We start from the raw sequence: 251,182 nt of genomic DNA, 5'->3' as shown, positions 1-251,182 counted from the left end.
AACATTATCCGGGTGGCATGGATGAGGTCAGGAGATTCCTGTTCTTAGAAAAAAAAGGGTATCCTGTGTCCCTCTCTTGTCTCTGTCTCATGTCTCTGTCACCACCTTATTAAGGGTTCAAGTTCCAATCCCCAAGTTTAACCACAAATAGATAGGAGAGAGCTGGTTCCTCGTCCGTTTTAGGTGTATCTAGGGTGGTGAAGAGCACAGCTGCTCTGGTAAGACCACATTCATTAAGTAAAAAATAAATCTCTGAGCAAGCTGTCCCAAATTAATTTTTCTCTGGTGAGTCCACTTTTCCCTTACTTAGTGTTGGTGATTTAAGAGCTCTGAGGAAGTGCTATAGAGGCAAGAAAACTAAGTATTTTCTAATTCATTCTCTGGGAAATTTATCTGCTAATCAAACATCCCAGTAGCTAACATTCTTAAAGGGGCATTTTGAAGTGACATCCCCAGCCATTCCACATTCCAGGTCTCTTCTTCAAGGTTCACTGTGGGGTGTGTGTGTGTGTGTGTGTGTGTGTGTGTGTGTGTGTGTGTGTGATTTGTTTATATCAAACACAAGCTGTCAGGAATGCAGCTTTTCCCAAAAATCCCAGTGGGAATTTTAGGTGAATACCTAGTGGTATCCCATTTCTCAAGAAAGCGGTCCATGAGCACAGGTCAGGAGCAGGATCTCTCTGCCTCTTGGCTGTCTTTTCAGCCATTGCTCTCCAGACATGGGCAGAACTAAGCATGCACGCGGTCTGTCTCTGGCACCAGGTTTCACCAAGGCTGTCCCTTTTCAATGTTGCTGCTCTCGGCTCATTCCACTCCCTACTTCATCTCCATGGCTGATCCACCATGCTCTCCAACCTTGCTGAGGGTGTCAGCACTCAGAGACACTGAAGCATCAGTCCCCGTCCCCACGAAGAGCCTGACTAAGGCTGGTGAACTGGCTCAACCAGTAAGGTGCTTGCACATGAAGACCCGAGTTAAATCCCAGCACCAATGTAAAAAAGACAGACACGGCAGTGGGCTCAGGGCTGCGGCGGCAGAGGCAGAGGGATCCCTGAGTTTGGCTGTCCAGCCAGCCTAGCTGAATCAGTGTGTTCAGTGAGAGACCCCGTGTCAAAAATTAAAGTGGGGAGTGACTGAGGAATGTGCCTGCTGTCTACCTCTGACCTCCAAATTATATAGGATCACATACCAAAAAAAAAAAAAAAAAAAAAAACTGAGTAAGTGTAGCAGAATGGATGCCACACCCGAGCGGAACGAGTGCATATACAGTACTTACTAGGGGTCACGAATTCCCAAACCCATCCTCTTAGGTGGATGATACTTTCTCCCTGTGGCATTAGCGGGAAGTGACTTGCCAACAGTTCAGCAGCTGTCGCTGAGCGCTCCAGCTTCACGCTCAGGCTCTTGCCAATGGGCACCACTATCCCAAAGTGTGAGACTTCTAATTCAGGCCCGTCTCCTGCCATGGGATAGGTAGGCAGACTAAGGCTGTGGAACACACCAAGAAGTGGTGTTCACTGGAAAATGCGGATGACCAGCAGGCGTTAACTCAACTCACCAGGGAGGAGGTAGATTGCAAGCTGTAGTTCTGGGTGGGGAAGGCGTGAGGTGTGTTCTGGGAACTGAGCAAGGCTCCTGTGACAGAAGGGTGAAGAGTGAGACCGGCCCAGCCACGAACAGGGCTTTATACCCTGCAACGGGGCTACTTTAAGGTTGGATTTCCCAAAATAGAGGGAATCTGCTCCGCTGGTGGGGCGGGAAAGGGTGACACCAGCTTTGAGTCACTCTCAGTCCTTTGGGCTTTGGTATGGACTCGATAGGGCAGACCAGTAGGGAACAGAATCCAGAGGGGAGGTGCAGCGCCTGTGGAGAGAGCCACAGTGGATAAACGTGAACTCAAGAGAAAGCTGTCACATAGCACCAGTGTGTGGCAGTGACCAACTATGCTGAGAGACGAGAGAGACATGAGGGATGGCTCTGCAAAGTCTAGGTACTCAGGGGGTAAGGAAGGGGTGGTTAGTAAGACAGCATGAGGGGAAAGGGCCCACCCCATAGGCATATATTGTAGTCATCTCTGCCCTACCTCACACATTCCTACAGGGTCCTACGTCCTCATCCACCACGATACTTCTGACAGCCCTTCTTCCTCTTCCCCAAAAGGCTTCCTTCAAGCAATAATCTCTGGCTGGCCATCTCTCTCTGCAGACACATGCCATGAACTGGTAGGGAGAACTTCTGTTGTCAATTTTCTTATTGGGACCTCACAGAAAATACATGTTCTTCCCCATTTTACAGATTACAGATCAGAGAAGTTCCCAAGATAGCCCAATTATCAAGAAGTGAGTGGGAAGCCCCAAGCATTTCACTGCTTCCTCCCAGGGGCATCAGAGTAAAAATGGGTGTGGCCTTGAGGTCTCTTCTTGAGACCTCGAGGTCACCTGCCATGAGGGTTAGAGTTAAAAACAGGAGGAGAAGGTAAGTTCCAAGGAGCATGCTTTTTGCGTGCACAGACAACAGCCAGGGTCCAGATGTGGACAGGAGGAACACCAGCCAATCTGCATGTACCTAACACACCCTTGTTCATCTCTGGGATTTATCTAAACATCTCCCAACACAGGGTCTCAGTTTCCTCCCAGAAGCTCGACTATCCATAGCACAAACTACATGACTCTGTTTCCTTACTGAATCCATTTTACTTCTTCTCCTACAGCGACCTCACACAAACCCTCTTCTCTCCACGTGTCCCTCCCACTATTCGTACCCAAGATTCTGCCCAGCACTTCCTTCATCTCCCTTGGATTTTTCTAGAAAGACACCCTCTACTCCCAGGACTGGTCTGATCAGAGTATCCCCACCACACGTCCTCAGGTTGGATGGAGATGATTCTCCTGCTTTGCCTGCAACTGAAGTATCCTCTGGTTTGTGGGACTTCAGGGCAGCCCCATACATGGTTCTTCACCACAGTTGCTTCTGCCTGCTGCAAGTCCAGCAAGGGTCCAATCTTCTCTGTACATTTCTCTCCTTTCGTTAATACAGATGTGACTCCTCCAGTGGAGGTCCTGTGCCTGGGGACTTTGTCTGGCGCAGGCTAGGTATACCATGGACAATAGAAGGAATGTGTGATATGAGCATAGACTGCAACTGAGTGGGAGAGAAAGGGCCAGGAAGAAGCCAGGCAGATAGAGGGCACCATGCCAAGAAGCCCACATGGAATGCTCACAACCTGAGACCAGAAGAACCCCGGCCCATGGAAGCAGCTGTTTGCTTTCTTGTTGGTTTGATCTGCCCACGGAAGCTTGGAGGATGATGTAATGGTCCCTCCACAGATGCATTTCTCTTGAGAGAACTCAAGTTTAGGTGATTGACAAGCAAGACCAGATGTGAGATAGATTACTGTTCAAGTGACAGGAGGAGGGGCGAGCTGAATATGTCTGGTGTGGGGAGACACTTTCTATGCAATGCAATCTCTGAAGCTAGAGGGAAAGCTTTAGTTGGTGCTCCACGTTTGCAAGACGTTCAAAGTAGCTCTGATGGCGGAACCCAACTTTCAATCTTCATGAACGGCACACAGTGTCCTAGACACTGGGTTCAGGTCCCAGATATGCAGCTTGAAAACTAACAGCCTAACCTTGCAAGCCTTTGGTCCTCGTGTGTGAATGGGGATAATCTCTGTCCCGGAAGACATATTGTAAGGGTTAAATGAAGAGACGGTGTGCCTGGGTGGTGTGCTGGTACACAGTAAGTGCTCAATAAAGCAAATCTGGTATTTTTAGTGCTGGCAATGGTGTCACTTTGGCACTGGAAGCTGTGTAGCCCATCTGGGCATTTCACCAGCTTTCTGAAGCTAAAGACAGTCCCTTATTAAGTAGCTTCCAGAAGGCTCGTTGTTGAAAGCTGACTGTCTCTTTGGTTCTTGCTTATCAGACTTATTATTTTCTATCTGATGGTCTTGCTCTGGAAGGTTCTGGCCCAAACTAGCTGTCTAATTATAACATTTGGAGAGCTCCTGGCATCCGTCAGAAGCAGCTTTCTCAAGAGCTGGGACTGAAATAAATAGGCAATTAGCAGGTTTCGCTGGATCTTTTCCCCCACCCCTCCTTTAGTACCTCTAACACATTAAGTTTATCACAACTATTTTAAGGACATTCAGCTGAGGTACGAATGGGGTTTGTAGCAATCCTGTGTCTACCATGAATTCCTGCTACCAGCAGCCATGTGGCCTATGGCTGGTCTCTCCTCAATTCTGGCCGCAGTTTCCTTGAAAATATAATGTGAGGAAGTCAGGCCAATCAATCCCTAATGATCTTCATACTGAGGAATCAGATGGTTCTTAGAGGTCAGAAATCACACTGGGGCTGGTACCGAATTGCATGAAGGTGTGTACCTCAGTTACATGTCTTACTCTCCTCTCTGTTGGTGTGAAAAAACAAAACACTCTGACCAAAAGCAGAGTGTTACTTGGGAGGAAAAGGTTTACTTGGCTTGCACTTCCAGACCACAACCTATTATTGATAGAAGTCATCACAAGAATCCAAGGTGGAACATGGGAGGCGGTAACCATGGAGAAACGCTATTTACAGTCTCAGTCTTGGGGTAATGCTTAGCTAGTCCTTGTGCAGTCCAGCCCATATATCAAGGAATGGTGCTGTCCACAGAGGATTGGACCTTTGAGACAACCATGATGGTCCCTCACAGACATATCCACAGACTGACCAGATAAAGACACTCAGTTGAGACTCTTGCTTTCTTTAGGTGATTTCTAGGCTATGTCCAGTTGACAGTTAATGCTAACCAGGACATTGTCATTCAGACACCAGCTATTTATTAAGCTCTTTGCAAGTGCTGGGTGCCATGCTGTGTGTTTGGAAAGTCCCTTGTGTCCACCCTGGCTCAGCAAACCTGTAGGAATGCCCTCACTTTTAATGTTAGCTTGCTACAAAGCACTTAGTCCCAAGTTGGGGTCTTACCCATCTTTGCCTGGAATCATTGGGGAATGTCACCTCCACAACATGCCCCATCCCCTGAAATATATCAGAGGAGCAAAAGTCATGGCTTGGGACCTCTGGCACAGAAGGACTGGGCTTGTGTCTCAGTATCCAGGATTATAGGAAAATGACTCCTACGGAGTAGTAAGTTGCTACTTTTCAGTACTCCTCTTGTCAGCATGCAGGGGCTGTGTCCAGGAGTATGTACCCCAGTGTCTTCTAACAACCTAGGGACACACTCCCTCTTACATGTCTGTGAGAAAGGAGCGAGATTTAGGAGTCCAGGTTCTACCATTTGAGAAGGAAACTCAGTCTTAATCTTTCATTTCTGATACTGTGGCCTTAATGGCTACTTGACAAAGCTGTTGAGAGGCTAAAGGCCTGGAAAGCAATAGAGATAATAGCTGTTTCTATTTTGGTCTTCAGTCACACGGCCATACAGAACTGACTATTCAAATAACCTGAAAAGACAGCCACCTACGTAATAGAAATTGAATACCAAAAAGTTTCACTTCTCAAAACTCTTATCACCGTGCTCCAAAACTCAGCTATTTATGATTATTGGGGAGGGAGGCCTTGTGGTCTTGTCATGGCCAGGAGATGGCTTCCTGAGGAGTTTTACCAGCTATGGACCACTAGTATTATGAAGAAAAATTATGTTCACTTGGCCCTTGACTTGACTCAGACTCTATAATATTAAATTCATTTTTCATTCCAAACCACTCTATGAGATAGGGTTTATGATCCCATGTATTAAAACAAGAAGACCAAGGCTCCCAGGGTTTAGGGAACTTGCTAAAGGGCCACAAAGCCGGGACTTAAATAACGCAAGTTGGGTGGAGACGGTGAGAGCTCATGGAAACAGACCAGGGAGGAGGTACCTACAGGAGAGCTGTGTGTACACAGACTGGTTATCAGCCTCTAGCACTAGAACTTCCACCAGGAAAGGAAGAAAGAGAATTGATCACGTTCCCTTTGCAATGCAGTGGGCTCCACCCCATCCCCCAACCTGCAAGCATTGTGTATAGGGCTCTCCACTGCCACAAACACCACCCTGGCTTCTCTGAGAAGAGAACCAGCTCCAGCCACAGGATTAAAGGCCCCTGTTGTCTCAACCCAGGAAAAAATGCAAGGTGCCCTCTCTCCAAACCCCGCCCCATTACACTCACAGCACTTGCATTTTTAGAAAATTGTTTTGCCCTGAGAGTTTCACAACCTCTAATCTGCAGTTCTCTGAGAGAATATAAATTAAAACCCCAAAGTGGAGTATGGAGACACGTTTCATCCCCTGTCGTCTCCTGCTCTCTGAACCCAGAGTCTTTAAGTAGGTGGAGCCCATGATCCGTCTCTCAAACAAGAAAGGAGAGGTGGTGAGGAGAGGCGGAACCTGATTACTTACGGCGCTGATGAGTGCCTGCCAACCAGTTATTAAGGACAGGAGACACACTTGCAAAAATGTCAGGGCTCAGGAAGCCCGGAACTGGGGAAGTGTGGACCTGTAATTACAGCAGGTGGAAGCCTGACTGCAGCACCTGGGGAGCACGGGCGATCCCATTACACAGCCTTGCGGGAGCAGAGCTCACAGGGAATTGAATTTCCAGGTTGCTACCTCAGAGTCGTTCTCAGATTTACCTCCCACACTGGGGGGTGAAGAAACAAAAGAACCCTCGAAAAATCCAGGAAAGAAACTCAATGCTGATCCCCAGTCCCTGACAGGCAGGGCTGCAGGAAGGCAGGTATCCTGCTCCACAGACCTGCCCCAAGCTAGAAGCTCAGAGGCTGGCATTTCTGGGGGTTGGGGGGTGGGGGTGATAGTGTCTGCCAAACACAAGAACACACAATGGTGTCATTGCCATTGAGCAGAAAAGGAAAGCACTGTCCGTCCTCCGCCTGGGCCTGACTGAAGGCTGCTATCCTAAGAGGGCTGTCATACCGTGGGACTGTTGATCTGAGACAGCTCAGTGGTGCCTGAAATACCACCTTCCACAAGGTTCCAGTTGGTCTCTCCAGGACACTAGCAGGCCCTGAGGCTGGGAGGGCTGTCTACCAATGCTTTCACGTGTGACACGGGGGAGAGCCATTGCTCTTGTCCTGCCTTTCTGACCTAGTTGGACACCTTCACCCCAGAAAGCAACAAGGCACCCATTGTTTAACATTCTCTGACCAAAGAAGTGAACTGCCCTCACCAAGTGTCCAAGTACTATCCAGATTCAGGCAGCAGGGAGAAGTGCCCCCAACACCTCCATCCAGAGGTGCCTCACCCTCTCCCCTGTGGCTTGGAGCCCATTTGGCCTAGTTATGCAAGGTCCTTGGCTCCTGCTTAGGAAGAGCACAGAGAAGAGTGTTTAAAACATAAACCAAGTTCTCCACTACTGACAATGGAAAGCATATGCATCAGTATGATGTCACTACGTTAATTTTATTATAACTAGGTATTACTATATGCTAATAAATATGGTATATAGTAATATTACTATAATAAAACTACAATATGAGCATATTTTTAAAATATTTGTTTTATTTGTGCGTGTGAGTATGTGAACACACATGCAGGAGCCTGGGAAGCCTAGAAGGCAGCATCAGGTCTCCTGGAGCTAGAGTTACTGTAGGTTGTGGGCCACTAGATGTGGGAGCTGGGAACTGAACTTGGGTCCTCTGCGAGAACAGCAAGCCCTCTTAGGCCCTGAGCTAACTCCACGATGCATAGTGTAGGTGTACTTTGAACTATAATATCTAGCCTTTATTCTTACCACATGACTAGTCTGTGCTAAGCAGTAGCCCATTAAAACCTCAAATAAACATTAAGTGGCAGCTATAGCATTCAGTCTCTCCATCCTCAGAGCGGCCAGACCTCAGCCCCGTTCTCTCAGTTCTGCAATTGTGGCCACCAAACCCACAAGTTAGTGGCAGAACCCAAAAACCAGACCTAAAGCCTCGGCCAGGTTATCGGATCTGCACACAGTCCACCCAACCCTCACTCTCAGCCTGGATTTCTCTCTGCGTGTTCTTTGGTTTATTTTATCAATTCTTCCTCTTCTTTTTTTTTGGTTCTTTTTTTTTCGGAGCTGGGGACTGAACCCAGGGCCTTGCACTTCCTAGGCAAGCGCTCTACCACTGAGCTAAATCCCCAACCCCATCAATTCTTCTTAAAACGCAAACTTCCCTCCTCCCTCTCGAGAAGAGGCTGAAGTGCATTCTGAGGCCTGAGCAAAATCTATGACCGCCATCTTCTCCTGCGAGCAGCCATAGAGAACAGGAAGGGATCCAGAACAAAAACCTACACAAACAAACAAACCAAGGCAGCGCATCAGGGTTTCCCTCTCGTGCCCTCTCTGCTCTGTGTGCTCACCCATCTCACTAACCCTGAACTTCCATGTCGTCAGAAAGCTGGCTGAGGAGACGGACCAGTAGGTAAAGAGGCTTGCTACCAAGCCTGAGCACCTACATGGTGAAAGAAAGAATCACTCTCAGAAGTTGCCCTGTGAGTGCCACACAGACTCCATGGCAATACACCACACACACACACACACACACACACACACACACACACACACACACACACCAAATAGATATAAACACGAATCCTGGCAAGTAAAAGTCATTTGCTGTCAAGCCTGAGGGCCTGAGTTCAATCCACGGGACATACACAGTGGAAGGTAAGAAATTACTCCCATAAATCATCCTTTTGCCTCCATATATGCACCAAGTGTGAGAGCCCCTGCCCAAACAAGTAAACAAGTCCCTTCTTAAATCTTTTGTTTTTCCTGAGAAAATGTTTTACTATGTAGCCTTGGCTAGCCTAGAACTCTCCATGTAGACCAAACTATTCTTATATTCACAGAGATTCTCTTACCTCTGCCTCCCAAGTGCTGGGATTAAAGGTGTGCACCACCATGCCTTGCGTAAAATGTAACTTAAAGAACTGAAAAAGAAAACCGACTTTTTAAACTCACTAAGTCGTTTCCTACTTCCAACTCCTACAGTGTCTTAAAGGATGCTTCCTGCCCCAACCCCCACACGGACTCCCCTGTTCCTTCACTGCACCAAGTGTCCATAACCCTATCCACGACGTTTTAGGAAAATAAACTTCCTATGAGCAAGACAAGCTTTGTGTGACTAGCATGGTAGGGTTCTCCTGCCCACAGGACCTCCATCTTGTGTCCTGTCTGCTTGCTTGGGCTGGCACCTCTCATGGGGTTTTCAATGCTGCTGCTCAAATTTAACTAGCTAAAACGATGCTACAATATTGAGGCATCATGGGGAGAACTTAGGAAAGCAGACAGGAAGAAAAGTTCTGTATGTGTGTGCTCATGTCAAATCCAGCACGTGTACATCGGACTGTGTGGTTCTCTGTTCACACATTTCTATGCGTAGCTGTAGATAAATGTGACCACATAGAGTAAGTAGCTCCCTGGAGTTCTTTGCAGTGGCTTCATCGCTGCTGGGTATGTCCCTTATAAGAGGCCCCTGGGGACAGTGATGGTCAATGGGAAGAGATGGAGTTCTCAAAGTGGAACTCTGTCCCCTAGAACAGCCCCAGGGTAGAAAGGTTTGGTGGGCAGAGGGGGTGGCTTCTGGAGACTGCCATACCCCACACACCTCCTGGTTCAGATAGCCACCGCTTCACAACAAGCAGGCTCCAGATTTACAAGTTTAAAATGACAAACATATCTTTGCCTTTAAGTTCCCCAAGGGCAGCAACCTGGGAAGAGGTTAGTCAAGTGGATCTGGCTTGAGGTCTTTAAGAGCTTTCGAGGCTGCTGCATCTCCACTCATCGCAATGCTCGACCAAGACTAGAAAATCAGCCCGAGAGCTCATTCAGGGGATTGCTGGGAAGCTCGGGATCCTTACAGGCTGCAAATCCCTCTCCAGAGAACTGCTCATATGACAGCTGGCTTCCTCACCGGGAGACACACACACACACACACACACACACACACACACACACACACCACGAAAGAGAGGTGGGGAGTAGACAGACAGATGGACAGACAGATGGACAGACAAAAGAGAATCCAAAATGGAGAGTCCATTGTTCACAGCCTAGGCCACGGCATACCATCCATAGTCACACAATCCTGCACAATGTGGTAACAGGCCATACAAGGTTATGTATTATAGACATAGTTAAATCCTGGCCTGGGGTTTCTACCCCGCCTTTGGTTATTGAGCTCCCAGATAAAACACACACAACCTTTATATTTTTAGTAAGCCCTAAGCAGCACAATAGCAGCTGCCTACCTTCCGTGCTGTTAGAGTCTACTTTCCTATCAATAACCTCAAGTTATTACGTCCTATTTACTCTGTTCCATATGGGCTGCTCTAAACTCCAACTGGGCAGCCCTCAGGGCCACACTCTCTTGACCCTTAACCCATGGCAGCTTCTTCTTCCTCCTCTCCTACATGTTCTTCTTCTCCTTCTCTGAACCCAAGCCTGAGAAACCTAAACCTCACCTATGTCTCCTCTGCCCAGCTAATAGCTGTTGCGTCTTTATTTACCAATTAGAAATAACTTGGGGCAGGGTCACTCAGCCTCTTATGTGGGGACTCTCTTGTCTCTGGGGCAACCAATCTTGGGGGCCCCAAATCAGCATCAGATTACAGGTAGCATTAGGCCAACCCACTACAGCTGTGAACCTGGAAAGTGGGAGAGCCGTCACCGAGGGTGTCTACTTCAGGAGGCAATAGAGCTCTGAGAAGTGTTTGGCTGGAGTATCCAGGCCAGATGCCTTTCGGCAGATCACCAAACCCAATGGGACTCAGTTCGCGGCTGTGAAAAATGAGCCTAATAGAGCTGTCAAGGTCTCACCATGTCTAGGGAGGCAGCTGAACAAGGTGCAGCGTCCCACAGATGGACAGCTTCAGTGCTCTGATTGGTGGCACTATTGACGGTGGCCCTTGGCTCTGCATGCTCCTCCCTTATTGAGCTCTGACTGATCCTTCTGTATAAATCATCCAGTGTGTGTTTCCAATTGCCAATACCAACTATCAGGTAATTAAGGGCTGCAAAAGATAGCTTGGACAGGACTTCTTTTCTTTACCCATCCGATAGAGCTGATTTATAATTAGCCTTTTCACCTGCATGCAAAACAAAGCCTGTGCTGTTTTTGCTAGTTCCCGCTCGGAGGTGATCTGGTCTAGTCATTTGAATGTCTTCCCCTCAGATTTACTTAGCAGCCGGAGTTTCTCCATTTTAATAGACAATGCAAAAGTGTGCACCAGCCCAGTCTGCCAAGTAGCTCTGTCCTGTGTCATTGAGTCCAGACAAGACCCTCCCTTCCGGCAACCTTCTTCTGCCCTAAAGACCCTGAAAACCAGGCACTTAGGATGTGCTCAAAAGGGAAAGTGCTTGCCTCCCTGGGGTCCCCATAGTGCTGTTCAGACCAGAGCACTAAGCATGAAGTGTGGCTGAGAAGGTCGTTTCTATTCGTGGTTCTACCAGGGTCTCCTCTAATGAACTTTCCCTTACCTGCCCTACAGCTCCCTGCTATGGGAATAAAGTTTATGTAACTTTCTGTTTCTTTCTTCTGTGGGTCTTCTTTTCTTGTGATAACTGGCAGGACCATTCACGATGGCTGCTGCACACTGGGCTGTGGGCTGTGGAACCACCAGGTCTAGTAAGGTAGCTTCCTCTGCATATCACAGCTAACACTTAGGAGTCACTCTGCCAGCCTCTACTTGGCCTCCACTAAACCTTGGCTACAGCCCTAAGGTCACAGCCATCATTATCTCCATGTTACACAAGGGGAAACTGAGGCTCAGAGAGGGTAGGTAAGTCAGCCAAGCCTCCCAGATTCGAACAGGAGGACAGACTTTCATGAGGCCAGGACGTCTTCCCCCATGAGCCATGAAGACTTACAGATCACATAACTAGCAGCTGTTACCTAGTCACCGATAGCAGGCTTCTGTCCTAGACGCTTGAAGCACATCGTGAAGCATAAACTGTCCTAGCCTTTCTAGAGTGTATCGTCTAATAATATGTTATAGTAGACACACCCAAAATTCATTCAAGGACACTGGGAAAATAGCTCGATCCATCTCGTCAGGAAAGTGTTTTCCATACAAACAGAAGGTCCTGAGCTCAAATCACCAGCACCCACACAAGACCCAGGCTTGGGGACAAGTGTCTGCAAGTTAGTTCTGGGGAATGGGGAAGGGCAAAGATAAGAACTCCTGGAGATGTTGGCTAGGCTGTCTAGTCAAAATGGTTCAGTCAAAGACCCTGTCTCCAAAAATAAGGTGCGATAGATAGATAGATAGATAGATAGATAGATAGATAGATAGATAGATAGACAGACAGACAGATGTTTTCTAAAATTAAAATAGTAGTAAGATAAGAGCAGCTAAAAAAGACAACTCTGACCTCCACAAGCATGTACACACACATGCATGAATACAAACACACACACACACACACACACACACACACACACACACACACAGATTCACACTAGCTCAATGCTTCCACCATTCTCATTCTTCAAACAAAGGGGGTGGGGGGTAGGGAACCTAAGGAAATCCAGTCAGCTGCTTCTGACCTCACAGCTCACTGCAGGAAAGAACAACCAGAGGCAGCCTGGGACCTTTTTGGGATTTCCATGCAGGTGACAGGTCACAGTCACTCTTAACCAGTGTGTTTTTGCTTCTCTCTGAGACTCTTTGCTGCTGTGTATCCGGGTGTGCTCCCCTCAGCTGGGTATCTTGTCTGACTTACCTGCCGTCCCAGTGCCCAACAAAGGACCCGCCATGGAGCCAAAGTTCCATGAATGAGAAAAGGAGGCAGAAGAGATACCGGGACAAAGAGAGGGAGAAAACTTGGAGACGGGAGTAAAAGAAAGACAGTAGGGCTTTCCTGTGAGGCACAGAAAATCCAACATTATCGACAAGACCCATAAGCCAGGTGTAGTGTGGCTTGTCTGTGATCCCAACAAAAGGGATGTGGAGACAGGAGGATGAAGAGGTCATTCTTCTCTACGTGGGGAGCTCACCAGCCTGAAAGCCTGCCTCAAAATAAAGAAACAAAATAAAAATCACAAGATTTGTCTGTAAAAACAGGAATATTGACTTTCAGACACACCTCCGCAGAGATGACACTCAATCCCACTTTAGTATAATTTAGGTCGGTATTAAGCCAGGTAATTAATCGGGTGCTCCAGCCCCTGCTGCAGAACCTCCCCATCTTCAGATGAGCCACTCTGAAAACTGGCCTTTCTAAAAATAACTAGTTCCTCAGAAATGTCCACTGGGGAAACTGCTGTAGTGATAGCTGCCTCCGAGACAGCTCACTCCAGGGCTGTGAAGTTGCGAAAGGCCTTCCTCCCACCCCCAAGCAGGCTGCAAACCCAAATGGACTCGGGCTCTAGTCCCCTACCACATAGCAAATGACTGCCCTGCCAGGGCAAGATGGTGGCAATGGTCAGGTCTGCCACCCCCACTGTCAATGTTAGCAGCCGTTAGTACTCAGCCATGGCTGGAGAAGGGGAAAGCTCAGGTTATGTCTCTTGGTAACAAGCAGAAGGTCTCTGAGCCAGGGACTTCCCTGCCATTTATAGTAAATAAGGGCCAATGACCAGTCAAAGAGTAGCAGTGGTTTTCTGTGTATTTTCTTCTGGCTAGGGAAGGGTCGGGTGGTCATTGTACCCAGAGCTCGTGTCCCAGTGAGTGCTCCCACCAGCCAGCATGCCTCCCAGGAGATACCTTTTCTAGGCTGTGAGTTAGGACACCTCACTGGACCCTGTATGCCCTCTGCACACTTAGCTCCCTCGAGACCCTGACCCCTCCTCAGCTCCCTCCACACGGCTTCTTCATGTTCCTCTCTTCACACTCTGCCTCCTTCACACCTGGTCACAGTCACTCATCCTTGCCTTCCCATCCATCTTTGCTCCACCGCCCACCTTAGCCCTCACCTGTGCTTAGCTCCATAGCGTAACTTGCCATGGAGCTGATACAGCTTAGGTCTGAGGGTCTTTCACCCCATAAGCTCCTTCCAACGCCACCTGTCCATCTAGTCAAAGAATTCATGACACTGGCTTCCTTTCCTTACACAGGATCTGTAAATTGTAGGGAAGATTCATGCCCCTTAGAACCTGACTACTTCCTCGAAGTAGGAAGAGTTCCCACCAGGGCTGGGTGAACTGGGGTGTGCCATCTGCTCAGGGATAGGCACTAGGAGAAGGGGTGGGTTAAACTGTCATGAATGCATTTGCTGGTTTTTGCAATGCTGTTTTTAAAACTTTCTGCAGAAGCCAATTTCCTTATGAGAAAATTATCCTACCAAGACTTTTTTTTTTTTTTTAGAATAAAGAAGCCCAAAATTTCTCCCTTAACCTAAATCGGTGCATCTGGCTCTAACGCCATAGTTCTGAGCACTGTGCCACCCCGAAGCCTCTGGCTCTCCACGCTTGAGGAATTTTCTGTAGCCTCAAGTAGGTAGGAAAAATTGAGAATAGAAAAACAATAAAGAATCAGACATCTGTTATGTGCCTTGATGTTGGGGGACAGGAGTAAAATCCCAGACGCCCCATTCCTAAGCTAGAATATGAGGAGACCTTTGAGATGCATGGGCTGAGAGGGTGCAAGGCAGTCAGAGAGGATGCTCGAGAGGACAGGTAACTGAAGGGTAAGACGGAGGAGGCCCCGCAATACAGCTGCCAGAGGGCGTAGTAGAGGTGGACAGGCCACAGACCTTGTTTTCTGTGTTCCGTTGATACTCTGTGGACACTGCTGTGATCTGAATGTTGGCGGTGCCGTTTGGGAAGGTTATGGAACCTTTAAGATACCTCCATGCTCAGCCCCTCCCCACTCTGACCCGTGCTGGAGGAGACAAATGGATTCCTTGGGCTCACTGACCTCATACTTCCTAAGTTTCAGATCAATGAGAGACCCTGCCTCAAAAATGAAAAAAAAAATATTGTAGAAGACAGTGCGGAGGAAAATGACTCAGGCATCCCCTAGCTTCACATGGACATATACACGTACAGTGAGAAAAGGAAACCAGTGAGCTACCCTGCCATCCTGTCTGTTTTCAGACATGACAGGACATAATTTTCAAGTAGAGAACAAAGGAAATTCCCAGAAAGCCCTGTTTGCTTCAGACCTCCACATGCCACTGTAAAATCTCATTGCCAAGGGTCAGAGGGCAGAGCTCCGGCGTTCTGGCTGGGGTGAACCGGCTCCCTTTGGGCTCCATCAAAACTCCGTTCCTACAGCCATAAAAGCTTGCTTGATGGTGGGGTCGCTCTTGCCCATTTGGGGTGGTCACCTCTCGGGACAGAGGGAAATAAATATGCCATCACCAGACATCCCAAGGCAGGAATAGAGAGAGTCTGCCCATTCTAATTTTTTTTCTTTTGTTATACCATATGATCACCTTTGGACCTCAAAGAAAAGAGATGGTTTATGAGTCCCAGACAGGCAGTTGTTAAATAAAAGCTACAGTGAGGACTGGGGGTACAGCTCCCCTGGTAGAATGTTTGCTAAACATACATGGAGCCCCAGGGTTGCTTCTCTAACAATGCATATATAGGCATGGTGATATACGCCTATACTCCTAGCCCTCATGAGGTAGAGACAGAGGGAGTTCAAGGTTATCTTGGCTACATATCCCTGTGAAAGTCTGTCTGGGATATATGAGACCCTTTCCGTCTTGGTATCTTTTCCTGTTGCTCTGAAAAATATCCCCTGACCAAAGCAACTTAATGGAGAAGGGTTTGTTGTGGTTCGCAGTTCCGGGTTACAGCCCATCATGGTAGGGAAGCCATGGTGCCAGGTGGCGAGAGCTTGAACAGCTGGGCACATCATTTGCATTCAGGAAGCCAGCGATGGAAGAATGAACAAGTGCTTTCTCTCCATAAAGTCCAGGGTCCCCTGCTCATGGAATGGCCACATCCACAACTAAAATGAGTGTAGTATAATCAAGGTACTCCCCACAGAGACGTATCTTCTACATGATTCCTGTCAAATTAATAACACTAACACCATAAAGTTTTTCTTTAAAGAGTTATAGAAAGATCTTCATGTTCCTCAGCACTGTTTCTGGAGTTCACGTCCCTAAGAGGGGTTTTCCTGGTGGTAGGACAGGGTCCAGAGGCCAACGAGAATCAAAGCAGTTAGAGAGCACCGCTCTGCGCTCAGGCTGCAGCCCTGGCTTGACTGGCTCTCTCACCACTTTTAACAACTCATTTTGTACATTGTTTAATTGTTAAGAATAAATTTAGGTTTCTTTTCTTCTGCTTCTCCTCCCGGCAATATCAAACATGTCAGAAGAAGGCAAATTTTTACCATTAGTGCCAGAAACGTGACTGAAATAACATGTCGTCATCAAACACTAATGTCCTTTTCACCAGAAGGCCACACGCAGGGAAGTCACAGACTGCTAAGTACTACCCAGAGCTATGAATCCAAACGACCCCATTATGTGAACCAGAGGAGAGCCAGGCAGGCCGCACCTTGCTTCATAAGGCTGATGTGAGTCTGGTGACAGAAAAATAAATGATCTCTCTCCTTTCTTATGTGGCGCTGGAGAGAGCAAGGAAGCCAGAGAGGAAGAAGAGGTTCACCTGTGTGGTCATATTTCTGAGTCAAGCAGAAAGTAGGACTGGCAGGGAGCGGGGCCACTGCAGCAAAGAAAGTGGACATTGAGGGTCCCCAATTTTCTAGGGCTCCTGAAACTTGTTATCACAGCCCTGGGAGAGGCCACAAGATCTACAGGGTAGAGACATCTCTGTATGTAGAAGGCGTAAGATTCTCACACTCTCCTAGTTACCACCGAGCCCCAGCAAACCCCGCTGGAACCCTGAGTCAGCTTTCTTCTACTACCGAGGAGTGGCAGTGCCAGCTGGAGTTTGGGTTGCAAATCTATTGGCCAGTGATCTTATGCAAGATGAAATGTGTTCCCCAAGGACCACTTTCCCTTTGAAGAAGGACCACTTTAGGGAGTCTCTGTGAAGCTGCTAGGCCTCTAGCTTACAGACAGTAGTCCCGCCCCATACAAACAGGAAATGGCTACATATTGTCTCTTTACTACCCCTTTGATGTTCCCTGGGCCTGGGAACGATGACAGATGTCCCATTTAGAACAGCATTGACAGTCCTTTATTCCCAGCACTCTGACGAGTTATGAGTCTCTGACTTGACCTTTGCCCACTACTAAAAAGCCAAGGCCGCTCCGGAGAACAGAAATCGCTCCACGCCCAGCCTGGTTGGGTGCAGCCACCCTGGAATGGGCACCCTCCCACAGAAGGCCAGCTGCTCCAGGGACACCACAGCTCAGGGAGGAGCCCCTGAGCCTCTGCCAAGAAGTCACAGCAAAAGTGACCTCTTCATTCTCTGTTAACTGGGCTCCCGATCCTCAGACCCCGCTCTAAGGAATTCAGCCAGGCAGCAATATTTTCCTTCTACTGATGCTATCAAGCACTCAGAGGAGCCTATAATAAAGCCCTAGTGTTCTCCCTGGGGACACAGGCTCAACTTGTGTTCTGCTCAAAGAAGGCTCTGTTCCCGGAAGCACCTCTTGCTTCCTCCAATACTACCCTCCACGCCTTCCCCAACACACACACCCTTCACTCCCTCCCCATCTCTTCCCTCCACTCCTGCCAAGCAAAGAAGCTACAGGTCACCTTCTACTGCTGTCAGGAAGTGAAATTGGCTTTTACAATGGCTATATTGTTTGCAGCTCCTCTGCCTGTATCCTTGGGAGAGAAAAACAGGGTGGGGGTGGGTAGAAAAATAGGTTTGCTTTTGTTCTCCCTTTAAAAGAAAGAAATCAGTACAAGCCAAACCGACCTGGCCTAATGTTGATGTTAATGTAGGGACTTGGGATCCTAGGAATGCAGTCGGCCTCCATAAGGTCCCCAGCCTGTGTATGCTTGAATTACTCCTTTGATTCAAGGTTTCTTCTCCTCTGCCGATAATTCCCTTACTTTGAATAACCAAAGGGCTCTCTAAAATGGTCCTTCCTCAAAGGGAAAGCGGTCCTCAGGAACACATTTCAGTTTGCATAGTTCTGGGACTCAGAAAAGAACACTGGCCAATAGATTTTGCAATCCAAACTCCAGCTGGCACTACCACTCCTCTGTAGTGGAAGGAAGTTGACCAACCCCATAGAGTAGCTAGTCCTGCCTGATCCTGGGGGTTTGCTGGGGCTCAGTGGTTACTAGGAGGGTTTGAGAGTCTTACACCTCTGCTTGGATAAAACAAAGGAAGCCTTCTTATGCTCCTAGCTGATCACTACTGAGCTAAACAAAAAAATGGGAACATTTGGAATGATGACCCTGCTCTAAAATGAGGATATATCCATCCACAACCCCAGTGCTGAGGGCTAAGAGAAAGGCCTGGAAGACTGATGTTATCCCAGCCAGGATCTCCCAGCCCCAGCTCCTTATCTCCCTACTCATTCTGGGGTCTTTCTTATCTGAGTTTGCTTTCTACTGCTGCAATGAACGCCATGACCAAAAGCAACTGAGGGAGGAACCTCGGAGGAGCAGGCACTGTCCTGCTCTCCATAGCTTGCTCAACTTGCTTTTCTGGACAATCTAGGACCACCTGCCCGGGGATGACACCACCTCCAGTGGGCTGGGCTCTCCTGCATCAGTCATTAATCAAGAAAATGCTCCACAGGCTTGCCTTCAGGGCAGTCTAGGGGACAAATTTTACAATCAAGGTTACTCTTCCCAGTGACCTCAGCTTATGTCAAGTAGGCCAATTAATGACAATAATAATAATAATAATAATAATAATAGTAATAATAATAATTTAAAAGTAAAAAATCAGCCACTCAGTTTGTCCTTTGCAAAGGCAATAGCTATTATTATTATTATTATTATTATTAGTAGTAGTAGTAGTAGTAGTAGTAGTAGTAGTAGTAGTATTTTTAATTTTAGCTCATGAAACAATGGGTCTTGAGATAGCATCTTCACAAATGTTGATTGTCATGTCCAGTCACCATGGGTGTTTACAACACCACTCTTGGTACTTTTTCTTGGCTTTCTTCCAGACAAAGACTCAGTATACAAAGAGGGTTCTGCCTGTTGAAAAACTAGCAGGTAATAATGTGGTCAGTGTGTGTGTGTGTGTGTGTGTGTGTGTGTGTGTGTGTGTCTGTGTGTGTGTCTGTGTGTGTGTCTGTGTGTGTGTGTCTGTGTGTGTGTGTCTGTGTGTATCTGTGTGTCTGTGTGTCTGTGAGTAGGTCAGAGGACAACTTGTTGAAGTCAGTCTTTCTTTCCACCATGTGGGTTATGGTGACTAAATTAAGATCATCAGGCTTGGTAGCAAGTGCCTTAACCTACTGGGCCATCTTGCTGGCCCTAATGTGACCACAATACTTTAGAAAATCACAACACTGGCCAGTGGTAGCACATGCCTTTCATCCCAGCACTTGGGAGGCAGAGGCAGGTGAGTCTCTGAGTTCAAGGCCAGCCAAGGCCGGAGTAAGTTCCAGGACAACCAGGGCTACACAGAGAAACCCTGCTTTGAAAAAGGCGGTTAAAGAAAGAAAGAAGGAAAGACCTGGAAGAACAATTTAACTGGCAATACCAATTACAAGAATGAGAAATTTGGCTGATCAATATTATGACAGAGGTCTCATTGAATCATGAAGTCTTTTTGGGTACATTTACGTGTAATTGGTATTGTGAGTTAAATTAATATAGAATAAAGGAATTTTTTAGAAATAACAAAAGTGGAGCTGGAGAGATGACTTTTTGGTTAAAAGTGCTGGCTGGCTGCTCTTGTCGAGGATGGGAGTTCTATTCACAGCATCCATGTTAGGAGGCTCACAATCACCTACACTCAGGCACACACACACACACACACACACACACACACACACACACACACACGTAATATAAATAAATTAATAAATCAAAAAATAAGAAATAGCAGAAGCTCTCCATGTGCTATTTTATTTCCACAAGACTCTATTCAACGTCATAGCTAATGAAATGCCCATGTGTAGGATCGTAGTTAACTCCTCCACTCAAATAACATGTGTGTGTGTGTTGAGTGTTCGAGGTGCTGGGCTCACACTGGCAGTCACAGGTGATGAGGGTTCAGCTTCCTCACACAAAACACAGAAGCCCTGCCTTATCGATTCCTCAGCATATCTTCGTTCTTGTTTAATATCTGTCAAGTGGAATGCATCTTACTTCTTGGCTGGGCCTTGGTGGCAACATCAGTCAAAAGTGCTCACTGACGTCATTTCAACTGAGTTGATAATTTTTCTGGAGTACGGCACATGTTAAGTTTGAATTATTTATTTATTTATATTTATTTATTTCTGAATGTACACATGGCATAGTGTTCGTAGAGGTCAGAGAAGACCGCTCTTGGATGTCAGTTCTCTCCTTCCACCATGTAGGTTAGGGACTGAACTCAGGTTGTCAGGCTTGACAGTAAGCACCCTTTACTGGCTGAGCCACCTCGCTGGCCCAACAAATTAATTGCCAGATTCGATGTTTCCGAAAAGACCATGATTTGCACACAAATAGCCAGAGACTAAGGGAAGCCATAAATCTGATCATTGCAGGGGTGACTGTCATCTTGTATTTTCCTATAAAGTAACAAAGGAGTGTTTTATGGAAAGATAATCACACCATAGGCTGAGCTCACTGGTGCGGATGTAAAAGGCTTGCCCATCGTGCTCTGAGCAAGGCTCCTGGGGTAGAGAGACACTTACAGGAAATGAACAGATTCTCCAGACACTGAGAGGTCACTGCAACCCACCCGTGCATGGCGCCAACCTATCATTAAGGCATCATGTCACTGCTTAGTTTGTGGCTTTCCTTTTCTTTTCCAGTAGACTGGATAGCGATGGTGTAGTGTGCTATCCAGGGTATATTAGATTCTGAGAAATACTGTAATAAGCAAGAAGGCAGAGCATGAAATCATTGCAGGTCCTGGAGGTATCATAAAGCAAAACAAAGAGAGAAAAACGAAGCATCAAACAAGAGTCCATGAAGATGAGTAGCAACCATGAGTGTGGGCAGGAAGGGCCGGCTACGTCAGTAAAATGCTTGTCACACAGCCTGAGGGCTTCAAATCCCTAGCATCCACATTAAAATTAAAAAAGGAAAGAAGAAAATCTGGGTGTGGTAACACCTATCTGAGCCCAAGTACTAGAGGGGTGGAGACAGGAAGCTCCCCAGAGTTCATAGACTAGCCAATGAGTGTCAGATTCAGTGAGAGACCGTACCTCAAAAAAACTAAGACCAGTGGGAAAATGGCAAAGCCTCCCCATACTGGTTCAAATGTGAGCATTTACCGTCCATCGGTCAGTGTGTTCAAACACTAGTAACTGCAGTTTCCTTCTGCTTACCGCCTCAGACTGCTGCCTAGGGACCTCCTGCCAGGACTAGCCAACTCCTCCCTACTGGGTGGTCTGTAATAAAAGTGCTGAGGTCCCTGGTTGGTGTGGTTGGTGCAACTCTATCAGAGTGTGCTTGGCCCACCTGACCTCAGCTTTTCTGTATCCACGCATCTGTGTGTCTGTCCTGTCTTCAATACTTTGCTGCCCCCATTAAAGGGATATGACAAGTAATTTGGTGTTGTTTGTTGTTTGTTTTGGGGCAAGTTTTCCCTGTGTAGCCTTGGTTGTCCTGGAACTCACTTGGGATACCAGGCTGGCCTCAAGATCCGCCAGCCTCTGCTTCCCAAATGCTGGGATTAAAGGTGTGTGCCAACCACCACCATCCAGCTCACAATTTTTTGCACAAGTATTTCCCAAAAACTTCATGGACATGCTTCTACTCTGTTGTTGTTGTTGTTGTTGTTGTTTTGTTTTGTTTTGTTTTGTTTTAAGTCTCTGTTTATCTTAAATTTAAGTCTAGCTGGGGCCCCTCGCATAGTTTGTTAGGGCTGGCCAACCTGTCATGGCTTCAGGTAGATGTTGCCTTTTCCCACCATTTTCTGCCTTTGGACCAACCATTGGAGTTATCTTTCTTTTATCTTCCAAACTTTCTTGAAATCAGGAATTCCTGACATCGGAGGCAGACATGAACCTTTTGAGTGTCTACGGGTAGATCTCAGAGAAGTTCACGAAAGTGAATGGGAAAAAAACGGCTCTCCACTGACCTTTAACCTTTAGTGTTCAGTTCTAGCGCAGGGTAGAAAGTTCCAATAACACTGTTACAGATGGTTCACATCATTTGTATTCATGCTTCTTCAAAATCACCACAGTTATGAGAGGCTACTCTGCTTTTTGTGCATGTGTGCGTGTGTGTGTGTGTGTGTGTGTGTGTGTATTGTGTTGTGTGTGCATGCATATGTGCGTGCACCTGTGCGTGTGTGTGGATGCTGGTGCATGCGTGTATGTGGAAACCAGAGGTTGAAGTCAGGTATCTCCCAGCTTATTTTTTGAGACACCATCTCTCGTGGAACATGGAACTCATGAATTCAGCTAGGCTGGCCGGGCCAACAAGTCCAGGGATCCACTTGTCTCCACCTCCCCAGTGCTGGGATTGCAGGCAGGCACTGCCATGCTTGGCTTTTTAGATGAGTGCTGGAGATCTGAAACGTGACTCCTCATGCTTGCAAAGTCAACACTTTACCAACTGAGCTATATCCCCAGCCCATAGATCTTCTTTAATGCATGATGCAGTTCATGGTCCCCAGGAGGCAGATATCAAGACAGAAGGAACGGAGAAGGAGTATATGCAGGAGAAATGAAACATCATAAGTCAGAACAGAGGAATGAGCCAACCAGCAGCCTCCAAAGAGTGCACTACAAGATCCAGACCTGATACAGCCTGAAGAACTGTCCCACAATGATCTGAGGTGACCAAACCTTTGACCATCACCTAGATTAATGAGGTAGTGCCCTGCAGCTGAAGGGAACCCTAAATAATACACCAGCCCTCACCCCACCATGTTCGCACTAGCTACAGATTCTTAGTAGCATATTTGCTGGAACATCTTCAAGAACCCAATCTCAGTGATTGCTAATAAGAAGGAGTGAAATAGCCAGTTTGGGACAAGAGAAAAATAAGAAGATTCCAGGCGAGTTCACTAACTGAGGAATCAGCCCCAGACCCAGCCAGGTTCCACAAGGCTCCACTTCCAGGTTCTATTAGAATCAGACAGGCTTGAGTCTGAATTCCGCTTCTCTTCCTGGCTGGCTGTGGAATGCTGAGCACTCCCAACCCTCCATTCTCTTATCATGAAGCCTTGGTGCTTTCTCCAAGGTCGTTGAGGGTTGGGTGAATTACTGTGATGCATGCCTGGCATTTAGCAGCCATCATTGAATGGGTACTTGATTATCTCTCTGCCTTCCAGCCTTGTCCTGCCTCCATCAACAACACTATCCTGCTGTATGGAGGACAGGGTCCACTCCCCTTGGCTCACAAGTCTGCAGCTTCCCAACCAGAGCCCTCTTTGCTGGCTCTCCAAATGTTTCCCTAGCCAAATCAGCAACAGCCAAGAGTCACAAGGACGTGCCTGCTGATTCTGCACACAAACCCAGCCCCAGATGGACATCTGAGGAACGTGAGACCCTCCCTTTGAGTAATCGCCAGGTCTTCACTCTCCAGCTACCGGGCCACTCTAGTCTTCTGCACACCTCCGAAAGCCTTTTCAGCAGCCCAGTAAAGCCTTTTTAGAGGAAAGTTCAATTATCCCCCAGCCACATTCTCATCAGAGGGAAATAAATATACACCAACCCCCGACCCCACAGCTTTCTCTAGACCACTGCCCGTTGTCCCACCCAGAGAAACCCTCCACAAGCTTCTTCAGCTCACAGTGTGTAATATGGTAGAAAAGAGAACGCTCCCTACACCACACACTCCAATAACAGAGTCCATGCAATTCTTATATAACAGAGAATTTTGCTGCATTTCCATAAATACTAGCCTTCCCTAGGCTCCCCTCCTATTCCTAGCAATTAGCCCAGAACATAGTACAGTTTTTTAAAAAGAAAAACAAATGCATGGGCCCAACTCGCTGTTGTACTAGAGTTTATCCAGTGAATGAACGGAGTGTGTCTTATGGTGTCCTGTGTGCACAGTTGGCACATGATAGTTTTTCCCATTGATTCGTGTGGAGATCTGGATGAGAAATGTCCCCATCAGCTTCAATATTTAAACTCCTAATCCTCAGTTGGTGAAATTGTTTTGGAAGATTTAGGAGGTTTGGCCTTGCCAGAGGAAGTATGTCAATGGAGGTGGGATTTGAGGCTCTACGGCCTTGACCTTTGCCCTATTTTGCTCTCCACCTTGATGCTTTCGGTTAAAGGTGTGATTTCTCAGCTTCCTGCTCCTGCTGCCCTGCCTCCCTGCTATAATGGACTGTAACCCCTCTGAACCCGTAAGCCAAAATAGACTCTTCCTTCTATACAATGCCTCGATTATGGTGTTTTCTCACTACAACTGAAAAGTAACTGATCCAATTGCTTGGATTCCTACCTTTTGCTGCCTTTGCTTGAGGCCTGGCCACACCCTCCAGAGTCCAAGAGACTCCACTCACACTCCTCACCCACGCTGTCCTTCAAGAAAAAGGAAATTGAGGCTGAGTCAACCATTTAGGTAAATGACTTGGCTGAGGTCACAAGGCTCCCGGGTGACTGCTCAAAATCACATCAGCATACCCGGACACCTCAAAGTTTTCAACGATGACTATGCACTGAATATCTGCCCTTTAGTTAGTGCTTGTTGCTATGGTTTTTCTTTTCTCATTTTCCTGTGGCGTGTGTGTGTGTGTGTGTGTGTGTGTGTGTGTGTGTGTGTGTGTACACTTATGGTGGGCACACATATGTGAGGCTGAGAGTAAACCTCAATTGATCGGCTCCCTTGGGCAGAGTCAGGGTCTCTTAATCAAGCCCAGAGTCTCACTGGCCAGCTTGTTCTGGAGGTCCCCTCCCCAGGATGGAATTCCAGGTGTGCCACCATGGTCACAGGGCATTCACTTAGGTTCTGGGGATCCAAACACTGGTCCTCGTGCTTGCCTGGCAAGCATTTTAACCACTGAACCATCTCCCCGGCCTGGTTTGGTTTCTAGCATTGTCGTTTTACTTTTGTGGTTTTGAGCCAGGGTCTCACTATGTTGCCCAGATGAGTCTCAAACTCTTGATTGAGGATCCTCCTGCCTCAGTCTCCTGAATACCAGGGCTATAGGCACACAACACTGCTCCGGCCATTTAACCCTGTACCCTGTTTCTGATGACCTGCAATAAGTGGAAGCAAACTTGGAGGTCAAAGGCCCCACGGCGCCATTCTGAAACACAGTGAGAGAGCTGCATAGCCAGACAAAGGATGTGCGTCACTGCAGGAGGCGTGGGAGAGAGTAACCACCCTTCCTCCGACATCCATGGCAGATGGACATTTCTGCCAGCAGCAGACTTCACACACCACTGTGGCAGTGGGGCCTCTGTGCACACTACTCACCTGTCTGTGGCGCTGTAAACAGATCTGCTGCGCTGGCAGTCAGACAGAACCTAGACCCACACAGACTCAGGGGTGACAACACAGGACTGCGTGACTGCTTTGTATGAAAAACAAAGCCATGTTGGGCAGGCAGAGCCTCTCACACTTCCTGTTCACCGAGCCTCTTGATTGTATTCTTGGTGGGGTTTAATCTTAACTTGTTTTGTACATCATGGCTTTGAGCACACACACACACACACACACACGCACACGCACACGCACACGCACACGCACACGCACACGCACACGCACACGCACACGCACACACCACATAGCCTAGGTATGTTAGAAGGCTCTACTGCGATCTATGTGGCCAGGAGCTCCATCCACACTGAAGAATCACCTAACGATGCAATGACTCGGTTCATATCCCCGTTGCTAAGCAACACGGGAGCTGTACGTCAGTGTACCAGGCTCTGGCAGGCCACGCCCCATTTCTTTTTCTCAATGGCTACACCTGGGAGGCATTATCACTGAATTCAGCTGGGTTGAGGATAGCTTCGGAGACTCCCCAAGGTCACTGAGCCAGCGACTGAGAGAGTCGACATTAGAACCCAGAGCTCCAAATTTCCTCTGCCTTACAGAAAGGGTACAAAACGGAAATTAAGTGGTCATCTGTGATCTTGCATAATTATGAGGTGTCCTTCAGTCTTCTCCTCTATTCCTTCTCTGTTTCCCCTTCCCCCACAGGGGAAAGGAGATTATATAACTGCAGCTTTGCTAGGCCAGACCCTGACTCAAAGCAATGGGAGAGACGATTCGTTGGGGGAGGGGGAGGTCTACCCTGGGTGTTCTTCAGGCATCAGGGCAGATGCTGCTCAGTGTGAAGGATAAACATCACAGCCACCATGGGGGTTGGGTCACAGGCAGCTACTGGTACAAGAGATAATGGTCTGGCTGGCAGGACCCACAAGAACAAGGGCATCATTTCTTTAGTCAAGGATAGAGTGGAGCCAACAAACAGCTGACATCATGGCTTGAGAATGATTTACAAATCCAGATCATCTAAAAATCCCATTTCCAGGAAGGCATCCAGAAACATATTATTCTGGGGCGCAGAGAAAGGTGTATGACCCAATGCACACTGTAATCCAGGCATCCAGGGGGCTGAGGCAGGTGGACCGTGAGTTTGAGCCCAGTGTAGGCTGCATAGCAAGGCAAAGCAAGAGGGGAGGGGGTATTGCATTGGGGGTTGTTTACATTTGGTCACAATGCTTGTAGCTTAAGTTATGGCACTAGTTCCATGGACAGTTCCTGTGGCCATCAAAAAAAGGAGGACGTCAAGAGGAAGTGTCCAAGCCAGTATACAAAATCAGACTCCTAATCTAAATACATGTATACTTAAGGTCATAGAACACATGCAGACACCTTTTAGTTTTTTTTTAACTGGGGTGTGTGTGTGTGTGTGTGTGTGTGTGTGTGTGTGTGTGTGTGTAGATGCATGCATCTATATGGTGTCGGTGACCGAGAAGGCATCAGAGTTTCTGAAGCTGGAGTCATAGGCAGCTGTGAGCCACCTGATGTGGTTGCTGGGAACCCAGTCCAGGTCCTCCACAAAAGCAGTAAACACTCCAAGTTCCGGGATTAAAGATCTGCCTACCACACCCCGTACCTTCTTAAACTATGAAGACATAATTAATAATGATTTTTCTTGGACTGTGACATTGAAGATAATTTTGGCTATTTTTCCTTATATTTTAAGGAAGGGTTTTTTCCCCCATTTTTAAAGTTTTCTACAATAAATCTTTAGTCCTTTGGAAATTAAGGTTTAAAACAAAATTTTTTTTTTTTTTAGTTTCAAGTTTCGACTTGTTTTATTTGCGTTCTAAAAGAGTCAGAAGCCAGGATACAAGTTAAAAACGAGCTATGTCAGGAGGGAATGACCAGGGCAAACTGGGTGTGCCAATCTGTTTGGAAAACTCACAGGGATCAAAGCCCAGGAAATGACATCTTTTAAGGCGACAGATGGAGTCCCAGACTTGTAGCACCCATCTTAAAGTGGTCTCTTTATGGTGTTGGAGACCTAGCTTCAGGGTGAGCATCCATCCTGCTCTCTTACACTGGAGACCACAAGCAGGGGGAAGGGAGATGAAATCCTGGTCCCTGTCCTTAGGGTCAATGTAAGGAAGCTAGACAGTCTTGACAAGATGACCTGCCAAGCTCATCGTTTTACAAGCATCCCCCAGACCGTGGAACAACACTCCACCTTTCAGCTCCTTTACGGTACGAAAAACACCAAAAAGTAAATAAATAAATAGAATAAAAATATGGAGAATGGGAAACAGAAAGCATCATGGGAAAAGCAAAACTCCCATCCCAAAGGCTGTTCCACTTTCTGAGGCACCCTGCTACGGAGGAGCGCAATTGTTCATTGGGCACGGACCCAGGTTCCACACACCACACTCTGGAATCAAGGAGTTCGTTTAACGGGCACTGAATAGATTCCAGTTCCTCTGAAATCCCACATCCCTCTCTGCCAAGAAGCTGTTTTGAAAGCTGACACTCCCTTGATGTGAATCTGTAGCCCGCCCGCCTCACTGAGAAAACAATTTTAGATCAACCCTGTTCTAGACACTTGCTCCCAAGGACAAGCTGGCGGAGGCTGCGCGGGCTCCAACCTTTCTGAGCTCTTTGATGATCAGAACCGAGGAACAATGCTAGAACAAATGTTATTAATACAAAGTCTCAACAACCTTCAAAGTAGGTCCCTGGGAGGCAGGGCTCATTCGGAGCTGGCCTCTTTGGCCCTGACTCCTATTAGACAGCTAACCCCCTGAAAAAACAAATAGTCCTCAGAACAATGGAGGGAAGTGCTAAGAACCAAAGGTGAGGAAAGAAAAGGAAAAGGAAGTTGATAAATGGAAAAGAGAACCGAGGACTCAAAAACCAACTGCAGTTAGCATGAGCCTTGTTTGAAAACAAGAAAAGGATAAGGTTCTCCAGTAATGCAGTCCCCGGAAAGAAACCCCAGAAAGCCCAGAAAGACTCCCAAAGCAGCTGGAGCCTGTCTTGGCTCCACCCACAAGGGGCTGCCTGCACTGGAATCCTCCCCGGAAACCTCCCTACCCAAGGCAAAGCTGTAGGGCTTTTGGGTGTGGCAGGTGGGGTTCTCTGTTTCCAAACCTCCGAGTCGTTTTCTCTTGGGTAAACAAACATCTCCTCTGGCTTTGCCAATCTCACCCTGCCAGAAAGTCATCGCGCTAAATTAGTAGCGTTTCAATCAAGTCTGTGACAAGCCGGTGACAGACTGGGAGTGTGAAGGCTGGGTGAGCGAAGCAATCAGATGTTGTTTTGGGAAAGAGACAGAGGAGAGAATAACAGAGGGGCTTAGCAAGCAGGCTTGTCCGAGTGACCTGGTTACCAGCAGAACAGAAAGAGCTTCCCACCTGTTTGTAGTTGGAACAAGCGGCTTAGCCCTCTGAGCCTCTGTTGTGGGCCCATTAAAGCTGGATGGCCTCCATTTCATTGTATTGTAAATAATACAATTTTCGATAAAACAAGAGGCTGGGTGAGAGAGCACCTTTAGTCCCACCCAGCACCTCAGAGGCAGAAGCAGGTGGATCTCTGTGAGTTTGAGATCAGTCTGGTCCTACATGTCAAGATCTAGGACAGCCGGAGCTTCATCATGAGACTCTTATCTCAAAATAAAAAGAGCTAAAACTAAAACATATATGAGGAGCTTCCACAACACTGAAAATATCAACAGTGGAAATGGTGTTGATGCTTCAAGAAGTGTTTTCATGACTTCGCTTAGTTACTTGGTTAATTGAGTCACTTGTTCATTTGTGGATTGGTTGCCTTTTGCCTGTGAACAGGTTTTCTGTGGCAAAGGCTGGCCTTAACTCTTATGCTGCCAAGGACGACCTTGAACTTCTCATACCCCTGCCTCCCTCGTGCTTTAATTACAAGCGTGAGCCACTGTGCCCAGGTTTATGTAGTGCCAGGGATAGAACCCAGGGCTCCATGCGTGTTAGGCAAGTGCTCTACCAACCGAGCCACACCCCTAGCACTAGATGTAGAATTTCCTATTGTTGCAACAAGTGTTACATCTGCTCCAGTTTGCTCTCACTTTGAGTACAAGAGGGTAAGACAGAGATCGAGGAAGGGCAACTATGTAGCTCAGTAAATAAGAAGTTAACCGGAACGCCCACTGTGTGTTCATTTCTAATGTATCTGTAACAAAACGTGAATTAAAACAGGAAGCAACACTAGGGGCTAAGATGTATCCTGTTTTGTAGGACCTAACTATTGAAAGATGGGGTTCTTGTGGGTTTCCTGGTTTCCTATTTACAATTTTATAAATTTATTTTATGTGTGAATGTGCCTATGGAGGGCAAGCAAGAGTATTGAATTCCCTAGAGGAGAGGTATGGACAGTTGTGAGTCACTATGTGGGTGCTGGGAATCAAACCCCGGTTGTCTGAAAGTATAACGGGTGCTCCTAACTGTGAAGCCTTCTATCTAACCCCTTCTCTTTAAATTCTCTCACTCGCCCAGCAAATACTGAATACTAGCTGTGGCGTCAGGACACATACCTTTACTTAACATGCTCTGGGTAGAGCTTTGTCAGAATCAGTATGAAGTAAAAATGATCTATATATACTATATAAATACAGTCCGTAAAGGGAAATTCAGAGCCAGAGGGGCAATGTACCTTTCTGAGTGTGAAATAGTTTATGAGAGATTCTGAAGTCTGGATTAGAATGGCGAAGCAGGGTTAAACTGGGAGACATTTTGGAGACAAAAACTAGCAGGCTTTGAAAAGTGAATCAAAGTTTGGCAAGGGAGGAACAGGGTCAAGGATACCTGAAGTTTGAGGCTGTGGATGTTAATCACTAAGCTGCAGAGAGATTGCAAGAGGAAGTGGCCCCACGGGGAATAAAATATGTGCTGGGGGCCCTTTCTGTAGAGCAAGCTGTCTGTGCTGTGGGTGCTCCAGTTCTCTCACCCCTCTCTTTTCCAGTGCTTTCCCACGTGCGGTTGTGGCACGCCCATCTTCTTTGTCACCTGTGAATGCTTTTCCTGCCTTGCTGACACCAAGCTAGGGCTTTAAGAAGTGTGTGTCAGCACCTGCCCGCTTACAGCTGACACCACAGCCGTGGAGTTTGCTCTGCATCTCTGTGTGAACTTTGAAGATGCTCCTGGGGTCTTGCAGCTTGTAGCATTCCGGGGGAAATGTTTTCAAGCCCCAGGCAATAAGCAGCACAGTACGGCGACCTTGAGAGATGAGAAATAAAGACTAGACACTCTCTGGTTTGTTTGTTTTTTCAATTTGCTACCTGAAGGATGTCCCCAGCCCACCAGCCTCTCCCTCTGGAAAGAGAGGCAGAGCTTAGAGTTCAGACGGGAGGAAGGCAGAGCTAACAGAGGAAGGAGTTCCAGAGAGATTCAGAGCGGCCCTGGTGTCTCCAGTCCAGGAGAGACTGCTGAGGAAGCATTGAATAGAGAATTGATATACAAGGTTCATCACCTCAGGACCCGGGACAATGAGTCACAAGCTAAAGCCTTTCTGGTCCCACATAACAAAGTTTGAAAGCCTCAAAAGGCTCAAACCGTTTTCAAGTAAATTAACTGTACCCAGAAATAATATGGAGAGCATTAAACAATGTCCAACACCAAGAAGATAAAATTCTAATCAGAAATTACATAAAAAAGAAGGCAAAACCCCACAATTAAACGAAAAATCAGGCAACTTGAACAACACTAGAAATGGTGCTAATGACGGAGTTAGTAAGCAAGAACAGAAAGAGGTTTTGTGTGTTGTTGTTTTGAGAGAGGGTCTCATGTAGCATAGGCTAGCCTCAAGCTTGCTATGGAGACAAGAACGACCTTGAACTTCTGATCCCCCGCCTCTACCTCCCAAGTGCTGGGATTTCAGTCCTGTACCGCCAGGCCTAGTTTTATGTGGTGCTGGGGGTGGAATTTAGGGCCTCACTGATGTTAGGAAAGTTGTCTATCAACTGAGCAGCAGACCCAGGCCTCCCTCTAAGAGCTCCAAGAACTATGCTCCCTATGTTTGAGAATGAGAACCTGAGGGAAGGAGTGTGGAAGCTAAGCAGAAATGTGGGAGCAATTTAAAACACCTAAGCAGTGCTCCTAGAAAATAAGACATTGGGCAGATTAACAACAGGTCGGACACAGGAGTAAAGATTGGTGGGCCTGCTGCCATCATAGCAAAAAATATCCAGTGAAATACAAAGTGGAAGGCCTGGGAATAAACCAACAGTGCTGAGAGCAGTTTTAGGAAGCTTTGTGTGTATCAGCTAGAAGAGAAATCTGATGAATTGGACTTAAATATGATTGAAGAAAAGGTGACTGAAAAATGCCTAAGTATAATAATAATAATAATAATAATAATAATAATAATAATAATAATAATAACAACAACAGCAACAAAGGCTACTGAAATCCAAGATTTTTAATGACTCCCAAGCATGGGAAATAACAAAAAATAAATAAACCAAGTCACAACATAAACAAAGTGCCTGACAAGAGACACACACACACACACACACACACGCACACACACACACACACACACACACACACACGCACACATAGCCACACAACATACAGGTAACCCAGAAAAGAACCCCACAGATACATTTTAATTGAGACATTGTACTATTATATATGTGAGAAAACAAATATGGACGCCATCCCTTCGTTTATGAGACAGTTTTAAGTTGTAGAATTGGGGGCAGCTGGCTGAAAAGGATTAATGCCACCCTTAAAACCAAGTAACTTAGAAACAACTTAAGTCCCCTCGAGGCTTCCTGTAAAATGTTGTTCCCTGGGTCTGGAGCAGTCTTCCATCTAAGGCTAGTTCGCCCCCAGATTCCAAAGAGCAATACTTATGCTAGTCAATAATGAATGGATTATGACAGCCAACTATCAGAGCCCAACACTATCCATCACTAATTCTCCCCTCAACAACTGCACGGTGTGTGTGCAGGTGTATGTTCACACATGTGTGGAGGCCGAGGTGACTATCTTCCTCCTCTGATCTCCACTTTAATTTTTGAAACAAGAGCTCCCATCAAACCTGGAGCTCAGTAATGCTAAACTGGCTACCCGGCACGCTTCAGGAGTCTCTGCTCCAAGTGCTGGGTTATGGCTGTGCTCCACGATGCTCAGGTACTGGGCCCCCCAATTCAGGTCCTAATGCTCCTGGGGCAAGCAAACACTTTGCCCACCGAGCCACCTCCCTTCTGCCCCATCTCGTTCTTATTACTCACTGATTAAACTTCCCCAATTGTTTTATTTTATGTATACGAGTGTTCGCTTTCGTGTATATCTGTTCACCCTGTGCATCTGGTGGCCATGGAAGCTAGAAGAGGGCATCCAACACCTTAAACTGCTGTTACGGATGGTAGTGAGCCTCCAAGTGGGTGCTGGAAACCAAATCCAGGTCCTCTTCTTTTCTGCCTGCCGAGCACAGCAGGGCTCTTGGTCCTTACAGAGATCTGGCCCCTCTTCTACACTGCATAGCACCGCATGCCACGCCCACCAATGCTCTGTAATTCTAGTCTTATCATAGCCTCCCCGATCCTCACCCTGAAGAGTCTAAAGCCCTAAACCTCTGAAGAGTTTTTTTAGGAAACCCTTTTACAAGTCTAATAAGAATTTAATTTTTAGGCTAAAAGTTCCAGTGTCCAAACCTGCAGCCTAAGAGAGTTGCGAGTGTTTGAAGCCCTGCATATGGTTCAGGAAACACCCTTTGTGGGTGAGCTCCTTTCCCACACAGAGGGAAGACTGAGGCTATAACCCTGGAAATAGCACACAGGGAAATGGAAATGCTACTGAAGTATCCTCCCCTTCCGTCACACACAGGGCACCCATGCACTGTTTTCTGTCACTGCTACCACATGAAATAGGATGTTGAAGTATCCCTAAGAGATCCGGACAGGAAACCTGCAGGCTTAGCACTAAGCACCTCAGCTCCCAGCAACCAAGGAGGAAACAGGTTACAGAGACTGGATGTTAGGACTAGGTCAGGTAAGCACATCCTGAACCCAGGTCTTCTAACTAAGAGAGAACCTTCATCATGCCTGCCTCTTCCCTTTTGGTATCAAGGAAAGAAACAGACACCAACTGCATGATGTTGACTCACACTTAGGGTTTCCCAACAGAAATGTCACTGAGATGCAAGGTTGCACAATTCCTTAGTGGAGGGGGAAGCCTGTTCTTAGCATGATCCCAGACCGTTGCACACTAGAAGCCAACAGAACTCCATTTGTCCCCTTACCCCCAGTATTTAACAGCTAAAATGTACTTCCAGATACAGATGTGGCTCAGTGGGTAGAGCGCTTGCCTGGCATGGACAAAGCCCCAGGTTCTCGCTCCAAGGCTGCATATATCGCATGTGTTCTTGCAGCCTGTAATCCAACACTCCCAAAAGGTAGATACAAGAGGATTAGAAGTTGGTGGTCACCTTTGGCTACATAACAAGTTCAAAGCTAGCCTGAGATACTTAAAACCCGGCCTCTAAAATAGTAATAGTAATGTTTAAGTCCTCGGATAATGCTGTGAAACCGAACATCCCCGAGATAGGAAGGAAGAAAAGAACACCCCACCCGGATGAAACGTTTTGAGTGTAAGCTGGAGATGATTCTAGTTCAGTTGGAGCATTTGGTGAGAGGTTAATGACCTGGACAGGGCAAACAGGAAGTGTATCACTACAGGAACCCCAGTGCCGGGCACAGGAAACGTTGATTCCAGAGAACGCTGTCCATGAATCTGAGAAAGCATAGTGGAGAAGTTGACTCGGGCACAGAGAAACAGAATCAGAAGAGGAACTGGTCTTTTTTGCCACCAGTCTGGGCCCAGGGAACTCAGCTGCAAGAAAGGAAAAACTGTAGAGCCCAGGACATGATCTAAAAAACCCTCTCTCTTTTCAGCCCACCTCTGAACTCAGCCTGCTAGGTTTTCACTCTGCCTACGACTGCTCAGCCCACTGCCCTACACTAGCCACTTTGGAAGGCAGCATGGGACTACATGGGACTTGACAATGTGTCAAGATTCAGGCTCTATATATACAACGTCTGTATGTACATATGAATGAACATCACAAGATGTTGGATAAAACAGCCAGACACAAAAGAGGGCCTACTGTGCGAATCCAAGAACAGGAGGATTGCACTCCCGGTGACAGAAGGAAGTGGTGGGGATGGGTAGTGGTTTTGCTAAAGACGACTGAAGGCCCCTTCTGGCCATGGAAAGCTCTGTGGTGATCCTGAGCGAAGCTTGTAAACAGGTAGAAATCCACAGAGCTATACATTTAGGATGGTCGTGCCTTCCCGTATACTTCTATGAATAAGCTCTAGCCCCCTTAAAATTGAAAGTTGACTCTGGAACCAAGGAGGTGTGGATTCCAGTTCTGCAGGTGATTCTGGCTAAGTCAGAGCATTTTTTTTGTAAGAGGCTTGTGACTAGGGCAGGCCAGACAGGAAGTGCACAGTTAGTACAAATAGCGTTGTACTTAAAGGAACCACAGACACAGCCAGACACAGGACATTATCTGTGTGAGGCACAGGATGTTTCAACAGAGGCTCCTCCATCACCCCAGGCACTGAGTCAGGACTGCCAGCCATTTGCCCCTCTCTCCTCCACGTTCTCTGGCTTTGAGAGCTGTGCTCCGGCGCCACCTCTATTTGCTGAGCTCTTTATCGGTGGGTAGAATATTTACAGAGTACGGCAGTGTTGATTACACAGTTCACTTTACTGGACACTAGGGGATTGCACTGTCTCCTCCTGAGTTATTCTTGGCACGGCAGCCCTTGCTCCCAGCATGCATTTCTTTACATCTGAAGTTCTCTCTCTCCCTCTCTCTCCCTCTCTCCCTCTCTCCCTCTCTCCCTCTCTCTCTCTCTCTCTCTCTCTCTCTCTCTCTCTCTCTCTCTCTCACCTTGGTGACACAGAGCAGATGGACTTCATGCTTCATGCTGTCTCCACCATTGCTTGTCCCTTGATCTCTTTTTATTCTTCTCTTTGGAAACTGGTTGATTCTGAAACAAACGAGCAGATGCAGGAGTATGGGTTCTCGATCCAGCATCCCCTCACGGAGTTGATGGATGCATGTTTCGCCTTTCCACATTCCTGTTTGGAGCAGGCTATGGGTTTTGTTTGTTTCGATTTGTTTTTTGCGGGGGTGGATCATGCGTGTACCGAGCAGTGATTTTGTGTGTGTGGGGGGATCATAGTACAACTTGTTAGAGTTCATTTTCTCTCTCCACCATGGGTGTCTCAGGGATCAAATTCAGGTTCAGGCTTGGGAGCAGGCATCTGTGTCGTCTTACTCCACCTGCTTTGGTTTATTTTATTTATTTAAAGGGAGTATCTGGTGTAGATTTGTGGTTTTGAACCTATATCAGCCGTGGAAGCCTTTCTATAAGCAGATTCTCCGGCAGAAAATACTAGAGTCCAAAATCAATGACATTTGGATTGACAGACAATGTGTGCAGTTTGGGACCCTACCCTCTCACTCCTGTATCCCCTCCTCATTCCCACAGCAGACCCTAGACTACTTGCATAGTCTCTCAGGCGTGGTCACTAAATCCAGTCGTTGTAAGCCACTGCATTTGACTGTTTAACCAATTATTTCCCGGTCACCTAAAGCACGGCATTCAAGGGCTCTTTTCCCATTCCTTCCACAGATTTTAACCAAAAGACCCTCCGTAGCTGACATATATTTGCACAGAAATACCCAGCCATCACATTTAGGGGGAGAGAACATAGAAGGGGAGTGGGCTCAGAACAACGGGCCACATGTCTCCTGTCACCCTGGACCAACACACGGACACCAAGGATTTCAAGAAGCTCTGGGGCGACAGGGGCACAAAGAAAGCTGCTCAATAGACAGAATGTCCTCCCGAGACCAGAAACACCCAGCCAAAGAAAGGAATGCAGAGGCTGGGGCAGTTTGCACTGAAGACATTGTTTCTGAGAGTCCCCTACCTGGCACTGGTCCCCACAAAAGATTACCCTTAAAGCAGATTCTTGAAACTTCTCTCTGGCCAGCAGGCAGCCACATTAAAGTCACTTAACACAGCCCCAAAGTCACACAGCCGCCAAGTTCCTTATTCCGACCCCTACTGATAGCTCCGGAGACAGTTTGGAATCAACAAAGACTTCATAAAGACAAATTTTTAAATGTAACTGAAATGTGTAAAATAAAGCTAGGTGTGGTGGCGCGTGCCTTCGGTCCCAGCACTCAAGAAGCAGAAGCAGGCAGATCTCAGTGTGTTTGAGGGCAGCCTGGTTTTTACAGTGACTACAGCACAGCTGGGACCCCAAAGAGAGACCCTGTCTCAAAAATAACTAAATTAGTTAATTAATTAAATAAAATAAAGGAAGATCAGAGAAAGAAGGAAGAAAGGGGGAAATGAAAATGGGGAGCGTCTAGAGTCCTTTGAGACATAAGCAAACAAGAACTATCCATGAGTCCAGAGAATGTCCAGAACTTTCCTCTTGCTGCAATGCCTTCTCCCCAGCCTATTCTTGGAAGAGGTGGCTGCAATAATGGGTCAACAGCTCCAAACTGCAGGAAAGGAATTGGGTATTAGAAAGGAAGCAGGTAGGTCCCTGCCTTTGGAATTCCCTTCCTCCTGGTATTGGCTTAATGTGACAAGCACTTTCCTAGAATTATGTAGGATTAGATAATAGAATTATCATGTTAATTTAGCCCACCAAAGTTCAGGCCATGTGTTCAAAACACACGTACAGCTCAGAGCTGGTCATGGAGCCAACAACCATACAAAGGACAGAGTCTACCTTGAAGATCTTTGTAAGACACCTGAAGGGCAGAGGGACTCCACCACCATCCACTGCCAAATGAGCTGCCCTTGGCCCCTCAAGGTTGAGGGCTGAGGTACAAGAAAGTGAGTAAGAGCTTCAGAGACAGGCAAAGGCCTGTGGGCAGGAAGCTCAGACAGTGGGACAACCTAATGTCGGGGAATAGAGGACACTGTCCTTACCACAGCGAGTTGCCATTGACTGATTTGGGAGGGGAAGGAAGAAAAGGAAGGAGTGGGTGATGATTCCATTGGGATGATGGGCACCTGGAGAAGGTTGTGAACACAGAAAGCAGAAGTCAGCACAAGCTGCTTGATCGCAGGGGTCAGGGTTACAAGTTCAGGCCTTACCCCATGTAGCATATGACCTAGGAAGCCCAGACACAGGAGACAATCACTGGGGTCATTTTGAGGAGGAGGAGGAGGATTGGGGCTCTCTCCCCTGCTTTCTTTCTCTCCCTGTGGTTGGAGATAGTGATTCGAAGTTCACATACAGTAGGCTCCTAGCGTGGTTCTGCCTCCTCCATCCATCTCTGATACCCCACGCTGTTATTCCTTTAAGACTGGCTGTGCTGGCCTCTCTGGGTCCTCTACTGTTCCACCCCTTGACCATCTGTGGTCTATATTCAGGGTTGTTGACACTCCTCACTCCTCACTCCTAGTGACTTACCTTACTCCACGCATCCTACCACATTTGCCTCCTCTAAGTAGCCTGGGCTGAGCTATCTCCCTGCAGAGACAAAAATCCAGGGATGCTCCAGGCAAAAGGAGGCTAGACTGAACACTGAGCTCTGAGTCAAGCTCCCCGGAGGACTCACTACTTTTAGGGGTGATGCCATGTTTCAGAATAAGTTCCCTGGTGTGTTTTCAAATCCGGGCTCTGTGTCTTAGTGCGGGCCAGGGTCCCAGGCTCTCCCCAGCCTTGCACTGGTTTGGTTACTGGCTCATGACAAGCCCAGGCCTTCTGACTCCAGTGTCAGGTCCCTGCTAACCCACTTCTGTTCTGATACTCTTGCATCTTCCTGCTTGGCTGACCTCTCTGTAGGCCACCTCTTTCTGTGGGAACTTCAGGCATTCCCATGGGTCCCACATCTGCACTGACCTTCACTGACTCTGTGGTCCATTGCCCCTCCCAAAGAGCCCTTCAACATTGCTGATCATACCTGGGGTATAGGGCCAGCAGTTGCCTGTTTTAAAGACTCTCATTTCCTACCTGAGTTCTATTTCTTCCAAAGATCTTAGCAGATCTCAGCTGCCAGTTTGAACTACAAGTTCCTAGAGGCGCTGTTACTACTTTGAAGCCTTAATCACGTTCGACATGTCTATGATAAGCTTGTTGCCAGGACTCCGTGAGCACCAGCCTCAGAGCAAAGCAGGAAAGGTCCAGGCCAGAGTGAGGGCATTTTCAGTTCTGCCTCCCAGCATGCCTTCCAAAAGCTACACCAGCAGCGTAGGCACCCTGGACCCCAGCCCAGACAGCCCTTACCACCCTGCTTGTTGCTAGTGTCCTCTGCTCCTCAGCTTTAAGCACTTTGGCTGTCTTCCAGGACCAGCTCTGCCAGGGAGGATGTTACCCACGTGGTAAGTTTCCTGTGGGGCCATCTTCATCAGCGTGGATCACCCTGCACTCTCAGGCCCACCTCAGAGAGGACGGCCTCAGAGTGTGTTATATGACAGTGTCTGAGTGTCCAGTATCAGACATGATAATCAGATATGTATCTGGATGGGAATCTAGGAAGACCCTTGGGCCTCACAGTCAGGCAGGGAGGGGTCAGCTTCCGGTGTCCTCCGGGATGACGGAGGGCACTTCATGCACAGCTGAGCAGTATTTGAACAACCCTGGGGAAGTTGAAGCCAGAAGCAACAAGCTTTTACTTAAGTTTCTGAAGATTAGGTTTTAAAGAGGTGACGATTCCAGGAGGCATGGTAGCTTATGTCTGTAATCTCAGCACTTGGGAGGCTGAGGCAGGAGAATGACTAGTTGATGCCAGACTCTGTTTCCAAAATAGATGAAAATCCAACCAAACAAAATAAGAGGTAAATATCCCCCTGGCTTATGAGTTTAAAGAGTACAAAGCAGAAGAGAATTTAGGTCTTTTCTTCCCTCCCCCTGCCCTCCCATCTCTTCATCCACTCCAGACTTCCGTATCTCTACAGCGTCTTTTACACAGATCAAAGCGAATCTAAATGCATTTACTGCCTCCTCCACCCCCTGAAAGGCATCACAGGCTAGCTGACATTTGATAGAAACGTTTATCACTTGGCAATACATTCTACAGATCTTTCCAGACTGATACCAAGGGATTTGTCTCTGGACTCTACATGGACACTGGGGTTATTGTCAGTATTTTATAATTACAAGTGATATGACAGAAAGCGATTCTGTATTCATTTCATTTTATAAATGTACAGAGAAATCCACAGGGTAAGGTCCCACCAGGTAAATACTAGATGGAAAGTAAATATACTTCGGGATCTCTAAGATGGCTCAGCACGTAAAGATGCTTGCTGCCAAGCCTGAAGACCTGAGTTCAATCCCCAGGACTCACGCGGTGCAAAGAGAGAACCAACTCTGCAAATTGTCTTCTGATAAGAGAGCTAGAGCATGGACCAACCCCCAGAATAAATATGTGATTTGTTTTGCTTTTGCTTTTCAAAATCGATGTGTTCAAGAGTGGGAGCTCAATGGTAGAGCTCCTGTGTAGCCTGCACACGACCTTGGCATTTGTAATGTGCCTTCCCTCTCCTTGAGAGGGGCACGGGTTTTCACTCTGCCAGCCTGTCAGATAGGTGTATGGCCGAGTATAAATGTTTACCCGTCTGACAGAGAGAGTGTAGCAGCATATCCTCTGTTTGTGGTTTCTGTCTGAGGGCTGAGGATTGAATCTAAACACGTGTTAGAGTCCATCTGTGTTCCCTTTGAGAAATGTCTCTGTGTCCTGTGGGCCAAGCACCTGCTACAGCAGACGGCGCAACAGAGACTTTATACATCTTTCTCCTTTACTTAGAGCACTAGGCTACCTGCAAACTTCCCCGGGTGTACCATGCACCGGAGTGCGTGCCACAGTATTCATGTGGAGGTCAGAGGACAGCTTTCCACTCCTTCCTTCCTTCTTTCCTTCCTCCTCCTGCTCCTCCTTCTCCTTCTTTTTGAGACAGGGTTTCTCTGGGTTGCTCTAGCTGTTCTGAATCTCACTCTGTAGGCAAGGCTGGACTCGAATTCACAGAAATCCTCCTGCCTCCGCCTCCCAAGTACTGGAATTAAAGGTGTGCACCACCACTGCCCTGCTACAGGACAACTTTTGAGAGTCAAAGGTTTTCAACTTCTACCCTGTGAATTCCAAGACTAAACTGAGGGCATCAGGGTTGGCAGTAAGCGCCTTTGCTCAGTGAGCCATCTCATTGGCCCAGGCTCCTGGTTTTAACCGCAAAGGACCTGCCTGCCATTCTATGATAATGGAAGTTTCAAAGCCTCCCATGTCAGCTGCTCCGGGCATGGAGCCAAAGAGTCTGCATGCTAAGCCAACGAAGGTAAATTGGGTAAAAGCTGAAAGGGCAGGGTTCACTCAGTGGGGGTGGAAGGGCTGCAAGCTGGCCGGGTGTGTCTAACTTCCCTGTTAGAAAGGAGACTGAAAGTCTAGTCTGGCTGCTGGATTTCCTCCTTTGGACAGAGTGCCACCCCGGGCTGATAGGAGAAGGGACTCAACTCAGTAGACTTCAGACTGTCTGCAGACTCCATTACCTAGGGAAACAGCCAAATGGGAACTAGAAAGTGGGAATCTCCCCTCCGAACAGGGGTCTGCTTTTCCTGGCACAGAAGAAGCCGGCTGAGCCAATTACAAAGCTACCTCAGGAACACAGAACTTTTGAAACTCACAGAAAGTGCTAAGTAGAACAGCAAAGACCTCAGTGGATGAGAACGGACAGTGTTCGGAAGGAACTGTGGATTATAACAGAGAAGAGACCTGACATAAGCTCCGGAAGAAATGGGGGTGGGGTTGCACTGCACGTCAAGCTCTAGTGAGTGCAGTGGCTCATTCCTGTAGTCCCAGCACTCAGGAGACTAAATGGGGAGCTATAGGTGTAGGTCGGTTGGTAGACTGCTTACTTAGCATGCACAAAGTCCCAGGTTCAGTCCCCAGCGCTGCATAAACTTAGTGTAGTGGTGTGCTTCTGTATTCCTGGCACCAGGGAGGTTGGGGCAGGAGTATCTGGGACTTCAGATCATCCTCAACTACGTAGAGTTTAAGAACAGCCTAGGTGACATGTGACCCTGAAAGAGAGAGAGAGAGAGAGAGAGAGAGAGAGAGAGAGAGAGAGAGAGAGAGAACGTGATGCTGTTGGTCTGTGTCTAAAAGCATACTACAATGCTCTCAGCCCAGGCCTTTCTACAGGAAAGTCCTTGTGAGGGTCAGGGATGGATCAGACCCAGTTCCTCACCAGGCCTCCATTCCAAAGACCATATCTCTCATGCTTCAGTGCACACTCCCCATCCTTGTGTGACTTCTGCTATAAAGAGTAACCTTGGGGATATTTAGTCAGATTAATGCCCAATGCTGTCCTTACGATACAAGCATTCATCGTTGGCATGCAAGGCAGCTGCAGCTCTGGGAGGGCGTACCTGCACACCACAGCCAGCTGTCCCAGGACACTACTGCTCTGACTCCCACTTCCCTTTTTGCCTGGTTAACTCAGACCTTGAAGGAACCTCCTCCTGAATCTTTCACTCACTAAAAGCCGGCAGCGGCCTTAGTTCTCGCACATGTTAGAACCAAACGACCCTGGGATCGGCTCCAAGCTTGTTGGGTTTCCAGAGGTGAAATTAGGACCCAACTGGTTTTCAGGGCTAGAACCCTGCTCTGGCTGACTCATGGAGCTTAGCCTGCCTTACTACTTCACCGAGGAGACCTTAGCATGGTACAGTGGTCCACAGAGCAGGCAGTGCAAAGCCCTGATTGGCCAAATGAGAAGTGAAAAACTTGCTCAAGGTCAAAGGCCTCGAGGACTTGTGTAGGGGAGATCTTTATCCACAAGGGAGGCACAGAAACATCTGCCTTCTGTGGGTTTATAGGAAGAAAAAACTCTAGAGGGTCCAAAGGCAGACTGTCTATAAAAGGGGGTGTACAGGGCTCAGGCTGGGGATGTGTCTTGGTTGGTAGTGTTTGCCAAGTCTGCACGAGGCCTTGGTTCTATCCCAGCACTGCTTAAACTGCATATGGGACACCTCTGCAATCCCAGCGTCAGAGAGGCAGAGGGATGAGAAATTTAAGACCTTTCTCGGGTATACAGTGAGTTTAAGCCCAGCCTGGGATTTGTGAGACATTGGGGCAGGGGTGGGGTGAGGTGGGGTGGGGGAGGAGTAGAAAGGATTTGGCTCAGTGGGGAAAGTGGCTGCCACACAAACCCAAAGGCCTGAGTTCAATCCCCAGAGTATACAAAATGTTTAACACACACACACACACACACACACACACACTCACACACACACACACAACATACACAGAGCTCATCATTTGCATTATCGAAAATGCTTTCTCCTGGGGCCTGGTCCTCTATGAGGTCACTTCGCCTGCCACACAGGGGTCACCTTTCCTATTACCAGAGGCCAGTTATCAAAACTGTAGTGGACTTCCCGGTCAGAGTGCTTCCTGCAGGCCTGGCCAAGCAGGTGTATGGGTCTCTCCCAAGGGCAACTTCACTTCCAGAACTCTGAAGGAGCGACCATCTGCCCCTACCAGAGTACACAAGGGAACTGGGCTTCTTGTGTTTGACCCTGCTTCTTGGCCCCCTTTCCAGTTACTTCACCTCCCCGAGAATCCGAGTAGGATGAAGGCCGTAAGGATAACAGCACTTCCCTACCAGCACGGAGGAGGAAATGCTGTCTGCGAACCAGACCAGTCAGGAAGCAACAGCACAACAGGGGCTTGGAGGGAGATCTGGGCTGACAATGCAGCTCAGAGGGCAAGAGCAATTGCCATTGTAAGCCTGAGAACCTGGCTGCAATGCCAGGAACTCACAGCGGAAAGAGAGTCCAGACTACCTCACCTCAAACATTGTCCCCTGACCTCCACATGCATGCCATGACATGTACACACATGCATATATGCATCCAGACACACACATCACATACACACAATAGGAATGAATAATAAAAAAAGTTTATAAGATGTATTCAAAGTCAGACTGGCCAGACTTGATGCCCAGCACATCTACTTCCTGTGTGACCTTGGTCAAGACACTTAACCTCTCTGAGTTTAGGGAGTGCCTTCTTGATAGAAGTGTTATGGAGTTTGAGTAAGAGAAGGGACATCAAATGAAGAGGCAGTGACAGTCCCACAAACATACCTTTATTTATATTGAGTTTTTTACATTTGGTAGTTTATATTTATTTTACATCGAGCCCTCTGTCCTCCATCCTACCCTCTGCCACTTTTATTTGCTGTGCACGTTTGTCTGTATGTACACATTTGTGTATGCATATACACACATATACATATGTATGGGGTGCACTGCACTGGTGTGTACATGCTGTGGAGGTCAGAGGTCACGGGTGCTCCTATATCACTCTACAGTACACTTGTTTTCCTGAGACAGAGTGTGCTTGTTAGCTTTTATTGTCAATTTGACACAACCTGAACTCACCCACAAAGAGAGAACCTCAACTGAAGAATTGTGTCCATCAGACTGGCCTGTGGCATGTCTGTGAAAGATTGTCTTGATTGATGATTGGTGTGACAGAGTCCAGCACACTATGGGGCTGCAGTATCCCTAGGCTGGTGGGGCTGGGCTGTAAGAGAGCCAGGTGAGCAAGCCAGAGTCAGTGAAAGAACCAGAAAAGCATCCCTCCATGGTTTCTGCTTGAGTTCCTGTCCTGGCTCCCCTCAGTGATGGACTGTCTTAGGGTTTTACTGCTGTGAACAGACACCATGACCAAGGCAACTCTTGTAAGGACAGCATTTAATTGGGAATGGCTTACAGGTTCAGAGGTTCAGTCCATTATCATCAAGGCTGGAATATGGCAGCATCCAGGCAGGCATGGTGCAGGAGGAGCTGAGGGTTCTACATCTTCATCTGAAGGCTGCTAGCAGAAGACTCGAGGATGAGGATCTTGAAGCCCACACCCACCGTGACACACCTACTCCAAGACCACGCCTACTCTAACAGGGCCACACCCACGCCCAGTCCCTGGGCCAACTATGTGGAAACCATCACAGACTGTGACCTGGAAGTATAAAATGAGATTAACCCTTTCCTCCCCAAGTTGCTCTTTATCGTGACGTTTATCACAACAACAGAAAACAAACTAGAAACACAGGCTCTCTCACTAAATCCAGGACCTCCAGAGTCAGCTAGACTTGCCGGTCAACAAGCCTCAGGTATCTTCCATGTCCTCATCTCCCCCAGGGGATTCCAGGCCTGTGCTACTGTGTCTAGCTTTCTGCGTGTGCGCTAACCCAGCAGCAGGTCCTCCTGCTTGCATGGCAAGTACTTTAATGGCTGAGCCGTGTGCCCAGACCTCACCATCACCTTTAATGAGACCTCTTGGTTTCTGCATGGGTTCCCTGGGCTGGAGGTATGTATGCACAGCTGACACCTGGGGAAGGGGTAGCTGTGAGATGCTGAACCTCATATCAAACAACAAGACCCGTTAATCAAGTAAACTCTCCCACCAGCCAGCCATCCTAGTGGGACTAATTCTCTCAGTAGAAATGGTCTCCGTGAAGGTGAGTTTATAAAAGTGAGCTGTCAGGGTTCTATTGATTATCCTGTGACAGGAAAGAGGATAACGCACATTATCAAATACCCTCCGGGTGGAATACTACTCAGTCTTTAAATGTGAGCATGAATGCCATAGAAATGCGGAGAAATGTTTATTTTGTTGTGCGAAATTTAAAAATAAAAGGTTATCTACACAGTTATGTGAAAAAAAATGTATCCACTTCTACATGCAGAACAGGAACACAGAGAAGCAAAAAGGCAATCCATTAGGAGGATAAACTTCTGAGGTGTGTTTTAAATTCTTCCTCCTGTTAACTCCGTTTTTATGCAACCAAACCATTTTAAATGAGAAAAACAACAAAACAACCCCCTACCCCCAAATAAAACCCTAAGCTTGCTCCAGAATCTGTTTAGCAGAAAGGTAGATTCCTGCTGTGGGAAAGCAGAGAACACACACACACACACACACACACACACACACACACACACACACACACGGCAGGAAGGATGAGCCAGCCAGGAAATGATTGAATTAACAGGCAAACAGGAAACCTCCACCACACAGGTAGCAAACCCTTGATCAAAGGGTCAACCACCTGCATAACCACAGGGAAGGAGGCTGCACTGGGGAGAAGCCGGCATCCGGATTCTCTCTTCATGGGTATCCAACCACCTGTGTAAACTTCAGTGGGTGGATCAGACTCCCCACCTTCACATAAAACAACCTTTTGTTCAGATACTGGTTAGAATTCATCTTCTCTTTCCTCCTGTTCCTCATCTCTGAGGGTTTTCAGAGTTGGAAACAGAAGCCATTGAATCCAGTACACTTCTCTATGTTTTGTGATAATCAACACTAGTCTGGGGCCCGAGAGAAGGCTTAGTGGTAAAGGTGCTTACTGCACAGCCTGGTGACCGGAGCCCACCCCTCCAACTTATGACATAAAAAGAAACAGTTCCTGTAGAATGCACCAGACACACACCGTGGTTTATATATATATATATATATATATATATATATATATATATATATATATATATATATACACCCACACACCAAATAAACGGCAAAAAGAAATTAAATTCAAATCTGAGATTTAAGCTTTACCAGCTTCTGAAGTGTAAATTGCTCCCCTGCAGCCAGTTTCAAAATACCATGGCATGACTGGAGAGGTGGCTCAGTGGTTAAGAGCACTTGCTGCTCTTGCACAGGACCTGGGTTCAGTTCCCAGCACCCACATGTGGTTCACAATCACCTCTAACTACAGGTTCAGGGCATGCAACATCCTCGTTTGACATCCCTGGGCACTGCACTCAATTGGTGCATATAGCATACATGCAGCTAATACGCTTATACACAAAAAATAAAATTTAAAAATCTAAAAAAAAAGCCAACAACAACGAAGTTCTAGAATTACGGTGTGAAACATGGAGAGTAGGGAAGGGCAGCTGATTGGACGGCGATCTGCCTCCACCTAATACATGGATTCCCATCTGAGATCTGTCTAGAAAGTTCCCAGAGAGTTTGCCTGAGACCAGGACTCCAGAATGCTGGCTTGTTAATAGTCAAAGCCATTCTCTGTGACTCCTGTAAGCCGCTTGGAATCTCCTGTGCCCTCCCCAAGAGTAAGTCAAGCCCCTTGTCACTCAACATAAAGGACCCTGATTAAATCCAGTCTCTCTTTTCACCAAGTGGCCTGGGATTCATTCCCCACCACTGCCTACAATAGGGTGGTGGAGGCACACACACATGCGCACACAGGCACACACACACGAACACACGCACACACACGCATACACACGCGTACACACACACACACACACACACACACACACACACACACACGTCTCTGTAATCCTAGACACTGTAGAGGTAAAGCAGTTTAAGGAAGAGGGAACGTAAATCTTTCCTTTGGTTTAGTTTCAGGCAGACTATGCTGAAGCTCTCAGCATAGCTGTGGATGCCACCCATCACAAAACTGTAAACTTATTTAAAACATTATGAGGTCTGTGGTGGAGAGGGGGTAGACTGGATTTTTGTGGTAATATAAGGTCCCCTGCATGAACTTCGTGCCCCAGTGTCAGAAAAGATAAACAAACATGCACTCTCTCTAAACCCACAGGCCCCAGGCTGGACACCCATGCGTGGCCCAAGATTAATTTTTTTTCAACCAGTGTGGCCCAGAGAAGCCAAAAGGTTGGATATTCCTAGAAAGCAATGGGTTTGCACCTCTGACTTATAATAATCCCACTGGGGGTGCTTCTGTTAGTCTGGGAGACTCGGAGGTTAAGGCCATGGGACCATAGCAGCAGGGCTGGGGCTCAAGCCGAGAAATCTGGCTACAGAGCACTGGCTTCCGCCATTCTCCTGCACTGCGTTCCACAGTGTGTCAACAAGCTCTGAACAGAGTAGGACCCCAGTGAACTCCTTTATCCACAGGGCCAGATAAGGAAGCCAGAAGTCAAAGAATAAGGTTCTCAATTAATGTTCCTTTTTATAAAGACTTATTTCTATTATTTTTAATTATGTATACATGTGTGTCTCCATGCAGGTATGTTGAACCCAGGCACAGCTGCCCAAGGAAGCCAGAGGCATCAGATCTCCTGAAGTCAAGTCATATATAGGTGGTTGTAGGAACCCAGTCCAGGTCTTCTGCGAGAACAGTTTGTAATCCTGGTTTGTTTGTTGATTTTTGAGACAGGATTTTTCTATGTAGCCGTGGCTATCCTGAAACTCTCTTTGTAGACCAGGATGGCCTTGAACTCACAGAGATCCACTTGCCTCCGCCTCCTGAGTACTGGGACTAAAGGCATACACTACCATGCCCAGCTGTAGTTTGCAATCATAACCTCTAAATCATCTCTTCAGTCATTCCCCTTTTTGAGACAGGGTTTCATATAGCCCAGGCTGGCTTCAAAGTCCCTATGTAGCTGAGGATGGCCTTGAACTTTTAATCCTCCGCTTCCAGCTTCCAATGGCTGGGATTAGAGACTTGGGCCACCACATTGGGTTTATGCAAGTACTGGGGACGGATCAAGGCCTTGAGGCATGCTAGGCAAGCACTTGGCCTACAAGGCAAGCATTAGAGCTACCATGCCAACCCCATATAAGAATTTCCAGTGTCACCGTGGCCCAGCTTTAAGTGGTCAGCTTGATGCCAGCAGCCAGAGTGGCAGTTACATTTATTCTGTGGGAATGTTCCATCCCGGGCAAAGGATGTGGTTGGAGAAATTTCAGGGACATTGAGAAATTACCGTCTTCCAGGGGACTCCTGCCAGGGCTGGGAATATTTTCAGCAGTACATGTTTACAGAGCAAGAGTGTGGTGAGCACGCACACACACACACACACACACACACACACACACACACACACACACACACACACACTAGAGCGCAATTAAATAATGAATTTGTGGAGATGTTTTGCAAACAGCTCTGCAGGGGCACATTATCGCCCAGGGCCTTCGTCTCATGCACTTGCTTCATTAACTTCATCTAGTACCTGGCAAGCACCTGATGTGCATTCAACCGAGCAGAATCATTCTGCACAGGCACTGTCGGCACAAGGCAGCAAGGCCGAGCTAAACTTTCAACTGGCTTTTTCCTAGGCCAGACGGCCTAGCTCAGGTGCCTGAAGTCACCTACCCGATAATGTCTTTGAAGAGGTTATAATTTATTCTTGTATGAATTCCTAAGGATCTTCTAACCAGGAGCTGGCTTGGGGATGCAGAATCCACTGCAAAGGATACTACTGAGTCTCACTGACTCAGTGAGAAGGGGTTTTGTATCCCTGGGAAGTTATTGCCATTCAGAGGGCAACCCTAGGCCACCACCTTGTTTTCCAGGATCGAGGAACAGGTTCTCCTGAAGTAACTAACTGTTTCCCTTGGGCAATATTGCCTCTCTCAAAACTACAGTACCGACTGGCTTCATGTCACTGGAGTCTTTCTCTTCAGAAGGCGTGAGAGGCTAAAGAGATGGCTTAATGAATAAAAGCATTTGCTGCTCTTGCAGGGGAACTAAGTTTGGTTCCAGCACCAACAACAGGCTAGTCATGGCCACCTGTATGTAATTCAAGCTCCATGGTATCCAATGCCCTCTTCTGACTTTATGTGTACATAAACGGGCATCCGTACACATGCATAAATACATGTGTACTCACACCCATACTAACACACACACATACCAATACACACATACATGCACACACACGCACACACATGAAAAAAATGCTGAAAACATGGGCTGTGGACATATCTTGGCAGTAGAGTGCTTGCCAACATGTAAGAGGTCCCAGGTTCAATTCCTAGTCCTCGAAGATCAAATGTGCTGATGTGAATTGTATGAGTTTATGCAGAGATATAAATAGGCGGGGTCCTGAGATCCTACAAGACTGCTCTTAGGAATATGTACTAGAGATACCAGATTTTGGCAAAGATTTAAACATTAAGATGGCCATCAGAGCATTGTTCTAAATAAAAAACAATCTGGCAACAAACTAAACACAAATCAAAAGGATAAGTCACATCACCTTTTAAAATCACATTTGTGAAGAATTTCTATTTTTATGAAAAACTATCCTGGCAGATACAAGGGAATATAATGCCATTCACGTCTGGTCCCCAGAGAAAGGCCAAAGAGGCAGCGATAGAGAGACTGGAGACATGGCTCAGTGCTTAAGGAGCAAACAGTGCCCTTGCAAAGGGCTTGAATTCAGTTCCCCAAAACCCATGTCACAACTTCCTGTAACTCGAGCTCCAGGGGATCTGAATGCCCAGAGGGTTCTGTGGGCATTCACCCACGTGTACATAATCATGGACAGATGTACACACATACACATAAATAAAAGTAAAAATAAATCCCTCCCTTTAAACCTGTAGGACAAATGTCTGGGGGGTGAGGGGGGGAGACTGAAAAGGAACATTCCAAATGTTACTTGGGGCATGACCTGAGGCCTCTTCCAGCAGCCAATAGTGCCCCACAATGTGTGTTTTACAATGTTATTGTTAAGAATCTGTCTGAGGGCCTGTGAGATGGTTCAGTGGGTGGAGGTACTTGCAGGCAAGCCTTCTAACTTAAGGTCAGTTTTCGGGGCCCACATGAGGGGAAGAGATCCAACTCCCAAAAGTAGTCCTCTGACCACCACACATGTGCTTATCCACATACATACAATACATACACAAATGAATAAAATATAATAAAAAATTCTGAACCTCTTTTGGTTGGTTTACTGCCATTATTGGGTCTGTACCAATTTCTCCAGCTATGAATATTTTCAAGTCAAGTTTTTTCCCTATCCTGTCCTCCCCTGGGTCCATCCATGCTTAACTCCTGGAGTTGTAGTACTAAGTAGTACTAAGCCCCTCTCTACAGCACCCCACCAACTTGTACCCCTCTACTGAATCTCACTGTTTTAGGCATTGGAGTCCCATTTCTTCCACCATTTCTCATGGACAGGAGTTTGAAAAATCTTTAAGCAAGGCTCCAATGCAGCCTCTTCTCTGGGCCCCTCCCCAGCCCTCCTCACTGCAGCCCTCCCTCGGGGAGCCACATGCAAAGCCTGCTTTCCCACCAGCCTCCGGCTCAGACCTGGCCATGCCTGGAGCATTAGAGGTGTGCATTAGTTAAGAAGAGGAAGGGATGAACAGATTCATGCCTGTAACACTGTCAGCATACACACACACTGGAAAGGAATTCTAAGGCAGAAGTGGGGATCAGTTCTCTTGGTTCTCTGTGAGCTTTCTATCTGGAAACATTTTTCCATCTTCTCCTGCACAGCTGGAGGTCCCGGGCAACTGGGCTAGAACACGTTCTCAGAGCTAAATCCTGAGTCAATATACAGAAGGAACTGGCCCTGAGAGGCCAGTGAGGGTAAATTTTCAAAGAAGGACAAGATTCATAGATGAAAAGTGCCAGATGCCAGGGCTGAATCTGAGCTCAGTTTCACAATACACCCTCACCTAGGTGTTAAGTCCGCAAAGGCTTATTTAATCTTTGCAACAACCCTACTATTTTTAATCCTCATTTTGTTTTCTTTTTTGGTTGTTGTTATGTGCGGTGTGTTGTGTTTGTATGCATGTGTGTGTGTGTATGTGTGTGAGTGTTTGTGCGTGTAGGGGAGGGGTGCTTGTGTGTTAGTGAGCATGGGCACACCCACAGCGTATCACAGCATATGTGTGGAAGTCAGAGGACGACCTGTGTGGTGGTTGATTTTTAATTATCACTTTGAGGCAATCTAAGGTCACCTAGAAGAGTTTCAGTGAGGGACTCTCTAGGTGAGTCAGGGTGGCCTGTGGCATTGCTGGGAGGGAATGTCCTTAATCAGCGTGAGAAGGTCTACCCTAGACGTGGACAGTTTAAGCCCTGGACTGGATTTGAGTAAAAGAAGCTAGCTCAGTGGTAAGCACACATGTGTTCATTCACTCTCTGTTTTTGATTGTCATGTGACTAGCTGCTTCAATTTCTTATCTTGACTTCCCCGCCTGGAACTGTAACTTGGAATTGGAAACCAAATAAGCCTTTGTTCCCCAAGTTGCTTTTTGTCAGGACATTTTATCACAGGAGTTAGAACAACCCAGCATTCCCAAGTACACACAGCAGTGTCTGGTTTTATGTGCAGGTGCTGAGGATTGAACTCGGGGCCTTTTGCTTACAAGGCAAGCACTTTACCAACTGAGCTATCCCCCCAGTCCCCGCTAGATAAAGTCCAAGGACTTTGGCATCCATGCTCTACTCTGCCAGCTTCTCTCTCTGTTTTCTGGTCACGAACTCTCATGCTTATGAGCCATTCTTCATGCTGTTCCCTCAGCTGGGAGATACCACTCCCCATCCCAAACACACACAACCCCAGTCACCTTTCCAGACTAGAGGTTAGCATTCCAGGTCAACCCATCACCCTTGTGTGGGGTATTCCCAAGTTCTCCGCTAGCATCTGGCCAACCCACAGTGAAGACCCTTGGGTTCCTCAAAGATGGAGTTCATGCTGGCTCCCAGTCCCTTCCAGGAACCGAGAGCTGGAGTTCTGAAGCACCTGTGGGTGGTCCTAGGGCCAGCATTGCTGGAACCCATGCCAGGCATAACTGATTATCCTGGTTTTGTATTCCAGAGCCCTTTGGGAGAAACCTTGGAGCTACTGAAGAAAGGAAACCGTTACAGAAGCCAGAGATCAGATTCCTGCTCTTCAAAGATGAAAGTGACCGCCTGGGTTGTCAGCTCAGACCTCAGCACCCGGAAACACTGCAGGAGTGTGGCTTCAACAGCTCCCATCCACTTGTCATGATCATCCACGGGTGGTCGGTAGGAAGTGCTGGCATGCTGTATTCTCTGTGTGTTCCTGGTGGATGTCTTTCTCCCTTGTGCGTTGGAATTTTAATAATGCCAATGATAACCCCTCACATGGTGTTGGTAAAGCGCCTCCCAGTTTTCTCAGTTCTGGGAGTAAGCAGGATAGTGGAAATGTTGTGTGTCTGTGTGTCTATGTATGTGCATGAGAGTACAGGTGCACACCAGAAGAGGGTGACGGACCCCTGGATCTGGAGTTACAGGTAATTGTGTGCTGCCAGGCATGGGTGCTGGGAACAGAACTCGGGTCCTCTGCAAAAGAAGTGCATACTCTTAACCTTGATCCATCTCTCCAGCACCACATCAAAAAGTTGTATGTGGGTTCTAAGGATCAAACTCCAGCCCTGAGTTAATATGACAGGCAGCCCTGGGTTTGTATGACAGGCAGCCCTGGGTTTGTATGACAGGCAACCCTGGGTTTATATGACTGACAGGCAGCCCTGGGTTTGTATGACAGGCAGCCCTGGGTTTGTATGACAGGCAACCCTGGGTTTGTATGACTGACAGGCAGCCCTGGGTTTGTATGACAGGCAACCCTGGGTTTATATGACTGACAGGCAGCCCTGGGTTTGTATGACAGGCAGCTCTGGGTTTGTATGACAGGCAGCCCTGGGTTTGTATGACTGACAGGCAGCCCTGGGTTTGTATGACTGACAGGCAGCCCTGGGTTTCTATGACAGGTGCCTTTCCCATGTAGCCACTCTCCTACAGCTGACAAATTGGAATTTATTTTCTGTCATCTACATGAAAATTATTTTTTGAGGAGCTGGCCTCCAATTCATGTAGTCAAGGGTAACCTTGAACTCCTGATCCTCCTAGCTCCACCACCAAGGGCTAGGATAACAGGCGTGTGTCTCTCTGTCTAGTTTATGCAGTGCTAGGGATAGGACTTAGACCTTCACGAAATGCTAGGCAATCAGTCCACTGACTAAGCATGAAAAATATCCTGGACACGAAAATATCCTGACCCCTCCCTTGCCTGCTCTAGAGAATAAACTGACTCACCCACCCACCCACCCTGTCAGCTTCATTTTTCGCCTCCTCTCCTCTGACCCCTCACTAGTGTCCCTTCCCTCATTGTCAAGTTCTCCTTTTCCTATAAGCACAGGCTCGTCTAGGGACTTCTGCAGGCCATCCCTGTCACAGCTCAGCCCTCCCCCAGGACATAAGGAATGGTCTCGGGGTTCCCAGGCCCCAGCACCCTCTGGCTTATCTTTGTGCTAGGCTTCCTCAGTTTCTCTGACCCACTAGGCTGGAAGTTCCTACCTTGAATAGGTTCTGCCCTATTCTTGTCTGGCATTGCCAACCAATACCCACCAGACGAAGGTGCTCCAAAATGTTTGTTAACCGAATTAATGATAGAACGAATGAGTTTGGTTTTGAAATGCAACACAAAGCTGCAAGCTCCTGTAGAAAAATGTGCTCTTTGGTCTCAAAATCTTGTTGGGCCAGTGTATGCAACCTCTGCAGCCTCTACCATTACCACAGCCACCGCCGCCGCCGCCACCACCACCACCACCACCACCACCAAACATTACACCAGAAATACTAGTGCTGACAGCAACCAGAGCTGCATGGGCTGTGGGCTTCTGCACCCTGGCTTGGCTCCTGGTTTTGTTTTAAGAACACCACATCCACCACTCAGTTCCTTTGGCCTTTACAAACCCTCCTGGAAGGAGGTCAACACTGTTGATGAAGAAATGGGGCACATGGGCTAAGCGACATGCATGCAAGTTAACTCAACTAGGATATTTCACTCTTGAATAAACATGGCTCAGCTCCCCTGGAAGGATGGGAGTGGCCAATGGGGGTGGGGGGTAGAACTGAGGGATGGGGGTGGAGCTCTACCATTTCCCTTCCTGAAGCTTGACCTTAAAGTCTCCCAAATTTCTCCAGTCCCTGGACCTACCACACTGCCCCCTTTATGCCTCCCCAAGACTGGAATACTCTAGACCCAGCTATGACCACCTTCCTGACCTCTGTTTATCCTCTGGGGCACAGCATAAACACTCAGCTTTGTGGACATAGTGGGTACACTATTATCTCAAGTAGGGGACCCACAGAGCAGACCTCAGGTCCATCCCACCGAAGGGAGATGAGGGCAGGACAGATGCTGTGGGACCCCAGGCATGAAGGAGCTGACCTTCTGAAGTCAACTCTTGGACCTAATTTTCACACACTTTTCCATTGTTTTAGGGCTCAGAAAGTGCTACCGTGGGGAAAGATTCAGACAATGACTCTCAGGTGGGGAGAATGTGGCAAGGTCTGGGCACACTGTGTCTTCAAAGTCTGGGGCTGGAGATGGGGTTGACGCCACGTGGGTGGAGTTAGAGACAAACTGACTAACATACAGGACAGATGGGCAGGATCTCTTCAAGTCCAAACAGCCTCTGCACGAGATTGAGAAATCCCAGGCCAAGGCCTTTCTGGTGGGGAGAAAGATCTAGCATTGTCCTTGAGCCTGAGAAAGAAGAGGGTTGTGTACTTAGGGACCCCAGGAACTAGCACAGGACTCCCTCTGCCCTCCCAGTGAGGCTGACAGCCTGTGGCCCACCCTCAGGTGGATGGCTTGCTAGAAACCTGGATCTGGAAGATAGTGGGTGCCCTGAAGTCCCGACAGTCCCAACCCGTGAACGTGGGATTAGTGGACTGGATCTCCCTGGCATACCAGCACTATGCTATTGCCGTGCGCAACACCCGTGTTGTGGGCCAGGAGGTGGCTGCTCTTCTCCTATGGCTGGAGGTAAGTCCACCCACCTACCCCTCTTTCTCTAAGAGACCTCTCTGCAATGCCAGAAGATCTGTCCCCAGATTGCAAATCTGAGGCTAGATATGAAGCCTCTCCTTTAGCCTTCTTCTCCCTACTCCCCAGCCGCCACTCCTGTTTGCACACCCTCTAATAGCCTGGAGCAGCAGTGTCCAGTTACTTCCTAGGGTATCCCATGGTGTACTGGTTAGTGTATTGTCCCCTTGACACAAACTAGGGTCATCTGGGAAGGGTGAAGTCCACTGAGAAAATGCCTCTGTCAGATTAGCCAGTAGATTAGCCTGTAGGGGTATTTCATCATCATCATCATCACCACCACCACCACCACCACCACCACCATCATCATCATCACCACCACCACCACCACCACTACCATCATCATCATCATCATCATCATCATCATCATCATCATCAAGTATTGGAGTGGGATGTCCACTGTGGATGGTGCCAGCCCTGGGCTGTGTATAAGAAAGCAGGCAGAGCAAGGCATGGAGAAAGACAGAATGCAGAATTCCTCCATTGCTTCTGGCTTAGTCCTATGTCCACATCCCTGCCCCAGCTTCCCTTCAGGATAGATTGTAAGCTGTAAGCTACAATAAAACCTTTCCTCTCCAAGTTGCTTTCAGTCAGCATTTTATCACAGCAATGAAAGCAGACTGGGACATATGGATATATGTGGATTCAGTCCAATACAAAATCATAAGGCATTATGAGAGATGAGTGAGCTGGCTAAACATGTTTAGGCCCTTGCTGCCAAGCCTGAGGACCTAAGTTCAATCCCCAATATCCCCATGGTAGAGAGAACTGACTCCCTCAAGTTGCCCTCTGACCTCACACACATGTGTACACACAGGAAAATGTCATACAATTTTTAAAACATTGGGAAAGAAAATTGAGATTTTCCTCAAAATATTTAAACTTTAAATGCATTTATCCATCGTGAACCCTGTAGACGACAATGTCCTCTCACAATGTCATACCAAACAAATGCACATGTGTTCTGGAAGCTGTGATCCCAGTTTGGATGCCCCAGTGTAGCCTATGACAACTATACTTCACTCAGTATAGCTCGGAGAACTCACAATTTTAGATACATGTGTCCTAAGGAATCTAGACACAGGTGGAAGCCATCAGTCCTACACAGGTGTGGCATCCCACCTGAACCTTGAAAGGCAAATACGAGGGATCCCCACTTTCTGTGAGATCCCCAATGGCCAGGCGAAACCAGGCAGGCCAGAGGCAGCAACCACCAGAACATCCCAAAGAACTGCCACCCTCACAGCCATCACCCAAGATGACAGTGAGGTGACAAGCCAGTTTCCCATAATAAGGCACCCGATTGGTGCGTATCACCAAGCATGGGTGGGTGCCCCAGGGAAGCAGGCCCTATGGAAGGCTCTTGGCTGCATCCCCTCTACCCAACCATTCCCTCCACCCTGGCCCTGTCTTGCAGGAATCTATGAAGTTTTCTCGGAGCAAAGTTCACTTAATTGGGTACAGCCTGGGAGCACACGTTTCAGGATTCGCAGGCAGCTCCATGGGTGGGAAGCGCAAGATCGGAAGAATCACAGGTATGTCCGATGTCAAGGGGTGTGGCATCCCATCTGTGACTCCAGACTAGAAAGGCAAAGACAAGAGACCCCATAGCAAGCTGCCAAGTCCTGTAAACTCTGGGTTTGTCTGAGAGACCCTCATTGAATACGGTGAAAGAGCAATCAAGGATGATTCCAGACATCAATCTGCAGGTGTCATGTGCATACACACCCACCCACATGTAAACATGCACACAGACACACACACACACAGAGCAGTACCCACCCACATGTAAACACACACACACAGGCACACATACACACAAACACATGCACACACATACATACACACACACATGCACACACAAACACACACACACAGAGCAGTACCCACCCACATGTAAACACACACACACAGGCACACATACACACAAACACATGCACACACATATACACACACATGCAAACACACACACACACACAAAGCAGTACCCATCCACATGTAAACAAACACACACAGGCACACACACACACAGATACATACACACACAGAACAGTACTCACCCACATGTAAACACACACACAGGCACACATACACACAAGCACATGCACACACACACACACAGAGCAGTACCCACCCATATGTAAACACACACACACAGGCACACATACACACAAGCACATGCATACACACACACACACACACAGAGCAGTACCCATCCACATGTAAACACACATACACACAGACACACACACACACACACACATATACACAGCAGTACCCACTGACATGTAAACACACATACAAACAGACACATAAGAGTGCACACACACATACACATGCATGCATACATACACAGGCCCACACAAGGTGCTCACATACATGTAAACATGCACACACACACACACACACACACACACACACACACGCGCACACACACACACACAATGGAAGAGGAAAAGAAAACAAAACAAAACAAAGAATTTTACAAAGTGAGCCACTAGCCACTATCAGGTCCTGCCTCAACCTTCCCTGTGGCTGACATTGTCACATCCCAGCATTATAACCAGGCCACCCACAAAGGAGACAGCAGGAGGCTCCTTACTCTGGAGTCATCTTGCTGTTAGCCTAAAGAAAGAAATATGGATGTCACCAAGGCTGCAGGTGGGCTGGAGAGCAAGTGACCTCCCTGCTCACTGTCAGTTCCTCCCTCAGCAGCAGCAGAGACGGTAGCTCCAGCTGAGGCCTGCCACCAAAGGACCTCTTTGGACAAGTCAGGAAGAGAGCCTGGGGTGCATCCATACCCTCCCCCGAGCAGTCGGCCAGGAGCCAGGCTTGTTCCTGGGAGCACGTCTGTCACTGGAGCCTGGGCTTAAGAAGGCCCTACAGGGTCACATTTCCACCCCTTCCTAAGGTTTTGTTCTGTACGCTCCATAGGATGACATGAGCCCAGGAAGTCAGCTTGTTCAAAACTACTGACAACACACAGGCAAACAAATTCTTACTTCACCCAAGAAGTCAGAACTGCACAGAATGAGCGCCGTGGGCTGCTGCTTTTTATGCAAACAGATGCTGTGGAAACTACCAGGGGAGGCACTTAAAATTGATTTGCTTAAATAAATCAAGCATTCGCTCATAACCTCATTGTTAGTTCTGATCCTCTCTGCAAAGCTCTTTCCTCTTAGAACAATGCCTGGCCTGGGTAATTGTCAGCGCCATGAATTACCATGGCTTTGCAGCAAAAAGCGGTTACAGTAAGAGGTTCTAGATAGAGAAGCACCAAGCACTTGTTTTCTTCCTTCTAGCTCAGAAAAGTGAAATGATCAAAGAGCTCACAGGAGAGCCTTCAGTTCCCTACCATCACCACGACCACCACCACCTTCTCCTCCTCCTCCTCCTCTTCCTCTTCTTCCTCTTCCTCCTCCTACTCCTCCTCCTCCTCCTCCTCCACTCTCACCACTAATCTAACCTGGCTTATATTTTCCTCTCAGGGCTGGACCCTGCAGGACCTATGTTTGAGGGAACTTCCCCCAACGAGCGCCTTTCTCCAGATGATGCCAATTTTGTGGATGCTATTCATACCTTTACCAGGGAGCACATGGGTCTGAGTGTGGGCATCAAACAGCCCATTGCCCACTATGACTTCTACCCCAACGGGGGCTCCTTCCAGCCTGGCTGCCACTTCCTGGAGCTCTACAAACACATTGCAGAGCATGGCTTAAATGGTAAGAAGGGAAGATCATAGTCTAGAGCCTCAGCCAGTTTCTCACTCTCCTGAGGCCTCCAGGAGATCCTCATGCAGCTCCTATGAACGTTCATACAGCAAGGCTAGCGACCCAGATGTTGGAGAGCTGGTGGTCCCCAGGCAGCTGCTCCCCATGACAGTTCAGAGGGTCTTGGAGACCAGGTGGGGAAGCACCGAGTGACACAGGAAGCTGCCCCGGGGGGCACTAGCCCTTGTGAGAGCCAATTTAGCCCTACCTGATGTTCTCTCTTTTTTGGAACTTTCCACCGGTAGGGGCTTTCCCTCTTCAGAGCCACAGGAGGGTATATGTAATATACCTTGGTCTTTCCCATGCATGTGTGTATGTGTCTGTGTGAGTACATGTATGTGTATATGCGTGTATAGATGCACATGTGTGTGCATTTGTGTGGAGGTGAATACTGAAGCTAAGAAGACAGCCCCATCTTGTTTTTGTTTGGGGTTTGTTTCTTTCCTTCTTTTGAGACATGGAGTCTCACTGGCTTAGTTCTCACTAACCTGGCTGGCCCAAGGATCTGCCTACCTATGCCTCCCCAGCATGGGGTTTACAAGCATACTACTATACTTGACTCCCATCCAGGGGTTGTGGGATTTGAACTCAAGTCCTTGTGCTTGTGTGCCAATCCCTTTACTGACTGACCGATCTCCCCAGCCTAGGCTTCGGTATCCTTCCCCATGGCCAGAAGGCCGTGCCAGCTGATCCCATGTGGCATGATTGAGCTTGTTCCATACAACTTTCTGCTGCAGATCCATCAACATGCACATTGATAACATATACCAGTGTTATAAGTAGGGTTAAGAGGGGATTAAAGAACAGGCAAGCCAACAGCAACCACAGCTTCCAGGCATGTGTAAACTGCATGCATCCCAGATTTCTCGTGTTAGATGTCACCTGAGGAGAGCGGGTCACTCTATGACAGCTGGAGACCTCAACTGCACACACGAGCTTCCCAGTCCCACTCCCAAATCCAGGCTGAGCACACCCCGTGAATTCCATCCCTACCCTCGCCTCTCCGGTATCAAAAAGACCTTCGCACACCTCACTGCCTCACCAACTCCAGTTGGCAGCACTCCCAGCCTTCTGCCTCACCCCAGAGCCTTCTGGGACTTTCCCCTTATCTCCCTTTACATCTTCCCAGGGTCACTACCCCTACAGTCAGCAGCAGGCCTCAGCCGATTCACCCACTCTTGTCTCAAAGCTACATCCCCTCCTCACAAAGCTCAACCTTAAGATAATGTTTGGTCGCCACTTGCCCGGTAAGCACGCGTTGTTCAGTCACTTCTGGTTTCCCTTGAGCTAAACTTAAAATGACATAACTGTCTGCACCCTGCTTACCTAACAGCAGGTAAGGAGGAGCTGTGAGTCCCTCACCCCTTCTTTAAGGTGCTCTCATTCCCCAGCCACACCCGTACCGAAGGCAGCTTGATAAAGCTTCTCACCATTGCCCCCCGCCCCTGAGGAAGCTCCCAAAAACTGTGAATGTCTTTGAGGCTGTTTTCTCCTTTGTTACAGCAGCAGGGGCTGGGCATTGCTGGGGAGACATGAATGACTGAGTGGACAGCAAGCAGTGTGCCCTCCTAATGGGCACTCCAAAAGTGGAGCTGCTGGTGGCGGAGATAAAACACTGGGGGAATGGGTCCAGGCGAGATGACCTATGCCTGACCTTGTTTAAGGTGTTACTGTGGTAGTTCCCTGACATCCCTTTAGAAAAATTGGCTGCAGATGATTAGATGTTAGAAGGCTTTCTTTAAAAAGGTCAAATTTCATGATGGGAGGGTGGGTCTAAAGCTTCATAGGCAGGGTGCCTACCCAGAAAAACCTGGGTTCCAGGACCTGCTCTGCAATAACCCCAAGCACTGAGTAACCTCGGCACTCAGAAGCAGAGGAAACCAGGAGTTCAAGGCCAGCCTATGCAACAATGGACCCTGTCTTAAAAGAAAAAGGTTGATGGAGCAGAAAGAGAGTTTAGTGTTTGGGGGCATTTACCTTGCAAGCTAGACGATCTGTGTTGGATTCCCAGAACCATGGAAAGGAGGAAGGAGAGTGTTGACCTCTGAAAGCTGTCTTCCGATTTCAGCACTTGCATTGTGACATGTACACATGTGTACACACACACACACACACACACACACACACACACACACACACACACACACTTTTAGTCTTTTATTTCTATTACATTTTATTTATTTTGTGTTCGTTGGGGCGAGGGATGGCTGTATATGGTGACAACTTTTGCTCTCTATTCACCGTGTCCTAGTCACAGAGAGCACATGCAGATCTTCGGGTTTGGCAGCTAAAATCCTCTCTTCGGTAGGCCATCTTGTTATGCCCCCAATCCCCTTCGGCCCCAGAATATTAAACTCATAAAAATTTTGCCTTGGGGATTGGGCCCCAGACCTGGTTGTGATAAGAAGAGAGGAAGCCCTCGGCCATATCCAAGTAACTCCCCATTCAGACCTAGGCTCTGGGCCTTTCCTAGCCATGTGGGGATGGATTCCTCAGAAGTGAGCTGTGCTGTCTTGCTTTATTAAGCATTTGACTTTTTCCTAGTAACATGGAATGCTCATAAAAGCACTTCCTAATGCATCCTACCACAGCAGGATGATCTTAGTGTGGGACCTACAGAGGTCTACTTTCTTTAGCTTTCTGTTGCGACAGATGCCTGTTGTCTGGGAGAACTCAGCAATCCTGCTACACACACACACACACACACACACACACACACACACACACACCTGCCTAGGTCTGAAACCATGAGTTATTTGTTGTGTTGTTTTGGGGTTTTGGTTGGTTGGTTTTTTGTTCTTTATTTTGATGCCACTTGGGCCTTAGAGTGCTAATGGTCTTCTTGTCCCGTGTCTCAGCCATAACCCAGACCATCAAATGTGCCCATGAGCGTTCTGTGCACCTCTTCATTGACTCCTTGCAACACAGCAACCTGCAGAACACAGGCTTCCAGTGCAGCAACATGGACAGCTTCAGTCAGGGTCTATGTCTGAACTGCAAGAAGGGCCGTTGCAACAGTCTGGGCTATGACATCCGCAGGGATCGGCCACGCAAGAGCAAGACACTCTTCCTCATCACCCGAGCCCAGTCCCCCTTCAAAGGTGAGTGTTGTTTAAATATCGGCCCGCGCCTGCCCTTCCGGATAAAGCACACCAAACCAACATGGTTCCACGTGGAGAGATTTAATGGGAGAACGAGACAAGGGAAAGGGGTGAGAGAAAGAAGAGAAAAGAGAGAGGGGGAGGGCAGAAGGAGTCTATCTTTTATTTGGAATGTGTCGTAACTACTCCCAGGTGGAGTTGGGAATTGAACCTAAAGGTTTACTGGAAATGTATGGCTGTTGCCATGGCAACAGTAACCAAATGGTGTCGCTGTGGGAGGTAAAGGCAATTCTTGATACCAACATTCCTCCCTTTTTCTTATCATAAAAAGAAGGGAAAGGGGGAAGGGGAAGCTGGTGGTGAAGGGGGGATAAGTGTCTCTTAGGCTACTTCCTGCTGTCTTGGGACATCGTCAATGTCCAGGTACAGCTGACTTTCACCATCACAGCCCACTTGGTAAATGTTCGCATCAGGCTCCTCAGTGGACAGCGGCTGGTAATCCTGTAACAGGAACTGATTAATAGTTTGATTAGAATTTTTTTGTATCTGTTGTTGAAGGAATGTAGAGACAAGATTAATGAGGCAGGGAGCGAATAGTAACTCCAGGAAGAGGACTAGAAAGGGCGTTATGAAAGGGAGCGTCCACTTCCATATAGGGCTTTCAAAAGTCCAGGAACTGGAGCAAAAGGCGGAATGACAGGTTGGTGCCATTTATGAGGTGGGGGGGGGGGTGTTTGTCCAGTCTTAGAGTTGGCTGTTGCTAGGCGACTGTAGAGCGAAGCATACCTGGCTGTTCCCAGGTAGCTGTAGTGGTGGAGCTTAGACAGAACACCAACAGCAAGTGTCCTACCTTAGAGGTTCCAGAACTCTTCTGGGCTGCAGCATCAAGAGAAGGAAGTCAGGGAGGAAGAGCTGTAGGCATGAACAAACTTGTAAGGACCAGTCAACGCTCTGCTCCAAGAGGTCACTAAGTCTTTTAGCATTGTCTCACCTACCAGTGACCCTCCCAGTGCCCTTGTCCACTAACAAGCGCCCCTCTCAGAGACTTGGTGCAGTTCAGCAGTAGCGAATTCGTTGGAAACAATTATTTCTCTTTATTTCAGTAAACTGTCTTGCTCCAGGGACATCTAACAAGGACAGTACCATATTGCTGTGGAGGGGACTTACCAGACTGCCTAAAACCAGTCAGGGATAAGGCTGGAGCCTATGCTCCCAGTCTCCCAGTTCTTCATCCCTTCCAATGAGCAAGACTCTCGTGGGTCCGAGCTACTGTCCCTCACCATGGAGATCGATGTGTCTATAGCCATATCAGATTGTCCTGGGGAAGCTATAGATGACACCCTGGGAGACTTACCTGTTCAATTCTGCAATCAATATATCAACATCCATAAGGGTAGCCATCCACTCCTACATGGCTATGTAAACACTTTTTCATTACTTTTATCTATCATACAATGTTCTACAGTACGCTTATGGCCATCAGAGAACAACCTGCAGAAGTCAGTTCTCTCTGTCTACCATGTGGGTCTCGGGTTGAATTCAGGTTATTGGGCTTGTTGGCAAGCACCTTTGCCCTCTGAGCCTCATTCTAAACCCTGATTTAAATACTTCAGAAAAGAAAAAGCAAAGCAGGATGCCATTCCTCATGCCAACACCCACTCAAGGGCTCTGAGAAATGCATGGCTGCTAAATCAGACAGCACAGAAATGAAACATTCCAATCTTGCAAAACATTCTACTGGTGGTGCAGGTACAAGCGTTTAATGCAGGCCACGTAACTGCTCCTTCTCCAGTGACCTTGGTCACCTCTGATGTGGGCTTCTGGATACCACCATCATTTTGAAAACTACTTGTAGAACCTTAAAAAGAACACGTTTGCTCAACTTCAGTGTACAGAGAGAGACATGTAGTAGTGCTGGACATTTTTGATCAGGGTCTGGTATGACAAGGTAAATGTCACCTCCTGATTAAATTGGCCCACATCCCCCTGGCTCCTGAGATACTTGACAAAACCACCAGAGAATCTATCTTTCTACAACCCTCCATGCCAGAACTCAGGTAAACACCACTAAGTGCAGCTTTGGCAGAAGCAGAGCTGGAAATGGCCACCAGTGGATCTAGGTAATTTATCAGTCCTCACTCTCTTGGGAGGAACCGGTTCCAGCTGGAAGGCTGTTTGTAAAGGATACGGAGTCTGTATTAAGCCTTGCTTAGCTAATGCTGGGTTGGAGTCACCGGGCTCTGAGTACTCAGAGGAGGTAGCCTGGTAGAGGGAGAGACACTTGATGGAGATGTGGGCCTCTGCCTGGCATCGCGCTGGATTTATTATCACAGTAACGGGATAGGGGTGGGGAGACAGAGACAGGGAATGCCGCAATTTATGGGATGTGTTTCATTGAGATTTCCTAGAAGTACTTTGAGATCAGAGGGTTGACGTCACTTGTGAGTCGTAGATACCATATCTATATATTGTATACTGTATGCTATATAATGTATACTATATCTAGTTGAAGCTGGCTTGGCTTTGAGTCTTTGCTCCTTTAGCTTCTTACAAGACTCCAAAGTGTCTGACCCAGACCCAGAGTGACCTCATTTCTCCCTGACTCCCAGGACTTCCTCTAGGTGACCGACCAGTCAAACAGCCACTAGAGAGGTCCGTCTGTCTGACTTTTCTCAGCTAGTTCTTTGGAAGCTTTCACTATAATCAAGGATGAGTTTCAAAGGAACCAGTGAGAAAGATCCACATAAGGAAGGCCAATTTGTGGCTGCAAAGTAAGGAGTGTCAGCAAGTGTGGGGATGGGCCCCTAAAAATGGGCCTTTCCACTGGGTCTCATCTGCCTGACCAGTCCTGCAGAGAGGGCATCTCCTAGGAGGCAGAGACACCCACCACTTTCAGGAGCTGTGAGGAGGGTTCCATCTCAAAGACAGGCGGTTGAGTCCGCCAAAGAGGACACAGGGTGTTGGTGGCAAAAAAAAAGAAAAGAAAAAAAAAGAAAAGAAAAAAGAAAAAAGAAAAAAAGAAACAAACTCTGGGCCCTGATTTCCAGCTGAGGACTGTTATTACCACAATACAATGAAGACCCACAGCAAAAGTTGTTGAAAACAGCCAACCAACACAATTTCTCACGAGTATACACACATGCATACATGTACACATTCAAAAGCATGTACCCATAGGCAAACATATATGTTTATACATATCTACACATATACACATGTATATATACACACATGTACATGCATAAACATACACACATTTATAAACATAAATGCATACACATACATATATACTTGAATGAACATGCATCTGCATACATATACACATGAATACAGCCATCTACACATTTTAAAACATATTTATTATATATAAACACGTACATGCACATACAGAAATATACATACACACAAAAATATATACTTGTACACAGATACAGAGAGATAATCATACACATGAATATATAAACACATGCACAAACAAACCATATACATATATGTGTAAGTGCATACATACATGCATATATATGTATATACATATACACACATACATTCAGATACATGCATGTGAATGCATACATGCAGACACACGGAAGCATGTATACACGTGCATATATACTCTGATGCACCACACACCAATGTATAGATATATCGACACAGACACATATGCACTCTTACATATTACCCTATCTTCTCTCTTAGGCAGTCGATAAAACCCTAACAAGCTACCCACCAAAGGGGCAGGTGCCCAGTCTTGTTGCATCTGGGCATCAAGCTATTGGGGCCCTAAGTGTTGAACTTAGATATGGCTGCTAGAATACACATCTCACATACATGTACTTATACAGTCCCTCGCCCTGCTCTGGGTCAATGACTCCCATCCCCTGCCTCAGCACTCAGGGCCACACCATCCTTGGGCCCTTAGTCCTATGAGTGTCAGCTATCCTGAAGTTTAGGAGCAAGTTCTTAGCACTGCAGGAAAGCGCTGGGTAGCTCAGGCCTATATCTCAATGAGGTAAACTCCATGCCAGGGGAGCAAATGCCTCTGTGATATTGGCGGAGAGGGCCGTAAGAGCTCGGAGCTACTCATGGTTCACAGCAATAACATAAATAAATAAAGGACAGGAAACAAAACGTTTACCTTTCACAAATTCTATACCTTGGGTTCGCCATGGCCACTATGAGAAGAAAATTCTTGGTTTTTGTTTATTTTAATACATTGCACTAGGAGAGTCCACAGGAATGATAATCCAGGATTTTTTATGGCATAGGCTCACCCCAGATTTCTCTCTGAAGGGAGTCACCTCACCTCATTCCAGGTCAGCAGACTCCTGCAGGCCTTTTATCTACAAGATGTGAATCCATTTCTCCTGTCAGAACACAGGCTTCTCTGGACTCTTTGAAGTCACAGGGTAATTTTTGGGGGCAAATCATTTTATTAGCAACCCAATTAAACACATCATAAGGTGAGCAAGCAAAGCCGTCATGCTCTCTCCCCTAATCTCTGTAATTCTACCAGAATTAATAAAAATGTTTATACGCATTCAAATAGAAATAAATTAGTTCTTGGCTAGGGGCTGAACTCAGAGTCCTGCACATGCTAGATGAACTCTCTCCCTGCTGAGCTGAATCCTGACCTAAAATGCTTTTTCGTACTTCAAGATTCTCCAAAAGGGTGGCCGCGTTCATGCAGAGTTCCAGCGTAGACGTGGAGTCTGCAGGAGTGCTCTGTGAATACCAGTGGCCCTGACATCATGGAGGAATACCCACCCCCACTCACCCACCCACCACACGCATGCACGCACGCACACACGCACCCGAGAGCACCCACACACCTTTATCATCCCATTATATCATTTTAACTGTTTTGAGTTTTTAAGGCAGGACCTCAGTATGAACCCTAAGATGGCCTCAAACTTGTGGCAGTCCTTCTGCCTCAGCCTTCCAAGGTCTGGGATTGCAGATGTGTGCCACCACATCTGGCTTTCTACCTTCGTATTCTGGTCTCCCGACCAGTCCTACTCCCAGCAGCCACACAGCTCTCCCATCATAGATTGTGTGAGCTCATGGGGCCTTGATGATCAGGTCTAACAGAGTACTGCCCCCCAAAATCCAGACTGCAGCCTCCCAGATGTGGAAATCTGTCTCCTCCCATTGAGCACTTAGGAAGAGTCAGCATATATCTAATTTAGGAACAAGAAACTCTCACCCAACAGGAGACAGGAAAGAGGTCTCTGATGTAGGGTCAGTTCATGATGGAGGTCATCAGGGGAGGGTGCGGGGAAGCTATTTTCCCTGGGCTACTTCAGGGTCAAGCATTTGCCATTGATTTCAAAGGGTACCCAAGACTTGCCAGACACCAACATTAGTTGACAGGAGAAGGGTCTTTTGCAACCAGAACTCCTGGTTTGGAATTCCATTCCTCTTTTCACCATCTGGATAACTGTAGATCTCTAATCCCTCTGAAATTCATCAAGACCATCAGCATCCACCAGTGTAGGGCTTGGCTGAGAAACAGGCCCCCACTGTCTGGCCTGGGTCTTCGGAAGAAAGCAAGTGGAACTCTTCGGGGAAGGGGATAGAAAGGAAGTTGGCAAGGGCTGTGGCAGCACCTGAATGTGACACAGGGGCGGGGGAGGGGGAGCAGAGGAAAGAGCAGGCCTTGGGAGGTCCCAGAAGAGCTGAGAGGAGGGAGGGGCTGGTGCTGACTGTGGAGGTGCAGCTGTTGGAGAGTCAGCTCCAGAGCAAGCGGGGGCAGAGGAAGGTCACTGGCTTCTCCGTTCAGCACCTCCCTAGTGCCCAAACCCATCCAGAAGCCAACTGGCAAGAGAACATGCAGATACTGCCAGAATCACATTCCAGGTTCAGAGCTAGGCAGAGAAGAGGAGGGGGGAGAGGAGAAAGGAGAAGGGAGGGAGAGAGGAGAGGAAAGGGAAGGGGGAGGGAGAGGGGAGAGGGGAGGGGGAGGGGGAGGAAAGGGGAAGGGAGGAGGAAGGGGGGAGAGGGGAGAGGGTGAGGAGGAGGTGCTTGTGTGTGTAGGGGACCCCAGGGGGGTACCTGCAGCAAAAGACAGACAGCATGTTGTCATTATTTGATTTCACTAAGAGAACCAAATATGAGGGTTGGGTGTGTGGCTCAGTTGGTAGAGACCTCACCTAGCCATGCATGAAACCCTGGGTTCAGTCCCCTGCACTGCATAAACGATGCGGTGTTACGGATTGGTAATTTCAGTGCTTGGGAGGCAGAGGCAGGAGGATTCTCAGTTCAAGGCCAACCTCTGTTACAAAGCAAGTTCAAACTAGCCTGGGCTATCTGAGACCCTGTTTCAGAAAAACAAAACTGAAAAAAGAGAACCAAAAACTAAGGGGGCAGGTGGATAAAACAGTATGTCGGGGTGTAGCTCTGTGTGCCCCAGAGAAGGCCCTTGATTGTTCTTTCTCATTCCAGTCAGGGGAGGGGAGCTTTAACGCAGTGTCCTTCTTTATGGACCTTTGACAAAGAGCCCACTATGTGCTTCATAGGTGTCTAATGAATTCTATCGTTTTGTGATGATTCCAGCAGTGACAAGATTTCCTCCCCTAAGATCGTGCTCAGTGAAGCCCACCAGACGTGTCAGACGGTGGCAGGTCTCACTGCCAGCTCCATTGAGGCCAGGGTTCTTGTTCTCTTGACTGCTTCTTTTTTTTTTTTTTTTTTGGTTCTTTTTTTCGGAGCTGGGGACCGAACCCAGGGCCTTGCGCTTCCTAGGTAAGCGCTCTACCACTGAGCTAAATCCCCAGCCCCACTTGACTGCTTCTTAAGCACTTTGCTAGACTCCTTTTCCCAAAAAGAGAATAATTAAAATACTTACTGTAAAAGGTGTGGCTCTTGGAGAACAGCCTTCTCCAGGGAAGTGGTTATAGACTCTGGCGATATCCTGTCTCCTGGGTCTTCTGGGACTATGTGGACTCCCACATCCTGTTGTGTTAAGTTCGCTCTTATTTGCCGTAGACAATTTCAGGCACTGTGCTTCTAAGTGTAGCTTTTCTTTTCTTCCATAAAATGAAATTGCTTGGGAAAACATCTTTTAAAATACTTATTTTTAAATTGTTTGTGTGTATGTGTGTGTATGTATGTGTGTGGCATATGAGTGCAAGTGTGTGTGTGTGTGTGTGTGTGTGTGTGTGTGTGTGTGTGTGCGCGCGCGCGCATATGAGTGCAGGATCCATGGAGGTCAGAAGAGACTACAGGACCTCTGGAGTTACAGGCAGTTGTGAGTGCTAAGAATCAAACTTGGGTCCTCTGCAAGAGCAGTATATGCTCTTAACTACTGAGCTATATCTTCAGCCATCTCTCCAGCTCTTGGGAAACAAAAACAATATCTTTTAGTGGCTTCTAAGAGTAAGTCACATGGTCTCGGAGTCAACTATCCAACTTTACTATTGGTCGTTATAATGACCAACAGTCATTAGTCACCAGAAGGCAAGCAATGTGCTTTGCTTTCTAGAAGCCTCCATTTCTTCCTTCAGGCGATGACCTCACCAGGAAGATTAAGCCAGAAACAATGTGACGAAAACTAAGTCCATTGCACAAGAAGCTCAGCCTCTGTGACGCAGCAAAGCATGACACAGCAGCTGCCAAGACTGTAATGAATAGCAAAGCAGCATGCTCAGTCTTCCCAGCTACTCGGGAGGCTGAGGCAGGAGGATCACTTGAGTCCTGGAGTCTAAGACAAGCCTGCCTAATATAACCAAAATCCAGTCTTAGAAACAAGTCATTCTTTAACCAGTACTGATTACTTGATTTCTTTTTATTTATTCCATTTATTTGTTTGTTTAGATTTTTGAGGAAGGGTCTCTCTGTGTCGTGGCTGTCATGGAGCTTGCTATGTAGACCTAGCTGGTCTCACACTCACAGTGATCCTCCTGCCTCTACCTCCTTAGTGCTGAGATTAAAGGCATCCACCTCCACATGGCCCTGGTTTATTACTAGTTAAATAGTTATTTTGACTTTTTCTTCAACTTAAATCTCTTTTTACATTTTATCGTCTTTCTTGGGATATACAGAAGCTGTTGATAGGAGAGTTATTGATCTGGGGGTGGTTGGTCTCAGGATATAAACATTTAAGAGTTTAGCCACTGTAGTTAGGCTGTCTGAGCTTACATCTCTGTAATGCTACTTGCCACTAGCTGTGTGATCTTCAGAAAGTCACTGAACCTCTGTGTGCTACACATTCCTCTGTAAAATAAATGAATAGTAGTATTAGTTGCTGTGAGGGTTAAGTGAGATAATAATATCGCTTGCTGTGAGAGTTAAATGAGATAATACCTGCAAGTCACCTGGTGAAGCATTCAGTTCTACTCACTCATGCCCAATATCCTGGGGCTAAACATGCAGCCTACACCAAGCACCCCTATAATAAAAGGCTGAAGTGAAAATCTATAGCTCTGGGATATTCCATGCTTGGGAATACATCCACCTCCTGCTTGGAACAGCACAAGAGGCCAGCCCCCATCCCTTGCTTTGCCCACAACCCAGAGCACCTTCCCTAGTGCCTGCAGCCTGTGTCCTAGGCACATCTTCCCTCTCTGCCTTGGTTCAATTTATAGCACTGCCTACTCAGTACAGGGTCCTCCTGGCAACCACCAAACAGTGTAAGACCCCCCCATGCCCAGGAGCATCTGGGATAAGAAGCTAGGATCCTTCCTCCCACAGCTGTTACCCAAGTGTTTAGGGCTTGGTCTTGGGCCAGTAGCTCTGGTCTGTTTTTCACCTGCTGCTTCTTGTGACTTTGGAGTGTCCAGCTTGAGGTTCTGAGCACTGTGGTGCAGGGTCTGACTGTATTGAAGTAGGCAAGAAAAAAGCCAGAACCCTTCCAGAACCCTGCACACCGGATGACTGGCAAAGCAAACAGCTCGAGGCCCAGGAGATCTGGAGCCAGAGCCTGCCTATTCCCACAGGAATGCGGGCTCGGGGGACCTGCAAAAGCTTGATGCTAGGAACTGCCTAGAAGATGGCTATGTAGCCATTAAGGCCTGAGAGCACAATAGTGGGAAATGGCCCCATTGTCCAGTCCCTAAAAAGTTCATCTCTGTTGATTTGCTAAAGGGGACCATGGCCCGGTGTATGAAAGTCCAATATATGTACAACCTAGAAGCCAGTAAGAATGACAGTTCAGTTCTATTCTTCAGTGTGCCACTGTATGTGTGTGTGTGTGTGTGTGTGTGTGTGTGTGTGTGTGTGTGTGTGTGTGTGCTGTCCAAAGACCTAGGATGTCAGCACTCAGGGACCTTCCACCTCTTTGAGACAAGGTCTTTCCTTGTCCTGGAACTTCACCAAGTTGTCAGGCTAGCGAGCTCCAGGGATCCTTGTGTATCTCCCTCTAATCTCACAGCAGCTGGGATTCCAAGCAAGTTCACTACACCTGGTTTCTTATGTGGAGAATGAACTCAGGGCCTCGCACTTGTGAGACAAGCCCTTTAATGGCTGAGCCATCTCCCTAGTCCCCAATCCCACTAGCTTTTGACAAACAGTATTTATTTCTTTTGTTTCTGTAGTGCTGGGGATAAAAGCAAGGCCTCCCACATGTCAGGTCTCTCACAGAGCTGTCCCCAGCCGCCATCATTTTGATTCCGTGTACAGTATGAGTCCTGTGTCATATTCGGGCTATATAGAAAAGGAAGAAGACTGATCACACCCACAGTCCCACCAATCAGGGGGGAAAAACTTGTTAACATTTTGGTGCCTAACCATTTAAACTTTTTCCTCTGCATTTTTAAATTAAAAAAAAAAGTACAGGAGTTTAAATTTGTAATTCCTATATAAATAGTTGAACAGGGGAGTGTATAACCCTAGTGCTATGGAAGCTGAGGCAGGAAGATTGTGAATCTGAGTCCAGCCCAGGTCCTACAAGATCCTGCCTCATTTAAAACGTGCACTCAGTTGGTAGAGTGCTTGCCCGGCATGTACAAAGTTCTGGGTTTGATCCCTAGTGCTGAATAAGCCAGGCGTGGTGGAGCATGCCTGGGATCCCAGCACTCGTGGAGGTAAAGCAGAAGGGTCAGAAGTTCAAGGCCATCCTCAGCTACATAGGCAGTTCAAGGCCAGCCTGGGCTACATGAGATACTGCCTCAAAAGAAGAAGTGGGGGGGTCCTTTTATTCCCTCCTCCCCATCTCGGCCCCTCTCTTCCCTCCTCCACTTCTAGTTTATCATTACCAGTTCAAGATCCAGTTCATCAATCAAATGGAGAAGCCAATAGAGCCTACTTTTACCATGACACTGCTGGGGACAAAAGAAGAAATAAAGAAAATTCCCATCACCCTGTAAGTGCTGGAGCAGCCCATCTGTGCTGATGGTGTTGTTTCTCTTACAGACTCTACTTTTCATTGGGGACTTCCCACCATGGCTGCCCCAGACATGCTGGTCAATGGGACACTTACCCAATCCTCTCTCATACTACATCTCAGGCTCACTCAGCTCAGGGAAGGAACTCTGAGCTCTATCTGTGAACGTGATGGCTCACCTTCGCCCGGTGAGCAAAGAGAAGCCAGAGGTGGTTCCACTCAGGTGTACAAAGCAGACAAGACCCAGGTTGGGAGAAGGTGTGAGGGAGGGGCGGAGGTCCTCACAGACTCCTGAACACCTTTCCAGTGAGTTCAGGAAAACGTGTCTAGAAACAAAACTGCAATTACTTCCCTCATTGAAAGTGTGCAAGCTCAGTCAGCCAGGAGAGCCAGCCCAATCCGACCACTGCCCCGTGACATACCTGCTCACACCAGCGGCCGCACAATACTTCACTCCTAGACCACCCCTTGCCCTAGCTTTCCCAGTCAGAAAATGACCACAACCTTTTCTGGCATCTCAACCCTCCCTAGAGACCCCCTCAGGAAGTGGCATGAGCTGAACATTCCTTTTAGGGACAGCTCTTAGCTTCCTAAAGATTGTCCCTAGCTTAATACTCACCATTGTAGTGCTCTGCTGGGAGGGTGTGTTGCAGGATTTACCCTTAGGGTGGGTGCTAACAGCCCAGCAGCTGTGTAGACACCCACACCATCTTTACTACACTTGGCAGAAGGAGCTGAGATGAGCCATTCCAGGGAATTCTCCATTCAACTGGCCTCACCTAGAGGAAGCGTTACCTCTGTATTGTCAATAATTTACCCAGAGAAGGGGTTGGGGATTTAGCTCAGTGGTAGAGCGCTTGCCTAGCAAGCACAAGGCCCTGGGTTCGGTCCCCAGCTCCGAAAAAAAAAAAAAATTTACCCAGAGAGATTGTTCTGGATTATAGAATCCACTGAGCTGGCCTCTCTCTCTCTCTCAGTGAAGGGACACTGTATGGTCTTGGAGACCGGTAAGCCAAACAGTAACAGTGCCTCACAGTAGCGTACCAGTCTTGCTGTGAGTCAATGAATCCTTTCCTATATATTTTTTCCTGTTCTGTTAATAGATGGTTCTGTTTATACTGAGAGGGCCCCCTTTCAGGAAAAATGTGTGGTATGGGTTGTCTGTGTGGAAGCTACAGAGACTGTCCAGACGTATCACTCAACCCCAGCAAGCTAAAAGATGTTAACTCCATTCATAACAGCAACATAGATCCTTTTTGATGTGATAATACAGAAAATAGTATGGCTTCCTGATTTTATTACTGGGGAAACCCTTTTCAGTTGGCCATATCTATTGCTAATATTGTTTATTAAACATTAGTTTTGGGGATGCAACAAAAACACCCACCAAAGTCACTTAGGTACCCAGCGTGTGTGCCTTGGTGGCACTTGGGTGCTACAGATAGACTCAGTTAACGGATTTCCTTCCTATTTTCAAGGGGCGAAGGAATTACCAGCAATAAAACCTATTCCTTACTTATCACACTGGACAAAGACATCGGCGAGTTGATCATGCTCAAGTTCAAGTGGGAAAACAGCGCAGTGTGGGCCAATGTCTGGAACACAGTGCAGACCATAATGCTATGGGACACAGAGCCTCACTACGCGGGCCTCATTCTGAAGACCATCTGGGTCAAAGCTGGAGAGACGCAGCAAAGGTGACAGTAACCTCTCCTCAGTCACAGGGAACGGGTATGGGAGCATCCTGGTGATGGGGTGCAGGGGAAACATGGCCTCCCTTGCTCACTCAGCCCAGGGTGGAAGACAAAGATGAACACTAAGATCTTCTGACTGCTCAGTCGCTTCTTTCCAGCTGTGGCTGTCACCAGCAACTTCCTCTGGAGTCTGAGGCCTCACAAAGCCCAGGGTGCGGACAGGGCACTGGGGGAGGACTACTAGGAGCTACACATTAGGCTTTGTTGTTGAGCCAGAAAGGGGCCTGAGAGACTGCAATCCCAAGATCTGTCCTTCCTACCTCCCTTTCTTTTCCCGTCCCTCTCCCCCTTCTCTGTCTCTGTGTGTGCGTCTCTTTTTCTCTATATTTATTATGTTTCTTTCTGTCTCTCTATTTCTTTGTTTTACTCTGTCTCTGTCTCACTGTCTTTTCCTGTTTCTCTGTTTCTTTGTTTCTTGTTGTCTGCCTCCTCTCTCTCTCTCTCTCTCTCTCTCTCTCTCTCTCTCTCTCTCTCTCTCTCTCTCTCTGTCTGTCTCTTGTCATTCCCCCCACCTTCTGCCTTAGGTGCCAAAGAGTCACTGGGAAGCTTATTAAATATGCAGAGTTCTTGGGCCCACATGCAGAGCATCTGATCCAGTATCTTGAAAGAGACCTAGGAGAACCCTGAGGAAGCTTGATAAGAACAATGTGACCCCCTAAGACATGCCACTCTTTGTGTGTCATCAGTCCTGGCCCCAAAGTTCCTGGGGGAAAAGGGGGATTGGGATGGGAGTAGGAAAAGAAAGGGAAGTGTGGTCCAGTGGTGCTTACAGACTTAGCAGAGCAGAGGGATATTCAACATACTTTGCCATGGCAACCATCCTTTCCTATAGTGTGACAGGAACTTCTATGCTTCTGAACGACTTTTCCTAGCTCTGTCTTCTCTGTTCAAGAAATTCCGATTCCCTTTTTTGGCTTAGCAGAGATAGCAAACTTCTGAACTACATGCCTCCCTCAGCCTCAGTTTCTACTGCCTGAAGCCTGCCCAGGGTAGACTTATGCCTTGGTCCCTTATGCAACTGCACTGTGCAATTTTATCTCCCTGAAATGCAAAACCATAGCAGTTGCTGAACACATAGGCCACAGCTATCAAATGATCTCCACATGATCATTGAGACAATTAAACTGTTTTTCCTTCCCCTTAGCTATTCTTTCGAGACTTTGAGGGCCCTTTTGGTCCATAGTCCTCCTGAGCACTGCTCCTCTCCACAGTCTCCTAGCAAGAGATAATTGTTCACATAGGGGGCTGTTCATTGTGGCAGTCTGTCTGCCTTGCCCCGCGTGGTGGTATTAAACACCACACTGCTGTCAACACTGATGCACACCGTATGGTACTGAAGAAGAAAGGAGAAGAGGAAAAAGGCATAGTGAGCTCCCAGAGTACAGAGGACATGGGACAGAGTGATCTTAACATTAATCTCACATGACCTGACCGGGATAGCTGGATGCATGAATCTGGAGTCTAGGGCTCGCAGAAGTTCCATAGCTAGTGAGTGTCTCAGCCTAAATCTGCCTTGCCTGGGTCAGACTTTCTTGCTGGTATACTGTTTTAAGTAGTGCCTTTCTCCACTGGTCTGATTTTTCTCTAGCCCAATTGAGCAGAATTGCAACACTGGGTATTAATAATAAAGGTATATGCATTCCTTCCTTGGGGTTGTAGGATGTTCATGCTTAAAAGGGATGGAAAGCTTGAAAATTAGCCTAGTCAATGTTGTGCTTGCCTTACAAGCACAAGGACCCAAAGTTGGGTGTAGTGGGATGAACTTGCAATCTCAGTGTTAGGGAGGTGAAGACAGGTTGCCTGGGACTCCTTAGCCAGCCAGCCTAGCCTACTTTGGTGAGCTCCAGGCCAATGAGAGACTCTGTCTGAAAAGAACAAGTTGGCCAGTACCTGAAGAATGATGGTTTTCCTCTGGTCCCCAACATGTGCACACACACCTATGTGCACACATGTGAAAACACAACACACATAAAGGAATAATGGAGGGCAGGAACCCATGAGTTACAGCCTCTGTAGTTTTCTGAGTTGTAAATACTTCTATATGTGTACACAGTACCACATGGCACTGCGGAGGGAGGGGAGTGCACCTGCAAACACTTGAGCGGTAGCACTCAGAATAGACCCCAGGACACCATTAGGAAAGCAAGATAAATTAATTTTGCTAATGGTATGCCCTATCCACAGGCTTCTCCAATCTGAACGAACCTAGAAACTTGTCAGAATTCAAGTCCTGCCATAGCAGGCGTAGGTGGGAGCCCAGATTCCTCATTTCTAACAAGCTCGCAGCTGTTACTGATGCAGTCTGTGGACTTTGAATGCCACGATCCCATCATTTTGAAGTCCAGAAACACCAAAGACAGGTGGCTCAGGTTATAGAGACCTGGACTGGACTGCAGTAGGCTTTGAGGGGGCCATGGGCATTCTCAGGAAATAGGCAGTGAGCTAAACATCATGGCAAGCAAGGTCAGTCAAAATTCTGTGTTGGCCAGTCCTACTTCATAGCTCACCACCTGCATAGCCTCAGATAATAACTCTACCTCTTTAAGACTGGGGTCTGTGGTAACAAATGGAAATAAAGCTACCTATCTTATGGGACCAATGTTTAGCACCTTTGGGAATCCAAAGTCGAGACATAAACACAAAACCCTATACTCTCAACCACCCTTCTAAATGCAAGGGATAAAAGAAAAAGCAGGTTAAATAACTCACCCTGTGCCAGTAAGGAGACTGACAGAGAGCTAAGCGAATGATAAACAGACAGAGGTAGATGAATAGACAAAAGGATGGAGGATTATGTGGGCAGAAGGCTAGGTGGGTAGATGAGTAGAGAGAAGGCTAGATGATAGAGATAGATAGATAGATAGATAGATAGATAGATAGATAGATAGATAGATAGATAGACAGACAGACAGATGATAGATAGACAGATGATAGACAGATGATAGATAGATAGACAGATGATAGATAGATAGACAGATGATACATAGATAGATAGATAGATAGATAGACAGACAGACAGATGATAGATAGACAGATGATAGATAGATAGACAGATGATAGATAGATAGACAGATGATACATAGATAGATAGATAGATAGATAGATAGATAGATAGATAGATAGATAATAGACAGGCAGACAGACAGACAGACAGACAGATAATGAATAGAACAGTTAGATATAAAACAGCACTCAGGCCAAAATAATGGTCAAAGCAATCAGGTGGTTTCCTAAACAAACACCCTAAGGGGGCCAGTGTCAGCACCAATAGGTAGGAGGGCAGAGTTGCAGGCTCGGCCAGCAAGGCTGAACCCTGGGGAGCTGAGCCACATTGAGGATCTGTGGATGTCTGTCCTGGAGTAGGGGAACTGTAAAAAGAGAAACAACCCTCACCCTCAAGTCTTTGAAAACTGTTACTAGAAAACACAGAGGAAGCCAGCCCTGGGGGTCTCAATGCAGAGCCCTCTGAGGATTGCTTTCACTGGTTCAAGTTTTATTTTCCCTCTGAAGTTATTGAAAATATATTTAAACCTAAGAATCTAATGTAAAGAAATCATATCACATGCATTATACCGTCAGACTAGTATCCGATAAAAGAGGAAACACGGCAGTAAGCCCCATCTGAAACATCACACCGTGTTTGTTTGTTTGTTCATTTCTCTTCAGAATGACATTTTGCCCTGATAATGTGGATGATCTCCAGCTTCACCCCACCCAGGAGAAAGTCTTCGTGAAATGTGACCTGAAGTCAAAAGACTGAAGAAGCAAAAGAGCAGATGAGTCAAGAGACCCAAGCACAAAATAAATAGACTATTCTTTATCTGTAATGGTTGCCTTATTCGGAAGCCAAATTACACAAAGGATCATGCATAAACTTAAATAAAGCTGATATGTAAAGGAGGGTGTGTTTGGCTGTTATAAATTAAGCTTTCAAACTATACTGTATGAGATGGCTCAGCATGTAAAGATGTTTGCCTCCTTTTCTGTCCTTGGGGCCAACATGGCAGAAGGACAGACCTTATGTGCTCAAATGGACACACGTGAGCACACACATGCACACACACGCCACACACATGCACACACATACACACATACACACACATGCACACACACACACACGCACACACACATACACATGCACACACACTCTGTAAAAACCGTCTTAAATTGAGCTTAAACACTGTTATACAACTATCTTCAAGTATTAGTACACTAAACATTTCCCGATTTCATCTCTGATTAGATGCTAATCTATGCAAATAAGTTCAAATGTAAGAGACATTTTATACTTGCTATTCCAATCAACAATGTCTTTTACAGTTAAGCCAATTTCCTCATAATCCCTTGCTATTTTTTTTTTCTGACCAATTTTTGAACCATGCAGGAAACGTATTTCTTTAGTACACGATTGACATTCGATAAAACAAAATCTCAATTAACCCCTGCTTACAGGTAACTGTGCATCGGCCAAGGCAGTACCGTTCTCTAGAAGAAAAAAAATGTAAATCACAGAAAAGTTACTTCACACACATCAGGCACCTATCATACCAAGACTGACACAGAACTCTACTGCCCTTCTAGCAATAGCAGGGAATGCTGGACAGTTTGTATTTTAATGTTTAAATAACTAAATAAATGCAATTCTTTTCTTTCACTAATGCAACACAAGGGAAGGAAAAACTCAGGCTGCCACAGTTTCCCATGAACTGAATGCCTGCATCCCCAGAGCTCATGTGTTAAAGCTTCAGGCAATAATGTGGTGGTGGAGGTGAAGTTGTCAGTTCACCGAGCCCCTGGCTGCCTCTCCCTCTTTCTCCTCCCTCCTCTACTCTCCATCTCCGTGTACGTAGCAGGGACTTAGAGACAAAGGTTCACTGTCACCTCTGCTGCTCTGAGTACACAACTCTGATGCCTTTAAGAGCAGGCTTCCCTCCCCACCCCATGAGAAAATGGTATAAGGGATTTGGCAGACTCTAGGTACAAGCTCCATACTGCAGAGGACCTCTGAGTTCAGCTCCCTCGACTCATGTTGGGCAGCTCATAACCACTTGTAATCATAAATTGCAACTCTGATGCCTTCTTCTGGCCTCTGTAGACTCTGCACTCTGTGCACATATACACAGATATAGCATACATACACATACATTAAAAATAAATATATTGGGGTTAGGGATTTAGCTCAGTGGTAGAGCTCTGCCTAGCAAGCGCAAGGCCCTGGGTTCGGCCCCCAGCTCCGAAAAAAAGAAAAAAGAAAAAAAATGTATTTTTTCATTTGAAATGAAAGGGAATTAACATCCATCTCTTACTTGAAGCCATCTCTCCTGATGATCTTTCCCATAATGCCTAGCACACGTATCCACACCCCCAAGGCACCATCATGCTACCTCTGGTATAATGTACCATCCCTCCTAATCCTCTCCCCTCAGAGCCTGATCATGGCCTCAATGGACACCAGACCCTTTACCTTAATAACACTTATTCTAGGAGGTAATCGGCCTCAGAATCCTTCTCCATAAACCAACCAAACGCACATTTTCCTTTTTCACTATTATATTTGGAAAGTGATTAGAACTCAGCTCTCCTAGGCAGGGTTAGTGCCCTAGAAGGGGATAAAGAAACCTGGGCCCTCAGCTCTCCACCATTTGAGAACATGGGACTATGCACTCACCAGAGCACAGATGTGCAGGCAGCCTGGTCTCAAAGCTCCCTGGTTTCAGACATTGAGAGACGACTAGTTAAGCTGTGACAATTTGCCATAGTTGCCAGAACAGAGTCTGTCCATATCAAAGCTCCATTTGCCCCCAAGATAGTTTTAAGCAGCAAATTCTATCACCAAAGCACGTGATGAAAGTGGGTTCGAGGCATGGTTATTGGTTGGATGAGTGTCTGAAGGAATTCAGAGAAGTATGCTGTGTGCGTTAGACTGGGATGCACAGAGGCTCCACACAGCCCATGCCTCACATGCTTTCCACCAGAGCTCAGGAAAGAAAGAAAGCCCAACGAGATGCTTGCCCGTTACTCATCCATTTTAAATTATCTCAAGTATCTCCAGATAGGAAGCCTTCCGTTACTAAGAGAATACTATGCGGCTGTGAACATGAGTCAAAGTCCCATGTCCTCACCCCAGCCCTGAAAAAGAATGTGGTCTGACTGGGCCTGGGGAGGCATCAAAGCAACTGGGACTGAGCACTAAAGCAAACACTTCTGGGTGTTGAGGAGACACCGTAAATGCGTTCAGTAGGATGCAAGCATAGGACAGAACTGCACTATCTATGTCTTAGGATTTCTCTTGCTGCAAAGAGACACCGTGACTACAGCAACTCTTATAAAGAAAAACATTTAACTAGGGCTGGTTCATAGTTCGGAGGTCCAGTACACTGTAGTCATGGTGGGAAGAATAGCTTTGTACAGGCAGACACGGTGCTGGAGAGATAGCTGAAAAGTTCTACTCCTCTACAAGCAGCAGGAAGAGAGGGTATGTGCAAAGAGTCACTGGGCCTGGCTCCAGCACTTGAAATTTCAAAGCCCGCCCCCAGTGACACACTTCCTCTAACAAGGCCACACCCACCCAAGGCCACACCCACCCCAACAAGGCCACACCTCCTAATGCCACTCCCTAAGCATTCAAATAGTAGTCTAGGAAGGCCATTCTTTTTTTCTTTTTTGGTTCTTTTTTTCGGAGCTGGGGACCGAACCCAGGGCCTTGCGCTTCCTAGGTAAGCGCTCTACCACTGAGCTAAATCCCCAGCCCCTAGGAAGGCCATTCTTATTCAAACCACCATCCTCTGTCAGGAATGGATACACCTGGAAGAACTCTAAGCAAAAGCAGCAAACTGCTATAGCCACTCCAGGAAGGAGGGAGGAAACCATGGTGTCCTGTTCCCCCAGTCCCGAGACAGCCAGCCGTATTCTGCTTCATCTCTAGGTAGTGCTGATGCAGATCTTCATGGTGGCAGCCCTTCTACAAACCGTGCATAGGCACTTTGCGCATGCTGTGTATAAATACCACATTTCACATGATGGGTAAAAAACAAGAAATGAAATACAGAGTTAAACACATTCCTACTACAGAACCGTGTCTTTTTGACATTTATGTAAATTTCACGGGCGATATAGTTAGCAATTATTTCATCTTTAGCAAGAGGATTTTTGAAGTGACACATACGTCATAACATTTTGGGCCGAGAACTCCACAGGCATACAACATGGCAAGGGGTTAATCTAAGCATTCGAAACTCCTTCTTAGTGTGTCCAAATCTGGGTGCCAATTCTGTTGGTGGTGGATTGCGTTCCTCGGGGGGAGGTACGTTCATCACCATCACATTTTAAAAAGTACATTCGAGCAGGGAAGTCGAAGAAGAAAACTGAATAATGCAGCCACATCTGTTCGTTACACAAGAGACACACTGGCTGGAGCGGTGATTACACATGCTCTCCAAAGACAGCACTGATTTACGACGAGCCCACTCAAGAGGCACACTGGCATCTTGCCCTTCTGGCAAAACCTTGTCCATGCTTCTTCTTGTGAGAAACAGAGATAGATAGCGCTCTGGGGCTACACTGTAGCTGGGCTGTGAGGCCTGTGAGGAGAAACAGGGCAACACTACAACCCACATTTGGTGTGCAATCGAGGCAGGTTGACTACAAGCAGCACAAACATTTTGTTGGCCTCATGCATCTGTGGGGTAGCAAAGGAAGAGACAGGTATCTACCACCAGGAGATCCAATGACCTCTTCTGAAACACACACACACACACACACACACACACACACACACACACACACGTTACCATATCACTTTCCCAAATATTTCAACACTTTGCAGTCATACCAGTTATGTCTAAGAACTCATTCCTACTTACTACCTCCTACCAAAGCAAAAATAAACCCGTGGCTCCTTTGAATTTTTACAACGTAGCAAGTATCAACAAGGACCTTGGTATATTTCCATGTCTCCTGCTGAGTTTTAGGGGCTTCCTGTGTCTATTAGTGGGAGTCACTTGTTCAATTCTATTCTTCCATAAAACCAGCCTTCTTTGATTGCAAAACTACACATTTCATTAAATACATTATTCTATTATATTTTGGCCTCCTTGTAAATATTTTCCCAAATCTACTCCTATTTTACTTTATGTCTCTGTCTTTCTGTATATGTTTTGTCTCTCTGTGTGTATCTGACTCTCTCTCCTTCTTTCTGTCTCTGTTGCTCTCTCTCTCTCTTTGTGTGTGTGTGTGTGTGTGTGTGTGTGCGCGGGCGCACACGCGTGCCTTTGTAAAAACCCCTAGAGTTGGAGTTGCCAGCAATTGTGAGCTGTACAGTATGTGTGCAGGGATCCAAACTCCAGTCCTCTGTGCCACTGAGCCATCTCTCCGGCCCCTCCACTCTCGGTCTTAATTATATTATTTGCTAAACAGCAGTTGATTTTTTTTTTCTTTTGAACTCCAGAAATCTTCATCACATAGGTTACTGGATTGGTTAACACTTCTATTTCCACTGAATTACAATTTATACTAAATAAAGATTTTTCTTCTGAGATTTTTTTTTTATTTCCTCCCCTACAGCCGTTAATCCATCTGAAATGTATTTCTGTATTTGGTACGATGATAAGAGTGCCAAGCTTTATTTTCTTCTATGTGGATAAAAAAGAAGCCGACATGTGTTAACGTGGATTTGCTCTTCAGTGCAGAGCTACAATCTTACTGCTATCATGAACCGAGAGTATATTTATCTTTCCGCGACCATGTTCCTGTTCTAGACCCACACAAATGATCTCTGAATCTTTTTGTTTTGGTTAGCACAGTCTTACACTGCAACCCAGGCTGATCGGGAGCTCACTGTGTAACTCAGGTAGGCCTCAAACTCCTGGCAATCCTCCTGACTCCAGCCCCCACCCCGGCCCCCTCGCTGGGCTCACAGGCAGGAGCCACCATGCCTGGCTGGATTCAAAACCCTCACTAGCATGTAGACACTGTGGTGTGTTCACAGTCTTTCATATGGAATGTTAAGTAACTAATTTCTCTGTAATCCCTGTTAATTTTCTAACTGGGCATCGGATAAATATGGAGATAAATATAGAACTAACCTTTTGCATCTGCATGCTTTGTATCTGTTCAAACATTGCTTCATGTTCCACAAGATATTACATATTCTTTTCTAAAACTTTCATTTTTAAAAAGTACCTGGTTATTGTTATAGGTCTATTTCATGGGACATATTGTTCCTATATGGAATGTCTTTGCGTTTATTTATTCTGTATCAGTCCATCTTATCAAATCATGTGACACATGCCAATTCCGGTTGCTTTTTTCTTTTACTTAGGATCTCACGGTGAATAACCATCTCCTTACTAAAACCATATCCTGCTGATTCCCTCTCTTCACTCCCCAGGGTTTGTCAGAACCTTCCAGATGACAGTAAATAGTAACGCCCACAGTGGGCACTACTGTTTCAGTCTTGATTCACTACCATTTGAATATGTCTCATAGTACACTTTTTATTTAGAGCTTTGTTGGGGTTTTTGGCAAATAGGCCTTATTGTATTTAAGGATGTTTCTATTTTTATTAGTTGCTGCTGCTAAAATTTAGGGAATGCCTTAAATAGTATGTTTACCTTCTTTGTTAATTATACAAGGGCTTGAGAGGTGGCTCAGAGTTAAGACTACACACTGCTTCTGCAGAGAATCTGTGCTCAGTTCCCAACACCCATGTCACATGGCTTAGAGCCACCCGTTAACTGCAGCTTCAGAAGGCCGTACACCCTCTTTTGGACTTCATGGGCACCTGCACTCACTTTGCACACATGCACACACACACACACACACACACACACTACATACATACACCACACACATATACACACACATACTTTAAAATGATTTTTTAAAAAATAGAGCGGAGGGAGAGATGGACCAGTGGTTAAGAGCACTAGCTGCTCTTCCAGAGGACCCAGGTTCACTTCCCAGTACCCAACATGGTGGTTCACAATTATCTGTAACTCCAGACCTGGGGAATATAATGCCCTCCTCTGGTCTCTGTGGGCACAGGGCATACATATGGTACAAAAACATATATCCAGGCAAAACACCCATACAAATAATACTAAAAATAAGTATTTTTAAAAGTTATATAAATTGCATTCACGTGTTTCCTAATGCTGGCCCACACTTGCATTCCTTGAACAGAGACTCCGACAGCGGCGGTGCATTGCTTACTATATAATACTGGGTATCATTTACTAAGATCATAGTTTAAATTTTGTACTTATTTTCTTTTTATGAATTATTTATTTATATTGTGCACATAGATGTGGGCATCATGCCAATTGCTCAGGTGTCAGGTCAGGGGACACCTTCCAGGAATGGCCTTTCTTCTCCCCTACATGACTTCCAGGGATAGGACTCTGATGACTAGGCTTGGTGGCAAGTACCTTCACCCACTGAGCCACCTTGCCGACCCTCATATTTTTATGCTATCAGCCCACATCTTTAAGGGAGGTAACATTTTTATATATTGATTCTATGGCAGTGCACTGAGGCTTTAGTCTTGGTACTATGCTGAAAGGTAAGTTTTTGGTAACACATATCAATTACACCAAAAGGTTCCACAGGATGCGTTCACATTTGCATATGGCATATTCTCATCCTTTTCTCCCATTCCCTTTCTCCTCTTCCTCCCCTTCCTCATTCCCCAGCCCTATTAGTTTCCCCTGTAGTTTTATGTCCTTCTTTTATAATGAGTTTTCGCTTTTCCAATACAGTGTCTCACCGCATAGCCTCAGCTAGCCTTGAATTCAAGATAATTGTCCTATTTTAGCCTCTTGAATGGTGGGATTTCAGTCATAATCCACCACATCCATTAAAGTTATATTTATTTGTTTATTTGAGACAGAGCAGAGGGACATACGTAGAAGTCGGAGGACTTTGAGAACTGGTTCTCTCCTCCACTAAGTAGGTTCTGTGGGTCACACTAGGTCATCAGGCTTGGCAGTGCCTCTACCCATTATGTAGTCTTGGTGGCCCTTAATCATTTTTAATTAAAGAAAAGGTTATGGCTGTAAAAACCATATATCTTGTGCATTTGCATGTAACATCCTTAGAACCTCAGCTTATATTACACATCGCATTTATTTTTAAAGAGTTGTGAAACACCTTTAGGCAAGAGAGATCCAGAGAGACATATGACCATAATAATGAATAAAATAAAGGCTACCATAAAAGCAGAAAGCAAGAACTCTGAAGTTCAAATAATTCCAAGGTACTTGGAACGGCCATAAGCACTGACTAATGGACAGCAGACACCGTGCTCTGTTCAATATTAAATTTAGAGTCAATCTGCAAGCTGTATAGGATTTAAAGATAAATAGCTCAGTCAGGGATCAAGAAAAAACAGGGGGAAGTCCCACACCGGCGGATCCCGGACCGCAGCAGCTCTCTGCTCCCAAACCCCGTGGGAGAGAGACCTCACCACCTGATCAGGTGGGCACTCCTGAGGCTGCAGAGCAGAGGAGACCACCAACACTGCCCACCCCTGCCCACATCCCTGGCCCAAGAGGCAACTGTATAAGGCCTCTGGGTTCCCGTAGGGGAGGGCCCGGGAGCGGCAGGACCCCTGCGCCTGAGACACTGCCGGAACCTGAAGGAAACAGACCGGATAAACAGTTCTCTGCACCCAAATCCCGAGGGAGGGAGAGCTGAACCTTCAGAGAGGCGGACACGCCTGGGAAACCAGAAGAGACTGCACTCTGTGCACATCCAGGCGCCAGAGGAAAACACCAAACGCCATCTGGAACCCTGGTGCACGGAGGCTCCCGGAAAGAGCGGCGCAGATCTTCCCGGTTGCTGCCACCGCGGAGAGGACTTAGGCAGTACCCCACGAGCAAACTTGAGCCTTGGAACTGCAGGTAGGACCAACTTTTCCCTTGCAAGAAACCTGCCTGGTGAACTCAGGACACATAGAGGCAAAATTCCTCTAAGGCCGGGCACTTCCTGTGTTTATCGGAAGTCCCACACCGGCGGATCCCGGACCGCAGCAGCTCTCTGCTCCCAAACCCCGTGGGAGAGAGACCCCACCACCTGATCAGGTGGGCACTCCTGAGGCTGCAGAGCGGAGGAGACCACCAACACTGCCCACCCCTGCCCACATCCCTGGCCCAAGAGGCAACTGTATAAGGCCTCTGGGTTCCCGTAGGGGAGGGCCCGGGAGCGGCAGGACCCCTGCGCCTGAGACACTGCCGGAACCTGAAGGAAACAGACCGGATAAACAGTTCTCTGCACCCAAATCCCGAGGGAGGGAGAGCTGAACCTTCAGAGAGGCGGACACGCCTGGGAAACCAGAAGAGACTGCACTCTGTGCACATCCAGGCGCCAGAGGAAAACACCAAACGCCATCTGAAACCCTGGTGCACGGAGGCTCCTGGAAGGAGCAGCACAGATTTTCCCGGTTGCTGCCACAGCAGAGAGGACTTAGGCAGTACCCCACGAGCAAACTTGAGCCTTGGAACCACAGGTAGGACCAATTTTTCCCCTGCAAGAAACCTGCCTGGTGAACTCAAGACACAGGCCCACAGGAACAGCTGAAGACCTGTAGAGAGGAAAAACTACACGCCCGAAAGCAGAACACTCTGTCCCCATAACTGGCTGAAAGAAAACAGGAAAACAGGTCTACAGCACTTCTGACACACAGGTTATAGGACAGTCTAGCCACAGTCAGAAATAGCAGAACAAAGTAACACTAGAGATAATCTGATGGCGAGAGGCAAGCACAGGAACCCAAGCAACAGAAACCAAGACTACATGGCATCATCGGAGCCCAATTCTCCCACCAAAGCAAACACGGAATACCCAAACACACCAGAAAAGCAAGACCTAGTTTCAAAATCATATTTGATCATGATGCTGGAGGACTTCAAGAAAGACATAAAGAACTCCCTTAGAGAACAAGTAGAAGCCTACAGAGAGGAATCGCAAAAATCCCTGAAAGAATTCCAGGAAAACACAATCAAACAGTTGAAGGAATTAAAAATGGAAATAGAAGCAATCAAGAAAGAACACATGGAAACAACCCTGGACATAGAAAATCAAAAGAAAAGACAAGGAGCTGTAGATACAAGCTTCACCAACAGAATTCAAGAGATGGAAGAGAGAATCTCGGGAGCAGAAGATTCCATAGAAATCATTGACTCAACTGTCAAAGATAATGTAAAGCGGAAAAAGCTACTGGTCCAAAACATACAGGAAATCCAGGACTCAATGAGAAGATCAAACCTAAGGATAATAGGTATAGAAGAGAGTGAAGACTCCCAGCTTAAAGGACCAGTAAATATCTTCAACAAAATCATAGAAGAAAACTTCCCTAACCTAAAAAAAGAGATACCCATAGGCATACAAGAAGCCTACAGAACTCCAAATAGATTGGACCAGAAAAGAAACACCTCCCGTCACATAATTGTCAAAACACCAAACACACAAAATAAAGAAAGAATATTAAAAGCAGTAAGGGAAAAAGGTCAAATAACATATAAAGGCAGACCTATCAGAATCACACCAGACTTTTCGCCAGAAACTATGAAGGCCAGAAGATCCTGGACAGATGTCATACAGACCCTAAGAGAACACAAATGCCAGCCCAGGTTACTGTATCCTGCAAAACTCTCAATTAACATAGATGGAGAAACCAAGATATTCCATGACAAAACCAAATTTACACAATATCTTTCTACAAATCCAGCACTACAAAGGATAATAAAGGGTAAAGCCCAACATAAGGAGGCAAGCTATACCCTAGAAGCAAGAAACTAATCATCTTGGCAACAAAACAAAGAGAATGAAAGCACACAGTCATAACCTCACTTCCAAATATGAATATAACGGGAAGCAATAATCACTATTCCTTAATATCTCTCAATATCAATGGCCTCAACTCCCCAATAAAAAGACATAGATTAACAAACTGGATACGCAACGAGGACCCTGCATTCTGCTGCCTACAGGAAACACACCTCAGAGACAAAGACAGACATTACCTCAGAGTGAAAGGCTGGAAAACAATTTTCCAAGCAAATGGTCAGAAGAAGAAAGCTGGAGTAGCCATTCTAATATCAAATAAAATCAATTTTCAACTAAAAGTCATCAAAAAAGATAAGGAAGGACACTTCATATTCATCAAAGGAAAAATCCACCAAGATGAAGTCTCAATCCTAAATATCTATGCTCCAAATACAAGGGCACCTACATATGTAAAAGAAACCTTACTAAAGCTCAAAACACACATTGCACCTCACACAATAATAGTGGGAGATTTCAACACCCCACTCTCATCAATGGACAGATCATGGAAACAGAAATTAAACAGAGATGTAGACAGACTAAGAGAAGTCATGAGCCAAATGGACTTAACGGATATTTATAGAACATTCTATCCTAAAGCAAAAGGATATACCTTCTTCTCAGCTCCTCATGGTACTTTCTCCAAAATTGACCATATAATTGGTCAAAAAACGGGCCTCAACAGGTACAGAAAGATAGAGATAATCCCATGCGTGCTATCGGACCACCACGGCCTAAAACTGGTCTTCAATAACAATAAGGGAAGAATGCCCACATATACGTGGAAATTGAACAATGCTCTACTCAATGATAACCTGGTCAAGGAAGAAATAAAGAAAGAAATTAAAAACTTTTTAGAATTTAATGAAAATGAAGGTACAACATACCCAAACTTATGGAACACAATGAAAGCTGTGCTAAGAGGAAAACTCATAGCGCTGAGTGCCTGCAGAAAGAAACAGGAAAGAGCATATGTCAGCAGCTTGACAGCACACCTAAAAGCTCTAGAACAAAAAGAAGCAAATACACCCAGGAGGAGTAGAAGGCAGGAAATAATCAAACTCAGAGCTGAAATCAACCAAGTAGAAACAAAAAGGACCATAGAAAGAATCAACAGAACCAAAAGTTGGTTCTTTGAGAAAATCAACAAGATAGATAAACCCTTAGCCAGACTAACGAGAGGACACAGAGAGTGCGTCCAAATTAACAAAATCAGAAATGAAAAGGGAGACATAACTACAGATTCAGAGGAAATTCAAAAAATCATCAGATCTTACTATAAAAACCTATATTCAACAAAACTTGAAAATCTTCAGGAAATGGACAATTTCCTAGACAGATACCAGGTATCGAAGTTAAATCAGGAACAGATAAACCAGTTAAACAACCCCATAACTCCTAAGGAAATAGAAGCAGTCATTAAAGGTCTCCCAACCAAAAAGAGCCCAGGTCCAGACGGGTTTAGTGCAGAATTCTATCAAACCTTCATAGAAGACCTTATACCAATATTATCCAAACTATTCCACAAAATTGAAACAGATGGAGCCCTACCGAATTCCTTCTATGAAGCCACAATTACTCTTATACCTAAACCACACAAAGACCCAACAAAGAAAGAGAACTTCAGACCAATTTCCCTTATGAATATCGACGCAAAAATACTCAATAAAATTCTGGCAAACCGAATTCAAGAGCACATCAAAACAATCATCCACCATGATCAAGTGGGCTTCATCCCAGGCATGCAGGGATGGTTTAATATAAGGAAAACCATCAACGTGATCCATCATATAAACAAACTGAAAGAACAGAACCACATGATCATTTCATTAGATGCTGAGAAAGCATTTGACAAAATTCAACACCCCTTCATGATAAAAGTCCTGGAAAGAATAGGTATTCAAGGCCCATACCTAAACATAGTAAAAGCCATATACAGCAAACCAGTTGCTAACATTAAACTAAATGGAGAGAAACTTGAAGCAATCCCACTAAAATCAGGGACTAGACAAGGCTGCCCACTCTCTCCCTACTTATTCAATATAGTTCTTGAAGTTCTAGCCAGAGCAATCAGACAACAAAAGGAGATCAAGGGGATACAGATCGGAAAAGAAGAGGTCAAAATATCACTATTTGCAGACGACATGATAGTATATTTAAGTGATCCCAAAAGTTCCACCAGAGAACTACTAAAGCTGATAAACAACTTCAGCAAAGTGGCTGGGTATAAAATTAACTCAAATAAATCAGTTGCCTTCCTCTATACAAAAGAGAAACAAGCCGAGAAAGAAATTAGGGAAACGACACCCTTCATAATAGACCCAAATAATATAAAGTACCTCGGTGTGACTTTAACCAAGCAAGTAAAAGATCTGTACAATAAGAACTTCAAGACACTGAGGAAAGAAATTGAAGAAGACCTCAGAAGATGGAAAGATCTCCCATGCTCATGGATTGGCAGGATTAATATAGTAAAAATGGCCATTTTACCAAAAGCAATCTACAGATTCAATGCAATCCCCATCAAAATACCAATCCAATTCTTCAAAGAGTTAGACAGAACAATTTGCAAATTCATCTGGAATAACAAAAAACCCAGGATAGCTAAAGCTATCCTCAACAATAAGAGGACTTCAGGGGGAATCACTATCCCTGAACTCAAGCAGTATTACAGAGCAATAGTGATAAAAACTGCATGGTATTGGTACAGAGACAGACAGATAGACCAATGGAATAGAATTGAAGACCCAGAAATGAACCCACACACCTATGGTCACTTGATTTTTGACAAAGGAGCCAAAACCATCCAATGGAAAAAAGATAGCATTTTCAGCAAATGGTGCTGGTTCAACTGGAGGGCAACATGTAGAAGAATGCAGATCGATCCATGCTTATCACCCTGTACAAAGCTTAAGTCCAAGTGGATCAAGGACCTCCACATCAAACCAGACACACTCAAACTAATAGAAGAAAAACTAGGGAAGCATCTGGAACACATGGGCACTGGAAAAAATTTCCTGAACAAAAACCAATGGCTTATGCTCTAAGATCAAGAATCGACAAATGGGATCTCATAAAACTGCAAAGCTTCTGTAAGGCAAAGGACACTGTGGTTAGGACAAAACGGCAACCAACAGATTGGGAAAAGATCTTTACCAATCCTGTAACAGATAGAGGCCTTATATCCAAAATATACAAAGAACTCAAGAAGTTAGACCACAGGGAAACAAATAACCCTATTAAAAAATGGGGTTCAGAGCTAAACAAAGAATTCACAGCTGAGGAATGCCGAATGGCTGAGAAACACCTAAAGAAATGTTCAACATCTTTAGTCATAAGGGAAATGCAAATCAAAACAACCCTGAGATTTCACCTCACACCAGTGAGAATGGCTAAGATCAAAAACTCAGGTGACAGCAGATGCTGGCGAGGATGTGGAGAAAGAGGAACACTCCTCCATTGTTGGTGGGATTGCAGACTGGTAAAACCATTCTGGAAATCAGTCTGGAGGTTCCTCAGAAAATTGGACATTGAACTGCCTGAGGATCCAGCCATACCTCTCTTGGGCATATACCCAAAAGATGCCTCAACATATAAAAGAGACACGTGCTCCACTATGTTCATCGCAGCCTTATTTATAATAGCCAGAAAATGGAAAGAACCCAGATGCCCTTCAACAGAGGAATGGATACAGAAAATGTGGTACATCTACACAATGGAATATTACTCAGCTATCAAAAACAACGAGTTTATGAAATTCGTAGGCAAATGGTTGGAACTGGAAAATATCATCCTGAGTGAGCTAACCCACTCACAGAAAGACATACATGGTATGCACTCATTGATAAGTGGCTATTAGCCCAAATGCTTGAATTACCCTAGATCCCTAGAACAAAGGAAACTCAAGACGGATGATCAAAATGTGAATGCTTCACTCCTTCTTTAAATGAGGAAAAAAAATACCCTTGGCAGGGAAGGGAGAGGCAAAGATTAAAACAGAGACTGAAGGAACACCCATTCAGAGCCTGCCCCACAGGTGGCCCATACATATACAGCCACCCAATTAGACAAGATGGATGAAGCAAAGAAGTGCAGACCGACAGGAGCCGGATGTAGATCGCTCCTGAGAGACACAGCCAGAATACAGCAAATACAGAGGCGAATGCCAGCAGCAAACCACTGAACTGAGAATAGGTCCCCCGTTGAAGGAATCAGAGAAAGAACTGGAAGAGCTTGAAGGTGCTCGAGACCCCAAAAGTACAACAATGTCAAGCAACCAGAGCTTCCAGGGACTAAGCCACTACCTAAAGACTATACATGGACTGACCCTGGACTCTGTCCCCATAGGTAGCAATGAATATCCTAGTAAGAGCACCAGTGGAAGGGGAAGCCCTGGGTCCTGCTAAGACTGAACCCCCAGTGAACTAGACTATGCGGGGAGGGTGGCAATGGGGGGAGGTTTGGGAGGGGAACACCCATAAGGAAGGGGAGGGGGGAGGGTGATGTTTGTCCGGAAACCGGGAAAGGGAATAACACTTGAAATGTATATAAGAAATACTCAAGTTAATAAAAAAAAATATTTATGACCTGATATGCTACCATGTAGCATTGATATTGTAAAAGTTTGCTGGCAGATGACTTGGTCTATGGTTAGTAATACAATTGTTTATATAAAAAATCACATTATAACTTTTATTGCTAAGCTTGTGTCTCAAAGCCAGTGACATCATCAATCCTAGAAAGAATAGGAATCAGAAAGATACATGAAGCCTACAAAGCCATGTAAAGCAGTCAAATTCCAGTCAGAATACTAAAGCACTGGCAAGATATAAGTTATGTGAGTATTTGTAATCTATTGTTACACAATGATCTAATATTCACACACGATTGAAGTTCTATATGCCAAATATACCATGTGTTCTTGAATGAAAAAAAAAAAAAGAAAAAAAGAAAAAACAGGGGAGGACAGTGGCATTTCTCTGAATTCCTAGAGATACTCTTTAAAATATATGTAAATGCAGACCAGAGTGGCTCAAAGCACTTACCTTGTATAAGCAAAAGCTGGTTCAACCCCAGCACAATGAATGTGTGGAGGTGTGTGTTGGTGTGTTGGTGCATGGTGGCAGAACACAAGGATGTGAGTATGTGTACCCGTGTGTGCTCATGAGGAACCCAGAGAAAGATGGCTGACATCTTTTTCTCTATTGTTCCTTGCCTTATTGCCTTGAGACATGGTCTGTCCTTGAATCTGAAACTCTTGTCTTCTGTTAGGCTGGCTTACCAGTGAGACTCTGGGATTCACTGTCTATTCCACAATGCTGGGGTTACAGGTACACAAGGCCATGCCTGGATTTTACATGGGTGATGGGGATTTGAACTCAGGTCTTTAGACTGGCAAAGCACGTGCTCTTATTGAGCCATCTCCCCAGCTCCTAGTCTTTCCTCTTTAATGACAGTGGTTACTAAGCCTATCCATGCTCTTCTGCATGGACTTACATAGCACGGTTTTCTAGATAAACTAAAGGGCTTGCTTTATTTTCTTCTTTACACTGAAGGTTATCAGGGATGAATTTCTCAACTAATTAAGCTCAGCAATAAGCTCAATTAATTATGCTTAATTCTTCAACAAGAAGAATTGGTTATTTTAAAATCATTTCTAATTTTATTGAATGTTGCTATAAAGACAAGTAATTTCTAAAATTCTCCAGACTTTCTTTGTAACCGAGTAGATTGTAAACACATATATATTCTACTGGGTATATGAAAAAATTCTGTTTTTTACTTTACAACTATATACATAGGAAATAAACTGAGTTTGCTAGTTGGATATAGTGATGTACATCTGTAATTCCAGAACTTGGAAGCTGAGGCAGAAGGGTCATGAGGTCCAAGCCAGACTTTATAAATAAATAAATAAATAAATAAATAAATAAATAAATAAATAAATAAATAGTTTGATTGTAAATTAGAACCAACCCTGAAAAGGTTTTAAAATCTCCATTTTTACTAAGTTGTATCTGCAGTTTTGTTGATTCTCACAGGCTTATTAATGTGTTCCTGATTCATAAAATGTTCTATATAATGCATTTTATAGTGTTTTTAACCCCAAACTCCTAGGGCACTCACACTTAGTAGGCAAATACTTTACCATTGCACTATCCCCACTTCATTGTGCCTTACTATCTTTATCTCTTCACTGCCAACATATTTTTTTTAAGTTACAACTTTATTTTAGAGTAAGCAAGACGGCTCAGTAGGTGAGAGTACTTGCTGCCAAGCTGTTAATCTGAGATTGATCCCTGGGATTCACACAATGGAAGGAAAAGAATGACTTCAGAAATTTGCCATCTGACCTCACTTTTCTCTGTCTCTGTCTCTGTCTCTGTCTCTGTCTCTGTCTCTGTCTCTGTCTCTCTCCCTCTCTCACACACACACACCACTCAAATAAATTTTAAAAATTTAAACCTTTAAAAATATTTTTCTAGATACATTATAGATAAGTAATTTAAAACTTTTACTCAACATAAAGCCTCTAACTTTAACGGGGAAATCTAGTCCACTCATACTTAGTGAAATAATGAGACCTCATTATCTTACTGGCTTCTCTTACTGTTTGTTTATTCTATTCACTTATTTTTATTTTTATACATTGATCAAATTTTCCTTTCCTTCTCCTTCATTTGGCTTCTAATATAGACTTTTGGCTACTTTCCCCTTTCTGTTGCTCACAACCAAATATTTTTTACCAAGCTATGAAAACTAGACACATATTTCCTCCCACCAAAATACTTTGCTCCTCCTCTGCTTCATTCCTCGCACCATACCCTAAGACTGTTTTCATTTCCCCTCTGCAGTATAGCCTCTCTCCATGCGAGAACACTGGAATATTTCCTTTCTTCCCACCCACCCCCATGCCCAGATCTGCTGAGATTTGCTTACTATTATTAGTACCAGACTACAGAAGAGTTTTCAAGGCAGATGGTGATGTGATCCACTCAAGAAGGGAATAGACTTTTGCAGAGTGGCAGGCCAAAGGCCCTTCACAGACAAAAGAAGTCTCTCTTGTCTGAATGGCAGGTATTGAACTACGTCTTGATTTGGGTTCAGCCTTCTTTCTGCTTTTGCTTTAATGTTCTTCTGAGATCTCATATTCTTTTGGACCTTCCCAACTCTTCTGTAAACATGGAATTTAACTAACCACCACCACGTAAAAGGGAATGGGAACACATTCTTACATCCTCTAAAATTTAGGTGAGACAGAAGCTGGGGGAGTAGGCTGGTTGACAGAGTGCTTGCCTAGCAAGCACGAAATCCTGGTTCCACACTCAGCACTTGTAATCCCAGCACTTGAGAGGTAGAGGCATGAGGATTAGAAGTTCAAAGACATTGTCTACTTCATGGTAAGTTTGAGGTCAGCACCGTGTTGCTGACTTAGAAAACAAGCAACACCCAGGCATGGTGGTGTCCGCCTTTAATCCCAACACTTGGACAGCAGAGGCAGGTGGATCTCTGTGAGTGCAAGAGTAGCTTGGTCTACATAGTGAGTCCCAGGACAATCAAGGTTACATAGTAAGACTTCATCTCAAAACACAAGCAAAAAACAAAACAAAACAAAAACTAAACAACAAAACCACCAAACAACAAGAATAATCAAGAAGTAAAGGTGGAGGGCCCAGCTGCAGGTCTGCCCAGGTCTATTTCTACATTGTTCTTTCCCCTCCCTGACAGCCAGTTTCCATGTTGTAGTTCCTCTGCAGTTAGTGAGCAGACCAATGTCAGGACAGTTCCTTCTCCTGCTCCTCTCTGAGGGAATGTGTTGTGTGCCTTGACTCGTTCTTGTAGCTTAGAAATCCACCAAGCCTATGAGTGTGCTCTCTGATCACTGATGCCTCCTAGAATTCAGATGCAAGTCCCTCTCTATCTCTGAAACTCCTTACTTTCCATCGTCTCTTCTGTCACACACATGCTCTTCTGGATTTCTTCTCAAATGCTTGCTTTATCCAATTCTTCTCTTGAAAATCTAGAGCTCAAAATTATGCTTTTTGACCCAGAAAAGCAAGCAGCAAACAAACAGAAGACCCATGAGTTAAAATAGATCTTTCCTCTCTGTAAGTGGAATTGTCTCAGGTATTTTGTTACAATAACAGAAAGTTGGTGTGATGTTTCCGGTTGGCAGCTTGACAAGATCTAGAATCACTTTTGGACTTCTGAGCCTGTGTGTAGGGGGTTATATTTCTTAATTATTTCTTTATTAATTGGTTTCTTTATTAATTTTTGGTTGTGGAAGGAGCCATTCCCTGGGCAGAAGATCATGAACTATATAAAATGGGACAAAGAGAATTGAGCAGCTGTTTTCTGGCTGTGGGTGCTGTGTGATCAGTCGCTTCCCACTCCTGCTGCTTTGGCTTCTCTCTAGGATGCACTAGACCCCTCCACTGATAAGCTGGAGTAAACCCATTCTCTCTTAAGCTGTTTTGATCAGGCCATTTCATTACAGCAACAGGAAAAGAGATTAAAACATTCACCTAACACACAATTATTCCTAGACTGGGACTGACCTCCTTTAAGTACCTGGGTCTACCATCTATTAAGTACATGGCTATTTGAGAAGGGACTTAAAAACAGGAATTTGAATGTTCTTAGTTCAATACAGTTTTTCATACAAACACAGGTTGATGGTATTTGGGTATCCCCGACATGCAAGTTGTCTTATATATATTCTCTTTCTTTAGCACACTTCCTTAAGGCAGTTAATTTTATACTTATTTCTCAGATGAGAGACCAAGAGCGTTACTTGCCTTTACAAGGTCACACAAGTAATGACCCATCAGCTCCTTCCTTACAGATTTTGTCATCTATAAATGTAGCTACTGCCACAATTAGCAACTGACACCACCCTTCATACTTTGACCCCTTGCACCCCATGTTGGAATCATCCTTCATACTCAATTTACCGTCTTTTCATGTTAGGAAGCCACTGTGTTCGATCATCATCCGCGGTATCTTGGGATCGGCAGCTTTGCTCTGAATCCTTTTATAGGGACTGCTGAGATGGCTCAGGCAGGTTACGGCACTCACTGCCAAGACCACTTCCCTAAGTTAATCTCTGACCTCCACATGCCAACCCAGGGTGGGGGTGGGAGGGTTGCAGGGACTGACTACAGTCAGTGAGTGAACAGGACTTGTCAAAGCCTCTGAGTATAAGGCACTCTTTCAAGGGTTTGGCCAAATGCTGCAGTATGTGACTTGAAATGGGTAGGGCCGGGGAGGCAGAGTCTCCATGTCCTGAGCCCAAGTTTATAGCATTCTCGATACAGAGGTCATGGTTTCACATCTCCTAGACTATTGGGTCAATATCTTTTTTTTTTTTTTTTTTGGTTCTTTTTTTCGGAGCTGGGGACCGAACCCAGGGCCTTGTGCTTCCTAGGCAAGCGCTCTAACCACTGAGCTAAATCCCCAACCCCTTGGGCCAATATCTTAAAGAAAACCACCAAGCATAGCATTTGCTAGTTTACTTGCCCAGCTATTCACAAACGAAGAGTATCAAGCAGAAAAAAAACACTTAAAAAAGTTAGAGGACTCCAAATGACTAGGGTTGCATGTAACAACTTCAAGAGCAAAGCTTGCCTCTCCCCAGAAACAGTTATTAATGGCCAGGATACAGCCAACCCAGTATCATTAAAATCACTATCCACACCATTTAACCCTTGCTTGGCCTTCTGGTTCAAGCACTGTTTTCACACACCCTTCAATTAGGCCTTGCCTCCTCCTTTGACTCCACCTCACTCTCAGCTCTCTGATCACTGACAGCTTCTCCCTCAGCACTCGCCATAGCTAGGATGGCGTGCTTAATTCTCTGTGTACTTGATTAACAGTGTCACCTAGTTAGCTTACTGGACCACAAGCTCCGCCAAGAGAAGGACATGGTTAAGTTCACTACTTTATTCTTAGGTATTATTGGCCTTGCACAACTAAGCCCTTAAGAATAACCCATTCAGGGCCAAGAGGGATGGCTCCTCAGATAAAAGGGATTACCATGCAAAACAGACATCCTGAAGTTTGATTCCTAGAGGCCATATAAAAAGTTAGGTGTGGCCAGGATGTAATCCCAGTACTATGACAAGATGAGAGGCAAAGACAGAACTGCCCAGAAGCTAAGGGAAAGCCTGGGAAACTCAGCTCAGCTGCAGAAAAGTAAAAACACCCCCATCTCAACAAGGTGGAAGGCTAAAATTGCCCTCTGACTTTCAAGCATGCCAACACACACACACACACACACACACACACACACACACACACACACACCCTGAAATAAATAAGAGATTTGTGCCTGATGCAGGACCAAGGGCCACAGGTGTGGAGGACATGGGCCCTAACAGGGGAACCTAACACTGTTGTTTTGATCAATGGGCGTGTTGCAAAGCTGCCATCTAAATACTGATGTTTGAATCTGCAGAACAGTGCTGTTTCTTTCTGCAACAGGCAGCAGCCAATGAAGAGGCCCATAACTGGTCAAAACACTGACGAGCATTCAGCCTCCCCAAGGCTCAGAGAACATCACAGAAGGTGGGGAGGAGTGCTGTGAAATGCTGTCTTCTGGATGTGACCTGGCCATTAGAGTCATAAAGGTACTGCAGGTGTGGTTACCTGCAGGAGATCAGGGAGTAGGGGCAAGCGTCGTGTGTGTGTGTGTGTGTGTGTGTGTGTGTGTGTGTGTGTGTGTGTGTGCGCGTGTGTGTGTATGTGTGTGTGTGTGCGCGCGCGTGTGTGTGTAAGTGATCTGTGTATGTGTGTGCATGTGTGTGTTGTGTATGTGTGTGTTTTGTGTGCGTGTGTGATGTATGTTTGTGAGTGATGTGTGTGTGATGTGTATGCATGTGTGTGATGTGTGTGTGTTTTGTGTGCGTGTGAGTAGTGTGTGTGAGTGATGTGTGCGTGTGTGCATGTGTGTGTGTGCGTGTGTGTTAGCCACTGTTGGCTTACTTATGCTCATGCAGGCAGCACTAAGTGGTCACAGTATGCTATTTAAAAAGAATATAAACAATGACGCTGGATGGGGCGCGTGCTGGGGTTGGGGCCTGGCAACTGTAGGTAATATAAACATGTATGTATAAAACTGCCAAAGAATATAAGTATTAAAAAGAAGTCTTTTTTAAATGTCTAGTTTTAAAAGAAGGCACTTTTTCTGTTTTCTGTGTATGAGTATTTTCCCTACAGGTATACCTGTGCCAGCAGAGGCAGAAGACATCATTTGATCCCCTGGGCCTGGAGTTACAGCTGGGTGTGAGGTACACTGTGGTTGCTGGGAACCAAAACCAGGTCCTTTGAAAAAGCAGCCATCTTAACTGTTGAGCCATCTCTCACTAAATAAAATTTCAAACAATCTGTCCAGTGAATGAATGACTAAAATGAATAAACAGTCCACAAAGTAACTATGCATTAATATAGGACAGAATTCCAGCCCTGCTGATGTGGAAAGAGGGGGGAGAGGTGTTAACAAAGATGCTAATATGGGTACGAGGGCTATCAGAACTAAATTAGGAAATGTGAGTAACATACGACACTTCAATTTATCAAAACCGTTTAGCTTTACTGAGCAGCCTCAGCCACCCCAAACTTTCACTTTTCATGTAAGACATTATGCCAAATTATTCCAACCTCCCTATAATGAAAAAAAAAAAAGACAATTCCAGGACACCTCTTAAAAGATACATTTGCACCTACAGGGATCAGTGTCATTTAAACAAGAAAGATGGAGACTCAGTTTACTATACTGAGCTACTTAACATTTATCCAGAAGCAGGATTTGTAAGTTTACTGTGGGTAGCTTGACCATTATCCTGATGTATAACAGAAGAGCATTCTTTTCCTTAAGTAGTTGGCAAGTCACACAATAGTGTGAAAGTAAGGAGGAATCAAATGGCTGCTACTGAGAATGACTGATAGTTTCAAACTTAACCCTCATACTCAAAGTCAATCATTCATGGGAACTAGAGCAGAATATAATTAATCATGTTAGCTTGTTGGTTCAAGCTTAATTCCACTAAAAAAAATCATTATGAAACTCATCATGAATATAGGTTATGAATACAGCCTTGAGTAAACCTCTATATGAACTCAATCCATATTTAAAACATTTTTAGCACAAACATTTAAATATAGGTAGAAAAAAAACCAGTATGCTAAATTGCCTAGTTTCAACAATTACCATCTCACAAACTTCTTTCAATTTCCATACACATGCTGACCAACTCTAATTCCTCAGTTATTTTTACAGACATTTTACGACACTAATCATCACTTTAATAACATTTCAGTTTGTATCTCTATGTGACATGGGCTTCCTTTCATGGCACTCTCATATGATAATAAAATGTAGTGAGTGGGCCCTTCCTGTCTCCATCTGCACTGGGAGTTAACCCTGTGGCACAGCTTTCTGAACCAAAATCCCGCCTGGAGAGAGTTGGTCTCACAGGAGTGCTGTCACTCCTAAGTCCACAGGTGAGACAAACATTTTTTCTCCAATAGCTGGCTAAAGAGACCTGCCAGGAGACCACAGGGCTCAGGAACCATGGAGCAACTGAAGACAGGATTCTTCCGGTCTCCATCTGTGCCCCAGAGTTAACCAGGTGGCACAGCTCTCCCGACCCAAAAGAAGATACCACCCAAACATAATTCCACCTCTAACAAAAAAAAATTAGAGGAAGCAACAATCACTTTTCCTTAATATCTCTTAACACCAATGGACTCAATTCCCCAGTAAAAAGATAGAATATTAGAATGGATACATAAATAGAACCCAGCATTTTGCTACATACAGGAAATGCACCTCAGTGGCAAAGACAGACACCACCTCAAAGTAAAAGGCTGGAAAAAATTTTTCAAGCAAATGGTCCCAAGAAACAAGCTGGAGTACCCATTCCAATATTGATAATTGACTTTCAATCAAAAGTAATCAAAAAGGATAAGGAAGGACACTTCATATTCATCAAAGGAAAAATTCACCAAGATGAACTCTCAATTTTGAACATCTCTGCTCCAAATGCAAGGGCACCTACATTCATAAAAGAAACTTTACTAAAGCTCAAAACACACATCACACCTCAAACAATAATAGTGGGAGACTTTAACACCCCATTCTCGTCAATGGACACATTTGTGGAAACAGAAAATAAACACAGACACAGCGAAACTAATAGAAGTTATGAACCAAATGGATTTAACAGATATCTGTAGAACATTTCATCCTAAAACAAAAGAATGTACCCTCTTCTGAGCACCTCATGGTACCTTCTCCAAAATTGATCATATAATGAGTCACAAAACAGGTCTCAACAGATTCAAGGAGATCGAAATAATCCCATGCTTCCTTCAGATCATCACAGACTAAGGCTGGTCTTCAATAACAACAAAAACAACAGAAAGACCACACACATATAGAAACTGAACAATGCTCTACTCAATGATAACTTGGTCAGGAAAGAAATAAAGAAATTAAGGATGTTTTAGAATTTAATAAAAAGTGAAGGCACAACATACCCAAACTTATGGGATACAATGAAAGCAGTGCTAACAGGAAAACTCATAGCTCTGAGTGTCTACAAACAAACAAACAAAAACCAAAACAAAACTGGAGAGCATACACTAGCAGCTTGACAGCACATATGAAAGCTCAAGAACAAAAAGAAACAGATACACCCAAGAGGAGTAGACAGGAAGAAAGAATCAAACTCAGGGCTGAAATCAACCAAGTAGAAACAAAAAGAACTATACAAAGAATCAACAAAACCAGGAGTTAGTTCTTTGAGAGAATCAATAAGATAGATAAACCCTTAGTCAGACTAACCAGAGGGCACAGAGAATGTATCTAAATTAACAAAATCAGAAATGAAAAGGAGACATAAAAACAGAATCTGAGGAAATTCAAAAAAGCATCAGATCCTACTACAAAAGCCTATACTCAACAAAACTGGAAATGCTGAAGGATATGGACAATTTTCTAGGCAGATACCAGGTAACAAAGTTACCTAGATCACATAAACCATCTAAACAGTCCCATAAACCCTAAAGAAATAGAAGCAGTCATTAAAAGTCTCCCAACCAAAAAAAGCCCAGGACCAGATGGGTTTAGTACAGAATTCTATCAGACCTTCAAAGAAGACCTTATACCAATACTGTCCAAACTATTTCACAAAATAGAAACAGAAGGAACACTACCCAATTCCTTCTATGAAGACACAATTACACTCATAACTAAACCACACAAAGACCCAACAAAGAAAGAAAATGTCAGACCAATTTTCCTTATGAATATCGATGGAAAAATACTCAATAAAATTCTCACAAATCAAATCCAAGAACACATGAAAAAGATCATCCATCATGATCAAGTAGGCTATATCCTGGGGATGCAGAGATGGTTCAATATACAGAAATCCATCAACATAATCCACTATATAAACAAACTCAAAGAAAAAAAATGACATGATCATCTCATTAGATGCTGAGAAGACATTTGACAAAATTCAATACTCAATCATGATAAAAGTCTTAGAAAGATCAGGAATTCAAGGCCCATACCTAAACACAGTAAAAAGCAATATATAGTAAACCAATATCAAATATATATATAGTAAGCCAATAACAAACTAATGGAGAGAAACTTGAAGCAATCCCACTAAAATCAGGGACTAAACAAGGTTGCTTGTCTTCCTACTTATTCAATATAGTACATGAAGTTCTAGCCAGAGCAATCAGACATCAAGAGGAGGTCAAAGGGATACAAATTGGAAAGGAAGAAGTCAAAATATCACTATTTGCAGATGATATCATAGTATACTTAAGTGACCCCAAAAATTCTACCAGAGAAGTACTAAACCTGATAAACAACTTCAACAATGTGGATATAAAATTAACTCAAACAAATCAGTAGCCTTCCTTTACTCAAAGGATAAACAGGCTGAGAAAGAAATTAGGGAAACAACACCCTTCATAATAGTCCCAAACAATACAAAATACCTCGGTGTGACTCTAACCGAGCAAGTGAAAGTATGTATGACAAGAACTTCAAGTCTCTGAAAAAAGAAATTGAAGAAGACCTCAGAAGATGGAAAGATCTCCCATGATCATGGATTGGCAGGATTAATATAGTAAAAATGGCCCTCTTGTCAAAAGCAATCTACAAGTTTAATGCAATCCCCATCAAAATTCCAACTCAATTCTTTATAGAGTTTGAGCCATTTGCAAATTCATCTGGAAAAACAAAAAACCCAGGATAGTGGGAAACTCTCAACAATAAAAGGACTTCTGGGGAATCACGGACCTCAAGCAGCATTAACTGTATGGTATTGGTACAGAGACAGGCAGGTAGATCAACAGAATAGAATTGAAGACCCAGAAATGAATCCCCATACCTATGGTCACTTGATCTTTTTTTTTTCCGGAGCTGGGGACCGAACCCAAGGCCTTGCGCTTGCTAGGCAAGCGCTCTACCACTCAGCTAAATCCCTAATCCTGGTCACTTGATCTTTGACAAGATAAAACCATCCAGTGGAAAAAAGACAATATTTCCAACAAATGGTGCAGGTTCAATTGGAGGTCAGCATTTGGAAGAATGCAAATCAATCCATTCTTATTGCCTTGTACAAAGCTCATGTCCAAGTCGATCAATGACCTCCACATAAAACCAGATACACTGAAACTAATAGAAGAAAAAGTAGGGAAGAGCCTCCCACACATGGGCATGGGAGAAAATTTCCTGAACAGAACACCAATGGCTTATGCTCTAAGATCGACAAATGGGACCTCATAAAATTGCAAAGCTTTTGTAAGGCAAAAGATACTGTCAACAGGACAAAACAGCAAACAACAGATTGGGAAAGACCTTTACCAATCCTACACCTGATACAGGGCTAATATCCAATATATACAAAGAAATCAAGAAGTTATCCTCCAGAGAATCAAATAATCCTATTAAAAAAACGGGGCACAGAGCTAAACAAAGAATTCTCAGCTGAGAAATATCAAATGGCTGAGAAGTACCTAAAGAAATTTTCAACATCCTTAGTCATCGGGGAAATGCAAATCAAAACAACCCTGAGATTCCACCTCACACCAGTCAGAATGGCTAAGATCAAAAACTCAGGTGACAACAGATGCTAGCGAGGATGTGGACAAAGAGGAACACTTCTCCATTGTTGGTGGGATTGCAAGTTGGTACAACCACTCTGGAAATCAGTCTGGAAGTTCCTCAGAAAATTGGACATAGTACTACCTGAGGACTCAGCTATACCACTCCTGGGCAAATACCCAAAAGATGTTCTAACATGTAACAAGGACACATGCTCCACTATGTTCATAGTAGTCTTATTTATAATAGCCAGAAGCTGGAAAGTACCCAGATGTTCTTTAACTGAGGAATGGATACAGAAAATGTGGTACATCTACACAATGGAGCACTACTCAGCTATTAAAACCAGTGACTTCATGAAATTCTTAGGCAAATGGATGGGACCAGAAAATATCATCCTAAGTGAAGTAACCCAATCATAAAAGGACATACATGGTATGCACTCACTGGTAAGTGGATATGAGACCAAAAGTTCGGAATACCAAAGACACAATTCACAGATCACATGAAGCTCAAGAAGAAGGCAGATCTATGTGTGGATGCTTCAGTGCCTCTTAGAAGGGGGAACAAAATATTCAAGGGATGAAATATAGAAACAAAGTGTGGAACAGAGACTGAAGGAAAGGTCTTCCAGAGACTGCCCCACTTGGGGATCCATCCCATCTCCAGACATGAAACCCAGACAATATTGTGGATGCCAAGAAGTGCTTGTTGACAGGAGTCTGATATAACTGTCTCCTGAGAGGCTCTGCCACACTCTGACAAATACAGATGTGGATGCTCGCAGCCATCCATTGGACTGAGCATGGGGTCCCCAATGGAGTAGGTAGAGAAGGGATTGAAGGAGCTGAAGGGGTTTGCAACCCATAGGAAGAACAAAAATATCAACCGACCAGACCCTCCAGAGCTCCTAGGGACTAAACCACCAATCAAAGAATACACATGGACAGACACATGACTCCAGCCACATAGGTAGCAGAGGATGGCCTTGTCGGACATTAGTGGGAGGAAAGGCCTTTGGTCCTCTCGATTCCCCAGTGTAGGGAATTGCGAGGGTTGGGGAGGGGGAGGGGATGTGTGGGGGAGCATCCTCATAGAAACAGGGAGGGCAGATGGGATAGGGGGTTTCCAGAGGTGGCACTGGGAAAGGGGATAACATTTGAAATGTAAATAAATAAAATACCCAATAAAAAAGAATGTAGCAGGGTTGGGGATTTAGCTCAGTGGTAGAGCCCTGGGTTCAGTCCCCAGCTCTGAAAAAAAGAAAAGGAAAAAAAAAAAAAAGAATGTAGCAAATGAACTGGGAGGTGGGGTGTAGCTTACATGGTAGGACACACGCTCAGCATGCATGAAGCCCAGGCTAAACCTCCAGCACTTAACAAAAAATTAAAACAAAATGTAAACACTAATAATAACAATAATCCTTTACAATAACCAACTATCAAATCCTACTTCACATATCCCTAATGATCTTTTAAGTTTTCCCACTGCAGAATCCAAACAAGTTCATCAATTGTCTTGGCAAACTAAGTCTCTTCTAATTGATCTTTCTCTCTTTGAATTTTAGTTGGTCACTTGCTCTGCAGTTCCCCGAAGCCTGGATTGTGTGGATTTCTCTATGCTTTCATTTGTTCCTTCTGTTTTTAGGAAGTGGTGCCAGGTCTGGAAGTGAGATCAGGATATGGTCGGACTTGGTGGGTCTGCTCCTGTAGAGATGTGCTTCCATTGAGAGGTGTCATAGGCCTGCTGTTTCATCCTGAGGCTCACGGTATCTGGAGGAGATTCTCTCCACCCCTTCATCCCTGAAGGGTAAAATGGCAACATCTTAATTCTGTATTTTTCTTCAGTTTGTTGGCCAGGATGTCTTTAAAATTTTCATATTCCAAAGGTAACTATGAATTTGTAAAACCAGAGTTTCAATCTCTTGAAGATATTATTTTTACTGTTGCTAAAATTATCTTCAAAGTGCTTCCTGAATCACTGTATGTGTGTGACAGATTTTTTTCTTTTCTTTTTCTTTGTACATATCTTTCCCTACACCCAGAATTAACCACTTATCCAAGGAAGTCTGACTCCTTTTATGAAAACAGTATTTGAAGACCATAGCTGGAGCACTAAGTTTTGACCTTCATGAAATCAATTACACAGTCTTCCACTGTTGTTTCCAATAAACTTATGTGGGGGTAATACATGCAGACTTTCTACTTCTCATATTTCTTTAAAGAGAAATCCTTATATGTTACCAGTGAAAGACACTATCACCTTTTTTAATCAATGACCTTTCAATCATTGATTAAAAAAACCAAAAACTCTAGTTTTAAGACTGTACTATTAGACTTAGGATTTCCACAAAGGATTGTTTAAAATAATGAACAATCTGAAACTTAAAGACCCAAACAATGGGGAAGTGACTGATGTAAAAAGGCATACAATACCTCCGTAGGGTGAGATCATTACAGCCATCAGAATGGTTAATACACCATCATTATTTTGCTAAATAAAAAAAAATGGATTACAAATTATACTTTTAGTCATATGCCATTGACTCACATATTGTGTCCTGAAATCTTGACAGTGGAGCCAAAGCGGGCATTATCCCATGCCCAGTCACCCATTTCACTTCAGGCTTAGAATGTGGTGTCCCTGGAGCTGACAAACCAGACAGGACACCTTCATCTGCTTCCCAGTTGCCAAAAATGTATTCTTGTTACCACATTCTTCCCTTCACCTGCTCTTTGTTGGATTAGCCCTAGCATTTTCATGGTGATTTCAGGACAGAGACGGTGATAAACACTGCATTCCACTCTCTTGTATTTATCTAGTATCCAGTTGTTTTTTAATAGAAAACACATTCTGAAAAGGTTACCAATTATAAATACACAAATGTCTAGTGAAAACAGCATATAAGTATATGTCTGAAAACACAAAACACATGGGAATACAGAGTACAAAGGTTGAATCTGTGTCTCACTAAAAGAGTTGGCTCCAGAAACAATAATGAAAATGTTAAACTGGTAATAAATGGGGAGAAAAAAATCAACTGGAAGTCTTTTGTTGTTGCTGATGTGGCTCTCTTGTTTGGAAACTTGTCTACTCTGTTGCCTGGCCTGGCTTCTATCTCTAGGCAACAAGCAATCCTGCCTCAGCCTCCTAAGTAGTTAGGACTGCTGGCATATGCACTGTACCTGGCCTAAGAGTTCTTAACTGAGAATCTAAAATGTTAAAATCAAAGCTGCACTCTGGGCAAAGTGATAGTCCTTTGTTTCTGAGACAGAAAAATAGAGTCCCCCTACAATCTCTTATAGCATTAGTGACTTCTCTAAAGATGATTTATCCTTACCAGCTGCTTCAAACTGGTATTCTCTGGCTTTGGGAGACTCTGACCCTCTAAGTATGAGGATGACTATTTCCCTTGTACCTAGGTTCACAAGACATTTGCTACATCAATGCTGAGAAACTCTGAGACCTTTAATTAGAAATACTCCAAGAGAACTTAAAGGCTTTCTCAAGGACAGTGTGCACACCTCACAGCTACCAAAGACACCAAAGGTTGAAAGCAACAATTAGGTCTTAAAACACAATAGTAGCCCAAGACAGGACTTAGAAACAGAAAACCGCTCAGTTTTGGCAAATCTTCAGTTTTATATTCAACTATGAATGCAACAAATCTGAAGTGCCCAGACTACGAAGTATTAAAAAGACTGAAAAGCTAAGACTAATCTCATAAAGCTGTGTTTTCCTTAGATAAATCCTTCCCCAGCCTGCATATTGCCTAGTGCTGTGGAAATCACTAAATCCTGAAACCGTAATGATATATTTGTTTGTAAACTGGTATTCAAATTTAGAAACTATACCAAAAATAAATTCCAAACAAAATTTAAGCAGCGACAAATTTGTAATTATCTGACTTGGTAAAAATTATCAGTCTCATGGGAAAACAAAACAATCCCTTCCCCCCTATTATTTAGTAACTCTACTGTAAAAGTATGATAAAGTAGACACAAATATAAGTGCCCCTGATTCCAGCACTTGGAAGGCAAAGGCAGTGAGTTCAAGGCCAGCTCTAGAGTAAGACTTCCACTTCAAAACAAACAAACACCAAAACAAAACCAAAAGAAAAAAACAAAGTATTGCATATTTGCTTATTTGATATATGCCAATATTTACAGCTAGTCTTACTTTTTAAATTGGAATTTGAGGCATATTTTCCATATAGGGTACTATCCTATATACAAAATAATTTCTTCTACAATGTCAATTCTCTGCTTATAATATACAATAAATCTGATAAGACAGAAAAATGTTAATTCAAAATTTCAAATATATTTTCATTAGACCAGGTCTTCTTTTGTGTGGGGGCACTGGCAGGGGAGCTGTGAATTGAAGATAAGGCCCATGTGCATGCTAGGCAAGTACTTCACTAGGATTGTTTGGGGAAGGTATCTGGCATATAGCCTAGGTTGGCCTTTTCTCTCCCTATCCTTCTATGTTAGCCCCTCTAGTACTGATATTATGGATGGGCACTACCACATCTAGATAAGTTAGACATTAATAAAGCACTTAGCACCCAGACAGGACTTTGAGAACACAGAAAGAAGACTGCAAGTTCCCAGTTAGGTTTAGCTCTTCAGAAAGACAGTCCTGGACACTGACGAGAAGCAGTGAGAAGCAGCTGCACTGAGTGACTTTTAACATGCAGTGTGTGTATAACAATGACAACCACTCCTCACTGTGGCTCTGGACTACACAGTGACGCCTGCACTCGAATGGGGAGAGACCTTCCTGCTGAGTGTTCCTTCATTCAGCACAGCAGCTGCTTCTGACCATTCTGAGTTCACAGAGCATAGACCCATCAGATTGATTTCATCAAGTCTATTTATTAATGCATTTCAAGTTTCAAAAACCCTTACATCTTTGCACAATACTTTATTTTTTGCAGGTTTTAGTAAAAATTTCCAAAGTGAACAACAACAAAAAAAAGATACTGTATAAAACACAGTGGACATTAAACTGACAGTAGTATTAGATCTTACTGGTCCTGGTTCTTTCATTTTTTACCACATCTTGATTTGTAGTGGAAACAGTTCAGTGCATGTATCTCCTCAGAAAACATTTAACTTAGACTCAAAATAAAATAGGGCAGTGCATAACTGCGAAAACCCTACCACAGGATAACATTACAAGCAAAAAATGTACATGTTCCAAAGTCTACCACACTCAAGAAGTTACTAAGAACTCTTGCAGAATAAAAGTCACCATTTTAGAAATGCAAACCCACTTCCAACCTTTGCACAGTCCACAAACAAAGGCATTTGAATGATTTAAAGCAGTGTCATACACAGCTACCTACTTGTTGGGTTAGAATTATTTATAGTCTATCTGGGGTTTCATGTACAAAATTTGTCTCTAAATCATGTACAAAAAGCTGTTTTGAAAAAAGTCCCGCGTACTGTACAAGTTTACAAGGAGAGATCCCATTGTTTCTCTAGCGGTTTTGGCCTTGCTGGCTCGCGTCACATTGTGAGTGATTGTGTAAACCTTAGACTCTTAAGAAAAAGGAAAAAAAAAAAAAAAAGCCAAACACAGTAATCTTGTCAACCTTCTCTAAATTGCCTCCTATGTAAAGCCAGGAAAATCACTGCTGCTGACTTCTAATTTAAGTGATGTAGCTGGAAAACAGAAGCAATGAGTATGTCACAAGCTTACATATTTTTAATGCCCCCTCCATTTTCTGCATAGCGATAAGCCTGTTAATACATTAAATGCTTTTGCTTTCTCTTTCTTTAAAAATGCCAATATTTATATCTGCTTAAAAACGGAAGTTTGTAATGGGACACTGTGCTGTCTACCTTCATTGTTGCTAAAATGTCTTGGGGGGAAAACAACATCAGAAAACCTATCTACAATTTCAACTACCTGCTGAGCAAATTACTCATCTCTAGTGGTTACCAATGATCAGTGACAGTGTGCTGAAGAACTGTCCAAATATTTCAATGAAGACACTGATTTTCTTTTCCATATCAGATAAAAACAGAATTAGCAGGCTTGAAGTACATGGAATACACAGAGTAATAAGCAGGCTACAGATGAAAACGATCATTTCCAACATAATTCCTACCAAGGCGTGAAAAAAAATTCACCTAGCAATTTAAAACGGAGTTGATTTAGAAAGTATAAAGTACTAACGCAGAAATCAGACAATGACATGAAGAACTGACTGAAGCCAAACGCTGTTGCTGCCCGGTTTGTAAGCCACCAGCTGAGCTCTTCAACACAGCCTCTCCTACTCACAGCAGCCATGGAACAGGGAAAAGGATGCATGTAAGAACCAACTCCACCATAAGAAAAAGGGAAAACAATTCTCATTTCAAAATGGCCTGCATGAAGCATTACAGAATCCTGGACCACTGCACACCACCATTCTCTGTTATCCTGAGTATGTCAATTAAACAGTAATTTTTCATTAAGAGCGGAAAAATTTATAATACAAAGAAACATCCATATTGCAATTTCTGTTTACAATTGCACAGAGAAGTACAGTGTACGTAAGAAATACATGTCTGCATATAACAAGGTATGTACATTGGCAAGTGATGTATCCAATGTTGAGGTGGTCGAGCCTCCCAGCCTTGATTGGCAGTTGAAAAAAATATATTTCAATTTGTGATAAAAGTTTATCGAGAGCCAAGTCTGTCTGCAAGTGAAGAAAATGCAGCAACGAAGAACAGGGAACACAGGGCACATAATAATATTCTAAGACTTTGTGCCATTAGGTTAAAAATATCTGTCCATAAGAAAATTGGGTTCCTTTTCCATCCCACCCCCCCCAAAAAATTGGAATTTTCAGGCTTTAAATTTTAGGTAATTCCACCTGGTCTGAGGACATGATCTCTTGCCATTTTTTCTTCAACTATTAACTGTGAGGGTTTCATTTGCAGATGATGACTTAACAGGTTTCTCTTTGGAGTGAAGTTTTCCCACTGTAGGCACTAGGAAGAACCAAGGCAAAAGCTGCATCAGCGTCGCATGTGTCCCATTTGATAACTCTCCCGGGGCCTCTGACGCGGGGGCTGCTGAATGGGCTGTGGCGGTCTCCTCCTCTTTAAAGTGCCTGCAAAGAAAGCAAAACAGCTCACTGTGTGCCACCTCCTAATCTTCAAAAGTGAAGCACTCTTTCACCAAGAAAAGCTATTCTTTGGCACTGACCAGCAGAAATTGTGCTCTGTAACAGTTTTCAGGTTGTCATAATAAAAAATAAAATAAAAATTAATTTTAGTACTTATTTCATCTAGGCCAATCATACCAACCTTAACATGTACTCAATATAAAAATTACTAAAATGTTTCACTATTTTATGTTAAGTTTTTAAGTCTGCTCCATCTTTAATATTTAGCAGCACATCTCCATGGAGATGAGGTGCATTCCAAGGACTTGACACCTTAAGAATTAGACTGACCACTCTGTATTATTCTAGCATTGAGGGCGGAATCTATGCCTGGGCCCTGACAGACACTTGAGGCCTGTCTGCACAGCATATGGCCAGTCACTCACCTGGTTTGTCATACAGACCTTAAAACCGCCCTTAAGTATGTGCTCAGCACTTTTATGAAGTTTGAACAAGTGAACAGTTCTCAGAGGCGTCAGTACACAAGTCCAATGTCTCACCACTAAAGGAGGGCACCATGGCAACCATGCCCCAAAGGTGTTCTGTAGCTCTTGGAAATGTGTTAAACTCACACAAGTACCTGGGTTCTGACAACTCCGGGAACTTAAGAAAATGAGTATATCAAATCAGACATCCTCTACCCCACCATGAGGACTCCTGGGCTCTCTTGTCCCAACACAGGGAAATGCAAGGGAATAGCTGAGCGGAAATACAAAGTAGAAGGAACCACTCTGACGTGAGACAAGGCCCTCCTGAGGAGGGGCACACCCTAGTACCCAACGCTGACTTCCCTGCTACTCTCTTAGGCAGTCGTCCCCATACCTGTAGTGACTAGCCACACATACCTTGGATAGGGAAAGAAGGGACTGGTAAGACTAACGAGTAACAGAGCAGTTGCTTCCTCTCCTCCTCTTCAAATGCTCAAAGTTGACTCAGCCTAGTGGCAGTCAGTATCCTCCAGACAAAAGGAGACTATTTGACAGGTTCTTAACATCTGAACTAAGACTCCCCTACATGCAGATTTATATTTCTCAGTAAGCTCCTTCCAGAGGAAAATGTGCTTCCATACCAGAAACTATTTTAAGAATACAGACATTACAAATAGTATCAGAGCTATTAACTGTTTAGATACAAAGACCAATAATTTAAAATCACTTTAACTTCTGTAACAAAAACAAGGTATGGTAAGAAACTGAGACAAAACAAGGAAGGAGAATCCAACCAAATATCAAAATGTTGGTCCAATGTTTTGTGACACTCAGGATAGACCAGCATTATAATGGTAGTCAATAACTAGACCACACTGATGAACAATTACACAGCCAGTGAATCATTAGTCAGGCAATTTATCAAAAACAAAGCCCTATATAGTCAGTTACTAAAGCTCCCAGGGCTGTGTCCTCCCTGCCCCGCAGCTCTGGCTCTACTCAGAGCAGCACCCATTGCTCAGCACCTTACCTGGAAGTGGTTTAGGAGGAGGCAACTTTGGATTACTACTTGGAGTGTGAACACTGCAAATCTTGATAAATCCAGCCATTAGCATGATCAGGGCAATTCCCATAAGCAGTACTGCCCACCAGTGAGCCTGGACAGGAACAGAATTAGACTGTTCTAAGACAGCAGATATTAACATCCAACATATGCAATATTTACAACTTTCAATTTCTGAATGTCCACACTGGCTTTAATGTAGATTACTAACACTTATGCAATTACTACTAATTATTTCTAGCAAAACATTCAAAGCGCCTCTATCATCTGAGGCTTTATATAACTTACTAACTCTGTACTGTTTACCCAGATCCTAAAATAAAAACACATGCTATGCCAAAACACCCCAGTCACTTTCTCTGAATACATAAGCTCCCTTATATTAAAACAACTTTTGTTTCTTCTTGAAAGAATCTCTAACTTAATGAAAATTTGTAAGTACAGTGCAAAGAACTTTAAAAAATCTGAACCAGAGTCAGCTTTATACACCACACTACTCCCCATGAAAGTCCCATAACACTGGCTCAATTGGTAAAGTGCTTGGCTTGTCACCAAAATGAGGACCCAAGCTCAGATCCCTCGACACTAAAAAGCCAGGTGTAAAAACATATACCTATAATCTCAGCACCGCAGAGCAGAGAGACAAGAGAATCTCTTGGGCTTACTGGCCATGCAGTTTTGTCAATCAGAAATCTACAGGTTCAGTGAAAGATCCTACCTCAACAACAAAAAAAGGTGGAAAACAACACCCAGCATCAAACTCTGGTCTCCCACACATGCACATATACACGCAGACCACAGACAGATGGTTGGAGAGAAGGGCAGACACATACACACAAATTCCTACATTATAAAATATAAGAGCATTTCCTAGATTTCACTCTCAAGTGGCTATTTGTCAAGAGGCAGGGTACAGGACTCTTGTCAGTCTATTCAAACAGTCCAGAGACAATTTTGAGCAATGTTGGAAGCTCCACATTCCTTGAGCCCAGTTAGTAAATACTAGAAGAACCATTCGCTACTATGACAGCTACTGCACATTTCTGAGTTACTTCTGGGATCAGTGCCTTTCTGTATTGCGGTCATCTCTTACATGCAAAGGGCAATGGTCGTCCTGCTCCATGGAGGCTGAGGCCTACTGGCAGAGCAGATCCCTACATCCTTAGTGCTTCTCATGTTCTTCCTAACACTTCTGTCTCCAGCCTCCTGTGCTCCTAATACCTTCCATATGGCTATCTGTGCTACAACTGCGCAAACAATAGGTTTGATTACGCCTCCTTTCATTTCAATTCTTTGTCCTAAAGCTGGATGACCCAGGAGCAGGAAAGGAAAGCAGAAAATGAAGCCTGAGTGTGCGAAGCAGCATGGTTCTCCTCAGATTCTAAAGAGCGCACAGGGAATTCATTCTTGGCAGACAGGGCAAGAAGCAGGCCTGCTTTTAAATGGAGTATTTTGTCAACCACTAAAATTCAGTAAGCTTTCAAAAGACTTTTCTTTTTTTTTTTATTTTATTTTATTTTTTTATTATCTTGAGTATTTCTTATATACATTTCAAGTGTTATTCCCTTTCCCGGTTTCCGGACAGACATCACCCTCCCCCCTCCCCTTCCTTGTGGGTGTTCCCCTCCCAAACCTCCCCCCATTGCCACCCTCCCCGCATAGTCTAGTTCACTGGGGGTTCAGTCTTAGCAGGACCCAGGGCTTCCCCTTCCACTGGTGCTCTTACTAGGATATTCATTGCTACCTATGGGGACAGAGTCCAGGGTCAGTCCATGTATAGTCTTTAGGTAGTGGCTTAGTCCCTGGAAGCTCTGGTTGCTTGACATTGTTGTACTTTTGGGGTCTCGAGCACCTTCAAGCTCTTCCAGTTCTTTCTCTGATTCCTTCAACGGGGGACCTATTCTCAGTTCAGTGGTTTGCTGCTGGCATTCGCCTCTGTATTTGCTGTATTCTGGCTGTGTCTCTCAGGAGCGATCTACATCCGGCTCCTGTCGGTCTGCACTTCTTTGCTTCATCCATCTTGTCTAATTGGGTGGCTGTATATGTATGGGCCACCTGTGGGGCAGGCTCTGAATGGGTGTTCCTTCAGTCTCTGTTTTAATCTTTGCCTCTCCCTTCCCTGCCAAGGGTATTCTTTTTCCTCATTTAAAGAAGGAGTGAAGCATTCACATTTTGATCATCCGTCTTGAGTTTCCTTTGTTCTAGGGATCTAGGGTAATTCAAGCATTTGGGCTAATAGCCACTTATCAATGAGTGCATACCATGTATGTCTTTCTGTGAGTGGGTTAGCTCACTCAGGATGATATTTTCCAGTTCCAACCATTTGCCTACGAATTTCATAAACTCGTTGTTTTTGATAGCTGAGTAATATTCCATTGTGTAGATGTACCACATTTTCTGTATCCATTCCTCTGTTGAAGGGCATCTGGGTTCTTTCCAGTTTCTGGCTATTATAAATAAGGCTGCGATGAACATAGTGGAGCACGTGTCTCTTTTATATGTTGAGGCATCTTTTGGGTATATGCCCAAGAGAGGTATGGCTGGATCCTCAGGCAGTTCAATGTCCAATTTTCTGAGGAACCTCCAGACTGATTTCCAGAATGGTTTTACCAGTCTGCAATCCCACCAACAATGGAGGAGTGTTCCTCTTTCTCCACATCCTCGCCAGCATCTGCTGTCACCTGAGTTTTTGATCTTAGCCATTCTCACTGGTGTGAGGTGAAATCTCAGGGTTGTTTTGATTTGCATTTCCCTTATGACTAAAGATGTTGAACATTTCTTTAGGTGTTTCTCAGCCATTCGGCATTCCTCAGCTGTGAATTCTTTGTTCAGCTCTGAACCCCATTTTTTAATAGGGTTATTTGTTTCCCTGCGGTCTAACTTCTTGAGTTCTTTGTATATTTTGGATATAAGGCCTCTATCTGTTGTAGGATTGGTAAAGATCTTTTCCCAATCTGTTGGTTGTCGTTTTGTCCTAACCACAGTGTCCTTTGCCTTACAGAAGCTTTGCAGTTTTATGAGATCCCATTTGTCGATTCTTGATCTTAGAGCATAAGCCATTGGTGTTTTGTTCAGGAAATTTTTTCCAGTGCCCATGTGTTCCAGATGCTTCCCTAGTTTTTCTTCTATTAGTTTGAGTGTGTCTGGTTTGATGTGGAGGTCCTTGATCCACTTGGACTTAAGCTTTGTACAGGGTGATAAGCATGGATCGATCTGCATTCTTCTACATGTTGCCCTCCAGTTGAACCAGCACCATTTGCTGAAAATGCTATCTTTTTTCCATTGGATGGTTTTGGCTCCTTTGTCAAAAATCAAGTGACCATAGGTGTGTGGGTTCATTTCTGGGTCTTCAATTCTATTCCATTGGTCTATCTGTCTGTCTCTGTACCAATACCATGCAGTTTTTATCACTATTGCTCTGTAATACTGCTTGAGTTCAGGGATAGTGATTCCTCCTGAAGTCCTCTTATTGTTGAGGATAGCTTTAGCTATCCTGGGTTTTTTGTTATTCCAGATGAATTTGCAAATTGTTCTGTCTAACTCTTTGAAGAATTGGATTGGTATTTTGATGGGGATTGCATTGAATCTGTAGATTGCTTTTGGTAAAATGGCCATTTTTACTATATTAATCCTGCCAATCCATGAGCATGGGAGATCTTTCCATCTTCTGAGGTCTTCTTCAATTTCTTTCCTCAGTGTCTTGAAGTTCTTATTGTACAGATCTTTTACTTGCTTGGTTAAAGTCACACCGAGGTACTTTATATTATTTGGGTCTATTATGAAGGGTGTCGTTTCCCTAATTTCTTTCTCGGCTTGTTTCTCTTTTGTATAGAGGAAGGCAACTGATTTATTTGAGTTAATTTTATACCCAGCCACTTTGCTGAAGTTGTTTATCAGCTTTAGTAGTTCTCTGGTGGAACTTTTGGGATCACTTAAATATACTATCATGTCGTCTGCAAATAGTGATATTTTGACCTCTTCTTTTCCGATCTGTATCCCCTTGATCTCCTTTTGTTGTCTGATTGCTCTGGCTAGAACTTCAAGAACTATATTGAATAAGTAGGGAGAGAGTGGGCAGCCTTGTCTAGTCCCTGATTTTAGTGGGATTGCTTCAAGTTTCTCTCCATTTAGTTTAATGTTAGCAACTGGTTTGCTGTATATGGCTTTTACTATGTTTAGGTATGGGCCTTGAATACCTATTCTTTCCAGGACTTTTATCATGAAGGGGTGTTGAATTTTGTCAAATGCTTTCTCAGCATCTAATGAAATGATCATGTGGTTCTGTTCTTTCAGTTTGTTTATATGATGGATCACGTTGATGGTTTTCCTTATATTAAACCATCCCTGCATGCCTGGGATGAAGCCCACTTGATCATGGTGGATGATTGTTTTGATGTGCTCTTGAATTCGGTTTGCCAGAATTTTATTGAGTATTTTTGCGTCGATATTCATAAGGGAAATTGGTCTGAAGTTCTCTTTCTTTGTTGTGTCTTTGTGTGGTTTAGGTATAAGAGTAATTGTGGCTTCATAGAAGGAATTCGGTAGGGCTCCATCTGTTTCAATTTTGTGGAATAGTTTGGATAATATTGGTATAAGGTCTTCTATGAAGGTTTGATAGAATTCTGCACTAAACCCGTCTGGACCTGGGCTCTTTTTGGTTGGGAGACCTTTAATGACTGCTTCTATTTCCTTAGGAGTTATGGGGTTGTTTAACTGGTTTATCTGTTCCTGATTTAACTTCGATACCTGGTATCTGTCTAGGAAATTGTCCATTTCCTGAAGATTTTCAAGTTTTGTTGAATATAGGTTTTTATAGTAAGATCTGATGATTTTTTGAATTTCCTCTGAATCTGTAGTTATGTCTCCCTTTTCATTTCTGATTTTGTTAATTTGGACGCACTCTCTGTGTCCTCTCGTTAGTCTGGCTAAGGGTTTATCTATCTTGTTGATTTTCTCAAAGAACCAACTTTTGGTTCTGTTGATTCTTTCTATGGTCCTTTTTGTTTCTACTTGGTTGATTTCAGCTCTGAGTTTGATTATTTCCTGCCTTCTACCCCTCCTGGGTGTATTTGCTTCTTTTTGTTCTAGAGCTTTTAGGTGTGCTGTCAAGCTGCTGACATATGCTCTTTCCTGTTTCTTTCTGCAGGCACTCAGCGCTATGAGTTTTCCTCTTAGCACAGCTTTCATTGTGTCCCATAAGTTTGGGTATGTTGTACCTTCATTTTCATTAAATTCTAAAAAGTTTTTAATTTCTTTCTTTATTTCTTCCTTGACCAGGTTATCATTGAGTAGAGCATTGTTCAATTTCCACGTATATGTGGGCATTCTTCCCTTATTGTTATTGAAGACCAGTTTTAGGCCGTGGTGGTCCGATAGCACGCATGGGATTATTTCTATCTTTCTGTACCTGTTGAGGCCCGTTTTTTGACCAATTATATGGTCAATTTCGGAGAAAGTACCATGAGGAGCTGAGAAGAAGGTATATCCTTTTGCTTTAGGATAGAATGTTCTATAAATATCCGTTAAGTCCATTTGGCTCATGACTTCTCTTAGTCTGTCTACATCTCTGTTTAATTTCTGTTTCCATGATCTGTCCATTGATGAGAGCGGGGTGTTGAAATCTCCCACTATTATTGTGTGAGGTGCAATGTGTGTTTTGAGCTTTAGTAAGGTTTCTTTTACATATGTAGGTGCCCTTGTATTTGGGGCATAGATATTTAGGATTGAGAGTTCATCTTGGTGGATTTTTCCTTTGATGAATATGAAGTGTCCTTCCTTATCTTTTTTGATGACTTTTAGTTGAAAATTGATTTTATTTGATATTAGAATGGCTACTCCAGCTTGCTTCTTCTGACCATTTGCTTGGAAAATTGTTTTCCAGCCTTTCACTCTGAGGTAATGTCTGTCTTTGTCTCTGAGGTGTGTTTCCTGTAGGCAGCAGAATGCACGGTCCTCGTTGCGTATCCAGTTTGTTAATCTATGTCTCTTTATTGGGGAGTTGAGGCCATTGATATTGAGAGATATTAAGGAATAGTGATTATTGCTTCCCGTTATATTCATATTTGGAAGTGAGGTTATGTTTGTGTGCTTTCATTCTCTTTGTTTTGTTGCCAAGATGATTAGTTTCTTGCTTCTAGGGTATAGCTTGCCTCCTTATGTTGGGCTTTACCCTTTATTATCCTTTGTAGTGCTGGACTTGTAGAAAGATATTGTGTAAATTTGGTTTTGTCATGGAATATCTTGGTTTCTCCATCTATGTTAATTGAGAGTTTTGCAGGATACAGTAACCTGGGCTGGCATTTGTGTTCTCTTAGGGTCTGTATGACATCTGTCCAGGATCTTCTGGCCTTCATAGTTTCTGGCGAAAAGTCTGGTGTGATTCTGATAGGTCTGCCTTTATATGTTACTTGACCTTTTTCCCTTACTGCTTTTAACATTCTTTCTTTATTTTGTGCGTTTGGTGTTTTGACAATTATGTGACGGGAGGTGTTTCTTTTCTGGTCCAATCTATTTGGAGTTCTGTAGGCTTCTTGTATGCCTATGGGTATCTCTTTTTTTAGGTTAGGGAAGTTTTCTTCTATGATTTTGTTGAAGATATTTACTGGTCCTTTGAGCTGGGAGTCTTCACTCTCTTCTATACCTATTATCCTTAGGTTTGATCTTCTCATTGAGTCCTGGATTTCCTGTATGTTTTGGACCAGTAGCTTTTTCCGCTTTACATTATCTTTGACAGTTGAGTCAATGATTTCTATGGAATCTTCTGCTCCCGAGATTCTCTCTTCCATCTCTTGAATTCTGTTGGTGAAGCTTGTATCTACAGCTCCTTGTCTTTTCTTTTGATTTTCTATGTCCAGGGTTGTTTCCATGTGTTCTTTCTTGATTGCTTCTATTTCCATTTTTAATTCCTTCAACTGTTTGATTGTGTTTTCCTGGAATTCTTTCAGGGATTTTTGCGATTCCTCTCTGTAGGCTTCTACTTGTTCTCTAAGGGAGTTCTTTATGTCTTTCTTGAAGTCCTCCAGCATCATGATCAAATATGATTTTGAAACTAGGTCTTGCTTTTCTGGTGTGTTTGGATATTCCGTGTTTGCTTTGGTGGGAGAATTGGGCTCCGATGATGCCATGTAGTCTTGGTTTCTGTTGCTTGGGTTCCTGCGCTTGCCTCTCGCCATCAGATTATCTCTAGTGTTACTTTGTTCTGCTATTTCTGACAGTGGCTAGACTGTCCTATAACCTGTGTGTCAGGAGTGCTGTAGACCTGTTTTCCTGTTTTCTTTCAGCCAGTTATGGGGACAGAGTGTTCTGCTTTCGGGCGTGTAGTTTTTCCTCTCTACAGGTCTTCAGCTGTTCCTGTGGGCCTGTGTCTTGAGTTCACCAGGCAAGTTTCTTGCAGGGGAAAAGTTGGTCCTACCTGTGGTTCCAAGGCTCAAGTTTGCTCGTGGGGTACTGCCTAAGTCCTCTCCGCTGTGGCAGCAACCGGGAAGATCTGTGCCGCTCCTTCCGGGAGCCTCCGTGCACCAGGGTTTCAGATGACGTTTGGTGTTTTCCTCTGGCGCCTGGATGTGCACAGAGTGCAGTCTCTTCTGGTTTCCCAGGCGTGTCCGCCTGTCTGAAGGTTCAGCTCTCCCTCCCACGGGATTTGGTTGCAGAGAACTGTTTATCCAGTCTGTTTCCTTCAGGTTCCGGCAGTGTCTCAGGCGCAGGGGTCCTGCCGCTCCCGGGCCCTCCCCTATGGGAACCCAGAGGCCTTATACAGTTGCCTCTTGGGCCAGGGATGTGGGCAGGGGTGGGCAGTGTTGGTGGTCTCCTCCGCTCTGCAGCCTCAGGAGTGCCCACCTGATCAGGCGGTGAGGTCTCTCTCCCACGGGGTTTGGGAGCAGAGAGCTGCTGCGGTCCGGGATCCGCCGGTGTGGGACTTCCGGTAAACACAGGAAGTGCCCGGCCTTAGAGGAATTTTGCCTCTGTGTGTCCTGAGTTCACCAGGCAGGTTTCTTGCAGGGGAAAAGTTGGTCCTACCTGCAGTTCCAAGGCTCAAGTTTGCTCGTGGGGTACTGCCTAAGTCCTCTCCGCTGTGGCAGCAACCGGGAAGATCTGTGCCGCTCCTTCCGGGAGCCTCCGTGCACCAGGGTTTCAGATGACGTTTGGTGTTTTCCTCTGGCGCCTGGATGTGCACAGAGTGCAGTCTCTTCTGGTTTCCCAGGCGTGTCCGCCTCTCTGAAGGTTCAGCTCTCCCTCCCACGGGATTTGGGTGCAGAGAACTGTTTATCCGGTCTGTTTCCTTCAGGTTCCGGCAGTGTCTCAGGCGCAGGGGTCCTGCCGCTCCCGGGCCCTCCCCTACGGGAACCCAGAGGCCTTATACAGTTGCCTCTTGGGCCAGGGATGTGGGCAGGGGTGGGCAGTGTTGGTGGTCTCCTCTGCTCTGCAGCCTCAGGAGTGCCCAGTTGATCAGGCGGTGAGGTCTCTCTCCCACGGGGTTTGGGAGCAGAGAGCTGCTGCGGTCCGGGATCTGCCGGTGTGGGACTTCCGGTAAAAACTCAAAAGACTTTTCAAACTGTTGTGGTCATACGGAAGATTCATGCACTTCCTTCTCCGTGAAACATTCCTGTACATCTGCTACTGCCAGCGCTTAAGAATGCACTTGCAATGTCATCTTTTTAAAGAGAACTTTCCAACGGCTAAATCATAGACAATTTGTCTAAAGCACATAAGGCCCTGGGGGTCAGTTCCCAGCAACACACACACACACACACACACACACACAATCTATATCTGTATATACATCCACCTATCTCTATCTATCCATCTACACATACACATATACACACACACTAAAAACAAAAAATGAATCAAAAACAAAAATTAAAAAAATTTAAGATTTCTCCAATAGAATTTGCTGTTTTCTACGAAAAAAACACATAGAACTAAAACACACTTGTATGTGCCTGTGTTCCAGATCCTACACTGGACTATGAGTTCCTGGACTTACATCCTTCTCTCTCAATTCCATAAGAAGCCAACTTCAACTCTCTGCAATTCCATGGCAGTTCACACTGTCTAACTCCAGCTCTAGGGGATCCAATGCCCTCTTCCAGCCCCTATGGGCATCTAGATTCTTCAGGTCAATTCTAAAGCTCTGACTTAACTGACTTGGTCAAGGCCCCATGGTGACACTCATGTACAATTAGCTGCTGTTCTTGGACAATGTTTACCAAATGATATCTAAGAGCATCAGATTTATAATCCTTCTGTGAATAAATGCTCCTGTGATTGTTTTGAAAAAAAGCTATGAAGACATATACAATCCAGGACTTTTCACCAGCCTCCAGTTTTCTCAGAGGCACTAGACAATCAACTTGAGAGCAACTGTAGTCTGTGATCCACTTGGGAACCACAGCTCTAAATATCCCACTCAAAGTAAAAAAATAACAGATACTTGGTATCTGCATTCATAAAGTTAGAACAAAATATGGGGATAGAAACTGATTTAAAAAATGAGAAAATGAGCCGGAGGAGGTGGCACGTTTCTTTAATTCCAGCACTCGGGTAGGAGACAGAGACAACAGATCTGAGTGAAGCCAGCCTAGTCTACAGAGTGAGTTCCAGGACAGTCAGAGCTACACAGAAGGACCCTGTCTTGAAAAGAGAGAGAGAAAGTTCATTTTTGAAGTTGCTATAGGACTGCTGTTAGTTGGACCTCAGCTTGGGCTATATAGAAAGTGCCAGGTTTAGGGCTATGATATATATGAGACTTGCCTCAATAAACAAACAAACAAACAAACAAACAAACAAACAAGCAAGCAAGCGTGCATGTACAAGCCCAGCCATTCAGACCTGGACACCATAGTAAAAAGGGGAATAAGGGATGATGATGATGATGATGATGACGATGATAGAAAAATACAAGCTTTTGGCAAACAAATAAAAATTCACAGCATAGTGAGAATGAAAGGAGGCATATAATGCTAAACCCAGAAAAAAAGATTAAAAAATGGTTCTCTGCAACATCAAATCTAGTGCAAAAGATGGAAAGAAAGATAAGACCACATCAACTATAGCAGAAAGTGGAAAAGAATTACTGATGTCCTCATCTCCCACTTAAACAGGTGATAATGGCCCAGGATTCTAAGAACTGCATTTAGCAGGCACTAAAGCTATGGAGTATTTACCAATGCCTCCTAGCTAGACAAACTCAGCAGAGCATATTCTGGAAAAATCTAAACATGGTTGTTAAAACAACTTTCCACCAAGAAAAAAAAAAGATCATCTCCATGACAACAGTACCCATAAAATATTGAAGTGTTCTCAGGGTTCTTCAAAGTCCACAGAACTGCATGAGGAGAAAAGGAGTCATAGAGCACCATCAACGGAGACAAAAGGACACCAGGCAGCACTGGAAAAGATAGTGAAGGAAGTCCTTCACTTCTTGCACAGCCTCTTAGAACGGAACAGCCTAGCAGTATATGTAACCACAGAAATGATAGGACACCAAGACACAAGCTATCATTAATATAAAACAAACCTTGTTATGCAAACAAACTGCACAGAATCAGATGAGACAAATAATGTAAAAGAGACTCAGCACTTGTGGTCTTGCTGTTGGACCTGGCCAATGCTCACTAAAGCATCTCGGTCTGCTTTCCAGGGATTGTGGACAGTGCTAGCTGAGGCTGCTACATCCATGTACAACCATGTTGACATTATAAAATAAAAGGCATGTATTAACTCACTCACAGTGTCTGATTAATCTATTCCAGAACATAAGATAAGCATTTTCAATGCTAATTCACAGAAAGGAATATTTCATTAAATCTATTTTGTTTTTTTTTTTTTTAAAAAGTAGTAACTTAGAAAAGGAAGAGTCTGAGTTCTAAGTCAATTTACAAAGCAAACTACTGCACATTCCTAAACATGCCACTTGAAATAACATCTCCTACACAAATCACTTGGAATGCTTGAACATATAGGCTAATCTCAGCAATTCTTTAAGAAAATCTCAGGAAATACAATGTTTCAAAGATTTGTTTTGTTTTGAGACAGGGTCTCAAGTATCACTGGCTGGCATCAAATTCGTTTGTCTGTTTTGAGACAGGTTCTCACATAATCCAGACTGGCCAGAATGAACTACATACTATGTGAGGAAGACCTTAAGCATCTGATCTTCCTCCTCTACCTTCCAAGTGCTAAGAATAACCATATTCCTACCACGCCCCATTTTACGAGTACTGGTTCCAACAACTCAGAGGCTCATGAATAGTAGGTAAAGTACTCTACTGAGCTGCCCCCTCAAGTCAATGATTTTACAATTTAGAGAAATATAAAAATTAAATTAAATTTAGTAGATGAGGAGTGAGTAAGCAGTATGACCATTAAGGGATCTGTGACTGAATTTTCATATGATCTTACATTGTTCAATATCTATCACAGAGAAGACTTACACTGAAAGATCAGAAGAAGAAAACCGACAACAACAAATGCAGGAAAAAAGCCTTCAGAAAATCAATTTCTTTCTCATCTTTACTGTTGAGCAAGGTAGGACCCATAGCTTGCTACCTGTTCTACTGAAACAACAGAGAAATAAATAAAAAGAAACCAAAAAACAAACAAACAAACAAACAAACAACAACAACAAAACCAAGTAGCACTTTCCCGAAAAGCCCAGTGAAAACACTAACATCTGCACCACCAGAAGTCACCTGCAAGAGACAACGTAAGCAAAGCAGCAGAGGGAAACAGAACGACTCCACCCTCAACACGGCTTCAGATGGAGATACAGATCCCTGTAGAAGGAAGTAAGAGCCAGGGATATCTAAACATTCAAAGTCCACACATACAGTGATTCTAGTATACACAGGCACAGTGTTTGTCCCCCAATATTGGTGACTTCTGCCCAAGTAAAATTAAGATCAGACATTTTGAGGTTTTCATGAACGAAGTCTATACTTACCACAATCCACTCAGCAATGTTTTCATAGAGTTGTGGACTAAAAATTGCTTTTTTCAGCCTAGCTAGAGGGCCATCAGCATCTACTAATCTGCACCGCATGAAAACATCACAGTAGCCTCTGAAGTCATTACATGGAGAGCCTGGCTGCAGAGTGATAGTCCGACCATTGAACTGCTTGTTCCACTGCAAAGAGCCTGTACTGGCACAAGTTGATGGGGCCACTGGAAAAGAAGTGCCAGACACAAATAGAGATCAGTCTTGGAAAGAAAACAGACTACATAACTCATCCCCATGTTACACAGATCTCTACTAGTCTGTCAGAGTAACATCATTACTCATTTACCTCAAATGTACAACAACTGACTTAGTGCCTCCAATGGCTTTAAAACCATTGAGGTTTGTTTACATACATTTTTACCTAAGGCACACAAGATCTGGTTTAATGTATTACTTAGCAACATTGTAAGAACCATAGTGTACTGCCACATTTAAACTTTTCTCAAGAGAACTGATTTAGCTGGAAAGTATCTGTCTAAACCCTGTATCAGTTTAACAATGAAAACTTAAAGGCAAGGATTTCCTCTGCCCTATACCACCCCACCCCTGCCATTGCTCTCAAGGCAGGTCCCCCCCACCCATCTGTCTGTTTCTGTCTATCTCTATAAACTATAACAGGCTTCTCTCCAGGTTTTAAAGAGAAGCTTCTTTTCCTTTAAGGCACTACGCTATTTTTGATACTGCTGTCCCTTTCTTATGCTCTCTCACATCAAGGTTCAATCATGGTCTCAAAGGCCCTTCTCCTAATAAACCTCATTCCCAAAGGATGAAAAAACAAAACCATTATGGAAGCCAACTTTAAGCTGAGTTATTCAAAGGCCTTACTTTTCTTCATGCAGCAAACATGACATAATTCCTTATCATCTTTGCCATCAGAGCTGGCACAGGTGCACTCCTCCAAGTCATACTTCTCACAGATAGAACCTGCACATTGCTGGGGAAAAGGTAAATTTTATTTCAACTCTGTGCAGTCAAGTTCATGGCATTAGGCAGGTATAAGCTTCTGATAACAAATAATAAAATGGAAATAGGAGTTACAAACAACAGAAGTAGGTTTGCACCTTCATGGCAAGCACTTGCTAGCACATGCAAGGTTCTGGGTCTGATCCCCAGCACCACAAAACAAAACCACAGATGAATATCAGAGCCAATAATACCACATAAATAGATCTGAGACTAAATGAGAGAAAGCTGTATAACTTTTAAAGGAATGAAGGGAAAAATCAAAAAGCCTAACCAAAAGTAGAGGAAGAAGCAGTTCCACATTTGTGTTGGTTACTATGGCTCCTCTATAAGCAGAGAAAAAGTAAGTTTTCCTCATGCAGAACAAAGTGACATTTAGCCATGGGAGCTCAGAAGATTTCACACTCCAAGAAAATGACCAGATGAGTTCTTTTATTCAAACTCCTGAAATATTAATTTATACAACTTAAAAGCAGTGCAGATAAGACGACATGCCTAGTTGTACTCTTGTGATTACCAAAGACACATGGTTGCAAAGATGAAAAGTAAGTCAGGAGCTAACTAATGCCACTAGGCAATTGTGTCACATATATTCATGGCTTTGTGGGAATAGATATGGATCTTACTGAATGGGGCCCCAGAATAGTTACCTGGTGGGTGTCAACCATTATTATGAAAAAGGATGCTCAATAAGATTTAAGACATCTTAAATCAAATACTTACCCCATTAATGCACACTTGTGTATGCCTGTTACAGTCTGTAAAGTTGGGCTTGGGATCAGATGCTGGGCAAAGGGCTGTGAAGCCATTGCATATCCCTTCCTTTGCACAGTCAGAATCATCCCGACATTTCTCAGACTTTGACTTGAATGCACACTGTGCTGTACAGCAGGGTCCTTGACTTGGACTAGGAGAAACATTAAATGATCAAATAAAGTAAATCATTAGCTATTTATTATACACTTAGATATGAGCCAGATTTTCGTATCATAGACTTCATCTGTTAAGTGGTAAGTATATTGCTGGAATTCAACTTCAAATATTACTAGTAACAAGCTACTCTATTTGGACATTTTAGCAAGTTTAAGAAGATGACTAAATATATGGTTTCTACAGTCAAAAATGCTACAAATCAGCATTATTAATCTGCCTTTTGTGAAGTGAATTTAGGATTAGAAAACTTTTTAGTGTTTTCCCCCATAGGTACATAACACACTAATGATTTTACACCTTTCTGTGCTAAAATCAAACATGGATTTACAGACTAAGCATTTAAACAGTTTGTGTAAACTGTAGTCTATTTCCTGTAATCATGACTGCATTTGACAGTGAAATAACAATATGGTATTAAGTCACAGAAACCTACATGCCCCACTTCACCTAAATAGTTTAAAGTAATATAGTTAATGTTTCGAAGTTAAGAACTAAATGATACATGAATTTATGGAGCAACATTTTCAGTCTCTCTCAAAAGCCAAATCACTAAATTATGAATTGTTCCAAATATCAAAACAGGATGCCATCATTCAAAAAAATTAATGACAATACAACACAGGGGGGCAAACTTCCATAGTCATATGGCTCTCTTGATATCAGCATTAAATCTGTCCTAAGTGCTGTGGGTAACCTTGCAGGGATGTTAACATCACTGGGGTTGGCAAGGCAGACAGATACCTGCACTGCTTCCCAGGCTTCAGCTTGCATTTCTTCCCCTCTGGCTGGTTTGCATCGAAGCAGCACTCATCTTTGCATTGGTCACTGTAGCCACAGTCACACTCTTCCCCTTGCTCCACCATCCCATTTCCACAGATAGGCTGGCCAGATTCTGAGGGAAGTCACAGGACAAGGTAAGCACTCTATGCATACATAAATTTTCTTCAAAATGTACAAGCTCAGGGCTGGAGAGATGCCTTGACAGTTTATTTAAGAGTACGTTTTACCCTTCCTGGGGACCTAATCTATAATTCAAGATCCAGGGGATCTCACACCATTTTTCAGCATCCACTGGGAATTAAGCTTACACACAATTCAAACATGCATACAGGCAAAACAGCACACACGTAAAAATAAATAAAACTGAAAAACTTTTTAGAGTTTTACCAAAAAGAAAAAGAAAATTATTATAATGAGTAAGTACGTAAGGCAAAAATCAAAATCTGAAGATCAGGAGACCTGCTGTTTAGTATGGGCGGTGCTGCAAGCAGCAACTGCAGTCTCAGCCACTCTGCTTCTACACAGTGAGAAGACTGACCTCATGATCCTTCCATGTTCTTTATAGAACTAGTAACTTGCTATTTAGGCCATATCTTAGTTGAGCGTTGTTGACTATACATGTGTATCATACGTATGGAAATGAAGTTAGTGTTTCTCCACCAGGAGAAAAGAAGAAACCTTGTTACAGAAAATTTCAAACATACATAAAAGTAGAAGAAAATAAGTACATCAACCTCCTGTGGTGGTTTAAATATGAGTAGCACTATTTGGAGGTGTGGCCTTTTTGGACTGGGTGGGGCTTTGTTGGAGGAAGTGTGTCACTATGGGCATGGGGTTTAAGACCCTTGTCCTACACATGCTCCACTATGTTCATAGCAGCCTTATTTATAATAGCCAGAAGCTGAAAAGCACCCAGATGCCCTTCAACAGAGGAATGGATACAGAAAATGTGGTACATCTACACAATGGAATATTACTCAGCTATCAAAAACAATGACTTTATGAAATTCATAGGCAAATGGATAGGACTGGAAAATATCATCCTGAGTGAGGTAACCCAATCACAGAAAAACACACATGGTATTCACTCATTGAAAAGTGGCTATTAGCCCAAATGCTTGAATTACCCTAGATGCCTAGAACAAATGAAACTCAAGAAGGATGACCAAAATGCGAATGCTTCACTCCTTCTTTAAAAGGGGAACAAGAATACCCTTGGCAGGGAATAGGTAGGCAAAGATTAAAACAGAGGCAGAAGGAACACCCAGTCAGAGCCTGCCCCACATGTGGCCCATACATATACAGCCACCCAATTAGACAAGATGGATGAAGCAAAGAAGTGCAGGTAGACAGGAGCCGGATGTAGATCTCTCTTGAGAGACACAGCCAGAGTACAGCAAATACATAGGCGTATGCCAGCAGCAAACCACTGAATTGAGAATAGGACCCCCGTTGAAGGAATCAGAGAAAGAACTAGAAGAGCTTGAAGGGGCTCGAGACCTCATATGAACAACAATGCCAGGCAACCAGAGCTTCCAGGGACTAAGCCACTACCTAAAGACTATACATGGACTGACCGTGGACTCTGACCTCATAGGTAGCAATGAATATCCTAGTAAGAGCACCAGTGGAAGGGGAAGCCCTGGGTCCTGCCAAGACTGAACCCCCAGTGAACGTGATTATTGGGGGGAGGGCGGTAATGGGGGAGGGTGGGCAGGGGAAGACCCATAGAGAAAAGGAGGGGGAGGAATTAGGGGGATGTTGGCCCAGAAACCGGGAAGGGGAATAACAATCGAAATGTAAATACTCAAGTTAATAAAGATAAAAAATTTTTTTAAATGTATAAGAATAAAGAGAAACATGACATTAAAAAAAAAAAGGGACCCTTATCCTAGCTGACTAGAAGTCAGTCCTCTCCTAGCAGCCTTCAGATGAAGATGTAAAACTCTCAGCTCCTCCTGCACCATGCCTGAGTGGATGCTGCCACTCTCCTACCTTGATGATACTGAACCTGTAAGCCGGCCCCAATGAAATGCTGTTCTTTATACAAGTTGTCTTGGTCATGGTGTCTGCTCACAGCATTAGAAACCTAAGTCACCTTCCATGAAAGCTTTTCTTCTCTTACTTACTCACAACCACTTTTTACTCCATAGCATTTTGAAATCACCACACCTAATATGTTGTTCTGTAAAAAGTTCAGATTGCATGTCTAAGTGATAAACCTTTTATAAGCCTAACTATATATCAATATCACAGTTAATAAAATCAGCATGATGCTTAATAATTAAGCATCTAAGAACCAATCCATGTTCAAATTCCCTGAACTATCTTTCAACAATTGGTCACCGAATCAAGTTCCCAACAAGGAGACTAACCCCATCCCTTCCACCATAGCTGCTTTAGGTGATTTTATCTTTTAAGTTATTTTACTATAGAATAGGTTATTTTTTACATAATTTATTTGTTAAGGATATTGGATAATTTTATCCTATAGAATAACTCACTTTTTAAAAATGATCCTAATAGTGTCAACAATAACTTTTAAATGAATATTATTCTATTTCTTGCTAGACCAAGCACCTTAAGAAAAGAAATAGGAGTGAATTGTTAATATATCCCCTGAAGTCCCAAGCAGCCTAACAAGGATAGATCTTAGAACTAGAAAGTCTGACCTAAATATTGGTGAATTATTTCAATATATTTCTTCTAAACTTTATATATAACTTTCTAAAGTTCTCATGGAAGCTTAAAATTAGAATAGTAGATTTAGTTCAATCCCAGCACCACTAAAACAAATGATGAGGGAAAAATTCAGACCAGGAATTCTGAATTTGAGATCTTTGTAAGATCTCAAAATCATCTCAAAACACTGTCATTTACTGTGAATGACAAGAAGCAAATGCCTTCATTTCTAGTAAGCAAAACTAACTTACAAGGAGCCTTTGACTTGCTAGAGGCCATATTCCACAATATGATCAAACAGATGAAGTCCAGTGGTTCTGGGGTCTTAAATTTTAGGCTTTTCTTTCTAATACACCAGCAGGCTTTAAAATGCAAACTTAATAACTGGTGAAGGGAACACACACCTAGCACAGAAACCTCATTTATGGCACAGGTGACTGAAAACCACTTCAGGAATGTAGGCTTTACACTTACAAAGTTCATTCTTAATTCAGTAAAGAAGATCTTACACAGTTATTGAAATTCTAGCCCACTAACTCATCTTATAGAATGTCTTTGGATTGTTTTACTAGAACAACCATTCTAAGTAAAACAATGGCTTTAAATGGCTAGTAAAAACTTTATGATGCATGTGACATAATTCTACAGAAAGATCAGAAAATGCATGTGAAGTGTCTGGCACAACCTTCATCCTAATAGTGACCAATTGATCAGTGCATTCACTTTTATAATCAGCTTCTAAGTTTACTGTGAAAACGCCACCATCCACAGAACACTTCTTCATTAAGAACTGACAGAAGTGACAGAAAAGCAACCACTGATGACAGACAATAACAGATTAACAGTATCAATGTAATGTCAATCTAACCTATGAGGGGAAAGTTTAAAAGAACACCAAAGACTCTGCCTGTGACAAGGATAAAGAAAAATACCATAGACCTGAAGAATCATCTGCAAACCATTATTTGAGTCTAGCACAATGGTGCACCCCCAAAGTCCAGCACTCAGAACACAAATATAGGAAGACTCTATGCTATACCCAGAACAACCAAAAACTCCCCAAGGTATCTGACAAATAATCAGTGATTTTATGAAGAAATCAAGGACGTGGAGAAAGAGGAACACTCCTCCATTGCTGGTGGATTGTAAGCTTGTACAACCACTCTGGAAATTAGTCTGGAAGTTCCTCAGAAAATTCAACATAATGCTACCTGAGGACCCAGCTATACCACTCCTGGGCATACACCCAAATGATGTTCTAACATATAACAAGGACACATGTTCCACTATGTTCATAGCAGCCTTATTTATAATAGCCAGAAGCTGGAAAGAACCCAGATGTCCCTCAGCAGAGGAATGGATACAGAAAATGTGGTATATTTACACAGTGGAGTACTACTCAGCTATCATAAAGAATGACTTCATGAAAGTCTGAGGCAAATGGATGGAACTGGAAAATATCATCCTGAGTGAGGTAACCTAGTTACAAAAGAACACACATGATATGTACTCACTGATAAGTGGATATTAGGCAAAAAGCTCGGAATACCAAGATATAACTCACAAACCACATGAAGCTCAAAAAGGAAGGACAACCAACCAAACAAACAAACAAAACAAACCCCAGTTTTATTATGTGGAAAAAAAGAAATCTCAAAATTTAATGAACCAACCAAACAAAAACCATTAAAACAGCTGCGAAAGGTGAGTGGTCATTTCATCAAAGAAGACAGACAGCAAATAAGCTGTGAAAGAGCTCACCAATGTTACCAGAGAAGGCTAAAGTCTCACAAAAGCAGTGGCTACACCAGACTTTGACTGATGATGATGACGATGATGATGATGAAGAAGCAGGAGACTGGTCATAACTAGACTGTGAGAATGTAACATACTACGGCCTCCTTGGAAAACAGTTTGGGAGTTTTGTAAGAAAGAAAACAAATGATCATTGTATAGTCTGTTAGCTAGACTCTGGATGTTTATCCAAAAAATAAAAAGTTTATGTTCATACACATACATGTGTGCGTGAGACAAGATCCAGAAGAGTCCAACCTAAAGGTTATATATTGTACACACATACATACACCCTACACGTGAATTTTACAGACATTTAATTGATAAAAGCAAAACCGTACAAATAGCCAGCTTGGCTGTTTTTAGTAGATGAATGACTAAACAAACCATTACCCTGCTTTATGCTTCTTAGCGACAGAGTGGACAAACTACTGATAAAATATGAATGACTCTTCAGGGATTTCTGCTAAGTGAACAGAGGTAATCCCTAAAGGTTATATATTGTACAATCCCATCTGTACATTTTCAAAGGAACAGTATTTTACAAAAGGAGAAGAAATTAGTGGGGTGGATGGGGAATAGCAAGAGACAGCTAGGTGTAGTTAGGAGTAGAAAACACCGAGTATCCTTGTCCTGTTGGACTCTTCTGGATCTTGTCTGTGGTGGTGGGATATAAAACTACACATGTAATCATATTATTAAAAGAAACAAACACCCTGAGAAAACAGGAGTAAGGAGTGTGGAGTGTGCCCAGATGACAGCATCAACCTGGTGATCCATCAGTCTGCATGGTGTTACCAATGGAGACACTAGAGGAAGGTACTGAGCACCTACTGCTGCTGTTAACTGTATGTGAATCTACAATTATCCCAATAAAAACTGTATGTAAATGTATCTAGAAGTCCTCAGTTCATCAATCTTTCTCTGAATGTTCTTTATATACAAAAGTGACCAGTGACTCAATTATTTGTGTTCAAGTATTCTATAGTCTTATAGAAAAGGATACACAAAACAACTTTAAGACAAAGCAGAATCTGAAAAATGTCACAAGAGAGATATACAGCTGAATGAAAGACCAATATTTGATATGCTTACACAGTGGAATATTGTTTACCTTTTAAAAGGAATGGAGTTGTGATGCATGCTATCACACAGGTGAACCTTAAAAATCTCATGCTAAGTAAAGTAAGTCAGACAGAAAGGAACATGCCCACTGATAGAAGCAATGAGTAAGCTGTATTCAGTCCTGTAACACACTGATATTCAGGAACAGGAACAAAACACTGTGATGAACTTTGTGGAGTTAAAAGTAAAATTCCATAAAAGGAAAAAGCTGTGAATTCCATTTGTCTGAAATCTTAAAACAGACAAGCCAACCTTTGGTTAAAAAATCAGTTAGCGGGGTTGGGGATTTAGCTCAGTGGTAGAGCGCTTACCTAGGAAGCGCAAGGCCCTGGGTTCGGTCCCCAGCTCCGAAAAAAAGAACCAAAAAAAAAAAAAAAAAAAAAAATCAGTTAGCAGTTGCTTCTAGAGACTGACTATGAAGTAGAATAAAGAACTTTCTGGGCTGACAGAAATATTCTGCATCTTCACAGATGTTTGGTTTAAATAGGCAATTGCCATCTGTCAAATTCACTAAATGTAGCAATTAACACTTGTGCATTTAATGAATCCATGTTTACTGTAGCACTATCCACAAGAGACACTGTGGAACTAACCTGGGTATCCAACAAGAGAATCCAATGAAGAAACTTTACATATATACACTTTGGGTTTGGGGATTTCGTTTTGTTTTGGTTGGTTGGTTGGTTGCTTGATTAGGGTCTTGCTGTATAGGTCCTGGTTGGCCGGGAGCCTGCTATATAGACCAGGCTGGCCTTGAACTTACAACCTTCCACCTGCCTCTGCCTGCCAACTGCTAGGATTAAAGGTATGCATCACCACACTCATGCAGCATACACTGGAGATAACCATCTTAAATGAATTAAGTAAATGTCACAAAGACACGTATCAAGCTGTCTTCTCGTTTCTGGTTCCTACGTTGTGTATGGATCCATAAAACCATGTACAGATATGTGACATGAAAGCTGCCTAGGAAACAAGGGGGCCACCAAGAGGAGACAGCATGAGAAAGGGAGGATAAGAGGTATGGGGAATAGCTCACTGTACAGTAAGTGCAAATGTCACACACGCAGCAGAGCATGTGCATATATGAATGTAATACACACCACACACACACACACACACACACACACACACAATTGATTGTGCAATTCACCTATGAAAGAAAGGAAGGGAGGGAAGGGGGAGGGAAGAGAAAAAGACCTCATACAATACTGAACTCTAGCTAATGAGATAAGCTAAAGTTCTCAGAAGGAAAATGCTATCTGATACTTAAGTTTTTAAGGGACAAATAAATTCCTTAAGTATTTGATAAAATAAATACTTTTTGCAATGTGTTAACTGGAAAACATAGGTGAGAAATGAGTAGACTCTTTCACATTGTCTGAATGTTTAAATATTTTGGGCTGGGAAGATGACTCATCAGGGGAAAGGTGCTTACCACCAAGCTGGACAAGCTGTCAGAACCCACATGGTGAAAGGGGAGAAGTGACTCCATCAAGCTGTCTTCTGGCCTCTACATACCTGCTGTGGCTTGTGTGCATGTAGAAGAAAAGATTAATAATTAAAACGTTGGAAAATATACATACCAACAAAACAGTTGTTCCTCTTCTTCTCAAGCACTTGGCTTATGTTCCTAATGCTGCAGAGTGAAAATTTGTTGTTGTTAAGTTTGTCCCCAGACGTTGCTCTCGCATACATGATGTAATTGCCATTTTCTTTTTGTCCTAAGTTCTTAGACTCTCCTGGAGTGCACTCTGTTCCAGAATCATGCTGCCAAATAGAATATGGTGTTACATTAATAGGAAGTAAAAATAGGGTTTCCCAGTAGAAGTCACATACCTTCTTTGAAGAAGGATTTAACAACTGCCTAGGATAGTGAGTTAGGATAACCACTTGCTCTATCAGGACCACTGTTACAGCATCGAGAAAAACCAAAAGTCTAAACATAAACTTTCTTAGAGCTTTGTAATTATGGACTAGAACTGAGCATACACTGTCATAAAAATTACTGAAAAGAAGATTTTAAGACTGGCAGTGATAATATGGATTAGCATTCATTAAAATACATAGTAAATTACATGCTAAAACTGGTTCAGGAAGACAGAAGTGAAAATGAAACTCAAGACCAGTGCTGGGGAAGGCAGAGTAAGAACTCAAGGCAGTGACACTTCCTTGTGAATCAGTGCAAAACACAGCCAAGCAAAATGCTGACTAGAGTCAAACACAAGTTTTAAGAAAACCCAAGACATGGGATCAAACACTGCTTTACAGAATAAACAGGAGACAGAGTTCTGTGTATGAGCACATGCACAGAAGTGGTTTTGATTCTGGTAATTTATCCAGGTATCAGAGGTATGAGAAAGACCAAAGCAAGAGCTCCCAGAATCTTTACAAAGGAAAAAAAACCCAACCAAACAAAACAAAAAACCAACAAACAAAAAAAAAAAAAAAACCCACTTTTAAAGCTGGGATAACAAAGCACCTGCTTTCCTTGCACATAGTGCATTAAAACAACAGCCAGCGTGGATGGCTTCATGGGAAGGAACACTTGATATCCATGCAAGAGGACCTCTGTTCAAAAATTCAGGACCCACATAAAAAATCCAGGCCCAGGACCAGAAAGATGGCTCAATGGTAAAAGATGCTTGTCACCAAGCTTGACAACTTCAATTTGATCCCCAGGACCCAAATGCAAATAGTTGTCCTCTGACCTCCACTCACAGGCTGTAGCATACAAATAAACATGAACACACACACACACACACACACACACACACACACACACACACACAAATAAAATATAATAACAATTTTAAGAAAAAAAATTAAAGCCAGACATGACTGTGCTTATTTGCAACAACCCCATCACTAGAATTCAGAAGCAGATACCAAGAGCTCAGCAGATGACTAATCCAGCCCAAAGGCAGGCTTCTGGTTCAGAGAGCCTGTCTCAAAGCTAATGTCTCAAGAGTAATTGAGGAAGATACTCACTATCCTCCTCTGACTTCTGGGCATACATACATAGGTGCATACTCAGGTCCACGTACCACACACAAAACATCCTCAATACACACACATGAAGGAAACCTCACACACAATGCCCTCAAGTAATTAAGGTATTCATTATTATAAAGGGCAAAAATGTTGGATACCAGAATGGTAGTTATATTTAACTCAATCTTGATTTGAATACCCAACAGCCAGACTCTTTATGACCAAACAATAACACCAAGTCACTCTGATTTTATATTTCCTCAGCAGAGGTCTTACAACTAATTTACTCTTCCTGATACTGCCCTGCTCGTCTCCTGAGCCCAGATTCAGTCTCTGGCAACTACTTGCTCTGTACACAGTACTACCCTGCTTTATGCTTCTGTTCCTTACAACCCAATTAAGTTTTTTTATTGAGTATGGTACTAGCAACACTCTTCATCATTCAAATTGAGAAACAGAAGGAAAAGTTCCAATACTGAATGGCTGTTAATGTGATAAAAAAAAATCACTAGCTATTTTACAAGGCAGTAAGTATTTAGAGTAGCCAGTTCTACATGGTAGTACTAAACTATACAAACCTATACAGATGAAATAAGCATTGTCAGGCTTGGCAAGGAGTTCCATTCTTAAAAATAGCAAATTTTGACAGCCATCGCAGTACACTGAGCTCCATAGAGACAGCGCAGGGGCAAGCGATAGCTGGATGGGCACTGGGGGACTCTGTGACTCAAGGAGGAAAATCAACTAAATATGGGGCAAAGGAGATCCTAAGAAGCGGAGAGGCAAAATGTCCTCATGTGCATTCTTTGTGCAAACCTGCAGGGCGGAGCACAAGAAGAAGCACCTGGTTACTTCTGTCAACTTCTCAGAGTTCTCCAAGAAGTGCTCAGAGAGGTGGAAGACTATGTCTGCTAGAGAAAAGGGGAAATGTAAAGATTAGGCAAAGGCTGACAAGGCTCGTTATGAAAGAGAAATGAAAACCTACATCTCTACCAAAGGGGAGACCAAAGAGAAGTTCAAGGACCCCAATGCCCCAAGAGGCCTCCTTTGGCCGCCTTCTTGTTCTGTTCTGAGTACCATCCAAAAATCAAAGGTGAGAATCCTGTCTTACCCAATGGTGATATGCAAAGAAACTAGGAGAGATTGGAACAACAGTGCCGTGGATGACAAGCAGCACTATGAGAAGACGGCTGCCAAGCTGAAGAACTATGAGAAGGATATTGCTGCCTACAGAGCTAAAGGAAAACCTGATGCAGTGAAATAGGGGGTGGTCAGGGCTGAAAAGAGCAAGACAAAGGAAGAGGAAGACGTTGAGGAGGATGAAGGGGAAGACAAAGGATGATGATGACTAAGTTGGTTCTAACTCAGTTTTTTTCTTGTCTACAAAGCATTTAAGCCCCCCCACCCCCAGACACAACTCACTCCTTTTAAAGAAAAAAAATTGAAAATGTAAGGCTGTGTAAGATTTGTTTTTAAACTGAACAGTGTCTTTTTTTTTTTAATAGTTCATACACTACCGAATGTGTCTTTAGCTGGCCCTGTCCTGGTGGTATCTTCAATAAACACTACCCTTGCCTGGTACAGTCTGGGGGTTATAAATTGCCATGGAAATTTAAAGCAGGTTCTTGTTGGTGCACAGCACAAATTAGTTATATATGGGGACAGTAATTTGGTTTTGGTTCTTTTGTTTTTGTTTCTTTTGGTTTTATTTTTGGGATTTTTTTTCCATCTTCAGTTGTCTCTGATACAGCTTATACAAAGATATTTGTTGTTCTGTTAACTGAATATCACTCTGTAATTGCAAAAAAACAAAAGACAAAAATTGTGCCTGTTTTGTTGACATTCTGAATGCTTCTAAATAAATATAATTTTTAATTAAAAAAATAGCAAACTGTGACCTACTTGCCTAATCTCAATTATTCAGTAATGGTGTAACAGATCTCACCAAAGTCCACAGAAGGAAGAATGGATTGTAAACAAAGATGTTTACTTAGTATTTGCTACATCAGATATAGGAACAAAACTGGCAAACAAACAAATAAAACAAAACAAAACACCTCTGACACACACATACACACAAAGGATTATCCTGACTGGATGTCAAAAAGGACTCAGGATTCAAATTAAGAGTAAAGTTTCATGAGTATACTACAACTTTAGTTAGATAAGAAAGTAACAAAAACTACTTTGTAAATTCATAATATAAGATACATTTGGTGGAACAGTCTGTAATCATAGCATTAAAGAGGCTGAGGCAGGGGCTGGGGATTTAGCTCAGTGGTAGAGCGCTTGCCTAGCAAGTGCAAGGCCCTGGGTTCGGTCCCCAGCTCCAAGGAAAAAAAAAGGCTGAGGCAGAGAGATCACAAATTTGAGGTTAGCCTAGGCTATCCAATAAGAACCTATCAAAGAAAAAGGAAGAAACAGAAAAGAAGAAGGTAACAAAGCGAGAAAGGAGGGAGCAAATATTCATAGAAAAGTAAGAAAAATATATAAGAACATATGAAACGAAATTATAATTGTTTACAACTATTGACAGTTTGGTGTATTTCCTATGATTATAACTGGCTGTATCACATCCTAATATAAATTCTGGGATCTGGTGTGTGCGTGCATGTATGTATGTATGTTGTATGTATGTATGTATGTATGTATGTATGTATGTATGTCTCAGCTTACCAGTATAAGAAGTACTGAAGAGCCTAAGTTTTTAAATAGCTAAAGAGTATTCAACGGTAGCAACCAAAGACATTTGTTGCTTCTTGTAGAAGACCTATGTTCAGTTCCCAGTACCCACATGGCGCTCCCAACCATCTATCTGTAAATTCCAATCACAAGGGTTCTGACACCTTTTATTCTAAGGATTGAGACATTCATGTTGTACCTAGACATATATACTGACAAAATACCCTTACATATTAAAAATAATATATAAAAAAAGATTTTAAGGTAAGATAGGTTGAAGCGGGAGATTCATCAGATTTGAGAGGTGAGAGATGACACAGGATATATACTTTGTATTGAATTATGGCAAGGCCTAAATAAATGATGAAACCTGTAGTGGTTTGAAAGAAAATGGCCCTCATAGGCCCATAGGGAGTGGCACTATTAGGAGGTCTAGCTTTGTTAGAGTATGTCACTAGGGGGAGTTCATTTCCTGCTGCCTAAGGATCAAGATATAGAACTCTCAGCTCCTTCTCCAGCACATTTGCCTGCCTGCTGCCATATGTCCTGGCACGATGATAATGAATTTAACCTTTGAAACTGTAAGCTAGCCCCAATTAATTTTTTTTCTTTATAAGAGTTACCATAGTCATGGTGTCCCTTCATAGCAATAAAACCCTAACTAAGAGAGAAGTTAGTACTGGAATATTGCTGTGACCATGCTTCTGTTTAGAGGAATGTAGACTTTGGGACCTTGTATTAGAAAAGCAGTTGAACATTTTAAGTAGGACTTAATGGACCAGCCTAGTAGGAAGACGGAAGGCAGGTGCTGAGGATGATTTAAACTGTTGGGGCCTGGCTCAAGAAGTTTCAGAAGAGAATTTTAATATGTGGCCTAGAGACTATTGTGGTAATTTGGCTAAGATTGTGGCTGCTTTTTGACCTTGTCTGAAAAGTTTGCCTGAGGCTAAAGTGAAGTTTTGGATTAATTTTGAATTGGCAGAGGAAATCTCAAAACAGCCTAGTACTGATTCTGTCCTGTGGTTGTTAGCGTTCAGTCTTATGAAGATGTATAATGAAAAGAAGCAAACTAAACAAGGAAAAACAAAAAAATGTACAGATCAAGGAGAAAAGGGGCACAGGGAAATGGAATGGAGCTAAATCCTGTGTTCAAGGAGGTAATCATATTAAAGGGAAGGATGATATTGGATGGGATAAAGGGAGGAGACCTCAGGGCAAGATTTCACCCAGCTAAGATTCCAGTTTATGAAAAGAAATTAAATTAAGGCCAGTCTGGTCAATAGAGAGTATTTCAGGACAGCCAAACTTAGATAATGAAGGAACCTATCGAAAACAGGAAGTTAATAAGACGTAACTGAACAAGAGGACCATGTTCCAGCCCCTGCAAGCAGCAGAACTTTGCAGTTTCAACCACGTGGTTCTGGCTTTAGAGTCAAGGACAGAATAAAGGTCTACGGAGTCTCCCTTTGTAGCTAAGGAAAGCCACTGAGGCCAGGTATGTGTCAGGGGTGTTCCTGCATGGAAGCCCAGAGAAGCCGTTGTGTGAGCTGTGAAGGTAAAGCCTAGATTGCTTTGGAGACCCAAAATGTTGAGATGCCAGAGGTGTGGGATACCTGCCAAGGAAAGCTGCTGACAGAAAGTGGAACCAGCCCAGGAGCAAAATGTATGCTGCAATCAACAAAGGTGAAAGGAGTTGGAGATCTGAAGAATGTTTTGACATCGGACATGGAGATACAGTCTGGAATTTGCCCAGCTGGTTTTCCATCTGGCTTTGCTCCTGTATTTCCTTACTATGCTCTCTTTCCTGTGCCACTGTATGTTGGAAGTCTGGGATCTGCATTTTCATTTTGATTTTACAGGGCTTACAGTTAGACTGCATGAGTCTCAGAAGAGACTTTGGAGTTTTAAAAAGTGCTGATATTGTAATAGACTATGGGGACTTTGGAAGTTGGACTTAATTCATTTCTGCATTCTGATATGGCTACAAACCTACAAGGGTCAAGGTATAGTTTGAAAGAAAATGTCCCCTATACACCCATAGGGAGTGGCACTATTAAATGTAGCCTTGTTGGAGTGGGCATGGCTTTTTTGGAGAAAGTGCTTAATAAATATTTGGGATAAGAAAAGTGAATATAAAAAGGAATGTAAACCACTTGGAGAAAGTAACATTATATGGCAGGGAAAGTAACATTATATAGGGAAGCAGGGAGAAAGAAAGATTTCAGAGATGTCAAAGTGGACAGGTTTGGGTATTTATGGTTCCAGTTTATCTTATCATAAATCACTCAAATAAATTCAGACTCAGGATCTACCATGTACATGTATGGTAAAATTAACAATATATACAAAGAAAGTGTGGTTAAGCATTAAAAGTTAACAAAGTTGACAAGGGATGAGAACCAAATTACCTATTAAGCAATACATAAGATACAATAATGGGGGTTGGGGATTTAGCTCAGTGGTAGAGCGCTTGCCTAGCAAGTGCAAGGCCCTGGGTTCGGTCCTCAGCTCCGAAAAAAAAAAAAAAAAGAAAAAGAAAAGAAAAAAAAAAGATATACAATAATGTTGATTTACTAAATGCAATCGTTGGCAGTCAGAAGACTAAGATTAGATGTGAGGGGGCTGGGGAGATGTGGCTCAGCAGGTTAAAGTGCTTGCCACCCAAGTCTGCAGATTTGAGTTTAGATCCCTTGAACCTACATCTTAGATGAACAAGGCAGTATGCTGGCAGTTGAAGAAACCTCAGAGGTTTATAGGACAACTGCTCAGGCTAGCTAAGAAGGTGAGCTCTAGGTTCAGTGAGCTGTCCTGCCTTTAAAAAAAAAGACTATGAAACAACGGAGGGAGTGCAATGGAGAAAGAAACTTGATGGTGGCTTCTGACTGCTCCACAAACAAACATGCACCCCCACCAGGAATCAATATTTTGGGTTCCCTGGATGATTTATATGAACATTAAAACAAGACAGGCCAACCAGGTATGGTGGTACTCACTTTTAAGGCCAACATTTAAGTTGAAACAGTTGGATTGCCATGAATCGGCCTGGTCTACATAGAGAGTTCCAGAACAGCCAAGTTTACACACTCTCCAAAGGCAAATAAGAAAGGAAAGAAGGGAGGGAGGGAGGGAGGAAGGGAGGGAGGGGGAGGGAGGGAGGGAGGGAGGGAGGGAGGGAGGGAGGGGATTAGAAGGGCACAGTGCCTGTGAAGAAGGTATGTTTCCTTGCACTTGAAATTGCAACTTAACCATCAGCGTCAGCACTCTGCTCATCTCTGACCCTTCAAGAACTCCTTTGAAAACAGCCTCTCAATTTATGATGGAGACTTAGACAACATAAGTGTGAGATGATACATTTTTAAAACTTGGAAAACTTAGAAGTGCCTTTTAAGATTTTAAACTACAAACTCATGAATGTTTTTATTAGTTTATTTATTTTGGTACTAGAGATTAAACCCTAGGCTTCATGTACGCTACATATGTACTCTATACTGACCTATACCCTCAACACCAACAAATTATCCTTAAAATAATAAACATTCCATGTTTTAAAGTGATATGGTTCAAGTAAGATGAATTTATAGTTTTCAAGTAGAATTTTCCCAAACACATACTTGATAAGCTCCATTAAAAGCAGATAAAATCTTTTACTAGTTTCTATTTCTGGGTTGAATTGATGTTTATTTGATCACTTTAAAATCATTAGAATGAACCCAAGTATTGCAGAATACCAAAGACAGCTGCTATAAGTGTAATAAACACAATGTGGTTTCATATGAAGCCTTTCTTCTAAAGCCTGTAAATTTAAACATCTTAACAAAGAAAAGAAAGGAACACAAAAAGCAGACAATGCAAAATCATGATAATTACCAACCAACTCAGGGATCAGCAAATGAACCCACATTACACACAAGCTGCTATTACATAGCCTAAGCCAAGAATGGCTTTCCATATTTGAAGATTTGAAGAACTGAAAAATAAAGAACATGGCCTGCTATGCTATTCTTTCTTCTGTGTGTCAGAGTTAAGAAAGTATAAAATATTAATCTATTTATATAGTAAAAAAAATATTCAAGTAAATCACAACATTGCTTTAATAGAAACAAAAGCCAAAAAGCTATTACAATTTATAAGATTACTTAAAAGGAGACTCATTCAAAATATATTTGAGTGTATTATATGATGGTAACTGTTTCATAAACAGCAAATATAGACAGATCACCTTCTGTATAAACAAGCCAGACTGAGTGAGACATGGTTGGGGTATACAGATATTCACCTAGAACTTGGGAAGCAGGGATAGGGATAGGAGGGTCAGGAACTCAAGACTGCCTGGGCTACATGAGACTGTATCTCAAAACTACCCTCCCAGAAAGAAGCTAAATAAGATTCTGGGCTTTCACAGAATTCTCCTTACTTCCAGTATGGTCGTTACATCACCATGCGCTGGCGTACTAACACTCCACACTCATGTGTTCATTGTTGTACTGCAAAGTATCGCTGAAGATAAAAGTCAAACTAATTGCTTTACATTTTTAATAATTAGGCAGTACTCACTGGAGATCCAAAGTTATGTCCAACTTCATGAGCAAAAGTAATATGAGAGACTTTGGGAGGCACGTGAGAGCCATAGTTCTGAACAGTAATGATGCCCGTGTTCAATGACTTCTTCTTGCCATCTGAATACAACTTGCTTTTCTCACATATTCCTCCAGAGCTTCCTAATTCAGATTTTAAAATAATAATAATAAAAGAAACTAAATTAGTTATCTATTCCCATACCAAAAACATGCAAACAATAATTAAAATCATTACATGGAACTTAAACATTTATATTTTTCGATTCAATGACTAAATGTACCTAAATGATTCAAATACTCCAATTAGTTCAAGATCTTAAAATCATTTAAAACATTAATGGTCCCTGCAAAGAAACCCGAGGATTTAGTACACAATCTTTACATATTTTTTAGCATCAAAAAGTCAATTTTTCTGCCATTAACATAGCAAAACATTTCTATTTCTTTTAAACTTGAGTAAGTCCACATTTACACTAAACCAAAGCTTATACCCCTTCATCTTTTAAAGGGAGAACTTACAAATTAAATTTAAGTTAAAATATCCTCAATGTTTTACATTCTGCAAAAGAAACTTCTGCAGAGTTTGATGGGCATCATCATGTGCCCACAGTCCTGGAATGCACTGTATCACTCATCTGTCAGTGAGACACGAAGTGACATGGACTGAAGGACTAAAGACGGGAAAAAAGAAGGGTGGAGAGAAGGTGGGAAGAAAAAAGAACAGGAAAGCAAATATGGGAGAATATGAGCATCTGGTTGGCCTGGTGTTCACTGCACTATTCACACAACTCTTCAGCAGCTGTGAAACTTAAAACAAAACAAAACAAAACAAAACAAAACAAAACAAAACAAAACAAAACAAAACAAACCCTGAATTGTGATTTTGATGTGCCCTGAAATCATTTTCAAAATTTAAAAGACATTACTGAGGTCACAGGGAGTGGGGAGGTCTGCTAGGGTGGGAGTGTGGCAGGGCATCCTCTTGGAGACAGGGGAGGAGGTAGGGGATGAGGAACAGTCAAAGGGTGGAACAGGAGGGGGATAAAGACTGGACTGTAAAAAAATAAACTACAGAATAAAAAAAATTACTTGAAGTAAGCATAGTAACCTATTTTGTAGTTTGTCTTTTCATTAAAAAGAACTTTGGAGTTCAAGATCAAAATGATAACAAATCCCAGCCAACGGCAGTTACACAAAATTAATAAGAGACAAATAAGAAAATCAACTCAACCAGCTCATCGATCCCTGCACTGACAAGAGTGACCTCTCCTCGTGTTTGTCTTGTGTCTGAGAGGGTCCACCTGTGCTCACTTCCCCGCATTTGCCATCTTCTTGATCTCAGACTCCCAATTCTTTTAATTAATTTTATGATTTAGCAAGCTAAAATCACAATGAACTTTGTGAAAAATTGAAATGAAGACTGAGCCAAGAGCAGATTTAGCCCACAAGTCTTCAAATGGTCTCTCTTTCCTGAACAGAAAACAATAAAGAAAATAGATATTGATTTATGAATATTTATCTTTTTCTGAAGGTGACATCATTGTAGGAACTAGGAAATTAAAACTATGAGTAAGTATTCTGTAACAATTATACAACCACATGTTAACTTTGCAAAAATAGTAAATTAATATCCTGCCTTAGTAAAGATTTGTCATATGAAACATCCAAAGTAAGTCCTTTCAAACTTGATCTAGGCATAGAAAACTCCAATGTACATCTTTAGAAGTTAAAAAAAAAGATTAAATGGCACATTAAAAAATTCTGACATATTTATGTATTTAAGTCTAGCTAACTTAGCAAGATCATATATGTTTGAGAATACTCTTCTTAAACATAGTCTCTGTGATATGCATATTGCTTAACCTCCTAAATAACTCCTCTGAGTCTTAAGTTTAATATAATCACAGACTTAATACATAAATTGGAACAACTCAAACCACATGAAAAATTTACTAAATTTTATTTTATAAATTATAGTTTTTAAATACTACAACTAGTTTTGATATACGAGAAAGTCAGTGACAGGACGACTCAGTAAGCTGACTGTAACTCGAGCTCAGTAACTACAGCATGCCAGTGTTTGCTGCAGAGTTATCAGAGAACCAAACTTGTGATTAATGAGAAGTGAAACTGATTAACACTGAGACTGGTTAATACAGGTCAGAACATACCTGAACAAGCCAGAGAAATATATTTCAGAGTGTGTTAAAGAGGTTCAGCAAATGAAATGAAACTGAATGAAGTTGATGGCTATCTAACCTAGACTTTCTGTAACCCTAGAACTAATGCTTGGGAACCTGCAACAAGAAAGCCCCAAGCTCAACACAAAGTCAAGCTTACCTGTCTACAGTGAGCCCTTTTACTCAAAACAAAATGTACTTTGTTATAAAATCATCATGATGACAATCAAAATGATAACAGGTTATCTGTTTACCACTGAAGAAAACTGTATAGTTTCTTCACTGTAGAGTGTTCTGTTTTGACTTTCTCACCGGGTGCTGATCAAACACTAGGCCTTGTATGTGCTAAGCCTGTGCCTGCCACTGGGCCACACCCCCTGTGCATCTTTGAATAGAACCAGACTCTTTTCTGATGGCTCCACTGTAGGCAGAACATAATTTTAAGTGGGAATCTCCAGGTAAACTCAGTTCAACGGGTAGATATGATTTTCTTGATCAAAGGCACCTAAAAAAAAATTTCAAATAAAGGAAAGTACTAAGAAAGAAGAAAACTAGAGAATCTTTAGTATACATGGTGTCCTAATTCCAACACAAAAGTAAAAGAAGAGATTATTCAAAAACAAAACAGCAAAAGACATAAAGGCCAGAAAGTTACTATTAAAGATACTTCAACCCTCATTGATTTTCCTGCATCAATTGGGTCAGCAAAAAAGACAACCATAAATAATCTACATACATATTTTGTGATAATTAACCACACCATAACAAAATATCTATCATATTTTTGAATAGTAAAATAACTTCAGAATTTAATGAATTAAATTTAGGGCAAATTATAAAACAGGATAAGAATTAATGAAGATTAATTAAACCAAAAAATGAAAGATTACACTGTGGTTAGGACAAAACGGCAACCAACAGATTGGGAAAAGATCTTTACCAATCCTACAACAGATAGAGGCCTTATATCCAAAATATACAAAGAACTCAAGAAGTTAGACCGCAGGGAAACAAATAACCCTATTAAAAAATGGGGTTCAGAGCTAAACAAAGAATTCACAGCTGAGGAATGCCGAATGGCGGAGAAACACCTAAAGAAATGTTCAACATCTTTAGTCATAAGGGAAATGCAAATCAAAACAACCCTGAGATTTCACCTCACACCAGTGCGATTGGCTAAGATCAAAAACTCAGGTGACAGCAGATGCTGGCGAGGATGTGGAGAAAGAGGAACACTCCTCCATTGTTGGTGGGATTGCAGACTGGTAAAACCATTCTGGAAATCAGTCTGGAGGTTCCTCAGAAAATTGGACATTGAACTGCCTGAGGATCCAGCTATACCTCTCTTGGGCATATACCCAAAAGATGCCTCAACATATAAAAGAGACACGTGCTCCACTATGTTCATCGCAGCCTTATTTATAATAGCCAGAAAATGGAAAGAACCCAGATGCCCTTCAACAGAGGAATGGATACAGAAAATATGGTACATCTACACAATGGAATATTACTCAGCTATCAAAAACAACGAGTTTATGAAATTCGTAGGCAAATGGTTGGAACTGGAAAATATCATCCTGAGTGAGCTAACCCAATCACAGAAAGACATACATGGTATGCACTCATTGATAAGTGGCTATTAGCCCAAATGCTTGAATTACCCTAGATCCCTAGAACAAACGAAACTCAAGACGGATGATCAAAATGTGAATGCTTCACTCCTTCTTTAAATGAGGAAAAAGAATACCCTTGGCAGGGAAGGGAGAGGCAAAGATTAAAACAGAGACTGAACGAACACCCATTCAGAGCCTGCCCCACATGTGGCCCATACATATACAGCCACCCAATTAGACAAGATGGATGAAGCAAAGAAGTGCAGACCGACAGGAGCCGGATGTAGATCGCTCCTGAGAGACACAGCCAGAATACAGCAAATATAGAGGCGAATGCCAGCAGCAAACCACTGAACTGAGAATAGGTCCCCTATTGAAGGAATCAGAGAAAGAACTGGAAGAGCTTGAAGGGACTCGAGACCCCAAAAGTACAACAATGCCAAGCAACCAGAGCTTCCAGGGACTAAGCCACTACCTAAAGACTATACATGGACTGACCCTGGACTCTGACCCCATAGGTAGCAATGAATATCCTAGTAAGAGCACCAGTGGAAGGGGAAGCTCTGGGTCCTGCTAAGACTGAACCCCCAGTGAACTAGTCTATGGGGGGAGGGCGGCAATGGGGGGAGGGTTGGGAGGGGAACACCCATAAGGAAGGGGAGGGGGGAGGGGGATGTTTGCCCGGAAACCGGGAAAGGGAATAACACTCGAAATGTATATAAGAAATACTCAAGTTAATAAAAAAAAAAAAAAAAAGAAATATTAAAAGACTATAAACTCAATAAGTCAGCTAAAGTGTTATCTAAAATGAACAAGATAAAAGCAAACATAATTAAGACTTATAAGCAGAAAGATGGAGTCTCAAAGGAAGGAGAGAAGAAAAATTATAACACAAATTATTTGATGCAAAGTAATTTACTGGAATGTATTTTAAAAAGCAGGTAAGAGCTCAGGGCTCTTAGTGCCACTACTATTCCCACAGAACTTTAACAATGACTCCACACAGTAATGCTCAAGTATAACACAGTTCCCGTGTTCACCTTCTTCTCTTAAGAAAGAAGGAAATGCAATCAATTAAATATAAAATCTACTGGGGAGCAGAAACCATTACCCTGGAATAATCAAGCAGATTACATACGTAACATCCTTTATAAAAGAAAGTGTTTATCAAACTCAAAATTAGCTCAGTACTGAGGACAAAGCTGCTGGTGTTATTTCAAGGCACAACCCTATATTAAGGCAACTGAGTCAAGAGAGAAAAGACTCCTTTCCCTCACTCTGACCTCTAATCTGTCTATACTCTCTAAAACAGCTTTTGGAAAAAACCTTCCAAGACCCAGAGTTGGAAATTTAACAGTCATGTTAGAGTACATTTCACAACTGAAATAAAAAGTTACTAACACAGAAAGAAAAAGAACAGAGAAGGGGGAAGTGAGGATAAAGGTTGGGAAAAAAAGTCATATATTTTCCATTCTCACTGCTCAGTCTCTCTTTGCTCCTGATAGGCTAAAGTAGAGTCCTGCTTCTCTCATACATAGAATCTAACCAAAAAAAAAAAAAAAAAAAAGAGCCCACAAGTCACACTGTTTTCAACCTAAAACTCTACCCAGCACCATGTTAACAAGATGAGCAGCATCACAAAGTAATGGTTCAAATATCCCAAAATCTAGACATACAAGCTGAGTGTCCCTAAGCCCACAGCCTCATTTGATCATAAAATCATCTGACTTCAGCATAAGATATCCTAGAATCCAGCCAAACAGTGTTCTTCAAAACCAGTGGGGGGAGGGGACTCTCCATAGCATCTGCTTCGTTTTTCTTTAACTCTAAAAACTATTCTAAAGAAACAGAAAAAGGAATTTAAAAGGAAATTAAGCAGTTATGTATATAAAAGACATGAAGGCCTCTAAAGATTTCAATAAAGTTTGGCCAAGTTCCCAAAGTATCCACCTCCCCCCATTCCTTTGTTTTAGAGACAAGCTCTAATAGGTAGTGAAGACTATCTTAGGACTCAGGATTCCAGGCATTTTTGATGAACAATAGTCTGTAAATGAAAATGCAAAATGGTAGCAGTCATTTTGGAAATTGTCGTGCTTGCTCTGGGGGTATTTGGTGAGTGAACATCAGAGGCATAAATAGTTTTGGTGGTTCTCAATCTCACACTTTAGTGAGCTGCAATGTCATTTGGTAGGCTTGTTCAAAGACTGCTGAGATGCAGAACAAGAGTTCCTGATTCAAAGGTGGAGCCTATGAACCAGAACATTTCTCACAGGTCCCGGGGGAGGCAGGCACTGCTAGCTATATTCCCCAGGATGAGAACAATAACTTACCCAAGAATATCTAGAACATATGCAAGGGAGATCCAAAGAAATACCCAAGCTTTTATAATACTCACTGATCAATAGTAAAAAGGAATCATTAATCTTGTGGGGAAAAATGTCCAGCTATTTCAGGGGAAAGAGAAGAAATTTATAAAACCTGAAACATCCTGGGAAGGAGAGAGCTGAACAACTTGCGACAATGCAAGAAGCATGAAAAGAGGACTAGGCACAGACAGACTGACATAGCACCAGGTAAGAGAAGCAGTCCATGGCAGACATCTGTACCTAAGAGACACAGCAGTCAAGTGCACTTTATGACATGGGGAAAAAGAAAAGGAAAGCCTTGAAAATAAAAATATGGGTGTTTACCGTTGGCTTCTTTAAAAAAAGCAAGAAATGTAAAATGAAATATACTATTTAAAAACATAGAATATATAGAATAAACCATAGAATAAACCAAACAATGAGAAAACTATGCTTTATACCAGGTAAAGAAGGGTCAATTTGTGAATAGAAATGAGGCATCAGATGAGAAATCATTGCTTATGACTCCAAAGTTTATGCACAACTCACACTCCACACAGCCACACTCATATCCAAAGAATCTGAGCTCCCTTCTACCTATCTTTCAGTGACTGATCTGAATCTGCCAACAGTTCCCTCAAACCCACTGTAATGGGAAGGGGACGGCTCATCTCAGCCTTCTCAGTGTTGGATACCATCCCCACAGTGAGCTTAGATGATGCCCACAGAGCTGTGTGGCACTTATGCTGCTGCCTAGATTGCCTTCCAGGTAGTACATCTTTGCTGTTAAAATAAAGGCCAGAAGAAAGCAAATGAAGATATGTTTTCTTTCTTTCTACCTGCTGCTCCTGGCCAGAGTTTCTTTCTCTCACTGCAGAACATAAGAATGTTGTTGTTGTTGTTGTTGTTGTTTGTTGGTTTTTTTACCCCTTTTGACAAAGCAAAAACCATTTTCCCCTCTTGACTCTCAGGCCCCATTCCAAGGAGCAGGCAGGGAAATATAGTAGAATTTAGCATTTAGCATTTAGCTTTTGTGGGAAAACTTAGGTTTCCCTTTTATGGTGTCACACATACTACTTCTTCCCACAAAAGTGTTAGCTTCTGGAAATCCCAAAATCAAGGTACTTCCCAAACTTCTCTTTTCTTTTTAAACTTTTACTTATTTATTTGCTTAGTTACTTGAGATAGTGTCTCCCTATACACGGTCCAGGATGGCTTTAAATTTACCTTACCTCCTGACTCAGCATGAGAGCCGCGATTGTTGGTGTGTGCACCACAGGCCAACTCTTACATTCCTTTCAAAATAAAAGGCTGCTTCATCTATTCTGCCATTTGCTTTATATTATGCATCTAGTCTTAACCCAGGTTATATGAATAAATTTCTGTACAGGCATTGTTTTCTCCTATACTTAGTAAAACTCAATCTTCCCCCAAACTTGCTTTTTCTTTCAAGTATTAAGACATTGTTACACAATCTACCTGAAGGTGCTCCAACCCATGCCAGACCAAGAACACCATCATCAAAATCCCGGTCCGTGAAGACATAGGCCAAGCAGTAGTCATCATGATTCTGCTCAGAATTCAACTCCAGGAACTTCTCCACACCAATATTTGGGAAACGGAAAGGATTTGTAGGATCTTTTTCATCAGATGTTGTATTGATCTAAAATCAAAAACAATGGATGATTAATAAATAAATTAATAAATGGAAATTAATAAATGAGTATTGCTACCTGTTCTTTACCCAGCCCCTCCACAGACCTGGACAAAATTCTCCTGCGTTCCAGAGATGTTCTCCCTGCACACAGCCCTGAACCGACTGTAGAAACCATAAACACACAGATAAAAAGAACAAAAAGAGAGCAGGGCAAAAAGAGTGGAGCTGATGCTATTAAATGTCTCAGCAAGGATATGCCAGATTCCTGAGCAGGAGCATGTAGAGAAGACACTGTGCCTCTACCAGTTCTGATAAAGGATGTGTGGCTTCTCAAACTCAGGTGCCGGAGCAGGCTTTATGGGAGCTCTAAGAATGGGACCAGTGCAAAGACATAAAACCTATCATCAGCTTACAACTAGAACTAAGTATGAATGCAAGGCTCAGTTTACCAGATTCTCCTGGTCCTCTTGCCTTGATAGCAGGTAAGTTAACCCTAACTAACTATTTGATCCATTGTTTTCTTGGATATACACAAGAATTTTGAATTCTACTTTCACCTCCCTTCTCGTACTGTTTAAGTTAAGTTACTGCAGATCTTTTATCTGATACTTGGCTTAGTCCCTCCTTTATAATCTGAAGAACAGTTAACAACAGACTTTTACAGCTTTGGGAGAAACATAGAGTTTAGTAAATGATTGGTACTCTGAAGACATATTTGTATCAATAAAAAATATGACAGCTTCAAAGATTGTAACTGAGATTGTAATTTTCATTTAAAACAGTACTACTTAAATATTAACTACCTGTTTTTAATGTAGCTAAAATTTAGGTTCAGTTTTTAGTTATAGCCATTATAACAGAAATGTCAAGAAATTGCAACCAGTACCCTGTAGTTCTGTTCAACAGTTTTGAGAGTTACAAGTGATTTTACCACAAAAAAGGATTTCATGGTCAAATTTTGAGCTTTCTTGGAGGACTTCTCAAATCTGATATATAACATTCTAAGCTGTGAAGTTTCAAGATTATAATAGTAAGTGTTTCTCCAAATTTTAATTTTATTTAAGCACTGTATTTATTTCCTCAGCCCTAGAATAACAAGTAGGGGACACCCAAAACAACATACACAAAGCAAACCTTAAGAAACTAGTAATGTGTTCTGGGGGGCAGGGGGAGGACAATGAGTATCAGACAAAAAAACAATACTGTTTTACCTCGACTGTAGTCACAATTAAGGCCTGGTCGATTTGATTCTTGTAGTGGTATGTGTATATGCTCATGTGTTATATGCATGTGAATGCAAGCATGTTTGTATGGAAGTCAAAGGTTGACCCTGGTGTCTTCCTTTAATAATCTCCACTTCATTTTTGAGACACGGATGCTCCTTAAACCTGGGGCTCATTAAATTAGCTAGCAAGCCTAGCCAATGAGCTTCAGAGATTAGCCTCTCTCCGCTCTAAAGATAAAGTAAAAAGCAAGTATTTTCTTTCTTTTATGTTAACTTGATCTTTACTAATTTTTTAACCTTAAGATTTAATCATTTTTATTTTATGTGTGTTTTGCCTTCATGTATGTAAATAAATCGCAAGCATGCAAGTGTCCATGGGTACCAGAAAACGGCATTAGATCCTCTGGAAGGAGTTACAGACTGTTGTGAGCCATCATATGAGTGTTAACCAAACCCAAGTCCTTTGGAAGAACATGAGTGCCTTTAACTGTTGACCCAGCCCCCTTAATACTTTTTAAAATGTCTTTAATAAAGTTCCTTACTCTTATGCGTTTCACCATAAAGCTGATGTTACGGATTCCGGAGAAGTCTGTAGTCTGGTAAATTGTATCAATTGCTTTAACATGACTGGATATCTAGTAATTAAAATAGAGAACAAAATATTTTAGGGGCAATGCTAAAATATGAAAAAGACTATTAATTTCTCTTTGTAACATCAAGAGTCATTTATGCTGCACATTTAAATTTTAAAATATGTACGCCATATGTTGAATGAATGGAAAAGATGAGTGAGCTAGGGCAGAGAATGGATACTCTTGTCTTTCCCAGGCTCTGGCTAATCAATCAACCAATGAATCAATCAGAAAGTGTACCCCTACATCAGCCCTATTAAAAACTTCATCAATCCAGCTTGCAAAGTCCCATTCCCTCTGCTTTTCACACACTGCTGACCTTAATGCCTGGAATGTCTTTATTAGTCCTTAAGACTCAAACACCTTCTACAAAGATCTATCAGTCTCAGGGCATGCATTCCATCCTCAACAATAGCCCTTCTGTTGCTGCACTGACATGAATTCCAAAAACTCTGATTACTTTCTACAACTAGGCACTGTTTCAAAGGTCAGAGATAAACTAATAAATGAAATAGAGAAGGTCTCTATAAATTAATAGAGTTTTACTGTGATGAAGTATACAGAAAGGAGATAATCTGAATATAAAATAAAAATGGTTATATCTATTTAAATTCTAAAAAGAAATAAACTTAGTGAAAGAACACAAGAGGTGTTTGTTTACTTAGCTGACTCCCAACTAAGCATTGGCTCTAACCACTCTACATGCGACCTTCCAACTTCATCCACAAAAGAACACACTGGCTTCCACCTAGGTGGAAATATGTATGTGTGACTTCAAAACTTGTTGAGAAGACACAGAAGTCGGTCAAGAAGTAGCATTAATGAGAATATTTCAAAAGCAGTCTACACTGACAAACACTCCAAGGAGTAGGACAGCAGTGCTGAAGGGTCCATCCTGAACTCACGTGCCTGGCCTCAGCTGCTCCCAAGGCTTAGCCCAGTTTCCCCACTGTTTCTGCTCCACGCACATCTGTGGTAATTCAGACATTTCTGCAGGCATGATTACATCCCTTGCTTTACTTGGAGTCCCTCCCTCTGTACCTTTAGCTTTCCTCTTTCCCTCTAAACTCCCTATCTCCTTCAGAGATGTGACTCCTCCTTAAAGGGTAACTTAGGGCTACCCTACTCCTTAATGAATGTCCAAGAACACTTTCTCTTCAAAAGACACTGTGGCTATTTAACATTACCCATGTGCCTCTATTATACTGTCTCTCTTCAAGGTTCTTCCCTGCCCTTTAAATATGCTCACTGTTCTCCATTATCCCCAAATTATAGCTTACTCAATCCTTTCTATTTCTCACATCTTTTAAAATGTCTATCCCTACCACCAGAACATAATCATCATCTACACCACAGCACTTCCTTCTTCTCAAGCTCAAATCCTTGGTCAAAAATACATTTAACAACTTTCCCTAGGTTCTTCAACATAAAAAGACATTTTAAAGGGTACCCTAAAATATTCTATTTTCATAAAGATTTTCATACAGGTAGAGCAAACCTGTAATCCCAGCACTCTTAGGAGGCTGAAACAGAAGGATTACCATGACTTCCAGGACAGCCTAAGAATAAAGTTGAGTTCAAACCATTCTAGGCCTCAAAGAACTTGTTCTCAGCAGGGAATGTGAGGGACAAATATAAATAATAATTTTACTTGGAAAATGCTAAGTACAATGAGACACAAAGCAGAAATTATATACTTCTAATTTAAAAAATTCCTGTTTTCTCTTGCAAAATCCAAACAAAAAATGGAACAGTTTTCAAAGTTTCATACTTGTTCACCACGCAAGTCACTAGGCCCAAGTCCAAAACACTAAGTTTCAATGTTACTTACAACTTTAAAAATTGTTTCCTTTATCTCTCTTCTGATTGGCAACCCAGAATCTAAACTGTTCTTTCCCTCTCCTCTGCACTGTTTACAGACTTTCCTGTGGCACAACTGAAACAATAATACACTACATAACAAAACAATGGGAGAAAGGCATCACACAGTGAGTAACTTTAGTACCTGAGCAATCACAGCTTCTCGTGTTCCATAGTATTTAAAGAACAGGTGATCTGTCTGGATATAGAGCTGACAAGTATTTCTCTCAGCCAGAGTTGTGCGCTTTTTCCTCAGGAGCTCAGGACCCATACTAGCAGCATGCTCCTCTGAATGTGCCTGTATGTCAGAGTCATTTCTGATAATTAGCTTGTTTTATAATTATAGTTTTATAGTTAAGAACACATGTTAAACAATTTTAAATCACAAAGCTTTGCAATACCCCAAGTAGTTCTAAAGTCACTAGAAAATACCTCATAGTATAAAAGGGCCATTAGAAGTAAGAAAAAAGGTAAGGAGTGTGGGGTGGCCAGTGGACACCAAAAGCTAGAAACGGAGGACCACCATGCTCTGGTGTTCTATGGCTTAGCAGGGCAACTATGTTCTACTACAGCCAATGACAAACTCCCAAAGAGATTAAGAACACACACACACACACACACACACACACACACACACACACAGTTCCACCTAAGGAAGTGGAAATGCTGAGGACTCTGATCATCATGTACTACGCGTGCACCAAATCAATAAATATGTACAAATATCACGTCGCTTACATTTTGTAATATTTAGAATTTACTTAAAAACAATACTTTTGTCTATATAATATTCCCCACATGGATAACATACAAACAATTCCTTCATCTTTAAACATTTTCAAAGTGTATAAAACACATTCATTTAAATGTAAAGCAAGTCTTAATAACCATGCATAGTAATTTAGTATCATCTTTTCATTCCCACCTATGACCTGGTCTTAGCAAATTCATCTCCTACAGGCATTTTCTCTGGCTCAGCCACTTCACTAAAGCTGGACTTTGAACTGGTTTTCATACTCTCATCTTTGCAAAGATGAAAATGTTTTTATTCACCTGAATAATATATTTCAGTGAGTTCTTATTACTCTAGAAACAAAGCTCTCAATTCTTTATATGCTGTAAGAGATCAGTACTGCACAGCCTTTATTTACCAACCAAACACTCTTTTTCCATGTTGCTTCCAGAAAAGAGTCTATATGACCCAAGCCTACTTACTCTCTATGGTCTAACTGCAGACGCCTTTTATGATTCCCCAGCACACAGCCTGCCTATCTCCCACCATTCTTCATACACGCTTATGCGCTCTCTCTGGAACCATTAGTGTCTTTCCTCAGACAGAGACTGTTAGTTCAGCCATTATATATATCACTTCTCAGAGCCATGCACCTGTCTTCCTTATACAGTAGGACCTTGCAGTTATTATCTTTTGCTTAATTTATGTCCCTCACTCATCAACAACTAGAATATACACTTTTGAAGAGGAACCACGTTGTGTTCTTCACTATATTGTTATCAGCTAGCAGATTTAGCAGAAAGTATTTCTTTAATGAATTACCACTGTTGCTGAATTCAAACACTTGAAAATGTTTAAGACATCAAAAACATCATTTTAAACCTAATTTGATAGTCACACAGAACTTAAGTTTTAAGCTACAACTCCAAATTTACATCCACATTTTATGCTTTCCTTCTCCCTTGACAATTTATACAAACTTAAATGCTGTATTATGTTCACAAAAGAGGTGCAATAGTGTGATAATGAATGTTTTAATTTGCTTTCCTAGAATAATCATTTTATTCTATATATTATAAAGACTATATCATTAAAATATACAATTTAAAAAATTTTAAATGCTATAATAGGCAAAAGACAAATTCTACTGGGCTAGTGATATAGTTCCGGGTTAGAGAGCTGGCTAGCATGAATGAGCCCTATTCAATCCCCAGTCATGGGAGAGGGACAAATCAATACAGCCCTAAAACAGTACATTTGGAGGAAGCATGTCTTTAATACTATTTTCCTCAAGATACTCATTTAGGTGGTTTCTAGGTGCCAGTCTGTTCAGCTTGAAAGTGACTGAAAAGTACTTCATGGGCCCAAATTTGTGTTATATAATTTATATTTACAATCATGTTACTTCGTACATAAATGATTTTATGTTAATCTTAGCTATACTTAAAGTTGTATATACAGTTTGTTTTTTTAAACTTCAGGAGGAAAGTCTGAATGCTCCAATACAAAAAAAATTTTTTGAGTAAAAATTTCTATTATTCTCAAATATAAAAAAGACTATTGAGTTAAGAAGTTAACATAAAAAAAAACAAAAAGAGAAGTTAACATAAATTAAATGGTCAAGTTTATTAATCATATAATTCAGAATTTCCATATCTTTATTGGGCTTTATCCTTTGTCTATTTTCTAAGAAGTAAACTAAAATCTCTTGTCATACAGTCTTTCTACTGCTCCTTTTTGGTTACTCAATTTTAGCTGCATTGTTCTGTTTAGAGACAAGCCTCATATAGCAAGGCTGGCCTTAAATCCAAAGTGGAGCTCAGGACAAGCTTGAAGTTCAGATCTTCTTGCCTGTGCTTCCAAGTGCTAGGAATACAGATACCTTAACAAGGGCGCTACAGCCCCAGGCCCTGCTTTATATACTTTGAAGTTTCAGTTTAATGCTACAACATGAGGGAACTAGACCTTTAAAAAAAACATTTATTTTACTAATCTTTTCTTGCCTAAAGTCTACTTTGATATTAACCAAGTATATATAATATTGGTGGGAATTTGAAATATTTTTATCTTGTATATTGTTCATTTCGGCCTTTCTAGATTCTTATGTTTTAGAGGAAGAAGTTAACTTAGAGATAACCATATAATCCTTAAGTTAACAAATCAAATATACTTTTAACTATTCACAGAAAGTTTAAGAACCTGAGAAGACATTCGTTATCTTTTAGACTGCCTCAGCCTCCCCATACTGGGATTCTAGCCTGGTGTTCACCACCATGGGCAGCTTCACATATTCTTAAAGCCTGTTTTCTCCTGGAATGTTTATCTAGCATTTCCCTAGACACTTAAATTTATAATACCTGAGGGCATTGTAATCTAGCATAGAATGTTTGTGACGAAAAAGTTTTAAAAATCAAACGGAAAAAGGGAATGATCAATGTGTAATTAAATGTCAAAAGCACTGAGCTTTTATTTAGGGTTAATAATCATCTTGGTTTGTCTAAAGACTCAAGACTTTTAAAACAGGTGATCACCACCACTGTACTAACTGCTAAGTTAGGTGCATGGTCTCTTGAAGTACTAAATGAGAATATTTCACAGTGGTATAAATATTTCACAACTCCCGGAACATATGTGTAAAAGGAAGAAACACTGGCCCAGGTTCATTCTGTTTCTTAACTTGGCGAATGCTGAAATCCTTACCCGAGTTCCTTCCTCTACTCCAGTCATTTGGTATTTCCTCATCCTTTCAAAGACGGAGTGATCTGCACAGCCCCCCTGTGGGCCGTATTTATGGGGATAGTCTAAAACAGAGGAGAAATACCATCGTTACACATTTAGACAGAGCCAGCATCTTATCAATAAAAATTACCGATCCTAATTTGGGACTGGAGAGACAGTACAGTGGTTATGAACCTCTTCTTCCAGCCTCTTCTAGAACACGTTAGTTTCAATTCCCAGCACCCACATGGCAGCTTACAACTGACTGTGATTCCAGTTCCAGGGGATCTATCCAATGCCTTCTGTGAATACCAGACACAGATACAGGGTACAGACACGCACGCATGCAGGCAACATGCACACCAAATAGAAATAAAATTTAAAAACTAACTATGATAATTAATGAAGGCCATAAATGTTTGCTGAATATTCATGAGAAAGACACCATGTTGGGACCTGAACCCTAGTAGGTGTATTCCTTGATAAAAATCTAGCTTTTTGTCTGTGAACTTCTGAAGTCAAAAACAGAATCATAATCATTCTTTATTTTGGACTTAACTTTCCCATTTTGGATATACAGAGCATCTTAAAACTGTAATTTTTAGCTGTTTTTGTTTAATTTAGATGAGTCATTTAAGTGCTTATTCCATTCTCTCAACATGTCTTTCTTACTAAGTTCATGAATAACTTTACAATCCAATCCAATAACCACAATTAAAGAGAAATTACAAAATAAAATGCCAAGACACAGGTAGGACAGTACACACTGAAAAGTACTTGAGCAGTAACTGTAGAAACCAGGAAAGTGAAATGGAACCATTGCCAGGATGCGGGTTAGGGAACAATAGAGAGGGAGTGGCAGGGTACAGTGATCTGATCAGGAATCTCTTTTCCGAAAGTGAAGGACTCCTAAGGAAGAAGGTGGAAAGACTGTTAAGGGGAAGGATCTGATAGGAAAAATGGAGAAAAATGAGCTCTTTTAGAAGGAGAAAGAAGGTAAAATAACAGTAAGGATGTCTGAAAAGGGTATAGTATGATAACAGAATAATAGCATGATAAGGAACCATGCTATTAATTATTTACCTTAAGAAAAGACTTATAATACATAAAATTCTGTACATAAATGTACTTAAATAATTTTAGTGAATTTCTCATCTGGGCTGACAATGTTCCCATCAACAGTCAAAAACCATAAAACAAAACCCCCAAAACCAGACATGAAAAGGTTGATTTGAGTTGTTGGTCAAGGTTGTCCAAAAGATTCCCAAAACATACTGCCTATTGCTGTCGCCCTTTGTTGATCCCAGAGGTGGAAACAAAGTCCCTATTGCTGAAAATCAAATGCACTTCAGAAACAAGGGCTGGATACCCTGAACTGGAACTGACCTAAATGCCCCTCCCTCAAGAACTAGTTTTCATGGTACTAAGGAGACAAGGAGCTAACAGTGTGGTAGGACCACACATACGTTGGAGCCATCCAACAGCTCTCTAACTGGGTTTAAGACTTGCTTAAGAAGAAGAAAACCATTTCAAGTACTGGAAACCTAGCTAACTGCTCAGTACTAGTGAACTCACAGTGATTAGAGGAGACTCTACAACTACCACTTTGCTAAATAAACCAGCATAATTTCTAACAACAATCTAAACATTTGTCCTTCAACCCAGAAGTATAGTCTTCACCCCACATCAAGGAAACCTCTTTCTGCAACAGAGACCATTACAGAAAACCACAACCAATCAAAATGCAAAGTTGAAGCCCAGTCCCACTGGTTCTATCTACAAAACACTCCCACAGGGAACACTGTAGAAGAGAAGGCAGAAGGATTGTAAGAGTAAGAAGATCTGGGAATCTGCTGTGAGATTGTGTCTCCTAGAAATGTCAGAAGCTACATCCATAAGGTCTCACCAACATGACTGCCCAAACATGAGCTGAATATGGATGATGACACCAATGGACATGCCAAAGTAGACAGGGAAAAGCCTACAATGCCCCGTCCCTAGGCAAAGAAGTATAAGCAACTAAGGAATGCTAAGAGCAGGAGAAATGGTTTTCCCCAGGACTAATGGGTATCTAACAATCAGTAGAACTGACTTGGAAAGGATTAGGAAGTGTGGCCTGATTGGAGGAGGTATGTCACTAGAGGGTGGGCTTTGAGGTTTCAAAAGCCCACATCAGACCCAGTTAGCTCTTTCTGCCTTATGGTTGTTGTCTTAACATGTAAGCATTCAACTACTACTCCAGACATGCCTGCCTGTCTGCTGCCATGCTCCCTGCAATCATGATCATGGACTCACCCTCAAATGGTAAGCCCCCAATAATCTCTTTCTTCTGTAAGTTGCCTTGGTCATGGAGTCTTCACAGCAACAGAAAAGTAACTATGACAGCGGTGACTAGAGAAGCAACTGAAAAACAAAAGTTCTACGAGTACTGACATACTAAATGGTTTATCATATAAACTGTGGTATTTAAAGTTTTAAATTCCTGTTCCAGGATGAGAAGCAAATAAATTACTATTCAATTAGTATGCCACGTTCGTGTTTTTCCTTTGAGTCAGTACATGGTTCCTCTACATAAATTCCTAAGAACAGTGTCAATATTTCATGTAATAAGATCCCATTTTAACATTTACCTTAGGCTAATATATGTTTTTTGTTTTTTGGGTTTTTTTTTTCTTTTTTTTCAGAGCTGGGGCCTGAACCCAGGGCCTTGCGCTTGCTAGGCAAGCGCTCTACCACTGAGCTAAATCCCCAACCCCCTAGTATACGTTTAATAGGGAAAAATATTCAATATTTGATACAATTTTTACTGAACTGAATGAGGCACTCTCCTCCAAAGGACTATGCTTACAGTTTGGATTATGAAGTTTCTGAAGTAGTTAGATCCTCACCTCCCAGCCCCCACCCTCAGCCACATTCAAAACTGATCTTACACTCAAATGAGTAAACAGACATAAGACCACACAGATGATATTACTCCCAAATAAATGACTACTGAAAATAAGAATTTCAAAAGACAACCTCTGCGATTGAACCACTTGCAGCAAGTTTGACAATAACATTCCCCAAATGCCTCCCTCCTCTCTTTATACCTCAATACCACCTGCAATTAAAAAGAAAAAAAAAGAGTACTCCTGATCTTGGCAAGACTTTTATCATGAAGGGGTGTTGGATTTTGTCAAATGCTTTCTCAGTATCTAATGAGATGATCATGTGGATTTTTTCTTTGAGTTTGTTTATATAGTGGATTACACTGATGGATTTCTGTATATTGAACCATCCCTGCATCCCTGGGATGAAGCCTACTTGATCATGATGGATGATCATTTTGATGTGATCTTGGATTTGGTTTGCAGGAATTTTATTGAGTATCTTTGTATCCATATTCATAAGGGAAATTGGTCTGACATTCTCTTTCTTCGCTGGGTCTTTGTGTGGTTTAGGTATAAGCCTAATTGTGGCTTCACAGACGAATTGGGTAGTGTTCCTTCTGTTTCTATTTTGTGGAATAATTTGGACAGTATTAGTATGAGGTCTTCTATGAGGGTCTAATAGAATTCTGCACTAAACCCATCTCATCCTAGACCTTTTTTGGATGGGAGACTTTTAGTAACTGCTTCTATTTCTTTAGTACTTATGGGACTGTTTAGATGGTGTATCTGATCCTGATTTAACTTTGGTACCTGGTATCTGTCTAGAAAATTGTCCATTTCCTCCAGATTTTCCAGTTTTGTTGAAGATAGGATTTTGTAATAGAATCTGGTCATTTTTTTTAATTTCCTCAGATTCTAATGTTTTGTCTCTGTTTTCATTTCTGATTTTATTAATTTGAATACTCTCTGTGTGTCCTCTGGTTTGTCTGGCTAAGGGTTTATCAATCTTGTTGATTTTCTCAAAGAACCAGCTCCTGGTTTTCTTGATTCTTTGTATAGTTCTTTTTGTTTATGCTTGGTTGATTTGAGCCCTGAGTTTGATTATTTCCTGCCGTCTACTCCTATTTTTGTTCAAGAGCTTATAGGTGTGCTGCCAAGCTGCTAGTGTATGCTCTCTCCAGTTTCATTTTGGAGGCACTCAGAGCTAAGACTTTTCCCCTTAGCACTTTCATTTTGTCCCATAAGTTTGGGCCTTTTCATTAAATTCTAAAAAGACTTTGCTTTCTTTATTTCTTCCTTGAGCAAGTTGTCATTGAGTAGAGTGTGATTCAACTTCCATGTGGATGTGGGCTTTCTGTCATTTTTGTTGTTATTGAAAGTCCTGGAAAGTCAGGAATTCAAGGCCCATATCTAAACATAGTAAAAGCCATATACAGCAAACCAGTAGCTAACATTAAACTAAATGGAGAGAAACTTGAAGCAATCCCACTAAAATCAGGGACTAGACAAGGCTGCCCACTCTCTCCCTACTTATTCAATATAGTTCTTGAAGTTCTAGCCAGAGCAATCAGTCAACAAAAGGAGATCAAGGGGATACAGATCGGAAAAGAAGAGGTCAAAATATCACTATTTGCAGATGACATGATAGTATACTTAAGTGACCCCAAAAGTTACATCAGAGAAATTCCTAAACCTTCAGCAACAACTTCAGCAAAGTGGGTAAATATAAAATTAACTCAAACAAATCAGTACCCTTTCTCTACTCAAAGGATAAACAGGCTGAGAAAGAAATTAAAGAAATGACACCCTTCACAATAGTCAGAAATAATATAAAATACCTCAGTGTGACTCTAACTAAGCAAGTGAAAGATCTGTATGACAATAACTTCAAGTCTCTGAAGAAAGAAATTTAAGATCTCAGAAGATGGAAAGATCTCCATTGCTCATGGATTGGCAGGATTAATATAGTAAAAATGGACAGTTTGCCAAAAGCAATCTACAGACTCAATGCTCCCATCAAAATTCCAACTCAATTCTTCATAGAATTAGAAAGAGCAATTTGCAAGTTCATTTGGAATAACAAAATATCCAGGATAGCAAAAACTATCCTCAATAACAAAAGAACTTCTGGAGGAACCACCATCCCTGACCTCAAGCAGTATTACAGAGCAATAGTGATAAAAACTGTATGGTATTAGTACAGAGACAGACAGGTAGATCAACAGAATAGAATTGAAGACCCAGAAATGAACCCACATGCCTATGGTCACTTGATCTTTGACAAAGGAGTGGAAAAAAGATAGCATTTTCAACAAATGATCCTGGTTTGACTGGAGGTCAGCATGTAGAAGAATGCAAATCTATCCACTCTTATCGTCTGCACAAAGTTCAAGTTCAAGTGGATCAAGGACCTCTACATGAAGCCAGATACACTCAAATTATTAGAAGAGAAATTGGGGAAGAGCCTCCAACACGTGGGCACTGGGGAAATTTTCCTGAACATAACACCAATGGCTCATGCTCTAAGATCAAGAATCAACAAATGGGACCTCATAAACTGCAAAGCTTCTGTAAGGCAAAGGACACTGCCATTAGGACAAAACGGCCTACAGATTGGGAAAAGATCTTTACCAATCCTACATCCAATAGAGGGCTTATATCCAAAATATACAAAGAACTCAAGAAGTTATTCTCCAGAGAATCAAATAACCCTATTAAAAAATGGGGCACGGAGCTAAGCAAAGAATTCTCAGCTGAGAAATATCAAATGGCTAAGAAGCACCTAAAGAAATGTTCAACATCCTTAGTCACCGGGGAAATGCAAACCAAAACAACCCTGAGATTCCATTTCACACCAGTCAGAATGGCTAAGATTAAAAACTCAGGTGACAGCAGATGCTGGTGAGGATGTGGAGAAAGAGGAATACTCCTCCATTGCTGGTGGGATTGCAGACTGGTATAACCATTCTGGAAATCAGTTTGGAGCTTCCTCAGAAAATTAGACATAGTATTCCCTGAGGACCCAGCTATACCACTCCCGGACATATACCCAAAAGATGCTCCAACATACAACAAAGACACATGCTCCACTATGTTCATAGCAGTCTCATTTATAATAGCCAGAAGCTGAAAAGAACCCAGATGTCCTTCAACAGAGGAATGGATACAGAAAATGTGGTACATTTACACAATGGAGTACTACTCAACTATCAAAAACAATGACTTCGTGGAATTCATAGGCAAATGGATGGAACTAGAAAATATCCTGAGTGAGGTAACCCAATCACAGAAAAACACACATGGTATGCACTCACTGATAAGTGGATATTAGCCCAAAATCTCCAATTACCCAAGATACAATCCACAGACCACATGAAGCTCAAGAAGGATGACTTCAGTATCGGATGCTTCAGTAACAGATGCTTCAGTACTTCTTAGAAGGGGGGATGAAAATATTCATCGAAGAAGATACAGATACAAAACGTGGAGCAGAGACTGAAGGAAAGGTCATACAGAAACTGCCAGACCTCAGGATCCAGCCCATAAACATACAGCCACCAAACCCAGACAATATTGCTGATGCTAAGAAATGCTTGCTGACAGGAGCCTGATATAGCTGTCTCCTGAGAGGCTCTGCCAGAGCATTACAAATACAGAGGCAAATACTTGCAGGCAACCATTGAACTGAGAACAGGGTCCCCATTAGAGGCATTAGAGAAAGGACTGAAGGAGCTTAAGGGGTTTATAACCCCGTAAGAACAACAATACCAAACAATCAGAGCTCACAGAGACTAAACCACCATCCAAAGAGTACACATGGACAGACCCATGGCTCCAGCTGCATATGTAGCAGAGGATGGCCTTGTTGGGCATCAATGGAAGGAGAAGCCCTTGGTACTGCCAAGGCTCGACCTCCCCCTATCCCCAGCCAATGTAGGGGAATGTCAGTGCGGAGATGTGAGAAGAGTTGGGTGGATGGGTGGGAGACTGCCCTTATAGAAGAAGGATGGAGATGGGTTAGGGGCTTTATGGATGAGAAACCATGAAAAGGGATAACATTTAAAATGTAAATAAAAAATAGCTAATAAAAAAACCGAGTTGGGTAGAAATGATCAGTTCAACAAAATACATATTTTTAATTGGATATTTTTATTTACATTTCAAATGTTATCCCCTTTCCCAGTTTCCTGTCCATAAGCCCTCTATCCCATCCCCATACCCTTTCTTCTATGAGTGTGGTCCCCTACCCATCCATCCACCCCTTCCCGCCTCCACGCACTGACATTCCCCTATACTGGGGGATCAGAACCAAGAGCTTGGTACCCAACGAGGCCATCCTCTGCTATATATGCAGCTGGAGCCATGGGTCTGCTCATGTGTAGTCTTTAGGTAGTAGTTTAGTCCCACACGAGAAATTAAGTATATAGTTATCCAAATAGCCAAGTTCTCAAAAGAAGCTTATCACTCAAAAATACAAAAATTCTTCACTAAGGATAGTTCAATGATGTGTACATACACACACACAAACACACACTCACATACACACACTTTACACCTAAGGCACTGCTACAGCTTTTGTCAGTTTTGAGATAAGATCTTAACATGTTACTCTGGTTGATCTAGAACTTCCTATCTAGAACTTCCTATGTAGAAGTTGGCCTAGGGCTCACAGAGACCTGCCTATTTCTTCTGCCTCCTAGGTGCTGAGATTAAAGACACTTAGCACCATGCCCAGCTTATAATGTATTTTCATGGAGTCAAACTCACAAAACTCCATAAAACAAAATGGAACCTAGTCTAAAACTATTTCTCACTTTCAGTATTATAAATAATACAAGGATGACAACTGCGTATGTAGCAGAAAATAGCCTTGTTGGGGCTCCAGTGGGCCCTTGGTCCTGCCAAGGTTGAACCCCCAGTGCAGGGGAATATGGCGGGGGGGGCATTAAGGGGGATATATGGGAGGAATACCCATATGGGGGAAGGGGAAGGGAGGGAATGGGGCTTATGGACAGGAAACTGGGAAGGGCTTCCCCTTCCACTGGTGCCCCAACAAGGTTAGTCTCTGCTATATATGCAGTTGGATCCCTGGGTCAGTCCATGTATAGTCCTTTGGTAGTGGTTTAGTCCCTGGAAGCTCTGGTTGGTTGGCATTGTTGTTTTTATGGGGTTGCGCTTCAACTCTTTCAATACTTACTCTAATTCCCCCCAAGGGAGTCCTTTCTCAGTTCGGTGCTTTGCTGCTAACATTGACCTCTGTATTAGACATGCTCTGGATGTGTCTCTCAGGAGAGATCTATATCCAGTCCCTTTCAGCATGCATTTTTTAGCTTCATCAAATCTTATCTGGTTTTGGTGGCTGTATATATATGAGCCACATGTGGGGCAGGCTCTGAATGGCCATTCCTTGAGTAGCTGTTCTAAACTTTGCTTCCATATCCCCTCCTATTTATATATATTTTTCCCCCTTTTAAGAAGGAGTGAGAGCATCTGCATTTTGGTCATCCTTCTTCTTGAGCTTCCTGTGGTCTGTGGAGTGTATCTTGGGTAATTGGAGCTTTTGGGCTAATATCCACTTATCAATGAGTGCATACCAAGTGTGTTTTTCTGTGACTGAGTAACCTCACTCACGATGATATTTTCTAGTTCATTCCATTTGCCTATGAATTTCATGAAGTCACTGTTTTTGATAGCTGAGTAGTACTCCATTGTGTAGATGTATCACATTTTTTGAATCCATTCCTCTGATGAAGGGCATCTGGATTCTTTCCAGCTTCTGGCTATTATAACTAAGGCTGCTATGAACATAGTGGAGCATGTGTCTTTGTTGTATGTTGGAGCATCTTTTGGGTATATGCCCAGGAGAGGTATAACTGGGTCCTCAGGTAGTGTAATGTCCAATCTGAAAAGCAGTTTTAAAATGAAACCTTTGGGCTGCCATATGGCGAGACCAATCCCTTACCTAGAATTTGCCTTTCTACTCCTCACACATAGCTCACTTTACACACACACAGTAGAGAATTTTTGTTTTGGAAATTTCATCTTTTAGGACATCAACATTTGGGACTTTAATCTTTTGGAGTGGTGAGGTTTTGGAGGGGAGTGGCAGGGCCTTGCCACACTGCATAGGCTGGCCTCAAACTCTTGAACTGGACTCCCGTACCTCAGCCCCCTAAAGTAATTACAACTACCCCTCTATACATTATTATGCATTGTTTATAAATTTTTGCTACTTTAGACTTTAAGGATTTTGAACTTTAGGGATATTTCAGTGCTTGGTACTGTGTCATCTGAGATTAGGATCAGCATTAGTTTTTATCAATACATTGTTATGGATGCAGGCTTGGTATTTCATCATTAATCCTAAAATGACCTAGCAAATAATATTTACTGGGTATTTTACTTCCTTCTTTATTGATCAAAGATTTGAGTTAATACGCTAATAAACACATCTATTTGTAACACGTGCAATTACATATACTTGATATTAGAGTGGATTTCTAGTCTTCATACAGTAGTCAATATGTGTCAGTGTTCAGAGGATATCATATTGCCTATATGAGCTACCGCCAGCAGGAATTGAGAGAAAGTCAGTAGAAACATATCAGAACTAATATCTAACAGGTTGTCACTCCTCACAGTTGAAAGACAGCCTAGAATTAGTAATAAAATTGCCATGCCCCTACTACCCTGTAAAACGACTACAACTATCTATAATCACGAGTTGTGTGTTTAACAACAGGAGGTGGGGGCTTACCCTGACTCTGTTGCCTGTCTATGGATCCTGTTCCCCTCTCTGGGCTGTCTTGTCTGGCCTCAGTGGGAGAGGATATAGCTAGTCCTGCAGTGACTTGAGGTGCCAGGGTAGGTTGGAAACAAGGAGGACCTCCCCGTTTCTCAGAGCGGGATAGAGGGACAGGGGAAGGGCCTGTGAGTGCGGGATTGGGAGGAGACAGGATGTAAAGTAAATAAATTAATTAATAGGAAAAATAATGTCTTTAATAAATCAGCTCCTCAAAAGTCCATCATCTGGCAAAGGTCAAGAGCATCTTCACTTTCATCATGAAGTCAAGAGCAACCTATTGTTAGAAAGATAATCGTCTTCCCCTCTCATTTCAATAGGTATTCAGGGCTATCTACTACTTTCTGTCTTGGATAATTAAAATAGCCATTAGATTATACCTGTGACTCTCCCACATACTACAGGAATTTGAAGTCACTTCCCACTATTTATTTTTAGTTCTTAACTCACTCTCACATCGTCCATCACAATTCTTTGAAACTACACCATTCCTGTTGGTGATTCCTCTAGTATATTTAGATCGTTTCTCTAGTCCACAAGTCTACTTTTGGACTTCTAATTACTGATAACCTCTTTACATCATCAGCATCCTATCTTCTGTCCACCATTATTATCTATACAATCCCTCTAGATAGACCCAACAGCCATTCAAAAACAATAAATCTTTTAATTCACCAGTGCCTATCATCCTGTGCACTAATTTTTTTTGTAAAAAAAAATTTTTTGGATAATTTTTTATTTACATTTCCAGGTTTCCCATCCAAAACCATCCTATCCCCTCCCACTTCCCCCTGTTTCTATGAGGGTGTTCCCCCACCCAACCATCCACCCCTTCTGACCTCCCTGCCCTGACATTCCCCAGTGGAGGGTGGGGGGGGGTGTTCTGGCCTTGGCAGGACCAAGGACTTCTCCTTCCATTGGCGCCCAACAAGGCCATCCTCTGCTACAAACCTGTGCACTACTATAGGGCAGTTTCCTCCTGCTCATTCAGTTATATGCCATCAGGGAGCATAATTACTCACGGCATTTACCCTGAATCCCCTTGTCCCCTAGCCGACTCCCTTGACTCCCAAAAAAATCCCTTTTAAATTCAACTCTTTGCCCATAGCTCTGGTAACCAGGACTTTCTCATGACCGTAAGCCCTGACATAACCTGGAAACCTCCACTCCACTCCACAGTCCGTTTTCAGTGTCTCTCTCATACACAGCCAGCATCAGAGAGACCTCCTGTTGTACAGCAAGTAGCACAGGTCATAAGACTGACCCTACAAACTGCTCAAACTGCGCAAGTGACCTCAATAATCAATGAAAAAGTATAACCATTATAATCTTTAAAGACTTTTGTCAAAAGACAAACTTTCTAATGTTATCAATGCATATAGGATTGAAGAATAAAAGTATTATTTATTTACTTATACTGTAATTTAAAAAACTAAAATTAGTGTTTAAACAAATAGTGTTTTTTCTCTTTGTAAATTATATTGTGCATAAGTTAAAGACAAAAATTATTCTGAAAAACTGTTAGGGTAAGAAAAAAATTCCAAGGCAACAAAACATTATTTTGTTTCAAATTCTGTGAGCACAAAATTCTCATGACAGAAAAAGAAAAAAGGCCAAGTATAAATTTTTTTCTATATACTTCCAAACTTTCTAAGAGACTATTTCCCCTGGCCACCACATTAACCACCACCACCACCACCCCCCAAAAAGGAACAATGACATTTTCTCTGTAAAATTACTGACAATGTAATCCCCATTTCTAGAAAAAGCCTTTGTTCAACTAATGAATAAGCCCTCATTGAGATGCAAAATCATAGGATGCACTGCAGTTCCCTGAAAAGGCCAAACAGTGATTCTTTCAAAAGAATGAGCAATGAGTGGAGAACATTAGCCAGTTTCAAACAAAGATCCACTTAGAGCTCCTGCCTTTCCTCCAGTTCCTGTGCATGCAAACCTCTTGCTTTTGTTTTGCTGCAGGAAACACAAATATAAATAACACATACATTGTGGCAACACCTCACACAACAAGTAGTTGACTCTCAATTATCCTCTCTACTAAAGCAGAATATTTATAGTTTGAATTATCTGCCCAGCACCACCAGTCACAAACACCACTTCTAACAGCTTCACCACCATGAGGGCAGCACCTCTATGCAGTTAAGGTCTAGGGTCTCCCCCCCGGGGCTCTCTAATAGACAAAAGCAGTTTCAAAATCTAGTAATGTGCTATTAATCAACAAATTCAATTAAATAATTCAATCCTTAATATGAACTGAAATTTAGATAGAATAATTCCACAGATAACATATGAAAACTGTTGTCATATCACTGACATGTTCCTTAACTAAGCAAATTTCTATTTATTCCAAAGTTGCCCAAATAACAATAGCCAAGAGGAGAAAGAACAAAGAATGTAGAGGTAGAGAAGGCCTCCAAATACTTCCCTGCATTCCAGTGTGAGAGGGCCCCCTTTCCCTATGATCTACCCCAACCCCAGACCCAGTTTGTAAGGTTGGGAAGGTGGAAAGAGCAGCAGACTCAGAGCATCCATCTTCCAGGAAACAGGTGGAGAGCTGACCCGAGCATGTCTAACTCACCCTGGCCTTTAGGAACAAAGGATTAGTGCTGGCAGCAGGGAATCATGGGAGTCGGAGCAACAGAGGAAATTTTGCTGTATTGTGATCAGTTATAAACAGAATCACTAGACTTTGAAGTCCAAAGGATGAACTTTTGCTGTATTTACCACTGTATACTAGGACCTAAAGAGAGGATCAGCCATTCAAATGTCAATTAAGAGATAAAGTAATCATATAAACCTGTTAATGGAATATTTGTTGAAGGCCTGGCTACCTACTGTGCTCAAAAGCAGTAGAATAAACCTAGCAGGAATTAGGTCACTAGAAAGAAGCCCTGGAGAAGATAACTGGATCCAAGCCCTTTCCTGTCACTTCCTCTGAATTCCCAGAGGATGTAAGGTGAACAGTATTCACCTGGCTCCCCACCCTGCATACCCTGTTGCCCCCAGAGGCACAAAGCAATAGGGCAAACAAACCACTGGCTGAAACCCCAGAACATAAGACAAACTAAATCCTTTCTCTGAAAGCTTTTTTTTTTTTTTTAAATCACAAGTAGGAGTACAAAACTAACACAGAACCTGTGAATTGTAAAACTTACAACTGAAATACATAAGAATACTTTTAACAGATTGATTTATGTCCATCTATACTGCCTGGGATGCCACATCTGTCCACAGTGTCTCCAGGACAAAGCCAATGTTTAGTGCTTGGGCTTTTTGTTTTGCTTTTTAAAATTTTCTTTTCTCAAGTTTCTCAAGCTATGACAGGCAAATTTTGGGTGGATGGATGGATGGATGGATGGATGGATGGATGGATGGACGGACGGACAGACAGACAGACAGACAGACAGATGGAGTAAGTTAAAATCAGGTAACAGCTTCTATAATCACAGATTCTTTTCTCTGGCAGTCTAGTGAAGACCTTTTGTCTTGAGGTTCAAATCCAATGTCACAATCCTCAGGAAGCCTTTCTATATCCAACTAAGGATCCCTGAGACTGTCCCACCCTTTGTTTTACAGCATTGAGCACATTCTTTTACCAAGTGAGAATTTGCTATCAAGGTGTATTTTTTAAAAAACTTATTTTTTCCTGTATATTCATAAACCAATATAATTGAATTTAATTTTCAACCAGCATCTATGGCTCTTTCTCAAAGGCATCTATCATACAAAGACATAGATTTAAAAACAACAACAACAAAAACATAGTTTCAATAGAACTGCTGGCCTTCACTCCATCAACAATGACTAGGAATTATCTATCATTTCTAAATTGCTTCTCCAAAAGTATTTAAATCTCTGTTTTACTACAAAAGACAAATTGAAAATTAAGGACTGAATTAGAAATATGGTTCAGCAGAACTTGTCCGGAACACATACAATACCTACTCTTTAAAAATTAAAAAGAAAAAATTTAAAAAGTGGCCAGATGTTTTGACTAATATGTGGTACAATTCTGAGTTGCATTAACTTATGTACCAATACTCCAAAAAAGTATTAGATGGGTGGACAGATGGACATTTTTAATTGTTATTTAAAAATAACAATTTTAAATGGACCCAGTTGTAAAATTTTAAGTTTTTTTAAAATTCAGTCTTCTTACTAACAAATTGAATATTCACAAACATTTCACCACACTGTACTAGAAACTTGAAATTAGACCCAATTATAATATCTAGAATGTATGATGAATTAATTTCTCCACTTTTGGTTGATGTTGCTTATTTATTTAAGACAGGATCTCATCATATAGCCCAAGCTGTCCTGGAATTCACTATGTAGTCCAGTCTAGCCTCAAATTCATAATCCTCCTGCCTCAGGCTCCTGAGTGCTAGACCACACACATGACCACAATGCCCTGCTAATTTACTCTTTTTGCTGCAAAACAGAATCATGACACAGTTTTCAGAAGAACAAAAATTTCAATGTTACTTCTTAGGGCTGTTTTATAACAGGCCTTTGATGTTTTTAAATCACCTTGTGCTTCTAAAATAATGAATTATATTTTAGTGTAGCTATATTTTAAAAATATATATATATAGATACATATGATAACAAATCAGAAAGGTCTTGATCTAAAATTTTCTCAAAAAGTCCTACTTGTATAATCTTTGAGTAAATAAGTTCTTTTTTTAGACCTAATTTTTGTTTGTACATTGTAGTTTGTTTGTTATGTTTATTGTTTTTGAGAAAATGGCTTGGTTCTGTTATCCAGGCTGGCCAGAACTCCCTGTGAAACCCAGGCTGGATGTCATCTTGGAATCTTCATTACTCAAATCACCTATATGCTGACTGCTGATGTTCCTCATAGACCTGGCTTCTTCTTATCTAATTTTTAAGCATATTAGATTTCTACTTAACTATCATTTCTAAAATAACTGCCATTTTGCATGGCTTTCTCGATTTTTCCACTTGTAAAATGGTTGGTGAAATTTATATTTCCAAGAGGTGAATTGGGGGAGGAAAGTACACACAACAAAAAAGCACCTCTCTAACTGATATTTTAAAGATATTACGAGTAATATACCCAAACCTCCATAAATAAGGTTTCTATATCAATGGAATCTCCATCTTAAGATACTAAACACTGTTCTAAATAGCTTCATTTTTTTAAGTTCATGAAATTTTATGCTTTCTCCCTGAAGCAGAAAAAACAAAAACAAAGTAGAGAAACATATAGCTAACACATGCTAAGAGCAGGAGCACCTACATTCCTAGAGAGACAGGCAAATTTCCATACACAGGAAAATAAATAAGAAACAGTAACTCTAAATGAAAAGAATAAACCAAACATATTCTATGTAGCTTTATACATTTAATTAAAACATTTTATAATTCAGAGTTTAATCATTTTTATTAAAGTATAACAGGAAAAAAATGACTTAGACTCCTGCCTCAGAGAACACAGAAGGTTCGAAGAAGAAACAGTCAGGCATTCCTAAAATTTACACATATCAAAATTACTATTAGAGGGCTGGAAAGATGGCTTAGCAGTTAAGAACGCTGACTGTTCTTCCTTCCAGAGGTCCTGGGTTCAATTTCCAGCAATAATATGGTGGCTCACAATCATCTACAATGGGATCGATGCCCTCTTCTGATATGTCTAAAGCAGCTGCACTGTACTCATATACACAAATAAACGGTTCTTTAAAAATATACCATTAGCGTTTACCAGACAGTGGTTTTTCTACTTCTTCAAAATAAACTGTATTAGCAGGCAGAGAACTAAGTGGCATTTTCGCCTTGTCATAAGTGTGATAGTGAGAGTGGTTTTTACTGCTACAATGGAGAACTGAACGTATGTGATTTCTAAGCTGGTGACTAAGGTAGTGAGCAGCATCACATTCAGGTATGTATCAAAGCACCTGGAGAGGCTGCTCAGTATTTCTACTGAAAAAGCATCATCTAATGTTCTCTAGAACAAAAACATTTTCCACATGGCTTTATATACTTATGCCAATAAGTATAAAGTCAATATTCAGAAAGCATAGCTAAATTATCAGAATCTTTATATAAGTTCACTTATACATATCAACAGTATATAAAAAAGCAATTAACAATTCAGTTGTGAAAATAAGTTATTGGCACTAAGCTAGTTATAATATGCATTAAGGAGCATACCCTTTCTTTTTATTAGTTAAGGGGAAAAAAAGAAATCAAAGAATAGATTTTGGTCTAACACAGCAATAGATGCAAATATATAATTTTGGGAAGGGGTGCAGATTTTAGAAAAGTCCCAGCGATCCTGGTAGTAAGAGTAATGAGATTATACTGTTTCTTCCCATGGGTACATGGCACAGAAGATGATACCCACAAGGCACATAAGATTCTAAGTCTTCCTATCCTCACCTATAAAATAGGAATAATGTTTTCCCAGACCTTATGGAGCCTGAGGATGAAATAATTAACACACATAAAGAATTTTATTTAGTGGCAAGAAACATTAAATCACAACACCCTTCTAATTAATGCTGTTTCTTTTAGGATCACCAATACCCAGACTTTAGTCAATTAAAAGTAAATTTATTTGTCAATCACCTAGAATTGCAAGACAAGTAAGTCCAACTACCTATTTTTGATTGATTGGCATTTGCTGAAAATGGTTTTTATACTGTGTGTGGTATACATGTAGGGTAGGTGATACATGGATGCAGGTGCATGTCAAAGCCAAAACTTGATACTGGGTGTCTTCCTGAGTACTCCCCATTTTATTTATGGTCAAAGTCTCTTAGTGAACCTGGGGCCACCAATTCTGGATAGTCTAACTCGCTCTGCCTCCCAAATGCTGCTATTACAACTCTCAGGCTTTTGTATGGGTAATGGGATAGCCTTTGCACTTGTGTTGCAATCACTTTTATCCACTGAACCATCTCCTCTGCCCTAACAACTCTGCTTTTCATATGAATAAAGTTTAAAATACAATGAATGAAAATGTTGTAACAATCCTATTCATTTTATGCTAACAAAAGGTGATAAAAACTTTTTTATAAACTGTTGCTTCCTATATGCCCAACTTGACACCACATTTCCACTTAACAGAGAAGTTACAAGAAAAATCATCTTAAACATAACTAACTTTAAATTTTAACACTACTACTGATGTCTAATAAGAAATACTGACATAAGATATTTGGAAGTTATAATGAGATGTAACAAGGGGAAAGTGTAAATGTAAAGAAAAACAAAACGTATATACGCCACAGAGATAAACAGGAGGAAGAAGACATCTCAGAAGTCATAAGCAGCACAAAATCACAGGGGAGCTGCTGGCAAGAGCGAAGCTCATGGAGCAGCAGTCGCAGGGCCAAAGGGAGGAAAAACAACCTGTTCAGTCACACTTCTCAACTTTCTTGTCCAGAAAGGCCTCATCCAAGTCTGAAGATACATGCAGGAACCATATTTCAACATTTTATTGGACACTCATCAAGATTGCTCTACAGATAGTGTTACTTGAATATTAAATGGGCAAACTTCACAGAACCTTTATTTGTAGAAAAGCACATTGTAATATTGAAGATAAAACTGCAAAAGACTAAATTTATAAGAAAATTTCAAGGAAAAGCACAAGCCCAGTGAAGAAAAGTTCTGTCAGTAGAAAGAAAAGCAAAGGAATCCATATTCCTACTTATGGGAGGAGGACAATAGCTTAGATGTCAAAAGAAACTCCAAGACGGAGAGTGGAAAAGGTATCAAATAAGGATGACTGAAAACACAAGCAAAGCAGCATTAATAAATCCATGAGACAGCAAACAACAACAGTCATAAACACATCCTTAAGTAAAGTTGGCTATTCTCCCACAGCAGATCACCCTCGGAATCAACAAGCAGTTGGGCAGATGGAAACACCGAAACAGTCAGAGCTAATGGAGCGAAAAAGCAAAATAGTTCACATTTGCCAGGATATTACTAAACACAGAAATGAAATGTGGATAATAAATCCTTCTGTAGAAAAGAAAATGAGGGAGAGGAGGCTGGAGCGAGGAGGGGAGAGCAAAAGAGAACATGACGGCAGGTGTTATGATTCCTCTCTGCACATGCTACAGGTTGTTATAACTATTCTTAAGGGATGGATGTGTATAGGATTTTGCGTTGTCTAGATGGGCAATTTCTATCCTTATCAATTGGTTATAAGTTTATTGTGTGGATGTATTGTGGATTGAGAATTTAACATATAAATCTGATTATTAGGTTACAGTTTGTTGAGTCTTGATTTTACCAGGTAGCTGGGACCAGAGAGTTCCCGGCTGGCCAGGGTTGGCCAGGGCGATTAGCAATGAGAGCAGAGAGACCACTGGGGCTAGAAGAGAGGTAGGCTAACATGACTTGGTGTCACAGTGGATAAATGGTGCCGCTGCTGAAATAAATTAGCCCTAGTTCCCATGGCCCTCTGGAGCCAGAACTAGTGACAGGGTGCAACTGGCAGGGTATATGCTGGAACCAGTTCCGCCTTCCTTTTTTCTTTCTTTTTTTTAATTGAATATTTTTTAATTGCATTTCAAATGTTATTCCCTTTCCCATTTTTCTTTTTTTAATTTTTACTGCTACACTAAGATTAGTGGTCAGTAGTAGGGTACTCACTTATAATGAGTTAAGTTGGAGTTGGGTTTAATCCCAAGTTTGGGGAAAAACAAAACAACAAAAAGTTGTTTTATAATGAAATAGTTTAGCAAGTCATTCAGGTATTAAAGGCAACAAGACATGCACATCATGTTTATACTTAAAAATGAGAAAGCAGAAAAAAAATGAAAGCAGCAAAAATACAGTTATATTCTGCAGAGGCCTTTAGTTAATGAAGTCCCGCATTCATTATGATGCATTCCCTTGTATGCACAAAACATGAGGAGACGGAGACCGCAAGCACACAGAACCTGTCTGATGGCCTGTGTGGACACTGAAGAACTAGAAGACTGTCGTGTTGGATGTGCCCATCCTCCCCTATATCATGCTCAATAAATGTTGATTTACTCAAAAAAGAAAAAAAGAAAGAAAATGAAAACAAAAGGAAGCTGCCAAGTCAGGAAAACAGGCAAAACTAGAGACCTAGCCTGGCTCCACTGAAAAGAAAGGAAGCACTCAAGATGCATAAAAATTACAGGCGTGTGTTTCTATGTGCTTTAATGGCACATTCTTACAGTAACCACAGAAACACAAACAATGACAGAATTAAAATGTAGAGTCTAGATGAATTTCCTATCCTTAAACATAGAAAAAGAATTATCACAACACATCCATGGAAGGCCTGGAGCCTTACATCAAGCTCCAGGTCACATCATTGGTCACATCATTATTTCAGTACTCTAAAGAGAAGCACTCAGTGGATTTAGAAATTAGAAAAATCCTATGATATTACACAAATATTCATACAGAAATGGATAGCTGAAGATGTGACACTGTTGTGCCTTCAGCAAGTCACAGACATCAGATGTTGTAACCAAGCAGACTGGCTGATACCAGAACTTAGAATTACAGTTCAAGTGGGTTTGGCTGAGTCACAGTTCAAACGGACTTGGTTGTTTTATATTTACAGAGTGTGACTGGCCTGTGTTGACAACTGCTATAGCACACAGACCCATTATTCACTAAGTGGAGACTTTGCTTATTATACTCTGGTTACATCCGTCTCCACGCAGTTATGAGGAGAATTCCTATGCCTTTGCAAAGCCCACCTAATATTAAGTATGAATACTTACTAATATCATCTTCATGATAAATGACAGAGTGAAACGGCAGGATTCGGTCTTTAATATATCTCTCTGCTGGCTCAATATAAAATGTGCCACCCCGAGTCTGGATGAAACCTTCAAATCTTCCATCAACGACAGACCCATGACTAAAGCTTCCTTCTTCACCTGTATGAAAGCAACAAAATCTTGAAATTCTAATTTGCACATTCTCCTACTTTAAAACACACGCACGCACACACGCGCGCGCACACACACGCACACACACACGCGCACACACACACGTGCACGCACACACACTTTTTACAACTATCTTAAATACAAATGTGCTGGAAAATTAATTTTCACATAAAATAAATCAAATTGAGATATGAATGGCAACCAGTATTTAGTTAAAACAAATATGCAATTACTTAAACAACAATAAAAATGGAACATCTGTCATAGTGACAATCTCATGGCACAATGTCTGACATGCACATGGCAGTCAATCAATACTCACCACATTTACTTAATGTTTTAGAAAGCAAAGAGACCCTCTAATAAACTAGGTGTTTCCAGAATAAAGGTCCTTAAAGTACCTTTTGAAACTTTTCCTAATTTACTACAAGTGAAAAGCTTCTTTCTAACTTGACACTGTGTATTTTTTCATGTTCTTGCCACCTATAAATTTATAAATACATTTTCAAATAGAAAAAGGTCAAATGGTTCAGAAATAATTTAAACAAGTGCATTTCTACACTCTTGTTTAAGATGCTGGACAAAGAAACTGGATGTCATGTCTCAAGCCTATAGTACCAGAGCTTAGGAACCTGCAATTTCAAAGTGAGAATGAACTTCACAGTGAGAATTAAGTCAGCCTGGGAGGTAAGATTTTTAAATCTTTTTAAAAAATGAGTCTTTGAAAAAAGGTACTGGACAGATATGTAATACTATCCCATTATTCTCTAATAAGAGAAGTAACATCAAAAAAGGAGTACTTCTAGTTCTATTACATAGTCACAAACTCCAACTCACCAAAGTTAAGTGACATGGAGACATGGAGCGTGGCTTTGCTTCACTTCATTGCTCTGATGCCTCTGAACCCATGATTTCTCACGTGCTAGACAAGAATTCCACCTCTGAGCCATGTCTACAGCACCACCAGTCATTTTGGTTTTGTTTGAAGATAGCATCTTGGCTATATTGCTCAGATTGATCTCAAACTCCCCCTACCTCAGCCTCCCAAGTAGCCAAAACTATATGCATATGCCTTTAGAAAGGAGTGGGATTCAATGTTAGATTTAACAAAGGTGGGCATGAGACTGGGATGGAAATGCCTGAAATCAGCCTGAACACTATTAACAGGGCTCTTGTCTTTAACAACAAAGAAACCCAAAATTTTACTTCTTTAAAATTTATCTCTCAAGAAAGCAACCACAAGGGGGAAGGAAGGAGGGATCTGGGAGGGAAAAAGGACAGAGGTAGGGGGAAGGGGAACATGACCTGGTATTGGGTAGGGGAAAAAGGACTGAAGCCCTGAGGGCCAGCAGAAAGAATGGAAACAGGCTACCTCAGGAGGAAGGAGGTTGGGAGGACACTCCAGAATATACCAGAGACCTGGGAGATGAGAGACTCTTGGGACTCAAAGGGAGGATCCTAGATGAAATGCCCTTCAGTGGGGAGCGGGAACTTCTTGAGCCCACCTTCAGCAGAAAGACAGGGCATCAAGTGAGGGATGGGGTTGCTATCCCACAGTCAAAATTCTGACCCATAACTCTTCCTGTCTGAAAGAACTGCAGGGATGGAAATGGAGAAGAGCCTGAGGAAAAGAAGGTCCAGTGTCAGACCCAAAGAGGGATCCAGTTCAAGGGGGGGCCCCAAGGCCTGACCTATGTCTATGGAGCGCTCACAAAAAGGGACCTATCATGACTGTCCTCCGAAAGACACAACAAGCAGCTGAAAGAGTCAGATGCAGATATGTGCACCCAAACAATGAACAGAAGCTGCTGACACCTGTGGTTGAATTAGGGAAAAGCTGGAAGAAGCTGAGGAGGAGGGCAACCCTGTAGGAGGACCAGCAGTCTCAACTAACCTGGACCCCCGAGACCTCTCAGACACTAGATCACCAACCAGGCAGCATACATCAGCTGAGATGAGGCCCCCAACAAATATACAGCAAAGGACTCCCGGGTCTGGGTTCAGTCAGAGAAGATGCACCTAAGAAACTGGAGGCCCCACAGGGAGTTTAAAGGTCTGGTGGGATGGGTGGGGTAGGGACAGCCTCATGGAGATGGAGGCAGCGGGAAAAGGGGGGTTAGGATGTGAACATTTGGAGAGCGGACTGGGAGAGGGATAGAATCTGGAGTGTAAAAATAAATTAAAAAATTGATCTCCCACTAAAAACAAATTTTCATGGGCTCAATCTAAAACATTACAAAGAGGGGAGAGGAGAGAAAAGGGAGGGAGAGGAGGGGAGAAGAGACCAGAGGAAAGGAAAGAGAGGGAGGGTAGAGAAGAGGGAAGGGAAGAAAAAAGAGAAAGAAAAGGGAAGAGAAAGAGGAGAAGCAGGGTAGAGAAGGAAAGGAAAGAAAGGAGAGGGCAGGAAGAGGAAGGAAGTGGGTAGTGGAGAATAGAGAGAAGAATGAATGAAGAAAAGGGGAGGAAGGGGAGGAAAGAGGAAGACAAAGCTGAACTCACCTCAGAGGGTTCTCTGTAATTTTGGGAGGAGAAAGGGGCCAAACTGGCTCTGATACATGCTAAGCACATATGCCACCCATGTCTCTCATGATTTCTAAGTTACAGATTAACACTGGTTGATTTTTAATAAATCACGAGCTGAAAATAAAACTACTTTTTTTGAGACTATCTTGCTATGTCCTGGCCCTGTACTCATGATCTTGCTGCCTATGCCTCCAGATTACCAGAAGTACAGGTATGTGCCATCAAATCTAATCCCTAAGATATATTTTAAATGACACCATCTTTCTCTAGAGGCTCATTTATACTTTTATTTTTTATGACCGTCACCTACAAAAAGGGCACAGTTTGCCCAGTAAGACAAGTGATGAAGAAAGTAAGAGAATATTATAAACTGTCAAAAAAAATACTTTCCTTTTACAATTAGAAGACTGTAAAAAAAAAAAACCTACTAAAATTTAGTAACAGGTCAGTTTACAGGTAATTATAAAAATGTATCATCTGTCTAGTATAATAAAAAAATTAAAAGTTTCTCTTTAAGCATTTAATTTTTTTAAATGTTATGACTTAAGAGCGAAAAAAATCTCATTTACAGAAGGAAATTTTGACCACTTTTGAGTTAATAGTTGAGGGCTGTCTTTAGTAATTATTACTATAGAATTATAACAGCCTAGAAGACTGAATTATGTTAGTTTCCTTATGACTTCCCTGTCTGTCCCACTTTGCTGTCTGATGAACTTTCTATTGGGTTAAGTATGTGACTATGCCTCCCAGCACATTTTAAACTCCTAAGAGATATCTGTTACAAATGTCAAAAAAGAAAAAAAAATGGATTTTAAGGAGGAAAGGGGCTGGGAAATTTTTCTTAGGTGGCTTTGTTATATTGTTTTGGGCTAAGATGACCTCCACTGTCAGTTTCCTTTTAAGTTTTTCTATTTATATAACTTAGAAATCCCCATTTATTTCCTCCTTGAAAAATTAGAAGCTATAAAAATCATTGAAAGTTTTTTGAGAACTCTGATTGAATGAGGTAGTACATGCTTATAGTCTTATCACTTATGAGACACAGGTATGAGGTTTGCTAGTTCTAGGCCAGCCTAGGCTACATAGCAAGATATTGTCTCTAAAACAAATAAACAGGAAGCTAAAACAACAATAACTCTTAAACTTGGAAGTACCAAGAGCCAAAGTGTCACAGATTTTAGAAGTGGTACATTGTATAATTCACTATTAAACATCATGTAAAGTGGGTCCACAGATGACTTCATTCTCAAAGACCATTGCCTAAGATGACCTGATCTATCTCCTCAGAGTTTGTTTAAAAACAGAAAAATAGGGGTTGGGGATTTAGCTCAGTGGTAGAGCGCTTGCCTAGCAAGCGCAAGGCCCTGGGTTCTGTCCCCAGCTCCGGAAAAAAAAGAAAAAAAAAAAAAAAACAGAAAAATATTGGATTAAGTTAATTAATTAAAATTTTCAAACTTCACAAAATCCCATACATGCCTTGGGTATGGGAACATGAGGCTTAAAGCCAGGCAAGACAGATGACTCTAAATAGAGCTCTCATCTCTTCCCAGCTCTGTACATCTGCTGCATGCAGTGGTCTAGTCTACAAAAGGCTAGGCAGGAAGAATTTACAGCCACGACCATCTTTGTTTTCTTTTGCTTTTGTTTTAACAAAGCTGGAAATTCACTGACAAGTTTTTTTTTGAGCAACTGATATTAGGGACAGAAGTACTTAGGGACAGTATGAACCCAAGAACAGATATGGGCTTCTAAAGAGACAGCCAGCCACCTGCGATCAGATGCCAATCTCTTCTCCCATTTCTCATAGATACATGAGTCCTGTCCACAATGCACCCCAGGGTACAAATCAAAGTTGAACCAGGGACCAGAGAGCCAGTGGAATGCTTTCTCCATCCTTTATGGATCTCTAAAGGAAAGTCCCTGGCCAACATATTGGTAAGCTTGATTCTTAATGATCTTAGAGTCTTCTAGAATTCTTGATACTCTGGACAGTCAAATGACAAGGTATTCTTTCTCTGCCACTTTCTTTCCTCTCCTCAGCATTTAAACAACCTTTTCTGAAATATCTGACTATATTTATCCTTTATATTCCCTTGTGTAGAATAAAAAAATCAAAGAAAATGTTAGATAAAAGTCCAACTTACCATAAATATGTCCAGTGTAAATATGAGAGGTATCATAATCAAGTACTTTATTTGACGTTTCTACTTTAAATTCATCACTAAAAAGGGAAGTGTCCCTCTTCATTCGTAGGTTGAATTGTCTGCAAAATGGGACAGGAAAAGAAATTTAAAGGATCCAAATCCTATATGACTTCTTTTACTATTAAAAAGAAAGTACACAAGACAAGGACTGTGTCACACAATTCACCTATTTGGGAAATAGAGTGAGTTCCAGGGCAGGTGGAACTATGAAATGAAACCACGCCTCAAAACGAAACTAAAGTAAATTATAAATTCTGCCCATCTTGTGGGATTGTTCTAAGGCTTAGAGATCATAACATAAAGTCAGCACAATACTTAGCCTGCAGGAAATGTGGGTAAATGACAACAACTTAACTGTCATTACTAAACCCTTAAAAGTATATCATACTTCCATAATTGCTACAGGAATCTACACACAATAGAATTTCTACTCCATGATCTTTATGACAAATATAACAGATGTGTGGTAACAGTTTATCTTCTAAAGCATGTTTTGAATGGTAGAACAAGAAGGAACCTTGTTTAAAACACATTACAAATTTGCACCAGTCACTAAACTCATCTGTGACATAAATAAGTCTGTATAACTTCTGCTTAGGAAAACTGATTAAAAGAATCAGTGGCGGGGTTGGGGATTTAGCTCAGTGGTAGAGTGCTTGCCTAGCAAGCACAAGGCCCTGGGTTCGGGCCCCAGCTCAGGAAAAAAAAAAAAAAAAAAAAAAAAAAAAAGAATCAGTGGCATACATACAACAGACTTCAATAAATGGCCTCTGTCTCCATTTCCTATGACAAGTCCCTATAAACTCTGGGATCTCCTGAATGATAGGAGTGTCCTCCTCCCTATTCAAAAGTCCATTTCTAATCACATCAAAATCTATAAAGAGGTGACTGAACATGGGACCCACACACATCCTCAGGTTGATCAGGGACTGTGTAACATTTTTATAGATTTTCATATCCACTTTGCAATCCCTGATCTCTAGGGCTAGAATTCCAGCCCTCAGTCACTTGGACATTTCTAATGGATGATCAGATTAACCTGAGGCTGTCTAAGGGTCAGCCCATGTTCAGTCACTTCATTATCACAGTGAAATTGATGAGTGTCCACCAGTGGCTAATACATGGGAGTACTACAAAGGTGATACATGAGGAAAGGGTATGGAAGCTCTGTGCTTCTATCTGTCCTCTGCATCACTTTCATTTTGCTGTTCCCAAGTTGAATTAACTAATATTAGTAAGTAAACTGTAGGGCTTAAGGTATAGCTAAGAGGTAAAGTATCTTATTATCATGTTTAAGGGGTATGAGTTTGTTCCCTACATCAATGAAAATAAAGAATTTACATATTGATGTGAGGGAAAAGAAACACTTATTTAACTGCTAGTGCAAATACAGACTGGTATGGCCACTATGGAAATCAGTGTGGTGGTTCCTCAGGAAGCTGGGAATCAATCTATGTCAAAACCCAGCTATACCACTCAAGCATATACCCAAAGGACTCTACATCCCACTACAGAGATAACTGCTCATCCATGCTCACTGCTGCTCTATCCATAATAGCTAGAAAGCAGAAGTAGTCTAGATGTCCATCAACTGATAAATGAATAATGAAAATGTAGTACATTACATAATGAAATATTCAGTCATTAAGACGTTTTTAATTGTGAAATCTGTAGGTAATCCATACCCCAAAATACAAATGTTGTATACTTTACTCTTACATGTACAAGTTAGCATTTAAGCTCTAAATATATATTCTTCAACTTGAACAACCACAGAGGTTAGGTACTCAGTAAAGGACAAATAGGGAGAGAGGATCTCAATAAAGAGTAAATAGAATATAGTGTTATAAAAGAGACAAAAGGGTTAAGTAGAATATGAGGATTAAATAAGGAAGGAGCTGGAAGATAAGGGTAAAGAAAGGAATATGGCATAGTACAACTAACACTAAACCCCTGAAAAACCATATAGAATCCTACTACTACAAAAGCTTCCTACAATACATTCAAATGAGAGTCACTAAATAATAAGAAGCAATGCTCCAACTAGACATCTTATGCCACCAGTAAAACCTCCAATGCTAGAAATGGGTTGCACCTTGTTGAGTCACTGGCGTAAGGGGCTTTACAGAAACCTCCAAACGTCATAGGCTATTGCCAAGGCTACTGCTTATTCTCCACAACCTTATTGCTGAAGTCAACACTTCTATGAATTATGAGAAGCTTCACTTCCAATGACTAGCATTGATGATACTGGAATGTACTTTGCAGGCTATGGAAGGAGAAAGATAATCATCAATATCACCCAGCTACAAACCCTGTGACCTACAATGGTAACCTCTCTACAAGATAAAGTAGTGCAATATTGGCACATGTATTATTGCAGCAACCAACCACTTTCTGATTGGATTTAAAGCCCATTCAGTGAGATGTAACCCATACCTGGTATTACTAAAGTGGTCAAGAACATGAGACTAGATAGGTCACAGGCACAAGGGAATAAATAAAACTACTACTACTACTTTGCTAAAGGAAAATGGCAGTAATGACTCAATGACATACTGCTATACCCACAGATCAGACCCTTGTTCAACCATCATCAGAAAGACATCTTCTTGCAGTAGATGGGATTTAACAGAGACCCACAAATGGACAATGCACAGAGCATTCAGTCCTAAATGCTTTATCATCCTAAATGGGATAAGCAAAAAAGATTCTAAGAGCCAGAAGTGATGGAAGAATCCAAAGAAATCGTGTCTTCCAGCCACAACAGGATTGATGCACATATGAACTCACAGTAGCTGTGGTAGCATGCACAAAACCTGTACAAGTTCAAGCCAGATAAGACTGAGAGGGGGGAAGTAGACACAGGGTCTTACCCCTAACCAAGAAACTATCTGAAACTGATAGCCACTGACAAAGGGAAAATCTGTTTTCTCCAATGGAGTCTCTCTGGGTGTATTAGCCACACTTGAGGGCAGGCCCCAAACCCAGGAGTAAGTTGGTTAACACAAAATAAAGTCAATGGTATTTTTGTCAACTTCTGTTTTATTTTGCATTGTTTACTCCATTTTTTGTCTTATTAGACTTTTACTTGTTTAGATTTTGTTCTATGGATTTGAGAGGTTTAAGTTTTTTGTTTCTTCTTCTTACTTTTGTTTCTTGTTTTGTTTTTTTGAAAGAGAAAAAGGGAAATAGATTAGTTGGGTGTGTAGAGATAGAGGGGAGATCTGGAAAGAGCTCAGTGAAGAGTAAAATTATGATCAAAATATACTGTATGAAATATTTTTCAATAAAAATGTAAAGAAACTATTTTCCGAACTTCTGTGACCCATTCTTGAAAATTAACTTTAGGAAGAAATTGTAAACACTCCTTATTTGTAAGGAGTTTTCCTGCTCCCTATCAGACTCCTGGCCTGACAGACATGACCACACTCCTCACACAGGAATGTGACTAGTGGTTCTGAAGACCAGGACAGAGTTCTCCACGTCAATGAGGTACCTAGATGGGTCTTAAGGGTTTAGCCAATAACCTTTTCAACCAGGATATTCTTAGTCCACTCTGAGGAAGTGGTATGTAACCACTCCCCATGATGAACAGGCAATAAACAGTATGGATAAGCTTGAACTGTCTCTCTCATCAAGAACCGCCTCAGGGAGCATAGAAAAAGTCTTTATTTATAGAGCCTTGTTAAGTCTCTCACAGAAGGCACCTCTCCTCACTATTTCCAGCAGAGTCTGGATGTCCAAGAGTCGGGGAATTCCATCTTCGACCTCAGTCTATGTCCTTTCTCACTCTAGCTGAAGCTTCCAGCCTGGGTTGCATTCTCCCAACCCCTGAGCAGTACATAAACACTTCCACAAGCCCATAACCCAATGGTGGCTTAAGGTAAAATGTAATCTAGTATCTCCCATTTTGCTTACTCAAGTGACATTCCCACAACCCAGCAGCAAGGCAGAAAGTGGGACCACAATAATGATATAGATAACTCTGAATCAGTGAGGTTTCCTTAGTCATAGTCTCTTATAGGAATATAAAAGTAAATAGCATATATAGAACTCCCTTAAAGAAATGCAGGAAAATACAAGTAAACAAGTAGAAGCCATCAGAGAGGAAACACAAAAATCCCTGAAAGAATTACAAAACACAATGAAACAGGTGAACAAATTGAAAATGGAAATAGAAACAATAAAGAAATAACAAAGGGAGACAACCTTAGATATAGAAAACCAAAGGAAGAGACAAGGAGCCATAGATACAAGCATCACCAACAGAATACAAGAAATAGAAGGGAGAATCTCAGGGGCAGAAGAAACCATAGAAAATGTCAACACAACTGTCAAAGATAATGTAAAAGGCAAAAAAACTCCTAGCCCAAAACATATAGGAAATCCAGGACACAATGAGAAGATCAAACCTAAGGATAATAGGTATAGAAGAGAGTGAAGACTCCCAACTCAAAGGACCAGTAAATAACTTCAACAAAATTATAGAAGAAAACTTCCCTAACTTAAAGAAAGAGATGCCCATAAACATACAAGAAGCCTACAGAACTCCAAATAGATTGGACCAGAAGAGAAATTCCTCCCGTCACATAATAGTCAAAACACCAAATGCACAAAACAAAGAAAGAATATTAAAAGCAGTAAGGGAAAAAGGTCAAGTGACATATAAAGGCAGACCTATAAGAATTACACCAGAATTCTCACCAGAGACTATGAAAGCCAGAAGATCCTGGACAGATGTCATACAGACCCTAAGAGAACACAAATGCCAGCCCAGGTTACTGTATCCAGCAAAACTTTCAATGAACATAAATGGAGAAACCAAGATATTCCATGACAAAACCAAATTTATACAATATCTTTCTATAAATCCAGCCCTACAAAGGATAATAGATGGAAAACTCCAACACAAGGAGTGAAACTACACCATACAGAAAGCAAGAATATAATTTCCTTGCAGTGACACCAAAAGAGAGACAAACATAATTCCACCTCTAACAACGAAAATAACAGGAAGCAACAATCACTATTCCTTAATATCTCTCAACATCAATGTACTCAATTCTCCAATAAAAAGACATAGACTACCAGACTGGATACGTAAAGAGGACCCAGCATTTTGCTGCATCAGGAAGCACACCTCAGAGAAAAAGACAGACACTACCTCAGAGTAAATGGCTGGAAAACAACTTTCCAAGCAAATAGCTAAAAGAAACAAGCTGGAGTTGCCATTCTAATATCAAATAAATTGACTTTCAACCAAAAGTCATTAAAAAAGATAAGGAAAGACACTTCATATTTATCAAAGAAAAAAATCCACCAAGATGAACTCTCAATCCTAAATATCTATGCTCCAAATGCAAGGGCACCTACATTCATAAAAGAAACCTTACTAAAGCTCAAAGCACACATTGCACCTCACACGCTAATAATAGCAGATTTCAAGACCCCACTCTCATCAATGGACAGATCATGGAAACAGAAATTAAACAGAGACATAGAGAAACTAACAGAAGTTATGAACCAAATGGATTTAACAGATATTTATAGAACATTCCACCCTAAACAAAAAAAATATGCCTTCTTCTCAGCATCTCATGGAACCTTCTCCAAAACTGACCACATAATCTGTCACGAAACAGGCCTCAATAGATACAGAAAGATAGATGTAATCCCATGCATCCTACCAGATCACCACGCACTAAGACTGGTCTTCAATAACAACAATAAGGACAGAAAGCCCACATATACATGGAAGTTTAACAATGCTCTACTCAATGATAACTTGGTCAAGGAAGAAATAAAGAAAGAAATTAAAGACTTCTTAGAATTTAATGAAAATGAAGATACAACATTCCTAAATTTATGGGACACAATGAAAACTCATATCTGTGAGTGCCTGCAAAAATAGGAGAGAGCATATGTCAGCAGCTTGACAGCACACCTAAAAGCTCTAGAACAAAAAGAAATGAATAAACCCAAGAGGAGTGTAAGGCAGGAAATAATCAAACTCAGAGCTGAAATCAACCAAGTAGAAAGAAAAAGGACTATACAAAGAATCAACAAAACCAGGAGCTGATTCTTTGAGAAAAATCAACAAGACTGATAAACCCTTAGCCAGACTAACCAGAGGTCACAGAGAGTGTATCCAAATTAACAAAATCAGAAATGAAAAGGGAGACATAAAAACAGAATTTGAAGAAATTAAAAAAATCATCAGATCCTACTACAAGAGCCTATACTCAACAAAACTGGAAAATCCTGAGGAAATGGACAATTTTCTAGGCAGATACCAGGTACCAAAGTTAAATCAGGAAAAAATTAACCATCTAAACAAACCCATAACTCCTAAAGAAATAGAAGCAGTTATTAAAAGTCTCCCAACCAAAAAGAGCCCAGGTCCAGATGGGTTCAGTGCAGAATTCTGTGAGACCTTCATAGAAGACCTCATACTAATACTGTCCCCTATTCCACAAAATTGAAACAGACAGAGCACTACCAAATTCCTTCTATGAAGTCGCAATTACTCTTATACCAAACCCACACAAAGACCCAACAAAGAAAGAGAACTTCAGACCAATATCCCTTATGAATATTGATGCAAAAATACTGAATAAAATTCTTGCAAACTGAATCCAAGAACACATCAAAACAATCATCCATCATGATCAAGTAGGGTTCATCCCAGGGATGCAGGGATGGTTTAATATATGGAAATCCATCAATGTAATCCACTATATAAACAAACTCCAAGATAAGAACCACATGATCATTTCATTAGATACTGAGAAAGCATTTGACAAAATTCAACACCCCTTCACGATAAAAGTCCTGGAAAGATCAGGAATTCAAGGCCCATATCTAAACATAGTAAAAGCAATATACAGCAAACCAGTAGCTAACATTAAACTAAATGGAGAGAAAATTGAAGCAATCCCACTAAAATCAGGGACTAGACAAAGCTGCCCACTCTCTCCCTACTAATTCAATATAGTACTAGAAGTCCCAGCCAGAGCAATCCGACAGCGAAAGGAGGTCAAAGTCATACAAATTGGAAGGGAAGAAATAAAAATATCACTATTTGCAGATGATATGATAGTGTACTTAAGTGACCCCAAAAGTTCCACCAGAGAACTACTTAACCTGATAAACAACTTCAGCAAAGTGTTGGGGTATAAAATTAACTCAAACAAATCAGTAGCCTTCCTCTACTCAAAGGATAAACAGGGTGAGAAAGAAATTAAGGAAATGACACCCTTCACGATAGTCCCAAATAATATAAAATATCTTGGTGTGACTTTAACCAAGGAAGTAAAAGATCTGTATGACAAGAACTTCAAGTCTCTGAAGAAAGAAATTGAGGAAGATCTCAGAAGATGGAAAGATCTTCCATGCTCATGGATTGACAGGATTAATGTAGTAAAAATGGCCATTTTGCCAAAAGCAATCTACAGATTCAATGTAATCCCCATCAAAATTCCTACTCAGTTCTTTATAGAGATAGAAAGAGCAATCTGCAAATTCATTTGGAATAACAAAAAACCCTGGATAGCAAAAACTATACTCAACAATAAAAGAACTTCTGGGGAAATCACCATCCCTGACTTCAAGCAGTATTACAGAGCAATAGTCATAAAAACTGTATGGTATTGGTACAGAGACAGGCAGATAAATCAGTGGAACTGAATTTAAGACCCAGAAATGAACCCACACACCTCTGGTTACTTGATCTTTGACAAAGGAGCTAAAACCACCCAATGGAAGAAAGATAGCCTTTTCAACAAATGGTGCTGGTTCAACTGGAGGTCAGCATGTAGAAGAATGAAATTGGATCCATTCTTATCACCATGTACAAAGCTTAAGTCCAAGTGGATCAAGGACCTCCATATCAAACCGGATACACTCAAACTAATAGAAGAAAAAGTGGGGAAGAGTGTCGAACACATGGGCACTGGGGAAAATTTCCTGAACAAAACACCAATGGCTCATGCTCTAAAATCAAGAATCGACAAATGGGACCTCATAATACTGCAAAGCTTCTGTAATGCAAAAGACAATGTCATCATGACAAAACGGCAACCAACAGACTGGGAAAGGATCTTTACCAATCCTACATCTGATAAAGGGCTAATATCCAAATTATAAAAAGAACTCAAGAAGTTAGTCTCCAAAGAGCCAAATAACCTATTAAAATATGGGGTACAGGGCTAAACAAAACATTCTCAGCTGAGGATTATCAAATGGCCAAAAAGCCAATGTACAACATCTTTAGTCATCAGGGAAATGCAAATAAAAACAACCCTGAGATTCCACCTCACACCAGTCAGAATGGCTAAGATAAAAAACTCAGGTGACAGCAGATGTTGGAGAGGATGTGGAGAAAGAGGAACAGTCCTCCATTGTTGGTAAGATTGCAAACTGGCACAACTACTCTGGAAATCAGTCTGGAGGTTCCTCAGAACATTGAACTCCACTACCTGAGGACCCAGCTATACCTCTCTTGGCCATATACCCAAAAGATGCCCCAACATACAACAAAGACACAAGCTCCACTATGTTCATAGCAGCTTTATTTATAATAGCCAGAAGCTGGAAAGAATCCAGATGCCCTTCAACAGAGGAATGGATTCAAAAACTGTGGAACATCTACACAATGGAGTACTACTCAGCTATCAGAAACAATGACTTCATGAAATTCATAGGCAAATGGAATGAACTAGAAAATATCATCGTGAGTGAGGTTATTCAGTCACAGAAAAACACACTTGGTATGCACTCATTGATAAGTGGATATTAGCCAAAAAGCTCAAATTACCCAAGATGCAATCCACAGACCACAGGAAGCTCAAGAAGAAGGATGAGCAAAAGGCAGATGTTCCCACTCCTTCTTAAAAGGGGGAAAAAAATATATCCATAGGAGGGGATATGGAAGCAAAGTTTAGAGCAGCAACTCAAGGAATGGCCATTCAGGGCCTGCCCCACATGTGACTCATATATATACAGCCACCAAAACTAGATAAGATTGATGAAGCTAAAAAATGCATGCTGAAAGGGACCGAATATAGATCTCTCCTGAAAGACACATTCAGAGCATGTCCAATACAGAGGTCAATGCTAGCAGCAAAGCACCAAACTGAGAATAGGACCCCCTTGGGGGAAATTAGAGTAAGTATTGAAAGAGGTGAAGGAGCTTGCAACCCCATTAAATACAACAATGCCAACCAACTAGAGCTCCCAGGGACTAAACTCCTACCCAAAGACTATACATGGACTGATCCAGGGCACCAATTGCATATGTAGCAGAGAATAGCCTTGTTGGGGCACCAGTGGAAGGAGAAGCCCTTAGTCCTGCCAAAGTTGGACCACCAGTAGAGGGGAATATGGGGGAGGGCAATAAGGGGAGGACAATAAGGGGGATATATAAGGGGAATACTTACATGGGGGAGGGGGAGGGGAGGAATGGGGGCTTATGGACAGGAAACCGGGAAGGGGAGTAACATCTGAAATGTAAGTAAAGAAATAAATCTAATAAAAAATTAAAAAATTTTTTTCAACTTTTATTATTTTATGTAAATGAGTGGGTTTTAGCCTATAAGTATGTCTGTGCACCATGTTTGCCTGATACCTGCAGAAGTACAAAAAGGGTACTAGATCCTCTAGAATTGAAATTACAGATGTTTGTAAGCCACCACGTTGGTAATGGGACTCAAACATGGGTTCTCTGCAAGAAAAAAGTGCTCTTACCTTCCGAGTCAACTTTCCAGCCCATATTATAGTCTTTAAAATAGTAAAGATTATGTATAAACATACATGTATATATATATATATATATATATTATATATATATATTTCTACAAAGAACATTTTTGTGTGAAAGACAGTATCCAAAAGTATGCCAAATGACCTGAAGGATATAAAAGAAATTAAAAGTAAGGATCAGCTTGTACTTCAAAATGACTAGCTGGGGATAGGAAACGGAAGGAGATTGTCTCTTTTACTCTTCTGCACCATCTAGATTTGAAATATATGAACTTATTCCTTACTCAAAAACCTAAATGTAAATTAACATCTTAATGTCCATGAGTATAGTTCAGTGATAAAGCACTACCTAGCACCACAAGGCCCTCTATTTTAGCCCGGTGACACAGAAAGGGACAAAACAAAACAAAGACAACCTTAAGATACAACACAATGGGGCTGCAGCAATGGCTTAATGTTTAAGAACACTGGTTGCTTGTCAAGGACACTTAGGTTCAATCCCTAGCACCCACAAGGCAGCTCACAACCATCTGTAACTCCAGTCCAAGGGATCCTCTCTTCTGGCCTCTGAGGGCACAGCGTGAACATGCTATACAAATAAAACACCTGCACACACAAAATAACCTAAGAACAGGAATAAGAAGAAGAGAAAGAGGAAGTGCTGAGGGTGGAGCGGGGGAGTGGATAAAGAAAAAAAAACACAAGGCACAAGACATGGTAGCTATGTAACACATTTCAGGCTTGGGCTATACAGATAAATGCCATCACAATTGTGCCCCTGCCTTCAAACTATAAAAATCATGAAATAAATAAGAGGACAAGCCCCATCAAGGACTGGATAGCTCAATGGTGGCAGAGCACTTGTCTATCATGAGTCCAATCCCCAGCAGCAAACCAGGCTGGGAGGGCAGACAAACTACAAGCGATAATACTTGCATGTGGTGGCACATGCCTTTAATCCCAGCACTTGGGAGGCACATCAGGAGGATCTGTGATATCAAGGCCAGCCTGATCTACACATAAAGGTGTAGGCCAGCCTGTGCTACACAGTAAGACCATATCAAAAAAGGAGAGAGTGTGATAGTGAGGAGAAGACGGAAGGGGGAAGAAAGAGAAGAGGAAACAGAAAAAGCAAACAGGAAGAAAGAGAAAGGGAAGAACAAAGGTGATGAAACTAGAAGAGAAGTTTACTACATATGTAATATAACCATGTTCAAGAATTAGAACATTGGCTCTCAACATTCTGGATGCTGTGATCCTTTAATATAGTTCCTCATGTTATGGTGACCCCCAACCACAAAGTTACTTTGTTGCTACTTCACAAGTATAATTTTGCTGTTATAAATTGTAATGTAAATATCTGATATGTAGGATATCTGATATGCGACCCCCGAGGTGTCCCAATCCATGGGTCGAGAACCACTGAATTAGAGAGCATATTAGCATTATTAGAAAACAAATAACACAGAAAAGGACAAGAAGGAAATGGCAATATAAAAAAAGATCATGTGGTCTGAACGAGAACGGTGCCTCCTACCACCACCTTTTCTGGTGATGCTTCTGTTTTGGGAGTAGAGAATCTTTGGGTTATGGGGCCTCATCACTGAGGCCCAGGTCTGGTTCTGGCTTCCTAGTCTGTAGATGTGTAAGCAAGCAGCCTAGTACTCCTGCTATCACTTGTCATGAGCTACTCCTGCTGCTGTGTCTTCCCTGTCATGATATACCCTCAAACCATGAGCCCAGAGAAATCCTCCTTCCCTTAAACTGTTTATCAGGTATTTAATCAGAGAAACCAGAAAAGCACCTTAATAAAAATATTTCATGATCAGCTTAGCTTATTCAGGAGTAAGATAGGTTTACATTTAAAAAGCAATGTAACTCATTTTATTCAAAGGGGAGAAAACCATACAATCACATTATTACTTGCAGAAAAAGTAACTGAAATTTTCAGCACTCAAGATAAAAACTGATAGGAAACAAGAGTCAGAGATTCCTTGACCTAACAAAATATTGCCTATATATCATTCTTCCCCTAAAGTAGAAATAAATAGATTTTTGCACTTGCCAATTCTCTTCAACACTAAATGAAGGTACCAGTTAGCACAATAACTCAGTATATAAACAAGGAAATAGGCATACTTTTATTTGAAAATGAAATAAAATCATCTACTGGACACTAATAATAGTGAAACTAACAGAGTCATAAAACACAGAGCTAACATATCAAAACTAAAACAAACCCCACAAGCCAGTTTTTATATCTAGAAGCAAACACATGAAAGAGGAAATTTAAGAAACAATTTGAATTAGTATGTATGTGTATCTGTCTGTCTGTCTGTTTTTTATATGGGGGTTTTGTTTTGTTTTATTAGACGAGGTCTTACTATATAGCCCTGGCTAGCTTTGAAATCAAAAGGTTTACCTGCCTCTGCCTCCCAAGTGCTGGGAAATTCAAGATGTGTGCCACCATTCTCAGATACAAGGATATTTTTTTAAATGTTAAATACTCTTTATTTGATACTATACAAAAAACACAGAAAGTGCCATTCAGTGGTAAAAGACAACATCCTTGACATAGGGAATTCTAATTAAATCTGTACTGTCCAGGATAGTTGCCCTCCTGACATTTAACCATTGCTTGTAACAGGCTAATGAATACAAACGGAAACCCAGGTAATTTCTGTTTTTAAGATAGTGATAGAATTTTCCTAGTGTTTAAACATATTCATATGCCCAGTCTTATAAATGTTATTGTAAAACCATTCAATAGGTTTGAGGTGACACCCCCATCTTTGTGGAAAGTAGAACATTACTAATTAAGTTCACTTTTATCGTGAGAAAGGGAAAGCAGTGTTAGCAACAGGGATTGTTACTTTTAAAAAGATCATATCTACTTTACCTTGTCAGTTTTACTTAAATCAGGACTGTACAACAAAAACACTCAGCCATTCATGATCTGAATTTTAGTGTATGTATTAAATTATGGTTTACTTTAAAACCCAAGAGACATTTGTTTTGTAATAAATAAGGCAGCAGAATTACTTGTTAATAGCCTTTTTAAGCTAAGTTACTAGGTTACCCTTTCACAACCCTTTAAGTGAAGCTAATTTTTGTTCCAGGGATGTACTTTTTGGGATCCTCCAAATACTCCCTCAGAGTATCCTCTCCCCAGGTGATGACTTTGTGCTTGCTGGCATCTGTATAAGAGAAGCCAGGAGCTTGACCTGTCTTTTGCCCAAATAGACCATGGAGCTTTGGTCCAGTCTCATGCTTGCCTCTCTTTTAACAGTGTGGCACGGGGCACGCTTTTAAACAAAAATCTTCTTGCCTTTCTCAACATCACCCATTTTTTTTATTAGATATATTTCTTTATTTACATTTCAAATGTTATTCCATTTCCCGGTTTCCTGTTCATAAGGCCCCCATCCCATCCACCTCCCTCATACGGGTGTTTCCCCCATCCACCCCTTTACCAATTCTTTTTTTTTCTCCATCTTTATTAAATTGGGTATTTCTTATTTACATTTCAATTATTAATTATTACCTTTCCCGGTTTCCAGGCAAACATCCCCCAACTCCCGCTCCCCTTCTCTATGGGTGTTCCCCTCCCCATCCTCCCCCCATTACTGCCCTCCCCCCAACAATCCCGTTCACTGGGGGTTCAGTCTTGGCAGGACCAAGGGCTTCCCCTTCCACTGGTGCTCTTACTAGGCTATTCATTGCTACCTATGAGATTGGAGCCCAGGGTCAGTCCATGTATAGTCTTTGGGTAGTGGCTTAGTCACTGGAAGTTCTGGTTGGTTGGCACTGTTGTTCATATGGGGTCTCGAGCCCCTTCAAGCTCTTTCAGTCCTTTCTCTGATTCCTTCAATGGGGGTCCCATTCTCAGTTCAGTGGTTTGCTGCTGGCATTTGCCTACGTATTTGCCATATTCTAGCTGTGTCTCTCAGGAAAGATCTACATCTGGTTCCTGTTAGCCTGCACTTCTTTGCTTCATCCATCTTATCTAGTTTGGAACATCACCCATTTTTAATTCACTCCCAGGTCAGCATCATAAATGCTACAACCCTCCAGGGACTAAGCCACTATCCAAAGACTATGCATGGACTGACCCTGGGCTCCAATCTCATAGGTAGCAATGAATAGCCTAGTAAGATCACCAGTGGAAGGGGAAGCCCTTGGTCCTGCCAAGACTGAACCCCCAAGTAAACGTGATTGTTGGGGGGAGGGCTGTAATAGGGGGAGGATGGGGAGGGGAACACCCATAGAGAAGGGAGGGGGAGGGGTTGGGGGGATGTTGGCCAGGAAACTGGGAAAGGGAATAACAATCGAAATGTAAATAAGAAATACCCAAGTTAATAAAGATGAAAAAAAAAATGCTACAACCCTAAGATGAACATCTTGCTCTCTGTACAAAAGCATTTTTAAAGTGCTTGGGAGTCAATTCAACAAAAGATGTATCATATCTCTATACTGAAAACTATTTAGAAAAAAAAATTCAAAGAAACTAGAGAAGACTTAAATAAATGGAGGTATCAGATTCAGGATATGAAGACGCCATAGTGTTGTTGGGCTGGGTATACAGTGTGGAAGAATGTATGCTTAGCACGCAGTGTGCTTAGAACATGAAGTTCTGAGTATCAAGACTTAACACTCCTTCCAAAAAGCTATTAACTTTCCAAATTATCTGAAGATATGCCAGTCTCCTTCAAAATAGCAAGTTTTTCTACAGACACTGACAAGGCAGCTCTAACATGATGGAAATGCAAAGGACCTAGACCAGCAGAACAACTCTGAAAAGAAAACTGAAGGCCATAACCTCCCCAAACCAACTGGGACCAGGTACGGGACACATAAACCTATGGGAAATATTTCTCATTTAAACCACACAGCATTCAAGAGACATCTCCAGATGTTCATTTTCTCTGTCCGCTTATAAAGATGCTTGAGATAGTCGCTCAATCTATATTTTCTTTCTATTACTAGAAAGTAGGAGTGAATATGGGCAATACACATGATGTCCACATGTAAAGGTTTTAACAAAAACATTGTTTTACATGCTAATTGAAGAATAAAATAAAAAGGTAAGTTGTCAATGTGAACATCAAATATTATAAGTGAGTTATAAAGTTTGCATTCACTAGTATACTTTTATTACATTTCATACCATTTACTTGTGTGTGTACATGCGTGAGTGTGTACATGTGTAAAGGTTGAAGACACTTTTGAGATTCTGTTCTCTCCTTGAATCATGTGGGTCCCAGATAATGGTCTCAGGCCATCAGGCTTAGCAGCAAGTATATTTACTGAGGCCTTCACTAGTGCACTAGCATAGTTTTTTAAAAGAGAAAAGTTGTTTTTCTTCAAATCACCTTTTAGAAGCTCAACATGCATCACACTGACATACATAAAGAATAAGCAGAACAGTTTTACAGAAGTACAAGACAGAGTCAGCTCCGTGCACCCCAAGCATCATCCACAAGTTCTAGGGCTCTAGAGACTGGAAACAAAGGCAAAAAAATACCACAAATTAAGCAGAAAATGTAAGTTTAATAATTTCACAAGTCAGAGAAGAGTAAGATGAATATCGCACAAATAAAACCAGAGTCTGAGTCTAAACCAGTCATCTTTATTTAGCCAGCCAATGACCTTCTCGCCATACCAAGTTATAATTTCCCTGCTTAGGATGTACAAGGAATCACAATTGGCAAAATATAGACCTTCTATTAAAACCAAAATCAAAGAACTGAATGAAAAAGCATAACCAATAGTGAGAAATTCGAAATGGATGTGTAAATAATGGGAACCTAAAAGAAGCAGATCAAAGAAGTAAAATAGGCTGTATACTCTCTTAGGATGCCATCCAATGTCAGTCTGGGCAAAATGACCAATGCCAGCAATCAGGCATTCCCACTGGTGCAACATGTGCGGTACATAAAAGGTTCCAGCCACCCCACATATCTCTCTCTCTCTCTCTCTCTCTCTCTCTCTCTCTCTCTCTCTCTCTCTCTCTCTCTCTCTCCCATTTCCTCTTTGCCTCTGTCTCCTTTATGCTTTCTCTCCCTCATTCTGTGTCTTGTTCATTCTCTCTGTCTCTCTCATGTTCCCACTCCTAGACAGCCTTTCGCTCTTCCTCCTCCCCGACATTAGATCTCTTTCATGGCATAATTTCTTAGTAGCACATGTTGGCACAGCCCTCTAATGGTATCCCACATTTACCATATTTATCCTATCAGCAATGAAAGCCTTCAAGATAAAGAAAATCAAAAGAGTTACTAAGACTGACAGGTGAGAGTAAGCTCTTTATAAAACTGGGAGTCAAGTACATAGATAGAACCCTTTACCAGAACCATGCAAAATATGTTTTTACTTCATTTGGTAAGAAGAAATTATCCAAATCAAAAGTAATTGGATCCCTGCAATCAGCACAGAATTAATAGAGATAGTTCTTCATAGTCTGGCCCATTAGGCATAAACAATCTGTTGAGTTTGATCCATTTAAAAAGAAAAGGCGAGACCCAACCGCCTGGTCAGGTGGGCACTCCTGAGGCTGCAGAGCGGAAGAGACCACCAACACTGCTCACCCCTGCCCACATCCCTGGCCCAAGAGGAAACTGTATAAGGCCTCTGGGCTCCCATGGGGGAGGGCCCAGGAGCGGCAGGACCCCTGTGCCTGAGACACCACCAGAACCAGAAGGAAACAGACCGGATAAACAGTTCTCTGCACCCAAATCCCGTGGGAGGGAGAGCTGAACCTTCAGAGAGGCAGACAAGCCTGGGAAACCAGAAGAGACTGCTCTCTGCACACACATCTCGGACGCCAGAGGAAAAAGCCAAAGACCATCTGGAACCCTAGTGCACTGAAGCTCCCGGAAACGGCGGCACAGGTCTTCCTGGTTGCTGCCGCTGCAGAGAGCCCGTGGGTAGCACCCCACGAGCGAACTTGAGCCTTGGGACCACAGGTAAGACCAACTTTTCTGCTGCAAGAAAGCTGCCTGGTGAACTCAAGACACAGGCCCACAGGAACAGCTGAAGACCTGTAGAGAGGAAAAACTACACGCCCGAAAGCAGAACACTCTGTCCCCATAACTGGCTGAAAGAGAGGAAAACAGGTCAACAGCACTCCTGACACACAGGCTTATAGGACAGTCTAGCCACTGTCAGAAATAGCAGAACAAAGTAACACTAGAGATAATCTGATGGCGAGAGGCAAGCGCAGGAACCCAAGCAACAGAAACCAAGACTACATGGCACCATCGGAGCCCAATTCTCCCATCAAAACAAACATGGAATATCCAAACACACCAGAAAAGCAAGATCTAGTTCCAAAATCATTTTTGATCATGATGCTGGAGGACTTCAAGAAAGATGTGAAGAACTCCCTTAGAGACCAAGTAGAAGCCTACAGAGAGGAATCGCAAAAATGCCTGAAAGAATCGCAAAAATCCCTGAAAGAATTCCAGGAAAACATAAATAAACAAGTAGAAGCCCATAGAGAGGAGACACAAAAATCCCTGAAAGAATTCCAGGAAAACATAAATAAACAAGTAGAAGCCCATAGAGAGGAGACACAAAAATCCCTGAAAGAATTCCAGGAAAACATAAATAAACAAGTAGAAGCCCATAGAGAGGAGACACAAAAATCCCTGAAAGAATTCCAGGAAAACACAATCAAACAGTTGAAGGAATTAAAAATGGAAATAGAAGCAATCAAGAAAGAACACATGGAAACAACCCTGGATATAGAAAACCAAAAGAAGAGACAAGGAGCTGTAGATACAAGCTTCACCAACAGAATACAAGAGATGGAAGAGAGAATCTCAGGAGCAGAAGATTCCATAGAAATCATTGACTCAACTGTCAAAGATAATGTAAAGCGGAAAAAGCTACTGGTCCAAAACATACAGGAAATCCAGGACTCAATGAGAAGATCAAACCTAAGGATAATAGGTATAGAAGAGAGTGAAGACTCCCAGCTCAAAGGACCAGTAAATATCTTCAACAAAATCATAGAAGAAAACTTCCCTAACCTAAAAAAAGAGATACCCATAGACATACAAGAAGCCTACAGAACTCCAAATAGATTGGACCAGAAAAGAAACACCTCCCGTCACATAATTGTCAAAACACCAAACGCACAAAATAAAGAAAGAATATTAAAAGCAGTAAGGGAAAAAGGTCAAGTAACATATAAAGGGAGACCTATCAGAATCACACCAGACTTCTCGCCAGAAACTATGCAGGCCAGAAGATCCTGGACAGATGTCATACAGACCCTAAGAGAACACAAATTCCAGCCCAGGTTACTGTATCCAGCAAAACTCTCAATTAACATTGATGGAGAAACCAAGATATTCCATGACAAAACCAAATTTACACAATATCTTTCCACAAATCCAGCACTACAAAGGATAATAAATGGTAAAGCCCAACATAAGGAGGCAAGCTATACCCTAGAAGAAGCAAGAAACTAATCATCTTGGCAACAAAACAAAGAGAATGAAAGCACACAAACATAACCTCACATCCAAATATGAATATAACGGGAAGCAACAATCACTATTCCTTAATATCTCTCAATATCAATGGCCTCAACTCCCCAATAAAAAGACATAGATTAACAAACTGGATACACAACGAGGACCCTGCATTCTGCTGCCTACAGGAAACACACCTCAGAGACAAAAACAGACACTACCTCAGAGTGAAAGGCTGGAAAACAACTTTCCAAGCAAATGGTCAGAAGAAGCAAGCTGGAGTAGCCATTCTAATATCAAATAAAATCAATTTCCAACTAAAAGTCATCAAAAAAGATAAGGAAGGACACTTCATATTCATCAAAGGAAAAATCCACCAAGATGAACTCTCAATCCTAAATATCTATGCCCCAAATACAAGGGCACCTACATACGTAAAAGAAACCTTACTAAAGCTCAAAGCACACATTGCACCTCACACAATAATAGTGGGAGATTTCAACACACCACTCTCATCAATGGACAGATCATGGGGCAGTGATGTCGACAGACTAAGAGAAGTCATGAGCCAAATGGACTTAACGGATATTTATAGAACATTCTATCCTAAAGCAAAAGGATATACCTTCTTCTCAGCTCCTCATGGTACTTTCTCCGAAATTGACCATATAATTGGTCAAAAAACGGGCCTCAACAGGTACAGAAAGATAGAAATAATCCCATGCGTGCTATCGGACCACCACGGCCTAAAACTGGTCTTCAATAACAATAAGGGAAGAATGCCCACATATACGTGGAAATTGAACAATGCTCTACTCAATGATAACCTGGTCAAGGAAGAAATAAAGAAAGAAATTAAAAACTTTTTAGAATTTAATGAAAATGAAGATACAACATACCCAAACTTATGGGACACAATGAAAGCTGTGCTAAGAGGAAAACTCATAGCGCTGAGTGCCTGCAGAAAGAAACAGGAAAGAGCATATGTCAGCAGCTTGACAGCACACCTAAAAGCTCTAGAACAAAAAGAAGCAAATACACCCAGGGAGGAGTAGAAGGCAGGAAATAATCAAACTCAGAGCTGAAATCAACCAAGTAGAAACAAAAAGGAACATAGAAAGAATCAACAGAACCAAAAGTTGGTTCTTTGAGAAAATCAACAAGATAGATAAACCCTTAGCCAGACTAACGAGAGGACACAGAGAGTGCGTCCAAATTAACAAAATCAGAAATGAAAAGGGAGACATAACTACAGATTCAGAGGAAATTCAAAAAATCATCAGATCTTACTATAAAAAGCTATATTCAACAAAACTTGAAAATCTTCAGGAAATGGACAATTTCCTAGACAGATACCAGGTATCGAAGTTAAATAAGGAACAGATAAACCAGTTAAACAACCCCATAACTCCTAAGGAAATAGAAGCAGTCATTAAAGGTCTCCCAACCAAAAAGAGCCCAGGTCCAGACAGGTTTAGTGCAGAATTCTATCAAACCTTCATAGAAGACCTCATACCAATATTATCCAAACTATTCCACAAAATTGAAACAGATGGAGCACTACCGAATTCCTTCTACGAAGCCACAATTACTCTTATACCTAAACCACACAAAGACACAACAAAGAAAGAGAACTTCAGACCAATTTCCCTTATGAATATCGATGCAAAAATACTCAATAAAATTCTGGCAAACTGAATTCAAGAGCACATCAAAACAATCATCCACCATGATCAAGTAGGCTTCATCCCAGGCATGCAGGGATGGTTTAATATACGGAAAACCATCAACGTGATCCATTATATAAACAAACTGAAAGAACAGAACCACATGATTATTTCATTAGTTGCTGAGAAAGCATTTGACAAAATTCAACACCCCTTCATGATAAAAGTCCTGGAAAGAATAGGAATTCAAGGCCCATACCTAAACATAGTAAAAGCCATATACAGCAAACCAGTTGCTAACATTAAACTAAATGGAGAGAAACTTGAAGCAATCCCACTAAAATCAGGGACTAGACAAGGCTGCCCACTCTCTCCCTACTTATTCAATATAGTTCTTGAAGTTCTAGCCAGAGCAATCAGACAACAAAAGGAGATCAAGGGGATACAGATCGGAAAAGAAGAGGTCAAAATATCACTATTTGCAGATGACATGATAGTATATTTAAGTGATCCCAAAAGTTCCACCAGAGAACTACTAAAGCTGATAAACAACTTCAGCAAAGTGGCTGGGTATAAAATTAACTCAAATAAATCAGTTGCCTTCCTCTATACAAAAGAGAAACAAGCCGAGAAAGAAATTAGGGAAACGACACCCTTCATAATAGACCCAAATAATATAAAGTACCTCGGTGTGACTTTAACCAAGCAAGTAAAAGATCTGTACAATAAGAACTTCAAGACACTGAGGAAAGAAATTGAAGAAGACCTCAGAAGATGGAAAGATCTCCCATGCTCATGGATTGGCAGGATTAATATAGTAAAAATGGCCATTTTACCAAAAGCAATCTACAGATTCAATGCAATCCCCATCAAAATACCAATCCAATTCTTCAAAGAGTTAGACAGAACAATTTGCAAATTCATCTGGAATAACAAAAAACCCAGGATAGCTAAAGCTATCCTCAACAATAGAAGGACTTCAGGGGGAATCACTTTCCCTGAACTCAAGCAGTATTACAGAGCAATAGTGATAAAAACTGCATGGTATTGGTACAGAGACAGACAGATAGACCAATGGAATAGAATTGAAGACCCAGAAATGAACCCACACACCTATGGTCACTTGATTTTTGACAAAGGAGCCAAAACCATCCAATGGAAAAAAGATAGCATTTTCAGCAAATGGTGCTGGTTCAACTGGAGGGCAACATGTAGAAGAATGCAGATCTATCCATGCTTATCACCCTGTACAAAGCTTAAGTCCAAGTGGATCAAGGACCTCCACATCAAACCAGACACACTCAAACTAATAGAAGAAAAACTAGGGAAGCATCTGGAACACATGGGCACTGGAAAAAATTTCCTGAACAAAACACCAATGGCTTATGCTCTAAGATCAAGAATCGACAAATGGGATCTCATAAAACTGCAAAGCTTCTGTAAGGCAAAGGACACTGTGGTTAGGACAAAACGGCAACCAACAGATTGGGAAAAGATCTTTACCAATCCTACAACAGATAGAGGCCTTATATCCAAAATATACAAAGAACTCAAGAAGTTAGACCGCAGGGAAACAAATAACCCTATTAAAAAATGGGGTTCAGAGCTAAACAAAGAATTCACAGCTGAGGAATGCCGAATGGCTGAGAAACACCTAAAGAAATGTTCAACATCTTTAGTCATAAGGGAAATGCAAATCAAAACAACCCTGAGATTTCACCTCACACCAGTGAGAATGGCTAAGATCAAAAACTCAGGTGACAGCAGATGCTGGTGAGGATGTGGAGAAAGAGGAACACTCCTCCATTGTTGGTGGGATTGCAGACTGGTAAAACCATTCTGGAAATCAGTCTGGAGGTTCCTCAGAAAATTGGACATTGAACTGCCTGAGGATCCAGCTATACCTCTCTTGGGCATATACCCAAAAGATGCCTCAACATATAAAAGAGACACGTGCTCCACTATGTTCATTGCAGCCTTATTTATAGTAGCCAGAAAATGGAAAGAACCCAGATGCCCTTCAACAGAGGAATGGATACAGAAAATGTGGTACATCTACACAATGGAATATTACTCAGCTATCAAAAACAACGAGTTTATGAAATTCGTAGGCAAATGGTTGGAACTGGAAAATATCATCCTGAGTGAGCTAACCCACTCACAGAAAGACATACATGGTATGCACTCATTGATAAGTGGCTATTAGCCCAAATGCTTGAATTACCCTAGATCCCTAGAACAAAGGAAACTCAAGACGGATGATCAAAATGTGAATGCTTCACTCCTTCTTTAAATGAGGAAAAAGAATACCCTTGGCTGGGAAGGGAGAGGCAAAGATTAAAACAGAGACTGAAGGAACACCCATTCAGAGCCTGCCCCACAGGTGGCCCATACATATACAGCCACCCAATTGGACAAGATGGATGAAGCAAAGAAGTGCAGACCGTCAGGAGCCGGATGTAGATCGCTCCTGAGAGACACAGCCAGAATACAGCAAATACAGAGGCGAATGCCAGCAGCAAACCACTGAACTGAGAATAGGTCCCCCGTTGAAGGAATCAGAGAAAGAACTGGAAGAGCTTGAAGGGGCTCGAGACCCCAAAAGTACAACAATGTCAAGCAACCAGAGCTTCCAGGGACTAAGCCACTACCTAAAGACTATACATGGACTGACCCTGGACTCTGACCTCATAGGTAGCAATGAATATCCTAGTAAGAGCACCAGTGGAAGGGGAAGCTCTGGGTCCTGCTAAGACTGAACCCCCAGTGAACTAGACTATGGGGGGAGGGCGGCAATGGGGGGAGGGTTGGGAGGGGGACACCCATAAGGAAGGGGAGGGGGAGGGGGATGTTTGCCCGGAAACCGGGAAAGGGAATAACACTTGAAATGTATATAAGAAATACTCAAGTTAATAAAAAAAAAAAAAGAAAAAAAGAAAAGGCTAGGCGCAGCAATGGGAAACAGAGACAGGAAAATCCCTTGGGCTCCTTGGTCAACAAGCCTAGCCCACTTGGCAAGTTGCAGACCAGTGAATAACATGCCTCAAAAAAAGAAAAAGATAGGCTATACCTGAGAACCAACATCCAAGATTGTCTTCTCACCTCCACATTCATATTCACAAACATGGACATACAAATGTACGTATACGTATACACACACACACACACACACACACACACACACACACACACACACACACACACACACGAAGTATAGCCCTCATAAGAGCAAGGTAAGAAGATTACACTTGTTCAAGGGCAACCTGAACTACAAGGTGAGTAACAGACCAGCTTATGCTAGTGAAATCCAGGCTAGTCTGAGTTACACAGTGAAACTTAAATAAAACAGCACATAGGAGCAGAGGAAGAAGGACTGCTATTAGTGCAAGGCCAGCCTTGTTTCTTCTATATATAAAGCTGAAGAAATGACTCAACAACTAAGGGCTCATACAACACAAATCTTACTAAGACCTGAATTTGATATTCAAAACCCATGTAAAGGTGAAAGGAAAGAACCAACTCAATAAGAGTTGTCCTCCTACCTTCATATGCATATGCAGAAGCGTACACAGGCACACAGACACACACACACACACGCACACACACACACACACACACACACACACACACACACACACACACACAAAGAGTACATAAATAAATGCTTTTGAAGGGATGGGTTTTTCACACAAAGCCCAAAACACATCCAAACTAATCTATAGAGATATTACATCACAGAATACAGAACTGCAGAACCAAGACATAAATGAGATTAAACTTGCACTTTACAAACCGCGTCAATTAAATTCCTCAGGAGATTATTGTACATTGGTATTATAGACACCTAAAATGCATGGTAGTCAAACCACAAACATGATAGTTAAGACAGGACTGTATGACAGTTATAGTAGGATAAAATATGTCACTGGCTAGTATTTAAAAGGAACAGAGAAAAACAGTTTCTGGTACATTATATACTATTTCATGAAGACAAAGTTGGAGAAGCAAAAATTATCTGAAATTATTACCAAAAAATCTATGTCTTAGAATAAGATACATCTGTCCTTTCTGCATATTCTAGACATTTTCATATTCCTTCCTTCCTTCTTCCTCTCTCCCTCTGTCCCTTCCTTTCCCTTATTATGACCACATGTAAAAACCTAAGGAAGATTCAGGTTCTACCTCAAGTTCACAAGGGAAGACATATATAGGTGGACCAAAAAATAAAATAATCAAAAGAAGAAAAAGCCATAATTGAAATAAATACAGCACTAACTAAGCAATCTCATTTATTTAAATGAAGCCATTTCAGAAATCCAGAAAATTTATTATTCTAAGCAAATTGTCTGTGATGTATTTTACCTTAGTGCCTAATTGATAAATTCTTTTAAAACACCTTCTCCAACAACTATAGTACTGGCTCAAGTAACACTTTTAACAAACTTTCAACTCTATTTCAAGAGCAATACCTTTTTGTAGAATTCTTAATTTTGCACTTAGGCCCGGTAGCTCGAGCCTGTAATTCCTGTACTCTGGAGGAGAACTGCTACAAGCTCAAGGCCAGCACAGTCTATATCATCAGTTCTAGGCTATCCTGAGCTGTAGAGTGAGACATGGGCTGGGTATATACCTCAGTTGGTAGAGTGTTTGCCTAGCATGCACAAAGACCTCACATCAAGCCCCCACACGGCATAAACCAGGTGTGGTAGTACACCCTGTAATCCCAACAATGGGAAGATGGAGGCAGGAGATCAGAAGCTGATGGTCATCTTTGGCTATGAAGCCAAGTTCAACCAAGACCAGCCTAACATATATATTTCTCCCCTGCCTCAAGGGAGAAAGGGAAAAAAAAAAACGTTAGGCTTGAAAAAAACTGCACTCAAACACACTCACACACATATAGTATTTTATTTTGGTTTGGTTTTTGGGAACAGGGACTTTCTACACAGCCCTGGCTGTGCTGAAACTCACTATATAGACCATACTGGCCTCAAACTCAGAGACCTACCTACCGCTGCCTTCTGAGTGCTGAGATTAAAAGAGTGCACCACCTGCCTATGTCTGACCTAAAAAACAAAAACAAAAACAAAAACAAAAACAAAAAACCAAAAAAAACCTTAATATTAAGCAAAGTTGAAAGTTTGTTCATATGCTTAGTTATAAAAAGGACTTTAATAACTGGAATACTTCTAAAAAGTCAAATCATAATTGTCTAATCATAATGCAGGTTTTCAAATAAGATAAATAAACTTTTGAACATGCTTGGCCCATGGGAAGTAATACTGTTATGAGGTATGACCTTATTGGAGGAAATGTGGCCTTGTTAGAGGAAGTATGTCACTTTTCTGGAGGTAGAACTTTGAGGTCTCATATATAATGCTCAAGCTCCACCAAGAGCCTCCTCCTTGTTGCCTACAGAAGATAGACTCCTCCTGACTGTAGGATCAAGATGTAGAACTCTCCTCTTCCAGTACCATATCTGCATGGATGCTGTCATGCTCCCCATCATGATGATAATGGACTGGACCTCTAAAACTGAAAGCCAGCCCCAATTAAATGTTGTTCTTTATAAAAGTTGCCTTGATCATGATGTGTCTTTACAGCAATGGAAGCCCTGTGCAATAGAAAACACTGTGCAAGCATAATTGTTATGTACGTGAGCTAACTATGCTGTATTCAACATGTTCCATAATTGATTAAGTAAATTTACCCAAGAAACTGGGCCCTGGTTTGCAATTAAGATAAATAAACTTATTGGTATCTTTAAAAGGCTGAAAAAAATAGGTAAGTAACCTAGCCACAAGGCATATAACAATCAATGTTTAGAGATGTGGCTACAGTTAAGGGTAACCCAAAGTCTTCATTATAGTGTACTCACTATCAAATACAAATATGTAAAAGATCATTTATAAAAGTTAAATGCAAGTTACTCTTTATTCCCAAATTGGTAATCTGTACATAGATGCTTATCCTATTAGAGATATTATGATATACTTAGCAAGCATTTCAATTTGTTCTTTTAGACAGGATCTTGCTATGTAGAATACATTGTTCTAGAACATGAGATCCTCCTCCTTGACTCTCTCAAGTATAGGGAATAGATATAGTCATGTACCATCACACCTGGTTTTAGCATTTCTTACAAATCAGAGGAAATACATCTGTAAGAAATCTATAACTTCGTTACTTGCATTTCCTACTTCAAAGAAAGGGAGAAGTTACACTATCAAACCATCACAGTAAGCTTCCACAGTACTGCATCTCTAAAACACCACAGCAAGTTTGACATCACAATGACTTCTGCACACCCTACCATGCCTATCAGCTCTGTGTGTATGTTCCTATCATCCAGGGATTAAAAGAGGTCATTTTTAACCAATAATCAAACTATTTGTGGATGACTGCATACCTGCATAGTTACTCATTCTGACTCACACACATAAAAGAACAGAGATTTGGTTTGTCAAATATAAAATATGTAATTTACATAATAAAATCTACCTATACAACAATGTGGCATCCAAAACAAAGTCAACTACTAAAATCTCATCCTCTGCTAGTGAGGAATACACTAGTACATGTATTCGGGAACACAGTAGTAAGTTTATTTGGAGAGGTTACTAAAGTTAGAAAAGCTAATGATATTATTATTATTTTACGGTACTAATAAAGAATGGATGATTTTTAATAATACCTAAAACTAAGAGTCATAAAATTTTATTTAGTGGGGTAAACTACTAGCCCTAAATTTTTAATATTAAAAAATCTTTAAATTAATCTTTTGATTAATCTATTAACATCTTTCCAAAAACACCTAGAAGAGATATGAAATATACTGAGCAATTCTAAAGAACACAGTGCTCGCCTGTGAGGAAGAAAATAGCACATATACAGAAAAGAAGCAGGGCTAAAGAGGGCTCAGTGCTTAACAGCAATGACTGCTCTTGAAGAGAAGCTGACCAGTTCCCAGCACCCACAGTCCCATTACCCACATCTGTAACTCCAGTCCGGGGAATTCGACGCCCAATTTTGGCCTCCATAGGTACCAGGCACATATACAGTGCACAAACATAAAAGGTAGGCCAAACACCCATATGTATAAAATAATCTTTAAAAGAAAAGTAGGCAAGACATTAATGCATGGATAAAAGGAGAGCACAAATCAAATGTCAATGAAACTGCACTTAAAAAATCAGAATGTGAGATAAATGCTACAAAGAACATACTGTATGTGCACCCTAGATACTCAGAAGACCATTCTGGATGAAAAAAACAAAACAAAATACTTGAAGCTAGCCTAGACTAATAGGCTATGACTAATTTACAGAAAAAACTCAAAGGCAAACTTAAAAATTTGGCTAAAACCTGTGAATTGAAGGTTTCAAAACATATGTTAAATGACATAAAAAAAAAACATTTAGGTGCTCAGTGGTAGTGTTTGTCAACAACTGCAAGGCTCTGGGACCTATATCCAGGACTGCAAAAAAAAAAAAAAATACTACTGATAACAGTTTGGAAGGTTAGGAATCTACTACGAAGTAGGTCTTCAGGTTATACCAGTACAGTAGTTCAAAATGTAATTATAGCAAGCAATATGGAGTGACTGACCAAGAACACAAAAGGGGGTTGGGGGAGACTGCAGGTTTTAGTCATCTAGGTCTGGTTAAAATTCTGTGTAAGTTATTTAACTTCCCTGAGCCTGTTTCCTCAGCTTATAGACAGTTACCTTTATCTAAGTGTGTATTGGTTATTTTAACTGTCAACTTGACACAACTAAGAACAACACCTCAGAGGAGAGCCTCAATTATGAAATGGCTAACTGAGATTGGCCTGTGGGTATATCTGTGGGAACTGGGTGGATTATTAACAACATAACAGAACCCACCCCACTGTGGGAGATACCACAGGTGCTTCTGAACTGTCTAAGAAAGGTAGCTGAGTGTAAGCCAGCCTGCAAGCCACCTAGCAAGCAGCATCCATCATGAGTCCAGCTGTACTTCTTGCTATAAAGCAGAGCTTCTTGGCTGGAGGCAAGGATATGTGGCCTAGCAACCAAGCCTCCTGGCCCTCAGCAATAGACTGGACCTGGAGCCGTAAGCTAAAATAAACCTTTCCTCCCTTCAGTTGCTTTTGGTCAGAGTTTTTATTACAGGGAGGGGAAAGCAAACTAAACAGTGCTAAGAAGACAAATAATAAAATGCACATAAAGGCTTTTGAATGACTCAGCAGATAAAGGCAATTTCTGTGGAAGCCTGACAACCTGAAGCCTGGACCCCACATAAAGGTGGAAGGAGAGAAACACCACAAAGTTGCCTTCTTACCACTGCATGTATACCACCATGTCATGTATACACCCACAGATACCTAACGATAATAATATTTTTTTCAAGAAAATGCAAGTAAAACACTAAGAGTAGAACAGTTATTTAATAATTAATTTTCTCTTTCTCTCTTAGCTCTTCCTGTATCCCTTCACAATTCTGTTTCTGAATTGAACAGGACAGCAGATAATCTGCTACTGGTTGTTATTACAGAACTAATAAAATTAAGTTAATAAAAGATTAAGTGACCTATTCAATAGAAAACAGTTAGACATTTTGTCTGTTGGTACCAGAAAAGATACATTAAACACAAAATATACAAAAAGTGGAAAGCCACGCACAAGATCACTTTTAAAAGACATACCATTCTATTATCAAATCTGACTCACTATACACAGAGCCCGAAGGGCTACTTATACTTAGAAAGCATGTTGCTGATATGGCTATCTGGTATGAGTTAGCTGAAACATAATTGACACCCAACATCTGAGGGACTATGAGTTGGCATGAAATGGCTATCACTAGATTAAAAAAAAAAAAAAAAAGAATGATGACATCTGTTATATAACTATTCCTATCAGAGTGCCACTTTTATGTGATATATGGCCTTAAGATCAAAAGTGAATGCCTTCTCTTTTAACAACCTGTGTGTGTCTGCCACTGTCCCTACCTCTGTATGGACTGTATGTCAGGTACATGTGTATATGCATGCATATCTGTGTCCCATGTGCCAATCTGTGCCTGGGTACTTGCCAGCATGTCCCTGCCTACCTAATCCCCTGTGCGCTAGTGAGTCAAGCACTTCTTACCTGCCTATGGCTCCTCATGTTTTCTGCAACCTCCTATCCTTCTGTGACATCCTCTACCAACATCCAAGCTTAGACCTTACATTCACAATTCAAAAACATTTACATGTGACTTCAATACATAAAAGGGCAATCCATTTTTAAAGATGGCATTTTTTAATGTATATACCAAAGTCCAGTATGAAAGAATTTGGTATATTCTTTGAAGATGAATCTTCAATCAGGAAACTTTCCACTAGGGAAAAAAGTTGCTTCCATTAGCAGACTGCATCAAAAGACTTCAGATACTGAGAGCAATGAATTTACTCACCTTCCATGAGCATGGAAATCTAGAAGTAAAAACTGGTCCTCGTGTGAGACTGCTCGTTTGGCACGCTGGTGTTTTTGGTGTAATGAATCCACATTGTAAGATAATCCTTCATAATGTCTAATATATTTATTTAAAGGATTTCCATACTGACCTATAAAAACAAGCACACAGGTAACAGTCTGAATTAATACCAACTTGAAGGCTCTTTCTAGTTCTAACTTATTAGTCCTAACTCATCCATTATTTTCAATACCTATGAATGAATATATACCAAATGCCTCATTAATCCTGACTACTATGATGAATCTCCTAGGAACATAATTTTCACACACTTTTAAAGTTATTATAAGAGTGACATTAGCTGGATGTGGTGGTAAATACATTTAATCCCAATACTTGGGAGGCAAAGGCAAAAGGACCTCACTGAGTCAGCCTGATCTACATAGTGAGTTCAAGGATAGCAAGGGCTCTGAAGAGAAATCCTGTCTCAAACAAACAAACAAACAAACAAACAAACAAATAACTTATCAGAAGGATGACATTAACCATAAACAAAAGCTTTCGCATTTGCTGTAGGCTGTCTTAGATATGCTTTACCAGGTTGAACAAATTTTCATTAATCACATTTTTGCTGATAGAAATTATCACCATAGAAGCCAATTTTGTCACCTGGTCCACTCAGTAACTATCAATATTATCAGAGTAAAAGATGAGTGAAATAATAGTCTGTCTTCAATTTTCTAGATAAATTAAAAGAAAATAAGTTATCATTTCCCCCTTCAAGTTTGGTCAAAATTAATCAGTGCAATCACCTTACTGTTTTGTAGAAACATATTAACTACAATCTCATTTTATAAATAGACTAAAAGGCTGGGTGGGCATAGTTGTGCACACCTTTAATACTACCACTCAGAAGAAAGAGATCCGTGGATCTTTCTGCAAGGTAGAAACTAAGCTGGTCTACAAAACAAGTACCAGAACAGCCAGAGTTGCATTGCATAGTGAGACCCTGACTCAAACAACAACAAACCGATATCAAAAAAAGAAAAAAAGCTAGTTCTGGGTGAACTTCATAGGCATTCAGTACTATAAATGAATGTTCTCTCAGTACTACTTCAGAGATAACTCACAAATTCTGTTATATTCCATTTCTATTTTCACTCTCCCTCATTATTTCTAATTTACTCCTTGATCCATACGCCATTTTAAACGCTAATGATATTTAATTTCTAAATTCTGAATATTTTCAACTATATTTTGATTATTTAAGTTATTGTCATGAGCCTCATAAATGCTAGGCAAGCACTCTACCACTGAGTACATCTCAGAACCTATTTCTATTATTGTCTAACTTAATTCTTAAATAGCCAAAGAATATGGGTTGTGTAATATCCTTTCAAATGCACTTAAATTCCTTTCATAACCCAGAATAAAAATCTCTCCTGAGAAATGTTACATGTGCACTTAAATATAAACTTGCATAATCATATTAGAGCAAAACCACAAAAGAAACAAAATAAAAGGGGGAAAAATCAACCCAAGATGAAAACGAACATATGAAAATAATTTGAAACAAACCAGAATCAGTCTTTGAGGAGATTAAGGAATTCTTGCTACTTTTCTTTAGTACTATGGTTACAAAACAGAAGGTCTTGAATTTTCAAAGACAGTTTTTTGAAGTATTTTAAGAGTTAATTGGCATGATATCCATAACTTACAGTAAAATGATTCCAGAAAAAAGAAAAAGATGCAAATTGTTAAGTCAATATCCAGTTCTGGCTAGGATGAAATAAAGACAAATAGAATTCAACCAACCACTCTAACAATTAGAAACCTGACAAAGCAACAAACGAGGTGAGATCTTTTCCACATGCCTACAATTTCCAAGAAGCAACCTAAAAACAACTGAGTTCAGGGAAGCCAAACATTTAAGATCTGTGGGACACGTTGCCAGGAGGAAGAGAGTTGTAATACTTGAAGTGTTTGATAATTAGAATAAATTTTCCCACCACAAAAATTAGAAACACAGGAGAAGAGGAGAATAATTCTTCTTGGATTTTTTTTTTCATTTTTTGTTTTGAAACAGGGTCTCTCTATGTAGCCTTGGTTGCCCTGCAACTATGTAGCCTAGGTTAACTCTGAACTAACAGAGATCTACCTGTATCTGCCTCTTGAGTGCTGGGGTCAAAGGTGTGTACTACTAAGCCCAGCCAGAACACATCTAACACAGGACTGCTAAGTATTCATATTCATATCATCAAGAAAGAAAGTCCTAAAAGTGTATAAAGCACTGGGTATAACCCTCAGATAAGTAACACCTTAGTAATGGGGGACAAGTAGCCATAGACAAACAGCTGTTCTATATCTATTAACAAAGCTTAAATAAACATGGCCTTCCAAATTTAAATAACAAATTAGATTTAACTGATTCCAAGTAGCTTAACTGTCAGAAAAGTCTAAATATATTTAAAAATAAAATGAAATCCCTCCAAATATAAAAATAGAAATTTCTTTATCCAACAATTACCATGCCTATATGTGTATGTATGTGTGTGTGTATATATATATGTATATATGTATATATGTGTATATATATATATATTCTCCCATAACTAGAACAAAAATTTGTCCTTAGTAATAGAGTACTAGAGATGATGAAGTTTGCAGATGAGGTTGTAAAAGCAGTTACTAAAAATAAGCTACCCATAAGCCCAGTTGGGGGATGACTGCCTTTAACCCTAGCACTTGAGAGGCAGAGGCAGTCTCCAGGACAGCCTGTTCTTCAGAGTGAATTCCAAGGCTACACTGAGAAACTCTGGCTCATAAAACTAAAAGCAAAGAAGTGTGTGTGTGTGTGTGTGTGTGTGTGTGTGTGTGTGTGTGTGTGTGTGTGTGTGTGTGTGTGTGTTTACATATAAACTAGGTCAAAACTAAGTCCAAAAGAATATATGTAAAAAAAAAACCAGATAAAGTCAAATCATAGACTAATGATTGAAAAACTAGAGGTCAAAATGTTAAAATGAACTGGAGCAGAGAAGAACAACAACAACAAAAAGCCACACATATATAGACAGGTAAGAACGAAGGCACAACTCTGTATAAATCACAAGGTAGGCACCTATGTTTAAAGTTCTTTCAAACTTCCAGCCCAAGATCCTATAATCAGTTAAATGAAGGGCCTTGGAGGTCAAAACTAAGACTTGTTTAGATATCAAAACTTCTAACTTATTATTACCAGACTTATACTACTAAAAATATTAAAATTCAGGCAGAAAAAGTAGTAACGGGGAACTGGAGAGATGGCTCAGCCATTAAGAATTACTTAAGGACTTAAGTTCTCAGTACCCACATGGCAGATAAATCTGAAACTCCAGCTCCAAGGGATTCACTACACTATTCTGGCCTCCAAGGGCACCAGACACACACATGATACATAGACACGCAAGCAGACAAATTATTAATAGTTTTTAAAAAAAAGTACAGAAATACAGGACAACACAGGTAAGCAGGTTGGAAGAATAAACAGAAAACACAACCAAACAGGGGAAGGAATTGAACAAAACCATCCAGGATCTAAAAATATAATCACTAAAGAAACCACAAAGGGAGACAACCCTGGAGATAGAAAACCTAGAAAAGAGTCCAGGAGTCATAGATGCAAGCATTACCAACAGAATACAAAAGATAGAAGAGAGAATCTCAGGGGCAGAAGATACCACAGAAATTACTGACACAACCGTCAAAGAAAATGCAAAATACAAAAAGCTCCTAACCCAAACCATCCAGGAAGTCCATGACACAATGAGAAGATCAACTCTAAGGATAATAGATATAGAAGAGAGCAAAGATTTCCAACTGAAAGGGACAGTAAATATATTCAACAAAATTATAGAAGAAAACTTCCCTAACCTAAAGAAAGAGATGCCCATAAACATGCAAGAAGCCTACAGAACTCCAGTAAAGAAATTCCTCCCATCACATAATAGTCAAACACCAAATGTACAAAATGAAGAAAGAATATTAAAAGCAGTAAGGAGAAAAAGTCAAATACATATAAAGGCAGACACATCAGAATTACACCAAACTTCTCAACAGAGACTATGAAAGCCAGAAGATCCTGGACAGATGTCATAGAGACCCTAAGACAACACAAATGCCAGTCTAAGATACTATATCCAGTAAAACTCTCAATATACATAGATGGAGAAACCAAGATATTCCATGACAAAATCAAATTTACACAATATCTTTCCACAAATCGAGACCTACAAAAGATAATAAATGGAAAACTCCTAAACTACACCCTAAAAAAAGCAAGAAAGTAATCTAATTTGAACTGACCCAAAAGAAAATAGCCACATAAACATAATTCCACCTCCAACAACAAAAATAACAGAACACAACAATCATTGGTACCTAATATCTTTCATCATCAATGGACTCAATTCCCCAATAAAGACACAGACTAACAGACTGGATATGTAAAGAGGACCCAGCATTTTGCTGCATACAAGAAACACACCTCACTGACAAACACAGATACTACCTCAGAGTAAAAGGCTATAAAACAATTTTCCAAGCAAGTGGTCCCAAGAAACAAACTTGAGTAGCCATTCCAATATCAAATAAAGTCAATTTTCAACCAAAGTTATCCAAAAAAGATAAGGTAGGACACTTCATATTCATCAAAGGAAAAGTTCACCAAGATGAACTCTCAATCCTAAATATCTATGCTCCAAATACAAGGGCACCTACATTCATAAAAGAAACCTTACTAAAGCTCAAAGCACACACTGCACCTCACACAATAATAGTGGGAGATTTCAACACCCCACTCTCATCAATAAACAGATCATGGAAACAGAAATTAAACAGAGATATAGAGAAACTAACAGAAGTTATGAACCAAATGGATTTAACAGATATCTATAGAACATTTCATCCTAAAACAAAAGAATATAACTTCTCAGCACCTTAAGCTACCTTCTCCAAAATTGACCATATAATGGGTCACAAAACAGGCCTCAACAAACACAAGAAGATTGAAATAATCCCATACATCCTATCAGATCACCACACACTAAGGCTGCTCTTCAATAAATGACAGAAAGCCCACATCCACATGGAAGTTGAACAATGCTCTACTCAATGATAACCTGGTCAAGGAAGAAATAAAGAGATTAAAGACTTTTTAGAATCTAATGAAAATGAAGGCACAACATACCCAAACTCATGGGATACAATGAAAGCTGCGCTAAGAGGAAAACTCATAGCTCTGAGTGCCTCCAAAATGAAACTGGAGAGAGCATATATCAGCAGTTTGACAGCACAGCTAAAAGCTCTAGAACACACAAAAAAAAGCAAATACACCCAACAGGAGTTGACGACAGGAAATAATCAAACTCAGGGCTGAAATCAACCAAGTAGAAACAAAAAGAACTATACAAAGAATCAACAAAACCAGGAGCTGGTTCTTCGAGAAAATCAACAAGATTGATAAACCCTTAGCCAGAGACTAACCAGAGGGCACAAAGACAGTATCCAAATTAACAGACTCAAAATGAAAAGGGAGACGTTAACAACAGAAACCAAGGAAATTCAAAAAAATCATCAGATCCTATTACAAAAGCCTATATTCAACAAAACTGAAAAATCTGAATGAAAGGACAATTTTCTACACAGATACCAGGTACCAAAGTTAAATCAGGATCAGATACACCATCTAAACAGTCCCATAAGTACTAAAGAAATAGAAGCAGTTATTAAGTCTTCCATCCAAAAGAGGCCAAGGACGAGATGGGTTTAGTGCAGGATTCTATCAGACCCTCATAGAAGACCTCATATCAATACTGTCCAAATTATTCCACAAAATAGAAACAGAAGGAACACTACCCAATTCGTCTGTGAAGTCACAATTATACTTATACCTAAACCACACAAAGACCCGGCAAAGAAAGAGAATGTCAGACCAATTTCCCTTATGAATATGGATACAAAAATACTCAATAAAATTCTTGCAAACCAAATCCAAGATCACATCAAAACGATCATCCATCATGATCAAGTAGGTTTCATCACAGGGATGCAGGGATGGTTCAATATACTGAAATCCATCAACGTAATCAACTATATAAACAAACTCAAAGAAAAAACCCACATAATCATCTCATTAGACGCTGAGAAGACATTTGACAAAATTCAACACCCCTTCACACTAAAAGTCTTGGAAATTCAGGACTTTCTTGGAAAGTCAGGAATTCAAGGCCCATATCTAAACATAGTAAAAGCAATATACAGCAAACCAGTAGCCAACATCAAACTAAATGGAGAGAAACTTGAAACAATCCCACTAAAATCAGGGACTAGACAAGGCTGCCCACACTCTCGCTACTTATTCAATATAGTACTCGAAATCCTAGCCAGAACAATCAGACAACAAAAGGAGGTCAAAGGGATACAAATTGGAAAGGAAGAGTCAAAATATCACTATTTGCAGATGATATGATAGTATACTTAAGTGACCCCAAAAGTTACACCAGAGAACTACTAAGCCTGATAAACGACTTCAGCAAAGTGGCTGGGTATAAAATTAACTCAAACAAATCAGTACCCTTTCTTTACTCAAAAGATAAACAAGCTGAGAAAGAAATTAGGGAAATGTCACCCTTCACAATAGTCACAGATAACATAAAATACCTCATGTGACTCTAACCAAGGAAGTGAAAGTTCTGTATGACAAGAACTTCAAGTCTCTGAAAGAAATTGAAGAAGATCTCAGAAGATGGAAAGATGTCCCTTGCTCATGGATTGGCAAGATTGATATAGTAAAAATGGCCATTTTGCCAAAAGCAATCTACAGATTAAATGCAATCCCCATCAAAATTCCACCTCAATTCTTCAAATTCATTTGGAATAACAAAAAACCCAGGATAGCAAAAACTATCCTCAACAATAAAAGAACTTCTTGGGGAACCACCATCCCTGATCTCAAGCTGTATTACAGAGCAATAGTGATTAAAAAAAAAAAATACTTCATGGTATTGGTACAGAGACTGGCAGATAGATCAATGGAATAGGATTGAAGACCCAGAAATGAACCCACATGCCTATTGTCACCTGATCTTTGACAAAGGAGCTAAAACCATCCAGTGGGGGGGGGGGGAGATTGCATTTTCAACATTTTCAATTGCATTTTCAAGATTTGCATTGGTCCTGGTTCAACCAGGAGATCAGCAAGTAGACGAATGCAAATCGATCCATGCTTATCACCCTGCACAAAGCTCAAGTCCAAGTGGATCAAGGACCTCTACATAAAACCAGATACACTCAAACTAATAGAAGAAAAAGTAGAAAGAACCTCAAACACATAGGCACTAGGGAAATTTTCCTGAATAGAACACCTATGGCTTATGCTCTAAGATCAAAATCGACAAATGGGAACTCATAAAATTGCAAAGCTTCTGTAAGGCAAAGGACACTGCCATTAGGACGAAATGGCCCAACAGATTGGGAAAAGATCTTTACCAATCCTACATCTGATAGAGGACTAATATTCAATATCTACAAAGAACTCAAGAAGTTAGACTTCAGAAAATCAAATAGCCCTATTAAAAAATGGGGCACAGAGCTAAACAAAGAATTCTCAGCTGAGGAATATCAAATGGCCACAAAGCACCTAAAGAAATGTTCAACAACCTTAGTCTTCAGGGAAATGCAAATCAAAACAACCCTGAGATTTCACCTCACACCAGTCAGGATGCCTAAGATCAAAAACTCAGGTGACAGCAGATGCTGGCGAGGATGTGGAGAAAGAGGAACACTCCTCCATTGTTGGTGGGATTGCAGACTGGTACAACCATTCTGGAAATCAGTCTGGAGGTTCCTCAGAAAACTGGACATAGTACTATCTGAGGACCCAGCTACACCACTCCTGGGCATATACCCAAAAGATACTCCAACATGTAACTAGGACACGTGCTCCACTATAGCTCATAGCAGCCTTATTTATAATAGCCAGAAGCTGGAAAGAACCCAGATGTCCCTCAACAGAAGAATGGATACAGAAAATGTGGTACATTTACACAGTGGAGTACTACTCAGATATTAAAAACAATGAGGTCTAGAGAGATGGCTCAGTGGTTAAGAGCACTGACTGTTATTCCAGAGGTCCCGAGTTCAATTCCCACCAACCACATGGTTGTTCACAGCCATCTGTAGGGGATTTCAATGTCCCTCTCTGGTATGTATTAAGAGAGCAACAGTGTACTCATACACATAAAGTAAATAAATAAATCTCTTTAAAAAAAAACAATGACTTTGTGAAATTCATAGACAAACGGATGGAACTAGAAAATATCATCCTGAGTGAGGTAACACAATCATAGAAAAACACACATGGTTAGTACTCACTGATAAGTGGCTATTAGCCCAAAAGCTCAGATTACCCAACATACAATCCACAGACCACATGAAGCTCAAGAAGGATGACCGAAGTGCGAATTCTTCAGTACTTCTTAGAAGGGGGAACAAAACTATTCATAGAAGGAAATACAGAGACAAAGTTTGAAGCAGAGACTGAAGAAATGGTCATTCAGAGACTGCCCCTCCTGGGGATTCAGCCCATAAACATACAGCCACCAAACCCAGTCACTATTATGGATGGCAATAGGCGCATGCTGACAGGAGCCTGATATAACTATCTCCTGAGAGGCTCTGCCAGAGCATGACAAATACAGAGGCAGACTCTTGCAGCCAACTACTGAACTGACAACAGGGTCCCCACTGGAGGAGTTAGAGAAAGGATTAAAGGAGTTGAAGGGGCTTGCAACTCCATAAGAACAACAATACCAACCAACCAGAGCTCCCAGGGACTAAACCGCCATCTAAAGAATACACAGGGTCAGACCTATGGCGCCAGCTGCATATGTAGCAGAGTATGGCCTTGTGGGGCACCAATGGTTGAGAAGCCCTTAGTCCTGCCTAGGCTGACCCCACATAGACACACCCAGTATAGGGAAAGTCAGGGCAGGGAGGCTGGAAGGGGTGAGTGGCTAAATGGGGTAACACCCTCATAGAAGAAGGGGGATGGGATGGGATAGGATGTTTATAGATGGGAACCGAGAAAGGGAATAACATTTGAAATGTAAATAATTTTTTTAAATCCAATAAAAAGAAAAGAAAAAAAACCAAAAAGTACAGAATAAAAAAGAAACATAAATCAGACAACTCAAAAACCAAATATTCCAACTTGCTCTCTCAAAAACTTAAATATCACCATTCTAATCACTTCTAATAAACTATTAGCCCATCTTTCAATAATCTGTTGTTCCTAAACACCTCTATTTTGAACAAGACAAAGCAAGAAATAGGCAAAAAATAAAAGATCAAGTACTAATCAATTTCAGGTATGAGAGTACATTTGTAGGATCTAGAAATACAATTCTGTGTATGCTTTCACCCTATACAAATACTTTTCCTTGCACAGATTTTCCTATCACAAGAAACCTCAGTGTCTAAATTGTTTCAAGGGCTAGAACATAGGTACACAGTGGGAAAACGTTAGGGTAGATTCTGAGGCACCCCAGAGCATCTACTGTCACCCCCAAATAACTCCCCCAAATAACTCAGTGTGGTAAATAACTTTGAATGTTGCCTAGACTGGATTGAGAGGCATTGAAACTATTAGGACAAAACCTGTACAGTGTCTATTTTCAGATACTGTTAGATCAACGGGGCTCTGACCTAACTAAAGCTCTCAGTCACTGGCAGACTTAAAATGTTGAGGAGACTACTGGATGGAGCTATGGAAGGTGGGCCCTATTTTAAAGATGTTAGTCACTGGAAGTATGCATACCATTAAAAAGCATATTTACCTTGACCCAGCAACCTCCAGTTACCCGTCCTTGTTTCCTGGCCACTATGAAGTGAGCAACTCTGTTCTATCAGAACGTTCCATCTGCCTCACTACAGGCCAGATACAATAGCTGTGGTCCTTGGACTGGAACCTCTGAAACCAGGAGCCAAAACAAACTATTCCTTCCTCAAGCTGATTTTCCCAGGCATCAGTCACAGTCACAGAAAGGCACACGATCTAAGTCCAGACAGGATTTCCAAAGTCATCTATATGTACATTCAAACTTAGGAAGCATTGTGATTTTTCTTCATGAAGAAATTCCAGACTTCAATCAACAGCTATTTCCCCACGCCCTCTTTTTTTTTTTTTCTATACAGAATTGCTTTAAGCATCAATAGAGTATTAACAGGGCTAAGGACCACCCATGCTTCTAGGTAAAAGAACTGCTAAGAAAAATTTACAAGAGTCTACAACCTATAAACCAAAAGCCAGTTTTTTAACAGTACTTGTGTTTAGCACAGATAAGAAGCTCTGTGTTGGTTTTTATCACTGCTTTTGTGCAACAGAGCTGAGTAAACTTGTAATCCTAGTACTCAGGAGGCTGAGGCAGGTTGGTTACAGAAGTCATTAAAGACACTAAGTTTCCTTAGTGTTGATTTAACAATGCATCCTTTCTGCTGCAATAAGAACACTAACATAAGATCAATAGACCTCTGTAATAGTTAATGTCTTCCTGACTAGATTAACAAAGATTTAGAGATAGGGCAGGAAAGATGGTTCCACCCTTGAAAGCACTGGCGTTCTTCCAGAGGACTAGGTTTGACTCCCAATACCCACATGGCAGCTCACAACAGTCTGTAACTCTAGTTCCAGGGGATCCAATGCCACCTTTTGACCTCCAGAGATACCAGGCATACATGTACTACACAGACATAAATGCAGGCAAATACTCACACACATAAACTTGATTTTGTTTTTACTTTCGCATTTAATTTAAAAAAAAAATAATCAAAAGAGCAGCCAAAGTGCCATTTATTTCTGGGTGTGTCTATGAGACTGCCATGTGAGCTAGGGATGTAAGTGAGGATAGGTGAACATCACCAGCTCATCATCCTGCATATGCACTTTTCTCCCTTTCTCTCTTCCCGATGGCCTACCATGCCACTTCTCATTGTCCATAACCACAAGTCAATTCCTCTAATAACTCCCACCCCCACGCCTAGATCATCCAGATCCATTTAACTGTTTCTTACTGGTTTTATTTCTCTGGAGAGAACCTGTAAAGTCCTTGATTATGCACGAAAACTTCTGAAAATATTTTGATTTTCTTTCCTGGCACTGTTTCTCCTATTTAAATCTCTCCCTCATCTACTTATAACCTTGTCTGTTTAGCTTACTATACTAACTAGGATTATCACAAACCACAAGAAATGAGAGCATTTTTACTTTTCCCTCAACTTTAGTAAGAATACCTTTCAGTTCATCTCATATTCATAAAATCATGCTAATGCTTTCCTTCCATTTCTATTTTAGAAATCTAGTATTTTAAAATTCACATGAAAATCTGGCTCTAGCCAGAAACAAAAAAATTGTACATTTTTACATGAACAAATGTGAACATTTTACATCCTCAGAAGAAAAATTTAAATCCCAAAACTACAAAGAGCTATTCTATTTAAGTACTTTAGTTGTAAGGTTTTGTTTTATTGATTTTGTTGTTTGTTTTTTAATGGACACTGACAGTTTACTATGTATAAAGGAGGAAAAGGACTATCCTGATTAGGTAAAGTTTTTGTTTAATTAAATATTAATTATGACAGGGAAGATGGCTTAGTATATAAAGCTGCCTGTGGCCAAACCTGGTAACTTTAGGTCAATCCTTAGAATTAGAATCCATGAGGTAGAAAGAAAGAATCAATTCTCAAATGTTGGTCTCTGACCTCCATGAACATCAAGGCAGGCTTCTGCTCCCACCCTAACCCCATGAAAAATAAATAACTGTAATTTTAAGATACATTTCTAAATTAGCACCTGATCTTAAAATAGGTTAAATAAAATAAATGCTTATGCAAGCTTGTTAACTTTACATGACAGTTACAAAAAAAACAAAAAACAAAAAACAAAAAAACCCTTGAGGACATCTTACAGGAGGAAATACTTATTTTGACTCACAAACTCAGAGATTTTACTCTGCCATGGCAGAGACAGTATGATAGAGCAAAGTGGCTCTCACATCAGTGGCCAGGAAGCAGAAAAAATGCTTCTTTCTTATTTCCCTTTTATTCCACCCAGGCCTCAACATATTGGATGGGAGGTACCTCCCACATTCAGATCAGGACTTACCACCCCCTTATATCTAGTTAATCCTCTCCAGGCTACTAATCTAGGTATCAAGATAACCAAGGCTAACCACCACAACAATAGTACTTATAAATTGAATGTAATGAAAATTAAAATTTATTGAGCACTTGCTATTTACCAGGTTATACACTGCTCTGAACTTTTCTATTTAATCCACCAAATAGATTTATTAATTAAAAAGTTATCAGGTGATATTAAAGAAACTGGTGGTTTAAGAGATATGTAATAGGACAGGGAAAAATCAGGAGCAGTATGAAGGAAGTAAATGAGGTATCAATGAGGTCATGACAACATATAACAGCTCTACTATCTTCATAAAATCAGGCAAATTCATGACACTGATGTGACTACAAAGAACAGAAATGAAAACCATCACGTGGCAGCACATGGCCTTCAAACCTAGCATCCACCTTTAAGATACACTTTTTAAAGCTACATACAATGAAATACTAAAAAGGAATGGAATGTACTTTTTATAGATCCAAAATATATGTGTATACCCTTAATTTCCACAGCTAGTAATTGACACTGGCATGGTTAACTCCACAGGAATGCAAGCCAATCTTCAGCCTTTGCCCCACTCACTCAGTCAGACACCACAGAACTGCCTGTTTCTACACGCAGAGCCCTACATGCAGCTCAGACTCTGACCTGACTCAACTGAGCTTTGTTCTTATACTTAACAACTGGTCAGGAAATCAAAAAGTAAAGCCAGAACACAGATGCCATCAGGTCTCACACACACATGTTAAACACGCATCTCTACCTAAACAAAGCACGGCCTCTACGCCTCTCATTTTTGCATCCAGTCCTCCTTGGCAAAGCTCTCAGTTTCCCCAGTGCCAGTGTGCCAACTATCTATTCCAATTCCTTACCATCTACTCTAGTACTAATCCTTGCCACCTGCTATTCTTCTAGACTAGATTCTAGCTATCTATAGATGCCTTTGGACTAATAATCTTATCCTTCCTATAGTATCGATCTAACCAAGGGAATCAGGCAAAGCAATATCACACTCAAATAGAAATCAAAGATTCTGTGTTTCTTACAAATTGTCTTATATCTGTCTCATGTTTCCATAAATATTTTTCAATGTGATTTTCTTTGACCTCTACACTTCTCATACAATACAATCTACTTAGGAGCAAAATTCCACACTGTAAAAGAGCATCAAACCTCTCCACTATCACCCTCAAGACTACCCAAGTAACTCCCAGAAGCAAGCAGATACACCATAATTACCATCAAAATACTGAAAGTACTACCTTTCTAATGTCATCTTTGTGGTGCTGGAGACTTAACACAGGGACCTCATGGGTGCTGAGACAAGCACATTACCACTAAGTTGTACCACAAGCCCTCTCTGGTGCCAGAAACTCAATCTAAAAGGAATTGGGGGAAAACTTCCCAAAAGATGCACACTAATGCCAAAACTTCATCAAGAATGCATGTCTGCTCAGTTTCAGAACCTAAGTTTTCAGGGATAGTTCTAATTACAGGTGCCTGGAACTACCATGCCTAGAAAGAAAGAAATGTGCTGCAAAGAAATCTGAAACTCTAAAAGCTGAAAACATACTAAGCACAGAAAGGTTCAAAAGTATCTCAACAGTCAGCTGAGTGGCAGAGGCTGGTAGATTTCTGTTGAGTTTGAGGCCAACCTGGTCTACAGAGCGAGTTCCAAGACCGCCAGAGCCACAGGGAAAAAAAAAAAAAAAAAAAAAAAAAAAAAAAAAAAAAAAGTATCTTGACAGTCAAAACTATGACAAATAACTGACCTTTTTGGTACTATTCCTACCTTCCTACCATCTATCCTTTATACAACAGGGTAACTCTATTCAAGAAAAGTACAAGCATGTTAACCTTCCAGACTCAAAGTCTATAGTTTATAAAGCTAAGCATGATCCTTGTAAGAAACTGCACCCCACACACCCAACTCCTGTCTACCCTCATCCTCCTCCACTTCTCCTTCTATGTGCAGTATCTCTATCTACCACCTTTTGTCACCCTGAGTTCTCTGACCACCCAATCTAGTGCACATTCCCTGGTATTCTTTATGAGTTCTAACTAACATGTACTACCCATCACCACCATTAGAATACAGTCACAAGTTAAATAAGCACTTTGATCACTCATGTATCCTCAGCACTTGGACAACAGTCAGGTAAAGCATGTTGGTATATACCTTTAATCCCAGCATTTGAGGCAGAGACAGGAGGACCTCTGAGTTTGAAGTCACCCTGGTTTACACAGCAAGTGCTAGCCAGTCAGGGATATGTAAGGAGACCCCATCTCAAAAAAGTTGATCAATAAATACCAATATAAATAATTAATGAATGAATCTATTCAAATGTTCCAAGCAAAGGGAAACTATATTTTAGAGATTAAAAGCCATAAACTAATCACTGGAAACCATGTGATTCTTTGGAACTAAATAATAGAATTTCAAAAAGCCTGGCATTGGCATAAAACTGACTCTTTTATAAACCCCTATATTTATTTACAAGATGAAGGAGGGATTATCTTACTGCTATCATGGGTGCATTTCAGGAAATTTCCATGCAAAATAACAATGCAGCATTTATAACTGTCTGAACTACCTACTTCATTATGCCTTATTTTTCCCATTTGAAAAAATATATAATTTACCAGTACTTACACCTAAGTGTGACTAAATGGACTAAATGTATGCTGTTTAAAGTGACTAATTCTAGGGACTAAACGTATGTGTGTTTAAAGTGCTGAGAATGGTATACAGCATACACTACCTAACAATGTAGTAAGTTACTGTTAAAAACTACTGTTGGACATTGTGACTGACACACCTATAAGCCAACAGAAAGGAAGCTGAGGGAGGAAGATGAATTTGAAGCAATCCTTGGTTATAATTCTGTCTCAAAACAACAACATATTAATCCATTTAGGGTACTTTTGTAATGAACTAATATAAACTTTAAAATGCTTTCAGGGATTGGACTTGGCTCAGTTAAGAGCACTGCCTGGTCTTTCAGAGAACACAAGTTCGATTCCAAGCTCCTGTACTGCAACTTACAAGTGTCTGTAAACACTAGTTCTAAATATTCTGACACTTTCTGGTCTCTATGGAAATCAGACACACAAGTGCACAGACATACCACAGACATACTTTCCAGAAAAAACACACATATGCACAAAATAAAATATACTTTCAGATAAAAAGACACAGGTTTTTTAAAAGCAACTTAGTTTTTATGGAAAAAAAAGTCTAACTCTACCTCTTTAATTAAAAGGCCATGTAGAAGTACTTAATGAGCAAAATAAATACACTAGCAAAAAACGGTAATCCTGTTCTATTTTAAAGTTGATTACAGTACGGCTGAGGAACGGCTCTGTAGTAAAGTGCTTAGCTAACATCCTGAAGTCTTAGGTTTGACCCTAAGCACCATTCAAAATGGTAAGGGGATCAATTTTAAAAAACACAAATCTCCAGAGGCTTTTCCCTCCATACACACTCTCAGAAATTTGGGTACACTTAATAGTGTATATGTTAACTCTACTGTAGGTTCTGAGAATACGAACATTAAAAAGTTACAATACCCAAAGAATTATTATTACGTATTAAATAAATTAAAAAAAAAAGTTACAATACATGACTACTCATCTTGTGGAGCTTTGCTCTAAAAAGATAAACAATAATCAAAGCTATAAAAAGTTATTAATTGTTATTTAAGGAAAGTGGCCGCTTAAAAATCCCAAGGAAGGAACTGGAATAAGGTATGAGGTAATCTGTAAATTAACGTATGAAAAGACGCGACCGAGAATAAACTACAACAATGAGTGTCCATAACACTACTGAACTTTTAAATTACATACTTGGAAATCGTTAATATCTTATTGCTTTTTTTTTTAAGTTTCCAAAGTAAATTTTTAAGAGCTGATAATACAACTATATACAGAAATTGTTTTGCATGTAAAGGACCAGAGTGTAAAGTCCCTGACACGGGCAAATCTGGCCAGAAAAGAAATGAACACAAAGGCACTCATAGCTTTTACAAACTTTTACTTACAATGGTGAATTACTTGACAAGTGTGTTATTGTTTGCTCAACTGAAATATTTTTAATCAAGATAAAATTCATATAATAAAAGTCGTAACTTTAGCCACTATAAAGTATACACTCTGTTATTGGCTGGTTTTGACCACTCTTGGATGATGGCCGACTGCTAGGTGAAGAGAGACTGAGTGGGGCAGATGCAGGGAGAAGAGTGACTGAACTAAAGAAGATGATTTTAACTTGAATCAGTAAGGCAATAGCGGTGAACTGGTGACTGAAATCAGCTCCTGAGTAGGAGAACAGGTTCAACGCTTACCTGGGTTACAGAGAAAATAACTACTAACTACTAGCAAAGAAATGTGTCTTTCAAAAGCTTGCTGCTACTTTAACATGGAATTTATATCCCATGACAAAAACTTTCCCCTGGCTTAAACCCTTTAAATATATCAAGTACAAAAAGAACGACCTTCTAAAGACTAGGAGTAAAACCAAAACCAAAACAGTGCAGAGCTAGAGCATTTCTTTTCACTACTTATGTGTTACCATGCAGGGCACAAGGAACAACAGGAAAATTAACAAGAAGGGCTCAGAAGACATCAACCAGAGGACAGGGGTGTATATAGCCCAAAGGCAGAAAACTTGCCTAATATCCACAGTGCCTGCAGTTTGATACCCAATACTGAAAAAGAGATAAAAAGAAAAATGTTGCCAATCCAAACTCCTTTTATCTCCAAATACAGACAACTCTACTAAAGGTGTTCCCATGTAGAAATGTTTCCTGGTAATAGCAAAATAAACACACATTTAACCTGGAGTGCAGAGTGAAATGCTCCTTATCTGAGGTCAGTGGAAAATGACAACTTCTGGTGAAGGAAAGTTCCTAGATAACCCATTTCCATGTGTCATATATCTTTCCACTTGAACTATTAGCATTTCTCTCCATGGCTTAACATCTTGATTGGGGAGGCCACAATGATGCAATAATCCTTAGGCTATTTCACTGCAGCACTGTGACTACATTAAACCACTCCACTGTGCACTTTGTTCAGTAGGTTATCTTTCTCTTCAGCTACTTTATTTCATCTACTCAGAAAAGCCTAGCACCAGCAGTTTGCTTCCTTGTCCTTTGTTAGAGATTTCAGAAATCTAAACTTCTATAAAGTACACAGTAATGCACACAGTAACTAACACTTTAAAGGCCCCAAGGAAATTCTGAACATTAACACAGTTCTCTCTCTCTCTCTCTCTCTCTCTCTCTCTCTCTCTCTCTCTCTCACACACACACACACACACACACACACACACACACACACACACACACACACACACTAGGGATGGTAAGACTTGCCACCAAACCTGAAAAACCTGAAAAACTGAGATTTCGGCACTTAGTCTTACAGGATAAAGCACTTTCCTACCATGTGTGAGGAGGCCCCGGGTTCAACCAAAGAACTACAAACATCATGAAAATAAACTAAGTAAACCACACATGATCATACCTGTAATCCTAACTACTTAGCCTACAGATGGTGGGTTAATAGGATCACTTTTGGACCAAACAGCAACATTACTTAACAAATATTTTTCCATCTACATCCAAACCAGAAAAGTTGATAACACAATCTTAAGAATGGGTAAAAAAAAAAAAAAACTAACAAAAATATTAACATAATAAATCTTCCTACTTATGGAAAACTCAATTACAATACATGAAAGGGTAGATAGAGGACAAGCTAAAGCTGGTACATCTCTAATGCCTCAAGAGAATTAGCTGCAATCAAATTATTTCCAATACTTTCACTTACATTAATTTCAAAATTTGACACTAAATTTATTCAGTTACTTTTCTCACTGTTGTGGCCTGACAGTGTAGTCCACCATGGACAAGAAGATGTGATTCAAGAAGATCAGGCAGTTAGTCACAATTCACCCATAGTCTGCAAGCAGAGATGGGGTCCTGGTGCTCAGCAACCTTTCTGGTTTTTTTTTCCTTTGCAATCAGTCCAGGACCCCAAACCATAGAATGGTAGTACCCACATTCAGATCTTCCCTCCTCAACTAAACTTCTCTAAAAACACCCTCACAGACATCCCCAGAGTTGTGTCTCCTAAGTGATTCCAAATTCAGTCAAGTTGACAATTAAGGTCAACAATGTGATTTCAAAATACTTCCTTTCAAGCCATCAGCCATACCTCGAGAAACATCCATGACCAATGTTCTTTTATGCCAATATGAATTCACTCTGATTGTGTAATATTACACAGCTCTTTCAAAAGTGCTCTCTCGGATAACAAAAACAGCCTTCTAAGAACTATGTCCTATATTTCAGCAATAATAGCAAAGTATTTTAATGCATTTAGACATACCATTTCTACACTGTGACTTCAAACTGAAAACAATATCTATTTCTTCACTAGAGACCAGTCAAATCTTCTAGACTCAGCTATCTACATCTCACAGTTGCAAGTAAAACTTCAAGATAACAAAATATATCTATAATTAAAAGCATATTTCAATACATCCATTTTTTAAAAATAAGCTAGACTCTTATAAATAAAATAATAAAGATAGCTCAATCAGAAGTGAAGTTAAGTAACCCTTTCACAATTACAAACTAAATCAATTGCACAGGGCACAAAATATGAATGACTAAAATCCACTGACTATTCTATTTCTACGAATGACTAAAATCCACTGACTATTCTATTTCTACCATTTACTTAAGAAATTAAGTATTAAAATTCCAAAATGGAATATGTATATATATATATACTCATATATATGAATACACACACACACACAATGCTGATACCTGAAATTTTCATATACTTTCAAATAAATACCACCAATACAGATGGTAATCTTCATAAAAGACTAAGGCTTTCAACCTACCTACATTATTCTTCCACACAGATGCAAGAAATTCCAGCCACCACTTCCACTGCTGCTGTACCTCTATCTTACGTTTCAGCCTACGCCCATACCCATGGGATTGCTTCCCATCCATGTCATACTTGGCTGGCAATCACGACTCTGTAGCTTACTCTACACATGAGGAAAAAACACTCTTGGATTACTAAGATATTTGTACTACTACATGGGAAAAATCAGATTATAGGTCACCAGGGAAATTAAACATCTTGACCAAAATAAAGTTAAAATTTGTGTGTACAAATGACTACCTACCTCCAAGGCTAGCAGCCAAATGGTTCTAGATTAATGTATTTAATCCTTATTATTGTCCACTTGAAATTCGGATAATATACTGTATTAATGGGAAGGTATACATCTAATGTACTGCAAGAATATTTCACTTTAACAAAAATCATCATGACATTTAGCTTTACATAATGAAGCTATTTCCATAACACTGTAGACAGACAGCAATTCAAAGGCTATTTCACTAAACTACAACCTTGCTTAATGAAAATGCCTATGTAACATGAACTCGCAAATCCACTCCACTCACCAAGCAATGTTGTTTTGTGGGTTTTTTAACTTTATTTAATATTGTGTGTATGATGTGTACATGTACGTAGAGAGTATGGGAATGCAGGCACACATGAATGTGCATGGCAGATGAGAAAGGACAGCTTTTGGGAGTTGGTCACCTCCCTTCACTGTGGATTCACGACACAGCTTATCAGGCTTTTTCTTAAACCTGCTGAGCCATTTCACCAGCACTAATTCTGCAATTTTAATAAAACATTTATTATAAATATTGATGTGAGCTACACTCTGTGCTAGGTCCTAAAACATATAAACTAAGAATAAAGTCAGGGATGAGTAGATAGCTTGTTGATAAAGTGTTCGCCACATTAACATGAGAACCCCAGAACACATGTAAAAAGCTTGTAAGCTTAGTGCTGGGGAAGCAGAGACAAGCAAATTGCTGTGACTCACTGGTCAGACAGCCAGCCTAGCCCACTTAGTAAACTCCAAGCCCCAGTGAGGTTTCATTCATTCATACATACATACATACATACATACATACATACATACACACACACACACACACACACACCCATGCACACGCCTAGATTTTGCATATGACAGAAAACAGTTATCTTAGTGTGGCTTATTTTCTTAACATGACAACCTCCAGTTCTACCAATTTTCCTGCAAATTTGGTTATTCTTTACAGCTGAATTAAACTGCATTGTGTATAAATAATAAATTCCTTTACCCATTCATCTGTTGATGGTCTTTTAGGTTGATATATGCTATTATTACAAAAAGTCAAAAGTTCAAATGTTTGTGTGACTCTGTGCCTCTAATCATCATTAATGTAAACAAAGACATGGGAAGATATTTGTGGAACTATTGTTCCTCAAATAGTATACAGCCATTTGCCTAAACTTTAAAGATAATCCTGTTCTCCCCATCTTGAAATAGAAAGTTTACAAGCTGAACCTAACAGAGTACCAGACATAGTCTAAAATCTTAGAGGTTAATTCCAACAAGATAAATCAGTAACAAATATGGAGGCTAAAGAGATAGTTCAGAGATGGGATAGTTCAGAGATACATTAACAGTTTAAAATATGAGGACTTGGGTTCAGTTCCTAGTACCTACCAAGTGGCTCACAACCATCTCTAACTCCAGTCCCAGGAGATCTGATAACTTCTTTTGGCCTTCACAGGCACCAGATATACACATGGTGCATATACATACATGCAGGCAAACGCTGATACATATAAAATAAAATTACTTTGTAAAAATGTGTTCGTGTATCTTCAAAGCTAATCACTCCCCTCTTTCCAAATATATTAGACTCCTATCATCTAACTCTCTAGAACAATACTTGCCAAATTACCAGTCACAGAGAACTGAAGAGCAATGCAAACTCTTAAGCGTCCCCAGGAAGAAGCGTGGTAGTATTAAGTCACAGACTATGATATCCACCCCTATCTTCTATCTAGAATCAAAATCTCAAAAGACAATTTCAACTTCAACAACTTAGGTCCTCAAAAGTTTACAGAGTCACTCTCTATTGTAAAAAACTTCTAAGATCTCATTTCAACAGTAAAGCCCTCAGTATATTTTGTTAGTTTAACTTGAAACATTTGCCAAATTTTACCAGTGCTTTTTCCCGTGTATATGTGTGTGCACATAAGGGAGGGAGGGGAAGGGAAGGAGGGAGAGGGGGGAGGAGAGAGAGAGAGAGTGTGTGTGTGTGTGTGTTGGGGGCGGGCAATATATAGGACAATTTAGGGAATTGGTTCACTCCTCTACCATGTAAGTCCCAGGGATCACACTCAGGTTTTCAGGTTTAATGGCAGTGCCTTTACCTGCTGAGTCAGCTTGACAGTTTTTACTTTTAAAATCTTTTTTTCTATAATATCTACTCTAACCTGAGACTAAGTCACACAATTCACCAAGTGCCTAACGTATTCCTCATTGTAGTACATCCCAATCATTCAATATGAAGACCAACTGCATTCCATAATAGTCCATCCCAGTAATGGCCCAAAATATGAATAATGCAAGTCCAGGTCCTTACGGCCTAGCTAGCATTTCTCCCGATTGCCATTTAAAACTCAAAGATCATACTATTTTCCCCAACTAGTGTTTGAAATGGTGAGTTCACAATTTGCATATAACCAGATATACCAGGCAATCTAGAACCAAAGAAATTAATTCCAACATGTTAAATTAAGAAATTAAAAAACAACTGTGTCTCCTCAAACCTAATTTCTAAATCTGCATGCATCATCATGCTTTACCTCACACACTGTCCCAGCTAGTTAGGTGACGTCTTCACCAAATTTCACTTCACTTGTAACTACAATACATAACTGAAACTAGATGCTTACATCCTGGCATTTCCTCCCCTCTGACAAACTTAGTATTTTTACTTTTCTTCTCAAACTGTGGCATCAAAACTCCATCTAATTATAGATACCCAATAATCCTGGTTCTCATTGGACACCTTGCTTATTATTTAGCTAGATCTGTAGTAGGTTCAGGATGAATTCTTTCTGTAGCAAAGGGAGAGCACATTATCTGAAACTATTCTCATATGCATTTCTGCAACCTACCTAGATCAGAACTATGCCCACAAGTACTAACCCAAGGCAGTCTCACTGTTGGAGAATAACTAGAGATCCAACTAGTAGAAATTATTGCAGCTTTTCCACTATGGTTGACATTGATTGCTTCATTGTCCCTAATATAAAAATTGACAATGGGGGATGGGGACAGAGGATGGGGGAAATGGCTCTGTAAAAATGCTAGTCCAAACATTGGGACCTGAACATAAATGACCAGCAGACAGATGCAAATCTGAGAACTGATGCTCATACCTATAATTCCTCTATTAGTGCGTACAGACAGGCTCCTGGTATAAATCCCAGGAACTCTCTGGCCAGCTGGCTTAGCTAAAAAGGCAAACTTCTACTTCAGTCAGAGACCCTACTCTGGCTATTGTGGTGAACACAATACAGGATGGCACCCAAAATCCTTCTCTGGCCTCTGCAAAGTGCTTACAAAAACATAATTACATGCATATATCATATATATTAAACTAATTAATAAATAACCTTTAAAAACACTGGCATCTGGGTTAGTCAGAATTACCACTGATAGGTTATTTTCCAGAACAAGCCAACTCTGTATACGTATGGTCTGAGTACAACTTATAGGAATCAGTTCTTTCCTTCCATTGTGTGTATTCTGGGGATCAGATTCAAGTTCTCAGACTTGACGACAGGCACTTTTATCCATCTGAACCATCTTGCTGACCCCAAGTCAACTTTTTACAATTTCATGGGAGAAGCATTAGCAAGTATTAAATAAATTAACTCTTCCTTAAACAACAACAAAATTTTAAACAACCTTGAGGCTCTACCCAACCTTACTACATGGAGTTGCCTAGTGAAAAGCAGACTAACTACAAATCAGCTCCTGCTATTTAAGGTCTCTGCCTCAGTGATTCTGAGCTTGGGGCTCCAACTTGAAAAAACCATGTACTTTTCTGTCTACAGGCTTTCCTACTCTACAATATATCTCTCCAATTAATAGTTGCACAACCTATCACTAAAAGGCATCAATTGAGATTACCTTTGTCCAGCTCTCAAACAGTCTCCATATGTGCAAACTATATTATTGGGATTAACACAGATTTATTTTAAGACAGACCTTTGCAAAACCATATGCCCACATGATGGCATATACCTGTAAATCCCACTGCTATAGTCCCAAGAGCTCAGTCTAGGAGTCTTAAGCCATATTGGGCAACTCAGTAATTATGTCCTACATGTATCAACAAAAAGACAAAACAAACAAACACCCCACCAACATCAGCAAATTTTTCCTAAACATTATAATTAAAACACTGAGCTGTGGGTGCATCTCAGTAGTAGAGCATTAATAATGACCTGGATTCAGTCTCCAACACCAAAGAGAGAAAAAGAGTCAGGGTGGGGAGTTAACTTTACCTGACCCTACTATAATCCTAGCTACTCAAACTACTGAGAGAGAAAGATTGCAAGTTCAGGGCTTGTCTGGGCTACATAGAGTTCAAGGCCACCCTGGTCAACTTAGTGAGACCTTGTCTCAAAATTAATCATAAAGAAAGAACAGTGAAAGCCTAACAATCTGAGTTCAGTTCCCAGAACCCATAAAGTAGAACTTCCAGAAGGCCCCCTGACCTGAATAAGTGTGCTGCAGCATATGCATGCAAACAAGTATGTGCACATATACACACAAAGTAAATAAATAATTTTTAAAAGTTCAAATATTAAAAGAGGGTTGGAACATAAGTCTCAGTATTAGAACGCTTTCCTTGCAGGAGCAAGGCTGTTCAATTCTCTATGCTGAGGGAAAAAAAGGTAAAAAGGGAAACTAGAAATGCAACTTTAATATAAACAAAAGAATAAAAACTAGAATAACAGTGTTACTATAGCACAGCTCTTACAGTAAATAAAACAAATATCGGAGCTTCTACTGTCTAGCTTCTACTGAGTTTCCTTTAAGTAGAGAAAATACATTTCCTCAATTCACAGTTTATATTACTACAGGGAATATTACAATAAGTATTATTACAATAAACATTTAAAAGTATGTGTTTCCTATCAATAATCTAGTAAATTAGTTTAAAGCTACAGTATTCACCATTCAGACTCAGGACATGATCTGTCTATTACTAGATGAATGAGCAGAGTTTTTGTTAAACCTTCCAGGTTATTCATGGGTTTTCTTTCCATTCTATCCTTCTCACTTCAACTAACACATTAGTACCATATCTCAATAGTTCAGAAACTACAAAGTGACCTCAGCAGTAAACGCTACAAAGCCAAACATACATTTAAAAAGATAAAACTACCAAAGGTAATCTACTTTCTCCCACAGAAGAATCAGAATTTCCACTGTACAGGCAAGTGTTAAGTATGTTGTCTTAGTTTTCTCAGAGGGAGAAGCTAGAAACTAGTTTAAGTTGACAACCTGGCTAGGTATGATGGCACACATCTGTAATACCAATACTCCAAAAGAAGAGGCAGGAGCAGTAAGAACTCCAGGCTAGCACAGACTATGTGGCAATTCAAGGCCAACATGGGCTTCATGATAAGAAGCCTGACTCCCACTCCCGACCCCCTAGAAATAACATCCTCAAATTTCACAAGAAAACCAGGAAACCTAAACGCATTTTAGAAAGCTATTATCTAGGGGCTGAAGAGATGGCCTAGTGATTCAGAGCACTGGATGCTCTTCCAGAGGACTCAGGTTTGATTCCTAGCACCAAACATGATAGTTAACAACTGTAATTCCAGTTCTAGAGGAATCTACCAAGCACACATGTGGTACACAGACATACATGTAAGCAAAACGCCCATACACATAAATCTTTTTTTTAAAGGGAGATTTTTTTCAAAAAAAAAAAAAAGGCAGAAAGTTGTGGGGTTCTTTGTGTTCTTTGAGACAAGGTCTCATTGTGTAGCTCTGGCTATCCTGGAACTCATTGTGTAGACCAGGCTGGCCTCAAGACTCAAAGTTTCATCTGTTTCTGCCTCCTGCGTGCTAGGATTAAAACTATATGCCACCACAGCCAGAAGAAAGTTTTTAGATAGTCTGACATGGTAGAGTTCACCTGTAATACCAACATTAGGTAAACTGAGGCAGGAAACTATAAATTTAAGAACAGTGTGAGCCACACACTGAAACTCTGTTTCCAAAAGGAAAAGAAAAAAGGAAAGAAAAGAAAAACAAAACTTAAAGACAGATATAGAGGTACATAGAAAGGAGTGGCTTAAAACTTTAACCTTTGAGATTTCTCTTGCTTTGAGGTAAGTCAGGCCTATTGGTACAGATCTGTAGTCCCAACTACTCAGGATACCAAGCTCCAGGTCAGCCTAGGACTTAGTAAGGAGGCCCTGTCTAAAACAAAAAGTTTGGGGGCAGGGGAGACTAGAAATGTAGTTCAGTAGTAGAGTATTTGCCCAGCATTTGGGAGACCTCAGATCTAACCTCTACTACCCGAAATAAAACGAAAATCAACTGGCCTCTGTTTGGATATTTCACCACTTAGCAGATACTAGAAAAGTTATCCCTTTAAGCCTACATTTAATTTTCATACATATTTAAAGGAGAAACTCCTAAACACTATTAAGTCAATGATGTACTCCTCCACCCAACCCTTTGGATTACAATGCTTAGGAAAAAAGAGATCCAATAATATGCAATATGTGAAGGTATGGAACAAGTTATTAGAAGCACATCAAAAACAAAGGAGTGCCTGCCCGCCATGCCCAGTCCCCTCATCCCTGCCAACAGGGTTCCTGCACTGACACAAGAGATACTGCTAATGCTGGGGATGACTTGAACTTGGCCTTGTTTAGGTGACACAGTGTACTGGAGTCTCAAACTCTAGTTGTAAAAAGATAAAAAGTTAAAGCTCCTTTGAGTCGATGACAAAGAGATGACAAAAAGTATCTTCTCATACTCCTACTTGCCACAGAAAAAACAGTGAAGAGTTAAAGCTTAAACCTTGATATTTTAAATTCCTTAGGCTAAGTATCCAAAAAGTTTGTTTCTGTAGAATGTGTATCATACAAAGCATTTACACTGATTTTTAAATTAAAATACACACACACACACACACACACACACACACACACACACACACACCCCACTTACCAAGGTTCATTACATGGATGACTTCTTCAAGCCAAACATTAGAGGATTAATTTGTTGGTATAACTAATACCTTCTGAGTTCTTAAGCACACAAAATAATTTTTCTTTTCCTTTTTTTTTTTTTTTTTTTTTTTTTTTTGATTTTCAAGACAAAGTTTCTGGAACTCTGTAGACCAGGTTGGCCTTGAACTCAGTGATCTGTCTGCCTCTGCCCCTGCCCCTGCCTCCCACATGCTGTGATCAAAGGTGTGCTTTACCACTGCCCATAAAATAATTTTTCAAAAGAAAGACTAACTTTTTCTATGCTTAAAGGTAACAGTTAGCCCTACATAAAGGCCTGTACCTACAGTCCCAGCTACCAGGAAGGCCAAAGGATAAGTTGGGTCCAAGAGTCAGAGTCTAGAAACAGTCAGTTGGCATCTCAAAAAAAAAAAAAAAAAAAAAAAAACAACCACATACATAAAAATTCTTTAGCTAATCAGGACAGTGGCAATAAGTTCCTAACATGTGTCCAAATAACATGTGTGAGTAAGGGCATGAGGAACCATGGTGTGCATGTGCATGTAAGAAAGAAACAATTTTCAGGAGTTGATTCTCTCAACTAAAGGATAGGGAATAGAATTCAGATAGTCAGGCTTGGGGTTGGGGATTTAGCTCAGTGGTAGAGCGCTTGCCTAGGAGGTGCAAGGCCCTGGGTTCGGTCCCCAGCTCCGAAAAAAAGAAAAAAAAAAAAAAAAAAACAACCAGATAGTCAGGCTTTCAAATCCAATGCTCCCATCTGAGCCATTTTGCTAGGCCTCAAATAACTTTTAGAAGCATTTTGTACACATGTTTGGGTACTTCCATACAGACATTTCATAAACTCTAAAACCGTCACAGTATATTTCTACAAATTCGACATTGACCAGGACATCTACTAATAGAGAAGGGAAAACGAGGAAAGTTTGTTTTCATGTTTAAGCGTTTTATTGCCTCCTTCCAGCTTCCCACCCCTCACATTACGTGCAGTGAGAGAAACATTCACACACAACAGTGATCAGCAAACAGGCAAGATGAAAGCGACCAACAGTTTAGTTCGCCTGAACATGGTTCATACCTTAAAGTTGCCTATACTGCTACAACCATTTACCTTTCCAATGCAGTAAAGCCATTATCTACTAAGCTTGAACATACACTAGCCTAAAGCATCACAAAAGTGTATTAACTTAGCTACACATAGTTCAGATCCGATAAAAACAGCATAGAGTTACAAGTAAACATAGGAGGGTTTTAGGGCCTTAAACTGGGCAGCTGAATCCAAAGCTTTGCATGGCCTTGCTAGGCAACTGCTCTGGGCTACATTCCACAGCCCAAAATTATAAATATACCTATATATTCAAGTATTACAATTTTGAAATGCGTAAGTGAAAACATTGGGTTTTTTTTTTAAGTTTTTAACAGAAGCACAACAAAAATTGGCCTTTGAATCATTACCTAGTGCAGAAAAAGACTCCAAAGATCTGAATAAAAATCTTCACCCTCAATGATTATGCTGTTAATTTACTTTTTCCCCTAAACACAGGCTACATTGGTTTTAGTTTTCCTTAATAAAAGGCATTTTATATCACTACTTATCTACGCGTTTACGTTAGTTTTAATTACCTCATAGAGAACAGTGTCTAATTCCTGACCATAATCACTAAAAGTGAAAACAGCCAACCAGGGCTATAAGCCACGCTACCAAAATACAAATGTTAAATAAAGAGGCTCTTTACAAACGGTCTGCAACCTGGTTCTTAGAAACAAAAACAAAACAAAAAAATCAAGCATCTATTAGTGGCTGTCATCTAAAATGTGTGCTTAATAAATGAATAGTACACATGACAACAGATACTAGGTACACAAACCAACTTCAGAGTAAGCAGAAAGCCGGACAAAAATAGGCTGGGCCCTGCAGTTTAAGTCAATAAGACAAAAGGATGAACACAGACAATACACTACAGAAAACACTAGGATATTTTCTAAAGTATCAAGTTAGACGACTGACAACCATCCAAAACACCCCTGGAAGTTTTCCGGGTTTTCTTTTTGTTTTGTTTCCAATTCAATGCTTTTAAGCTAAGCTCTATCCGAATACCTGGGTGGCAAATCAGCTTACCAAAGGTAAAGCACTTTCTCATAGGAACAAAATAATCATGCGACCTCTCCTAGGAAACACTGGGAATGAAATATCGCTGTATCTCAAACCCGAAGCGTCAGGAAACTTTAAGCAACTGTGAACGCCAATTTGCAGGGGGAGGGAGCACAGCTCTGACAATCCTCTGACTACGCGGTACATCTGCTCCACCTGAGAGTTTAAGAAAACTCTGCAAGTTGGATAGCCCAGGAAGGGTTGGTCTTGCTTCTCTAGGGGACTCAAATCAAACAGACAGACAGATCGAAGAGCATCCTAAAACGGCTTGCTATCCTCCTCAGTCAACTAAGCCTTGCCCCGGGGAGACAGAAGACAGAAGACAGACAGACAGACAGACAGACAGACAGACAGACACACACACACACACACACACACACACACACACCCTCCGGAGCGCTGGCTGCCAACACTCCGAAAAGATCACGATGAGGAGGGAAGGCGCTCGGGTGGGACACGCACACCGGCGCCCGCCCCGGGTCCGCTCCAGATCGCCCCGCTCGCTCGCTTCCAGAACAATGCAAGCGCCGCGCTGCCAACCTCGCAAGTTGCTGCGAGTCTGCGCGGTCCCGGAGCTCGGACCGGGGCAGGGTTAAGGTGGCTGCGGAGCGCGCGAGGGCGGCTGGCCTGGGCTCCGCGGCTCCCGGGAAAGCGGCGCGAGAAGCTAGGCAGGCAGGGCCGCCGGGCCGTGGGGGCGGGGAAGGCCTGGCCCGGGGCTCCGCAGCCTGCTCCGGCCGCCGCCGGCGGGAGCGCGGTCCGGGCGCGCGAGGGACAATAGCGCGCGGGGAGCGCGGCTCGGGGTCGGCTGAGGCGAGCTGAGAGCTGACAGAAGCTGAGGAGACCTGACACGCGCGGCCCGGCTCTGCGACGCTGCGCTCGGCCGACCGCCGCTCCTCCGCCGCCCGGGGTAGTGTCTCACCTCCCAGCCCCGCCGCCCAGGAGAGGAGCAGAATTAACACTGTCGGCAACACCATCTTCCGCGGCCGCCGCCTCCTCACGGGTTAACCGCGGTGCATCGATCCTGAGGGAGCCGCGACCGGCGCTGGGTCCCGACGAGCCTCCCCGGCAGTGGCACCGGCGAAGCGCCTCCCTCTCGCTCCACTTCAGGGGCCCAGCCGCGCGCCCTACTCCGCCAAAACAGGGCCCTCCCTCCCCCTCGGCCTCTTCCTTCCTCCCTTCCCCGCTTCCCGGCCCTCGCTCTTCGCCTGGTCTCAGCCCCTTCCCTGAGCCGCGGCCCTCCGCCTCCTTTCTCGCCACGTGACGCATCCGTACCCAATGCACTCGCGAGGCCGCGCCCCTGCCTCCCGCCCCGCCCTGCTCCCACAGGCGCCCCGGGATGGTGCGCATGCGTGCCAAGGCGAGCGCCCCGGCCGCTAGGCCCGGCCGCTGCTTCCTGTCCGCTGCCGGCGAGCAGGGATTGGCCTTGGAGGGCGGGGCTACGGGAAGACCCGCCCACCGCCCCGGGCGGGAGCGCTCTTTTCTCGGTGAAAGTGCTACCTGGTTCTACCAGCTGTTAGGGGCTGTCGCTGGGGCTCACACCCTAGCCCGAAGCTCTCAAACAGGGCTTTCGGCTTCTTTGCCTCCAGAAAACGAGAGGTTTTCCTTGCTTCTCTATCTGCCTCTCTCGAAGCTCTGCATCTGCCAAGTAAACAAAAGCAGTCGCAGCAAGCCCTGTTTTTAGCCGCGATGCACAGCTCTGGTGGGAACATACGGGAAAAGATCCAACAGGAAGAAAGGATACCCAAAGGGGTAGTTTCGTGAACCACTAACAAATGTATGTCACCTACTAGGCCTTAGCCATGATAAAAAGCCGGTGGTCCTTAGTCTCCAGCTCAGAAAAATGCCCTTTTGTTACTCTGTCTCCCTCATACCGCCTTTATGTCAACTTCTACAAAACCGATATTTGGCTTCTCATTTACTTACTTTGATTCTTTATTCTTGTATTCACGAACTACAACTTTAGGGGTAATGGGGGAGGGATTTGTAAGGGTGGGACTGAAAGGAGGGGGAGCTGCGATCTGGATGTAAAGCGAATAAATAAATGAAAAAAAAAAGAACTACAACTTCATTATAAGAATAAATCGCAAACCTTTTACTCCTGCCCTATATATTTTCTACAACCTACATTGTTAAGTCGAATGTGGTTTTTAAATTAAACAGAAATAAAGACGAGTATACTTTTCCCACCCCATCTCCTATCTCTCACCTAATGTATCCTAGGCTGTTCTTTGAGTCTTTGTGGGGCCAAGGATAAACTTGAACTTCTGACTCTTCTGCCTCCCATCTTCCACCTTCCATTCCCCATCGTCCGTGCACCATCAGACCTTGTTTAAGGAGTATATTTATTTTAATTGTTTTGCTTCACTTTACTAAACTCAATACTACAGTCAGAAGTTCCCACATCATCATGATTGTCCTGTCCATTCGCTTCTACTGAAGTATATGAAATCAACATAGACTAACTGAATGTCGTTTTTTTCTTTTTCCTTTTTTAAAGTATCTACTCTTAGGAAAGTTGCCTGTAGACATGTTGCTTTTCACATGTGCTTTCTATTTCTCTCTTACATACTCGATGTTATAGAAGTTTTGAGGTTTTGAGTTATTAATCCATCTCTGTCTTCCAGAGGACCTGAGTTCAATTCCCAGCAATCACATGGTGGCTCACAGCCATCTGTAGTGGGATCTGATACCCTCTTGTGGTGCGCCTGAAAACAGCTACAGTGTACTCATATTAATCCACCTCTGTAACAAGTTTGATGTTAGGCAGTATTGTTTATAAACAATTCTAATAATCTTAGCCAAAGATCATTTTCTTTTTAAATTCAAAGAAATCACTGGATTTTACATCCAAGATGCTGTTTCTTTCCTTTAAAAAACAGGATAGCACTACACTCCCTCATAATGAGTGATATTTTCATGTCACGAGTTTGGGCTATCGCTTTGCTTAACGTCTTCGTTCCATTCCTAGCACTTCACAAGTGGAGAGGAAAGTGATAAGGTCTGCATCAATGCATTCATCACAGACCTACTTGAGTTTGACTTCCATCCCTGCCTCCTTAAAGCTGATAGACTTTGGCAAGGCTATTTCAAAATTCTTTGTAACCTCAACATTTCCCTTGTAAAATGAAAATTGCCTTTTGGAACTATGTTGATGGATTAAATTCAGTTCACTTAACATTGTAAAGCAATTACAAGTTCCTAGCGGATAATAATTGTTATATGCTGAATAAAGTGGATAAATACAACTTCCTTCCTCAAACAAATATCTAATCTAGTAGAAAGCAGTGATTCCTTGATTTTTAGCTCTCGCTCTAAAGAGAAGGAGAGGGAGGGGGAGAGGGGGGTACATGACCCATAATAATAAGCATGTGGAGGTCAAAGAAGAACTTTATGGAATCATCTCTCTCGACCTTCATTTGTGTTCCAAGTGACTCAAATCATCAGGTCTGTGCAGCCCACCTGCTCCAAGAATTACTTGGAGCAGCATTGTTACTTCGTCAATAATGACGATTCTGATGCTATCAGAAACAGTTTTGTTTGTTTTGCTTTCTGTTAACATCTAGCCCATAAAAAAAAAATCCTTAAGTTACAATAATGAGACATTTCCTTAATAAACAAGTGCCATATATGATATCTCAGGCAAGCAATATTAAAGAAAAGTGCTTGCTACACGGACCTAAGACCAATATTGGCCGTGTGGCAGAGGACAACCTCGAATCTCTGATTGTTTTGCTGCTAATCCTGAGAGTTGGAACTACATGCATATGCAGCTAGGAATCAAGTGTGGGGCTGCGTGCATGCTAAGCCCGCACTCTACAACTGAACTCCAACCCCCAACTCAACATTTACCTTTCATTTTTCAAACTCAGGGATACATCCCATTCCTCTTCTCTGATAATAGCATCTCCATTCTCTCAGGAACCAGAACTAAGTAGAATCAGGTGGCTAGAGAGCTGGCTCAGTGCCTCCACATCCGTGGCTGCTCTCCAGAGGACCCGGAGTTCAATTCCTAGCATCCACATGACAGTTCACAACTGTCAATGACTCGGTTACAGGCTATAAGACTCCTTCTTTGGTCCATGAGGGCAGCAGGTAATCACATGATACACAGACATGCACGCAAAACTCTTATACACATAAAACAAAAATAAATGTTTTATTTTTTTCTTTAAAGTGGAATTGGCTAAGAGACTTACATGGTCACCCATGGTCAGTCACCAAGTCATACTGAGTCTTCGCTTACTCATAGCCTTCAACCTTCCCTCTCTGCTCTCACTCTGGTTTATACAATGTCTCTTGCCTAACCACATACAGGACTAGCCCATCTCCCTTCTCCAATTTCTCCTGCTTTCCAACTTCACTTTAAGGCATAGCAATTTGATGCCACCTCACCATTTCTAAAGACACTCTTGCTGTGAGCCACCAAACATCTGTTGGTTGCCAATGCCAGTAGACGTGTTCAGTTCTTATCTTACCACACCTCCCGGATATTTGAGACTTTAGTGTCAAAAACAGTGTTCTCTGGGACTTTGTTCTCTCCTTGCTCTCCTCCTAGCACTGAACTGTGTTTCTGTCTTTGTCTTCCCTGGGGCTTTCTTCTCTCTAACTCTTAGATATTATTGGTCCTAGTGGTTTTGTTTCTTATCCTTCACTGCCCTGGTTACTTCTTTTTACCCTCATGTGACTGCGATTGGGTTGTAAACTTCATGGAAACAGAGCCTGGGGGCTGCCTTGTTCTGGGTTCTTCTCTGCTTCTTAGCATTTAGTCACCTAGTTTTCCTTGTCCTCTATCCCAAACCCCAGCCCTGTCTATGTCTTAGTCGCACCACTTCCCTAAACAAGTGCTCTTGGCTAAGGTTGAAGTCATCTAGTCCAAGGGGCTGGAGTAATGGCTCAATGTTTAAGAGCACTGGTTGTTCGTCAGAGGACCTGGGTTCAATTCCCAGTCCCCATGTGGTGGCTTAAAACAATCTGTAACTCTAATAACAGGGCCTCTGATATCGTCTTCTGGCTTCTGGGGGTACCAGGAATACATGTGCACAGACATATATGCAAGCAGAACACCTGTACACATGAAATAATAATAAAGTTAATCCTTTTTTTAAAGGACATTTAAGTCTCAGTTTCCTGATCTACAGAATTGGAGACTAGTGCTGCCTACCACAATTGAAATAAGTCAACAGGTATAAAGCAGGACGGTGGTGGCACACACCTTTAGTCCCAACACTCGAGGAGCAGAGGCAGGCGGATCTCTAAGTTTTGGGCCAGCCTTGTCTACAGAGTGAGTTCCAGGACAGTCAAGGATGCACAGAAAAAAAAAACCTGTTTTGAAAAACCAAAAGATAAGTAAATGAAAATAATAATTTAAGAAACAGGTGCAAAGCACCAAGACAAATGCACAGCACACAGTGAGCATTATAAAACTCTAGACAAATCTATTAAAATTACATGTATGATATTTGTTCACTACCTCTTCCCTCATGCTATATGGCCAGGCCACACCTCGAACAATAATTTCCAATTTACCCTACCCCTATCAACCTCCTCAAACCTTCTAAGCTCCAATCCCAATAGGTCATCAAGTCTGGGTTTTTTTGTTTTTTTTGTTTTTGTTTTTGTTTTGTCAGGCCTGGGAACTGAACCCAGGGCCTGGTATGTAGCATTCTACCACTGAGCTACAACCCAACCCATAACTTTTCTTCCCTGGAAATAGAGCTCAGTGGAGGTTTGTCTAGTGTGCATGAGATCCTAAGTCCAATTTAGCACCAGTGGTGGTGGAGGAGTTAATGAAATAAAAGAAACAAGGGCAGAATCAGAGTAACAGGAGCTGACATTCGTAAGGAAATGGAAGTTTAAATAACTTAAAGTAATCCAACCAAAGTCAGAAGCTCTTGAGTGGCAGAGCCAACCGCCAAGGTTTGATTTGTCTGGAGAACGGGCTGGCTTTAATCAGCACAGTGTGCCACCATCGAACAGCAGTTAGCTTCCCAAACACACACCACTTCCCACTTCAACACCTTTGCACATGTTCTACCCTCCAGAAGGAGTGCCTCTCCCACATGTTCTACAGAATGAGGCTCTGAAAATCCCCTCGGTGATTCATTTCTCAATACACTTTTTTGGTTTGAATTTTACTTTTCATGTAAAAGAAGAATTTGGGGCGGGGCATAAAATACACTTCTAGAGACTAATGAAATACGCTGTTTACAACTACAGGCATTTAAAAGTACCAGTGTCGGGGTTGGGGATTTAGCTCAGTGGTAGAGCGCTTGCCTAGGAAGCGCAAGGCCCTGGGTTCGGTCCCCAGCTCCGGGGGGAGGAGGGGGGGAGAACCAAAGGAAAAAAAAAAAAAAAAAGTACCAGTGTCCGGGCTGCATGTAGATCACCAGCAGGGGTTCTTGCTTAGCATGCATAAGACTTTCCAACACCGGGGTGGGGGTGGGGGATGGGGACTGAGTATCCATTCCCTTTTAAATGCACAGAGACAGACTGGTGATATGGTGTGCTGACTGGCTTTTTTTTTTTTTTTTTTTTTTTTTTTTTTTTTTTTTTTTTCTTGTCACCTTGACACAAGCTAAGGTCCTGTTGGAAGAGAGAACAAGCCTGCAGTCCATTTCCTGGATATTGGTGTGGGAGGCTCCAGCTCATTTGGTCATACCACACCTAGGCTTGGGGTCCCTGGGGTTTTTTCAGAGGGCTGGCTGAGCGAGACATGGGAAAGGCAAGCCAGTAAGCAGAGTTCTTCCTCTGCGTCAGTTCCTGCTTCCAGGTTCTTGCCCTGAGTCTGTTCATCCAGTGATGGACTGTGACGTGGACATATAAGTGAAATAAACCTTTCCCTCCTAAGTGCTTATAGTCATGGTGTTTTATCACAGCAGCAGAAACCCTAAAACATATGGCTAAGGTTTTTCCCCAAAATCCTTACTAAGTTCTCTACTAGAAAGAATCACCATCTATGTACCTCTAATATAGACTTATCAAACTGTAATGTTTATGTTTATTTAAATACCTGCCCTGGGTTCAATGTACTGTAGTAACCTAGCATATGCAATACTCTGGATTTGGTCCCCAGGCTGCAAAAATAAATCAAATATTCTCTCTCTCTCTCTCTCTCTCTCTCTCTCTCTCTCTCTGTGTGTGTGTGTGTGTGTGTGTGTGTGTGTGTGTGTGTGTGTGTGTTAACCCAGGAGCTGTCACATCTAGCCAAGCATTTATAATACTGAATTATAACCATGCTTTCCCTAATTCTCAAAGACAAGTATGACTCACATATTATAGGAGTCTTAGAAAGAGCCACGCAGTGTAGTATATACATGTCCAACACAAACTTACTAAATTTCAATACTAGTATAGGCTAAATTTGAGTACTCTGCTCAAAAACATCTTCCTGCCTAAACTTCTAGTAGCTTACTGGAAACTTAAAGCCTCCACAGACTGCCTCATCAGTCTGTGGACCTCTTTCTCTCCTCTCATTACTCTCTGTTCAGTTAAACCGGTCTAGTCCTAGTAACTTCAAAAATATCTCGAGCTTTTCTGCCAACATGGTTTCTGTCTTTGTTTCCTTTCTCTTTCACAGCTTTAACCAAGCCTCTCCAGGTCAGGGCACAGTCTGATGGCTCAGAAAGTGTGTCAGACGCAGACACCTTTAGTTTGATTTGAAGTGATTAAAGAAAAATCTTCGTTATCCATTCAAATCCAACAGTTAGAGCTTTCAAGGCACAGCCATGGCTCTGTGTAGAGCAAGCTTCTTCTGCTTTCCTTGTCAGGAACTGAGGAAAGACTGCCCTCTTTGGACTGGGCTTGACGTATGTCACTCTGCAACTCAGTATTCCCATCAGTAAATTGCCTGTGTGACCTTTGTTTCAGAAACTAGACCAACTTCCAATAGTCCTTGAAGATTTTGCTTACACTTCTCTGGCTCCAGTAATTTCGATCACATTTTAGCCAAAACACCTCTTATTTTTAGCCTTCTGCTACCATTAAGCATGCATTACCTCCTGGAAACCCTTGTGCTATTACCGTGGTAGCTGACATCGACAGGACCAAAACATGGGAGGCAAAGGCAGAGGACCAGAAACCTGCAGAATAGCAGTGATCACTGTTGTTCTGAAATTCAACAGATGTTTATTCTGTTGCTACTATAGGTATCCCCGGATTATCAAATAATAACCCTGATGTTCATAGATACTTTCATATACACAATCTTGTTTCTTCATTGCAACAATGCTGTGGAGTAGATATACTGTAATCCATTTTACAGACAGGAAGATGGGCTTCCTGTGATAGCTAATTTTCCTAGTTGACTTGATTTGCAATCATCTAGGAGACAAGTCTTGGTGTGTCTGTGATGATGTTTCCAGAGAGGGTTGACTGAGGAAGGAAGAGCTATGCCAAGTTTGGGGGGCATCCCATGGGCTGGGGTCCAGACTGAATAAAAAGGGGGAGAGAAGGATGGTGCGTGAGCATTTACCTGTCCCTGCTCCCCAACTGAGGGCACAATGTGACCAGCCACCTGCTCCTCCTGCCGTGCCTTCCTCCCCACGATCGACTGGACCTCTGATTACATGAACCAAATAAATCTTTCTTTCTTTCCCTAAGTTGCTTCTTGTCAGGTATTTGGTCACAGCAATGAGAAAAGAGAGTAACTAACACACTAGGCATCTAACTTAAGATGTGTGTGTGTGTGTGTGTGTGTGTGTGTGTGTGTGTGTGTGTGTTAGAGTAGCCATTTTAAAGCTGTGGAGCTTTGCTTTGGATTTTACATTTCTACTATCAACCCTATCCACTTGCTGGGCAGTGGTGGCACACTCCTTTAATCCCAGCACGCAGGAGGCAGACACAGGTGGAATCTCTGTAACTTTGAGGCCAAGCTGGTCTACAGAGCAAGTTCCAGGACAACCATAGCTACACAGAGAAACCCTATCTCAAACAAAACAACACAAAGAATTGACTTAAATATACTTACCCACAAAAATAAAAAAAAAATCTATAATAGAGTTAAAACTAGAAAAACAATTATCTTTGGACTCTGTCCTTCCTCACCCCCAGCATTACCCTTTCCAATCCAACCTTAACTCTGAGTTAAGCTTCACTCTGAATCTTGGAGTCTAGTCTCTAGAATTACTTGGTTAATAAAGATGTATTGCTATGGTCCAAATCCTACTCCTTACTTTTGTTTGTGTGTTTTTTTTTTTTTTTTTGGTTCTTTTTTTCGGAGCTGGGGACCGAACCCAGGGCCTTGCGCTTCCTAGGTAAGCGCTCTACCACTGAGCTAAATCCCCAGCCCCTTGTTTGTGTTTTAAGGGCTGAGGACTTACACCAGGCCCTCATGCATGATAAGCACCTTTTATGATACCGCTGAGCCACACCCTTAGTCCCACTTCTTAGCTTTGAAAGTCCGAAAACATGGCTTTACACAAAATGCTTGTGTGTGTGTGTGTGTGTGTGTGTGTGTGTGTGTGTGTGTGTGTGTGTGTGTGTGAAGATACTCCACAGCCAATGAGTGGAGATCAGGGGACAGCTCTTAAATTCTTCCTTTCCGCTATGTGGCTCTGAGGATTGAATTTAGATCATCGGGCTCAGTGGGAAATACCTTTCCTCACTAATGCGTCCTGTCAGCTCCATTTCTCAGTGCTGTCTGAATTTACCAACTAACAAGGACTAATGAATGAGACCTAAACTCCTACAAAATGTGTCTGTAAATATTACAGGCATGGTGATATTGTGTGCCCGTAATCCCAGCACTGAGGAAGAAGCAGTCAGTATGGATCAACACCAGTTCTGGGTCAGCCAGAACTACATACTAAGACTTTGTCACCAAAACAAAACAAAAAGAACCTTCAGGAGCATCTGCAGGTAGACGTTGATGTCATCAAGCCAGTGAGCGAGTCTTTACTATCGAGACTTGAGAAGCTGAAGCAGCATTGGGAGTGGCTGAGTGACTGAGTCACTACTGGCAAAGAAATGTGCTAAGTGATCTTACTGTTCAACTCTCCAGCTGGCCAACTTACCACGCCACAGGAAGGATCGGCAGGTGGATACCAGGTCACTCTCCTGTTCAGGAGCCTCTGTGGAGATGGTGATCAAAAGCACACTGTGACAAACACATGTGCGTTAGGACAGTCCCTGGAACCTTGCTCATCACTGTGTCCCTTTCAGCAACTGTCTTTGGTCTTGTCATAAAGGCTCTGGTTCGATTCCTAAGCTATACTTTCTTTCTTTTATTTATTCATATCTGTGTGAATGCCATACCACAGTTCAATATCGAGTGTCTTCCTCAATCACTTGACACTTTATTTTTAAGATTTAAAAATTTTTAAACACGTGTGTGTGTGTGTGTGTGTGTGTGTGTGTGTGTGTGTGTATGTACAGCGCCCTGGGGCGGAAGTCACAGATGCGGTTATCAGGACTGCTTGACACAGGTTCTGGAAGCCACGCTTGGATCTTCTGGAAACACTCAACCTCTGAGCCGTCTCTCTGCTGCTCCACATGTTTCGTTGAGATAGGGTCTCTCACTGTACCCGGAACTTGCTGATTCAGCTAGCTGGGCCAGCTGATGAGCTTCCGGGTTCCTCCTGTCTATCTCCGCCTCCCACACTGCTGCCCCCACCGGTTTCGCCTGGGGTTCTGAGAGACTGAATTCAGTGACAAGCACTTTAATGACTGGGCTATCCTCCGGCTCAGTTCTTTATTATTTATTTTTATATTTCCGTGTTAAGACTTGCCCTCAGGACCTCATAAACACTTGGCCAGCATCCTAACCCCAACTTCTACTCCTAACCTTTACATCTAAACTTTAAAATAAAACGAAATGAAGTAAATAAACAATCTAATCTCCCAGGAAACTGTTACAAATAGCCAAGCTGC

General features: G+C 42.0%; 2 protein-coding genes and 2 long non-coding RNA genes across 6 annotated transcripts in view; 1 reads left to right on the top strand and 3 right to left on the bottom strand.

Annotated features, from left to right (window-relative positions):
- Positions 1-77,889, top strand: part of Lipc (lipase C, hepatic type) — a 125,994-nt gene extending 48,105 nt beyond the window's left edge. For 2 of the 3 annotated variants that reach the window (XM_006243360.4, NM_012597.2), the window contains 8 exons: positions 52,008-52,198; positions 54,804-54,986; positions 56,464-56,581; positions 58,535-58,768; positions 61,675-61,917; positions 72,097-72,214; positions 73,714-73,932; positions 77,656-77,889. In XM_006243360.4, the coding sequence (XP_006243422.1) occupies positions 52,008-52,198; positions 54,804-54,986; positions 56,464-56,581; positions 58,535-58,768; positions 61,675-61,917; positions 72,097-72,214; positions 73,714-73,932; positions 77,656-77,749 (1,400 nt within the window). In that variant the 3' untranslated portion in view covers positions 77,750-77,889. Of the gene's footprint in view, positions 1-52,007; positions 52,199-54,439; positions 54,488-54,803; positions 54,987-56,463; positions 56,582-58,534; positions 58,769-61,674; positions 61,918-72,096; positions 72,215-73,713; positions 73,933-77,655 lie in introns of all 3 variants that reach the window. The other variant, XM_006243359.5, reaches the window with a different exon arrangement.
- LOC134480203 (uncharacterized) lies at positions 34,097-36,463 on the bottom strand. Its single transcript, XR_010054430.1, has 3 exons — positions 36,349-36,463; positions 35,300-35,399; positions 34,097-34,230 (listed from the first exon to the last, which is right to left on the bottom strand). It is a non-coding gene; the product is annotated as an uncharacterized LOC134480203 (long non-coding RNA).
- On the bottom strand, positions 61,864-69,561 carry LOC120094202 (uncharacterized). The gene is made up of 3 exons (XR_005488296.2): positions 68,762-69,561; positions 62,768-62,829; positions 61,864-62,430 (listed from the first exon to the last, which is right to left on the bottom strand). It is a non-coding gene; the product is annotated as an uncharacterized LOC120094202 (long non-coding RNA).
- A 31,741-nt stretch (positions 77,890-109,630) lies between the features above and the next one.
- Positions 109,631-241,497, bottom strand: Adam10 (ADAM metallopeptidase domain 10). The gene is made up of 16 exons (NM_019254.1): positions 241,236-241,497; positions 211,770-211,920; positions 182,367-182,485; positions 177,529-177,687; positions 158,075-158,175; positions 154,787-154,939; positions 152,692-152,784; positions 150,747-150,930; positions 143,107-143,270; positions 134,463-134,646; positions 127,237-127,387; positions 126,286-126,469; positions 125,425-125,533; positions 124,543-124,763; positions 112,566-112,692; positions 109,631-111,053 (listed from the first exon to the last, which is right to left on the bottom strand). The coding sequence occupies exons 1-16, from the start codon at positions 241,288-241,290 to the stop codon at positions 110,959-110,961; spliced, it is 2,250 nt and encodes a 749-aa protein (NP_062127.1). The 5' UTR covers positions 241,291-241,497; the 3' UTR covers positions 109,631-110,958.
- Positions 241,498-251,182: the final 9,685 nt, after the last annotated feature.

This window comes from Rattus norvegicus, chromosome 8 (genome assembly GCF_036323735.1).
Source record: "Rattus norvegicus strain BN/NHsdMcwi chromosome 8, GRCr8, whole genome shotgun sequence".
Classification (NCBI taxonomy): domain Eukaryota; kingdom Metazoa; phylum Chordata; class Mammalia; order Rodentia; family Muridae; genus Rattus; species Rattus norvegicus.
The sequence above is the reverse complement of the archived record's forward strand: the minus strand, read 5'-3'. Positions and strand labels throughout refer to the sequence as shown.

Coding starts and splice junctions, on each gene's coding strand:
- Adam10 (NM_019254.1), bottom strand. CDS start 241,290: ATGGTGTTGCCGACAGTGTTAATTCTGCTCCTCTCCTGGGCGGCGGGG. Junction 158,176..177,528: donor TTATCATGAAGATGATATTA/GTAAGTATTCAT, acceptor CCTCTGTTTTAG/ACTATCCCCATAAATACGGC. Junction 134,647..143,106: donor GACATAACTTTGGATCTCCA/GTGAGTACTGCC, acceptor TCTATTTGGCAG/CATGATTCTGGAACAGAGTG.